The sequence below is a fragment of the Lepisma saccharinum genome, chromosome 1, assembly GCF_977018435.1.
Source record: "Lepisma saccharinum chromosome 1, izLepSacc3.1, whole genome shotgun sequence".
Taxonomy (NCBI): Eukaryota; Metazoa; Arthropoda; class Insecta; order Zygentoma; family Lepismatidae; genus Lepisma; species Lepisma saccharinum.
In genome coordinates this window covers 151070661-151276934 of record NC_139229.1, presented here as the reverse complement: position 1 = coordinate 151276934, position 206274 = coordinate 151070661, and the positions used below count along the sequence as shown (strand labels likewise).

The window sequence follows — 206274 nt, the reverse complement described above, 5'->3', positions numbered from 1 at the left end:
TGTCACTTTTTACTAATCGCGAATATCAGAAGGAGTGATGATATGGAGAAAATGATGAAGGGGCACTTACAAGGAGCACCCATGACATACCCAGGTCGGGGTTCCAACTCGGGACTCCTGGGTTCGTAGCGCTCTGTGATAACCACTCCGCCACGGAGGTTAGTTGCTGCATTTTCCTGTTTCCTCGTTCACGTATTAACTTTATTACAAACTATACAATTATTTACATACAGATCGTTTAACGACGGTAGATTTTAAAAATTGGCCTTATAGGTCGAAGAAGCAGGGTTGTTTGGTTTCATGTATTTACTTCTCTTTTTGACTAATCACAACGATGAGGATGGAATGGTGATGAGATGAAATCATGAAAGGACGATCACAAACACACATAGGCAAGAAGCCTGCCAACGTGGCGGAGTGGTTAGCACATCGCGCTACGACGCCAGGGGTCCGGGGTTCGAATCCCGGCCAGGGCATGGATGTTTGTGAGTGTCAATTCATCAATTTCATCATGTCATCACTCATCCCCATCTTCGCGAATTAGCCAAAGTGGCACAAAAAGCGAAGTGAAATAAGCAAATCAATAGCAATAACATAGGCAAGAAACATCACAAGCTCCCCAGAGGAAAGTGTTCGTTTACACTGACTCAGGTCCGGCGAAAGGGGGGGGGGGGCTGTGCCACTGCCCAGAGCGGCAAAATTTGAAGAGAAGAAAAAAATAAGCCTATTGAAAATTTAAACTTATAATATTATATTATATATAACTTGGAAGTTAATATATGCCAACCCACCGTTTTGAAGGAACATATCAGTAGTCTCACTTTAAAACCACTGAGTGCCACAAGGTGGGAAAGCAGACTCGATGCCTTAACTCCGTTGGGATATCAAGTGGGAGAGGTCTATGATGCGGTCCTTCAAATAATTGGCGACAATAAAACTGTTCAAATGGTCACACATGAGGCTCGGTGTATTGCAAACCAATTGTGTTGCTTTACATTCATTTACTCACTAGTTATCCGGTATGACTTTTTACTCCACGTAATGTAATGACCAAATGTCTTCAAAACATTAATCTACGATGTGTTAGATGCTGTTAGATGATTTCTTGCAAACATATTAGCGCTTTGAAAAAAAGCAGGAGTGATGAAAAATTTCAAAGTTTCTTAGACGCACGCCACTTAGCAGCCTGGCACCGCTCGTCCAGGCGTCGGGGGGCGGCGACCTGTGAGTCCCGGTTGATGAGAAAAAATTGGTTTGCTTTGAGATAGCGTTTTAAGTCCACTTTGTGCACAGTAAGGCTACTCAGGACTGGACCTACAGTTTAAAGTGGGATCCGAACCACTATGTACCTCCACCGGGTATCGAACCCGGGACCCCTTGATTACAAGGCGACGACTGAGAAAAAAAATGTCAGCGAATTTAGGTATAGATGATCCAAAGATAGGCAACACTGTACAGGGCCGAAATCGAAAGAAGATGCAGTTTCAGTATGGTGAAACTTTGGAAGATCCACTAAAACGGTACAAAGTTGATTTTTATTACCAGGTCCTGGACGAGTATTTTAGCTCTAAAAAAAAGATTTGAGCAGCTTAAACATCATAGTGAATTTTCAATTTCTTTTATGATATTAGTAAGCATAAAGACATTTCATCTGATCTTTTGTCTGAAAAGTGTAGAAAACTTGCCGGAATCTTAATACATGAAGGCTACTGAATTAAAAGATGAATTAAAAGTGTTTTCGGCTAAACAATTACACCAAAGGAGACTTTAAACTAATAAAGGGTCATGATTTTGCACCTAATGTGAGTGTAGAACTTCGAATTTATTAATTTTGTCGGTAACCGTGGCAAGTGGCGAACAAAGTTTTTTTAAAAAAATTAAGGCTATTAAAAATACTATCTTCGGTGAATCATGTCTGAAAAACGCTTGTTTCCATTTTATGTAAGATAGCATTATACGAAAAAGAATATTACATGAAGAAGAGGTACAGGTAATGTTCCCTGTGCATGTCATGAAGGCATATATTTAGGGGATGTGGGTTAGGGCACATTCTCGATCTCGACCATTTTGAAGGTGATGTGATCAGAACCACTCTCCGGCCCCTTACCTCCCAGGGTTGCCTCCAGGTACTCATTAATTTGAGGCTGGGTGAACCCCAGAGCCGCTTTATGCGTAAACAACACAGAAGATAATTCAGACCTTAGATCACCCACGCTGGAGATCTGGGAATATTTCATGTGATTCATTCTATTAAAAATCCAATCATACTGATCACAGACTTACAACGGTAAACATATGTAGTCAAGCCTTCATTTCTTTCCTAATTCTTGTTACATTTAAGATACTTTTAAGAGAGAGTGAGAGAGAGTTATCATAAAATATAATAATAATGTAAAATTAGTGTCGCATTTTTTAAAGTTTAACTGTGGTCGAACGAGATATCCTATTATGCTTAATACTATTGAAATAGCGTAGCAAGTATCATTATTTATTTTATAGTTTGATGTTTTACTTAGGAATATATTGATTTTCAATTTCCCGTTGCTGCGTAATGACGGGGGGGGGGGGTGTTCGAAAGGGAGCTGCATCTGCCCCACCGCCCAGGCCGCCCGGTGCTTCATAGAGAGAGCGTTCTTTAGTTATACACACACACACACATACACACATACATGAAGTTATCATAACGCTACATTTTAAAAGTATCTTTGGTACAGCTACAGCTACATTTACCAAAAAGTAGCCCTCAACAGCTATTGGCCACTTTTGCATTAAAAAAATATTCATCTATATGGATATTCACATGATATGATTCCTAATTGATTGAAATACAAATTCTGGCAGCTTCAGCACTTAGGCTATTTGCACGCTTCACATTATATTGGGCCCAGCAAATTATAATCAATAGGCTACATACCTCAGAAATAAAATATTCTTACCTATATTAAAAGCTGAGCCTCCCCGATGGCGCAGTGGTAGTGTCTTCGCCTTGTAATCAAGGGGTTCCGGGTTCGATACCCGGTGGAGGCACATAGTGGTTCGGATCCCACTTTAAACTGTAGGTCCAGTCCCGATTAGCCTTGCTGTGCATAAAGTGGACTTAAAACACCAAATCAATCAATATTAAAAGCTGACGCTGTAAAGGGACACTGAGCACGCATAAGGACAAAACGCAGACAACGCATAGCCCTATAGGGCTGAAGGAATGAAACTTCCCTTCGTTCCCAAACTTAGGAACAGTTGACCTTTGATATGGAAGGAATGTGGATGATGACGTCAAAGTCACAGATTTCTGTCTAAACGAGAGACCGCAACAGGAGCAGCAAAGGTACGGATAAAGAAGCTCCACTGTGGTTGGTTGATGGATTTGGTGTTTTAAGTCCACTTTATGCACAGTAAGGCTAATCGGGACTGGACCTACAGTTTAAAGTGGGATCCGAACCACTTGTGCCTGCACGGGGTATCGAACCCGGGACCCCGGAAGTGAGGTTGACAATTGGGTGTACTACGTGGAAGGTCACCCCGGTCTCGTTATTTATTATCATATTTATTACTCGTATTTGAGAGCAGTGTTACCATCTGCCGATTGTTTTTTACTAGTTTTAGAGAATGATAAGGTGCTTTTTGAGAATGACAACTATGGACTATCAACTCAAAATTGACTTTTCCTCACTGCCAGGTCAAAATTTGGGCCGATTGACTGGTAAGCGGTAACAGATGTCCCTCGGGATTGACGTTACTCCTTCCGGAGCTCTTTGGAAACAATTTTCATTCCTGTCTCAGATTACGGAGACAGTCATAGTGTGGTGCGTGTGATAGAAGTTGGAAGATAAAACTTCAGAAGGAGGGGGATTGCCGCTAACACATGGCAATAATGAAGAATAAGCCACCCTTCATTTATGGAAGATAACGAGGTATGTACTAAATTATTAACAAAGATCTACACGCTTTAGCTATAGATGTACTTTTCAAATCCTAAACCGCGTTCTGTTATCATTTGTATAATTACTCAAGGAAGATGGCGGAGTGGTTAACACATCGCGCTACGACGCCAGGAGTCCTGCGTTCGAATCCTGGCCTGAGCATGGATGTTTGTGAGCGTCCATTCATCAATTTCATCATATCATCACTCATCCTCATCTTCGCAAATTAGCCAAAAGTGGCACAAAAAGCGAAGTGAAATAAAGCAAGTCAATCAATCATTACTCATAGAAGCGGAAATCTTCTTCACATGGGGTAGTGTACTCAACTTGTGCAATTTCGAGAGAACGTTTTCTACTTCCATTTCTAAGTTGGTTATGTTTCGTTGCTTTCGTTAATCGCTGCGGTGGGGATGAATGATGAACTGAAGAAATGGTGATGGGACAAGCATAGTACACCCATGACTGACCAGAGTTAGAGCTTGGGGCATCTGGTTTCATAGCGTATTACATGTCGGAAGCGGAATCCTTTGTAAAATCTGTAGAAGTGGACTGAAGAAAATTAGCATCCCTGGCTGCACTTATAAACAAGATTATTTTTTAAGAAATTATACCATAAACGTATGTAAAATTTCTTAACCAGCGTCATCGTTCTTGAAGTTCACAACCAGTTGGAAAAAACAGACAGGGACCTCCCCGAAGGGAAGTGCTAAGTTCGATACTGGTATAAACTATATACATGAAATGCCCAGATGAGGATTTGTTGGAGTTAAATTCCCATATTACAGATCCATCACCGCATTTGAAACCCTAGCATACAAGTGCCAGAGTACAAAGAAACAGGCAGGAAAATCTATAGTTCCGATGTTTCAGTTATCTTGGCGCAAGCATAGGCCTACACCGCTCAAGGTTTATGTCGGCGTCTATGTTACATTATGAGAACTGAAATAACAGAAGACAACATCCATTTCAAGTAAAATTCTACTCTCAAAACCAACATGGTTATTAATATTGCGTAATGATTATTTTTTGTTACACGCACACACACAGACACACGTCTGCTTGCGATATCCCAGTAAATCACCAATATTATTTATAATAGGGAATGGTGTTTACGGAGGTTACTCAAGTATCAACCTTTCTTCCACGTAGTACACCGTGGACTACTTTGTTGCAGATTAATGAGGCTCCGATATGTGGATCCACAGCCAGTGTAATCCTATGACGGGTTCTGTTTTGTCTTGTCGATGTTCCTTCGTGATTATCCTATCTTATCATCATTCGTCCTCAACGCCACGATTAAAGTCAGTTTTTGAGAACTAGATATTATCATAGGAATAAAAGGGGAGGATAACAATGAAGCAAAAGCAGTAAATGTACTCACAATTTCCAAGTTCTTGTCTGCAATATGCTCAAATTCACATTTCTTCTTCTTCTTCTTCTTATTTTCTTTGAATAAAGCATTTTCCATATCATCAATTTAATCTAGCTACTATTCATCATATTCGTTGCGATTAACAGAATATAAATAAAGTGAGGCAAATATAAGAAAAATACAATAAAGTACCAAAACAATCAAGTCAATACTTGTGCCATCAAGTGCATACGTGCATTTTCATTATATTGGGTGCCTATTTGCCTGCCGTTTTAAAAGTTTCTATCGTCTATAAATCTACACCCCTGTTCCTTACTCTAAGAAACAACAGCACTACGTGCTTTGTAGTACTGAAGTATGAGATACTCAGAAGGCAGTTTCATATTGACGTCAGAGAAACCCTCCCGGGGTTGTAAACACAAGAGTGCGGAAAAAAACCCAGTGAACCTTCTGGCTTCTGGCCCTAAATGCCGACGGCAGAGAGAATTGGAGATCCGTGAAGACAGCCTCACCCATAACGGCACAATTTATAAGACATATTCTAAAAATTGGTGCCGAATTAGTGCTATCAAAATATGCAATCCAAAAAATTAGTGCTACTTTAATGTACCATAAAAATGAAAATGATTCTGGGTGAGGCTAACTTCACGGTAGCCCCACCCACAGCAGCACAGATTACGAAACATGTGCTAAGATTAAGTACTAAATTAGTGCTGATCAACCCGCATGAAAGAAGAATTAGTGCTATTAATACAAGCAAGCTATTAGAGATTTATATATTCCATTGATCTGTGCCGCCTGTGAAGCTAGCCCCACCCACAACACCCAAAATGTATAAATCCCACGCCAAGATTAAGTGCTAAATTAGTGCTGATCAACCCACATGAAATAAAAATTAGTGCTATTAATACAAGCAAGTTATTAGAGATTTATTGATTCCTTTGATTTCTTCCTCCTTGTGAAGCTAGCCCCACCTACAACATTAAGAATTTAAAGTTCCAATCCAAGATTTAGTGCTAAATTAGTGCTGATCAACCCACATGAAAGAAAAATTAGTGCTATTAATACAAGCAAGTTATTAGTGATTTATTGATTCCTTTGATTTCTGCCTCCTTGTGAAGCTAGCCCCACCCACAACATTAAGAATTTAAAGTTCCAAGCCAAGATTTAGTGCTAAATTAGTGCTGATCAACCCACATAAAAGAAAAATTAGTGCTATTAATACAAGCAAGTTATTAGAGATTTATTCATTCCTTTGATTTCTGCCTCCTTGTGAAGCTAGCACAACATTAAGAATTTAAAGTTCCAAGCCAAGATTTAGTGCTAAATTAGTACTGATCAACCCACATGAAAGAAAAATTAGTGCTATTAATACAAGCAAGTTATTAGTGATTTATTGATTCCTTTGATCTGTGCCGCCTGTGAAGCTAGCGCCACCCACAACACCCAAATGTCTAAATCCCACGCCAAGATTTAGTGCTAAATTAGTGCTGATCAACCCGCATGAAAGAAAAATTAGTGCTCAATATGGTCTCACCCTCAATGCAAGAGTGCAGGGCGGTACACCCTCAAATTTGTCTCTGTCAGCTTGAACACAATAGAATCACGAATGTACTTCTTCCAGAAAAAGATGACGGGAAATCGGTAGAAACTTTGTTACACAAGTAAAATAAATATGCCGCCGTTCGGTGTCGGTCTGTCAGAGAATTTGGACTGGTAACCTAAGAAAGAAAGAAAAGTGGCAAATGAAAACCCCCATTAGCCGCCCCCGCGACGGAGTGGCTAGCACATCGCGCTACGGTGCCAGGGGTCTTGAGTTCGAATTCCGTCTGAGCATGGGTGTTCGTTGAGTGGCCATTCATCAATTTCATCATATCATCACTCATCCTGATCTTCGCAATCAGCCAAAAATGGCAGAAAAGCTAAGTAGGAATCAATCAATCAAGCAAACCCCCATTACTGACCTTGCCGATGGCTCAGTGGTAACGTCGTCGCTTGTAATCAAGGGTTCCCGGTTTCGGATCCCAGCGGAGGCACACAGTAGTTCGGATCCCACTTTAAACAGGTCCAGTCCCGATTAACCTTCCTGTGCATAAAGTGGGCTTAAACTGAATCAAGCAAGCCACGATCATATTTTTTTCTTATTACAATTAGAACCCCTTAGAGTGTATTATCCACTTTTACAATTCTACCCCCCCCCCCCCCCGGGCCAGAAAAACATCCTGCGTACGATGGTGAGTGGCGTGCGTGTGTATATGAGAGTTGATTTTAATTTAACAACGCCTGTCTGTCTGTCATTCTCTCTATCTGTCTCATATATATATATCCATACCTAGATACATATATACCCACATACATACATAATGTTGGTTGTTGTTAATTTTCTTAATGATTTGATCGAGAAATTTCTGACATTTCGCCCCCCTCTGGGGAAATCATGGGGGGTAAAGGCGGTCAGGGGCGTGATGCTGATCACATAACCCCCACTCACGACCGGATCAAGAAAGTGTGGGGCGTTACCCCCTCACCCCCTATACGCATCCATGGCGTGGTGCTAAGCACAGAGGAGCACTTTACCCTTTTTTATATATATATTTTATGAGTATTTTCATAATTTTTTAAATTGAATATTATGTATGCGCAGATGTTACCAGCAGCTTGTTTGGCTTCTCTCAATTCTTGAAACTCTCGTAGCGTAAAACAAGGAGAATAATAATGGCGATGGACAATTTTCTTGGTAATACTTACATATCCCACTCTACATTACATACATACATTCACGTGACGTTCATAATCATTTGATTAAGGCCCAAACACACATTTCCCGCTTTCAATTTTTAAAATACTCCTGCGCATAATATTGTGTCATTACTCGAAACCTTGTCATGAATAAATCTTATAAACTTACTATAACTCAGTGGTTCTTTTTTTTTTCGTTTCACGGCGCCCTTAGGGTTTCAAGATTTTTTTCCGCGGCGCCCAAGTCAGAATGTAGGCCTATCTAGCACTTGCAACGCTCATTTAGTGTGGTAACGTTAAAAAAAATAAACACATATTTCCAATTCAGAAACATTTTATATGTAAAAACTACTAAGTAATCACATATTTGGATTGATGCCATGGTCCGATTCTAAAACCATGCATAGACTAACAAGTAAGTGTAATTTCAATGAAAATATTGAAACATATCGCGGCAGCTCTTAATAATTTTTGTAATAACATTATTATTATTATTATTATTATTATTGATTTGCTTTATTTTAATTTGCTTATTGCGCCACTTTTGGCTAATTTACGAAGATGGGGATGAGTGATGATATGATGAAATTGATGAATGGACACTCACATTATTACCCTCGTAAATTATGCAAGAGGGGGATAGCTAAAGCATTTGTGTTCGAACAAAGGATTTGAATTATTTTTTCAACACGTTCAATTTCACATTGATAACGGAAAAGAAACACACAGACAATTCTTTAATAACGGAAAATGTTTGATAAATGAATTCCAAATATAATTCTTTTTTACATTCACATGTATAACTTTCATGCACGATATATATTTTCACATTATGCAACATGGAGACACGTTGACATTAATTGTGTACGTATTCAAAGTTTCTGTAATACATATTATATACAACATATATTATTTAAATACATTATACAAACAATTCATCCATCTCACAATAAACAAACAGCAAAAATTTCATAAACTGTCTCTGAAATGTGCACGCTCCCTTTCCTCAAAACAATTGTTCATGCACTGAAAACAAATCAATTAAGACAAGTCTTATTTCTCTGTCTGGTAATTTACAATGCATTACAAAGAACAATGATAAATTGCGAGCGAAGCGAGTAAGACAATTTTTGGATCCAATTTTATTGCAGGCTGAAAACAAAATTGATTTAATAATAAATAATTTCAGGGGACGCCAACTTTTGTGCCTCCCCGATGGTGTAGTGGTAACATTAACATCGTCGCCTTGTGATTAAGGTGGAGGCACATGGCACAGTGGGTCGGATCCCACTTTAAACTGTAGATCAAGTCCCGATTAGCCTATCTGTGCATAAAGTGGACTTAAAAAAAACACAAATCAATCAATCAATTTTACAACTTATTTCCATTTAGATCGTTTTGCGCCCAGGGCTGACTCCCGTCGCCCCCTATCTACAGTTCTGTACTTGATAAGACTAAGAAAAGCAGGAAGTGTGAGCAGCGAAGCGAGCAAGAAAATTTTACAAAAAGTATTTTTATTTGCAAGAAGTTGTGGGCGGTAATTGCCCCCCTGCAGGCACACTTGACCGTCATTGTTTGCCCCCCTTGCGCCCCCTAGAACTCATTTCCTTTTATGGTTGGGGGACAATTCCCCTGCCCCCGTGTGGTTGCGCCACTGCACAAGAGACAAGTTCTCCAGTACCCAACAGAGTTACTTTGACCATCACCAAAGTTGATTATAGTCTGAAGAGGCTGTCAGCTCGCTTCGCGGCTAAAGTTTCGTGTTGCAAGCGGCCTGCGTGATGCTAAATAGCACCATGTTTTCCGCAAGAATTTCACGCAACAATAATCCCCCATTTCAAGTCAGACAACGAACCCACCATACCGCTGATACACACATCAATCACAAGATAGTGCAATTGCACAAGGTCATTTCATGCTGTGGGCCAAAATTATCTTGAACCTTGCTATATGAAAGACAAGGTGAAACATGTACTCAAGTTGTGTATCGTCAAAGGTATCGTACATTCGTAGGTTTGTTTGATGAGACTGTGCAAGAAGGTACATGCTTCCATATCACTTGACACAGACTGTACGTAAACGCCGAGCATGGCCGAGAAAATTATCTCCAAATTTGTATTTGTATTGAATCATTTGCATCCTTTGCTTTTTTTCACTGCTTCAGGTTAATAGGAAGAAGAACGTACGTCAGATGAAACAGTTGGAAGAACAACAATCGCGATTTACTCTCATGTTAAGTGAATATTTATTGCTTGCTTCTGACGCCCTTTAATCAACCCATTGATTAAATTGAAAAATCATTTTAAAGGAGGGTACACCTTCTGAATTTCTCTTGACACCTCGACTTTTTTTTAAAAAAATGTGCTACTATTTAACTGATAATGTATTACAATGAAATAAAATTGTTAAATTATAATAACTAGGATTCGGGACTTTGTTATAACATATTTTCTATTTGACATTGGATCGAATACTGTGGTGAGATCTTTACGTATCTGATGTAAATCAGCCGAAGTAGACGAACTTGATAAGACATATTTTGACATATTCTACCAACTTTGCGTTTTTTCATCATATGTCTTCAATTTTCTCGTAATAAGACATATTTCTGTATAATTTTGTAATTATCTTGCATATAATCTGCTATTTTATAATATACAAGCTGGTTGCCCGGCGTTGCCAGGGTATTTATTTATCCCAATCTTCTATTAGACAGGAAAATAATGAATTGTAACTATAGTGTAAAATGAACTTGGAGTTAAACGGCATTGGGAGTGCCACTATTCATCTTAGTGGCCCCGAAAACTAGGATTCCACACTAATATCGGTCGTTTTCGATTATTTTTACACGTCACCCCCTTCCCACCCCCACCCCTAGGGGTGCCAGGGGTGTCTTACCCTGCACAGTATTTCTTTCCATATTGTAAGTGATATGTGTGGAAATTGCTCGAGGATAGCAATATCGCACCTTCTGTGAAGGCAACCAACTTCGCCGTGCTGTGTTGCAGGAAGCATAACTGTGTTGCAGGATATGACACGAAAATGCCACGCAACAGAATGCTATTTTATGTCCCCTTCCCACCCGCACCCCTAGGGGTGCCGGGGGTGTCTTACCCCCACAGTATTTCTTTCAAGATTGCAAGTGATAAGTGTACCAAGTTTGGTTGAAATCGCTCCAGGGGTTCGAGAGTTATTGCTGAACAAACAAACACACACATATACACACATACAGGTAATGGACAAAATAATATGAACACCTTGGTTTGCAAAGGGCTATATTCGCCGTCGTGGAAAAGGAACAACAGTCAGCAGAGATTTCAACCATCTAGTGCCGATGAAAGCAAACATATCAGTCTATCAGAAGCTGGTGTGAGAGTTGCATGCGAGCAGTCAGCTATCCGTCAAATGCAATGCAGGTATGTCCGACCTTTCAGACTTCAAAAGAGGCATGATCATAGGAGCCCGCCTGGCTGGAGCATCTGTGACAAAAACAGCTACACTTGTTGGTATAGCACGGAGCACAGTGTCAACTGTTCTGACAGCCATCAGACAACATGGAAAGACAACGTCTGCAAAGGAGAATAGTGGGCGAAAAACAAAGTTATCCAACAGGGATATTGTTGAAGCGAATAGTGACTCGAAAGCACAAGACAACACTGTCCCAGATAACAGCAGAGATGAACAATCACCTCCAGGACCCTGTATCAACGAAAACCATTCAAAGGGAGCTGCATTCTGTGAACATTCATGGCAGAGTTGCCATCCCCAAACCGTTGGTAACTCCACGTAATGCAGGGACACGAAGAAGGTGGTGCCAAGAGCACAAGAATTGGACACAGCAGCAATGGGAACATGTGATATGGTCAGACGAATCGTCTTTCACATTATTTCAGACCACAGGACGTGTTTATGTGTGGAGAACTCCTGCTGAAGCATTTGATATTGACTGCTTAGTGCCTACCGTGAAACATGGTGGGGGGTCTGTGATGGTTTGGGGGGCTATATCTTGGAATGGTGTTGGCCCACTTGTCGTCCTGCGTGGGAGAATCAACGCAGAGAAGTACTGCACCATCCTGGGTGACCACCTCCATCCCATGGTTCAGACTTTGTTTCCCGATGCATGCCCCATCTTCCAAGATGATAACGCCCCTATTCACACTGCTAGGTGCGTTGATGCATGGTTTGATGAGCACAGTGATGAGGTAGAACATCTCATCTGGTGTCCACAGTCCCCCGATCTTAACATCATTGAGCCTTTGTGGGGTATTTTGGAGGCCAAAGTGCGTAATCGGTTTCCACCTCCAATGACACTTTCGGAACTTGAGACTGTTTTGTGCGAGGAGTGGCTACGTATTCCAGTTCACACTGTACAGGACCTTTATTTGTCTATCCCACGTAGGATACAAGCTGTCATTCAGGCAAAGGGGGGCCCAACCCCCTACTAATACACGTTTTCTGCAATTGCATTGGTGTTCATATTATTTTGTCCATTACCTGTACATCCATTTATATATATATATATATAGATTCTTCTTACCTTTAGCGCAACGGATAGTTTAGCTATATTTATCGATGGCAGGATAAGGAAATTGCGGCCAAGAAATTTAGTGTAACTTGTTCTGAAAATAAATTCTGCGGTGTTTCTCAGATTCTAAAAAGTTAAAATCTCCTTTAGAACGTTATGTTTGTGTATTGATTCCCTAGATTTACCAGAGCTGTAGCGAGCTGCCAATTATGCTTTAGTTTCCACAAAGGTGTAAATCTGACATAATAGTAAATTAAATTTAGTATATTTGCAGTGAATCTCACAATATTTTCAGTAATTTCCCACTACATTCTTCGGTTAAAGGGATTCTGACTTCATGTAATACCCCACTTTCACCCTAGTCGTTCTTCCCTGGAAGATACTGACTTTCCGTATATTGAGAAATTCGAAAGTACTGTTATTATGCATGTTTTTGGCTTTACTGGGAATATTTCTGCATTTTTCTGACATATTTTTATTTTATATGACATACTTTTCAATTTTTATGACATAATAACTTACATATTTTACAGTTTTATAGGAGGACATAAAGTCGCGGTCCCTAATAATAACATTATCAATAAGAGAGGAGCAACATTTTAGGCACATTTATAAGAAGTCATTTTTTGTGTAAAGTTTCAATATTATCGATGTGGTTGAAATTCCTCCTTCAATTCAATTCTAGAGAGAGTAAAAAAATAAAAATATGAAATATAAAACTCTTTGTTTCTTTTTCAGTTTAGGCATCCAGGGATCCCGGGTTCGAATCGCGGTCTGGACATGGGTGTTCTATGTGGGTGTTTCTTCATCAATTTCATCATATCAACAGTCATTACTCATTCTCATCTCCGCAATTAGCAAACAGGGGAAGAAAAGCGACGCTAAATAAAAATCAAATAAAGTTTAGACTCGATCCCTTCTGCAGTAGTGTAAAGAATAACAATCCAGTAGTTCTCACATCTTCCTATAGATGTCGTGGCAATGCGCTTCAGTCCGTGACATCTGCCGGCAGATTAGAGTACTCCATGCACAAGCATAATGAAATGGTTCGACAACTTTTTGAAAACCTTCAAAAATTTCGGTACATCTCAATCAAAAAGAGAAGAACCGCGGCAAACTCGCGAACTAAAGTGGGTAGGCAATTTTCTCTCCCTTTTGCGTTCCCTTCACTTGTGCCCGAGTGCCCCCGTGCGTATGTATGGCCTCCTTCTCTTACCTCAAAAAATTCCAACAACGTTAAATACTTGCATTTCTATCTACATATTTTCTCTATCTCTTCGTTTCTTTTCTCCATGTCTCTATTTATTTATCTCTTTAGTTTAGGACATCAAGTATCGCCTCGCTTTGATTTTGCAGAGATTTATTTCAGTCTCGTTTCGAAATTTGAGAGGAAACACAGATTTTTCTTGTCTCAGTATCATCTCTATGTTCAAAAATCTCTTAATATATATAGGTTTAAGTATAGCTTTCCCTCTTACAAAGTTATGAAAATTATGGGTGAAGTACAGGAGTACATTGTACCCCCCAAGTTGGTCTATCGTGTCTCTCGTTTGTGTAAGTATTTCGTTTCGGAAAATTCCATTTGAAAAATTCAAAAGAAAAGGTCAGTCATATAAGTTTACAATGATTTGAATTTCTGTGGTAGCTAAGTAAGATAAATTAGATAATGCTTGTAAGTTATAAACAATATACCTAAACCTTTTTTATTGAGCGAATTGAAAATATGTTCCTTTAACAGTAGCACCTTGAGTGTGTCAAATTATCTAAGAGGGCACAGGGTGTACAATGGGATTTACGGATTTAGGGAGTACAGTACAGTATACCCCTTCAAAAATTTGAGGGGGTACAATGTACCCCTGTATCCCCCGTTCCTGCGCCACTGCACACACACACACACACACAGGGTGGTCAAAAAAACAACAACTCAAAAACGGTTGCCTGCTGGTAGATATATATCATAGAAACAAGTTCATTTTTCTTATAAACACCAAGATTTTGCTATATAAGCGCTCAAAATCTAACCTGTATGTATGCAACCTAATATAGAAAATGATCACTCTAAGGACGTAAGGGCTTCCCCGATGGCGCAGTGGTAGCGTCGTCGCCTTGTAATCAAAGGGTCCCGGGTTCGATACTCGGTGGAGGCACATAGTGGTTCGGATCCCACTTTAAACTGTAGGTCCAGTCCCGATTAGCCTATTTGTGCATAAAGTGGACTTAAAACACCAACTCAATCGATCTACCATGCTTATCTTCTAACAATGGGCACTATGAGTAAATTGTTTGATATATTATGCCCCTCAGTTACATTAGTTCAGCTTGTTATTCCTAACCATTAAATAGATTTTCAACGGAACAGGATCCTGTGAATGCACCCAAGGCTCTCAACCTTATACGATACGCAGCAAGTAACATTAATCGTTAATGTGTATGCACATTTGATTCATGTTACTTTGTAATTTACACAAAGTAGGTAAAAGATTACGCAAAAATTTCGCATTCCGCATGTCATTTTTTCGAGCATTTCACCTAGCGTCATCTGGGGAACTTCGAGCGTACTAATGGGGAACTTGTCATTTGGGAATTTTGTGTGATATTGCATAACTTTGTATCGAAATATGTATATAAAGTAATATTATGTGATATGTATTTATTTTTCTAACTATGTCCGAGCAGAGCAGCGCAACCTGCTTGACATTAGCTGATTTTCAGAATCAGGTAAGTTGTATTTATATTATTTAGATTACAAGACCGGACTTGCAGTACCAAATGTTCCGAGCCCCATTTTGATATTGCCTTCGTCACAGCTGTCTAAAATTGTTGAGTTCAGTACCCTATTTGAGTTAAGATCTTTTGAGTCTAAACACAGAACGTTTAACGTTTTTGTGTTCAATATATCCGAATTGCAAAAACTTGCTGAGTCAGCACGAGGAAAGAGCAGCGTTCTATTGCGTGCCATTTTGATCTTTGTTGGTTAGCAAATATATATTTATATTCCATAACTCTTTACTACCAGTGTGTACCTTACCTTACTATGAGGTGATATTGTTGATATTGAACAATGGTTCTTGAAAATCGAGTACGAACTATACGATCGAAACATTGCAGTCAGTTGTAGTATTAGATGAGAAATTTTGCATACAGTGGTGTTTATTTACGAAACTGTCATCTATTTTTCTTATTTGAAATACCACATGACAGTATTCTATGACAATTTTGAATAAAAGTTGTGGAATAAATTAATTATACATTTCAGATTATAGTGAGATATATGCTAGAATAATAATCTGAGTGTGTTCATTCAAAAGATTGAGATTATATGGGCAATTTTAAAAATTTGTTCCAACAGTTGTTGATATAAAGGAATAAATTATTTTATCAGTGTTAATAAATTTGTAATAAGGGATTGACTTTTGATCTAGTAAATTAGCAACTCTGTATGTCGTAATGTGTGGCAAAAATAAAGCTTAAGTCTGCTGACTTGGAATCCTAACCACTGTGTAATGTGCCTCAACTTGGAATCGAGCTTGGAACCCTTTAATTGTAAGGTTCTAATGGTGTTTATCCACACATTCATGTCTTGGCATAGCATGAATTTCGCCACACCTAATATATTAGTGGCTGAAAAGATTCAATTGCACATTAACCTCCAGTGGTTACGTGAGGACTAGTACCCCAGTACCGTTAACCCACTGTACTCCCTCGAGAATTACGTGGAATGTTTTTTAATCAACAGATTTCAATGTTTTACGTAATATAAAAGTGGTTCCAGCGTTAGGAAATCACACATAATGGAGATAATTGATCCCAAAGCATCGCCCTCGTAAGTAAAACAAACTCCTATTCCAGACTACTTTCACTCCATTTTCTCGTAAAAATTTCCAAACAGCAGCAAAAGTAACACTCCTGGCGTAACAACGTCAAATTACTATTGTAATGAAACCTAACCCTCCTAACCTAACAACAATTCCGAATATGAACGAGAATATATAATTTTTCAAAGTACTAACAAAACAACTACAAATTACTATCGGGACCAAACCTGGCCCTCCTAACCTAACAACCATTTTCAATATGAACAAGAATATATAATTTTTCAAAGTACTAACAATACAACGTCAAATTACTATCGGGCCCAAGCCTGGCCCGCCTAACCTAACAACCATTTCCAATATGAATGAGTATGACACACAAAACAACGTCAAATTACTATCGGGACCAAACTTGGACCTCCTAACCTATCAACCATTTCCAATATGAATGAGAATATATAATTTTTCAAAGTAGTAACAAAACAGTGTCAAATTATTATCGCCACCAAACCTAACCCTCCTAACCTAACAACTATTTCCAATATGAACAAAAATATATAGTTTTTCAAAGTACTAACCTTAAAGAAATGCACTTTCTGCTACATGGTTGCAGGGGCGAAATGTGTTAAATGGCAGACTAATCACATCCTACAAACACTAACCATGCACAGGGTATCTTTCACACTAAAGACGCACTCGCACCTTCAAAACAAAAGCCAAGTATCATGTGACATGAACTGAAACATCTTCTGCAGTAAATCTCGCGCTCCCTGATGTAACATCAGGATTGCCAACCTTCAATCTCCGATATTTGCAATATGGCTCCAAGTTACAAAACACAAACAACGTAACAACATGTCAAATTCCGTTCACACCCATTTCCCATTCTTCTGGCAAGTCATAACTTTCAAAACCACTACCTTTCTGTACAAGTACTACAGAAGTATTGCATAACACACAATGCCACAGATTTAGTTCATACCACAGGGAGATGGCAACGATGAAAATGATGTCATAAATATTACTATAAAAAACCCTCATTACTCCACTGTAATACATCTCCGTGAGCTAAAAACAACAGAAATCGTTCGTATGGAACAGAATCTTCATAAATGATGCAAAAATTGTCACCTTCTTGTGGGAGTACGGAGGGTTAAGGGTACCCATAAGTGGTGAAACACCACATTTTATATATATATGTATTTGGAAATGAGAAATACAGTAAAACCTCGTTAATCCAGACCCCGATAAGCCAGACTTTGCTTACTCCTGACAGGCAAAGAAAAAAAAGCAGAATGCAAGGTTTTAAATGTGGCTAGAAGTCAACAAGAGAACTTCCCAAAGAAAATGCAGTCAACTACTGATGAAATTCTGTTTCCTGCAGACTTTGTACTGTACTGTATAGTGTATTTAGGCCTGTGCCCTTTTAATACACCATAATAAACATATTTTGTTGCTATAAATGGAGTTTTAATGCACTTTCTACTGTTCTTTTAGGTTATTACAGTTAATCCGGACTTTCGTTAAACCGATCAACTTATTCCCCCCATTAGTCCAGATTAACGTGGTTTTACTGTATCAAACTTTCAGACCACTAAATAAAGCAACCCCTAGATTTAAAAATTCATCCTACAAAATGCATTTCTTTGTTGGTGCATTTTATACTTCACCTTTCGTCATATCTGTTCGTGATGAAATTGTACTACTTGTGGCATGTGGACTGTCCATATATTAAGCAGACTGTTTAGTAATATGTTCATGAAACCAGAATTGCAAATGAATAAAATAATGTAATTAAGCAAGAAACAAACAAAAGGAAAAGCAGCCAGTGTGGCTATTGAAATAGACATAATACTGAAGAATATATGGGAAAGATATATTTACGTTCATCATCTTGGTTTCTGCCTCCAAACTATTCTTTATAGCAAAGATAGAAATTTTACATCCATGAAAAATTTCTATTTGCTAGAGGACTGACTGCATGCACCAAAGCAGCATATGTTACCCTTTCGGGTTCCTCCTCCAGCTGTCTACTTGTTTTTCCTACACTCTCTGAAGTGTAGGAAAAATTCAAAAATTCTTGTTATTATCGATGATAACTAACCTTTAATGAATACAGCTACCAGTAAGAGAGTCACGTGCCTCATTGGTCTTTTGTATAGGTTTACTGAAAGCCAGAATAATTTGTCAATTATCATATTTTTCAAAACTTATCTCCTATACTTTGCTCTGCGATGCCAGGGGTCCCTAGTTCGAATCCTGGCTTGGGAATGGACATTTGTGAAGTCTTATTCATCAATTTCATCATATCATCACTCATCCTCATCTTCGCAAATTAGTCGAAAGTGGCACAAGAAGCGAAGTAAAATAAATTGAATCAAATCAAATTATCTCCTATACTTGTATATTGCTCCCCTATTTGAGCCATGGCTAATAAAACTAATCGGTAACCGTTTCATACATCGGAGACACATTTCTTCAATTTTACACAAGAAACTACTTACGGAAATGAGTTTCTTCAAGGTTTACAACATTCATCGAGGTATTTTCTTTCATCGTGGAATATATTTGACCGGGAAATGATGTATTTTTCAAGAGAAATATCTCACCGACGCAAAATTGCCATTGCTTTCATTTGCTTGCCTTACGACAACCGGATGCTGCATACGTTTGATGACGTAAGCCCCTGTCAATGTTTCAACCCCCCCTTTTTTTTTACTATACTTGCCTAACATAACCAAACCTAACCTAACCTTATCGGAAATGGTTCGTGGGGCTATCCGTGAATGGTTCATGGGGCTATCGGTCAGCTACCGTGCATAATGGTTCATTTGGCTATCAAAGAATGGTTCGTGGAAATATCCGTGAATGGTTTGTGGGGCTATCTGTGTATGGTTCGTGGGGCTATCCGTCAGCTACCCGTGCATAATGTATAATTTCCACCGGTGACTAACACGATAGTAGGTATTTTTCGGTGCAGAAGGTTGAAACACTGCATACCCACAACATGAGTCAAGATGTGCTCGCCAAATTGTGTGTCCCGGAAGCGAAGAAAGGAATAAAGAAAAGCACTCAGAATGTGAAAAATTGTGTTTGTTTTTGTGTAAAAAGCATAATGGCACCTTGAACTATGTTCTGCAATACACAATTGGTAAGTACGAACCATGCGAAACACAAAATATCCAATTTTAATGTGTCTCCGATCTATGAAAGTAATCTTTCCAGAATAGATTCTATCCTTAGTTTTTATCACCATTGTTTGCCATAGAATCCTTTCCATGAGATACCTCCATAAAAAGATATCCACCCACCAAACACCTATTGTACACTAGTAGACATGAATTTTTGGCATCAAATTATCAATTCTAAAGTTGAAACCGAATTTCTAATGCATCAATTTGATCTTAAGAGTACGCCCACAACCAACCTTCGATGTAAAGCTTTATTGCAATCCCACTACAAGGTTCTCCTTTCTCCAACTCTCTATTTTGTGTACGTTTCTGCACTTTTAACAATCTTCCTTGAAATGTTGATATTATCTTGCCACAACACAGTTTCTGACAATCATTACAAAACATGTGTAATTTCCACCCCTGCTCTATCGTGTGTTGTTTTTGTTGTTTCTGTTGGTGTTACAATTTCATTTTAAAAATGCCCATTCAGTATTATATTTGAAACTTAAGTAAACAAATAAATTCACAACTATACGAGTTAGGGTAGGGCAGATGCATATCATTACTGCGCATTGTGTGAACTGAAGATAAATGTTTAAGTGTGTAAAAATGTTGAGTATACTAATACAAGTATGCTGTTTGAATTAGTTCTACATGTTATCTGCAACTGCTAACAAAATTCTGGACTAACATTATATACCACTAAAATGCTACTGTTCCCTTCATTCCATGTAACTGCTGTTGCCAAACCCATATGAACAATATTTGTCACGAACCATAGATTAGCATGCTATCAGTCCCGAAACTTCAAATTTTGACCATGTGAACAAATTTTTCATATCTCTTCTTCCCCGAAAGGAGTATTCTGGAAAAAAAGATACTTCTGCTTGACTTGCCACATTCTTTAATTTTTGGTGCTTTCTCTATGGAATAAAGTGACAATGTAAAGAATTTTAAAAATATGCCAATGAAAATGGCTTCAAGATGCAAAAAACTGAGTGTAACTTTCACATATGTTTTTGAAGTTATCATCAATGAAAATCAGGGTTGTTTGACTTTGGTTACTTGTGGCGAATTTAGATTTTCACATATTTGTAAACAAAGAACACCCTTACTCAGGCTGGGACTTGAACCTGGGAAATTAGGTGGACGACTTTCAATAACACCAGCGAACACGATTGGCCACTGTGTCAGTACAAATAAAAGTGAACACTGTTCAAATTTATAATGTCAACTGTAATTAACAACAACATTACATCAAAAGGTCTATCAGGACCATCTAAGACAAAAATAATGAACACTTAAAGGAGCTAAGAAACAAAAATTGGGTCTGTCAACACACCAAGGAGGGACTAAGAGATATCAACTAAAAATAAACTAAGCCAGTTCAAAAGACTCAAGAATCTGATTTTTTTAAAAAAAAAACTATCAAATAGACTTACACCATTTTACAACTAGTGTTTTTGCATTATAATTGTAATTTAACATGGTCAAGTTTCAAAGTAATACTTGTATCTTAGTTATGTTTTAAATTACAATTTTTTAAAAATGGTATCAGTCTTTATTGGGGGAATGAGGGGGGAGGGACTTGTATGTGATCCAAGCACATGTAAGATATGGTTTTAGGAGGGGCCGAGGCTCATGCCTCCTATTCTTAATGTTTGTTGCTAACATTCATATTTAGTAATAAATCATGTAACATATGAAACTCAAACTTACTCTATACACACCACGGGAATTTTTTGATTCCATGAAATACATATTTTGTATAGCATTAGGCATAAAGTAAGTTGCACTCCTGCTAAGTCAGGTAGTGCGTTGACGATGTACTCATGACATCTGCTGTTGTGGCAGAAAGGCAACAGTTTATGCCTCTCATTCTATAAATGTATATTTCATGCTGGTGCTTGAGTCTCCATCCTGAGACAAACATTTTGAATGAAATTTTCTTTCCTTTTAGCTAAGTAGTGCTCTAAACTCTCTGAAGAATCTAAGTTCATCCGAACGGTGTGAAGCTGTGATATACCTCAAGAGCTGCATTGACAATTTAAAGGATGATATACCCAATCGAAATGAAGAGGAGAAAAAATATACAACTTTGGTTACAGCAGCAGGTTTGAGAATTTACTTTGGTTTCAAAATGTAGACTAGAGCCTCAGTGCATAGGAGCAGGGAAACTGTCATTCCATCAGAACTTGTACAAAGTCACATGCTCAACAGATCCATCACCAATTGTTCTTTAAAAAGGCCACCCATGTGAACTGGGGCTAAGTGTATGAAACATGCCTGTAAAGCATATATGTGTGGTTTTGGTAGGAAACTATTTTACAACATACGAGGGGGTATCAAAAAGTTTTGCCTGTTGAGGTATAATTTGTTTAATAATGGAAAGAGTGAAACAATGAACATACATATAGTTTGCCTGTAGTGTCCTCTACTCAGAGTTACCCTTCCACACAGTTGCCATAACGTTCGATGCATTTGTGCCAGCATTTTATCCAGCCCTCAAAACCAGTTTCGAAAAATTCCACAGAACACTCCCTGCCCCACTGTTCAGAGCTGTTTTAACTTCTGTAGGTCATCGAATCTCATGCCACGAAGCACAGACTTAGCTCAGACTTTATGGTATCCCAAACTCAATCATTGCATGTGCTGACCCATAGGACATGTGCACTGCATCAGAAATTTCCTGGATGGTGATGCGTCTATCTTTTCGAATGAGCTCATCATCCCTGTGGCGGTTGTCGTCGGTCAACGACGTTGATGGCCTGCCACTCCTTGTCATGTCCACACTTTCAGTTTCTCCCACTTTGAACTTAACTACTTAAGTCTGTGCTTCGTGGCATGAGATTCGATGACCTACAGAGGTTAAAACAGCTCTAAACAGTGGGGCAGGGAGTGTTCTGTGGAATTTTTCGAAACTGGTTTTGAGGGCTGGATAAAACGCTGGCACAAATGCATTGAACGTGATGGCAACTGTGTTAAAGGGGAACTCTGAGTAGAGGACACTGCAGGCAAACTATATATATGTTCATTGTTTCAATCTTTCCATTATTAATCAAATTATACCTCAACAGGCAAAACTTTTTGATACCTCCTCGTATTATAACTATTTTCTCCATGCAAACCCAAAGTGTTGTATTTCTGTCTTTATTAATCGTGTTTTATTTAGAAACAAAAGCAAGTTTATTGCTATTGAATTTATGTTATACAGGGTTCATTTTAATGGCGCCCACGGACCACAGATTCGTATAGAGGACATCAAAACAAACAACTTTTCTCAGTAACATTTTTCTCGTTGGTGCGTTGATCCGATGCTACAGCTGATCAAAAAAGACCCTTTTGCCGCCTGGATGCTGGCAACCCAACACAACATTTGATCGTATCTGTGATGTCATTTCCTGCAGCGAAACAGTTCAAGGCAGGATTGCAAGGAACACACAAATTTTGTAAAAAATTACAAACTACCAACCACATTATTAGCTGTAAAACGAAGCAAGAAAAGCATCCAGTAGACTGAACATCATAGCCTACCAGCCAGAAGATCAGCAATCATCTCAGGGGAAGGGGGAAGTGAACCAAGGATATGAGAAATGATAAAAAACATATTCAAAATAAAGTGTCAATATCTGATTTTATCTCAGCCTACATGTCAAATATCAACACCAATAATTTTTATTGAACTTCCAGCTTACATGTGGCTGTTTACGCCCAGCTACATGTCAAATATTTGCAAATCTCGTTGCAAGGTTGATATCTACAGGTTTGTGTCCAGATGCCTTGTGATACTTTTGTGCTGATAAAGGAAGTATCCGAGGTTCACGTTCTTACATTACGGCTGAAACACGTACAACCACAGTAACAATGTAATGATGAATCAGTAGTGAATATACTGCCTTGTTCACCGTTGCAAACTATTACTTGTGTATCCGGTGCGTAGATAAAAAACACAGTCATCAGAGATCTTGTATTACTACTACTAATATCCCTGTATTTTCAACCATTTTTGCCACTTGCCTCATAATGTCCTGAATATACATTATATTATGTGTTGCTTACCTTTGGAATTTTGAGTTCTTTCATTTCTATTTTGCCATCTGTTCAGTGTCTCACAGACAACTAGTATCAGAAGAACGAAGTGGATAGACTAAATTTTAGATGCCAACTTAGTAACTAGACTTGCAAATATTTCACGTGTAAGCTGAGACAAAATTCGATATGACCACTTCCACTTGAATTCTATTTCCTTTCTACCATTTTTCGTATTGTTTGTTTTCTTCCTGTTAGGTTACAGAACGTGTTTTCTCGTTTTGTTTTATGGTACATAATGTGGTTCTCATTTTTCATTGAATATTTGTGTGTCACGGTATCTAGTGACATGTGAAACGCAGTTCAATATAAATTATTTTTTGTTTATTGATTCATTTGATGCACAAACATGAAAGTGTGTGGTTTTATTTTATTTTGTGAATAAATTTGTATCCGAGCCAGACGTCGGGAGCTGGGGACGGGTTTTTCTTGAGTGACAGCCGCCGCTTAGAACATGACATATTTGCACCAACACGGAGAAAAGGAAAGATTATTTCCGCCGCTACCGGGCTTGAGTCGCAGCAGGCGTTCGAACCCATGTTCACTGATGACCAGGAAAATCAGCTGGAGCCCAAGCCTGCAAGGATCGAAGACGCCTCGATGACCGCGTTTCAAGACAATGGACACAGGTCATTCCATCCCCTGGGAAACCGAAGCGAAGCCAGCTTTAGCGTCATTCCCAACGGACAAATTCGAAAGTGACATATAAACAAGAGTACCACGATCCCGGAGACAGTTTTTACCCGGATTTCATAGAGAGAGCATCTCCGCGCTACACTCTCGCGTGATCATTGTTTTGCGTCCGTGGACTTCGTTTTCTTACGTACCATGAACGAATCGCAGATAGAGAGTTACCAGTGTGCGCCTTATTTTGGTGAAGATTACGCGGTGATTTGTTTTTGCCAAGCGTGGACTACATAATAATGGAGGGCTAAAGAAGATAGAGAAGGGAGTCCGTCGACTCCCCTGACGCCTGCAACGACGCCGAAGCCAGTCAGACGACGCCAAAACCAAACACTGCCCAAAGCCCGAAGGACGCTTTCAGATCGACGTCCCAACCAAAGCCCGAAGGACGCTTTCAGATCGACGTCCCAACCAAAGCCCGAAGGACGTTTCCAGATCGACGTTCCAACCGAAGCTCGTTACCAGAGAGAGAGAGAGAGAGGGAAGGACGATTCCAGAACGACGCCCAAACGAAGCATGTCACCAGAGAGAGATGATTGCAGATCGACGTCCAATTGATGCCCGACACTGGAGAGATTCCTGACCGGTGCGTGACCACGTACATCCGATGCTAGTGGCAAGTGGAACACCCAAAGTACAAAGTACACCAGATCGTCGCAATTATTCTTCGTCGCGATCGACCTCGGAGGACAATTTCGCCACAAAGGAACCGTGTGCAAGTCTCGCGTCCAGGAGAGATGAATGACCACGCCATGTAGCAGAGTCTGGTACAGTATACTTCAGAGGGTCTCATGTCCATGTAAACGTGCGTCGTTAGTATCAACACCGTACTGTTAACGCCGAAGTCTCACTTATTTGCAAAGTTACTCAGGAAACCCCAAACCTAACCCCCGCGTCTGATAATTTTTGGTATTGTTGTAAAAAAGGGTTATTTCATGTTCAGATGTTCTAATTTAATTGTCTGCATTTAGCGTTAGAAGCTCCATTTCATTTCTTTAATATTTAGTGTAAATTGTCAAAGTGTGCTCCATTTCTTGTGTAACCGACCGCCCCGTCGCGCCATTTAACTTGTCAATAGTTGACTGATGAGTCCTTTTTAATTGTGGAAGGCGTAAATTTTATTGCAAGGTCGTGTGCGTGAAATAGTATTATTTGTTGCATAGTGGTTTTTGATGTAATTTTTGCTCGCGCCGACAATTGATTTGTGTATTTCCGGCAGCTGGAGCCAATTAAGTTTTTGCATCCCTATGTAATTGTGTAGTTGTTCTCATTGGACGAGAGAGGCTTGTGTGTAATACCCCCGTCCGAGAAACTTGTATAATGTCGTGCTTACGACTTGATGCATACGTTCATTCGAACGAAAGATTTAACCACGCCGACCCAATTGTCTTACTTAACCTAAAGGTTTAAAAATTAAAAGGAATGATATGTTAATGAGATCCATGATTTGTATCCATACTTCACATGTAAAAATACCTCATGTGTGTGAAAGAGAGATAGAGTGAATGTTGTGAGAGTGAGGAGGCTTTGTAAACAGTTGTTGATTGCAATATTTTTTTGTTGTTACAATATATATTCACTTTTTTTACCGTTCGTCAGTGTTGTTATTTGACGTTTTTCAGGTACCGGATATTATGCTATTAGTGTGTTATGATTGTTCGAATCTACATATCAAAGGTAAACAAAACAGTGTAATATTTCAAGGTATTTATCCCCGCCTCGCAATAGTATGACAATAAACGACCGTCTCAGTACCGAACTTGAAAACCTGGACCGAGAGTCACGACCGGTCTCCCGTACACATAACGACGTTTGGCCCATTGTCGGGGTATGATTGACACGTCATTTCGGGGACCGGGAGTGCACTCGTTACATTTGGCGCCGCAAACATGGGACGGCAACTTCTGTCATGCCTTTCCAGGAAAGCCAGGTTGCGAGAGCGGTAGAAATTTCATTGTTGTATACGTCATACATAAAATTCTTGTGTTAGGTTCCTGGTTATTTGTGTGTTTTTCGTTTTGTATTTCGAGGGTTATTTTCATGTATTTGTCGTAGGTTCACGTGTAAGGACACGTTGTTGGGCGTAATTGGTAACAATAGGGCAGATATTTTTTTTTCGGCGAAAGCAGCAAGGGCAGCTGCATAGGGCATTTTTATGTACTTTTTGTGTACTTTTTTTGGTTGTTGGCATAATTTATGGCATCAGGCTGAGTTGCGGGATAAGGGATTCCCGACGGACCTCCTTTTTCTTTTTATGTATCGATTTGTAATTCACATTTTGTGTGAGCTCGCGTAAGTTTGCGTAACTGTTCCAAAGTGCGACAGAAGATTGAGCAGATAATTAAGGAAAGGTCTTCATGAGATTAAGAAATCGTCGTATAGACTGTTTGAACAAGAGTGACGTCATGATGGTTTGCGAGGCTTGTGGAAAAGAATTTGCTGATTTCGAAATCGACAGCAAGGGGGCCAGACCGGTTTGTCCCCAGTGCAAGGGCCCGTTGGAAATGGAAAGGGAGATACCAAGTGCCCAAGGGGGTACATCATCACGTGCGGACGATGACCACAGCAAGGAACAAGGAGATGACGTAGGAAGTGGCAGTGGTGCCAACCAATTCCAGCTGCTTCTCCAGATGCTCCAAGGAATGGAAACCAGGATGCAAGCCAACATGCAAGGAATGCAGACCGAGATGCAAGCCAACATCCAGGATTGCAGGCTGAGGTGCAAGGGATGCAGACCGACGTGCGAGGGATGGAAGAACGCCTACAAGGGACGGTTCGCGCCTCCGGAGAAGAAGTGACGCAACGGCTCCTTCAGACGATCCAAGAATCCGAGGCTCGAATCGAATCCAGGATCGCCAGGACCAACGCTCGCATCGATGAACAGGAAGCCAAGGTGGCAACACTGGCGCAGAGCATAAGTGAGCAGGAAGGAGCTTTGCAACACATCGGCCAACAATGCGCACAGCTGGAGTCAGCCTGTAATCGGCGCTACGATGCCCTCGAGCGACAGGTACGGCGAGCAGCGAGTCTAGCGGAAGGGAATTCCGAGAAGATAAAGGACATAGAGGAGAAACTGCAACGACTGAACGTAGCCGACGTCCCCGAATCATCGCGAGAGCCGGCAGCCATGACATCATCGCAGCCAGCTGCGGTCCCCTCGTCTTCAAGGCGCGCGAGTGACGCAAGACCGACTACGCTTGTTAACGGGGGAAGCGAAGTGGAACCTGGACTACATCTTCCATCGCCGCGACCGTTCGAAGCCCAAACTTCAAGCCAGGAAGATATACGATCTGAACCAGCACCGGCGAGGAGGGCTCTGTTCCCGCCGGAATATAAGAAACATTTCAAGAAGTTCTCCGGGGCCGACAGGATTTTGCCGTCTGCCTTCATCGAGGAATTCGAAGCAACAGCGCGGGAGTTAGGACTTGCGGATGGGGAGCGATTACTCGTGCTGAAAGGCCTAATGCAAGATCGGGCAAAGAACTGGCTGGATCGGAATGAAAGACACTTTCATTCATACTCGGCGTTTAGGGAAGCGTTCCTGACACACTTTCAGCGCCCTATGCAAGTGGAAAGGATGCTCATCCAGCTGAGGAACGAGAGGTACGACAGGAACGGGGGACTTACTTTTTGGCAATATTTCTGGCGTAAGTTCAATGAGTTCCAAGCTCTCCAGCCACAGATGACCATGTCGGAGATAATTGCGGCCCTAATTTATCATTACCCGCAAGAGATAAGACGGCATCTCAACGGGGCGTGCGTTTTCGAAGCAGAAGCCATGTCGCTCACGCTCGAGAACCTAAACCAGTGCGAAGAAGAACGCGAGAGGACGCGGAGTGACAGATGGAACAAAAGGAGACGACCGGAGGATGAAGGAAGCCGAGGAAATAAGCATCCACGCGTTCACCTGGTCCAGCAAAGATACGGTGGGCAGCAACACGCTCCAGGAGCCAAAGTAAGCCGTTTTCTAGACAATCCGCCTTCACCGCGACACAGACGCCAGTGCCGAGGAAGGAGACGACAAATTGGACCGAGCCGTAGGTCGCCGGGTCACCATGGCAACAGCGACAACAACAACTTCTTCAACGGGCAGGTAAGCAACGGCTATTACCAACGTCATCTGGACAGTAGACCGGGGAGCCCGCGTTCTGACAGCGAGAACACAAGGCGCAGCCAGATGGGGGTCCAGAGGAGCCCGACTAGGAATGCGAACGGCCCGGGTTCGAGACATGGATCACCGCAGCCGGGGCCGTCAAATTACCACCACACGGGAAACCGTTAGGAGTCTCGCATCAGGGCTCAGATGCGGGACAGACTGCACCCAACCCACCTAAATTTGAGCCAAACCACCCAGGAGAAAAAACCACGCCAATCCGGATTCGAGCTGCCTGGTTGGGCGAAGATATGCACGGCGATGAGGATGCGGAGGAGAAACGCGAGGACCATTGGCCTACGAGATCACCGTTAGTGGAGCTGCGAGTTGGAAACGAGGTGGTAACTGGACTTCTGGATACGGGATGCGAGGCAAGCCTTTGTTCCGAGGCAACATGGCGGCGAGTAACGGAAGGGGTACGCCGGCCACAACTTCGCCACCTACGAGATTTCAGACTCGTAGATTTCTCCGGGAAAGCGAGAGAGAAGCCGCTTGGACACACAGTTCTGCATGCATGCATGAACGATCACCCTGTAGAAGTTGAAGTTTTGGTGGTCCAGTCTTTGCCTGTCGACTTGTTAATCGGGATGGATTTCCTCAGTCGATATGCCTCGGTCCTGAACATCGGCAAGCATTTCGTAACTCTGGCTAATCGCGACGAAGAGTTTGACGTCGAGTTCATGAAGCCCGGGGAAGGAGAAGAGAGCGGGTTCCAGCCAAACGTCGCATTGTGCACGGAGGTCAACCACCACGAGAAGCTTAAAAAGAAAGTGGATTCAACGGTAGCCTCCTGCGAAAGCCTCACCATAGGGGAGAAGAGAGTCTTCGCCGAACTATTGGAGGAAAATGCCGTCGTTCTCGCCGAGATACCAGGGAGGTGTAACAAATACGTTCACGAAATCATCGTTGAGGGAGAAAAACCGGTAGTCAGCAAACCTTACCCCATCGCTTTTACGCACCGCCCGGAAGTGCGTCGGCAGTTGCAGCAGATGTTGGAATGGGGCGTCATAAGAAAGTCACGTGCGGTTCATGTAAATCCCCTCCTAGTTGTGAAAAAAAGTGACGGTAGCCTTAGAATTTGTGGCGACTTCCGCGGATTAAACCAAAGGTGCAAGTTAGAGCGCGTCCGGACATTAAAGTTACAAGACACCCTGCAGTTGTTCCACGACAAAAAGGTATTCTCTAAGATAGACATGCTGTCTGGATTTTGGCAAATTTCTCTAACGGAAAAAAGCATGCCATACACCGCCTTCGGTTTTGAGGATAACCTGTATGAATTTACTGTTGTTCCTTTTGGCATATCAAACGGGGTACAGGCCTTCACGCACGCCATGGCGGAGGTACTAGGGGACAAAGTCAAAGATTTTTGCCTGTGGTACGGGGACGATATATTGTGCTTTTCGAGAGACGTGGTGGAACATTTTGAACATCTGATCATCATCTTCACCAAGTTGCGAGAAGCGGGAATGACGATCAAGCTCGAAAAGTCGGCCTTTTTCCAATCAGAGGTGAAGTTTCTGGGACACGTGATAGATGAAAAAGGTGTGAGGCAAGATCCAGCGAAGTTCGAGACGATCCGGAAACTAGAAGCCCCCACGACCAGAAAAGGAGTGCAGCGCCTGCTGGGAATATTCAAGTGGCACCGCCGCTTCGTTCCGAACTTCAGTGACATTGCGAGCCCACTCTTCGAACTTCTGAAGCAAGGGAAAAAATGGGAGTGGACAGCCGAACACCAAGGAGCCTTGGATAAGCTGAAGGACGCCGTCTGTGAGCAGCTTTACCTTCATCACGCCGACCTCTTGGACACGTTTTATGTGCAGAGCGACGCCTCGATTTCGGCTCTTGGGGCGGTCTTGTATCAGGAAAAAGAGGGGGAAAAACGGATCATCCAGTACGCCAGCTGCTCCCTGAGAGGGGCGGAAAGGAACTACTCCGTCGGCGAGCTCGAGTGTCTGGTGGTAGTTTGGGCACTAGAAATTTTTCATGTTTACCTGGCCGGAGGGCACTTCGTCGTAAGGACAGACCACCGTAACCTACAGTGGCTGCACCGCGCGAAGAACTGGAGCGGATGCCTCACGAGATGGAGTCATCACTTGCAGAAATATTCGTTTGATGTGGAATATGTGAAGGGGCGCGACAACGTAGTTCCAGACGCCTTGTCAAGATACGTCGAAGGAAAGGGACTAACCAAGGTGCGCGTGAATCTTATGCAATTTGATTCCCCGTACTTAACCATCTTCAGTCGTGAGCGATTCGCCGAAATGCAGCGTGAAGATGCCGAGACCGGGGAGTACTACCGTATCCTGGAGGGTCAGCAACTCGCCGAAGCCCGCCGCCAGCGACGCGTAAAGGAACATTTTGTTATCTCGAACGGGATCCTATGCAAGGTAGACGTTCACAACCCCGAACGCCTGAGGCTGTGTGTTCCAACTGAAGCGAGGGAGAAAATCTTAGAAGAGGCGCACGACAAGTCGGGGCATTTCGGCGGGAAGAAGATGTGGAGGCATCTCGATCACCTCTATTTCTGGAGAGGGATGCGCAAGGATGCGAAGAGATGGGCGCGAGACTGCGTAATCTGCATGCAGACGAAACCTAACCGTGCGAAGGCGGCCAAGAATCCGACGTCGCTAGTGGCGGAAAAGCCACGGGAGATAGTCTTCGCAGACTGCGTGGGACCGCTTCCGAAGAGCAGTGACGGAATGAGGTACATTTTCACCTTTATGGATGGATGCAGCCGTTTCCTCATGGCGTACCCAGTCCGGACAACCACGACGAAAGTACTACTTCAGAAAGAAATTGACCGGCACCTACTTCACACACATGGGGACCCCCCGCTACGTGCTCACCGACCGAGGAGGCCAGTTTACGAGTAGCCTATGGAAGAAGACGTTGGAAGAGTATGCTGTCAAGCCCATATGGACACCGAGCTACCGACCGCAGGCGAATAAAGTAGAGTGCATGCATTGCGAGATGAATCGTCTGTTGCGAGTATTTTGTCACAAGCAGCATAACGAATGGAGCAAGCATATTCCATCTATTGTGCTCCTTCTCAATAACACGGAGTCAGACACCCTAGGTTTCGCGCCCGCAGAGCTTCAGTGGGGCAGCACGCAGCGAAGAGACGTAATCCGCCACTTCGGTCTCAAGGAGGGTGACCACGACCTAACGGCCAACCAAAAGGTCTTAATGGCCATGGAAAGGACGAGGAAGGCAAGACAAACAGCAAACGAGACGAGGGCACGAGACGGTGCAGGGGTTAAAGCAGGTGACCTCGTGTTCGTGAAAAATCACGGACTCAGCTCGCAAATTGAGGGAAAGATAAAGAAGCTGTTTTTTATGTACGACGGGCCGTATTTTTGTAAGAGCAAGCTAGCCACCAACATACTTGAACTGGTAGATTGCACGACCGGAAAAACGCTAGCGCCGCAACATGCAGAGAACTGCAAAAGGTGGAACTGCTCCGACGAAAAGCGCCAAGAGTGGTTAGCGCGATATAAAAGCACGAGCGAGTCTTCGGTTTGAATTCTGATCAGGATGTGAGGTACATTTATCCTATTTTTGTGTAAATTATTGAGTGTATAATATGTTGATCTATTATGTAAATTGGAGGCATCATTTATATCATGTGTTTTGTGTTATCGAACTGGTTAACTTTTCTTGTAGAGGGTGTTAAAAAATTTGTAGTCAAAATTTCATGCCCCTGAGTAGTGAAAATTTTATTCGCCTACAGAATTTTTTGATCGGAAGGAGGGCGAGATGTCACGGTATCTAGTGACATGTGAAACGCAGTTCGATATAAATTATTTTTTGTTTATTGATTCATTTGATGCACAAACATGAAAGTGTGAGGTTTTATTTTATTTTGTGAATAAATTTGTATCCGAGCCAGACGTCGGGAGATGGGGACGGGTTTTTCTTGAGTGACAGCCGCCGCTTAGAACATGACATATTTGCACCAACACGGAGATAAGGAAAGATTATTTCCGCCGCTACCGGGCTTGAGTCGCAGCAGGCGTTCGAACCCATGTTCACGGATGACCAGAAAAATCAGCTGGAGCCCAAGCCTGCAAGGATCGAAGACGCCTCGATGACCGCGTTTCAAGACAATGGACACAGGTCATTCCATCCCCTGGGAAACCGAAGCGAAGCCAGCTTTAGCGTCATTCCCAACGAACAAATTCGAAAGTGACATATAAACAAGAGTACCACGATCCCGGAGACAGTTTTTACCCGGATTTCATAGAGAGAGCATCTCCGCGCTACACTCTCGCGTGATCATTGTTTTGCGTCCGTGGACTTCGTTTTCTTACGTACCGTGAACGAATCGCAGATAGAGAGTTACCAGTGTGCACCTTATTTTGGTGAAGATTACGCGGTGATTTGTTTTTGCCAAGCGTGGACTACATAATAATGGAGGGCTAAAGAAGATAGAGAAGGGAGTCCGTCGACTCCCCTGACGCCTGCAACGACGCCGAAGCCAGTCAGACGACGCCAAAACCAAACACTGCCCAAAGCCCGAAGGACGCTTTCAGATCGACGTCCCAACCAAAGCCCGAAGGACGTTTCCAGATCGACGTTCCAACCGAAGCTCGTTACCAGATAGAGAGAGGGAAGGACGATTCCAGAACGATGCCCAAACGAAGCATGTCACCAGAGAGAGATGATTGCAGATCGACGTCCAATTGATGCCCGACACTGGAGAGATTCCTGACCGGCGCGTGGCCACGTACATCCGATGCTAGTGGCAAGTGGAACGCCCGAAGTACTAAGGAGGTGCAAGTACACCAGATCGTCGCAATTATTCTTCGTCGCGATCGACCTCGGAGGACAATTTCGCCACAAAGGAACCGTGTGCAAGTCCCGCGTCTAGGAGAGATGAATGACCACGCCATGTAGCAGAGTCTGGTACAGTATACTTCAGAGGGTCTCATGTCCATGTAAACGTGCGTCGTTAGTATCAACACCGTACTGTTAACGCCGAAGTCTCACTTATTTGCAAAGTTACTCAGGAAACCCCAAACCTAACCCCCGCGTCTGATAATTTTTGGTATTGTTGTAAAAAAGGGTTATTTCATGTTCAGATGTTCTAATTTAATTGTCTGCATTCAGCGTTAGAAGCTCCATTTCATTTCTTTAATATTTAGTGTAAATTGTCAAAGTGTGCTCCATTTCTTGTGTAACCGACCGCCCCGTCGTGCCATTTAACTTGTCAATAGTTGACTGATGAGTCCTTTTTAATTGTGGAAGGCGTAAATTTTATTGCAAGGTCGTGTGCGTGAAATAGTATTATTTGTTGCATAGTGGTTTTTGATGTAATTTTTGCTCGCGCCGACGATTGATTTGTGTATTTCCGGCAGCTGGAGCCAATTAAGTTTTTGCATCCCTATGTAATTGTGTAGTTGTTCTCATTGGATGAGAGAGGCTTGTGTGTAATACCACTGTCCGAGAAACTTGTATAATGTCGTGCTTACGACTCGATGCATACGTTCATTCGAACGAAAGATTTAACCACGCCGACCCAATTGTCTTACTTAACCTAAAGGTTTAAAAATTAAAAGGAATGATATGTTAATGAGATCCATGATTTGTATCCATACTTCACATGTAAAAATACCTCATGTGTGTGAAAGAGAGATAGAGTGAATGTTGTGAGAGTGAGGAGGCTTTGTAAACAGTTGTTGATTGCAATATTTTTTTGTTGTTACAATATATATTCACTTTTTTTACCGTTCGTCAGTGTTGTTATTTGACGTTTTTCAGGTACCGGATATTATGCTATTAGTGTGTTATGATTGTTCGAATCTACATATCAAAGGTAAACAAAACAGTGTAATATTTCAAGGTATTTATCCCCGCCTCGCAATAGTATGACAATAAACGACCGTCTCAGTACCGAACTTGAAAACCTGGACCGAGAGTCACGACCGGTCTCCCGTACACATAACGACGTTTGGCCCATTGTCGGGGTATGATTGACATGTCATTTCGGGGACCGGGAGTGCACTCGTTACATGTGTTCCTGGCAACCCTGGAATGCATTGCTTCACGACGGAATATGACATCACAAATGCAATCAAATGTTGTGTGTGGTTGCCAGGTGGCAAAATGGGCATTTTTTAACGACTGTAGCACTGAAATGATGCACCAACGAGAAAAATATTACCGAGAAAAGTTATTTGTTTTGATGTCCTCTATACGTTTCCGTGGTCCGTGGGTGCCATTAAAATGACACCCTGTATATTCCACTTTGTGCCAGCGAGTGCATTATTCAAGAGTCAGTCACCACATGTGAAAGAATTCAACATAGAAGCTTGATGAAAAAATGATGCTTCTTTGCACAGTGGTGTATGTAAAACACTTCAAAACTTTAAATTTAATGTTACAAATTGCACCAGGTGGCCACAATTCATACAAATTTTATAATCTTAATGCAATGGCAAGAGTTTTTAATTAAGTTATAGGCTATTTGTAGAAATGTTGGATTGGTACAATTAAGGACAATTTTCCTGAAAAACTTTAGTATATTTCTATGGCCAGTAGTAAAACAGTACTCTTGAATTTGAAACTCTTTAATATGATACGCTGATATGTTACAAGAAAACATTTGGTTTAAGAATATTGTGAAGATGAAGAGCTTCTGTCAGTTCTGGATATGCTTCTAAGCTTTTGAGAGCTAACATCACACTCATCTTCAGTAATCTCTGAAGATTAGCTCTTGGAAACATATCGGGAACTGATCTGGCTGATATCCCAAGATAATCTCTTCACTATATGCTACCAGCAAAGCTTCAAGAATTATTACATTGCTGTTTTTTCTAATTCTCTTCTTTGTGTTGTTAATCTCCTGCAGCAACTGGTGAAGATGTTAGTGACAGAGAATCGCTGTATGAAGGAATATACAGCAATTCACAAGAACAGGCGCTTGACAGAGTTGAGGAATTGCCATGCGAAAGTATGGAGACAGAGCCATGCAGGGAGGATGTTGAATCAAATTGTGCAACTGTATTGGTCAAACCAGAACTGGACATGATGGTGGATAATTCCATAGACGATAATGAAGATAATGCTTCAAACGAAGTCAATAAGCAAAGAAAGCAGAAAGATGTTCATGAGAAGATACTAACCAATTGCAGAATGAAGCTCAGGAATAGGATTGTTGATAAAGTAAGTGTGAGAAGATTGGGTTGTTTATAAAGTAAGTGTGGATTTAGGATGCTAGTCGTGGATTGGGTTGTTAATAAAGTAAGTGTGGATTTAGGATGCTAGTCGTGTTGGACAAGTAAGCTGTAAGGTTTTCTATTTCTGTACTTCTCTTTCTCTTGTCATCAAATTCATGTCTAGATGCCGAAACCTCTGCTAATCCTCCGTAACCCACGCTGCAGCACTAAGTGTTGCCTTTTTGTAAATTTTGAATTGTTTTCCTCACCAGCGCAATAATGGTTGGGAAAGCACTCGATAACCTCTCTACACTATTCCCACGAAATCATAGAAGCGTTCGCGCCTTTTTTCTGGCATTCTTTCAGTTGCTTACCAGTGGCGATCCCTCCATGGAACAGATGGAACAGGCTGTTCCCTTCTACTTATCGCCCTTTTTAGCTATTTAAATTATCTGTAATAACATAATAAGAACCACTTTCTTCCGAAATCAACACGCCGAAGAAAAACTTTCACTGTGACTGGACGTTTGTTTACTTCTTCACCTACCCTCTTCGTTCCATCCTCTGCTGCCTGACGCCGAATATTTCCGACCACGCGCAAAGGTAAACGATCCTCATGGTGCCACCTCCCACCACAGAGCCAGAACTCTCTAGCTGTTGCCTACGACAGACATAGCGAATTCGTTTTCCTTCGAATTTTTGCTATGTGCTAAAGTTTAATTGCGTCGTAGTGATAGTTTTGAGTGTAGTAAGTTATAGTTCCCTAACCTCATTGCAAAATTGCGTCTGCCAGTCATAACAAACTGGAAAAATGTTCTACACTCTAATAGTCTGCTAAATGCCTTGGGTAAACGCTGCGATATAGCTTCCGAGGGAACAGCTCGCGTCCACCTATTTCACCAGCCCCAAGACGCATGCAGTGGCAGGACAAGAAAGCGAATATTGCGAGCGTAGGGTTGCAAATGTTGTATCATTGACCAGCTGAAGACGAAAGCTTTTAGTTCATTGAACTTTACAGAAAAGACAGCAAACCAAGACCTACCCTAACCGAATTAACAACAAAAACGTAATCGTACACAAGGCATTTTATAAAAAGTTACAACAACTCTGTAAAATGATTAACTGGATACTCTTCCAGTGGCAAATTATTGTTGTCCTTGAACAAATCACGAGAAGGGAGTTTGGAACAGTTCGGGTTTTGTCACAATTTCTACAAATCTAGCGGACGTCATGAAAAAACTCGGCCATCTGAATGCCATTATTGCATTGAGGACGTTTGAATTACAAGAATGCTCAACTCTACAAAAAAAGTGTCAATTTAATCTACAATACAGAGATGAAACAGGTTTCGACAAAACATTTTTTCTCTGATCACTCATAAATTGCTTTTATTAATTTTTTCTTTGTTGTGCGTCAACAATTTTGTTTTTAATGTTTTCTTTACATTATATCATATTTGCTTTAACATTGGTATTGTCATAATTTTAACGTGCTTCATGTATGTCACTTCTGATTATTTGTAACATATTTATCGTATGTTTATTTGGTTCATTTCAATAAGGGTTGAATTTTACTTGGTGTACTGTATTATATTACGACAGGTATGAGAGGGGAGGGGGCAAGTGCAGGTCACCTGTTCCCCTGCCTGATTTAGCACCGCACACCACTGTTGCTTACATGCCTCTGAAGTGACCAGGTCTCCCTTAGGCAGTACTCAGTACAGTGCATGGGAATCTTTCCTACCTTAAATCATAACATGCCAGCCACGAATTTAGTGGATATAAGAAAAAAACAATGGTACATTCTTTGGAATGCACGTTATTTGTATGCAGAAACCATTGTAGTACCCATTAGGGGTGTGTGGGACAAATTTTATGGTCGGGACGGGAATCTTTTAAAATCTCAATGTTTGGGATGGGAAAAATTGGCAACCTACTACTTAGTCTGGGAATTTTCGGTACGGGAAATGTTTTAAATTTCCCGACGCATTGAAAATCTCGAATTCTATACGACATTTTAACCTCAAGTGATTGTTTTTGCATTTCTGGAATAAAAACTACAATTTTCAGAGAAGTTCCAGACACTTGCAATGGAAAATATATCAAGTATTAACCACTTTTTAAAGTAATCATTTTGAATTTCCAAACTGCTTGGGATCCCGAAAAGTTGGGAAGTCTTTTCTGAATGTCGGGATTGGGATGGAATTTTTTTTTCTGATACCGGTACCGACTTTTCTGGATCCCACACACCCCTAGTACCCATACAAAATGTCAGAGTTGTCAAAATAACAAAATTGAAAAGTGACAACATTCGGTTCCTTTTATATGAGTGAGTATGTATTTATTTAACGTATATCTTGCAAATTGAGGAGAAACATTGAGATTTGAACATTTTAAAAATATTTTGTAAGTTTCTTTGAGATATTTTATAGATTCGATTGCTTTTTCTGTGAGTCAGTAAGATTTTGACTAGAATTTTGGAACAAATAGTTCCTTTCTAAGCCCATGTAAGTTGTACTATTTCAATTTGTTTTGAAAAGTATGTTGAATATTTTTTGAAAAATACATTGTAAATTTTATGAATGGTTAGTTCTCATTTTTTAATTGCTTCATTATATGACAAAGATTTAATTATTTTTAGAATAATATTTTGGTGCATTTACTTCAAGAGTCTAAGCTCTCATTTTTTAAAGTTTATTTCCTTTAATAGCTAAAAAAAAATGTCCGAAATGGACATATGTGCGTTCATATATATTTCGCTTGATTTCCAGTGAGTGCAAGTGTAATTCAACATTGATTTGAATCAGTAGTGTTGGTTTTGATAGAGTGGCACTGAGTGCCATGCGTGGGACATTTGTGCTACTATGAGGATGCAGATGATGGAGGGTTAATGAAGACAGAACTTTTTCAGAATCAATCTGATGACAACAAAATTAACAATGCAGAAATACAGGAATTTCCCATGTGCCTTCACTGTGTTGACCACAGTACACCATGAAGTTAATTGTAACTTATTGTGAATCCACATTGATATTTGTAGTTACTAGTTTAAAAGTAACTGTGTTACAGTTTTTTTGGGAGGGGAAGGCTTAGTTTATTTTTAGTTCATATCTCTTAGTCCCTCCTTGGTGTGTTGACAGACCCAATTTTTGTTTCTTAGCTCCTTTAAGTGTTCATTATTTTTGTCTTAGATGGTCCTGATAGACCTTTTGATGCAATGTTGTTGTTAATTACAGTTGACATTATAAAGTTGAACAGTGTTCACTTTTATTTGTACTGGCACAGTGGCCAATCGTGTTCGCCGGTGGTATTGAAAGTCGTCCACCTAATTTCCCAGGTTCAAGTCCCAGCCTGAGTAAGGGTGTTCTTTGTGAGAACCAATGCACTTTCTGTGGAGAATGGTTCGTTAAACACCTGTCTCTGTATAATCATTACTGCCTGGAATTTTATGTAATTACATATTTTTTCCTTTGTATGTAGCGAAGCAAAAATTACAAGTGTTTGCAAATTGCAATGTTATGAACCATATTTCATGTTACATATTTTGAGGACATATTTTTAAATATTTTGAGGATTATTAAACATTTTCCATTTACATTACATATTTTTACATAAAATGCTGGATTTGGGCCATGTTTCTACCTTTTCATGAGCAAGGAGCTAAAATTGTGGGACAAACATTCAAACTTTTATTTCTCTAAAAATGAAAAACTAAAATTAAAAATAAAATATCCACACCACCATGGCATGGTGCACAGGGGAGCACTTTACCTTTTATATAATATCTATCTAGTTTTGACTGTGCGCCACATTGGCATAGTATGCACTGAAGCAGAAGCAGTATATTTCTTTACAAGAAATAATGTATTGTTGCATTAAATGTACAATAATGCATCTCTTGTGGTGAAAAATGTATGGCCACAATGTTGTCATTCATGTTATCAGCTTATCAGATTATGAATTTTCCAATGCAATTTATCACATTACATTTTTATTATTTCAAATGATGAAAGTATTTATTTAGTATAATTGCATTTTTCACTGCCAGAAATCTGAAAAGTAGGACAGAAATGAGAAAGAATACACATGTTAGATATTTTAATATTCTTACATATTTTAACATATGTCAGTGGTTTTTTTCTACATATTTATGTACATATTTTGCATGTTTTGCCTACAGAATAATCCATACCTTAATAATCATTACCATGTGCATGCTGATGACTGTGCATGCGAATAACTTTCATCTTATCATCACTCATCTCTACAGTGTGATTATCTATAAGTGGCCGAAAAAGGATGCTAAATAAGAAAAATGCAAATAATATTGTTGTAGCCCTTGAATCCTTTGCCTACCTTTGATTTTGGTCTTGATATCTCCTTTTTAAGCATCTTTTCTTATTCTTCAGGGAGAGGCAGAGAATCAAGGAGGAACAGCAATCCCATCTAGAAGGATAAAAGCAACAAAAAGGGTAAAATTGAAGGAGGATGAGGAGATAGAAGAAGAGAGTAAGGAAAACACCGAAAACAATGCAACAGAATTTGCCAAAGTGCCAAAGCAAGAAGTCGATAAGGACAATGTGGAAAGAATGAAACTGTCGTTGATGATGAGGTGTTACGGATGCGACATGGAATTTCAGTCTCAATCCGCACTGCAGGACCACTTACACGAGCACAAAACGGATCCTGCTTCGTGTGACGTGTGCCACAAAGAGTTCCCCAACAAGGATGCATACCTGAATCATTTCTCGTCGAGGTCCTGTATCAAGTCCAAGAAGCTGACCGTGTTAAAAAAGTGTAACCAGTGCAGCGAGTCATTTCGTTACCGTAGGCATTACGATAAGCACATGGAAGGTCACAGACGAAACAATTGCAAATTATGTAACAAGCTGTTCTCTGTCAGGAAACACTTGCAGATTCACATGCGGGAGAGTCACAAATTGAAGGTGGTCGACACAAAGTACAAATGTACTTTCTGCGAAAAATGGTTTGTTAAACGCTTGTCCCTGTATTATCATTATCGTGTGCATGCTGGTGACAAAATTGTGTGTTTAATGTGCGGGCACTTCTCTGTAACGAAAGAGGATGACAAGAGACATCAAGATGATCACGAGAAAAAGAAGCCATGGAAGTGTGATCTGTGCAAGGAGACATTTTTCCGTCGTCAACAGCTTCTCTATCATGTTCAGGTAATTTTACATTAAGTAAGTGTGCTTTTGTTTCTGTGTAGGCTTGAATCAATATACAAATCATACCACACAGTTAAAATTCACTTCTTATGTAAATAGATATTATTTGTGTGTGTGTGTGAAAAATATGTATATCAACAGTGCATTATGTGCAAAATTGTGGCAAATTTAGACCATAGTTGACAATACTGGTTAATATGAAAATTGTTTTTTTTTTTATTGTTTGTGGCAACTGGTGCTTTCACAGAGCTAAAATTATCTCACCAGTTTACGTATCTTGGATGTTTCAATAACAAAAAATAAAATGGTTGCATACTTGTAACGGCTCATTTGCATCACGACTAGACTCAGCAAAATTTATTGAATAAAGGAACTGAGGATTTTTGTACATAAATGCCTAAATAGACTTTCAACTTCAATAGATGGAAAGGAAAGAACTCTTATCAAATGTTTGAAAGAAAGTTTAAATAGAATCTGTCTTTTCTTACAAAGTACCTCATTTCTGTTAAGTTTCAAATGGAATTCAGTATATTTAGTTGTCAATACGAATTTACCGAACAGTTGGTTTTGTTGGTTTCCTCATAACCCTATTACAACAGTTAACAAATCATCAATGGAGATAAAATGAACTTACTTCTCACTAGGGGTGTGCGGGACAGAATTTCTTGGGTCGGGATGGGATCGGGACAGGAAATTATTTAAATCCCAACATTCGGGATGGGAAAAATGCACAATTTCTTGACAAATTCGGAAAATTTTCGGGACTGGAAATGTTCGAAATTTTCCGAAGCTGTGCAAATCTCGAGTTCTACACGTCATTTTCACCTTGAGTGATTCTTTTTGCATTTCTGGTACAACTAACAATTTCCGACAAGTTGCATACATTTACAATGCAGAAAACGTCAAGAATTAATGACTTTTTAAAATGACTGCTCGGGATCCCGAAAAGTCGGGAAGTCATTTTCCAAAGTGGGGATCGGGACAGGAATTTTTTTCCTGATCCCGGTCTCGACTTTTCGGGATCCCGCACACCACTACTACTCACTCAAGAAAAGGCAAATAGGTGCAGAAAAAGGAAACAAAACTCGATAAAGTATAAAAATGCACTGCAGTGCTACAAACTGTACTACTTATGACAAGTTGAGAGAAAAAAAAGGGTTAGGAGATTTTTTTGGCTCATAAGTAGACCTCAGATTTTAGGTCTTTAACCTATTTTTTTTTATTTTCAGGTAAATAAGAAATATGTCTGCAGTGCTGTCACTTAAATATGTATTTTGCTCTTTTTTATATTCCAGAAGCACGATAAGTACAAGTGTCTAACATGCTCTGAAAGTTTCTCAGCAAGGATAAAGCTGCTGGAGCATCAACGAGATGGCCATGTCATCAAAGGGTTGGAGGAGTTTAAATGCAACAAATGTGATAAATCATTCGAGAGACCGTCGCTCTTGGAGCTACACTCACGGGTTCATTCAGGTAAGACACATAACGAAAATTGTAAAATATATATGTATGTATATATACATATGTCTTTGGCACATTTTGTGAAAATTATTTTTTTGATAATAGATGGTCACTTGGGCCATTAGGAATTGTAAAATATCATCAGATGTTCTGTAACAATCTGTTTAATTTCTTTATTTTCTCCAGTTGTACAGCTCAACTATTCTATTTATTCCTCTTTTACTGTTTATTTTTTATTATTTTTGTTCTGGTCTTACTTTTTCTTTTCTGTTCCATTTTCTTTAATGTGTTTGTTATGAAACACACAAATAATTACAGTAATAGGATAAATATTTTGAAAATAAGTGAACCCCAAAAGAAATTCTACCTTAAATTCTGAAATGCACAAAAAATGCTTGTTATTTGTTATTGTGCTGTGCCTTTTTAGCTCACCATTCCAAATTTCTCTCTTAAATCTCTTGTTTTCTCTCTGCAACAAGTTACATAGTAGAGAAATAGATAGTATGCAAATATTTTTACATTTCCGTTAAGTAAAGTGACTAACGTGGTAGAGTTAAAGAATGTGCTACTTAAGCATGTACATGCATGAGTTTACATCCTGCTTACAAGTATTTTCACACCTGATCAGGGCAACGTTTGTGAGTAAAAAGCAAAAATAAGGATTAAAATGGTAATAATTTCTTTTTATAATTGGTAATGTTATATTGATACCTTATGCTATAATAAATTAATTGAATATTATATTTCTATTACTGTTTTGAAAGAGTAGAAAGTACAACATGTAATGTGCAGTGAAGATAGCAGTGTGTGTGTTAACCCTTTCTGGACGAGCAATGAGCACAGCCTGTTGTACACTTACTGTCCAATAAGACAATCCATTGTGAATGAATGATGGGCTATGATTGCACAGTGTCTCTTGTGCATGTGTGTTGTATCCACCAATTTCAAGTGCTAGATGTAACATGTTTTTTGTTGCTGAATTTTAATTGTACTTATGTGGAATTAAGTTGCGCTTTTCTTCATAATCTTGAGAATAGCATTTAATAATTTATATCCACATTGTGCCATACTTTCGATCACTCACAAGACCGTTACATGGTTTCCTCCCGTTAGCTAAAGAAAATTTTAAGTAACGGAGAAGAGAAATAAAATTTTCTTTTCAATAATGCAGTTTCCTCCAGATTGTTGACATTTGAACTGCAACTTCTCATCTGCTTGGATGCTGGACCAGGTCGTTGTTTTTCCAACGCTCTAACAATTCCACCCTGCGGGAACTACCGCAACGGAGAGCTTCTTCAAATTTCCGAAGTTCTCTTTGCCAAGAACCTTCTTCATCCACGGATCTTGAAGAGTAGCCACATCGTGGCCAACTTCCATTACTAATTAAGGGCCGACATAATATTCAAAGAACTTGGAAATCACATTGTCTTTGTCCGAACTTAGCTTATGGTTCTTCTTAAGCACTAAATCACCAATTTCTAAAGTATAAGCACGTTGATTGGTTTTTATTAGCCGACTTTCCTTCTTCTTAACATTATTCGCCTTTGCGGTAAACAGTTTGGTTTCGCAGGATAATTCCCTGCTAGCTTCATTTTCGGGCCAGTCCAGCTGTTTCAGTAGGTTACATGGCACTGGTTTGTTGAAAAACAACTCCACTGGAGCATATGCAGTTTCCTCGGAGATAGAAAAGTTTATCATCCAACACACTTTGTTCACATATTTATGCCAGTCACTATGTTTCCTAAGACAAAACGTCCTAAGAAGGTGCTCAATTTCCTGATTAACCCTTTCTACGGGATTACTTGATGGATGGTATGGAGTGGTGTGCAATGCTTTTATGGAATGCCTCTCGACAAATTGGTACTACCTTTTGGATGTAAACTGGCTTCCTCTGTCTGACAAGATAAACTGAGGTTTAGGAAAATGAGCTAAGTAACCTGACTCCAATTTGTTGATAATTTCTCTGGATTCCGCTGTACGCAAGGGATAAGCCACTACAAAACGACTGCCTATGTCAACCATGGTCAGTAGATAGACATAGTAAGCTGATCTTGGTAATTTTCCTATGCGATAGTTGGAAAGCATCTCATTACGATCCTTACAGGTGGTCGTTAACTTTTCCCTAACTAGGCCAATCTTGTCAGGTTTGTTTTTCGAGCAAATGAGACACTCTCTTATGTACTCAGCTACTCCAGTCTTCATGCTTTCCCAGTAGTACTTCGACTTTATTCTTTGATAGGTCTTGTTAAATCCAAAATGTCCAGTTAAATCGTGCTCAGAGTTCAGAACTCCTGCCTTTAAGGACTGAGGAACAGCTAACTACAGTTGGGACACGCTAGCAACCGATGTGGAACCACCTGCTCTGGTAGTGATGCGCTGTTGCCGGATTGACCTACTTCAGGATTTTCGCGAGCCCACAGAAACACGTGTAGGATTAAACATCTGGTTAAACTAGACCCTTTAAAGACGCATCGCATGTAAGGCAAAATGGTTTGTCAAAATCTGGTTGGGCAAGAGTGGGTAATTTAACTAATTCCTTCTTTAATTGGAGGAATGAGTTTTCTCTTTCCTTGTTCCATTCCCACTTCTCTTTGTTAGTTAGAAGTTCTTCTAGACAAGCAGTTTTTTGAGCTAGTTTCCTCACAAATCTCCTCCTCCAATTTATAAGTCCCAAAAATTATTGTAGATCCTTCCTAGTTTTGGGACGTGAAAATTTTGTGATAGCTTCATCTTTCTTGGGATCCACACGTATGTAATTTCCTGAGATTAAGTGCCCTAAATACTTAATTTTCAATTTAAAAAATTCACACCTCTTCAGTTTAACAGTAAGACCTTCGGACTGCAATTTATTAAGGAGAAACTTGATGTGCTCGAAATGAGACTTCAAGGAATCGTCAAAAATTAAAAGATCATCGACATAGACAGTCAAGAATTCTTCAGTCCAAGGTTCAAAAATATTATGCATGGCTTACATGAAAACGGCCACCACATTCGACAATCCAAAAGTCATGTGAGTGAAACACCAAGAACACCCTTTATATGTGTACGCCGTTTATTCTTGATGCTCTTTCTTGATAGGTATCTGTAGATAACCAGAAGCTAAGTCAAGGTACGAAAAATACATTTTCTCCTTGAACTGTTGTAAAGCTTTTTGAAGCTGAGGAACCGTCGATTTGGGAATTATAATTTCTCTGTTTAGCTTATGGAAATCTATACAAGGCCTAACCGTTCCATCCGGCTTATTTACTACTAGCATAGGGTTCATGTAGGGAGAATTACACAAACGGATCACATTCCATGTTCTCCACTTGCTTAGTTGTTCTTCCAGCTTTTCTCGTTTAGCTACAGGTACCGGTTAAGGATTGGTTCAAGAGATTTTAGAGAAATCTCGCATTCCGAATGCTTGGCGAGACCTGGTCGGTCCGAAAATACGTGGCGATACTTCTTCAATAATACAAACAATTTTTCTTTCTTCCTTAGTTCTTCTGCTTCTGACGCATAAGCCTTCAATTTGATATCTTCCTCTGTTACGATCCAATCATCAATTGTTTCCTATTGTCTCCTTTTGTAACCATTCCATGCCATTAGGAATCAATTATTCTTGAATTTTCTGGCCATCGATAGTTAAAAACAATTTATTGGCTCCAACATGTAGATCAGCTTTGTACTTTTGAAAGAAAGGGTAACCGAACAGCAACTCCACCTCTAAGTTCCTTACGACATACACCAAGTCTTCAAACATGCAGCCTGCAATCTCGAAGTGAATTCTCCGGCATCCCACTATTCTAGACCTCTCATTTCCAGCAAAATCTTTTAATTTAACTCCAGGACATTTTTGGAGTTTAAACCCTGGAAGCTTCTCTCTTAATTTCAACCAAATTTTGTAATTCATTATTGTACTGTACATTCGCTCCCAGTGTCTAATGTACAAAAAATTTTCACACCCAAGACTTTGGCGATTATTTCTGGTTTCTTTACGATTAAAATTTTATTTTCCAAATTCGAATAAGGTGCTAAATCTAAATACAGAGTTCCTAATTCATCCTCAGTTAAAAACATATTTTCGCTCTCAATGCCCTTTGAATCACAACAGTTGTCCATTGTAGATGAGAGATATCCATCTACAATGGGTGCTGGTTTAAACAAGCACCAAGTGGCCGCGGTGGCTCAGTCGGTAACGCATCTGACTACCATGCTAAAGGTCCCGGGTTTGATCCCCAGCTGGTTCAAATCCGGGAACTTTTCTAACGTTGGAAGCGGCCCCGGCACCCACCCAGCGTCGAATAACATGGGTACCTGGGGGAAACCCTGGGGGGTAAAGGTGGTCAGGGGCGTGGTGCTGATCACATCACCCCTACTCACGACCGGATCAAGAAAGTGTGGGGCGTTACCCCCACACCCCCTATACGCCTTCATGGCGTGGTGCTAAGCACAGGGGAACACTTTACTTTACTTTACTACTGGTCGATGGAAAATCCCACGAAAAAGCACCTGGATTTAAACTACTAACAACGGGTGTTGTTTCCGTTTGTATACCAAACTCTCTCTTCGAAGGCTCCATCCTGCTAACTTCTGTTCCTCTCTGGTACGGGAAAGCTCAGCTTCTATTCCTGAAATTCTTACGAGTGTTTGGATAGTCACTTTTCTATTTGTAGTGCCACTGTCATTACTATTCGGGTTAGTATGGGCAATATTACGCCACGGATAATTCGTTCTATCCACACCCTTTTTGTCTTGACTTTGGTCTTCTTTCGAGAGTACAGTCTTGTCTAGTTCTATGTTGATTTCGGTGTCGCTCTTCTTGTCTGCCGTACTTGTTTCGCCAACCTTCAAATTGTTCGGAGGCCTCATATCGTCCCAGGAAATTTGTCAACTGGTCTATGTTCTGCGGATCACGGGTTAGAACCAGTTGCTGGACTTTTAATGGTAATTGGCTGATTATAAGATTCAACACTTCTGCCTGATTTACAAGATCAGTCAAATTACAATAAGATGCATAAACATCCCAGCAGTATTCTTCCATTGTCTGGTTAGAACCTCTCGAATACCTACGATTACGGAGAGCTTGCATCTCTCTTTGTTTAGCTTCTGCAGAAGCATACTGACACCTAAAAGCAGAACAGAAATGCTCAAAAGTTCTCCATCTTTTTTCATTAGCCACGAACCAATCCTTCACTTTCCCCTGCATTAATGAAGGTAGGATCTTTAGACGATACGACATTGGCATCTTCATAAGATCCATATAGGTAACTAAATTCTTTAAATAGCTTTCTGCAGAGACTGAATTGATGTCGCCCTTGAATTTGTCCAAGGCATTGATATCAGCCATGTGGAAAGATGGGTGAGATGAGATCCGATCTCTTGATTCCCTCTAGAAATATATATTTCCGTATTATCAAGCTTAGGGTTTCGAAATGTTTTTTTACCTTTTCCTGTCCAGACTTTGCGTTTGACTTATTTGAGATGGAGCTGAGCAAGAGGACATTGAATCACTATCTCTGTCACTATAGGCTCTAGGCATTACTCTTAGAGCTCCCACAGGAACATCACACTGCTTGTTTCTCAACTGTAATCTCCTAAACTTTTCGATATCTTAACCGTCGTTCATTCCTCCATTTCCTTCAGCCGATTGGCTATCTGATCTCTTGTTTCAACAAGTTTTTCTTCCATTCTTGTGATCTTTTCCCCACTGTGAGACCTTACGTCATCAATTTTGTGAACAATTTCTACTTTATATGTTTTATTTTCAGTCCTTATTTCCTCCAGAGATTTAATCAAATCCGACTTCTCTTCCATTCACTCTCTTTTATCTTTCTCTCTATCTTCCCTTTCTTCATCCAGGTTTTCTTCCAACTTGTTTATACGGGTTTCCATTTCACAAATTTCCATTTCACAAAACTTCTAAGTCTGTTCCCTCGCATTTTCTTTAAGTCCGTTCATCTGCTGAACCACTTCATTTTTAATACTAATGCATTCTCTTCTTACGACCTTAACTTTATGATTTATCTTTTTCAGTATTTCTTCCTTTGCACATTTCATCCTGTCTTCCATTACATCTATCCTCTTCAAAACACTTTCTCGGAATTCATTGTGTTTTTCATCTCGTCTTTGCTGCTCTTCTTTATCTTCATTTTTTAATATTTCCTGTTTTCATCACATCTTTTAGGCTCTTCTTTATCTGCATTTCTTAATCTTTGTTGCTCTTCTTTATCTTCATTTCCTAATCTTTCCTGTTTTTCATCATGTCTTTTCTGCTCATCATTCATTCTTTCAAACATCGGGAACATCCTTTCAGCAAATTATGACATTTCAGTACTCAAAATACTTTCCTTCTGCTGACACCGCAGACATATCACTTCTCCTGTGACTACCTTCAAATTGGCACATCCTTGATGAAAATGTTCCTTGCATTTGGAGCACTGAAGCACACTACATCTTCACCTTTCTCCTTATTATTACAACAGTTAAGAGATTCCATTTTTTGTTTCTACTGTCACTGTAGAGTTCTTTTTTTGCATTCCCAATTACAAATAATTATAGTTTTGTATTACAACTCGAAGGTTTATTCTTCAAGTCCTGTCACGGTTGCCAAATTTTCTCTGACATGCACCTACTGACTTATGTGTAAATAGTCTTAAGTTTGCTAAAATCCCTCAATCAGACTTCTCAGCATATTTTTGTAAGGCAAGGAACTACGACAACTTAAGTTACACAAACTCCTTCGCGTGCAGAAAACAATTTATGTTACTTTCACAAAATTACACACTTCAAACACATTTCAACATTTTCCTTCCTCTATTCAAAGAAATCAATACTCTTGAACACAATATTAAGTTTTATCAATATTAATCACATTAAACAATGAAAAATTAATTAACATGTAACTTACAAATTGTTACTTTAATTTCAAAGTCTATATCCCTTATTCCATTTTCTTCTGCCCCCAAGAGTTTTTCACACAGGTTGGTCATCAACCACCAGTTCAACATAAATGTGTCATACTTCCGATCACTCACAAGGCTGTTACACATTTTTTTCTGCGGCAAATCTGTTGATGCCCTTGTTGAACTCTTGTGGTTGAAATAGTTTACACAATTCCTGTAAGCATTGCCACTGAAAATACTTGCACAGTTTCCTCTTCTCGTCATGAAGCGCAGTAATGCCACAATAAACACTTAGGATGTTAAGTCGGAAACAACTTCGAGGTGAGTAGCCTGTGTGCAAGACAAGTGAAAACTGCAATGTAACACCTTATGGTAGATCTACTTCTTGCAGGTATGGATGGCCTTGCGTAATCAATGCCTACATGATATAATGCCTTACTGGGTCTATTTATTGGGGGAGTAACTACCCTAGCAGCTGTTTGGTGGGTGAAGCCTTCAGACAGTGGCGATTTCTCTGGGTGTGTAAGGCGTGTGTCAACAGCCAAAAGAAAATGAAATAAAGAAGAAAGTATCTGTACTTTTATAAATTATGATTTTGAGTGTTTTTCTTCAATTGTCAGTTTCGAGCACCCGGTAGTTTTCGAACGCTGTGCAGCCCGCAGTGGTTGTCAGGCAGGAAGATGGGTCCCGCACTGCCAGGACGTTGGAGAGGAAATACAACGTCTTACCACTGCCAAAACATAGGATGACCGTGCATGCGTACATGACCTGCCACCCACCACCATGGTTAGCTTCTCAAGGCGTTGTATTTGTTCCCAACGATTTGGCTTTCATTCACCCCGCGTTCCACGTTGTTTTGCATGTGATTGTTGTGCATTATTTTTTAAATGTGTGGTGTGAAATGATGTGATTAGTTTAAGATGGAGAATAGTGAAAGTGTTGTGCAAAAGTATTTAAATAATTCATTTTCTTCACTTTCGTATTCAGAGAAGAAACAAGTGATTGACAATGGTCGACCATGTCCGAATCTCACAATGTCAACATGTGTTAAAGGAAAAAGTGGTGCTGGAAAAGGTTTTGAGAGACATTTTCGACAAGAACTCTATGCAATTTCGGAATGGCTTTGTGGGTGTGATGTGGTGAATAAATTTTACTGTTGGACATGTTTATTATCCTCGACTAAAAAAAGGTGTTGGAAATTATCAAGGGTATGTGGATTTGAATCATCTCAATACTGCAGTGAAAAAACACAGTCAGTCTGAATTGCATCTTTATAGTTTCTTTAAATTTAGTAGTTTTGTTGCCACCCCTACTAGAATTGTTTTTTTTTTTGTATCCCTTCATCAGTTTCATCTAATCATCACTCATTCTTATTGTCATGAATGCAATGTTAAATAACAAGAACATGACTACAGATCATTGCATATTCCCGCATAACCTGCTTTTAGGAGAAAAGCAATAATAATAAGGCCAGAATTGGTAATATATTCTTCATAAAAAGTACCTTCAGTATTGCTGTCCTTAGCCTTAATGTTTGGAAATGAGAATGTGTAGAAAAGCTTACTTGTATGAATACATGTAAAAATGTGAGGCTGTGTTGTATACCATTAGTACATCTGATTGTAATGAACAAAGTGTTGCATTCAAGATCTTCCGCTGGATTTTTTAATTTTTAAAACTCTGACTACAGTTTTAAATAGAATATTCCAGTATTCAATTGATAAGCTCCTTTCAACCTTTCAGATCTTTATTTGGTCATACGAAAACTTCTATTAGGCTTCAGTAGCACAGATGTCGTTCTGGTGCAAAATTTTATTTCTGTATGTCTTCAATGGTTTTATCATCAGCTTATCCTGGTTACTGTAGTTAGCACTATGATATCCCTCAAGCAAGACCAGTAGACCATAAGTTGACAACTTTGTGTTCTTTTGGTTTTGCAAATTTTTCTTTCATATATTTTCTACAGATCATTCTTAGATATATAACTTTTTACAAAAAAAAAGGACCACTCTAATGAGAGCAGCTAGGGCAACATGCAATAAAATGTATTATTTATTAAGCTTTTGTAGGAAAGACTATTGTATGACTTAATTGTACCATGCTAAATAATATATGCATAATAATATTCAAAATAATCTTCCTTTGTCAGGGGAGAGACCAATTGCCTGCAAGGAGTGCAACAAAAGATTCCAAACTCCCAAAAGTTACTCCAAACACCTCAGAAGCCTAACCCACCATAGAAACATCTTGGGAATTTCAGAAGACGGGAATGACTTCACTTGCGAAAAATGTGGACTGCAGTTTGCTGAGAAATCTAACCTGGAAAGCCACATAAGAAACAAACATGGCAAGGGGGAATTGTACACATGTGGTTTTTGCGAGTATCAGTGTTCATCGAAGGCTAACATGAAACGGCACAAAGAACTGCACACCGAGGGCCGTCAGTTTGTGTGTGAACTATGCGGAGCTGCATTTTATGCTTTGGCAACCCTTAAAGACCACCATAATTATGTTCATTCAGATGAAAGGAAATTTGTATGTGGGAAGTGTGGAAAGTCTTTTAAGGGTAACAATGCCCTGACAAGGCACTTGTTAACGCATTCAGATGACCGACCCTACATCTGCCATTGTGGTCAACCATACAAACGCATGTTCCATTTAAAACGGCATATGGAATCTGCGCACAGTACAGTTTTCAGAACAAAGAAGCTATTAAGACTTCGCCCAAGCATTACTGGTGATCTGATACCAGTTGCTGACGACAAACCAGCATCTGTGAAAGAAAAGAAGGTGAAGAAAGATCCAAATATAATAGAACAAGAGCAGCTTGCTGATGCAATAATTCTCAATCCTGTTCTGTCATTGTCTTCAGGCCAGGTTGTGGCTCTTCAGCAACTCTCTGTGTCCGATCTCCAACTGGACGAGCATAATGGAACTGCAGGGGTTAATGTTTCAGGGACAATTGATCATGCCATTTCTGCGAACATCTCTGTGGCAGCATCTCAAGGAAATTCTCTTCCGGTCAGTCTTCCAACAAATCTTCCCACAGTTGCAGGAGGCGATCATGGCACTCAGGATATCTACCATTCCAAAACACTATCACCTGACGTCCTACATGCCATACAGGTTTCCTACGAAGATCTCAATTTTCCTACGACTCAAGGGATCACAGTCGTTTCAGGGTCGGAACCTCACTTGGTGTTCTCATCAGCTTCACCCGTTACGGTATCTGCATCAACAGCCGAGATGATAAATGCCGAACTAACATTGGATCATTCAGGCAATATAGCAATTTCGCAGATTCAAGGTGACCACTCTTCTCATCACCACGCACAAGCAACGCATCCGCATCTAGTTGATCTAGAACCAATCCTTCAAACTTCCCTAGGAGCTTCTGACCTTGGTTTGCTGAAGGCTGCAGATGGCAATCATTCCCTTACGAGCAAAACAGTTGACTTGACTATTCTCACTTCTGTGTCAAGATCCCTTTCATCAGCAACATCGACACTACCGGTGTCAGTTTTGTCTGGGACGCCATCTTCTTCACACCTTTCCCTGCCAAGTGCACCATCTTTATCAGGCTCCAGCTGTCTTAATATGGGCGTTCACACTCCTCTTCCACCAGCATCATCAATCATAACGATAGCGTCATCCGCTAATTCATCCCCAGCACCCGTAACAAGTTTGCCTTTGCCGGAAGTTAATGGCAATGCAAGTGTCTTGAACCATTCCGAGTCTTCGCAGCTTCTAGTTAAACTAGGATGTCCATCGGATTCGCTTCTCAGCACAGAAAACCACCACGAATCTCTCTTGAATCCATCTACCTTAGCCCAGTTTTCATCTCGGTTGCCTTCGACGACTACAACTGTTTCTCCTGCAAGCTCAAGTACTCCTGCATCTATGCAACCAGCATCTCAGCCTTCCAACCAGACGTTGTTACCTAGTCTTTCTGGTCTTGGTTCCGAGTATCTACCACATAATTTTCATTTCTTAAATGTTTGATTCTGAAGTTTCCTAATGACATGCACCAGGAATAAATCAATGTTGTTGTTTTTTACTGATGCATGTAAAGCACCAATATAGTATTTACCATAACTGACAACCAATATTCTACCTATAAGATTACAAATCTTGCCTGAAAATTCCAAATGGTTCAGACATCTCTGAAATTAACATATGTAACCAGGTGATTACAATAGGTTTTGCCTCAGCAAAACAAACATTATCTTTACAGAACTGGAACATATGAATCACACCATTATATTCATAAAGAAAAGAACGAAATGTCACTAAATTTCAGGCTATTTATATAGATTGGTTAAGTTAGCAGCAATTCACTGATACATCTTCATACCTATATCAGTTGTTACCGATAGAGTACAGCTTTACAAGCACACACATGAAAACTACTAATTGTAAGGAGTTCTCAAGCTCCCTCCTTCAGAACTTTATTTCAAAGTTTGAAATATAGAAATTGCAGCTGTAACAATATAAAAATAATAATGCTGATATATTGGTATTAGCAGATACCAGTGATTTTGGTTTTTGTAAAGTATGGGCTCAAATTTAATCCAATACCAGTCTATACTTTTTCAGAGTACAGGGATCTTGTGTGGTCTACAAACATGCCACATGCCACTTTTGCAGAGTGTAAATAGTCTGGAAATTACGAAATATGCATAATTTGCATTATTTTGGTAACAGCTTTGTGTGGAGAAATGGATTTTGTTATTATGTGAAATTATGAATAGTTTAGCAAAAATCTTGTTGATTCATATGGTATAATTCCAATTAGAAGCTGTATTTTAAAAGTTATAATTATTTAGTACTAATTTAAATTGTTTGAATTTCCAATTATTGGCACCAGTATCAGTGGGAATTGGTAAGGGTATTGGTGTTGGCATCGGTAACAGGTCAAAGTGCTATCAGCTCAGCCCTAAATTTAACTGAAAAGAAACATCTGTATGATGAATTGTATTAACAGATTTTCCACTGATTTTGTTACTTGCCATATCAGCAGAGAGATTGCTACACTGCTTTAACAACTGATGCACAGAGGAAAGGGCCAATCACTTCCCTATTTGATTAATTTCTCAGGACCCTTCTAAACATGTTCTTAATAGATGTACAGGGTGGGAAATAACCTTTTGCTAGGGGTCCACAGTAAAAAGTAACAACAATTAAGAATTACAGTAATACCAAATGTTTACTACGACAATTGTGGTTACAAAAACAAAATTAAAAGTTAGTGTGTCCGCCGTTTGCTTCTCTCACAGCACGAAGACGATCAGGGTAAGAGTTCAGAAGATTCGCAAACAAGTCCGTATTCCATTCCATGTCACGGAAGACTTGTTCCAGATGAGCAAGGAGTGTTGCCCGGGAATAGCAATCATCGTACCCTTTCTTCCAATTGTCAGTTACCCAACGTTCACTTCGATGGAGTTTCTTCATGACCCATTTGAGGTTGATGAATACTGCTCCACCTTCCATTGCTTCTCGAAACGCATTGGCTCTTATCCGATCGACAACTCACTGCTCCTCACTGTCACACAATAGATTCGCCATCTTGGAATTTATTCCTGAAACACAGAAAAAAGCCTACTTTAACACACCACACTTCAAATGACTCCATGTTGACACAGTTTTCCTGCAGACCCCTAGCAAAAGGTTATTTCCCACCCTGTATATTCGGCGAAGGTACTTACTTCTTTCATAAAACAGTTTGTTTTAATTATTGATTGAATTTAGTGGTCACTGCCACTGACCAGTCACAGGAAAGGTAGCATGAATTCCCTGGAACATTATTTATAAAACAGATAAGAACAAAACATACAGGATGGAACTTCTTTAATATTTTTTCAAGCGCATTTCCCTTAAAATGTTCAACTTAAAGGGCATAAACAAGTCAGAATTCTTGCCAAAATGCAGGTAAAAATGGAAGAAATTAAGATATACGCATGGCTGCAAAATCTATATTTTGTTACAAAAGCAAAAGTCTCAGAAGCACATTTTTGCCATTATTGTTATACATACAGTTAAGAATAGTAATGCATCTTCTCTGGTACAAGGTAAGATATTTTGTATATGTATTGTCAAAATATTTGCAAAATATTCCATATTGTTACTTGAAGTCAGAAATTTCAAATGCAGTCATTATGAAGACAGTGAAGTGAGGGATACTATAAGAAAATTTTCCTAACTGGGAGATAGCATCTTCCTCTCTACTTTGAGCACTGTTTTAGTGTGCTACAGTGTGTTCTTATTTTCTCTTTGCATTGATCTGGAAACCTTTAAGGTGCATTCCCACTATGCTGGTCAGCACGGTCGGTGTAGGGATGTGGCAATGTATGACGAGGAAGATGAGCTTTTAGCAGCAGCTTCTGTAATTGTTATTTCTATGAAGTGTCTACAGAAATTTTAAATTCGTCAGAGCCTGAAAAATCAAAGTATAGCGGAAGTGATTTAATCAAATACTTGATATTAGACTATGTAAACACTTTAAACCGTGAGTACATATGTGATGCTTGGTTCAGAGACTTTTTTTTGTATGACAAGCTGTGACTTTGAAATTCTGCAGACTAAGATTGGAACTGGAATCATCAAGAGAGATACAAAATTCAGACCATCTATTCCAGCCAGTGAACATCTTGCTTTAACTTTGCGGTTCCTTTCAACAGGAGATTCCTAACATTTGCTTACATTTAAAATTTCGAAACAAGTCATTTCTAGAACTCTTCTGATTTTTATAATACTCCTGCTGCAATCTTCACTCCCATAGCAAAGGACGACCACAGTACATTTCTATAAATGTTATAAGTTGCAGATTTGTCCACTCCATGATCAAAAGTTGAACAAATCAGACGAATCCTTCCTTAATCTGTCTAGACATGCTTGGCACCTCCTCCACTTCGTACGTCGGCACGATTTCCATTGAAGTAGACTGCTAGTAGTCGGTTTGGAACCAGCATGCCGATCAGCCTGTCGGCATATGCCTACAATATGTACCCATTTGTTTGAGTGTGTCAATTGGCCTTGCTGACTGTCATAGTGGGGACGCAGCTTTATACTCGCTCGAGTTATCAGTATCAATATGGGTAAGGATTGGTAAGGGAAACAGAACCACCTGGTGCCCTTTTTATTGTGATATTCTATTTAACACCCAATGATGGTATAGGTAGTTGTGGAAATATTTTTGAAAAGGTTGATTGTGAAATATTTCTATGAACTAGTGAACATTTTTTGCATGACTGCATCTTTCACTTTTTTTAATATCCTCATTTTCCTTTTTTAATGCATAGTATCCTGGATGGATATCTTCATCTAGCTTAGATTCAGACATACTAAGTAATGTGTCAGACAATAAAGTATTACTTTAACTGAACAGGTGCTGGTACTACAGAGTACTGTAAAGAAATGTGCACATTGGATATCACATCTTTCTCATGTTTGAGGTTCAGTCTCAAATATTTAAGAATAGCAAAATGTCACTTAGTATAAAGTTGTTGTGTATATTTGTTTTGTCTGTATAAGATTGTCAGTTGTTTTTACGTGATTGTGATAATAGTAGAGGTGATAAAAGCTTTTCTGGAAGGGAATGGTCACATTATTTTGTGATGATGTTTGTAATATAAACCACCTTCAGCAGTCATTCAATCCTACTGATCTTTTCTATATATATGAAAATAAAATAAATAAATAAATAGCCTTGCGAATGTGGGAAGTAATAATTTTATGACTGGAATATCCTAGGTGCAAACATCATTTACACAATGCACCCAGGAAAACAATTCTTGTTGCAGAAAATACACTGCACACTACAAATGTTATTGCTCAGAGCAATCATATTCTACATGCAGTTGCAGGCACTGTGACCTGGTGCATTTTTTTTGATAGCCTTCTGTTAATTTTATATTGTTCTTTCCAAACCAAGGCATAAACCAGAAACGGTCATTTATATGCATATCTGCCACTAGTAGCAGATTTTCAAGGAATAAACACCCTGATCCCCCGGAATCCATGCATTTTAAATGATCATGATTGCAATGAACAACTTAATCTTCATGCAAGGACTTTTGTAACAACCAATTAACATAACTCATACAATGTGTTTAACACATTAGACCATCAGAAATCATGCGTACGTTAGTTTGTCAGGGCCAGTTCATGAAAAAGCAAACAACGTAGAAATAACAACCTCAAATTTCAAATTCAAAGGAACATTAAAAAGTACAAGGCATATTTTTGGTAACTTCGACATTTTGAGTAGCAAGGTAGACTTACACAATTTGTGTGATGGTCTTTTCATTTTCAACAATACTTTTCTTGTCTGTTATTTTAAGGTTTTTATTTCTTTTATATTTATTCCAAAAATATTTGAAATATTAATATATTTTGTGTTGTGATTTATTGCTTTATGCACTTTCAAATAGTTCATACATGCTTAGTCATCTTCCGTTTTATGCAAGACTCTTCCCCACTGCTGTGTGGGAAGTTCATTTTCTGTTATCAAATTACGCTAACTGAATATATTTTGTAAATATTTATTTTCAGATTGACAATGGTTTAGTGCATTAAATATTGAATGTTCCTCATATTTCATCCATTTTTGGTCTGAAAAAAAAAATCATTTAACAACAGTTAGTGCGATTTTAAGCTGTTTTTGTTTTTATCATCTTTATTTGACAATTTTTTTGGAAATGTTGGGAAGGTACATCTTCCTCATCTTTAATTGTTCTATTATTATTATTATTATTTTAATACCTTAGTGGAACTTTTTACATCAGTGATACATGTAGTTTGGTAACTATAATAACCAACAAATAAACAAGTACCATGTCTCCATAAAAATTCTGCAAATTGCAATAAAAGGTAAAGCTAATGCAGTGTATATCACTGGATCAGACATGTTAGGGTCCCAGGTTAAAACTTGATCAAAAATATATTGAATATTAAAATATTCGAAGACAATGGAATAGATGCATGTGTGAAACAGTATAAATGTTATTTCAAAAAATAATAAAGAAAAGCAGTAGTAAACATTCCATAAGATTGTAAAATGCTAACACTTCAGTAACAATATGATTTATAAATTCTGATTTTCTTTGTTTTAAGTTAAGTGTGTGCTAGTCAAAATTGTTATAAAATGTTTTCGTGTGTCATGGTTGGTAAGATTTGAAAAAAATGGACGAAGTTACTTACAAGTGACATTTTGTAATTGGTATGCATTATCATAGAGTAAAATGTATGATATCTGAGATGAGAGTAAAATAATATACCCTTGTAAGTAAATTGTAGAAAAAATAGATATCTTTTTATAGATTTTATACAATAAATATTTAATTAAGTATAGAATTTCTATGATTTCAGCTATTATCCTGATTAAATTTATATTGACTTTGTGTATATTGAATTCTCTATTAGAAACACACTTGGAAGATAGTTTTTCATCAAAAAATTTGCACTGGTGTTTGTAATTTTCGAAATTATAACATCATGACACTACTACATGAAAAGCACTAAAAAATTATAAAATATGTTCTGGTAAGAATTCTAAATGGAGTATCTGTCAAAAATTTTCATTGAAAGACATTTTTGACAAGTTGAAAGTCTAGCTAGTCAGAAATGCTGGAATATGACTTATTAAGTTCAACCCATTCTTGAAAATGCAATTAGATGCATTGAAATAGAAATACATCAGATACGTTGTGTGATACTGAAATGAATTGAAAACAGAAGTACAACTAGAAAGGAAACAACATGAATGGATGGTTTCAAGTAATGGTGATTTAACAGGGTGGTACTGAAGTAAGAAATCAAAGTGAATGCTCTTAGCTAGCTACCGATCCAAAAACAGTCGGTAGGCAGCACTGTTGCAGTCACGTGAGCTATCACGGCAGCATCGCTGCAGTTGAGCTTTGGAACTGGAATGGCTCAATTTTCTTTAACACTAGAAGCGCCAACCCGGTCATTTTGACAGTTTTTCAAATTGCAGTTTCTGCTTTGTACAGAAACCTTTCTCTTCGTGTGTTGAAATTTTGTGACTTTTCCTAAAATTTGCAGTACATTATTACTACAATGCGTTATTTACAAAAAAAATAATACTAATGGAAATATTTGTGTTTCTAGCTAGAAGTGCTGTTGCCGGTCATTTTGACCGCTAATGTATTTCAATGGAAAACCACTTCTCGATTGGAACGTTGCACTTACAGTTTCCACCCTTATTCTTCCTTCCTCTTTTGGACTCGCCCATATACGAGGGATGTTCATTAAAGATTTCCCCTGACCCAGTTCTAGTTAATGTAGAATACTGAAATTTTACGATACATATGTGCATAGGTCATGAGGTAATTTACAATTCTGAACTCCTCTTAGTTTTTGTCATACAAGTGCTAAATTGAGACAAGGTGTAGTGATGGATCCAGTGGAATACCAAGCAGTCATCAAGTTTCTTTACTTGAGAGGCTGCAAACCAAAGGAAACTTTTGGTGAGATTAAATGACCTATGGAGAGGATGCCCCATCGTATGACGTAGTGAAGCACTGACATCGTCAGTTCAAGTGTGGTCGGACTTTAGTAGAAACATCTCCCATTCTCGGGCGATCCCAGTCAGCCATTGACGAAAACACCATTGGGCAATTGAAAGCTGCCATCTTGGAGGATCGCCCCATAACCTTTCGCCAACTAGCTGAAGATGTCAAGATCAGTGTGGGGTCTGTGGAAAAAATCATCCATGACCATTTGCACATGTGGAAGGTGTCTGCCGGATGGGTTTCTCGGCTACTCACACCTTTCCAAATGCAGGTACGAGTCACATGCTCCCAGGCTAATTTGACCATGTGCCAGGAAAACCAGGAGGAATTTTTTGACAGACTAATCACCCAGAGTTAAACGTGGGTCCATCACTATGACCCAGAGACCAAGGCCCAGTCAAAGCAATGGAAGCATCCTGACTCACCACCATCAATGAAGGCCAGTGTCCAACCCACAGCGGGTAAAGTGATGCTCATGGTTTTTTGGGACCAGCATGGAGTAGTCATGATGGATTTCCTGGTGATGGGTACCACAATTACCAGGACACACTACACTTCACTTCTGCAGAAATTGCGGAAGGCCATCAAAACCAAGAGGCGTGGCATGTTGACCAAAGGCGTCCCCATCCTGCAAGACAATGCTCCAGTTCACAACTCGCATGTTGCCCAGACAGAAGCCACGGTCCTGCGGAAATTAAATCCTTCCTTATCTCCCGTACTCTCCAGACCTCGCACCATCAGACTTTCACCCTTCCCAACCATGAAGTTATTTCTGAAGGGAACACACTTCCACGACGATGAAACGTTGGTTTCTGAGATCAAGCCATAGCTTCTGGAGCAACCTGCATACTTCTACAAACAAGGTCTCCACAGGTACATAAAGCGATGGGGAAAATGTGTGGCCATTGGTGGTTACTATGTAGAGAAGGACTAATTTTCGTTTATCTCCGTCCATGTGAACTGGTTCAAGGGAAATCTTTAATGAATGTCCCTTGTATGTTGGCATATTGTCGAAGCTGATAAGAAGGAGAAAGTGAAGACTGTTTCGTTTGAACACTGCAGTTTGTAAGCATGTTTTCTAGATAATGTGTCCTCAGTCCAGAGGAATATTTGAAAGTATTACAGGAGATTAGTAAAAATGAATCTGATGTCGAGGTCCCAGATCTTACTGATGATGATATGGACTACATTCCTACAATGGATGGTGATGATGTAACTGATTCTGTGGATTCCGAAGACGACGAAGTATTGAATGAATCTTCAAATAATGAAGCAGGTAGTTGTGCAATTACATCCTCTGTGTGTGTTTGTGTGTGTGAGTGTGTAAGCATACATGGATATAAGTGAATGTATTGTTCATGTTCGCATGTATGATATTGTGTGTGTGTGTGTGTGTGTGTGTGTGTGTGTGTGTGTGCGCGCGCGCACACACAATGATTCGAACTCCTGGGACATCCCGAATGCCTGTACAATGGTCTGCGAGAGAGAGAGAGAGAGAGAGATAGAGATAGAGAGATATATATTCCTTGATTTATAGGTATTCAATTTTGAAACTTGATACAGAGGCTATGGAGACTTCTGTTCAGTTCATTTTCAAAATTCAATATAATATACAGACATGAATAATTGTTCCTTGTCAACGCCTGTTTTCAAATTGACGACCGTTAAGCACTAATGGAAACACGAAGCAATGGAATCGCGAACATCAAGAATTATTCCTTTCAGTATTTTGTCGCATTCTCGTTAAAACTCTGCTTTCGATTTGTCGACCCTTGCGGATTTGTATCGTAAACATTTTATCTCTTATGTATCGCTAATTGCTATACAAGTTTAATTGCGTGAGGCCTGGTGAACTCTGAACTCTTCTGAACTTCTTCATCCAATCCATCTGTTTGGCACATTGTCAAGTACCATTCACAAAACTGCACTCTCTGTCAGGACCAGTGTTCGAATTGGAAGGGGGCAGTCCTACTTTTATCATCCCCGGCTCTACATTTATATTTTCATTTCCAACCAGGGAAAGAACCTCCCGCTGAGTGTGTATAAATTTGGGGGGATGGCATGACATTCATTCACTGTTTGAGTCATAAATTCGAGCTTGCTGTTCACAATGTTGTGAAAAAGATACAGTCATTGTTGCACTTTAGATCTTTTATGGATGCACTTTATTTTATGTTCGGCAAAAATCAAAGGAACCTGTTTGAGAGTGGTCAAGCAGTGGCAACAGCAATGATGGAAATTAACAAAATGTTTGACATTTGTTGGGTGGCATCTGCTCAATCTGTGTCAACAGTAATAAATGATTATCTGGCCCTTGTACATTTCTTTTTGAGTCGTGAGCTCAGTGCAGCTATCAGTTGGAAAGGAAGATTGATTGATTTCCTTTATCTGACTTCGCTTTTGTGCCACTTTTGGCTAATTGCGAAGATGGGGATGAGATGAGTCATGAGATGTGATGAAATTGATGAATGGACACTCGCAAACATCCATACCTAGGCCGGGGTTCCAACCCGGGACCCCTGGCGCGTAGTAGGGTGATGTGCTAACCACTCCGCCACGGGGGCCGGCATTGAAAAGGAAGAGAAACTGCAAAGAATGCTAAAGTAGGTACCAACTTAATTATTGTAGTAGAACTTTGCCTTTCCCATGTTATATTAGATTTCCTCAAACAGTTTTCATTGCTTCCACAGAGAAGAAGTGCACGACAGGAACTGGCTGTGGCAATAAAATCTCGAACTTCAATGAAAGAGCACCCTGGAGAAAGTGTAAAGATGTATAATTTTACTTTTCTCAAATCAAAGCTTCTAGGAGTGTACACTAACTGAAACATCTGAAGCCGATGAAAAGTAGCTAAATCATATTTTCGGAAGCATTTCCTTCAGGGACTTACTGATAATCATAATTCCCGATTTGAAGATCATGGAAAATTCGAAGAAGCACCTGCTTTGAACCATGAGAAGCTTCCAGAAAGTGAAACAGAATGTAAGTATTATGTTGTATGGTGACAAAGAAACTACTTTGTTGTGTGGCAGCGTTCAAATTGAAAGGGACTGCTCAGTTCACAACGAATGCACAAACCTGAAGACGAGCTCAATAAGTGTTTTGGTGAGTGAACTTTCTGCAGAGCTACAGACCATTCTAATATCAAAGACAGACTGTGAAAGAGGTTTCAATAAAATGAGCGTGACTCTTACCGAACAATGAAATCGAACGAAGAATGAAACAGTATGAGCATTGTTATTTACCGCTGTGAATAACTCTAAAGTCAGAGTTACAAAGAAACAGGTTTCTTAATGATTTTTTTCTGAAAAAAAAAAATGTTTTTAAAAATTAATTATTTTGGCGTTTTGCTAACTTTGGCTAATCTACAGTATTTCAGTTGCAGTTTCAGTTGAGAGTTTTGAGGTACATAATGCCAAATTTTGCAAAGGGAAGAATCGAAAGAAACCCAACAAAAAAGCTTTTTTTTGGATGATTTTCAACTCTATCTACAGGGACGATTTTCCTGTGACAAAATTTACTGAAATGAGGCTCCAACACATCATTTATACATTGAAATCAGTAGCGATGCTCGGGTGCCAAAAATGAGTGGGGAGGACGCAAGGACAGTTTAAGTTTTCTTTGTAAACAAGACTTACCATTAAGAGGCCATAATGCGGAGGTAAAAGTGGGAAGGGGCAAACTACCTCACCTCCCTAGTCCCGCCACTGATCAGTAGTCCTCAAGTCCCCCTCTGCATTTTCTTCAATTCGAACACTGGTCAGGACCATCTATACTGGGAGCATGGGCTCTTCTTGAAATGTACGTAACTCTTCCAATGCCAATGCTTCAAAATGCAACGAACGCTTGATTTTGAAATTCCTACCTCACGACCTATTTGCCCCATAAATTTTCTTGAACTCTGGCGATATGTTTCCATCAATCTTTCTTGTTTTGTAGGGCTCGTCGATGTTCGCTGTCTTCCGGAAAGTTCATTGTCGACATTCCGAATAGTTGCATCTGCTTGAATTCGAGTGGTGGTAAGTTGCTTAGATGCGTCTGTTCGAAATTCTCTCCTAAACTCTCTTTACACTTCAACTTCGTTTTCAAACTTCCAGTAGCAATTAGTGATGCAATTCCTTTATTCAAAGCTTAGACTGGCTTCACCCATTACAGTAACCCCCCGAGTTACGTAAATAATGTGTTCCGTAAACCTTTACGTAACTTGAATTTTACGTAAATCGAATTTGTAAATCCCTTAAGTGTAACTTCGTAAGGAACTGCAATATTTATTATTATTATATACATATGCAGGGTCTGTCCAAAAAGTATCGGGACTACATTCAGGAAAAAAATATTGCAGATATATGTACAATGGGTTAAATTTCTTCAAAATAAGATCCTTCTCCGTCAATACAACGTTGCCAGTGCGAATTTACGTAAGTCGCCGGTTACTGTATTTAAAATTGATTAAACCTAAAAAGGTCAGATACATAATTTTTGGGACACCCTATATCCACGTTAAATGTGACCTCCTACATACGTAATTGAAGAATTCAAGTCAATGAATAGTTCTGCTAAGCCAAATCGTCCGCGATAATTCTTGTAAGAACGACGTTGCTAAGCAACATGTAAATAGGAAAACGGAAACGGAAGTGGTTTTCGACCCGCTGTTAAAGGATCCGGAATGTGTAGGCATGCGGCCTGCCGAAATCTCTTCAGCGAACAATCGATACAGAGATGGTTGTCATGGCGACTGCTGTGCCATCTGTCGGAAGGAAAGCGAGGCGAGTCCAGTTCTCGCGACCGAAGGGGTTGTGTGCTTGTGTGTGTGCCACTTGTTGAATGACACAGTCTGGGCTTTCCAATCGGTTCTGACGAAATGTGATATTGTCGGCATCTTATATTTACAGAGGTGAGTGTTCCTTACCTAAATGTAAATGGTGGAGCATCGTGCTAATTTTCAGTGTTTTGTACGGGACTGTGTGGTACATGTGTAGGCGGACCATCAAACCTAGCAGAACACGTTAAGGACGATATGTATTCTGTGTCGAGTGGAACAGTTCGAAATTCAGTCGAAACCTAATATGAGGGAATTATCACTTGCGTATTCAGGTACGAATTCATTAATTATACAATATTGTTGAGTTGGTCATGTTATTAACACAAATATTTATTAGTTTATAAACAGTCCTATTTGTCCATAAGTATGAGCAGTAACGTTTGGTTTGTCGAGTTAGAAAACACCCTAATTTACATGAGTGTCAGTGGTGTATCCTGTGGTGGGCTTATGCGGGTTATTTCTTTCAATGTTGCAGGTTTCTTTAAAGAGAATGTCGAATACGTGAAAAAGTCAGTCAGAAAAAGTTAAAATCCCTTCTCCCCAATTTTTACTAAGTAACATTTGTGAACGTTGTATTTTACCGTCTATACTGTACTTGATGGTTTAGGAGTATGGGCGTACCTACGGAAGGAGAGGGCTGATGAGGCCTCGGCCCCCCGCAAATGTATAATCATAAAAGTAATTGAAAGTTAGAATTGCGTGTAATGTGTATGTATAAGTACATATTTTGGAAGAGTACAAAATTAACAACTACGTTAATAATATTTTTGAAATTGTTACAAATAAGCCAATCACGTGACGTTCTATAGCATCGAACACACACAGATATACAAACACACACGGGGCAAGAGGGGAAAATAATTTGAGGTTGAAAATCACCAATCTTTTATATATATACAGAGTGGGCACAAAGTCGCTTTCCCCAATAAATGAAGAAATCAAATATTTGGGGAATGCGACTTTGTGCCCACCCTGTATATATATATATATATGGGATATACGAGGGCTCCTATTAGGCTCCATGTTCAACCCCTCCAAAAATATGAGACTGAGAACGGTAATAGTCAAGGTGCCATAACAAGGCAGCGAGGAAGGTGTGTGTGTGGGGGGTGGGGATTCTGGAAAATAAAAATAATGTATTTGACGAGTAAATAAGGTTCTCGAACTTTTCGTTTTCGTTTTGTTGTTAGGCAATACACGTAACAGTACCAAGTGAAAGGAAATGTGCAATTTAACGATTCAACGGTATCTAAAGACAAATTCGTTGATGTAGTTAAAGTGAAAACGTCTGCATCTAAAAAAGAAAATTGACTTGTATAATTTATGACAGTGGGATGCAGTACATCGTTACACACGCACGCACGCGCAAATGTTAGTTATCAAAGTTTCGAGCAATCCCCCCTCCCCCCCTGTGTGTGTGTGTGTGGGGGTGGGGGTGGGGGGCATTACTTAAAGATAACTCCAAAGAATCAGATTCATTTTGTTCCGAAGGATTCATGCATTGATATTACATAGCTCAATTGACTGATGTATTTTAAAAGAATGAAAATAGGTCATGCATGCAATAGGTTATTTCAGGAAAGTACCCCAACTCACAGATTGTTACGTAATAATGGAGTTCATTCCTCTTTCATGCCTTTATTGATTTCATTTTGCTCTGTGGCTATTAAAAAAATCCTCACTTTTAACCCTGCAAGTCCAAGGTCTCTAATATCTGATTGATTTCGTTCTATCAAACTTCTGTGGCATAATTTTGTACTCTCACTCCTTCTTCCTTTTCTCCCCCTCCCTCCACTCCCTTTCAAGGACGTATTTAGTAAGGGTCCAGGGGGTCAGGACCCCGCCGAAAGATTACTAAAATTAAATAATGAAAATACACTCGTTTACATTTGTTTTATAATTTCCTGTGAACTTATTGGAAGACAAGGAATATAGGGCTTTGAAGGACACGAGTTTTTCAGTTTGTGCTTTAAGTCCACTTTATGCACAGTAAGGCTAATCGGGACTGGACCTACAGTTTAAAGCGGGATCCCAACCACTTGTGCCACCACCGCGTATCGAACCCGGGACCCCTTGACTACAAGGCAACGACGCTACCACTGCGCCATCGGAGAGGCCCTTTGAAGGACACGAAGAACGTATTTAAGGGGTCCGGACCCCCCCCCCACCCGAAAGACTTATTAAATATGAAAATGTAATAATGAAAATATACTCGTTTAGCATTTGTTGTATGATTTCCTCTGAACTTATTGGAAGACAAGGATTATATTGGGATCATAGGGCTTTGAAGAACGGAAAGGACGTATTTAGGGGTCCGGACCCCCCCTCAACCCGAAAGACTTATTAAGTATGAAAATTAAATAATGAAAATATACTCGATTTGTTGTATGATTTCCTCTGAACTTATTGGAAGACAAGGATTATATTAAGATCATAGGGCTTTGAAGAACGGAAAGGACGTATTTAGGGGGTCCGGACCCCCCACCCCCGAAAGACTTATCATGTACGAAAATTAAATAATGAAAATATACTCGTTTAGCATTTGTTGTATGATTTCCTCTGAACTTATTGGAAGACAAGGATTATGTTGGGATTAAAGGAGTTTGAAGGACACCAAGGACGTATTTAGGGAGGTGCAGTGGTCTGAACCCCCCCGAAAGACTTACCAAGTACCAAAATTAAATAATGAAAATATTAGCATTTGTTGCATAATGGATGGTTATTCATTTCCTCTGAAACTTTTAGAAGGCAAGGATTATATTGGGATCATACGGCTTTGAATGACATTACAAATATGATTTATGTACACTATTACTCAAAATAATGAGCATAAAATTTTAATCAGAAACTTACATTTCTCCAACTACATTTAACATAATTTTTGTTATTCGATAAATTTGACATTAATTTCATGGCCAGGGCATTTGTTTTTATGTAAATTATTCCGATCTTAACTACAGGTAAGCTACGTAATGAATATGCGCTGTTATATCTCTATTCTTATAGTCTTTTTACCTAATCGTGTAATAATAATATATTAATTTATGTATTGTAATTAGTATTAATTTAATTTAATATAATTATTATAATTTATACATTTTTATTATTATTATTCCTGAGGCACTTTGTTCAGACCCCTCCCCCCGAAACATATTTCTAGATGCGTGCCTGTTCCCTTTGTCTCTCTCTCTCTATCTCCTCTCTGCCTCTCCCTTTCTCGGTCTCCCCCTTTGACTATCTCTTTCTGCCTCTACATTTCTCTCTCTCTCTCTCTCTCTCTCCATTTCTTTATCTTTGTGTTTCTCTTTTCTCTCTCTTGCTGCATCTATATTTTCGTTTCCTCTATTTTCTTTTTCTCTTTTCTTTTTCTTCTTCCTTTTTCTCTCTTTTCTCTTTTAATTTTCTCTCTTTTCGTTCTTTTTCCCTCGCTTTTCTATTTCTCTCTTTTCTTTTTCTCTTTCTCTTTCTTTTCTGTCCCTTTTCTACCTCTTTTACTCACTTCGTAAATTACACGTCTCTGTAGTGCAATGTTTCTCAGCTTACCCCTACTCATACCATAAATCATTGGCCTACCATTAATACTTTAGGAACGCCTCTCTCTCTGTTTATCTTTTCTACATATGTATTCTTCTGGGGTCGTCACTGACTAATTTAACACCCATTTCAGGAATTTAGTTTACCTTATGGCTCTATAGACGAAAACTTTTTAAGCAGTTTTTTCTAAACGTAAAGCTAGTTAATTCCATACGCCTATACTGAGCAACTACTAAGACGCCAAGGCTTTCTAAATTTCGAGGAATCTACTGCAAAGATTCGAAAACAAAATTTGATTTCAAAATGTCAAGAAATATAGCCTAATTATTGGTCCAGGTTGCGTCTACAGGTATTTCCGACGGTGTTGTTCTCTTCCAGCCAAGGTGGACGGAGTTTTGTGAAGACCCAGATCTCAGATCTACTAATCTAATTGTTGATGGAAGAATAGTTATTCTTTTCACTAGCGCACGTAGGATTTTTTCCGGAAGGTGCTGGAATTGGAAAGATAGATATATTACTTAGATTCGTTATAACCATTTTTAACCTTCGGTTTAGAAGTTGTTCAAGGACAAAAACAGTAATCGGGCCTCTTTTTAAGGCGAGTTTGCATTTATCACTTTCGCTTTTCCCGAGTTCCCGAATTCATGTTTTCAGTTCAAAATTTTGATTTTTTTCAAAATTCGGGAAGGGACTGTAGCCTCATCAGCCCCCCTTCCCCTGCGCACGCTTGTGATTCTTTTCCCTGGTATACCCGCTGCTGATGTTCTTGGTGAAGTATGCAATCGTATTGTGGACATAATTGATATGAAGTCAATGCGCTCTCTTCTCTTCATTTTAGGGTGCAGTGGTAGCGCCGTCGCCTAGTAATTAAGGGGTCCCGGGTTCGATACCCGGTGGAGGGACATAGTGGTTCGGATCCCACTTTAAACTGTAGGTCAAGTCCCAATTAGCCTTCCTGTGCATAAAGTGGACTTAAAACAACAAATCAATTTTCTCTTCATTTTATCTTTTCTCTTTCTCTTGTCATCTCTTTTCTCCTCTCCATCTTCTTTCTCTTCTCCTGGTCCTCTCAGGTTGTGGCTGTAGACTCCTTCTCAGCTATCTCCATCTTCTCAGCTATCAAAATTATATTCTTAACTATAAAGCCAAAATTAATGAGAGAGTTTAAAACGAGTGACGTGTCTCGGAAATAAATGGAGAAAAATATCAGGTGATTTAATTAATTATTATTATTATTATTATCATGATTATTTCTTTTATATTGTGTGAACTACTCTCCCTGTATTTTATATTCGACAAAATTGTAACTGTTCGAAATTGAAATGTTATTGTCACCTTCTTTCTTGATTTTGTTTTACTTCATAATAAAACAGTCTCTTGATGTAATGGTTTCACAATAGATGTCACTGTTTACAGCAAGACTTTTTTTAGTTTATTGATTTAAATTTCATTCCTCACTCAAGGCAATTTTCTAGAAAACAATTCTCAATAGTTTTTACTTCAACACCTTTTTATGAAGAAAACTTATCTTCTGCAATTGGAATGAGAAAGAAAGAGATCGCACCGAATACACGATGACAACATTCTCATTGCAAGATTTAAAAATGGAGCTAATAATGATATTCTCATTTATGATTGATATAGGGCTAATTAGTATTAACGGATATTACATCAAGGTTTAGCGACTTGCATCACGTGATTATTGTTATTCATAATACTTTAGGAGTTACTTACTTGCTCTCAAGCATTCTTAAACCCGAAGGTACATGACTGCAGCAACACGAGCATTCCATCTTTCCCTATTCTGGGTAAGATCAATCCAATATTTTCCTTCCTTACCGATTTCCTTTAGGTCCATCTCAACGTTATCCTTCCATCTCTTCGTCTTGGCCTACCTACAGGTTTCTTACCATCAGGTTTCCCAATAAGAATCCTGCAAACTCTTCTTTCCTCTCCCATTCGTGCCACATCGCCTGCCCACCCAAGTCTTCTTGATTTAATTTTTTTTTAATAATATCTGGTCATGAATACATTTTATGGAGTTCTAAATTATGTAATCTTCTCCACTCACATGTCTCCTCATCCCTTTTAGTTCCAACTATTCTTCTAAGGATATATTTATTTACTTTGATGTTGAATATGCTGCACACTTATGTTACATGGATGCTTTGTCTACTGTGGGTAAAATGTTCTTACTTTGGTTACAGTTATTGTACAGCATTAATTGAATATTTGACACTAGCTAGCATCTTATTACATTTATTTAAAATGTCTAATACCCTCTTTAATACTTAAAATAAATTATCATAAACATGCTTAATACTTAAAGATCTGATGATGAATTCTCTCTGGCTATCGAGCAGGTGAGTTGTAAAAATGATTCCAAGCTTTCGAGAGCTAACGTCACTCTCATCTTCAGGGTAGAAGTTCTTAGCTCTTCAAAACTTGGAATCTTTTCCACAACTCACCTGATCGATAGCCAGAGAGAATCCTTTCATCATTCGTCGCCAGGAAAGCTTCAAGACTTACTTAGAGATCCGTTTTTTATTGGAATTTTCAGAAAATGTCACTTTGAAGAAAATTTATACTTACTTCTCATGTTGAGTTCCTGTACAAACTTGTTTAAGAACGACGCAAGGTAATTGAAATGAAGCCGGAGGCATGTTTTCTCAAGGAATACGTATGTGTTCGGAAGTCATTTTATTTTAAGTGAGAAAGGGACGTCACTACAATACGCTTTAAATTCTGACGGCGGCCATATTTATGACGTCATTTCTCCGAAACTCGCAATGGGATAGTTTGGGACTTTTTGTGACAGACCCAACACAAGTGGTACTACATATTCAAGCATGTTGCGTTTCATTTTCTTTTGAATGTCCAAGTTGAACTCTACGTTGACTGGACTATTACCACAAACGAAACAAGCGATAAGTGCTACTACCGCCACAGGGAAAACGTGCACGATGTACAGAACATTCAAGCAAATACCTTGATGCCCCGCACAGTGTCCTGACGCAGCTGGAGAGTAATTAAATATGGCTACAGTCGAATTGCGCACACTTTTCCGGTTTTATCAGTGGTATCTGATAAGCCGTTGACAAGCTGTCACGATGTACAGGATTACACACAAAAAATGAGGCGATGTTGTGAGATGTAAAATGTTCTCAAGCCGTTCTGACTTCTGTTGTGTTTGTTTGTGTGTGTGTGTGGACTTACACGTGTTTTTGCAGTCATTAACCTAACCTAACCTAACTTAACTTTTGAGTTTGAGTAAATTAGTATGATTTACTATTTTATTTCTAATTTCTCTCTCTCTTCTTGTCTAAAGAAAAAAAACAGTTTTGCGCACAGACTTTAAAGCCATCAAAGTGGCAACGTTCGCTCAAAATCTGTGCGCAAAACAGGTCAGTGAGATTTGTGCGCAATCCTGGATCTAAAGTGTGCGCAATTCGGTTGCGGCGATAAATATATATGCATTCTCTCTTGTTAAATCCGAAACAAGTGTCTCTCATTCTACGACAAGAGACAACTCTCACTGCTAATATCTCGGGAATCAGTAAAGGAGAGAGGGGTGTAGACCATCAAAACCAAATTGTTATAAAATGATCAAGAGAATGTGTAGAATTAAAATGGCTTTTCTAATCGTAATGCAGCGATACTCTCTTCCTTTGCAGTAAGGTGTTTGGAATAAGAAATATAGAGCTTCCACTGGGATCTAACCCGGGAATCCTTGAATATAAGGCAACAAACTTAACTACAAGGCTGTCTGAGAATGCTCAACCTATTGGCTAGAATTATATTTTGCTGAAAAAGAAGCTAATTATAAGTATACGGTAGTAATGTTGGTGACATCCCGCTACACCACTACATACCTGTCCTTTTATATACTCACGTATGTGGCTCAACTTCTGGATGTGGAAACCCTCAGAGATGGTGAAAACCTTTATCCTTTCCCATCAGCTTTCAAACTCTCTGTTTTTCATTTGGATAGGGTGATATTTCTCCATCTGTAATGTGTAAATTTCTGCAAAGAATAAAAATAACAATGCTTTATCAGTAAGGCGATACGATGTAAGATAAGGGTTGCATCACGCAACACCATTTATTTTTCTAGTTCCGAATATTATCATTTCTAATTTAATATATTTTGCAATAAAGTGCTCTGTGCACGAGTGCCTGTTTTAGCCTCTTTAGTTCTAGCTGAGAATTCCCAATTATCGTGGCGGAATCTAAATACCTTTCTCGTAGAGCAGTGATTACGGATGTTTAGTGGACAAAGAATAACAGTTTCAAATCTCTGTCCATATTTCTCCATGTCAATCTATGTTCATTCCATGACAACGATACATAACAAACAAACCATCACATATTGTCGAAACAAAACATAATTAAGTATCTGGTTCAATTGACAAAGACATTTACATTATCATTTGCAATGACTTTTTCTAAACAATGTACGGTATTGCAAAATCAGAACTGGCTTCCTAGATCTAGTGATTATTATCTTACTTGGATTATAATTAAGCCATAGAAAATTTATTTAAGCAACATTCAAGCAAATACTTTGATGCCATGTTCCTGAGTTTGATTTCAAGAATCCTTACTCCATGGAAAATAACTGAAGATATCAATAAATATTAAATGATATTAACAATAAATGAGTCCATTATTCTCATCCAAGGAACGCAAAAAGTCGTGTATAAAGAGCGTACGGCACTACCAGTATTGACCAAATTATTGGACTCATTGTAAGTAAGAAGCACATTTCCTTGTTTTGAAAGTGTTGTAACTAAGCATACATATTTGACGATTGTTATAACTTTTTATGGGATTATACTGTTTGTCTGCTTCGATATAATCTTGTTTCTCACAATCCTTTCTTTTACTATGTCCCAAGAATAGGTGGAAGCACGATTCTTTGCACATTCGAAAAAATGGCTGGAACAATACGTACATTGTTTTATTTTTATTTATTTATGCTATTTGTTTGGTTATAACAAAGGAAATAATATTAATCCTGATTGATGTAAGGGTGTTCTTTATTTGTATCTCCGGAGCAACATGTAGTTAAATAAACCACGTGGTTTGAAGTTTAGAAATAAGAGTGATAAAGGATTTATACAGTAGCAGTGATTAAAATGGACTCCAAAGGAGCCAAAGGTGAAAGCATACGAAGTACTGACAGTACTTGCAGCATGCATAACAATGCAATGTGTATTACAAAACATAAAGTGAGTTTATCTGTGTTTCATTTTTTCAACTAATGAGTCTAATAATTTGGCCAATACTGTACATTCCCGGCGAATTCTGCCGAAAAAAGAAGAAAATTATTTGGATCTTCTATTCAGTGGTCGCTGAAACATGGTCGCGTACGGCAGAGTAGTTCGGCTCCAGCGTGACCGTTCACACTTAATTACACGGTGTTGCTTGTCCTGCCTTTTATGGTCATGCACGTCGGTGTAAAAGTTCCACCGAAACCGGCTCCAGTGTAACCATATTAGAGGCTTGCACAGAAAGGGAGTTACATAGATTTAATTTCCTGCATATTAGAGTACACATTGTCTCGAACCCTCCCTTCTTTGTGGGCACCGCTCGATCCGAGGCATAGTATCTGAACTTAGTACAGGAATTTTCATGTGGCTGCATCCTGATGAATAGATAGCGTAGAGATATTAAACTGAAGCAAGTGTAACGAGCAGATGGCTACTCAACATTCATTGATCTATTACACAGGGGAACAATTTTTTCTCCTTTTCTGTTGCATTTTATTTTTCAACTATTTCTATGCAATTTTTCAACGCTGATTTCAAATATGGAAACGGTTTTCCCGTATAAGCTATAGTTATCATGCAATTTGCTTACTGCCATGATTCCCCAGGTCTACTCACCCAATTAAGTCTTACCTCGTGTAGACCAAAGGGTGGCGACTATAGCTCTAAGCACAGTCTCATGTGTGTTCACTTGCACAACGGGAATGTTTATGGATCATTTTCAGTTGGTCAATCAGGGCATTTGCGAGAAGAACAATGACACAAAAGTACATATCAAAGGCGATGTGACAAGAATATGATGGCAGACTACTGCTGCCAGCGAGGTTACCCTGAGCAGGTCCACAAAGCAGAGCTACAGGTGCAAATTCTTGCGTGAATAGAATCTATTTGAACTTTGCATGCCATCCATATAAAATTTGTTATTTTGCCTTTCGTCTATGTGCAGACTTGTGCGTTATTTTTTTTTGAAAAAAGGTCTTAAATTAATAGTTATATTTTACTATATTTAATACATATTCAATACTCCAAAAAGTGCTTTTATTTTGTCGTATTTTCAAACTGTAATGCATATTATGATGCACGTAATGTTTGTTAATACATGAAGAATATTTTCGCCAAGATGGTATCCAAGATGGCATCCAACTTTAAAATGTTGAACTGAATTTTGAAACATGAATATCTAGGTGAAAAATTAAAATGTTGAATTGCAAGAGAACTAGAGCTTATAGAGAAAAATAACCTCAGATTTGAAAACAGTGCACCCAATTAGGTTAGGATAAGTGCTGGTATCAGTGCAACGAAAACTTTGTTCCCCAGTGTTATCATTGCACTCCTTCTAAGAAGCAGACAAAATTTCCCGGGAAACATAGTTACAGAAGTTATGTGTAAAGTCTCTAGGATTGTGAGCAGCTAGAAACTCATTTAACTTCTATTTTTAACAAATTAACACAGCAGATAGAATACTCGACAAGTTAAAATATAATTATAACCTACCGGCATTTTCGCGTGTGTGCATATGTTGCGCTTGCGGAGCACTTTCTGATTTTCCCACTTTTCAGTGCAGCGTAATTCAGATTACATGAGTTATACTGTATAAATAAACGTCAACATTCATGATGGCAATTATTTCGCTTCTAGAAATGAACTTTGAATTAAATTTAAATTGTTAATTGAACGTTTTTTGGCTTCCTCACTACCTCACGTGATACATTATTAAAAATGTGATTAGTCTTTTTTAAAATCCCTGATTCAGTTTATTATCCAATCATTTTAAGCTAATTTAATCCTCTGAATCAACGACATTTGTCGTTTTCAATTAACTTATTTTGCATTTAATTAATTAAGTATTTAACCTTATTTGCGTATAGTAACTGTACCGAGACCTGGACGCCCTTGCAAGAAACGAGACGAGAACGAGGCAATGCCATTCGAGACTTGACGAGACGAGAGCAAAACTTAGTGTCCGAGACCTTATTATACTTAAAATATGAAAAAAAAGAAAACCTTTCTGAACGAAATGTTCTTTACCCACGAGGCTTCTTCAGACATAGCAAGCCGATATCTACTTTATTGTTACAGACAAGTCATACATTCCTTTTACATTAATTGCAAAGTCAATCCATTTGTGGCAGTTGCTAGTCTGTGGCTGTGTGGTTGATTATAATTGATGATTAAATTAAGTTTTTTTTAGAATTCGTAGCGTCGAATAGAGGCGTCAAACAGAATTATTATTGAAGTAAGTCTTGAAGCTTTCCCGGCGACGAATAATGAAAAGATTCTCTCGGGCTATCGACCAGGTGAGTTTTGGAAAGGATTTTAAGCTTTCGAGAGCTAACGTCACTCTCATCTTCAGGGTAGAAGTTCTACTTCTACTCTAAAGATGAGAGTGACGTTAGCTCTCGAAAGCTTGGAATCCTTTCCACAACTCACCTGGTCGATAGCCCGAGAGAATCTTTTCATCAGAATTGTTATTGTTAAGAGAAATTGTTTGTCTTAGAGACCTATGCAGTGGATAAAGTCGAGGTGGACAGGAGCGAGACTACCTCGAATTATAATAAATAAATAAATGAAAATAAAATTTAAAAAAACTAGGACAATGTGATAACAAAAGCTATAGTATGTAAAAAAATTGGATATTGTACTTACATTGCTCAGTACTGTCGTAACGATGATGTTAGGAAAAATAGTTAAAGAATATTGAATTATAACACCATTAAGCATTGTTTCCATATATGAAAAAACAAAATATGCTGACCAAGGCAGTAATTTATTTTATTAAAAACATAAACTAAATGTAACGTTTCAACCTTCTAGCAAGGTCTACTTCAGACTCTGTATCAAGTACAAATGTAACAAGAAACAAGAACAAGGCATTATATATACACAAACATTACTCCCTCCAGACTATTAGAAGCTTGTTCTGGAAGTTTCTAGCAGGTGGCTTTCCCTTGTCAACCGTACTTTCACCTAAAAGGCTAAACATATTTACTTCCATATAGAATGTGGTTGGACTTTTTGTCTCACGCTCTTTTTCTTTCATTTTTCTTCCTTCTCCTCTCCTCTTTCTCTCTTGTCCTTTCCACCCTTTCTAACACCTTCTTCCATTCTTTGTTTAACTTCAGTCCCCCATTCCAGTTCATTGTGTCTTCTTCAACTTTCTTCTCTATTTCCTTGGCCTCCTTCGCTTTTCTCACTAGCATTCTCTTCTCCCTTCCTATTATTACATTTGTACTTGATACAGAGTCTGAAGAAGACCTTGCTAGAAGGTTGAAACGTTACGTTTAGTTTATGCTTTTAATAAAATAAATTACTGCCTTGGTCAGCATATTTTGTTTTTTCAAGAATATTGAACTTCCACTTTAGAGAAATGGTCGTATCCTAGCAACAAGTCACGCAATTGTCTGAATAACAGATTGTCAGAAGACCCCTTTGGCTGTTGTTCTGCATAGCACACTGCCGTCTCCAAGGCAGCAAAGTTTTGTTTTGTTTAGTTTTTGGTCTCGGTTTATGCGGATCATCGGATTAACAAGTGTCTGCTGTGTACGCTGTGATAGCTTGCGCACTGACACGCTGTGCACGTTGTTTTCACTGTATATTTAGAAAATGGAGACGCGATCTGGACTTATCCTTTCGAGTTTTTCAAGTGGTTATGAGCACTCCGTGCGCAGAAGGGGGCTGATGGGGTTACAGCCCCCTCTGAAATTTTGAGAAAATGAACAATTTCAAATAAAACAGTAAAGAACTCGGAAAAAACCAGAGTGGTGAATGCAACTTCACCTTTAAAATGACTCCCGATTGTCATTTTTGATAGTGAAAAGTTCTAAAGATACGAAATATCTTATTGTGTGTACTGTATCCCTAGAAAGCAGCTATGTCCTATCCACGTCTAAGCTTGACGCCCAGTGAGACTCGGAGAAACGCGGCAACAGAACGCAACAGACTCATTTCCAGCTTCTCAGTGGACGATAACCTTTAAGATAACCTGCAAACTTCTGGCACGGAAATTCCTGCTTCAGTTCCGCGCGTTTCCCTGTAGTGGTCGTTACACCATTTGATTTCACTACAAGCAGAGAACAAAAGTGCTGTTGATTTCTGATGCCGCGTTTCTCCGCGTCTCAGCGGGCGTTACGCTTTACAATTCCACCCCTTCCCGAAAAAAATATCCTAACTAACTAACTAACTAACTCTCTAGCCTTCTTAAACCCGAATGTTCATGGCTGCAGCAACACAGGCCTTCCATCTGTCCCTATCCTATCCTTAGCAAGATCTATATACTCTTTTCCATCCCTACCGATTTCTTTTAGGTTCATCTCAATGTTATCCCTCCATCTTCGTCTTGGCCTGCCTACCGGTCTCTTACCATCAGGTTTCCAAACAAGAATCCTGTAAACTCCTCTTTCCTCTCCCATTCGTGCCACATGGCTTGCCCACCTAAGTCTCTAAGTCTTCTTGATTTAATTATTCTAATAATATCTGGACATGAATACAAATTGTGGAGTTTGGAGTGCTTATTGTTCTGAACACAGGCTTCAATAAGACCCATGAGTGCTCCGGAATCCCACTCGAGCGCCTGAGCCAACTGATTGTTACATCAGCCGAAAAAAAAATCCTGCCTAGGTCAATGCTTATGAGTTTAATGAGGTTACGAGGTCATGAGCTTAATAGTACACAGACGGGACCCAAAGACACATCAATTCCAGAGTCTCCGCGCATGAGGGACACAACGAGCGCATCCAAACCTGTAAGTTACAGACCAAGGTGCCGTAACCGCAGCTCCAAGCTGCTCTTAAGAAGGCCATAATGCATGATCAGCCTTTTTTACGCTACGAAGATCCTCGCGGCAAGCACCTACCCCCATAAGAGAGAGAGAGAAGGAGATGAAGAGGCTGCGAAATAGATTCCCACTCTCGTGGCGATGGAGAATTTCCGAGCCACTGATGCAGATTTAGTTTCCTCCGTCGCCATGGCAACCATCGCTTTCCTCCTGCGGTCCAAGACGCGGGTAAGGCTTTTGCCCTCTCCTCGCGAGAGCATTCTGCAAGCGAACTAATTCTTCGCTGGCAAACACTGTAGAGTTTGGAGCGCTTATTGTTCTGAACAGAGGCTTCAATAAGACCAATGAGTGCTCCGGAATTCCCACTCGAGAGTCTGAGCCAACTGATTGTTACATCAGCCGAAAAAAAGTGATTGCAAATTAGCCAGATGTGAATTTCGTTATTCCTCCCATCAGTTTAGTAAACATTATTCATTTATTATATAATATATGTATACAGGGTGATTGGTAATTCGACCTATTCCTGGAAAGGGGTAATACTAGAGCACATTTGCAACAAATTTGACCCTATGCACCGGGGGTCAGAAATCAATGGGTTTCGAGTTATTGCAGTTTGTAGATTTTCGTGACATATTCCGACTTGCGACCAAAAAACTACTAATTGAGAAAAAAAATACTACATCTTGGGAACTTAATCGACATGTTGCTAACAGCTGACGAATGAGTGACCACTGGGGAAAATATTCATGCCCAAAATTACCATACCCACAGAACGAAACAGTCATTGGAGCACACGTCATGAAGAAATTTTGAAATTATCTTTTAAATCGAAGAGGATTACTAAAAAAAAATGGTAACACACTTAGCGTAAAAATTACGGAAAAAACTTCGTTTCATAAGCTCTCCAAAACGATACAAATGTTGTGAACTGGCACATGGGTTGGGGGAAAAATGTTAATAAAAAGCGGAGAAGTCGCGTTGTAGAGCCCCATCATCTGACAAGAATTCTGTGGACGGAAGAATCCAAATTCGACCGCGATGGTATTACGAATTTTCATTATGCGCATTTTTGGTCCCTTAAGGGTCATAACCCCAGAAAATCTAAAGAAAAGGCTCACCAGAGAAAATTCTCACTAAATGGAAATCATCCACAATCATGTCATCGGGCCATTCTATCTGCCACAAAACCTAAACGGCATTAACTACGAAAACTAAGGGAAGAATTGACGACGCTGCTGGAGGATGTGCCGCTCGCCACAAAAAGGGGTGTGATTTACCAATATGATGGCTGCCCAGCCCACTATTTGGGGGGTGTGCGACAGTGGGTGGACGACAATTATCCCATGCGATGGATTGGTCGAGGCGGCCCGACCCCCTGGCCGGCGAGGAGTCCGGATTTGACGCCATGGGACTTTTACATTTGGGGTCACATGAAAGAGTTAGTTTACAGTGCACCAGTGGATTCCCAAGAAGAGTTGAGAGAGAGAATTGTGGCAGCCGCCCAATACATAAGAGACTGAGTGTAACGCGAGTGACTGTGTCTGAAGTACGCCGCAGGTTTCGTGCTTGCATACGTAACCGGGGAAGCAATTTGAACAGGATTTGTAGTTTTCGTAACAGTTAATTCTGATAACCTGGAATCATGAGAATGGTAAATAACATTATTATTTCACTCATTTTCGTTCCTTTATTTCTCACAACGGACAACTTCTTTTCACTTTACAAAGAGGTCTACAACGCGCCTTCTCCGCTTTTTATTAACATTTTCCCCCCAACCCATGTGGCAGTTCACAACATTTGTATCGTTTTGGAGAGCTTATGAAACGAGGAAGTTTTTTCCGTAATTTTTACGCTAAGTGTGTTACCATTTTTTTTGAGTAATCCTCTTCGATTTAAAAGATAATTTCAAAATTTCTTCATGACGTGTGCTCCAATGACTGTTTCTTTCTGTGGGTATGGTAATTTTGGGCATGAATTTTTTTCCCAGTGGTCACTCATTCGTCAGCTGTTAGCAACATGTCGATTAAGTGCCCAAGATGTAGTATTCTTTTCACAATTAGTAGTTTTTTGGTCGCAAGTCGGAATATGTGACGAAAATCTACAAACTGCAATAACTCGAAACCCATTGATTTCCGACCCCCGGTGCATAGGGTCAAATTTGTTGCAAATGTGCTCTAGTATTACCCCTTTCCAGGAATAGGTTAAATTACCAATCACCCTGTATAATATCCGAAGACACCAAAATGCCAACCTCTCTTCCAGATAGTACACCCTGGACAATTGGAATTTGTAATCTCCTAGGAAAAATGTTGAAACTATTTTGAAGACCCTATGCTTAAATACTACTATTTTGGACTTTTCTAAAGTTATTGATAATTTTTTCTGCTTTAACCGTTGGTTAAATTCTATTAATTTGTATTCAAACGTTGAAAAATCTTTTAAGTGATGTTTGAGTCAATATATATATATATATATATACATCATCAGCATATTGTAGAAACTGAACTGGTGAATCTATTATTGTTTTAATATCTGATAAATAAACCTTAAATAATAATGGGCTCAGAGGACTCCCCTATGGTAGTCCTTGTCCAATATATTTTGGATCTACAATTTTTGAACCATAATGAAATAAAGTTGTCTTTTAGATAACAATTTCCATGTAAATATGAGTATACTATGTGGCACTTTTACTAATCGTGTACGTTTGTAATTACCCCTTCATACACCTCATTTTATCACCATTCATGTCCGTCGTCGCGATTAACCAAAAGTGAAAAAAAACGTAAAATAAACTAACTAAATAAATTTTTTTGAAAGGTTACGAAAATATATTTATGATTTTTAAAAATTCTAATCGTTGAGACCAAGTAAAATACATTTTCATCAATTCCTCTAACAGCAGGAGTAGTGGGGTTTGTGGTGGGGACAGCGCCGGAAAGTATGAGCTCCCCTCAAGCAGATTTGCTTACACTTAAAACTAGCTCAACATGAGCATATAAGCTTTTTGCTCAAGTGTGGAACTCTGCATAATCTAAGATTTTTGTGAAAATGCCCTCGGGAATTTCTCGGAAAGTATGAACCCCCTCAGATTGATTTGCATACACTTATAAAAGGCACTTCTGTGAGATTGTTGTCCATAAACTTGTTAAAAATATGCTCCTCTTGATATTGTATGATATCTTAAGTATAGTAACTGTTATAGTGCCCTAGCATGTATAGATTTCAAAATATTAACAATTTTGTTAATATTGCATTTTTCAGAAAATTCTATTTATAAAAATCAGAGATTTACAGCTTAAATATTGCATATATCAGGAAAATTATAGAGACATAAAATGTAGAGAATCATGTCTAAAATATGCCTACAAAATTTCAAGTCTCTAGTACTGATAGTTTTTGAAAAATCTCAAATTCAAAAAATTATCGATTTTTTAACAAAACTTCTAAATCTCATCCAGAATTGAAATAAACAACCCCCATGCTTCTATCTTGAAAAATAGGCAAGTTATTCAAGATCTAGAGAACAACAAGAGATTTTGAAAAATTTATAGAGATCAAAAAGTTGCATCTTGCCATGCCCAGGCCAAAGCAACAAACCCCATGTCTCTAGGATTCATGGTTCCAGAGATAATCAAAATCCAAAAAATTATCGATTTTTTCAAAATTTGAGTATGTTGTTCAGGGGGCTATACTGAGTCACCCCATAAAATATTATTGGCCTAGGATCAAAATTAATGAAAATAGCAAAAATAAAATAATCGATTTTTTCAAAATTTCAGTATGTTGCTCTGGGGGCCATGCAGAGTTACCCCATAAAATATTACTGGCCTAGGATCAAAATTAGTGACAGAATGCAGAAACAAAAATTATAATAGGGCTTGGATACAGCTACCAGCCACTATATTTTTATTTTGAACACAGCACTTAAAACTAAGCCAAGATGCACCCCCAATACACCCCCAACCCACCCCCAACCTACCCCTACCTACACCCACACCCATACCTACCCACCCCTACCCACCCACACCTACCCACCCACATCCATACATATTTACTTCCCGGCACACTTCTATTGCATCATGTTGTGCAATATTAATTGATTAAATGGTTATGACATAATGTGCTGATGTGGTGTTTTCTGATTGGCTAAAGCAAGCAAGGTTTTGATTGGTCCGACAAAACTATAAAAGCCAGGGCACAGTGCAGATTCTTCACCATTGCTGGATCGGCAGTGGAACCCACAAGTGGGGGATAGAACCTGAACAGGCTCCACCAAAGTATAGGAGACTTGAAGCATATAATTTGGCGGAATAACCTAAGTAAGGTCATAGAGACAATATACACTGATACAATAAAAGCCAATTTTTGGCAGGGGGGCCAAAGTGGTTCCTAAATACAAAATAATTAATATCTCAAGAACCAATTGACATAGAGCTATGCAGTTTTTTTTGTCTGTACTGGAATAACCTAAGTAAGGTCATAGAGACAATATACACTGATACAATAAAAGCCAATTTTTGGCAGGGGGGCCAAAGTGGTTCCTAAATACAAAATAATTAATATCTCAAGAACCAATTGACATAGAGCTATGCAGTTTTTTTTGTCTGTACTGGAATAACCTAAGTAAGGTCATAGAGACAATATACACTGATACAATAAAAGCCAATTTTTGGCAGGGGGGCCAAAGTGGTTCCTAAATACAAAACTCAAGAACTAATTGACATAGAGCTATGCAGTTTTTTTGTCTGCACTGAACTCAACTGATCCAGCATAAAGTTTTGATTTGAACCCCAAGAAATTGTATATAAATACCAAAGCCAAAAATATTAAGTGTATACACACATATATACATATACACATACAAAGCACAGTGCTGAACCCAACTGATATTTTTATCCAGCATAGAATTTTGAATTGAAACCCAGGAAATTGTATATAATAAACAACAGCAAAAAATGCCGAATCAAAAATATTGTAATCAATGCAATAAGAATATATCCAGCCCCAATTGGGCGAAGCACCAAAAGATTTGTAACCCGGACAAATACAGAACTCCCACAAAAATTTGCCCCAAATGCAATAGAAAATACAGCATGCAATACTTCACATATATACATAAAAATACTTGCTCTGCACAACCATCTACTTCTGGTCTGAAAAGAAAGCACGAAGTACCTGTTAATGCCAGAGCAGCAAAGCAGCCACGCCATGCACCCATCCATAGCAGTTTTAACGGCCAATTAAGAGATCACCGGTTTGTATCAGAGCCAAGATGTGGCATTGAGAATTTCTTGAACAGTATAAATTCTGATCTGCAGGCAATTCTTAATGCACAAAATGGCTCTTATAAGCTCTCCCTCAAATTGTTTACACAATATAAGAAACCAAACGGCACAAAATTTACACAGCCCCACATAACAGAAACTGTACCTGTATATTCAAATGCAAATTCAGACACAATAATAGGCAATTTGATAGATCAATTAAATATCAAACACTCTGAATTTGCGGCAAAAGAGTCAGGATGGACCCTATGTGGCTCTCCACACAAGCTCTATGTTAATATTTCTGAATTCACTCCATTACAAGGATCCACTTATGTGCCATTGCCTGCTAATATCAAAAACAAAAGAGCCGTGGTCAATATAAAAAATAATGACGCGAAATGCTTTTTGTGGTGTATATTAGCTGCTTTGTATCCAGTTTCAAGGGATCCTCAGAGAATAACTTATTACAAACAACATGAGCACGATTTTGATGATGTAATGGAGGGTTTGGAATATCCAATGTCAGTTCAGAATATTGATAAATTTGAAAAAAGGGCCAGGCACATCAATGGCAAACAATTATCTATTAATGTATTTATTTGTTCCACTGGCAATTGCCCGATAGCACCTCTCAGAATCAGTACAATTGATGATGAATCTGCTATTCCAATTGATCTGCTCTTAATTGAAGGAGATGATACATACCATTATACTCTGATACATAATCTTGAAGCTTTAGTGAGAACACAACTAGACAAATATAAAAAAATATTTAAGTTGTGCAGAAGATGCTTAACTGTATTTGATGGTAGAAAAATGGTGAATGGTGTTTGTGAAGAGAGTGCAGAAATTGCTAAAAACAAGTTAATTGAGCATCTGAAATACTGTGGGAACCATAAACCTGTTCATATGGTGATGCCAATGCCAAGTGAAAATTGCAAATTCAAAAAGTATGAAGCCTTGTTGGAACACCCAGCATTTATTGTCTATGATTTTGAATCGAATCTCAAATCTCTTGCATTCTGCAATCCAGATCCTGAAGAATCTTCAAGTACACCATACCAGCTACATGAACCTTCCAGTTTTTGTTATGTAGTTATACGGGATGGTGTAGCTAGTGAGCCACACTTATACATGGGACCAAATGCCATCAAAGAATTTGCACATAGAATAGAAAATGAGTGCCGTGACATAGCATCTAACATCTTATTAAAATCAAAGCCTATGTTGCCTTTAACAGAGGAACAGATTGAGGATTTCAACAATGCAGAAAAATGCCCGGTATGTGATTGTGAATTTTCAGATACAAATATCAAGGTTCATCACCATTCTCATACAGATGGTCGATATAAACAGGCCCTGTGTAATAGCTGTAATATTAAGATCAAGAGACCAAGATTTGTCCCCATATTTTGCCATGGAGCATCCAATTATGATTTCCATCATCTGATCAGGTACGAGGGGTTTGAGAAGCAGAATTTAAATATTTTAGCTGAAAATGATGAGAAATATATATCTATTAGCAAGATAATTAAAGTTGATGGTGTTCCTATTCACATAAGATTTCTTGATTCTCACAGATTTTTATCTGCTGGCCTGGCTACACTGGCCACTCAATTATCTGATGATGACTTGAAAATCACACGTGCAATGTTTCCAAATCAGGACCTGAAATTAATTAGGCGGAAGGGTGTATATCCATATGACTATGTAACAGATTTTTCTAAATTTGATGAGTGTTCTCTGCCACCACAAGAAGAGTTTTACAGCAAAATCAGAGGATCTGGAATCACTGATGAAGATTATCACCATGCCCAATTGATGTGGAACAATTTAAAATGCAAGACATTTGGTGATTATCACATGGCATATTTGAAACTTGATGTGACCCTCTTAGCTGATATATTGCAGGCATTCAGAAAATCTTCTATGCAAAATTATGGACTGGACCCAGTGTATTTTTTCAGTGCCCCAGGCCTAGCATGGGCCGCAACGTTTTTGAATACTAAAAAGCCATTGGATCTGATCCACGATCAAGATAAGTATCTGTTTATGGAGGAATGTATAAGAGGAGGTATGGTGCAATGTTCTCAGAGATATGCCAGAGCAAATAACAAGCATATGCCTGATTATGATCCAGCACGGCCATCAAATTATATAACGTATGTAGATGCAAACAACCTCTATGGTCATGCTATGATGGATAAATTGCCATATGCAGGGCTTGAATGGGTTGAAGATTTCAATATTGAGGATCTTAAGGATTTTGATGACAGTGAATATGGCCTCTTCTTAGAGGTTGATCTGATAATTCCAGATCATTCGCACAACAAATTTTCTGATCTGTCCCCAATTCCCGAGGTTAAGTGCTCACCTGGCTCTAAACAGAAGAAGCTCATGATGACTCTGGAGCCAAAACAGGGTTATGTCATATATTATAAAAACCTCCAGTTCCTGATGAAACATGGTGTTCAAGTAACCAAAGTTAGAAAAGTCTTGAGGTTCAGGCACTCAGAATGGTTGAAACCATACATTGATACAAACACAGAGCTTCGAACATCTGCAAAAAGCCAATTTGATAAGAGCTTGTTTAAATTGATGGTGAATTCAGTGTATGGCAAAACTATTGAAAATGTCAGGAAACATACCGATGTTAAAATAATTACTGACCCCAGCCGGAGCAAAAAATTGGTTGCAAAGCCCAACTTCAATTATAGAAGAATTTATGATGAGCACATGGCACTTTTCAACATGATGAAAACAAAGATCAAATTTGATAAACCTATTTATGTAGGGGCTGTGATATTGGAATTGTCCAAATTACATATGTTAATATTATATTATGATGTGCTGAAACCTTTTTATGGTGATCGTGTAAAATTATTGTACATGGACACGGATAGTTTTATTCTTGATATTCAAACAGAAGATGTTTATCAAGATATGTCACAGCCTGAATTGTTTCAATATTTTGATACCAGTGAACATACAAAGATTCAACACCACCACAACAAAAAGGTGCCCGGCAAGTTAAAAGATGAGACACTTGGTGATGTTATTGTGGAATTTGCTGGGTTAAGTGCCAAGATGTACAGTTTTAAAACATGTAGTGCTGTTGTCAAAAAAGCCAAGGGAATTGGCAGAGTAACTGTTGAAAAAGAGCTTGTATTTGAAGATTATAAAAATTGCATCAAATCACAGAGTTCAATCAGAACATCAGAAAATAGAATTCAGAGTGAGAATCACTTGCTGACTAGCAATATTGTAAGAAAAGTGGCTCTGGACCCACATGATGATAAGAGATGCATTTTATCATGTGGCATACATACTCTACCATGGGGTCATTGTGATTTGAAAAGTGGCAAACAATGCCCAATTACAGAGCATGATTTGAAATAAATAAACATGCCTATGAACTTATTTGGGTTCAAAAAACAGGCTATTATGGACCTGCCAACAGCACAACCCTCTTCTGATATAATATCTAAACTAAGTGCTTTGTTAATTATTCATCTGAACAGCATACTTACAGATGTTGATGATGAAACAGGTAAAACATTGTACATATTTAACAATAATTTAAATCATTACCAATTACCTGTAGGTGGTCAATTGCAATTTATTACAACCCCTGAGGGTGATGTCAAGATTTCAGTAGGGAGAAATATTTATAGAATTAAGCACTCAAACATGGTTTCTGGCACTGTATATACTGTTTCTGCTGGTGACTGCTTATATATTGAGGTCCCTGGATCATATGACAAGCTTATACCCTTTTTTATAGAATTAAGAATCAGATACTCTATAATAAATAACCATTAAAACAAAATGCCTAATGATATATTTGGCCATACAAGACATGAAGATCACAGTGATGAGATTCTGATGCTTGATGTCAGAGTCAAGAAATTAAGAAGTGATTTACAAGCTTTACAAACCACACTCAATGCCAGTCTTCAATTAGAAATTACAAATTTGCAATCACAATGCATGGACCCTCTTCTTAAAATTGATTCTGAACTCAAACTGCTGCTTCAGAAATATACTGATCTGGCAACATTAGATAATTTTCAAAGTTTAGAAGAAGCTGTAGCAGCTCTTCAAGCCAAATTTAAGACCCAGGCCACCAACTCCGAGCAATTGAAACAACAATTGGAAGAGCAGATAAATAATGTCCAGACACAGCTCCAAACAATTGTCAAAAGCATAAAATCACAAGAAGATTTTGATCTAGTGATTTCCACTCTAAAAGAACAGATTCAGTCACTCCAGATACCTAATCTGGATCCTCTGCACAATGCCATAGCCGAGGTTAAAGAAAAAATTGAGACACTTGAAAATTTTATGAACAACTTGCCATCTTCTGATGCTTTGAATGCAATAACTCGGAGTGTTGCAAACATCAAGCTGCAACTTGAAACATATGAAGATTTTGGAAAAATTCAAAGTACCATAACCCATCTTGAAGGTACAATAGCAGCAGTGCAAAGTGATTTGGCAAATGTGCAAGAAACTCGCCTGCCTGGGATTGTAGATACTCTTGTTAGTGTCCAGCAACAGATCACAAAGCTTGAAAACCTCAACACTGAATCTGAGCTATCTCATTTTCATCACTTGATCGATGATATCCAAACAAAGCTTGAAATTTTACAACAATCAACACCCACTCAGGCAGATATAGCTCTGCTCCAAAATGCTATGCAAAATGTGGCTGATGCTTCTGAATTAAACAATGTGAAATTGGCACTTGAATCTTTGCAAAATACAGTATCAAATCTTCCCACATCACAGGAACTTAAAAATATTAAGAGGGCAGTGAATAGGATATTGAAATCAGAAGATATCAAGAATATCCAAGCAGAGATCAAACATCTCACTCAGACAGTGGCCACTCTACCAACCAATCAACATATTAATGAACTGCATGCCCTGTTTGAGGATATCAGAAGACAGGTCCATGATCTTACTGCTCAAAATTCAAAATTGGCAGTTGTTGAAAATTTGCAACAAATTGTAGCCAATATCAAGCAACAGCTAGGGACCATGGAATCCAATCAAGCAAATGCCCTGTCTGTTTTTGCCACCCAGCTTCAAGAGATTGTGCAACAATACAAGAAACTTATTGTGGACATAAAAATCAAGCCAGGCCACGATGATGTTGTTAGGACCATCAATGAGCATCTTGAATCTGTAACAAGCAGATTGCTTACAGCAGAAAAGGAAATAACAGGCATAATCGAGAATCCAAAACATACAGTAATTCTTGAATTGTACAGCATCCCCAACAAAGAATATGATTCTCCATTTACACCAGGTGGCAAAATATATATGCTGTCCCCTGCACAATTTTATTACCAGTTTTTTGTTGGGGGCACATTGAGACCAATCAAGATCAAATATTGGCATCAGCCACAGGCACACCACTACCCTACCTTATCAATAACAAATGCTGAGAACAAAGTGAAAATCACCAGTGTAGAGTTGGAGGATTTTACGGACCCCAATACATTAGAAACAGCCTATACTGAAGATGATGGCTCTCTGGAATTTAAAATACAAATAGGGGACAAATTATATTTAGAAAATCCTGCAGTCTCAGCTGCTGAACACCCTATAGTTGCAATATTCTTGTTCTCATATTATGTCTAGACAAATTATTGTTGATGAATTACACAGACAAGCCAGACATAATTTTAAGAGACTGCCAGTAGTCACAAAGGGCATAGATGATTTATGGCAGAGCGACTTGATTGAAATGGCAAGTGGGCAGTTGAAAAACTTAGACAAAATCAACAAGGGCTACAAGTATCTATTTACTGTAATAGATACATTTTCAAAATTTGCCTGGGCTGTGCCACTCAAATCCAAGACTGGAAAATGTGTTACAGAAGCCTTCAGGACAATCATCAATCAGAGTGGAAGATCCCCGCGCTATTTGCAAACAGATAATGGCAAAGAATTTTATAATTCAGTGTTTCAACAATTTATTAAAAGCCAGGCAATAAAACATTACTCGAGCTACAGTGACCTCAAAGCCTCAATTGTAGAGAGATTCAACAGAACCTTAAAAAATCTTATGTATAAACAATTTACACTTCAAGGTAATTATAAATGGCTTAATATTCTTCCAGAACTTCTACATAAATATAACAACTCGGTCCATTCCACAATCAACATGAAACCCTCCGAAGTAACTTCATCTGATGAGCAAAAATTGATCAGCACTGTTTATTATCCTAGATACCAGCCAACAACAAGAAGGGCCAAATACAAGGTGGGTGATCAAGTAAGAATCAGCAAATATAAGCACTTATTTAAGAGAGGCTTTACAAGAAACTGGAGCACTGAATTATTTACAGTGGTTCAAGTTAAACCCGGGAGCCGATACACATATATAATAAAAGATCATCGAGGAGAAATTCTCAAAGGCAGGTTCTATGAACAAGAGCTCAGCAAAACTAAACAGCCTGACACATATCTCATAGAAAAAATCATCCGCAGAAAAGGCAACAAGTTATTTGTCAAATGGCTGGGTCATCCGGAAAACAGCTGGATCGATGCAAACAAAATAATAATATGAGCACCTGGGATGTTATAAAAAGGCTGCCAGAACCTGAACAACAGAATAAGAGAAATGGCAACTTGTTGCCTGATAATATTAGGTGTCTTATTGTCGGGCCATCGGCTTGTGGCAAAACTACACTAATGGTTGATAATTTTTTATTGGCACCCAACTGGTTAGACTGGAAAAACAGGCACTTGTATGTCTTTTCTAAGAGCTTGGAACAATTAAAATATCAGCAGCTGATGAAGCTATATGATGGACTGGATATTGCCACTTTTGAATCAGATGTTAAGCCACTTCATGACTGTCTCGATAATTCTGTTGTTGTGTTTGATGACGTTATACTGGATAATCAAAACAAGGTTAGAAATTTCTTTACACAGGGGCGGCACAAAAACATTGATTGCTTCTACCTGGCACAGACTTTTTCTAAAATACCGAAGCAGCTGATCCGAGACAACAGCAATTTTATATGTGTGTTTCATCAAGATCATACCAACCTCAAACACATACATGATGAATATGTAGGTGGGGACTTGAGCTACAATGACTTTTCCAAGTTTTGCAGTAGGTGCTGGAACCAGGACAGTTATGGGTTTGTCACAATTGATATGACAAGAACACCCAGTAGTGGCAAATACAGAAATAAAATCAACGATTTTCTAGACGTTGAAACATATATAAATAACCATGAAACGACCAGTCATTGATGATCTTAAGTTAAGAGATTATCTTGTAAAAAGATTTAAGGGATGGAAATCAGAGAACCGGGGAATTTATGAAAAACACAAACAAACAGAACAGCCTGTAATTGATGCTATTAATAATTTAGGTAAGAATATCAAAACTGTTACAGAGCAAAATCAAGATTTGATCACAGAGCTTGTACCTGTAGCTGCAAGGAACATATTAGATTATCCATTCACCCCACTTTCCAGTATTCATACACCTAGTCCTGTTGCTCCTAGAAGAATTGAAGCTACTCAGGATCCTATTGAATTGGGTCTTCTTGCTCAAAAATATTTAACCACACCTAAAGACAACAAAGATGAGGTCTTTGGCTTATATGCCGACACAGAGCTTGACGGCAGCATCATTCATAGAATTGGCAATTTTAGGGTAACATTTATGGGAGATGATATAATTGTTTATTCAGAATCTCGTCTCGGAGAAAAAGGTGGTTTTGTTAAGTACCTCGGCACACCTGGATTGTGGGAACTGATGACTAGGAAAAGGCCTGGCAGCTATACAGATCAAGATTATGAGGATTACAAAGAAATATTAATAAAATCAGATGCTCTATACCAGAACAATGATCCCACACAAAAAAGAGTCAAGTCTAGCAGTGGAGCAAAATATAACAATTTAATCAAGCCCATATGGTCACAAATTAAGACAGGCAGTGGAATCAAACAATACAACACCCTGCCTAAAGAATTTGTGTGGGTTGATGATGTCAGGAAACTTGTAGATAGGTTATTGGTGATAGCTGGGGAGGAAAATGCTGGGAACCACAATTTTTACAATGAAAAGGTTGGAATTATGGACATGATAAGCACAAAATTGTCTAATTTTATAGTGAATGACCCTAAGGGGATTGGATATCTCATAAAAATTATTAATACTCTTCCCCCCAAATTCTGGAATATTTCTGAGGGTCGGGGATTAGTTAATGACATTATAAACAAGCTGCCATTTGAACTACACATTCCAGGCTATCAGTATTGTGGTCCAGGCACAAAATTGGATCATAGATTAAACAGAGGGGATCCTGGTGTAAATCCCCTAGATGCTGCTTGTAGAGACCATGACATAGCATACAACACACATTCTGATCTTGACAAGAGACATGTTGCAGACAAGAAATTAGAAGAGGCTGCATTTGGTAGATTTGTAAGCAAAGATGCTTCTTTGAGTGAAAGAATAGCAGCATTGGGAACCACCATAGCTATGAGCACCAAACAAAAACTGGGGTGGGGTTTGTGAATATATATATAATAAACCTACAATGAAGGCCAAGGGTGTTATGTATCAAATACCTTATGCAGGTCTCAAATCTCTTAAAACTATTGACAGTCTTTTAACCAAAAAGCAGCGCAAGAAAAAAAGCTCTTGTATTGCAAAGGGACATGGTATGAAATTGTTGCTTAGTACCCCCCAATTAAAAAAATTACAGCAATCCAGGAAAAAATTGCATACAGGGGGATTCATATTTACCATCCCGGCCATCTTAGCTGCTCTCGGGGCTGTTGGGAGCTTGGCTGGGGGATCAGCTGCCATAGCAAAAACAGTAATAGATGCCAAGAAAAATAAGGCAGAATTAGATGAGCAGAGGCGCCATAACCTGGCCATGGAGAAAAAAGGCAAAGGTGTTAAGAGAGCCATGAGTAAGTTTAAAAAAAACAAGAGCCGCTTACAAACCAAGATATTGAAGCTTTGATCAAGCCACTGGGCATCAAACATTTTAGGGGTGTGTACATGTCTGATTCTTTACCAGAACAACCACTCAACAAAGAGTGTGGCATTGTTAATTTGGATGAGTACAAAAATCAGGGCACTCACTGGATCTGTTATCTTAAATATTTAAAAGATGAAGCATTTGTGTTTGATTCATTTGGAGGTGTTCCACCTGAAAATTTAGTAAAATATCTAAAATCAGCTAATCTTTATTACAATAATGCTCGTGTTCAAAACTTCAAAGATGTTAATTGCGGACATTTGTGTTTATCTGTTCTCAGATATATGTCTCAAATAAATAAACCATCAATTGAAAATTTTCAAAAGGCCTTGTGGTATTTAAAACATCATGGGGGTATTCCATCTCACCAGCCAAAATTCAATATTGAAACTCAAATTGCATGATGACATAGTGTATCCCAAAACAATAGCTCTCAGAGCATTTTACGGCATGTACTTGATCCCTAATATTACACACCACAACAATACAATTGCAGTAGGGGATCAAAAAATTGTCATCACTCCAGGGCAATATAATCTATCCACTCTAAATGCTCAATTACCCAGAGGTGTAGTGTTAAGTCAAAATTCTGTCACTCACAGAGTAGAGATTGTATCTGCTACAGAAACAGTGCATCTGGGTACTATAGGAGAGCTGTTGGGATTTGAGAACAACACAAAACTTGAAGCGGCCATCAAACACACTGCTATTAATATACCTAAATTCTTGGCCATAGAGACTCTGAATATTCACTGTAATGTGGCCGAGGGTATGATCACCAAATCAAATGGCATAGGCACTCACAAACAAACTGGCATCATTGCAACATTCAAACCTAATTCCGAATTCATGGAGCCCATCATCTACAATCCATCCCCAACATTATATTTTCCTGTGTGCCATAATAGAATAGATTACATTGAATTGATGGTCACTAATGAAAAAGAAGAATTAGTTGATTTTGCTGGAGCCACAACAACTGCTATCATAGAGATTAATATTTAAATAAAAATACATACAATGGAAAATATTTAGAGTTATGAGCTACAATCATTCCCCCCAAACAGGAGGACATTTGCAAATTTAAATCAACCCAACACAGAGATTGAGGTTGATCTTGATGTAGGGGACGGCTTTATACACCCCCACAGAGCAGATCTATACATCAAATTTGATGTTGTAAAGCTCGATGGAACAGATTATCCGGCAAATTCAAACATAAGATTGGTGGACAATTTTGTGCCGCATCTGTTCTCTGAAATTGAGATCAGAAAACATGGTGTTGTTATAAACAGAATAGATTATCCCGGCATTACCTCCACAGCTTTGGCTACTCTAAAATTATCCAAAACAGAGGCATCATACTACCAAATAGGGGGATTTGAAGCTGGTGAGAAAATATTATCTAAAAATCACACAGTGCTGTTCCCCATGCGCCTGTTGCCAGGATTCTTCTCGGATTACAAAGAAATTATGTGGAAGGGTGGTTTAAGAATTACATTTAGAAGAGCTGCCAATGATAACAATGCTTTGATGAGGTACAGCACATTAAACCCTACAGGAGAAGCTATGCCTAATACCCTACCTGATGAGGGCAAGTGCATTATTCAGACTATGGAGCTAAGAATCCCTGTTGTTGAATATGAAGCCAGTTATGCTCTTAAATACAAAGCAGATATCCTAAAAAATCCACAGATTCCTCTGCAATTTTATACATATCAATGTGTACAGAAGCCCGCATCTGGTACCTATTATGAGTTTGATGCTACAAATTCATTCTCCAGTATTCAATATGACATGCCTGATTTTGTGGTGGTATTGTTTCAGACTGGGAGACACAACAATCAGGAAAAAAATTCAAGTAGATTTGATAGCTGCAACATCAAGAACATATATCTTAAAAATGGCAGAAATGAGGTCTTTCCTAGAGAAAATTACAATTTAGACATGTCCAAGGATGATTTCCTTAAATTATATGAGGCATTTTCTTCCTTCAAAAGGGTCACTACTGGCAGTACTGACATGTATTACGCACCAGATGAATTCAAAACACGGAGACCCATGTTTGTAATCAACACTTCAAAAAGAAAACAAGTTGTGGTTAATGACAGAACAAACATTAAAATTATCTGTGAATTCCACGAGGCTTTACCAGATGACACCATATGCAGTGTCATTCTCATAGGTGAAAAATCATATGTTTATGACGTAAGAAATGAGAGAGTCACGGAGCAATTCTAGAAGGTCTCTACATATTGCATTGTCTTAATACTAGATATGCAAATTGAGCCTGGTGCCCAATTGAACCAGAAATAAATATGTATATATGTATATGTGTGTGTGTGTGTGTGTGTGTGGCATACTTTTATGTATAGGCAACAAAAAGAGCATATTTTTAACAAGTTTATGGACAACAATCTCACAGAAGTGCCTTTTATAAGTGTATGCAAATCAATCTGAGGGGGTTCATACTTTCCGAGAAATTCCCGAGGGCATTTTCACAAAAATCTTAGATTATGCAGAGTTCCACACTTGAGCAAAAAGCTTATATGCTCATGTTGAGCTAGTTTTAAGTGTAAGCAAATCTGCTTGAGGGGAGCTCATACTTTCCGGCGCTGTCCCCACCACAAACCCCACTACTAGCAGGTAACTTTCATTAACACAATTTTCAATTCAAGTAACAGCAGGTGATTTAATAGGACTTAATTTTGAATTCTAGTAATATCAAATGACTTTTTTTAAACATAAATTTCAATTCTAGTAACAGCAAATGACTTTCTTCAACACAAGTTTCAATTCGAGTTACAACAGGTGTCTCACTTGAACTTAATTTTTTCCATTCTAGTAATAACAGGTGACTGACTCCCTTGAACAATTATTTTTTCAATATAATACATTTTTCATAATTCAAACGTATTTTAATATATGATATGTGTGTCAGCATTTCTTGTCTCAACTATCTTCCATGCATTGCAACGTGAGAGGGAGAGAGACAGAGAGAGAGGAGATAAGAGAGATATATTGAGGAAGATAGAGGAGACGGACACAACAGAAGTGGAGAGAGAGAAAGGGAGTGAGGGAGAGAGACACACACACAAAGGAGATAGGTAGAAAGGATGGAGAGACACGAGAGAGAGAGAATACAGACACGCGTTAATAGAAAGAGAGGGGGAGAGATAGGAGAGGAAGAAGGATAGAATGGATATATATATATATATATATATATATATATATATATATATATATATATATATATATATTCCTACCTATTCTTCATTCTTCTCTCTGCCCTTCCTCTCTCTCTCTCTCTCGCTATCTATCTATCTAGTATCTATTCATCTTTCTCCTATCCTCCCTTCCCCTCGTCAATATGTATCTATCTCTGTCGCTCGCTCGCTCTTTCTCCTCTCTCTCTCTCTCTCCCCCCCCCCCCCCTCTGTTGTTTTCGCTCACTCAGGGTGACACAGAGATGTATACCCATTTTGGAATGAACATTACACAGTTAATTGTACACCAAACTCTATTATTTTTGTTGTATAATGTGTGTGATATATTGCCATTTATTTTACATTTATTTATTTATTTATTGCAGTTACCATGGAGTCGTTGTCTGTGGAACATCGCGAGTTCATGTGTGATGCCTATGTGAGAAACTGCGACTCAGTGGTTGCAGCTCAGAGGTTATTCCGCCGGCACTTCCACTTAAACTTAAGGCGGCATGGAGCAGTTTCAACACGCAAAACAATCTTAAAATGAGTTAAGCAGTTTCGAACCCCAGGTACTGTAACTCCAAAAACACCACCAGGAGCTGAACCTCTGAGCCGGAACATAGGCATCATACATGAACACGTGATGTTCCACCGAGCACGAGTCCATGGTAACTGGAATAAATAAATAAATAAATGTAAAATAAATGGCAATAGATAACACACATTATACAACAAAAATAATAGTTTGGTGTACAATTAACTGTGTAATGTTCATTCCAAAATGGGTATACATCTCTGTGTCACCCTGAGTGAGCGAAAACAACAGAGGGGGGGGGGAGAGAGAGAGAGAGAGAGAGAGAGAGAGGAGAAAGAGCGAGCGAGCGACAGAGATAGATACATATTGACGAGGGGAAGGGAGGATAGGAGAAAGATGAATAGATACTAGATAGATAGATAGCGAGAGAGAGAGAGAGAGGAAGGGCAGAGAGAAGAATGAAGAATAGGTAGGAATATGCCACATGTATAGGTCGTGGCTGGCATTTATATATAACCATAGAGACGGCGGGTTTCTATGTTCCTGTTTTGATCTCTGATGCAAGTGAAACGTACTGTTGAAAGGCTTTGTCTTGTCGCTAGCCTCCAGCACCCATGCGGAAGAGATCAAAGGCAACAGAGCCGAAAGTGTTCCTGGATTGGGATAAGGTTTCGTTGCATTGGAGATGAGGGAGAGTCGGCCCGAATCCAGGGCTGTTGTTTTTTTCGACTTTCAATCTGATTCAGGGCTTCGTGTTTGTAAGGGAAGGGGTAGAGGTGGGGAGATTTCCACCGCGTTGTTCTTCAAAAGATATGAGCCGCGACAGGTGATCAAGCTTTACATTTCGGAGATAAAAGAAGATGAAGGATTGGAAGAGGGGGTGGGCTGGAGGGAAGAAACGAAAAATAAGAAAGAGAGGTTAATAAAGAGTGTGAGAGAAAAGGGGGGGGGGGATAGATTCATTCCGAGAGAGAGGGAGGTGCAGTACCGTACCAGACACCCTATTTAAACAGGCCTTGCCGTACAGTGGATCTATGAGTAATACCGTGCAAATTGTCCATCACCATGCTCGTTCACTTTATTTGACAAAATGAGAGCTTCAAGAATTACAAGAAAACTTAAATTAAATTTTTTAAAAAGAAGGTGGCCGCGGTGGCTCAGTCGGTAACGCGTCTGACTACCATGCTAAACTAAAGGTCCCGGGTTCGATCCCCGGCCGGTTCAAATCCGGGAACTTTTCTAACGATGGAAGCGGCCCCGGCGCCCACCCAGCGTCGAATAACATTGTTACCTGGGGGAAACCCTGGGGGGTAAAGGCGGTCAGGGGCTGATGCTGATCACATCACCCCCACTCACGACCGGATCAAGAAAGTGTGGGGCGTTACCCCCACACCCCCTATACGCCTTCTTGGCGTGGTGCTATGCACAGGGGAGCACTTTTATCACTTTACTCAAAACCAGCTGTTTACAACTTCTTCACCAGCATACTTAAAAATCCATCGCTTAAAAACATACAGGATGCAAGAAAAAAATTAATGAAAATAGTTATGGACAATTTGCCGAGCAATACTAGCGGATCCCACTGTACAACACTTGCCGTACAGTCATGGACCCTTCTGGGTTGTAACGACCCTACTGAAAATGAAAAAAATTACAACCTAGAAGTGTCCGTGACTGTACAAGAAACATTGGGTCGGTCCAGACCAATTTGACTTGATACATTTATCACATACGTATATAAAATGCCAATCTTACTTTATTGGCACACAAATGCCAACCGCCAAAATTCATGTGGGATCCATGGAAACATTTACATCAATTCTATCGAGAGTGCCTGCATTTGTCTACAAAACCTATTCTCTCTGTTCTATTAAATGTAAAACTGCAATGTTGTGTTAGCTAGTCTACAATACTTACTAAGACAAAATCGTCCTATGACATAGTAAAGTGTTATTTTAATTTCTATTCTGTCAATCCGTCAATCCGTTAATATGACGTATACTGAATACAAATAGGCATACCGAGAATAGTTAATAAAATAGTATTGTAGACTAACAGAACTGCATTGAAATATAATGCGTCTCCTATACGTATATAGTAAAACTTCTCCTAACGGATACCTCTGAATAGCGGACACCTCTAAATTACGGACATTTTTAAATTCCCCGGCAGAAATACATGGGGTTTAATGGCAATATTACTTCTCAATAACGGACATTCTTAATAACGGACGCGGACACTCAAAACTACCTCCTCAACGCAAATAAAACTTCTTAATAACGGACAGCCTGAAAGAAAACTGTCGCAATTCCTGGAATTCGACACAACAATGGTCAGTATTTCGAACTAGCGCGCATTGTTTCATGTTACACCGAACGTATTTCTTTTTAAAAGTGCAGACAGTAGACAGTATTCTTTGTGGTTATCTTGAGAAGTGTGTGTCACTTCTGCTACGATGTCGCAGAAACGCAAACGACTGACTTTAAAGGAAAAAGTTGAAGTCATCAACGTCTACGAGAAAGAAAAACTTACACCCGGTCCACGCGGGCGGAAAGAATGCTTAAAAAGTGCTTAACGTCTAAGCATTCTTTCCGCATTGTGTCCGTAAGGTAATGTAGATAAAATGCTGACACTCAGCGGAAACTGCAAATACTTCAAGTGACAGCCAATTATATTTTGGTGAGGAATGTAAACATATAAAAAATGATATTTTCACGAAAACAAAAAAGTTGAGCCCCTTCCCTTTTTGAGAGATGGGGATGCCTTTTATGTCGGTGTATTTTGAGATATTTCTTAGTAACATTTTTTTTAAATTACTCCTCCAGATTAATGTGTTTGCATGCCGTGTGCTATGAATAAGCTCTCATACATGAGTCATGACTTACCAACAGATTTCCTCTCTGCATCTGAAAGCTGAAAAAAGGTTCCTGGACCGTATTAAAATTGATGCGGGGAAAAAGGTTCCTGGGCCGAAACTGGTTGCTAGAGTCCAGCGCAGATAATTCTGCCGTGCTATGCGCGAAACAACTAAAGAAGCAGTGTTGCTAATGGAGCAGATAGAAAAATCGCTGCAGTGCGCCGATGCACAGCTGTTACGTACAACAATAAAATTAGAGAATTCAGGTCTATCTAACGTTGAGTTTTAAACGTCATGCATTATACCAGGACTAGGATTAATATGTACTAACAAGTGGCTTTGTATGTAGCTACATACATATGGACTAAAAATTCGCAAAATATGAACTAACACATAAGTAAAATTACCAAAAATGCTGCAAAGAAGACTTCTTCATACGATTCCTTATTTGAGTGATTTCAAACAAAATAAAAATATATATATATTATTTTTCATTGCATTAATGCACTGGTGGCGTTCTAACTTTTCACTCCCAAAACCCGTATACACTGGTATGGAACTGCAACGGCAGATAATAACATGCCAACGTGTTAAACCGCTACAATTGCACCATAACACTCCTCCTGAAGCAGTATTATTATTTCCTCTCTTAGATCGGCGACAGTCGGTTGCCTTTGTTGTACATTTACAAAGGATGCCGGCTTCCACAACAATAACAAGTACATATACTGCCACTAGACGATAAGCTGCGCGGCTTTTTATTTTGTTATGAACCAGGGCCGGCGCTAGTCATTTTGCCTCCCTGGGAGGTGGCGGCAGATGCCGCTCTATTTCGACCCCCCCCCCCCCGGTCATTACGCAGCAACGGAAAATTGAAAATCAATATATTCCTAAATAAAACATCAAAATATAAAATAAATAATGAGACTTCTTAAGCTATTTCAATAATATTCAGCGCAAAAGAATATATCGCTCGATCACAGTTTTCAATAGGCTTATTTTTTTCTTCTCTTCAAATTTTGCCGCTCTGGGCGATGGGACGGTTCGCCCTCCCCTTCCGCCGGCCCTGCTATGAACTTGGTCACCCATCAAAGCATGGCAATTTTAACACAGAAAACAATATGTATCGCATTAAGCAGCAAAAATGACAGCCTCCTCTATGCAATTTCTACAAGAACACGTGCCGGAGCCAGAGTTGAAATCATGTTGGAGCCACATAATTTATTTATTTTGAATAATTCCAAAATTATGAAATATGAACAATTTGTTGCTGCTGTTCGCTGCTCTCTTGCCAAAATGCTTTATTGGGATGCTAACACAATGACTGGCTTCCTCCTTCATGAACTCGTGCACGTTGCTTAGAATTTCCCGAGCTTGGCTATGCAAGGTTTTTGATTTCAACTTCGACAGAACTGGAGGCATTATGGAATTTAACGTTCATTAGCAAACACACACTTTTACATACACACACGCAATACACGCACACAACGTCAAACCGGTCAAATAGTTAGTATAAAATAAAAATATGGTGCTTCCAATCCAACAAAACTCACCGCCACTTTACCTGCCTTTTCCCCTTCCGTGACAGAAATAGTGCTTCATTATTACAGTTGGCAACACTAGTTACTAGCTAGCCAATGAACATGCACTGCATAAAAGAAGCAAGCACTACGCCGTGCTATATTGCCACATTAGCGTCCCTACCGAACGGTGGGAACCGCGAGATGGAGCGCTATTCAATTGTTTTCAATTATGTTTGCGCGAGTGTGTCCCGGAATGGAATGACAATGTGGCAACAATAGCGAAGGTTTTCGAGCAGGGTAGAACACGTGATGCTAAGAGAGAGGGAGACGAAACGAAAATTCGTTTCTACGCAACGGCAAATTTACGTGTGTGGCACTCTACCTTATTGAGCTGCACTATACCTATAGAATTGGCAAATCTACGGCCAGTGAGGTTGTCAGAACAGTTTGTCGTGCAATATGGGACACTCCTCACCTCAACCAACGGAAGAGATGTGGAAGAATATTGCAAACGGCTTCGAAAATCATACTAATTTTCCACACTGCATAGGAGCAATAGACGGGAAGCATGTACGTGTGAATAAACCAAAGATGAGTGGTTCGTTGTACTGCAACTACTGAAAGCTGTGCGAAGTTTGGTAACAAAGTACAGCAAATTTCATTCCGCGCCGAATCTTTTCTGTTTTTGTCTTTATATTTCTCACACCGAATATCCCAAATACATGGCCTCTTTTCCACTTCCATAATAAATACTTCTGTGTCTAATTTATCTATATCTAGATCACCCATCTTCATTTGCAAAACCAATGTTTATCAGAAACACAACGCTAGAACTCAGCACCGCGTGGTGGGAAACAATGCACAAAGCGCGGCACGGGATCATTCAGCCCAGCAGACGTTCCGCTCGTGTGGACGATGCCATAAGACGCAAAAGAAATAGCAGTCAGCCCAGTCTTCGTTCCGCACTTTGTTCGCTATGGCGATGCTTACGGAGTGCGGCAGACGTTCAGCATCCGCAGGCTAGTCAGCCCGTGTGGCCGATCCTATTACTTCCTTTAGCCATAACAACCAATGCTTAAAGACTGCTGAAACTAAGCACTCTTTAAGCATTCTTTCCGCTCGTGTGGACCGGGGCTTAGCGTTCGAATCATGGCCGTGCGGTTTGCTGTTGGAAAAATTTAACAAAGGATTACACTACGTGTACTGTATTTTCTTTTTTGAAATTTGTAATGTAGGTAGGGATTCACCGTATGTATAGTGCAGGAGGCCTTAGAAAGAGCGTTTCGCGGGCTAACAGCAGACGTCGCTCGCACACTATTGCCGATACTCTCGTGTCGTCTGAACAGGCCGAGGTAGCAAGAGGCAGAGGTCATTCACCCTTCCAGAAAGGCTAAGCGAGCTAGCTGTGGCAACCGGGCTCGCTCATTCGCGGACCTGATTGGTTCTCGCAAACACACCCCCATATTGTCGTCTGCGATCTTTCTAAGGCCTCCTGCACTATAGTACAGTATTTTGTTCCTTGAATGCAGGAAAAAAACATTATGTTCGTAAAGTACGTACTGTAATATGCTTATCCTATTGTGTAACATCCTACACTTTTTTTTCTGAATAGCGGACACTTCTTAATAACGGACATTTATTTTTCTCCCAGGCCTGTCCGTTATTGAGAAGTTTTACTGTAATAGAACACCGAAAATTGTTCATTCATAACTGATATTATTAGTCAATACTCAGAATATACTGTATCTCCATGATTGCTTCTTCAAAACAGCAAACATGCATTTGTTGATTGGGCCCGTTCCCTGTTTCCCCAACTCCCCTGCCCATGCCATTATCCACTATTCGGTCCTTGCATATAACCTCTGCATAAACGAATTGTCTACAATTACTGTTTCTAAGCAATGAGTATGAACTTTGTGACTCAAAATGGTAATTTTGCGAGCGAAGGGAAGAACAACATTTTTAGATTTGTTTCTTTACGAACTGACAACAATGTAAATGTAATAATGGCGTCATTACTTAACACAGGTTCGACGATTTTAATTAAACTCTTTTCGAACTTTTGTCTTCGGTACCCCTTTGGTTCTGAAGCTGGGTCGACCGTCCTTCTCCCTTCTTCTTAGCCTAGCCTCTGTAGTGCGGTTGGAAAGCAAGAAGAAATTGAAGAATATTTCACTTCCGGCGGAGAACGTGCCCTTTGGGGAGGCGGATACCACATTAATTCCCGAACTTAAAACGCACCAGACCCCGAGTTTTTAAGTCCTCGATTGTCTGTAATGGCGTCTTCAAAATGGCGGTCATGACGAAGATTCTAAACCTGAAACCTGTTAGTTTATTGCAGTTGTTTATCATTCATGACATCTCATTTTCACATAATTTGCAGTTTATAACTGGATTATGATAATCAGAAACTAAAAGGACCCACTTTATCAAATAATATTAGATATGGCGGCCAATATGGCCGAGAAAAGTCTAAAAATAACCCTTTCAGCTATTTGATCATGTTTTGGATCAAACCTTATGTTGGGCTTCCCCGATGGCGCAGTGGTAGCGTCGTCGCCTTGTAGTCAAGGGGTCCCGGGTTCGATACCCGGTGGAGGCACATGGCACAGTGGTTCGGATCCCACTTTAAACCGTAGGTCCAGTCCCGATTAGCCTTACTGTGCATAAAGTGGACTTAAAACACCAACTCAAAGCTTATGTTTTGGATGTGCTGCCAGAATTCAACAGTAGCATCGAAAATTGTGTCAGACTAAGCCCATGAAATAATAATAGTTCAATTTTTGACAATCTGTATATGTACAGGGTGTTTGAAAAGTCTTTATACTATAGGACAACTGCGTCTTTAGTGCACATGGCGAAAAATGGAAAGAGGGGAAAGTTGTTGGGAATATGAGGTTTTCAATATAATGTGCTTGAATTTTCAACGAAGCATGCACCGCTGAGGTTGTTCGCTGGTACGAGCCTCACTGAGAATTGACATTGCCTTGTTGCCACATTCTTCGTCCTTAAGGGGGCATTTACATTATCGCAACACCGTACCGTACTCGATAAATTGAGAATGATGACGCAAAATTAGAGGCAAAGTAAGAAGTTTGCGTGTGTGTTTCTGTACCCACACAGACGCAAACTTCTTACTTTGCCTCTAATTTTGCGTCATCATTCTCAATTTATCGAGTACGGTACGGTGTTGCGATAATGTAAATGCCCCCTTAAGGACGAAGAATGTGGCAACAAATCAATGTCAGTTCTCAGTGAGGCTCGTACCAGCGAACAGCCTCAACGGTGCATGCATCGTTGAAAATTCAAGCACATTATATTGAAAACCTCATATTTCCAACAACTTTCCACTCTTTCCATTTTTCGCCATGTGCACTAAAAACGCAGTTGTCCTATGGTATCAAGACTTTTCAAACACCCTGTACATATACAGATTGTCAAAAATTGAACTATTATTATTTCATGGGCTTAGTCTGACACAATTTTCGATGCTACTGTTGAGTTCTGGCAGCACATCCAAAACATTAGGTTTGATCCAAAACATGATCAAATAGCTGAAAGGGTTATTTTTAGACTTTTCTCGGCCATATTGGCCGCCATATCTAATATTATTTGATAAAGTGGGTTCTTTTAATTTCTGATTATCATAATCCAGTTATAAACTGCAAATTATGTGAAAATGAGATGTCATGAATGATAAACAACTGCAATAAACTAACAGGTTTCAGTTCTAGAATTTTCGTCATGACCGCCATTTTGAAGACGCCATTACAGACAATCGAGGACTTAAAGACTTTGTGTTTGGGGCGTTTTAAGTTCGGGAATTAATGTAGTATCCGCCCCCCAAAGGGCACGTTCTCCGCCCGAAGTGAAATATTTTCCGGCGTTCAGACCGCACTACTGATCTTTCCCCAACAACAGTAATAACAAAACATCTGCATAATAATGAATACTCCAATTACAGCAAATAAAAAGGTAGGCAAATCGTCTGTTTGTCTCCTGATGTCAAACCTAAGATAACTTTACACGTACACAAGTTCTGCCAGTTTCTACCAACATATACAGGGTGGTCAAAAAGTAGGCATACCAGCAAGTATTATCGACACTACGATGGTTATGATTGAATGCTTGCTATGTACATACCTGATGGTTTAAGTGTCCGGAACATCGGTATGGAGACCGTCTTTTTCGTAGCACGGCCGAACTCTGCGCCATATTTTGGCACACTTCGCGATGCAAGTGTGAATATGACCTTTTTCTGGGCGGTGACGTTCCCCTCAATACGTTCTGAAGGGCCTCCAATAAGTCCCCGAGGTGGTTAATCAATGACACAGGTATGTGTTCATATGAAGTAATCCAACTATTACCATCGTAGTGTCGAAAATCAGGGGGGGGGGTACGCCCACTTTGTGACAACCCTGTACATGCTTAGAATCGGATAGTTCAATCGTGGTATCTTCGTCGCCTTGTAATCAAGGGGTCCCGGGTTCGATACCCGGTGGAGGTACAAGTGGTTCCTGATCTCACTTTAAACTGTAGGTCCAGTCCCGATTAGCCATACTATGCATAAAGTGGACTTAAAACACCAAATCAATCAATCAATCAGATAGTTCAATCGATAGAGAGAGTTAGGTTCATTAGACTTTCTTAAACCTTTTTGTAATAATAGCTTCCAATTTATAAGTGGTGAGTAAAGGTATGGGGTGAAGAGGGCAATCTCTCATCAACAAACTAAAAAAATTGAATAAACTCTGTGCCAGCCCCCATGGCGGGGTGGTTAACACATTGCGCTACGACGCCAGGGGTCCCGGGTTCGAATCCCGGCCTGGCCATGGATGTTTGTGAGTGTCCATTCATCAGTTTCATCACTCTTTCCCATCTTCGCAAATTAGCAAAAAGTGGCACAAATGGCGAAGTAAAATAAAGCAAACAATCAGTCAATCAATGAATAAACTCTGTGTCATTTATGAATGTTGCAATCGACTTAATTTAAGTTCTAATAAAAACTATAACCTACGAATTATATGTGAGTCATCGAATATTCGGTGACCTGTAGCTATAATTCACAACGTCAAGTTAAGTGGGAGACAGATTACATATAAAATAATATACCCGGAAAAAAAGTCATTAATCCGCTGCTGAATTTGTAAATGGTAGACATGTAAGGCCGGCTTTAAAGAGATTCCGCCTCTCCCAGACTAATTTCTATTAATATTTTATGGACTATGTGGGTGTAGATTACTCAAGAATTAATTCAGTGGTTGATTTAATAATTAACGTAGCTAATTACTACCTGGTTTAACTGATGCTGGGGGACGGGATGACTTAGAGGATGGAAGGATAGGATCAAGAATAGTAAGGAAGTATTCTCGTATTTTTAAAGGATCCATAGCAAGTATTACAACTATTAACGATAATAGCCTGAAGCTAAAGAAAAGAGTGGTTTTAACCACGTTAATACATATGAGACAATTTTGCCGACCCAAATTCGTGCATCTGCATAACTGGGCCTAGGTCTAAATGTCCCTGTAATATTATTTTTGACTGAAATAAAATTACAGAGAAAGAGGTTCAAAGGAGCTTGTTGGTTGTCGTTACATCCACACCCTGCTTCCAAAAACCAAATTTCGAACGAAAGTGGAAATATGTATTTTTCTCTTATATCCTGATGTGGGCCGAGTTAACGAAAGGTCCAGAACAGAATTTTCCTCGCAGTCCGTCACTGACCCTGAGGTCTCGTTTCGGTACTACGAGCCCTAGAAAAAAAAATCATCTTGTATGTATGAAACTGCGTGGTACAGACTAACTGTTACCACTGACACTTATCTATTCTGTCAGTAAACATTTTTCATTACATTAGAATAGACTGTGAAACCAATCAATACAAAGGCCTCGTTTTTCTCCAGAAGTATGAATACTTCTGGAAGAAACTTTACAAAGCCGATCTTTTATGCAAGAACATGAAGTAGGATGTGCTACATACGTATAGATGTTGATTGTTGGATGATTTAAGAGCATAAGGTCAGTAGAATCTATATAATTCAAATGTGAAATGGAGCAGCTCCTATTTTTATTAATATAATGTATTGCTAGGAAAAGACCGGTTAAAATTTTGATTGAAAGTCATATCCCTAGAAGGGACCCAAATTTCATCAATAGGAAATAATTTTATATGATGGATTTCATATTTTAAAACACCCACCTCAGTGTCCGGATTCGATTTCATGGAATTCGACTCCAGATTTTTTTAACCCCATACGTATTAAATGAATTTCATAAATATGAAAAATTACCAACCTACCTAGGTACAAATAAGAAGCAACTAACGGTAGATGATACATCGATAGAGAATTTATAAGGTTCAAATATATTCGCAATAGCCTAGCCAGGCCCGTACCAAGAATTTATTTAGGTGTGGGGGGGAGGGGAGGAGGGTACTGATCCAAAAATATGGAACAAGGAGAAGATTCGAAATTCTGTTGGAGTATTATATGTGACCACCAACGCTATGGCAGCATTGCAGCTAGACGTAAAATTAGGGATTTGCATTATTATGGTCTAGAGTATAGGAAATAATTCAACTCGACAATCAGCAACACAATCGCTTGCAGTAAAAGCTATCACGCGAAGTATACAGCTTGGTGCTTATTGTCTACATTCAATTCTCAGAAGTATTTGGACAGTATTATATTCCTCAGATAAGCAATGTTTACAATATTTCATTTAATTTTCTCATATCGGTACTATTGGGCAGCCATGATAATGTTTAGAAAATATTTCGTTTAGAAGTTTTATGCGTGGAAAATAATATGTTTATAAATTAATTGATACAATGATTCTTACAATGAAGAACACGTTTGAATGTGAGTTAACACACTAAATGGGGACGTCTGGTAGCCTTGCATCGATGGTTCTGCAACCTGCTTCTCTCTACCCATTCATTTACGCAAGGACGAAATCGAATGTTTTGCAAAATCTGAAAAATCGTCAATGTTATTTCCGTTGGTTTTTATAGGTTCACATTAAAATATTTCATAGTTCGAGGGGTCACCATGACTCCCAGTTTCCCCTGCTTGGGTACGTGCTTGTGTCTAGCTACTGATTAAATTTCTATAACATTGCTATTACATTTCTTGAAGATCAAACAATATAAGGAGATTTATGGTATGATTTAATCCAAGGACAGTGGCGGCGATTGGGTTCCAAAACTGCGGGGGTGGAGGGCAGTTTAGTTTCCATTTATATATAAAGTTTAGAACAGTGTGAGGTCAAAAGTAGCAAAAAGTGGTAGGGGCAACTGCCCCTCCCACGCCCCCCTTAATCTCCGACACTGTCCAAGGCTATACTTATTTCAATTAACAACCTTATATACTTATGATAAGGCGTTTCTTTGCATTCTCTATTGGCTATATAAGGACACACACATGAACAATGGCGTACGCAGGATATTTTTTCCGAGGGGACTGCAGTTCTTAAGGTGAATATTATACGCACTTGCGTTCTATAGCGGCGTATTTCGTAAATACTATTTTGACCTTCGTTTTCAAGTTGTTCAAAGACAAAAATGATAATGGGGGGGAGCATCGCCAAGGGAGGGGTTACTGCTTTCTTTTGAAAATCTTGATTTTTTTCAAAATTTCGGTAGGGGCTGTACACATTAACATAGTGGCCATATATCTTGTTAAGATCTTGAGAAAGATGAGGCCCAATTTTATTTAAGTTTCTACTCCTCTGTAAGACATGCTACCATGGCCCTCACTGTGGAAGCAGCAGGAGGCATCACACCTTTGTCTACACATCGCGCTACGACGCCAGGGATCCCGGGTTCGAATCCCGGCCTGGGCGTGGATGTTTGTGAGTGTCCATTCATCAATTTAATCATGTCATCACTCAACCCCATCTTCGCAAATTAGCCAAAAGTGGCGCAAAAAGCGACTTGAAATAAAGCAAATCAATCAATAAATAAACACCTTTGTCTGTTGTCATCAATAGCTTCCATAGTTTCATCATTGGAGGCAAGAATCACCGACACTCCACGCAATGAGTTCATCTGCATCAAAGTTATCGGTGACAGTATTGGCTATTTCCGCGCGCTAGGGGTCCAGGGTTCGAATCCCGGCCAGAGCACGGGTGTGAGTGTCCCTTCATAAATTTCATCATCTCATTACTCATCCTCATCTTCGCGATTAGCCAACAGTGGAAGAAAAGCGAAGTAAAGTAACACAAAGCAATCAATCAATCCAACAAACTATTCACTATTTCCTTGTAAATGTATTGTTCGACTCTGAGCTTCCATGAGTACATATACTCTGTCCAGGGAACCTGTGGAGCAAGGCTGCGCAGCGAGTGGGCGGAGCGAAGCTGTACGCGCTGATGCTGGTTGCTGCAGCCACATTTTCCTCTTCATGCAATCGCTGACTTTCTCACGTGTTCATTGGTCGAGCCCTCTCAAGTCACTGCTCGTGCAGGTACTTGTTCTTGTTCGGTCGCTCCAGAGATTCCCGGGATAGAGTATAGCTGCTCGGGAATATTTTGAAAAATCGTGTTTGAACCGGATCAGAGGCTACAATAATAAATTTTGCAAAGCCCTTTTTACGTACGCTACTGGCTTAATTATATTGATTTATAATGCAATATATTGTCTATGTATATATACATGTAAAATTATTTGAGTGTTGTAAATCTTACTATTAAAATCTAAACACTTGTTTAATATGAAACCATCATTACGCCGACCTACGTGGCGAAGTGGTTAATACAGCGCGCTACGACGCCAGGGGTTCCGGGTTCGAATCCCGGCCTGGGCCTGGATGTTCTTTACGAAAAATAAATCAATTCAACCAACCAAAATCATCATTAGAACAAGAGAAATAGGACGCATCATTTGGGCACCACTAGACATCAGCAACATCATCAATATAAGATACATACATTATGCCATAATGAATAATAAAAAGAGGCAACCCATCGTAACCTTAATTAAAATTCAATAATTTATGTACAAGCTTGTATAGAATCACTTGCTACAAAAGGTATGGGTTGTTACGCACAATGACGAAGTTGTACCATTACAATAACTAACCAATTTGCTTAATAGTGTTATTTCATTTTCAACATATGCAACGATATATATTTTGAAAAATCTGTAGACTTTTCTTTTTATGTATACAGCCCTCCTAAATAGTTTCTCAAAATATTATTTTTCAAAGTTTATTTACAGAGCCCTTCTCCCCTCCGACACGCCATTGCATTTATTATTCAAGTAGCTCCTCAACAGTAACCGAGATTCGAACCGTGAATTGGTAAATTAAGTTACTGTTGTGTTATACAGAATTTGACTTAAATTTTTTTTGTTATTTAGCGTCGCTTTTTTGCCACTTTTGGCTAATCGCGACGATGAGGATGAGTAATATTATGAAATTGGTGATAAGACCAATGCCAAGTCGTGATTCGAACCCTGGACGCCCTGGCAGCATAAGGCGCTGTTCTAATCACTCCGCTACTGAGGTCAGATTGAAAGTTATCCAGAAAACCACAGCAATACATTCAGTATGTATTTTCGATAGTGACCAATTTTTCTTCATTATTTTACTGACTTACTCATACATCCCTAAAAAACACGTGATTCTACCTTGCCCGTGACAAATCCTTCCAAATTGTTCGTCACGGTTAACCTAGCGGTACAAAGAACGCCGACAATGAACTCGAAGAATTAAAATAATAATAATAGACATGGAATACATAAAAAATCTTTGATACGTATGTTAATATTAATTTAATAAATCTTCTTGTTTTCCAATTTGATTGTTTCCTCATATATGTTCTTGTAAATTGGTAAGCTATCGTCTGTGGAATCTACATGTTTTTGTCTGATATACTATTCCTATTCGAAAGCTGAGTTGTGTAAAGATTAATATTGAACGGTGCTTCCATTCATCACAACGAAGGCACGCCCCTTTCTGTGTTACGTGGCAGTGACATCTCTCGGGCTTATTCAGAACTAAATGTCAAGCGCCTCGTCAAAGCTTTCTTATTTCTCGTATAGAAGCAGCTACTTGCTATTGACTTTTGAATTATAAATTACAATATTTCTGTTTATTACTAAGAAACGTTAATTTCTTAAACGTTGAATTAAAACTCTGATTCTGTGCAGTTGATTTTTTAGGCATGTTTGTATGACTATTTTTCTATTTAGTTTCTCGACATTATTTACTAGAATTCTCGCGTAGTGACATCTCTTGATCTTAATGCCATTTTTATGAACGAATCTAAGGTCGTTAAAAATGCATTTGTATTCACCAGTACGTCTCTCGCTCAGGATCTGTTTTGACTCTGGCAGTTTTTTGGGCGATAGCAGAGCCCCCTGTCCTGGATCGCTGAAGGAACAGTTCCCAGCTGAAATCTCGCGGCATGGTTGCCAGTCGTTTTGTGCACGTGATCGTGTGTTAAGTGCTTGTTTAACGTTCCCATTCGTAGGTGATGTGTTGTGACTTCAGAGAAGAGTGGGAGCGCCCTCTCGTCACGTTTTGAACTCCACAGAGGGCGTGCTATGGAAACACCGCCAGTCATGAGAACTCCCACAAGAGTAAGTGTTCTTTCTTACTCCCAGCTTTGTGTCATTTTTTGTTGCATGCAGTGTAACTTTGTATTATCACGTTGCTCAAACTTTATAGAAAAATGGATCGTGAGCAGTATGGGGCACATTCTAATAGCCATGATGTTGATCGCACACTCTGGTTCGAACACTACGGTGCATAGAAACATGAAAATGTATACGTTTGCATTTATTTGAGGGAAAGAGAAAGCATTTTAAAACGATTATTCGTAGTTTCTGTTATACGGATAATTAAAGTACTACTTGCAATTTCGTTATTTCGCGCTACGACGCCAGGGGTTCCGGGTTCGAATCCCAGCCTGGACATGGATGGGTATTATTTGTGAATGTCCCTTCACTCATACTCATGTTCGCGATTAGTCAAAAATGACAGAAAATAGAAAATAAACTAAATCAATCAGTCAATCATTTCCTCAACGCCAAGGGTCCCGGGTTCAAATCCTGGCCTGGCCATGGATGTTTGTGAGTATCCATTCATCAATTTCATGATATCATCACTCCCCATCTTTGCAAATTAGCCAAAAGTGACACAAAAAGCAAAGTAAAATCAATCAATCAATCATTTCTTGTCTCAACTATCTTCCGTGTATTGCACCGTGCCATGAAAGCACAATCAAGGTGTGGGAGAGATACGATCTCGACGTTCTGTGGTCAGCACCATGTTCCGTCCTCCTATCCTCTTTCTCCAGGTACGCATTCATTAGAGGCTGAATAATCCCCACATCCACCGTGGCGTCAGTTGCTATACCAATTGGACTATCACGGCTTCAACTTTATATACATGAAACACGAATGATTATTTAATCTTAATTAATGTATGTGACCAGGCGGCTGAGCGCCTCTGCTTTGAAAAAAATAACTGTGTATTTAGACATTTACTTCACTCAATTGGGACACATGAATTATAATTATGACTAACTTTAGCACATTTTTTCAATTATATTGCCTTATTTCTTCAAATATGCGGAAATAATATTTAATTAGTAAACAATAATATTATATTATTGAATTCTAAAGGCGGATATTACATAGCTGCATTCTATGGAGAGGGGATGGGGCGGAATATACTTTAATTAAAATATTTCATAATTACCATTATTAAACTTCGTCTTAAAGATTGTTCAAAGACAAAAAAATGTAATCGGGGTTCTCTTTGGTTCGTTGCAAAGTTCTTTACTGCTTCTATTTGAAAATTGTGATTTTCTCAAAATTTCAGGAGGAGCTCCATCTTCCATCAACCCCCTCAGCTTACGCAAGTGCCGGACAATACATTTCGGTATTTATTCCATTCTACAAGGGTCTGTCGTCTCTTTCTCGGTCTCATCTCGATAAATATCGAAGGTTCTGGACTCGTTCTCGTATCGATTTTTGCAAGGTCCTTTGGACCTCTGTACCATCCTCTAGATTGATTTTTTTACTTCGCATTTCTGCCTCTTTTGGCTAATCGCGAAGATGATGATGAATTATGATATGATGGAATTAATGAAGGGACACTCACAAAGAAGACTCATGCCCAGGCCGGGATTCGAACCTGGAACCCCTGGCGTCGTGGAGTTCTGTGCTAACCACTCACCATCCCTAGAGGTGAATCAGTAAGACCTGGCGCGGATGGAATTATCATTAATCGCTATTTTCAATAGAGCGAAGCATAGGTATTGTGTGTGTAAATAATAGTTTTTAGAACTATTTTTACCGACCCTGAAACTAGGTTACAGATATGTTTCGGGATTCTCTATCGACATAAAAGTTTGACGGTGCCAGATCTGACGAATATGGTGGGTGATATTTGAACGAGTGATGTTACATGAAAAATAATCTGCACGTGGTCTCTGATAATATTATCGGTCCACGTGTCTGTTCGGATATCAGCTTCCACCCCCGACTACCTAGGGATCATACCATAATTCCACAGCATACTATATACGGTGGGAGGCCAAAAATTCTTTACCCTCTCTACGAACCAGATAAGTTATGGGTCCTATCCACCTCCTAGGGTCTCTCACTTCTCACACCTTTGGAACAGTCTAACACTATTTTCACACAAATCTGCAGATTTAGACGCAAACCAGCTGTATAGATTACGAACTACATCCTGACCACTGTGTTATTTCTGCCCCGTATATGTTTCTTCTTCTTCGGGACGTCAGGGATCCCGGGTTCGAATCCCGGCCTGAGCATGGGTGTTTTGAGTGTCCATTCATCAATTTCATCATGTCATTACTCATTCCCAACTTCGCAAACTAGCCAACAGTGGCACAAAAAGCGAAGTAAAATAAAGTAAATCAATCATTCAATCTTCTTCGGAAACAGCAAGAAGTCTGAACACCAGATCGGGAGAATAAAAGGAATGGGATAGGCGTTGATAGGCCTTCAAACACAAACTAAATCAAACTCAATATATTTTTACCTTGGTAACAATCCCTAACTTTGGTGCTAAGTTCCTGTAGTATGCTTCTGTTAATGTCGATGCTTGGAATCTGTAAATAGCTTTGCTCTCTTAAAATACAACTTGATCTTGTTGGTTTACATTGAGGTTCAACGCCTCTTCCTTTTGGGCTGTGGGTGACGAGACATGCTTCCATGTTTTGCTATTTTTTTTTGTTTCAAGGTCATGTACCATCATTCATCCATGGTTACCAATCGGTTTTAAAAGTTCCCATATCCAAGGGAGATCTGTTTGAAAATTTACACATGAATTTCGCAGAATTCCATAGATACATTGGATACAAGAAATTACCATATACGTACGTATAATATCTTTCATGAAAACTAACAAAAAATGTACATTAGTAATGCTATTGTGAAACTGCGTTCAATTTATCTTGCTACTATTTTGTTTTGTTTTTCAACACTAGTGTTCCGTTTTACTATTGTTTCTTTCCGGTTAAAAAAGACTTCTGCTGTACTCGAAATTTCATATATATATGAGTCGAGGAAAGACAGATCGAGACAGACCCTCGCCACACACGATATTATATGCCAAGTTTCATCTCTACATCATCAAATCTATCTGCAAATATCCCTTCTCTTCCCAGGAGCCATAATATACCACGAGAATCAAATCAACTTCTGTAGGGCACGTACTGAAAATTGTCAATAAACTTGTAACTCTATGTATAATTTTTATTCTGCTAAAGTCAATGGAATGAGTGTCTCAACTCGGCATATTATGGTACTACCATTTTTTGTTTAACAAAATAACATGCAATGCATTAGTTTAATAACGAATATATTTCCCACTTACTTGCCACATTTCAATACTTAGTTGTTAAGTTTTTGCTTTCTGCCTATACATGGTATCATCCGTATTTTGTAACTGAAAAAATGATATTAAGGTACACATTAAGTGCATATTTTCTAAATTTAAACTGCACATTTTTGTCATTTGACCAGACGGTTTTCCTACTTCCATCTGTTGGCGATGAGCATAATATTTTTGGGTTTGTATTTCGGAGGCCCAACGTCCAGTAACCACTAGTAAAATACGCCATTTGTTTCATGAGTGTAACAGGTGACACTCAAATGTCAATTTGGGAAGGTTACAGGGAAAATAACTAGCCTGGAACGTATAACAATTGAAAATTGCTAACTTATTATTAAGTTATTTTATATTCATGTATTTCTTTCCCCATTATTGTTTTTCGACCTTTCCTTTGCAATCTTTTCGGCTTCCTCTCTATTCTAATTGTTCTTGCTTACTCCACCATCTCTCTAGTTGATAATTTTTTTCAATGGTTTTCCTCATTTCTGTTTTTCATTCTCATTTAATCTTTCTATCAAGATCTTTTCATTTCCCTCTCGCCCTCTTTCTGTTCTCTCTCGTTTCATTTATTTTCTTTCTCATCATCTCTCTCTCTCTCTGCCCCGTTTCTTCTATTTCTCTCGTCGATCTCCGTGGCGGAGTGGTTATCACAGCGCGCTACGGCACCAGGGGTTCCGGGTTCGAATCCCGGCCTAGGCATGAGTATCGTTCGTGAGTGTTGCTTCATCAATTTCATCATGTAATCATTCATTCTCATCTTCGCGATTAGCCAAAAGTGTAAGAAGAGCGAAGTAAAATTAAATCAATCAATCAATTTTATTTCTCTCTTTCTCCTCTTCAGTAGTTCGCCTTATATCTCGAGATTCTCTTATTTCTCTCTCTCTCTCTCGAATTTCGTTACTTATCACTCAATCGTTTATTTCTCTCAAAACCATAAAAAAAATGGCGTCACGCAACTTTCGAGATAATTATAGCCACCTCAGAACACACCTTTCTGCTCAGGTAGATGTAATGTATTCTCGAAGTGACTGTAAATACTTTCTTGAGAGGACAAAATACGCATTATTATAATTATTATTGACACTAACTGTAACAAAATATGAAAATATTGGAAATCACATAATGAGTCATTATTGACTTTCCCGAGGATTCGCCGTTCCAATACTGACTTTTATCTTTTTCACCAATTGTTATTGTCTTTTGCGTGTATTCAGGAATATTTTTTTAGATTAAATATTAACATTAAATTAACATTTTCGGATTTTTCTTTATGTATGAATCACCTATTGAGTTCTTCAATTCCGTCTTCTTGTGCAGGGATTTAAGGCGAGAATGGTGGATGCCTCGCAGTGTATTACCCTTGTTACATTTGTCCGTCTCTGAGACCATGTATAAATGATTCTTCACTCCCTTAGCAGTGAACAAGGAGACTTACTAGTACAGACGTGGGGTAAACCACATAACAGCTGATATACCGTGAGTGTCCCCATTGCAGTATATAGTTGCCCTCGTTCATCTCTTACTGTAACACTGCTACCACTAACGTTCGTTCTACATTGTATATACTTCTTAAAAGAAGCACCGAAGGAAATAATAATAACATTCAACAAGCTTTCTTCAAGTATAGTTGTCAAACTTTTACAAACAAAATAATACAACTTTGGAGCAGATAGCGCACCAAAAAATCTGCAGGTTAATCAATAACCACTTGGTGAGATTACACAATTGCGTCTTGTACAGGTGTTGACATCATAATTGAAGTATTTTAATGTCCAGCTTTGTGGAGGCGTTCATTTTGTTATTTAATCAAAAATAACAAATACTAAAATAAAGTTGAGAATTTCTTGATATTAAGCTGGATCAGTTTCGACATAGATGAGTATTTAGCGATTGTGCTTTTCTGCGAATAGATTCTTTCTTCATGCATTTGATTGATTTATTTTATTTCGCTTTTGTGCCACTTTTGGCTAATCGCGAAGATGATGATGAACGGTGAAAAACGTTAAATGGATGAAGGAACAATCAGAAACACAACACGAGGCCCACTGGCCGTGAGTCCGGACGCCAGAGCCTCGGTAGTCTACATAATGCAGTCCAGGATGTACTACGTGGAAGGCAGGTTCAGGCATTTGGGATATATTTGTAGGAAATATTACTATTACTTATGCGATAATACCATCCTTCGCAGGGATGAAAATGTACCTTCATTGACAAAAATGTTTGTGTCAGGGTTGTTAAATGTCCAGGAACTTTAAATAAATTCAATTCCGGTCCAGGAGAGAAACTCAGCAAGCAAAAATGGGTTCTGGACCTTAAAGAACCTTTTTATCTCTTAAAATATTTCAATTCGGTCCAGGAACAATTTTTCCGGATCAATTCAAATACGGTCCAGGAACCTTTTTCCGGACGAATTTAAATCCGGTCCAGGAACCTTTTTTCCGGATATACTCGTACTTAAATCCGGTCCAGGAACCTTTTTTCCGGATATACTCGTACTTAAATCCGGTCCAGGAACCTATTTTCCGGATATACTCGTACTTAAATCCGGTCCAGGAACCTATTTTCCGGATATACTCGTACTTAAATCCGGTCCAGGAACCTTTTTTTCCGGATATACTCGTACTTAAATCCGGTCCAGGAATCTTTTTTCCGGATATACTCGTACTTAAATCCGGTCCAGGAACTTTTTTTCCGGATATACTCGTACTTAAATCCGGTCCAGGAACCTTTTTTCCGGATATACTCGTACTTAAATCCGGTCCAGGAACCTTTTTTTCCGGATATACTCGTACTTAAATCCGGTCCAGGAACCTTTTTTTCCGGATATACTCGTACTTAAATCCGGTCCAGGAACCTTTTTTTCCGGATATACTCGTACTTAAATCCGATCCAGGAACCTTTTTTCCGGATATACTCGTACTTAAATCCGGTCCAGGAACCTTTTTTTCCGGATATACTCGTACTTAAATCCGGTCCAGGAACCTTTTTTTCCGGATATACTCGTACTTAAATCCGGTCCAGGAACCTTTTTTTCCGGATATACTCGTACTTAAATCCGGTCCAGGAACATTTTTTTCCGGATATACTCGTACTTAAATCCGGTCCAGGAACCTTTTTTTCCGGATATACTCGTACTTAAATCCGGTCCAGGAACCTTTTTTCCGGATATACTCGTACTTAAATCCGGTCCAGGAACTTTTTTTCCGGATCTGTTTAAATAGGGTCCAATTTCTGTATTGAATTCAAAGAATACGCAGATTGGACCGAATTTAAATTGTGCTAGAAAAAAATGTTCCGGTCCTCCAGCGGAACCCAATAGAACCCATTGGAATTTATGGGTTCGTGGACCTTCAACAACCCTGGTTTGTGTCTGTAAAGGGGGTTCCCTACCCCTTTCTCGTTTTCTACACTGATAAAACTATAATTGTAATTGAGAGGGTCGTGAACGTTGCTGATGACATTAGCTGATAAGATAAAGATAAACATTAAAGATTCAAGCAATTGCAAAAGGAGACTGGGATCAATCTTCATCCCACTCCACTCAGGTCATAACCGCAAACCACATCTCCTTAAGGCCTTTCCATTGTGGCGATTACAGCAAAGGCTACAAAGCGATAATTGCCCGACATAACAACAAAACACGTAAATGATGAGCCAGACTTCGCTCCGTTCCCGAGTCATCGTCCGCCTGCACGGAGTGGGCGTGGCTTTCCAGGACGTCAATATCTTCGCCAACCAGCTGACTAGGGCCGCTTCCCCAAGGCTGGTATTTCGCCCACCCACGCACGGTGCATTTCGACAATCAACATCCATTCATTGCAGTTATCAGCAACCAAACCTCGTTTTCCATTGTTGGCGCGTTATCGATAGCACCTTACTCCCATTGTCAGCGAGAAATTGTCGAGATCGCTATCGAACGCGTGGAGCTGCGATAACGGCACCGAGTTGCGTAAAGCCTGGATTCGTGCTTGCTTGGCTTAATGTGACGCTGAGTTTCTCTGGGGTGGGTGTGGTGAGGGTATACGTCGTGCGTGGTTCTGGGTTCGATTCAAGGCATTTCTTTCAGTACTTGAACGTTTTGTACATTGTAATCCCATTCGATTCTTATTTCCCCTTAAACTAAGGAGATTAGCTTATCTACGCAGTGGAAGGTATTGTAACGTACTACTTTAAATAGTCACTTTTAAAAGAATATTATACACTCTCAAAGTTTATTAACAAATCTTTGTTTAACTATAAATACCAAAAGATTAAACAATGATGGCGCATTACATATTTAATTAATAAAGAACAACTTCATCTTTTACTTAATCAACAATAATAGCAAGAAGAATTCTCCCCATTCTTTCATTTTATGTAAGCGTGAGTCGGGTGAGTCTTTCATGCCTCCAGGTAGGCAAGGTTCTGTCAAGCCAAATTCTTTGCTCATCCAGCTCAGACGTCTGGCCAATGGCAGACCTTGCTTTAGTCACGTGTTAATTTTCAAGCCTACATTACGTCATAAATAAGTTAAACCACACTATATGCTTATCACACATTTGTATTTCCGTTTTACTATTTTACAATGAATGCTGCTTCTTGAGGCTCATCGCAATGACGAGGATATCCACACACACACACACACACACACACACTAACAAACACACACACTAAGGAACAGTCATGCTGGGACTTAACACGGAACCTTCAGTATCGAGATTACGAGCAGATCACTCAACGCGCTCGTCCACCGAGACGGCATAATTGGCGTGCGTGTATGTTGATGTTATAAGCGACTTGATCAGCGGAGGCTTAAGGCTCGGCCGACCCAGGCAGCTCTGCCCGGGGCTCCACCCTCGGGGGCCAGCAAACCAGGGTATCCCCTTTGAGTAGCGGCAAAACATTATTTTTGATTATATAAACGTGGCTATTTGTTATAAAAAGAGTTCGACTTGCGTAGGCAAGAATTGATTAAAGTTACTGCTGCGTAACATTACAAATGTATTGAAAGATCATGTAGCAATTGAAGCTATACCCTTTCCCAACTATCTCTGGAGCAAGGCCGCGCATAGCAGCAGAGAAGGAGGGGGCGATAATGGATAGGGCGAAGCAGTACACGCTGCTGGGAAGGCTGGTAACTGCAGATGCTTTCCTCCCCTTCACGCAATACCGTTCCCTCTCGCGTGTTCATTGGTGGAGCCGTTTCGCGTCACTACTTGCGCAGAGACTTGTTTTTGTTCTCCTGCTCCAGAGATACCCGGAACAGGGTATAAGAGATTATTGTTATTTTGATATCATTATGTAACCTACAATAAACGTATTCTTTAACAGTAATACTTAAAGTATTTTAAAAATAAAGATTATTATTTTTCTTATTTAAAAGCGTAAATATGTAACATTGGCATAGCTTTTATTGGGGGTGTTAAGTTGGGGAACAGGGTGGAAAGGAAGTGTGCACCAAACATCCACCTGGCCTGGGCGAAAATTTAATCTTGAGCCGCCCCTGACTCTGATGTCAAAGCCAAGATTGGCATAACCCATACTTTGTATACATTGGATAAATTTTAAAGACACTAAAAGTACAATCGCCCCCACAATAATTATTTCATGCATTTTAATCACAGTCGCTGGCAGGTTTGAATTAATGCTGAGTGGGAGAAAATATACAATCACCTCCGAAAATCACCTTGACCCAAGTTGTATCCTTTGAAGTAGTCTAGTACTCGAGATACCATATCAATGAGGAAGAAGATATGTTTCTTTTAAGAACCGCCATGGAACAGTTTTGTCTTCTTAATCTGATTAAAACGATCGGCACCTTTTCTTGAGTGTCTATCCTGAAGAAACTCTTCGGTATCATTTTCACGATTCAGAGAAATTTGTCATCTCTGAGGCGAGAAGAGTCGGAACGAAGTGTCTCGGATGTTGTTTGTCATCTGTCCCAACATCATCCGGATCTCTCGGCCTCGTCTTCTCCCTCCTCTGGTCGGGACAGCCTGGGAGTTGCTGAGTGGATCCGAAATCAATCATGGCGAGGCGTCGGAGATACACAGATGAATAAGACGTCGTGGGAGTTGTAGAGTCGCCGAACTGTTTCAAAGTTCCATCCAGAAGAGAAGGAGGGCGAGGAAACAGAGAGAAGCGTCTAATTTGCTTTCAGACATTTGGTCAGCAACTGGATGTGATTCCAACCTTAAATCACAGCATAATTCGCTTTTAGACGTTCGATCAGCAACTTGTAAGACTTAAGGAGCATGTGATTTTAGACCTAACTCACAACGCAATTCTCTTTTAGACGTTCGATCAGCAACTGGTAAGAGTTCAAGAGAATGTCATTCTAACATAACTCAAGGTATAATTAGATATTCGGTCAGCAACTGGTAACAGTTAAGGAGCATGTGATTTTAGATCTAGCTTACAGAGCAATTATCTTTTAGACGTTTGATCATTAACTGGTAATATTTTAGACCTAACTCACAGCGCATCATTTCTCTTTTTGATATTCGGTCCGCAACAAGTAAGTGCTAAAGAAAATGCTACTTTATCTTAACCCATAACATAATTTCTCTATTAGACATTCGATCAGCAACTGTAAAGCTTTGTCGAATTTTTGTGACGTCATTGTAAGTAATTTTCAAAAATAAAATTTGGGACAATGAACTGCTTTTGGCTCTTTTAGACGTTCGATCAGCAACTGGTAAGAGTTCAAGAGAATGTCATTCTAACCTTAACTCAAGGTATAATCCGCATTCAGACGTCCGATCAGGAACTTGTAAGAGTTCAGGAGCATGTGATTTTAGATCTAGCTCTTTTAGACGTTTGATCAGCAACTGGTAAGAGTTCAAGAGAATGTCATTCTAACCTTAACTCAAGGTATAATCCGCATTCAGACGTCCGATCAGGAACTTGTAAGAGTTCAGGAGCATGTGATTTTAGATCTAGCTCTTTTAGACGTTCGATCAGCAACTGGTAAGAGTTCAAGAGAATGTCATTCTAACCTTAACTCAAGGTATGATCCGCATTTAGACGTCCGATCAGGAACTTGTAAGAGTTAAGGAACATGTGATTTTAGATCTAGCTCTTTTAGACGTTTGATCAGCAACTGATAAGAGTTCAAGAGAATGTCATTCTAACCTTAACTCAAGGTATAATCCGCATTTAGACGTCCGATCAGGAACTTGTAAGAGTTAAGGAACATGTGATTTTAGATCTAGCTCTTTTAGACGTTTGATCAGCAACTGGTAAGAGTTCAAGAGAATGTCATTCTAACCTTAACTCAAGGTATGATCCGCATTTAGACGTCCGATCAGGAACTTGTAAGAGTTAAGGAACATGTGATTTTAGATCTAGCTCTTTTAGACGTTTGATCAGCAACTGATAAGAGTTCAAGAGAATGTCATTCTAACCTTAACTCAAGGTATAATCCGCATTTAGACGTCCGATCAGGAACTTGTAAGAGTTAAGGAACATGTGATTTTAGATCTAGCTCTTTTAGACGTTTGATCAGCAACTGGTAAGAGTTCAAGAGAATGTCATTCTAACCTTAACTCAAGGTATGATCCGCATTTAGACGTCCGATCAGGAACTTGTAAGAGTTAAGGAACATGTGATTTTAGATCTAGCTCTTTTAGACGTTTGATCAGCAACTGATAAGAGTTCAAGAGAATGTCATTCTAACCTTAACTCAAGGTATGATCCGCATTTAGACGTCCGATCAGGAACTTGTAAGAGTTAAGGAACATGTGATTTTAGATCTAGCTCTTTTAGACGTTCGATCAGCAACTGGTAAGAGTTCAAGAGAATGTCATTCTAACCTTAACTCAAGGTATAATCCGCATTCAGACGTCCGATCAGGAACTTGTAAGAGTTCAGGAGCATGTGATTTTAGATCTAGCTCTTTTAGACGTTCGATCAGCAACTGGTAAGAGTTCAAGAGAATGTCATTCTAACCTTAACTCAAGGTATGATCCGCATTTAGACGTCCGATCAGGAACTTGTAAGAGTTAAGGAACATGTGATTTTAGATCTAGCTCTTTTAGACGTTTGATCAGCAACTGATAAGAGTTCAAGAGAATGTCATTCTAACCTTAACTCAAGGTATAATCCGCATTTAGACGTCCGATCAGGAACTTTTAAGAGTTAAGGAACATGTGATTTTAGATCTAGCTCTTTTAGACGTTCGATCAGCAACTGGTAAGAGTTCAAGAGAATGTCATTCTAACCTTAACTCAAGGTATAATCCGCATTTAGACGTCCGATCAGGAACTTGTAAGAGTTAAGGAACATGTGATTTTAGATCTAGCTCTTTTAGACGTTCGATCAGCAACTGGTAAGAGTTCAAGAGAATGTCATTCTAACCTTAACTCAAGGAATAATCCGCATTTAGACGTCCGATCAGGAACTTGTAAGAGTTAAAGAACATGTGATTTTAGATCTAGCTCTTTTAGACGTTCGATCAGCAACTGGTAAGAGTTCAAGAGAATGTCATTCTAACCTTAACTTAAGGTATAATCCGCATTTAGACGTCCGATCAGGAACTTGTAAGAGTTAAGGAACATGTGATTTTAGATCTAGCTCTTTTAGACGTTTGATCAGCAACTGATAAGAGTTCAAGAGAATATCATTCTAACCTTAACTCAAGGTATAATCCGCATTTAGACGTCCGATCAGGAACTTGTAAGAGTTAAGGAACATGTGATTTTAGATCTAGCTCTTTTAGACGTTTGATCAGCAACTGATAAGAGTTCAAGAGAATGTCATTCTAACATAACTCAAGGTATAATCCGCATTTAGACGTCCGATCAGGAACTTGTAAGAGTTAAGGAACATGTGATTTTAGATCTAGCTCTTTTAGGCGTTTGATCAGCAACTGGTAAGAGTTCAAGAGAATGTGATTCTAACCTTAACTCAAGGTATAATTCGCCTTTAGATATTCGGTCAGCAACTAGTAAGAGTTAAGGAACATGTGATTTTAGATCTAGCTTAAAGCGCAATTACCTTTTAGACGTTTGATCATTAACTGGTAATATTTTAGACCTAACTCACAGCTTATCATTTCTCTTTTAGATATTCGGTCCGCAACAAGTAAGTGCTAAAGAAATTGATACTTTATCTTAAACCATAACATAATTTCTCTATTAGACATTCGATCAGCAACTGGAAAGCTTTGTCGAATTTTTCTGACGTGATTGTAAGTATTTTTCAAAAATAAATTTTGGGACAATGAACTGCTTTTGGCTACAAGGAAAATACAAACCATATGTGATCTTAAATTAAAACCATATAGCAAACCAGAAAAGAAAGTTTGGTGTTGTGTCATATTAACAGTCTACGAAATTAATATGGCCAGCTTTTTTCAATGTCAAATTTAAATTTTCAATCAGTAACGGAGACATTTATTTATTTGCCATCAACAGAGAAATAAAAAATTCCAGTTGCAGTGTCAACATAGTAGGGGAGACAGGGGGGCAAGTCCGTCCACTGTATTTAAATTGTAATCCACGTCAGAAAATGACCCCGAGAAAGAAATTGCTGTCTTGGTAATTCTAATTAGAAAACCCACTGATCTGTACATACTATTTGTTATAGGTATATGCAATTTCAGAATCATTTATAATTGTATAAGAATCAGAGAGGGTTCAAAAGGAATAGAAACAAATAATAAGAGAGAGAGAGAGAGAGAGAAAGTGATGGAAAGATGGTGGGAAACAGAAGACAGAAGGACAAAGATGAAAGAAAGAAAGGAAGAAGGAGAGTGGTAGAGAAAGATAGAAACAGAGGATAAAATGAAGGAACAGAGAGATGGAGAAACAGGATGAAAGAGGGAATGAGTGAAAAAGAGAGAGAGAGAAAGAGGATATTACCAGCTGTGACCACAGAAGTGGAGGTAAACCGAAAACATAGCTTAACATAACGAAATTATCTGGAAGCGTCACTGCACCAGAGTCTCGTTAGTCTGCAAGCATACAGTTCCAGGGTGCCCTACTTGCAAGGGAAGTTGACTCTCCAGAAGAGCACCATTCTAGTTGCTACTGTAGCGCCTTTTCATAAATCTTTTACCGTCTCTAGTGTCTAAAAATTCGGGCTCTATAATGGCACAGGGACGAATTTTTAGAACGCGGAATCGAACCCGAAAAACATAGAAAAAAGAACCTCCCCTAGAGCAGTTCTCCTCCAATCCACACATGAGAATCGCAACATTGATTATCGGGGTCCCAAAATACCAGTGCCAATTCCGAAGTCTTTCCGTGCCGTGCAAACTACCACATGAATAAATGACAAAGGTTTACTCAGCGCCCCTTGCACATGTCCCCACGAGATTGTGCCGGGTTGATTGAAGTTGCCGAACGCCGATCCACAGGCGGTAATGACGGAGTTCCCGGTTCTTCCTTCTCAGACGGACAGCAAAAGTTTTCGACCCGGCCTTTACAGGGATGGTAGCAACCGGGACAAGACGAGAATTGACAGTGTCTCGGTCTGAGTTGCAAAACCGTGTCTCGTTCTCGATCTAGCCTCGATTAATGAACATCCGCTTCGTTCTCGTGTCGGTCCTGAAAGACAAGTTTCTGTCTGCGTGTGTCTGAACAAACTTTCAAACTTCTATTAATAAAATTATTCTCTTTTGATACCTCGCTTCGACGGTACGGTCATGGACACTTCTGGGTTGTAACGATTCCATTGGAAGTCAATGGAATCATTATAACCCAGAAGTGTCCGTGACTGTACAAGCCTCTGAAAAATGAACAATAGAAATAAACGAATGTGACGCTGGGAATACTTTCACTCTGGCTCTTTGACACGTTACCCCCACTCTCCCCTTTTCTTCTTCCTCTTTCTCTCTCTCTTTTTATCTTTTTCTCCTCTCTTTCTCTTTCCCCTCCATCTATTTCTCTACTAGGCATCAGCTTGTTGGACAGTTGCGTCTTGATTGACTGATTGATTGATTTGCTTTATTTTACTTCGCTTCTTGTGCCACTTTTAGCTAATTTGCGAAGATGGGGATGAGCGATGATATGATGAAATTGATGAATGGACACTCACAAACGGCCGCGGTGGCTCAGTCGGTAACGCGTCTGACTACCATGCTATAGGTCCCGGGTTCGATCCCCGGCCGGTTCAAATCCGGGAACTTTTCTAACGATGGAAGCGGCCCCGGCGCCCACCCAGCGTCGAATAACATTGGTACCTGGGGGAAACCCTGGGGGGTAAAGGCGGTCAGGGGCGTGATGCTGATCACATCACCCCCACTCACGACCGGGATCAAGAAAGTGTGGGGCGTTACCCCCACACCCCCTATACGCCTTCATGGCGTGGTGCTAAGCACAGGGGAGCACTTTACTTTTTTTTTTTACCTTTTTACACTCACAAACATCCATGCCCAGGCCAGGATTCGAACCCGGGACCCCTAGCGTCGTAGTGCGATGTGCTAACCGCTCAGCCACGGGGGCCGGCGAATGTTGTGTCTTGTAAGAAACACGATACTATTGACCCTTGCCATAAGCCACGCTCACAGTGGCGATTTTCATGTAGATTTTGTAAATGTGTTTGTAGGTTTTAGTCAGGGCCTTTTCTGCGAGTATACCTGCATCAGTTTAATCTAACAATTCATCTTCACCGCCTAAACGTGGCAGAAAGGGGACCAATACTAAGAAAACAACAGATAAATAGCTTCTTGAATTGTGAAAAAAAGTTATGGCGTTCAATTTATCACTCGTATTTCTTGTCCAAAACTTGGTCTCCCCGATGGCGTCGTCACCTTGTAATCAAGGGGTCCCGTGTTTGATACCCGGTGGAGGCACATAGTGGTTCGGATCCACCTTTAAACTGCAGGTCCAGTCCCGATTAGTCTTACTGTGCATAAAGTGGACTTAAAACACCAACTCAATCAATCGTCCAAAACTTAAAGCAAAGTTACACCAGTAAAGGACAGATGGAGCCGTTTTGTTATTCTCCCCAAATGGATTATAGACCACCGAACACGTGCACTACGAACACGAAGCTGACAATTTCTGTCTTGCAAAGTTAATAGCGCCTTTTTATTAAGCTAATTCCTACCTCCTTGTTTGTTGAAATGCTTTCCGAAAGATAGACGCTAAGTAGCTGCAATTCCCTTGACCTATTCGGCAAATGAATTTCAAACGAACATCGCCCCAATGGGGAGCAGGAACGGCTCTAAACAGATTTCTACAAAATTGCTCGTCTGATTGGCGGAAGCAGTTGAATTTAAATTATAAATTACCCCTTTTCTTTGTCTTTACCCTGTTCCTTCCCCCCAGTTTTCATATTCCGTTTTAAACTTTCAGTAAAAGAAGCGGGTAAGAAACGAGAAAAAGTCAATGAATTAAATTATTATGGGAAGCGTAAGTATGATCATTCTGTTAGTAGTACACGTGTTCTGCCACAGCGGCGCTAGTATCGCTCAGCGCTGGAAAATTCTAACTTCGGCTTGATTCCTGCGTGCAGTTGTGCATAAGAGAATTTTTCACCTCATTAAGAGTGTTTCGTACTATTTAAACTTAGGAAATTGCGACAGAATGTGATATTATCCGAAATAAATGCTAACGTATTCTTCCCTCTTTTATTTCCATCATATTCATAATCTGTTTTTGTTATTTATCTTCCGATTATTGCATTCTTTTCTAACTCTTCGTAGCCCCCTCCCTCCCTGCTTTCATTTTCCCTCTCTTGTTCATTTTGTCTTTTCCTATTTCCCCCAGACCATTTTCCGATACATTTTGTCTTTTTGCTCTTTCTCGTTCTCATATCTTTAGTTTCATTTACTCTTTCTTCCATATTCTTTGTCTCACTTCTTTTGTTTCCTATAGCTTTTCTCTCTATCTCTTTTTCTGCTTCACTTCTTTTACTTCCCCCAGTTTCTTTCATTCCTCCCTGAATTCTTGTACTTCTCTTTCTTTCTTTTCTGCCCAACTATTTGACACGCACCTTCTGCCTTTAGGGCTTTATGTTAGTCTGGTTACAACCCTCTTATCGGACTTTTCAAAGGCTTCTTAGGGTTAGTAGGACCAAGCCCTTGCGTGGTCTGTGGTGCAGGATTTATTTTTAATTATCACCTATGTAGGTTTGAAATGAAAGATCATCCAGATCTTTTACTCGAATATTTATTAAAACTTCCGATGATATACAAACACTTTTCAAACAGACAGTTCACCCGGTACAACTTGTAGGCCTAAACCTATTAGTTGTACCGAAGTTTATAACCCTGGTCTTTTTGATGATGCAGGAGAACGCCTTATTCAGAGTTCGGTTTGTGGAATATCTGCCAAATGGAGTACAAGTACACCAGCCAATCCGAAGTTTGAAGCAAGATATTACCCAACGTCCCCTGAACCATCAGCCTTTCGGCAAACCAGGAGAATGTCCCGTAGGCTTACAAAAGTCTAGCTCTTTTATATCATAATTTTGTTTACAATCTACCATGGTTACTACATAGTTGTTTTATATTTCCATAGTTTCAACATTTTTTTCCTGATTTAAGTTAAACAATTCATTACCTATTGTAACATTGACAATAACACATTTTTTAAGAAAAGCTTGCAACATAGGTTAATATAATACAGATTGAACAGTTTTGTGCTTGAAAAAGCATGTGTTGACAGGGGCGACACATATTCCTCTGTTTTTCTTCATATTTCTCATTCTCTATCCCAATGCTTTTTATTTCTCCAATCTTCAATCAATCTCTATTTTGTGTCTTATCTTTATATTTCTCTTTTTTCAATTCTCTGTTTCTCTCATTCTCTAGTTTCTGTCTTTTACTCTTTTATCTCTCTCAGTTAATCTTTCTCTTTTTCTATTTTCACCCTCCTATAACGTTTCTCTCTAGTTTAAGTCTAATTTTCATATTTCTGACCTTCTCTTTCAATTTTTCTAAACCCGCTCATACAGATGTACTCATTTCCTGATGTCGTTTACTTCCTTCGTCGCATATAATGAACTCATTTACTGTTTCTCACTTAAATCAATACTCACATTTTTTACGTTTGGCATTACGTGTATGTTTCATTCTGTTTCTCTTGTATTCAGCCGTTTAATATCCACATATCTCAACACTGTAGTTTCACTATTTGTTGATAACTTCGCATATGAATATTACGTCATGCGCACAAAGAAGTAAAAATTATCAGTTCCGCTCCTGGATGCTCAGGAGTATCCATCAGCTCATTGACACGATTTTTTAACAATGGCACATTGTTGAACGTTCAAAACGGCAACTGACACGGCGACCCCAATAATTGGACGATCTCTCGGATGGCTATTATCAGCACATGTCCGCCGTGATGTTAATTAAGCACCGAATGCAGATTCTCCCTCGATTCCCGGGAGAATCTCTATGACGGGAGAACAGGCAGAAGCGATATGCCTGCCATGACGTAATACGATTAAGGGGATTAACAGCCGCAACATAAGCGTTTTCCGCATGTCAGAACCAATGTACGAGGGGCGATCAAAAGGTGTGAATCATGCTCTCATCGTTTTCGAGAGAGACTCAGGTGCAGTTGAACTTTTTTTTAGCTGTTGAATTGAGTATGAACTTACTTGAACGCAAAAATATATTTCACACACATACATCGGGAATGAACACACACAAACACACACACATTGGACAGAGTAAACACAAGCATTTCATAACAATGCAGTCACTGTTCAAATTTATGGGTAAAACCCTCTTCTAGAATTCTTCCGCAAGTTCAAAATATAATTTTCAGTTCATTAAAGTTCAGTAATGTAATTATTAATTATTCACGAACCTCACACACACAAACACCCACCCCACACACACACTAGACAGAGTAAACACAAGCATTTTGTAACAATGCAGTCACTGTTCAAATTCAATTCATGGGTAAAACAATCTTCTAGAATTATTTCGCAAGTTCTAAATATAATTTGCAGTTCATTAAAGTTCAGTAATGCAATTATTCACAAACTCTACACACACACAAACACCCCCCCCACACAATAGATAGAGTAAACACAAGCATTTCATAACAATGCAGTCAGTGTTTAAATTCAATTCATGGGTAAAACCCTCTTCTAAAATTCTTTCGCTAGTTCTAAATATAATTTGCAGTTTATTAAAGTTCAGTAATGCAATTATTCACAAACTCACACACACAAACACCCCCCCCCAACACACACACTAGACAGAGTAAACACAAGCATTTTGTAACAATGCAGTCACTGTTCAAATTCAATTCCTGGGTAAAACCCTCTTCTAAAATTATTTCGCTAGTTCTAAATATAATTTGCAGTTCATTAAAGTTCAGTAATGTAATTATTAATTATTCACGAACCTCACACACACAACCCCCCCCCCCCACACACACTAGACAGAGTAAACACAAGCATTTTGTAACAATGCAGTCAGTGTTTAAATTCAATTCATGGGTAAAACCTTCTTCTAGAATTCTTTCACAAGTTCAAAATATAATTTTCAGTTCATTAAAGTTCAGTAATGTAATTATTAATTATTCACGAACCTCACACACACACAAACCTCCCCCCCACCACACACACACTAGACAGAGTAAACACAAGCATTTTGTAACAATGCAGTCACTGTTCAAATTCAATTCATGGGTAAAACCCTCTTCTAAAATTATTTCGCTAGTTCTAAATATAATTTGCAGTTCATTAAAGTTCAGTAATGCAATTATTCACAAACTCCACACAAAAAAAACAAAAACAACACAAACACCCCCCACACACCCTAGATAGATTAAACACAAGCAAAGCATTTCAAAACAATGCAGTCACTGTTCAAATTCAATTCATGGGCAAAACCCTCTTCTAGAATTATTTCGCTAGTTGTAAATATAATTTTCAGTTCATTAAAGTTCAGTAATGTAATTATTAATTATTCACGAACCTCACACACACACAAACCTCCCCTCCACACACACACACACTAGACAGAGTTAACACAAGCATTTCATAACAATGCAGTCACTGTTCAAATTCCTGGGTAAAACCCTGTTCTAGAATTCATTCGCTAGTTCTAAATATAATTTGCAGTTCATTAAAGTTTAGTAATGCAATTATTCACAACCCACCCACACACCATCCATCACACACACACACACACACACACACACACACACACACGCACAGTGTGTAGTAACGGATATTAGATTTTAACATACATTTTGATTCACAGAGTGTAGACATTTTATTATTATTATACCTAGTCTGGCCATGAATATTGTTACAAACTTTCTTCTTGAACTGTACATCCGGTAGTCAGGCTCATGAACCATGCTTGTGCTGAAGTTCACTCCTGACCATTGTGTACTCAGCTGTAAAATAGCAAGCGTGTATCTTCTTGTGCTTAGCATGGAGTGGAGCGAATATGAAAACAGAGTAGCCGTAATTGCTCTGCATATGGTTGGGAAGTCACTCGCTGAGATTTTCAGCCCCCAAAAATCCCGAAGATCAGCAAAAGGTTTGTGTATCAGACAATCCAGAGATTCACTGAGACTGGTAGCATGAAAGATCGCCCAAGAGTTGGTCGACTTCACACCGTATGAACAGCGGCGACTGTTAAAGTAGTGGTGGGTCACATCCGCCGAAATCCCATCCGGATGCAAGTGGTAATGGCACAGGAGCTGAACATTTCACAACAATCAATGTTCAGGGTACTTAATGAAGACCTTGGAATTGGAGCTTACCGGTGGAGTACTGGAAATTTCCTGACGCCACAAGTGAAGAAGCGGAGGGAACTGAAATCGAGATGGCTCCTGCAGTGGTACGTTGCCAATGGGTATTGCAGGATTATCTTCACTGATAAGAAATTGTTCATCACTGAATGAAGTTCTAACCGCCAAAATTAAAGGGTATATGCTTTAAACCCTGTGTAACAGTATTTATGGCCAGACTAGGTATATAACTGTAACCACATAAATAATAATAATTGATAACTGAATCCCGCACATCATTTGTGTGTTCACTGCCATGTATAAACACACACACTACTATGAACCAAGCGACAATTCAATTATAGGGTGTGTTTCATCCTTTGGCCCAAACGCTGGGGGGTGCTTCGCCAGGGTAACTTATGGCTCCCGAAGGAGTTGTTGATGCCTGTAGCATGAACCGGAAACAGCCTTGTCCTCGGGAAGCGATATTCTCCCGAAGGAAATGAACGGAATTACGGATGGATGTCGATGATAGGACTTGCATTGTCAACGGCTTTGCTGTGGTGCATCATGGGAAAATTTGGGCTCCGAGTGGTGAAAATGGTGTCAGCACGGGTCAATCAGTGCCAGATCCGGCCCTGGGCGGATGCGGAACGTGGACCATACTAAAAAAAGAACAACAAAAGACAAGTTTCTTCTTAGCAGCTGTTATGGCAGTGAGAAACCGTGACTGGTCTTTCAGCCCTTTTAAACCTTTTGCGCCAAGGGAAAATGTAACCCCCTAATAATTTCTTTGGGAACGCGAATGGATTTCAAAGTATTTTCTTTGAATTTTTTCGACATAAAAGCCTAATTTTATAAACTATGGTCAATTTTTTCTTTGTCACATAGAAGCTTCTTATTCAGAAATCACTGAATTGCGAACGCTATTCGAAACGGAACCCCAAACATTGACAGGACTCTGTTGCCACCATCTTGTATATACAGGGTGTTTCTAAAGTTCGTTTTCAACGCGTAGGAGGTGATTCTACAAGTGAAAATAAACACAGAAGTTCATGTGACGAAATGCCGAAAACGGCACCATTGGGATTTATTGAAAAGTGCAGGTATAGGACCGGTGGCAAGGGCAAGGGCAACCCACCATCGTGAGGAAATTGGGGATATACGAGTAAATAGCGTAACCCGGTCTGGGAAATCTCCTCTAACGGCTGAGGGTTCGACATGCTGATCCAATGCTGATTACCGGTTGAAGATCTCCACACCTCTATGTAGGATTGTGGGAGGGAGACTGGCAGTCGGGAGATAGACCAAGGCCCTTCGATGGCTGTTGTGCCATAGGTTATTATTATTATATATACACACGCCGCAAAATGACTTCGAACCTCATAACAAAAGCACAAAAAATACAGAAAATTCATGTGAAAAGCTATTATTAAGCTATTAGATACAGCAAAAAAATGCATAATGAGTCTTTACTTTTGAGAACCATTAGGATGCGCTTGGGCATGGAATCACTAAGAGTTCGGAAGTAATTTAAGTCCTAAAATTGAGATTCAACTTCCCATTGTTAGAAAGGTTTCCATGGAAACTATGCCTAAATATTGGACATGGAATGAAATTTTCTACGGAATCCGATAGAAGGCATCGAGCTGAATTTTTTCATTCATTCCTTTACTTGGAACCTAACAGCTTTTATGCCGTTTTTTTGTCCATAACAATACACACACAATTGTTTTACAATAAAACTATCAGTCCTGAATCCATTGCGCGTAAAATCATTTCTCTATGTTAATTAGCAACGGATATATGGGCGTTTGAAATTAGGTAATTGTTTATTTCAAATCATCTCCATGGAAACAACAACAATGGCTAAGAATGAGATTCAACTTTCCATTGTTAGAAAGGTTTCCATGGAAACGAAGTCTAAATATTGAACATAAAATGAAAGTTTTTTACGGAATCTGAAATTTTCTGTATTTTTTGTGCTTTTGTTATGAGGTCCGAAGTCATTTTGCGCGGGTGTATATTATATTTTAACTTTTAGTTAGCAAGATATTATACACACATGTAAAATACGTTTTTATGTTTTAAATCATAGTGTTTTAAGACATACAGGGTGTACCAAAAGTCCCATTACCCCCTCTTTGAATTGTAGACAAACCTGCAAAATGTTATTTTAACAGCATACGTATGATGAGAGGATGGTATACCATTAAATCAGACAAATGATCACCATTTTTTTACTCCAGAGGATCTGTGTGCACACCATCATTTTCAGGCACAGTATTATTCGCCTCCAGGTGCGATGTGAAATCCTCCGTAACATGTCTGGTGTGAGGGAAGCAAACGCACTGCGAACAGCTTCTTGAAGTTCCTCAGTTGTCTGATAACGATTATGTGCGACTTTCTGTTTGATATGCCCCCATAGCGCATTATCACAAGATGTCAGATTTGGACTTTGGGGTGGCCATTTTAGAGGTGCTGGTAAGTTTGGCGATCCTCGTCCAATCCATTTGTTTCTGAACACATCATTGAGGTATTCTCTTAAAATAGTCACCCCGAAATCCAGATCTGACATCTTATGTTACGGAGGATTTCACATCGCACCTGGAGGCGAATAATACTGTGTCATGAAAATGGCGGTGTGCACACAGATCCTCTGGAGTAAATGGTGGTCATTGGTCTAATTTAATGTATACCATCCTCTCATCATACGCATGCTGTTAAAATAACATTTTGCAGGTTTGTCTACAATTCAAAGAGGGGGTAATGGGACTTTTGGTACACCCTGTACATTACCATTTGACAGATTTTTTAGACTACCATTAGCTGATTTTCATAGAAATGTATTGTTAAGCCCATTTTATGCTCGGATAGGTTATTGATGTTTGGGCCCACAGTTAAACAAGGGATGCAAACCACTGTGAAATATGCTTCAATCGGGTATCGAACCGGTAACCGTTTATTACAAGGCGGCACAGTTAGTTACGACGCTCTCGGGAAGATCCAATAGCTGTTTCAGGTCCTGATTGATAGCCACGAGGCATAAAAGCAGCTCCAACTTGCTGTACTAGATTTGCCGACCACTTCCCTGAAATCGAGGGTGACGCCAAATTGATAGCGGTGGATTTCTACGCCTTCTCTGACCTATCAAGTATTTAACGAAATCCTAGCGGAAGTATTCCGATGGATTTGTCTCTTTAATCCGGACACATCTTGTGAACTCTCGATCTCCGAAGCGATCCTCGGGGGGGAGTGAAACTTGGCAAGCGGACCGAATCGATATTTTAGCACGTGACACTTACTGTCTTCACATCAGACGCGCGGGTCGTCTGTAATTAGCGTGCTGGGTGCCGAAAGGGTTCCGTCTCTTCAATGTTCATCTCGACTCGGGGAAAGAGAGAGCACACACACACTTACTGCGGACGAAGTCACGGCCTCGTCACTTAATGGGTGGCTGTGAGGCTTCAACCTTTGCTGTGAATTAGTCAGCACATTCTTCTGCTTAAAGTAGCAAGAATCACACACACACACACACACATGCTGATGATAAGGAAAAGAAGGAAAATGAGATGTAAAAAAAGATAGGAAAGAAAGGGGGAAGAAGAGGAATGAGAAAGAGACGGTGAAAGAGGTTTAAGATAGAAACGAAAGAAAAAGGAAAGCGAAATGGAGACAGAGATAGAAAGAAGAGAGAGGATCGAATGAACTAAAAAGAAACAGAAAGATATGGAGAGAAAGAGAGAGAATGAGAAGCAAAGAGAAGAAGAGAGACAGAGATCGGAAAAAGAAATGGAAGAGAAAGAGACGGAAAGGAAGAGAGACAAAAGAGATAGAGGAAACAAAATAGAATAAGAGATGGAGAATCAGAGGATGAAAGAGATTTAAGAACGAAACAGAAGAAAAAATCAAGAAATAGAGAGTTCACGGAGAGAGAGAAAGTGAGGGAGAGAAAGAAAGAGAGAGACGAATCTAAAGAACTAAAAAGAAATTGTATGGAGAGAAAAAGAGAGAGAAATGTAGATAAATGGAGAGAGAGAGAGAGAGAGAGAGAGAGAGAGAGAGAGAGAGAGAGAGAGAGAGGGAAAGTGAAAAAGAAATTGAAGAATAAACCGAAGAGAAATGGCCGTAAGGGAGGAGATATAAAAAGAGAGCGAAAGAGAGTAAGTAATGGAAAAAGAGAGGAGGAGAGAAAGGGAGGGTAAAATAGATCGAGATGATAGAAGGAGGATAGCTAAGAAGTAAAAATATAGAAAAATAAATACCGACAAATATAGAATGAAATAAAAATGTTTGAAATAGAGGAAGAAAAGTGTATGTGTGTGAGAGAGAGAAAGAGAGAGAGAGAGAGAGAGAGAGCGAGAGAGAGAGAGAGAGAGAGATAGAATATTAGTACCCACAACCAACAAATAAGAACCCACCTTAAAATATTCGGCCCATGCTGGAGCTTATCGGAGAAAACATTCTCCACTGAGAACTGTAAAAGCTGGTAATCACTTGTATCCATTTAATAATTTTTATAACTGTGATTCAATACTTTACCTTTTAGGTAAACATATTTTTTGTGGATTCATCAAACCACGGGTGATTTATTTATCTTCATCTTTTATGGATTAACTTTTGGAAGCACACATGGAATCTGAGCCCTGGATCATGTGGTGGGGATCGGCAGAATACGAATATCTATGCTAGAGTGCTGCAGTGACAGGATCGCTCGAACGTCTATTACTTCGCAAGGAGAACGCTAGAATTGAGAGCTCGCCATGACGTCACGAGCAAATAACGCTGTAGCAGGTCAAACGAGCGGCATACACTAGACACTGGTCATCACATGAGCAACATTTGGGTGATAAAATCTGAAAACGTAGTAGGTAGGTTAGGAGTGAAAGGGAAAAGAAGCAAGTCACCAATTTCGTGACTATGTTAAGTGTCTTACATTTAGAGATTTCCAGCCGAACATTTTGCCAGGTAGACATCTTGGGAAATGGTCTGGTACTTAATTTGAGAAAAATTGTTCAACTCGTTTTAAGATGGCTGACGAAAATTGGATCTTAAATATTTTTCAAAATTCAATGCAGATCACATTTCTGAGCTTGAGGAACTAAGCAACCACATAGTTCTGGCGACTTGACATAGGTACATATATTTAATTGAGCAAAACTGATCGTCATGTTTCAACATGGAGGACGAGAAATTAACATTCCCTTTGTTTTGCTACCAATGAACATATGTTGTTGTAGCTCTTTTAAAATAACAGATGGGGAACATATTGGAGTTATGATTCAGGATTACAAGTGAGCACGATACGGAATCTTACATTTACCTGCTGTTGAATCTTACTGTTTCTTAACTTTCATTTGTATATTTTCCCTATTACGTGATTTCTTACTAATATGCAAAACACTGTAACGCTTTTGTGTTGATTCAGTTACTTTGTTATATCCCATTCTAATCTTGCGCTCTTGTAATATTAGAACTTCTTTAACACAAAAATAAAAGCTTTAATTTGAATTTAGCCAGTGATGTCATCTCACGCAAATTAGTACTACTGTTGGTGGAAATAACAGACCACGTTTAGAACATAGCATTGCCAGGACCGTAGTCAGGATTTTGTTTCTGGAAGAGTCTAACCTTCGATAAAGACAGGTGTGTTTGGACAACTGTTTAGGTCAGATCGTATTGAAATAAAAACTTACAATCGGCGAGGCGTCCGGTCATCCGGAGATGCAGCAATGACAAACGAAAATAATTAAGATATTGCTTCTTAAATGTTTTATATATCAGTCAGAATATTCACATATTTGTGCGAAATTAGTCAAATGACACCATGTGTCAGCTAGAAATACGCAATAGATGCGCTAAGTTTAGCGCATCAAAAGGAGAGCCCAGTCCTACCCCCGTGCCCTAACGGCCCTCTACGTTTCCTGTTGAGTGCAATGGTGTCAGGCGGCCCAGGTCATCGCAGGAATTGTGCGAATCCAAGGTCCTTTGACGGCTAGTTTCTGCCGCTTTTGAAGGTCTGGTCATTATAGGGCAAAGGGTTTAACCTGGCACAGCTCGCGCCAAAACCTTCTCTGTCGTCTGCAGGACGTTGTTGCCACTGATTTCGGTGCAAGCGGTCATTTGGGGGTGCAAGCACAGATGTCTCCACCACCAGAACATTCACGTCCTTGACAACGTGGCAACAAAGGACACGGGAAGGAAGAGACGACCCCTGGTAGGCAGAAAACAAAGCACGTGCTGTCTCCAAGGCTTCTGCCAATGGTTGAAAACGCCCGGGAAATCTACAGTTTGGCGCGAACTGTACCAGGTTAAACCTTCTGCCCTAATAGAGGCACTTCTTCTATTATTTACTTTCCAGCCCCCATGTTTACAAGGCAGGGTTACGGTGACGTCATCAAGATGACACTTCTCGGAGTGTGTATTTCCAGCACTGTAAAGCATGCAACGCTCTTGTTTTTAAGAGAAAACACACATTGAAGAACATCACAAAACAACTTACGCAGAATAAAATTATGTAATGGTACATAGAAAAAATTATATGTAAAAAAAAGCATAAATTTACCCACGGTTAGTGCTGGAAAAAACTGAAAAAATAGCAGTTCCGGTTCCATGGTATTTCCTTCATGGTATTGCTCCTTTTAATTTTCTTGAATCCTGCGGTTCACATGTCTATTACGGAAAAAACGTTCTTGGTTTACAAAACACGAAGTACTTCCTGTTGTTTTGTGTTTAGTGCTTACAAATGACAAGACTGATCAAGATTTTTGTTCTCGAGGTGACAGACATACTTACTCAGATAGAACTGTTGTTATTAGCGCATCTTACATTCACACTAGAGATGGTCAAAAGTACGAGGATTCCGGAAAATTTTAAAATCTCGATTCGGAAATTTTACTACCCGGATTTCAGAGACAATCGGAATTTCGGAAAGAGAGGTTTAACAATTTTTCCATTGCTCGGGTAGAATTTATTATCTTCCTTATTTTACGATCATATGCTTCTAGAAAGAAAATCCCGATTTGACCATCCCTACTTCACGTCATTACGAACACTGTTATCATCATTATCAATGTAGGAATGGAGCCTTTCTTCAGTCTCACGTTCGTAATATTATAGTAAAAATGTTAGCAACCTGAAATTTTGTATTTTTGATAGGAATTGCCCTCCCAATTTTTCAGACTTCTCATCGGACGGAAATGTATGGTAAACAAACTCAGAATATTTCGTTTTCTTGAGTTAGTGTGGGCATGTGCTTACAGCATTGTGAGATATTATTATCACTCAGATTCTAATCACACGACATAATGCATGACCTTGGCGTTTACCATGGAGAAATATCCCGCCCTGCGGGTTGAAAGATTGAACCTGACATTTAGCAAGTCTTGCGATGACTACGTAAAATTGTCACGCTTCGCCACTGCTTACAATGTATCTGTCACTATGTACTACGTTAACTCTGTGACTTGGACAAATTGTTAACACAATTTGGTATATTTTTAAACTGTAATTTTGGTCGTTCAAATTTATGTTCCTTACAATGATATGCGTCTCAACTTTCATAAAATCGTATCTAACACTTCTTCTCGTGCGATTTGGTACCCCTGTGTAAGGAGTGTAGTAAGAATTTTCTTTCGTGTTGGGCCCAATCTTCAAGTGTCTCGGGAAATTCTTATGTGAAAATTGTAGCGAAGTAACATCTTCCAAAGTATCAGACACTATGCATATCAACTGTAGAAACCATATTTATAAAATACTACATTTTTCATAATACTCTCGTAGCAGAAAATTTACAAATTCCACAGAATAAGTACAAAATATAGTAAAATTCATATAGTAAACGCCAAAAATCATGTGAAATGCTAAATTTGTATTATTTCGCGGCATAACATGAAGAAGAATGTATTTAGCATGTCATTCCATCAACATTTTGGGGGCAAAGATCAATGTTTTTAGGGTTTACCTCCATTGCAAAAGACATATAACGATACAGCATTTGTGGGTGATTACAGTTGCATTCTCTGGCATAATGTGATAACAAGCAAGAACAAATCGCACCCCATAATCTATTGTTAAAGATGGCTACTTTTGTTTCTGTGAAACTTGCCCTGTAGTAAAGTGTACTTCGGGAAAACTTTGGATGGGCCAGAGCCCTGTAAACCCATGCCTGTTTACGCCATTGGCAACTGCTACCATAAATACTGAAGAAATACGTGAATCACAGACTACATGCATAACAGGAATCACTCTATGCTGAAAATTTGATGTTAGGTGGAAACTTTCCTTCAAAGTTAAAACTAGGTAGAGCCTCACTCGGATGTCTAAGAAAAAGTATGTGAAATCCCTTCAGCTTTTGCGTTAAGGCAGTGATGGTAATTTATGTTATTGCACACAAATCTGTGTTTTCGTGTCTTGATATTGTCCTGGAAGGCAATTAACAATACGCATGCATTATTTTAAATTTATGTTGAGTCGTTTAGCGTAAGTTTCTACATTTCCTCATTTCAGATCTCAGCGTTTTTTTTATGTGACCAAAGACTGATTTTCTTTCTCAACATACGAGACTAAAACAACCACACTATAAATATGTTCTCTAAGTATTTTTTACCTTACCGAGGCTTGGAGCATGTTCCGTTGTTATTAACTGCTGCTGATCAGAAAAATCTCAACTTTTTAATGGCCAAAGACGCACTTAGCTCCAGTGGACTAGTCCAAACACAAGAGGGGAAGTAGGTAGAAGGATGCCTTATAAGTTCTAGATCACAAAATTAAGTGTAAAAGAGCCATTCCATTTGAAAGTGGACAAACAAGGTTAATTTATTTTTATTGAAAATATCACTCATTATGTATGAAATTAAAGGGAAAACTATGTAGAATTTGGAATTATTAATACAAACATTAGTTTTATGGCTTCTAAACCTATGTTTCAAACCTATTACTTTTTTATGTGTGGTGTTTCCACTTAATTTAGTTTCATTATGATGCCTTATTATGCCGTAAGACAACTAAATTAATTGTAATTTCGTTCTAATTGTCTCATTTATTGTTTCTATATCTTAAGCTCTGAAGTATCCTATTTCATTTCTGAAACAAACCTTAGTTTGAAGAATCTATTTGATAATTTTCAGAGCCCTTGCATTGTTCCATAATCCTACATGTGCATGATGTCACCCGCCACAGGCAAAAAATATGAAAAATGTATGTAGTAATATTTTTAGAAACGAAAAGAATCTAAATGTCGAGTAAAGTTTGCTTTGTGAAAATAAAATGAAATTGTTTCAGTAAACCTATATATTCCACAGAGTTTTCTGAGAGACTGATGAAGGTCCTAAAGTCGTTTTGGAAGTGTCACACCCGTCACAATACGAAATATGTATTTTCTGTAGCTGAAAATTGAGATGGGGGAGTTATATTTTGAAATTAAACAACTTTCATCAAGAAAAGTTAAATTACACGAATTGATAGTGTTACATATTTTAAGGTGCTAAGAAAACAATTTTCAAATGAATGTAAATTTGTCTGAATATCACACCCATCACAATGGAATTGCCCAAAAGTAAATGTTAATTTCATTACTCGTTTCTATGAGAAAGGTACTTGAGATACAGTTAATGAATTTAAGAAAAACCTTAACGTTACTGGAAAAAGTAACTCTTAAATTACCTTTAGGTTTAGAAACTAACTATTAAACTGTATCTGTTTCCTGTCTGTTCGAGACTCTAAACTATTACTACTAACTACATTACAAGTAACTCGTAACTTCCAAACAGAGTTACCATCAATGCTTAATGTTTGTCATAAATGTATTTTAAGTTATCAGGTCCTCTTCTCGACTATCAAAAGTATATAGAACCATGGAAAACAATACCAACTAATAAAAAATATTTTGCGCACTAAACCTATTGGTCTGTGTGAGCAAGTCACATAATAAATACATTTGGAAATATTTTCAAAAACTACTATTTCTACAATTTACTAAATATATCGAACGAAGGAACGAATGAATGAAAATGTTAAAATTTCTTGGGTGCGTCAGCAGATATGGCCATTTGTACACCTCAAAGTATATAATCTTAAATCAAAAACTTTAAGTGTTAGCAATTGGTGTGAAGAGCCGCCTTGAGAAAGGTTGAAAGCGCACAGGCATACGAAACCCATTAAAAATGTAAGGAGAGACTAAAAAATTCCTCAGAAGCTGCTCTTCTCAAAATTAAAATTGTTGAAACACTATCTAGACTTCTTTCAGACAATAGGTGTCCGTCTGTTTTCGACAAGTGTGGACTCGTTCTCGTTCTTAAGGCGAAGAGTGACGAAGAGATTATTAAACTAGATACAATCTGTAAAATTTAAGATGAACACAGTTCTTTACAGTATAGACTCCCATGTGTTCCTTATGGACAAACAACGTCAAGTTACGGTTAATCAAATGGAAGTTTCGACTTTTCCCGACACAGATAAAAGCTTCAACCTGTCCTCTTCCAGTTCATGTGTTTTTCTCCACCATCGGAAGCTTGATATTCCCAAGAGAAGAATTAAAATAATACTACAACCACCTCTACAACCACCCAGCGCACAGACTTCTCTTTCTCCAGTTCGCCGCGGGGAAAGATCGGTGGGTGAAGGAAAGGTTTGAGTCCACGCGTTTGCCTGGACATGGAAACTGTTCCTCGTGCCCTTAAACGGCAGAATCATCTGAAAAAATGGAGCCGACATGGGGATGAGACGAAGAATTGTGTCGGTGCAGTACCACCCCTAAACCACGCACGGATCAAGGGGGATGAATATTTGGTGAATCAGTTGACTGATTTCTTTGAAAGAATCGTGTTTGATCTTGTCGTCAAGTGATTCATTTCCAGTCCATAACACGGAACAGCAGCTGAAAAAGTACCCTTTGATACACTTCTCCTTCTATATTGATGCACCAAAAAGCGCCCCTCTAGCGGTTTACGTACTGGAGTTAAAAACGGCGATGCGCATTTGTGCGAAAAAACACATTTTAGGCTTTGTATGTCGTCCGTTCACTGAGACTGTTCCGTGTCAACGGGTACACAAATCATACAAAATGATCGGTCGCTCTGCCTAATGGCAATGAATCTTCTGGATGGGCAATAAATTATTCACGTGAAGAGCCTGCGATTGATGTATTCAGTCGGGTAATGTGGAGGAACATAGGTCACACGAATCATTCCCAAACGACACTGTTTACAGAGCTGAATTAATACAATGCAACTAACCGTTCTTATTCGCTCTCCCGCCTCCATAGAACGCCTTGTTTAACACTTATTTTCTTCATTCATTGTATTTGGGCTACTCTATAAGTTCACATATGCCATATACGCCTACATAATAACATTCCCCATTGAGCGTGTTAGACCAGCTACAGCCATGCAGTGTAAGATATCCACAATAGCCTTCTGTAGCTCCCTTGGCAATTTCGTTTACGTTTCGGTACTTCCAATCATCCCGACGTGGACCAGACATTGCAGCAAGATAGTGTTTTATCGCGTTTTTCGGTTTTACTGTATGTTGTGACGGTTTCTTTGGTTAGCGATTACCACCTTACTGCAACATGCCCAATCAATCTCTTTGGGAGGGCGTGTAAGCTGTGACCTGGAAAGGCCCAAAAAAGTGAAACTGACTTTCACGCAGGACATCCCGTTCAGTGCGTTCGTTTTGGGCCTGGGCCGAGATAGCGCTTGACATGGCGTTACATGGCGCAGATGCCGGTTTTGTAACGGCTGACTACCAAAAGTAACTCTTTTGTAACGGCTGGCTGCCAAAAGTAACGTGGCATTTTCGTCCCGTAACGTCTTGCTTATTTACTCACATATTTTCAGCATGTATACAATTATATTTATATTGCATAACGAGTACTAACCTGTGTTATAAGAGTTGTTCAAAGTTATTCACGCGCTATCTCGGCCCAGAGTCAAAGCGAACGCTCTGTACTTCTTGCAGGCTAACGATGTTCTGGCGCCTGGACCTACGGTCAGTAAAAATCCTCTGTAGGGCTATCCCATATTTTGGTTTTATTTGTGCTGAGCGCCCCTTTACAGCCTAAGCTTTTAAATAGGTAAGGAGGCTTTAGTCCTCAGAGACAGGCAGTGATTTTAGTTACGGTAAGGGTCTTGGCACCGTATAATGTAACGGGTGCAAATAACCCAAGTGTTGACGCACACCAAAAAAGTTAATGCAAATTAAAATTCAAAATCTTTTTTTTGGAGATTGGACATTTTTTTAATATGCCTGAACTAATCCTTCTTAGGAAGTGATGTAAAGTAATAACGTAGATCACTTATCTTGAACAGAAGATTTATTGGAACCTTATTACAATGATCATATACAACTTTACAATAGTCTCAATACAAAGATATCTCGTATCTTTACACTGTATGTAGGCATATCTCTGTCCTTTCGTAACTGTTGCTTCCTTCTATACTGCCACGACAGTGTACCTGTTTTGTTTGCTAATATCTGCATTTTTCTAGTAGAATCCATCGACTTCTGGAAGCTTCTGGAATCCAGAAATTGGCTCATTTCCGATGCAGATGCACTGGATTCTTAGACAACTCGATTGTCGGAACGACAAAGGCATTTCACCAAAATGAGTTGTTCGTTCTAATTCATATTATTACCAGACCAGATTGTTGATCATTTGTCTTTTCAGCATATTTTTGTAAAATTCAGAGGTATTGTTTCTGAACTGATGGATAATAATGCTCATATTGAAATTAAGTCGAAAAACTATCTCAGAAACCAACAGTCCGATTTTTCTGAAACTTGCGGCAACTTTAACTGTTTTGTAACGGCTGGCTGCCAAAAGTAACGTGGCATTTTCGTCCCGTAACGTCTTGCCAACAGATAAACATTCCCCATTCTGTTGGATATAATGGATATTCCTCAACGAAATGCTCACAACGATGAACTCAATAATAACAGTAAATATAACAGATAATGAAACTATTCGTAGCAATATACTATATATATATATATGTGTGTGTGTGTGTGTGTGTGTGAACAAAATGTAACCCTTCCACACACACACAGTCAATAAATAAAACGAGATTCGATACTAAGGAAGGAAATTGTTTGAAGCTCCGAAAAGTAGACCCACTCATTAAGTATTTCACAGAAGTTACCTCATAGAGTTTCAACAAGGAACGCTTTAATACAATGTAATATAGTGATTTTACAGCTATACGCTCTTCCATACCGACTTTAGGAAGGAAGGGGGAGGTGGCAAAGGCAAGTTCTACCAAATCATATTTCTCAAGGTGGAAAAAAACCTCCTCTAAAATATCCACTCTCAGATAACCATTTCTATTTTAATTAGATAATGAGAAATATGCAACCATAAACATTTGTAAGCTTTCCTTTTCTAAAGCACAACGAGCCTACTACCCAATGCTAATGTGTTGGCTTACGTGGATTAATGGTTAGCGTGAGTAGCGAAGAATCTACATTATTAATGTGGCTCCTAAATTGATTTTTCTTCCTCAAGGTTGCGATTATTCAGTAAAGTTCTTGAAAGCTCTTGAAAATGACGAATCGAACGGTAGAGATCCAAGCTATTAGGCGTCTGGCTACTACGTTAGAGGACCAAGTTCTCTTTCTGGCCAGTTTCCTAATTTCCCTAGGCCAAGTCATTGATAGGCTAACCCAAGCTCTTATCATACTTGTACTTGGGAGCTATCCTTGGCGCATGGTGTTAACCACATCATATCGATGAGAACATCCACATCCTTAAGGGCTTTAATTTTATATCTATAGAACAAACCAATAGCTAAGACCTTGTAATAAAGGGTACAAGGATAAACTACTTGTTATACAGTCAATATGCTGTTGTAAAATGTAACTTGTAATTACAAGTGACGTAATTTTTTACTTACTATGAGTAGCCTTTTCATTTGTGTGATTCCGTTCATTCATTATGCTCTTTTGTTCTTTTCGTAGGCCGCGATAATATCGGCCAGAGGATGTGGCAACGCGGGAACTCGGGTCACGTGACGGACAGTGGCGCCGTGCTGTGGCTACCGTATTGCAAGTACAGGGAGCGCTGCAGTTCCAGTGAGATGGCGGAATATTCCATGAGAGCGGAATGCCTCAAGGTATCCTAATGTAGCTGCAACCCAACTTGACTTGCTGTTGGTTGGGTTGCATAATGTTAATACTTATACCAAATTATACAAAGGCCAATATTTCTTTTGGAGGGACTGGGGAACAGGGAAAATGCCTCTACGTCGCTGGGGAATGACCCTAGATCGTCCTGCGGTAAACACAAAGTCTCTTTAAGTCATAGAAAGATTTTATTAGACTAAAACAAAATAATTTGCTTTGAAGCTCTGTCCATTGGCCTACACCTAGTGGATTCCGCATCGATATTTACCACCGCTCCGCTTGAATGCATGTGTTCATTCTTTTTGTTAGATCATCATAGAGATCGCAGTCATATTTATTGCATAAGTATGGTCATCCGGGTGGCTACATTTAGGTTAGTCCATAATCTTCCCAATTAATGCTCCAATTTATGACTACTACTTACTCCAGGTAACTTGTTCCCTTTTGAGGTTTGGTTTCAAACCCAGGCATAGGAGCCGGCCCCCGTGGCAAAGTGGTTACCACATCGTGCTACGACGCTAGGCTCCCGGATTCGAATCCCGGCCTGGGCCTGGATGTTTATGAGTGTTCATTCATTAATTTCATCACATCATAACTCCTCTCCATCTTTGCAATTAACCAAAAGTGGCAGTAAACCGAATAAAATAAAGCAAAACAATCAATCAAACCCAGGCACAGGTAGGCTAATTGATTGTTTTAGTTGAACATTTGGGTGCGCCAGCATTTAGGCATTCACCAGTCACATTATACGGAGTCCAGTCCCTAACCATAACTACAATATATCTAATGTAGCATAACTGTAATGTCAGAGGACTAAAGTATTCTTACTTGTGTTAGAAGCTGAGGCTGTATAGGGGCTCTCAGCACACATAAGGACAAAACACAGGGCAACACACAGCCCTACAGAGGTCCAGACGCCGGAGCCTCTTTGGTCTGAAAAATGCAGTCCAGCGTGTACTACGCGGAAGTGAGGTTGACAATTTGGTGCACTACGTGAAAGGGTCACCCCTTATACCCCGGCAGCCTAATTGAGACTGGACCTACAGTGTTACCTACAGTTTTAAGTAGGCTCCGAAACGCTATATGCCCCCACCGGGTATTGAATTCGGTTCCCCTTGATTACAAGGCGACAACGTTATCAGTATGCTATCGGGAAGGCCCTTGGTAACTTGCGATACAATCTATTTTGCAGCAATCTACTCACAAACGTAACACAGAATTTTTCCTCTCTGAATATCGTTGTCTGTGAACATCAGTTGAGAAGTATTAAAGTAATGCCGAAAGATATTGGTTTAGTCTGTTATGACATTACAGACACTCTCTAATCACCTTTTTACACAGATCTATTGGAGTGAAACCGAAATAGATTTCACGTAAGGCCACGAAAGGCTGGACAGATACGAATGCTTCATTAATATCTTGAGGGATTCTTACATTTTGAGAAACAGAACAAATGCATTTAATATGTCTTACGTAACAACTCCCTGTTTTACCCCTCATAAGTTTGTTTTCTCTGGAAGGGGAGAAGATTGATATATATTATAAAATACATTATTGTATGTGGTGAACTAGCAGTTATGGCCAATGTACATAGTCTGTGCATAGCAACGATTATGCATCTTGTTTATATGTCTTATGGATGATTTAAGTTTTAATCATGTAATCCACCTTGTTACAAGTTTTAATATATTAATTATGAAGTTCCAATCTTGAGATAATTATTTCTGTTTATGTCATAAATATTAGGACATAACAAAATGGCGACGAGGATTAAAGAAGATAAATAATTACTACTGTAAGTAGAATTATAGTAATTAAGTCCAAGTGAGCCAGTATGGAAAAACACATAAGTTTTATACCTGCATTTGAGGCTTATGACCCAAGCCAGGATATAAATTCGTATATTAAAAGATTCAAGGCTTTTGTTGAGGCTAACGATATACAAGAAAGGAAACGAGTGTTTACTCTTATTTCTGTAATCGGTAGTTTACCATATCAAGAGCTGGAACACAGATTAAGTCCAAAGGATCCACAAGATTGCACCTTGGAGGAACTCTTTGCTACATTGCGAAAAATATATGCACCACAGGTTAATAAATGGATTCAACGATTCGCTTTTATGCAAATAAAGCAAGAGCAAGGTGAGACAGCTACATCGTACATAAATCGTTTAAAAGTTGTTGCAATAACTTGTGAGTTTACAACAGATGAATTAGACACTCGTCTTAGAGAAAAACTCGTGTTCGGACTACCCGATAGTATACTAAAAGATAGGTTACTGTCAGACATGCCAAGCACATTCGAAAAGGTTTGTGATGTAGTACTCCAACATGAGATAATACGCACAAATAAAAATAAAGTCAATCAAAATACATTTTTGGTAGGTGAAAATAAGCAAATACAAGGCTCACGTAGATTCGGTACAAACAATTCGTTTGCTAAAGCTCATTTTTCAAAGAATCAACAAGATACAAGAGAATCAAGATTCGGAACAAATAATGCATCCAAAGGCAAGACACAATCTAAACCCCATACTGAATTTAGCCAAAAATTTGTATCACGGCAAAATCAGGCAAATGATATAAAATGTAAACGCTGTGCAAGGTTAGGTTGTACATTCAAAGAGAACTGTCCTGCATTCAATGCTATTTGCAGTTTCTGTAAGAAGAAAGGGCATTTCTTGGCTGCATATTTCGATAGAAATAAACAATGCAAGGAACCTGCCGTCAATTTATCTAGTATGTATAAAGAAAATTGTGAAATGAGGAACAGTAATTTGGATACCAAAGCTAATGGTTATGGAGAATACAATTCTCAACATAGCTTATTCTCTGTGCAAGAAGATAGTGTATATACCTTCTTAACTACAAACACGCAACAAATGTACAATAAAAAAACAAACTAATCTATTTCTAACTTACAACACGCAGCTGATCAGATTTCATTGCGAAATGAACGTTTACCTTTGTACATAGATATTATAATACAAGACAAATCGTTAAAAGCTATTGTCGATTCTGGTAGTTTTGCTAATTTCATTTCAAACGATTTGTTAACTAATATTATGGGCAACTTCACACTGAGTCCGTTATTAAATTCATATACTTCGATATCAGGTGAAAGATTGTGTTTATTAGGCCAATTAAGCTTAAAACTTTACTATCATGGCAAAATGTACATGATGCCTTTTGTTGTTGGCGATAATATCAATACAAATATATTAATTGGTAGAGTTGGAATGAACATATTATTTGGTGATTGGCGCAGCAAACTTCTAAATGAGTTTCCTGAAACTTATTATGTTCAAAAGGAAGATTCTACACATGCATGCTTAGGTCTTGAATCAAAAGATTCGCTACCAGATGCTTGTTCGAAAAATCAGCGTTCAAGCATAATTGATACTCCAAAGGTACATCAGCAAAGGATTGATGATATAGGTGAATGTTCACGAACATCAAATGTGCAAGGGCAAAATAGCAAAGCCATGATTATGAACAAACGTAAAGCCGACGTACATAATTCAAGTAATGTAAAACAAATGAACATTGAAGACTGTCGTTCACAATTACTGACATCTTTTGCAGAATTGTTTAATGAGGATATTAGTACACCCATTAAAGATTTCAAGGTATCAATACCTTTACAGAAGAATGCTAGGCCTGTGTTCAGGAAAGCGTACAGAATAGCATATTCATTACGAGATCAAATAAAAGAAGAAATAGATAATATGTGTAAGAAGAATATTATAGCACCTATAGAACATTCAGAATGGGCAAGTCCTATTGTGCCAGTTAAGAAATCAAATAATTCCATACGTATCTGTGTAGATTACTCGAAGACGGTCAATTTTCAAACCGATGGTTTAGTGTATCCTCTACCAGACTTTCCTGATATTTTACAAAAAGTTAAAATAGGAAAGTACTACACCAGGCTTGATTTACGTTCAGCATTTTTACAAGTTAGTTTGCATCCAGACTCACAAAACATATTGTGTTTAAATTATGATTCTCACTTGTACAGAATGCAACGTTTACCATTTGGTACAAATGTTTCGTCTCAGCTTTTCCAACAGGTAATTGATCAAATTTTAACAGGATTGGAAAGAGTTGCAGCATTTATTGATGATGTTATCATTTCTGGAGATAGTCTACAAGAATGTTTCCTAAGAACAAAACAAGTTCTGGATCGCTTTAAAGATTATAATGTTAAAGTCAATTTAAGTAAATCTGAATTCCTAGTGCAAGAAGTGATTTACTTAGGAAGACGTTTCACGGCAAATGGAATCACACCAACTGAAAAGCATGTGCGTGCTATTTTAGAAAGTCCAGAGCCAAAGGATAAGGTACAACTGCAAAGTTTCTTAGGGATGGTTGCATTTCAAAGTCGTTTTCTACACAACTTGTCATCTACAATACCACACCTATATCGACTTCTGAGGAAAGGCGAAAAATGGTTGTGGTCTAATCAATGTGTGTCGGAATTTAAGGCTGTTAAAGATAAGATTGTTCAGACACCTGCTATAATTCCTTTCGATCCTTCAAAAGAAATAATCCTAGAAACGGATAGTTCTTGCTACGGTGTTGGAGGACGATTAGGGCACAAGATAAATGGTGAACATCGAACAGTGGCGTGTTTTTCAGCTACACTTTCACCTGCTCAGAAGAATTACTGTCAGGGAGAAAGAGAGGCATTAGCCATTGTTTCGTCTGTTAAGCATTTTTATTTATATCTGGCAGGTCAAAAATTTACAATATACACTGATTCAACGACTGCGAAATCATTGCTTGATTCGAATACACCAGTGCCAATGCAACACAATGCACGTTGGCAGAGGTAGAAAATATTCATGGCATCTCTGAATTATGAAATAGTGTATTCTAAGAAGGTTCCAATAGCAGACGCTTTGTCAAGATTACCACTTCCTGAAGATTTGCAATCAGATTTGGTTTTAACAGCGTATGCAGATCTAGAACAAAAGTTACAACCGTTACGCATATCTGAGATCAAGGAGCATACAAAAAGCGATAGTTTGTTGTCTAAAATAACAATTTACGTTAAGAATGGTTGGCCAAGAGGAATTGATCCACAAATCAATGAGGAAGCAGTAGCTTTATGGAAGAAACGTCTGGAACTGTCAACAGAAGATGGATTGTTGATGTGGGGAAATAGAATTGTATTGCCAGAGACACTGCGATGCAAGTTTCTGACTCAAATTCATGGCCTGCACAGTGGCGTAGTGAGATTAAAACAGATTTGCAGAGATTTAGTTTGGTGGCCTAAAATGACGTCTGACATTGAAAGTTTTGTTGCAAAATGTGATGCTTGTCAGACGAATGCAAGAGCTCCAGCAAAACGACAATTTACATCATGGACACCGACATCACAACCCATGGAACGTGTACATGTCGATCATTTCTATTTCAAAGGTTATTTATTCCTGTTGTGTGTTGATGCTCACACGAAATTTTTGAATGTTTGGCAATGTTCTAATTTAACGGCTCAGGAAGCAATTAGACATTTAAAAAGCCAATTTTACATACTTGGTTCTCCAAAAGAGTTAGTCTCAGATAATGGACAACCCTTTGCAAGTGAACAATTTAAGATGTTCTGCCAAAGGTTGAGTATTGAACTAAAGCATTCCTGCCCATATAAACCTTCGGGAAACGGGTTGGCTGAGAGAACAGTCAATACCGTGAAAAGATATCTAACCCTCATAGGAGATTTTCCAAAAGGGGATGTTAGAAAATTAAATACTGAAGTAGAATCACTACTGCGTACAGTAATACACTGGCATAACAGCACTCCATTGCCATCAACTGGAACATCTCCAAGTTCATTAATGTTTTCTTACAACACTGCAAGTAATATAATCATTAAAGATGACACTAAAAATGTTCATTATGAATGTGAGAAATTTTCAATTGGAAATAAAGTATATTATTACTGCCCTGAAAGAAAGATATATCGGAAAGGAGAGATTATTGAAAGATGCAGTTTTGCTGTGTATAAAGTAAGAGATGTAGAAAGTGGCAGATACAGAAATGTACACTATTCATTTTTAAAGATTCTTCATGAAACAGGAGGAGATTCAAATCAGTCAGAAATACCCAAGGAATATGACAATAGTGCATATCATGCATATTTATATCCTCCTATTAAAAATGAAATGCATCGGCAGGAACTAAGCGACAGTGAAGAAGACAATGCTCACAGTTCGTCTCCGAAGCAAGAAAGTAGATCATATTCGAAGGAAGCGAGCAGACTTGGTCCAGGAACCAGTTCATCTTCGAAGGGAGGAATTAATATTGATCCAGAAACCAGTTCGTCTTCGAAGCAAGGGAATAGTTTTGGTCTAGGACGTAGTTCGATGGGAAGAAGGAAATCTCAGAGAGTAAAAAGGACAAGAGTGTTTTACCCCTCATAAGTTTGTTTTCTCTGGAAGGGGAGAAGATTGATATATATTATAAAATACATTATTGTATGTGGTGAACTAGCAGTTATGGCCAATGTACATAGTCTGTGCATAGCAACGATTATGCATCTTGTTTATATGTCTTATGGATGATTTAAGTTTTAATCATGTAATCCACCTTGTTACAAGTTTTAATATATTAATTATGAAGTTCCAATCTTGAGATAATTATTTCTGTTTATGTCATAAATATTAGGACATAACACTCCCCCACCGTTAAAAGAAGAAAAGGTGCGCTTCCTGAGCAACTCTCCCACCGTGCCGTCTTTTTTGTTTATTCTCGTAATCACATTTGCATTTGAATGGAATATGCTGAGAGAAAAATTCTGTACAATTCCCCTTTGCAGTCGAATACATTATGCAGCTTAGTGATGGAAAGTCTCGCAGTCTTAGCAAACTCTTAGAAAAGCAGAAAAGAGGAGCGAAAAAAGCTCTTTCTCTTGTCCTTCTTCTTCCCAAGTCTTCATCCCCCCTCCCTCGGCTCCAGCCATATCTTTATGTAGATCTGAGAGCGTTCGGCAACTTTCTCCTAGCCGTGAGATTAAGTGTTGCCAGTCAATTTGGGGAAAAATTAGGGGGCGTTCCATTACATGGAATATTAGGTAGTTTAAGTTTAGAGAGATGAGAAAATGAAGATGTAGGCACTATTTATGATACAGTGGCGTATTTCTCTATCTTACATGAGAAATTTTCAGGAATGTTTATAACGGAGCGTGGATAATACGCGTACAAATGAATGACAAGATGAATAAGAGGAGAAAGGGATAATAGGAGAAAGAAAGTTACAGAAAATAGAGGAAGAATGAGAGAATAAGATAGAAAAGTAGTGGAAAAGAGGGGAAGTATAGGAAGAAAAGAATGAGAGTTGAAGAAAAAGTGGGATAGAATATGATTATGATATATAGAGAGAAAGTAATAGATAAATAGAGGAAGAATGAGAGGATGGGAACAGAGAAAAGAGAAGTAGAGGAAGCGAAAGAAGGGGAGAGAGAGAGAGAGAGAGAGAGAGAGAGAGAGAGAGAAATCAGAAAGATAGATATAAAGAAACAGAGAGGCAAAGTAAAGTATATTGAAATGGTGTGTGTGAGATAGAAAGGTAGAAAGAATGAGAAAGGAGGAGAAAGGGAAGAATGGAGAAACTCAGCAGCTTTGACACCGGAAGCAGAGCATATGGGAAGATATTACGTCCACCCTCAGGTCCGCGCGATGATAATTCTCCATAGACTCCACTGTTGTGATAACGACGTAATTAGAATGTATCAGTCGCTAAAACCAATGCTCCAAGATAGTACTAGTGCTATTAGTCTCGGGTTCGAACCCTGCTGTTAACATGCATCCCGTGAGGATAACCGTAGAGCTTAGGAATGTGAAGAAGCGGTGGGGGTGCTTGTGGTTTTGGAAACTGGAAAGTAAAAATGCATTAGAGAGAAAACCGTGTTCACGCATTTGCAGGGTGAAACTGTCATATGTGCCTTAAAAGCGTTATTATTTTTGTTTTATTAAATTTGTTATATTTTTTATGTACGTTTCATTGGTCAGACTGAAGAACGTACCAAAGGCAGGTGGTTATGGGGCTGCAGTCTCCAAAAAGCATGAACAAAAAATTATTTTCTTAGAAAAATGGAGGATGTTATATGTAGGCGCATCTTGGAAGCATGAAATGAATATATGTTTTTCAGGAACAAACATTGTTGTGTTGTTGTGAATTATTCCATTTATATATTCATTGATATAAAAAAACGGATTTTTACTAATTAATTCATATCAGTACAACTGGCTTGTGCTAGCCTTACTGTGCATAAAGTGGACTTAAAACACCAAATCAACCAACCAACCTGGCTTGTGCGTGAACATCATATAGATAGAGAGGTGTATGTGAGAGTCTGCAACAATGTATAAAAAGCAAATAATTTTGACCTTGCAAATAAATATATAAATAGAAGCTACTAATATTGCGAAATTAAAAGAAAACTATCCTCATAACACGTGTTGATAAAGAAAGAATATGTTTTTCCTCTTGAAACCTTTCTTAGAGTTGAAAACTGGGATTTTTTATAATTTTAAAGAAAATAATGTATTGAGAGAGTTCCGTCATAATGCTCTTATTTGGTGATATATAGAGAGCCCGGAACACAAAGATATTTTTTGGTAAACTATCTACTACATTTGGATATAAACTTTCGTTTGTTTTTCTGAAGGCAATTTGTACACTGCTTCAACTTACCAAACACTCACTTCATTATTATCAAGTCTTACAATTTACACTAAGTATATTTGGTAGAGGCACAAGTGGTTCGGATCCCACTTTAAACTGTAGGTCCAGTCCCGATTAGCCTTACTGTGTATAAAGTGGACTTAAAACACCAACTCAACTCAACTAAGTATATTTACTACTCTTTTACTGGCGCACCTTTTAATCTGTAATTTATTGCATGGGTAATAGTCCAGGTTATCTCAAATGATACAGTACATCTTCTTTTTCTGTTTGTATTTTCATCCATCCATACGCTCTTTAAACTTTTCAGCCTAACCTACGCACTACATCCCTCGGTTACACAAGTAACTTGCATCACAATCTTTATTCCACATACAAACTCTTACTTCCTTTATAGGCTATAGCTCGACCAACAAGAGATAAATCCTCTGACGCTGTCGTTGAATTTTCAACCGTAAGTGAGGGGAGGGAACGTGAACGATACTAACTGCTCTTCATCATGTAGTTCTGCCCTTGGTTGCCAAAATGTACGACGTTCCTCAACAAATCGCCGTCACTTTTATTCAGTGCGAGGTGTTTGCATCATGAAGTTAAGAGAACACAGAGAAACCTGAGACATACAATTTAACGTTTTCGAGGTTCATCTCAACAGAACTTGTAAATGTGGCAACACAGTCGCACTTGGAAAAGGGGGAAGCGAGAGTATAAACAAATGGCTGTCTAGTGTAGGTTTCGAGTTTGTCGGAGTTTTGGCATCTTTGTTGAATTTAGTATTGTTTTCAAGTCTACTTTTATGCATAGATTGGGATTTGACAGTGGTACCCGAACAACTGTGCAATGTGCCTCCACCGGGTGTTGTTATAACCCTTCGATCACTGCTGCAAAAGTTTTGGTTTGTTGAGGTGTGGGTCTCATAAAATAAATTTGGCAACAGTGAGAGACGTCACTAAAGGGCGCTGATTGGTGGAAGAGTTGAGGTGCATATGCAGTACCGGCAGCCGTGTGAGAGAGAGAGTGTGTCTTTAATCCAGAGTTTTCAGTTAAGTATTTAAATTTATTGGTTTGATCTTTATGTTCTGAGCATAACTGTTGATAGGTTGTGAATTAATTAGTTGATCATTCAAAGGAAAGTTAATTTAGTTGAATTTTCATATAACCACTTTCATTAAGAAAGGAACTTCTCTCTCTCTCTCTCTCTCTCTCTCTCTCTCTCATGCGAGCTCTCCCACTCATGTAAACTAGGATCTTAAGTAAATGGAACCCGGACCTCTTAATTACAAGGCAATGACGTTACAAATATGCCATAGGGGAAGCCCTCATCTTGGTTTGGCCACTGTCCTTTTTCTAATCGCTCCATGATATTAATCTCACTCCCCAATTCTTCCATGTGTGAATCCCATATATTTTAATACGACAGACTTATTTGTAAAAAAAAAAAAAGTAAAGTGCTCCCCTGTGCATAGCACCACGCCATGAAGGCGAATAGTGGGTATGGGGGTAACGCCCCACACTTTCTTGATCCGGTCGTGAGTGGGGGTGATGTGATCAGCATCACGCCCCTGACCGCCTTTACCCCCCATGATTTCCCCCAGGTACCCATGTCATTGGACTCTCGGTGGGCGCCGGAGCCGCTTCCAACGTTAGGAAAGTTCCCGGATTTGAACCGGCCGGGGATCTAACCCGGGACCTTTAGCATGGTAGTCAGACGCGTTACAGACTTTTTTTATTAAAAGGAAATACCCCCTACACGGAGGTATCCCCCACCATTCACTCTTTTTCTCACTTTTACATTTTCAATTCTTACATTTTTCTTTGTTTCTTATCAACTGGACAAACACAAATACCCATGCCTTACCCGGGACTCGAACCCAGAACCCCTGGCGTTGCAGCGCGCTCTGCTAACCACTTCGCCACGGAGGTCGACACTGAGCCACCGCGGCCACTTATTTGTATTTTTATAAATTTTCTTAGATTTTTTTGCCAGTCTGTTCTATTCTATTTCGGTTATTTGCGTTTATCTTAGTCTTACCTTAATCGCATCTTACCTTAATCGCAACGATGATGATGAACTGATGAAATTGATTATATGTCTAAACCTTACCCAGTGATCCAGCCTGCGAACTGCGGCTTTGTGGAGTTCCGTAACTACTTCGTCACGGAGGTCGATGATTTCTTTCACTTTTGGCTACTCACGGATAAATAGGAAGAATGGCGATGGGAAGAAATTGATGCAGATACACTTACAAAAGAACACTCGAATCCTGAACGTTCATCGACGAGAATGTGACTCAATCCAGTCGACTAGGCGCCGGCTATCTTAAAAATAAATGTGTAATTAAATTCATAATGGTAACATACCCAGGCTATCAAAGTCGACCAGTCGCTAAGAAATTTCTAATCGTCAACCTTCAATTGAAATGGAAAACACGCAATTAAAAAACTATTCCGCTTTAAAGGTTGAAATCAGAGATATGGGAACATTCCCTTAACTCCCAACTGAAGATTAATATCTAGTATCCATCCTAGAAAGAAAAGTGAGTCCAAAGTGAACTAAAAAATAAAATGTATCGCCAAAAATGCTGTACCGTAGCAACGTGACGTATTTGTCTGATATAGACGTACACTGTTTTATGATCTACATAATTTTTGTGTTTCTAGGACCGTTAGCTTACAATAAGTGTAAGTATTCTCAAACCTTACTCTACTCAGATTTTTACTGAAAATTTTTCAGGCCTTGCAACACTGTAAGAACTCTTCGGAAAATGATACCCCTTCTCCTCACTTTATAACAGATGGGGAAGTGAAATTAATTTTATCACGTGCTCAACAATTGAAACTCAGAGATGCATAAAGATTTTATGATCAATAGCCTCCTTTCTTATTTTTCTCATTTCACCATCTTTTCTCATTTTTCGAATTACGTCTCGCCATTATCTTTATCTAATTCCTTTTGGCTTTCCAGTTAATTATTAACTCATTATTTTATAATTTCTATACGCGACTTAATTTTTCTTACGAAATGATTTCTTAATATATACCATAACGTATTAATTCCTTATCTTACGTGCTTTAATGACTTTCATTTTCCTTCAATTTCAATATTGTGCTTAGAGTATAGATATGGAGGGCCTTCCCGATGACGCAGTGGTAGCGTCGTCGCCTTGTAATCAAGGGGTCCCGGGTTCGATACTCGGTGGAGGCACAAGTGGTTCGGATCCCACTCTAAACTGTAGGTCCAGTCCTGATTAGCCTTACTGTGCATAAAGTGTACGTAAAACACCAAATCAATCAATACATCAATCAAGTAAAGATATGGTTAATATTACATTACTTGTGTCCTTGTTTGTCCAATATTTTAAAAGGTCGATTCAGTATTGATGTCCTCTGCACGCTGTGAAAGGTTATCGCTGTTGTAAGGACATACTATGTGTGTATGTATGTGTATATAAAACATTATTTTAGTACATTTTGCCCCCTTTCAAGCCTTTGAAGAGAATTTTTCGCGAGCACCCTTGCTTGCATCATGATATTTCTAGTTCTCATGGCAATGGCGAATGTTTTTTTCTAAATTCTGAAAACAAAATTGTACTCTCGCCCAGGGTTGTTAAAGGTCCAAGGATTTAAAGTGAATTCATTTCCGGTCCAGTAGAAAAAATCAGCAAGCGTAAACGGGTTTTAGACCGTAATGAGCCTTACACCTGTAAAGTATTTAAATACGTTCCAGTAATATTTTTTCCGTATGAATTTAAATACTGTCCAGCAATCTTTTTTCCAATGGAACAATACGCAACTTGGATAGAATTTAAATTATGCGAGATAAAAGGTCCCTATTCTGCAGCGGAACACAATAGAACCCATTAGAATTTATGGGTTCATGGACCTTAACCCTGCTCTTGCCTGCTCATGATTTGGCACCAATAAAATCTAACAATGTCTAAGCAAATGCTAAAAAATATTTATATAGCTGTACATCACCAGGCTATTTGAAATGAAACACTCGCACCAAATCCTTTTCCCTGGAAGGTTCTACGCTCATATCGATTGGTATTCATTCCTGGACTTTATAATGCATCGCCCTTTATTTCCGACCTAGGATCACGTTACTTGGCTGAACCTTTTTCCAACGCCAGCAAAATAGTTTTCGAAATTTCCTATGCTCTCGAGAAACCGCCATGATATTTCAAATACTGAAAAATTACATCTGCTTAGAATTCCTTCTAGATCATTCAAATGAATCTTCGTGTGTTTTTTTCGCTGTTGTCAGGATATTCCCAATAGTTTCGTGGCTACACTATTACAATATTGCAATAACAGCGAAAGAAAGCCCACAAAGATTCATTTGAATGCTCTGGAAGGAATTATAAACAGATGTATTTTTCCGAATTGAAAATATCATAGCGGTTTCTCGAGAGCAGAGGAAATTTTGATAACGCTGGTTTCGGACAAATGTTCACCGTCTTGTGTATCACAAATTAAATCTTGTTCAAGAATATTCAATATCAATATCAAGCTATGCACTAAACGTGCTGGAATCATCTAATTTGTGAATATCTGATGAGGACCGTCATTAAAACTCTGATTTGCTAAGTTTGTTTTTTAAGTTTAAATCAATTTTTCCATATAGTGGATGTTCATACTTGGATGTCTGTGTCAGAATCGTGCTATCAATTCAATGTAAATTCTTCAATTTGGTTAGAGAGACATAAATACCCTATTTTGTTCTTTGTATGTGATTAACACCGAGACTGATTTGCTCAATTTCTTCTTTTTTCATTCTAGAAACTACCTGGCGCCCTCTGTTATTTGTCTGCTCGTTTTATATTTTCTTGTCTTTTACTTATATCTTCCTTTACTTACGAGTCTCCCTTATCGCACAACACAAGGACAACCTTGCGTTCTGACGTCACCACGGAATCCTTTCATTGAGCATAACTAATACATTTTTAGTGCACTTATGCTAAGAGAACCAAACCTAACAGACCTAACCTAACAACGAAGGCATTCCGCATCTGACGTCAGAACACGAAGTTGTTTTCGCGTTGTGCGATAAAGGAGACCCTTTGACTTCCCATCAAAACATATATTTTTAAAAATTTTTTAAATAGAAAATTTCATCTACACATTTATTACAAGTACACAAACCAAATAATCCTAACAAAACTTAAACATTTTTGTTCATATTTCTATATGAAGGTATCAAGTATCAAGGTATCAAGTCACACTCACTACATGGAATTGTATTATTATATTATTATTACTATTGTGTTTTGTATTTGTAGTTACACTTTTTTGTATCCATTTAATTTTTGTGTATTTCTTGTATCTGTATGTGTATTGTTTTACATTTAGCTTACTGCTCCCTACGTAGTTTAACTTATAGGGTAGACAGGGGTAAAAGTACGCATCTTAAGGTTTCTTATTTTTCCTGATGTCAGTTTTGCTAATAAGGAAATTTTCTTTTCATGACTTATTGACTAATCATTTCTTCGTACCTGAAAATGTTCCCAATATTTAATTGTTTATAATAATGTTACTGTACTAAAAAAATATAAGAAATGGTAAAATAGGATCTTTGCTCCAGCATCGGGGTAAAGATACCCCTTGTAATGTGCATATAAAACCTATATCCATTTGCTTTAATTTTATTTTTTATTTTACTAATGAAAAATGCATAAATTTACAAAATAAAATATATATTTTTAGGAAAAAGATGAAGATTTGAAGCTAGCTTTCGACGATTCCTCTTAAATTCACATTTTGTTTAATTTACTAACACTGAACATTTAACAAAAGGAATAGCAATAGACGGAAAAGCATTGAAAGTATATTGGGGTAAAGGTACGCAGATAGAGGGAAAAGTACTCATGCGTATTTTTGCCCCGATAGCAACGCGTAGTCTTACCCCAGGCAACATTTCTATCGCGTCTGACTGGTGCTGGCTTCTTGTGACAAATCTTTAAATCTGAAGGAGACATTGTTCATGAGATTTTAACTACAAGTTTTTTTTTAGATGATATGAAAATTTATTATATTAAAAAGGCAAAATTACATCAGGAAGAAAAATAAAACTAACGTAGCTCATCCTGTAAACAAAAATCAAGAAGATAAACGAGAACAATGTACAAAATACGTATAACAGATGTCGGCACTAACAGTGTTCAGTATACGCAACAAAACAAAAATGAATAACTTAGTAATCGACATACAACTTATGGTTATATATAGTCATCAATACATAATAAAATAGACATACACAAAACTTCACTTCAATGTGAAAAGGTTACAAATCTGTAACATAAAATTTGATTTCTTTATTCTAAATCGGTGAAGATTGATTACTTTCCTCACCGTAATTTCTATTTTTCATCAAATATATACTAATTTTCAATATAAGCACAGTCGAATTATGTGAATAATCGAAATAAAAAGATTTTTAGAAAAATAATATATATGAATCATCGAATGATTTTGTAGAAATAGTGAAATTGAAGCGAACTATGGAATATGAGTGATTTTGAACTGAATGAATAGATTTTGCTTGCGCATGCGCAGTTATCGAAACTATATAAGGAGCGGTTTGCTGGGATGAAATCATTCGAGTGGAAGGTTTTGTACTGGTAAGAGCTTTGCGCTTACAACTTTAACAATCTACCGCGCTGTTACGTACTGAAACGTGTCGCCTCAGTGGTCGAGAGCGTTTAGTGGTGGGCTCCAGATCTCACCACCGGCGGTTTCAGGTTCGAGCCCAGGCACACGTGTGGATGTTCCCCACAATCTGGAAATCAGTTCCATGTAATCATCCTCGTCGTCACAATTGACCTAAATTCGGAGCAAATTGACGAAAAGTAAATAACATTGCAGGACCGAGTGGCGGCGATTAGAGGTGCGTGGGGGGCGGTTCCCCCCACTTTTGCCCTTTTTGGCCCCGCATTATGGCCTCTCAATGTTAAGCCTTGAATACCAAGAGAAAGTAAACTGTCATTGCCCCCCCTCCCCCCCAGTGTTTGCACCCAATCATCGATACTGACAAGACCTATTGAAGAATGACCGCATAAAAGAAGAATAGTAGTGAAATCATACCGTATATTGCTTCTTGATTTTTATTATATGACAGTGTAGGACAGTGATAGTGCGACAAAGAAATGAAGAGGCAGGGGGAAATTTGGCGATCAATTCTGTCAGTGTCAATAGGATCTTCGTTCACAGGTTTGGGGACTTGATTCTACATGTTTATGCCTTGACGAGTTATAGAATTACGACCCGCCTACAAAAATGTGAAAGAAGTAGTTTTTTCTTTAAAATTTTTATTACCCGACTTCCCCCTCCCCCAACTAATGGTCTTCGGTTCAGTAGCGTTAAATGAAAAAAATCCGGCTTACTCCATCCGAATATGGATTACAGAATCACAAAGCAAAGCCAGTACTAGTCTACAATCCCACACACCCATGCAAAAGACAACAGATATCCTTCCCACGTAAATTGCGCACAAAAGAATCGGAGGAGAGCATAGAGCGTAGCAACCCACACGCACAGCTAATTCAACCTAAACTAACTGAAAGATAATCGTTTACTAACATTTAACCGCTGGTTCTGGTCCTTACCCCATTTTGGCATTAGGTTCATTTCTCTCCTTAACTACATGGAAAATGAACCTTCGTACCTAGTAGATTTGGACGATACGATTTTCATTCTCAAATCACTCGAGGGCCTCCTCAATGGCGTAGTGGTAACGACGTCGCCTTGTAATCAAGGGGTTCCCGGGTTCGATTCCCGGTAGAGGCACATGGCACAGTAGTTCGGATCCCACTTTAAACAGTATGTCCGGTCCCGATTAGCCTTTCTGTGCATAAAGTGGACTTAAAATAACAATTAAATCAATCAATTCAATCAAATCACTCGAAATGTATTCAAATAGATTTGGCAACTGATTGATTCCGTAATCGGATACTCTTGCTGTAACAGATTTGGATCAATGGACACGTTTTTAAAGTGATTGATGATTAATAAAAAAGTTAGAATATCTCGAAATATTAAAATAATCGAATAAATCGATCATTGGCCGAAAAAGCTCCTCTCACTTTTAGCACGCAAAAACTTGTGACTTAGTTGCAATTTACCCTTTGCAACAGAAGAAACACTGTCAAGTCCACTGGAATGTATCACTCCTTGTCATTGAAACGCCTGAATGCTGCAGTGATATGGAGACAAATCTCTGCTAGAGGCTTCGTCTGTCTCCCCTGACGCTTCAGAAGTTCTCCAGGTCTTCTGATGCTGGAAGCACGCCAAAGTTTTATCCCAATCTTCCTTACTTTTGCTGTCGCCTTCGTGCTGGATAGGGGGAGGTAAAAACAGGGTTTTTCGTTGTGTAACATCTTGATGGAGCTGGCTTCACGTGATAGGTGTTGGGAACGCGGAACTTTCGCTATAAAAGCACAGCGAGAGATACCGTTCTTCCCTTTGTGACGGATGCTTTACTTACATGTACACTTCCGAGTAAAAGTGTGTTGGAATTGAATCAGCCACAAGTTCCTTAAATCAGGCAACCTGCAGCGCACAAGAAATTTGCGCATTGTATATTATTCAAGGATATCCGTCGCAATGGATAAAGGCAATGACAAAATCAATAAGGATTCGAGGTATTCTAATACGATAATTTTGATTTGATATTTGTTCGCTTTTCTGCCACTCTTGGTTAATGGCGACGATGAGAATGAGTGATGATATGATGAAGGGACACTCGCAAACAACATTCATGTCCAGGCCGGGACTCGAACCCAGGACCCTTTGTGTCGTATCACGCTGTGAAAATCACTCCACCATGGAAGTCAGCATGATTTTTTAAGGGCCCCGCCAATATATGTTTTTTTAGAGGTACATCCTGAGAGAGAGAGAGAGAGAGAGTAAGAAAGACTGGAACGCGCGCACAGACACATACACAGAAAGAGACTATCTTTTGCGTCCACTTTATGCACAGATAGGCTAATCGATACCGGATCTACAGTTAAGAGTTGGATACAAATCACTAGCTATCGAACCAGGGACCTATTTATTGATGATGAGGTGAAGACGTTACCATGACACCATGGGTGAGGGCCAAGAGAGAGGGAGAGAAAGAAGGAGGGGGGTAAGGGGAGAGACAGAGAGAAGAAAAATTGACAGTTAGAACTTCCATGTGGTTGAGTGTACATGAGTGAGAGAGAAAGACAGAAAGAGAGCTAGACAAACAAAGAGAGAGAGAGAGAGAAAAGAGAGAGGGGTGATGAGGAGAAAGTGACAGACAGAGAAGAGAGGGAGAGACCGGAAGATCGAAACCATCCCATCCCAAACAATATCCACAGTACTCGTGAAGTGCATACTCCCAAAAACCACTCCACCAAAAATACGATATCAGACAGAGCGAAACGAAACAAGGTCATACCAGTGTTCACAGCACAGGAGACAGTTCCCACGGGCGACGAGGAAAGGAGAGAGAGGCGTGCCCTAGCGGTATATCACGTGCTTTTTGCGCTCGGCTCAATAGACTGGTCTGAAATCACCCTCTTACGGATTCCTGTGTAGACCGCCGCCAAGCGTTGTTAGCTACCTCTAAAAGCCAACGGGAGTCGAATGCAAAACAACCCCTAAGCCATACACCTCATGTATAATTTATACGGGTAAATGGAACCTTCAGCTGTAGTCGCTAATTATGCACCTGACTTTGAAAACCCCAAAAGCTCATTACTCCTCGCTTAAAGACGCAAATTCTTCCCCATAATTGGTTAGTGTTACTCCCAGCAACAGTGCTATTGCTCTCGTGTAACAGATCGTTAACACCCGTATTAACACCGCGTGTTGAACGTGCCTACGGCAAGACTATCGTGGAAAAATGTCTTAAGTACGTTCGATGCTTGTTCGGAACGATTCGGCCTTATCCGGTAATATGCCGAAGTCTTGCGATTCATCTGGTTTAAGCTTGCATTAAGACTAAGGGAGTAAACGATTTGAATGCGAGTTTACGGATAAATTTCGCTACACATTAGAACTTTTGTTCGAAACAATTCGGCTTTTTTCGGATGCTCTCGGGAGTTTTGCGAAATATTGTACATATTAAGACTAAAGCAGGGACACCTTCAGTGTCTGTTTTTTTAAGCTAGAGCGGATAAATTTCTCTATGGTAAATTCAAACTTTTGTTCGGAACAATTCGGCTTCATTCGGTGATTTTTCGGAGTCTTGCAGAACACTTCGTTACAAATTGCATTAAGGCTGCAGGGGAAAACGAACATGGATTCACATCACTATGACCGAGTCAAGATTTTTCGGCACTATTCGGCTTTGTTCAACAACTTTCTGGCGTTACTCTGAAGTACTTTGGTTGCTAACGTGACGTGGATGAATATCCCTACAGGTAAATTAAGATCTTGTTAGGAGAGATTCTTTTTATCTCGGGCAGTTTTCACTTCAGAAGTTCGATTTTTGCCATTCTATTATTAACAATATACCGTTCTTTTCCATTTTTTATTATGTATCCTTTTTTCTGCATTCTTTCGAATCAATAAATTTCCTCCTTTGGTTTGCTTATGTGAGCATATCTTTCTTCGTCTTTGTGCATTGTCTTTTCGCACTCGCGCTACGGCGCCAGGGGTCCCCGGTTCGAATCCCAGCCTGTGCGTGGATGTTTGTAAGTGCCCATTGATGAATTTCATCATGTCATCACTCATCCCCATTTTCGCAATTAGCAAAAAGTGGCACAAAAGCGAAGTAAAATAAAGCAAATCAATGAATGGATGAATCTTTTCCCACTCATGGAATATTGATACTTTGTTCAGTACTTTTGCAAATTTTCATTGCATTTGTATCAATGTTTTGAGTATTTTTATATATATATATATATATATATATATATATATATATGTATATATATATAACTCTTATATTTTGAAAAATGATAATGTATACACATTTAATTCCTCGTAAAATTCTACACTAATACCAACATGGTTATTAATATTGCATAACTTTTATCCCACCTTCAACACAGGAATTTTCCTTGATCCACCAACGAAATTTAGCAGCCTGTTGAGGACAAATAATTTTCTTCAATAACTTTTTGCAACTTTAGGACCTGTTTCGACCTTGTATCAGCATTCTAAAAATATATTTTATTCTGTATGTACGAGCCATGCTCTACAGATTCATCGTTACAAACATACATATGGGCCGCGGTAGACTAGTCGGTAAGGCATCTGACTGTCACGCGGGAGACCCGGTATAGATTCCCGGGGTGGGTGTTCTAAGGTTGGTATTCCCAGCAAAGTCCCTTTGCTTCAGCAAAGAATCCCTCCAGCTACTCGCAAGACTGGAACAACATTCCCCACCTAGCACTTTCCACTACGAACGCTATTCTTTACACATGTGGTGTGAAAGTATAAATATTTGGTATGGTATAGTTGAGGGAAATTCTTTTAGAGAGCACAATGTAGCTTACCTCTCACAGAAAATATGGCCCTCACCTTTCGTGTAGCAGTCCTCAACTCCTACCCAAGGCTAATAGCGTTCACCCACACCGTATCACAATCCTCATAAAGCATTTAATGAAGACAGCGAAACTATTTCATAACTGAAATTACTTTTCTTAGCTTTACATTTTAATTGATCTGCCTTCCCCCGAAATTCTTCATGCTATTCACCTAACGGACTAAATATGGTACATCTGGTAGTAAAAGTGACTTGTAACCAGCTAAAGTTAATGGGTTACTAAGGATTTCCCCCTCCATACCTCATTGCATATATTGCAACATGATGCAAACGTGTAAACTTTTTTTTTACACATTGCAATATTACATATATTCAAGAAAAATGTATGCATGTTGAATTTTAAATTATTTTAAGAAAAATTCACCTCCAAATATTTGATGATGCGGTTCGCGCCATTATCAGCCCCTCTGTGTGCGCCCTGGTCAATCGTATAATCGAAGTCATATTTTGACGCCACATAAGTTTCTGCCAATCTCGCGAGGGAGAGGGAAGAGAGCTCATTGTACTATTTGAAAATTTTCCAATGTAAAGAATTTCAGTTAACTGCTCGTGAAGCATTGGGACATTATAAAAATTAGGCCATACGTATACATATGCTTCCCTGAGAACAAAATATTAGCAACCACAGTGCAAGGTACTTCGACCTCTACTTTCCCCCGAAGCGGACGCATATCAGGTCAACAAGGGTCCCGGGTTTGAATCCCGCTCGTGCTGGATTGTTTGTTAACGTCCATTTATCAATTTCATCGTTTCATCACTCATCCCCATCTTCGCAAATTAGCCAAGAGGCACAAAACGCGAAGTAAAGTAAACTAAATCAATCAATCAAGCAAGCATATCAGGTCAACTTTGACCACATAGCATGGAGAACCCAGAGGGACAATTTACCCTCATCCGCTCTTAAAATACCACCCCGGAGTGGTTCACTGGCATAGTGGCCAAATCCGCGAAATCTGCCCCTTCTCTGTGTTTCAAGGAAGTAGAAATAAAAGTGTCTCCAAATCTTTATTTTTATTTAGCTGCGGGTCCGTTTTATACAAAAAGCAACATGCCGACCGGGATAAGTTTCCCTGCCACTGTCTATCCTGTTCTTGACATCTGTTCTCAATTTACCTATATCATAAATTCCCCATCCTCAAATTTCGGGCCTACGCGCTCGGCTTCAACGCAAAGAATCACAACGATGCCTGCACTCTATCCAACAATAGAATTTATGACAGGAAATCGGTAGAAAGTTGGGATCGCAAACAAGAAACTTCACCGTGTTAGTGCTTAAATTTTATTTTCACAGAAGGCTCGCTGCGTTTCCGATTTTGGTTTCATTTTCCATAGTGTGTAGAGTAAGGTGGGACAAGACTGCGCAGTTTGAGTTCATAATTTTATATTCAAGCTATGAATCTACAGACACACATGAAAAATGTAATACACATTGCACTATCCTTTGCTGACTCACAGTAAATTTCCGAAAGCTGAATGAACAATATTTCTGCATGAAACAATTACAAAACCGTGACCATGCAAATGCGCAGTCTTACCCGCACCGCGGGGTAAGACTGCGATCAAGTTGGGGTAAGAATGCGCACTTTCTACACAGTCACATTTGTATAAAAAGATACACAAATCACCTAAAAAAGTTATTCTATCATATGGGATACATTTCTCGTGGCATTCTCACAGTAGGCACAGTGAATCCCGTCCTTCACTTGGGTTAGGAATCGCTAACACAAATCACAAATAAAGGTTCCTGTTTCATACGAGGTGCAATTTTCATGCCACCACTCGTCACATGTGGAACACTGGATCCAATCCTCTACTGGAGGATCGCTGTACTTCTCATTACAACCTGGGCAATTGTACTCTTTCTTCTGGCGTTTTCTGTTTGCTACATTGCTTCAACAACGATGTTCCGTTTCTGTTTCCCCTGAACTTTCTTCTTACTGTTCTCAGCCAACGAGGCTTCCAAGTTGACTTTGAATGGAGATACAGTTTACACCTGAGACTGCCTTCCCTTTTCGTCGGCGGTGCTGAATATGCTCTGCACGTGGAAGTGGTGATATCTGGTTAACGAAAATGTGCCCGTATGATCCAGTATTGTTAACCCCACTTGTTGAAGGCTGCTCAAATGGAGTTGGAGCTGATACATTTGTCACAGTAGAGGGAAGAAACTCGTCCTCAGTGAAGATGTCTTGATTGAATGGCCATAATCCAGTCACTTCAAAGCCCTTCATGGCATTCCGAACTGTAGCTGCCTTCCCATATTCCTTTGTAAAAATGGATGCCACTTGTAAAACTGTGATTGGGCGACCCGGATGGTTACTCATCCACTTATCACACTCAGATGAATGAAACGACTTCAGTGGACCAAAAAATGATCTAATGGCTGGGCCTTGCAAGCCAAACACTTGCACCTGCAAGCCACACACTTGTGGGGTAAAATTGTGCACGTGCGCAGTCGTGCCCCGTGCTGCTTTCCTGAACAAATCACGTGATGCTGCCCAGCCATTGCACAAAGCAATGGAAACTAATACACAGGTGGGCTCGGCATTAACACAGCTTCTTCTATCCATGAAAATCGTAATATTGTATACATTCACAGTGACGTAGTACTCTAAACACGAAGTACCAAAATAAATAGTAAACACCCTCAAAATCTTTTCACTTACCTCTCTCAGCACAACGAATTTCAAACGTATCTTCACCACTGTCCACAGCTAACTACCATCTTGGACGAAGTAACGGTGGCGCAGTGGTGCCAACTGTGTGTGATTTTCATCTCGGAAAACCGGTGCGCAGTCTTACCCGCCGCCCAGTCTTACCCCACCTTACTCTATGCTGATTGCAAATTTATTTATTTATTAACCAGTCGCCTATAACAGAGCGAATGCTCCAATTACAATAGTCATTACAATTTGCTATATGCAATATAATTTACATAAATACATGATACAAACACATAGTAATTATTACACAAAACCTTAGATAAATACGAAATCAAAAAGTTATACAAATACAAAAGTTACACAAATACAAAAAATTACATACATAGCTATATTACAAATTTTGAACAGAGGAGAAAACTAAAGGACAGAAGAAACAAAACATAAACAAGTAACAAACTATAAAAGCTTGAGAATAATAAGGAAATTATACAAATACCACTATTTAAATAAGAAACAGCAATAATTAATACAAAGCAAAAGTTCAATTTGAATTCGTTTATATGTATACAAAATGTAAGATATATGAGATAAAAGCTATAAATTGTATTTGAGACTATAAATATATCACTCTAGAATTGCATATGTTTTATTTGTAAATTATATCTAATATGTTATTTAAACTATATAGAAAGTTTTTAATATAATGAAGGTGTACGCACCGGTGTACCATCTGGAATCTCCTACGATCCTGGATATTAATGTGTACATGGTGATAAAGTATTTTTTACATATCTCTTTCAGTACTTCTTGATGTAAAATCAACTATGGTCATTACGAGCAGGTGAATTTTTTGATCAATGGAAATTAGGATAAAGAGGAGGCTTGGGGAGGAGTAAGTTTATGCCATACACTCCACCCTTGGGCCTGCCATAGCCACTGAGTGATATAAATTAAGTTAATCCTATCCCATTTAATTCTAATTAACATAAGAACTTAATTTTATTTTTATTTTATTTTAAAGATATGACACTACAGGCAAATCCCCATTTAGTGTCTTGAATTTACACAATGTTTGTTACACAGAATGTGAGATTAATAGAATCAATAAGATACCATCATGTGACAATATATGTTAAAGTAATATAAAAGTAATATGAAAAAGAAATTGGAAGTAGCAATCTGACAATTGAGGTTAAATCTTACACAGGATATGACAAAAGTAGAAAACAGAAAAAGAAAACAAAAAAATGTATGAGGCAAGCATTACATATACATACATTGCATAAATAACAAACAGCAATTAGCATTAATTGTTTCACCTGAACAATAGAAAATGGGTGAACTGCTGAATAATGTCATCTTTTGTTTTGAAAGTAAGTTTTGATTTCCCTTTTGAACTAGCATATGTTTTGAAAGATGTCCACCTTATCATGTGATTTTGCAATTTCATTATTATATGTTTGCACACACCTTAATTTTCTTCCGCACCTCCTTCAGCACTCCCTTTTCAAAACTTATTTTCAACTTAATGAAATGTTATGTCATGTAATGCTACTGAAACTTTGAGCTGACAATGTTGGGTATTAAATTAATACCTCAATTATGGTATGTAACAGGCAATCTATTGGTCCTGAAAGATGAATCCTGTAGTGGTTGCGATCTATGCAAAATCAGCGGCTGTTGTCTTTCTTTCATCACCATGGTTTTTAAGAATTTTATTTTTACTTCTGTTTATTCCTGTGGTGTTTTCGATAACAGCCTACAGTTCAGTATGAGTTGATCCACTTTTTTATTTATTTATTTTTTTTTTTTTTTGTGCATGATGTTGTTGATAAAACAGTTTTATTTTCAGCCTACTTATTCTTCCACTACTCTCAAAATCACACTGCACCAACAAAAATTTTCGTTGCTTTCAGTAAATCAGCTTATACCAGGGAAATTAAGGGGAGTTGTATCGAGCGTGTTTATTCTTTTTCGTTATCGTTAATGCACACTTCTATGTAAGGAAAGCAATCTGATAATTACATGAAATTGATTAAATGATTTTGTATGCTTACGAAGTGTTATTTTATTTGCAAATAGTAGAACTTCAGGTTGCATAGCATTTTGCATTTCTAGAGTAAAAAAAAAATATTTCTGAGAACTTCCAGACACTTACGGTGCAGGAAACTACGAAAATTAACGACTTCTTAAAATGTCCATTCGGTATTGCCCGACTGCTCAGGATCCCGAAAAGTCGCAAAATCATTTCCCGAAGTTGGGATTGGGACAGGACATTTTTTTTTTCCAAAATCCTGTCCTGACTTTTCGGGACCCCACACACCCCTACAAATTACACAATCAGAAGCTGTTTCAAAAATGTTAAAAATAAAAATAAATCTTAAATTATATTAGATAACAAGATTGTCAATGGAGAAGAATGAAATATTTGAAATCATACTTTTACGGCTGAAAGTATTCTTTTAAAATGTTCATTGTACCATTATAACTGGTAAAAAACTTCTTTTTGAGTGAATATGTGGAAAAAGTTGGATCAACATACAAGGAAATGCAAATGTGGGTCACTTTCTTAACATGCTGAGAATTCATGATCCTTGTCAAGTATTTATATATTCTATTAAAAAAAACTGATATCTCACAATGACCATTGTCCAAATTTGATGATACCAGGCACATTTTTTATTTGTCTTTTTATTATTTAGCTTTTTGCTTCACTGCATCTGTAGGCTAATTGTGTCAATATGGATGCATTATGATAGATAAAATCGGTAAATTGACACTCGTAAACACACAACACCGAACCTTACACTACCACTAGCTACACTACCACTAGCTACATTGGGCTATATTGTAAATCATTCACAAAACACTTTTTACTTTAATTTAAGAATAATTTATGGAACTTAGTTTCATTAAAAATACATAAAATTTAACCTGTTGTTTCCTTCATTTCAAGAAGTTTTCAATTTTGATAATGGACAAATATGTTACGAAAGCACAAACTTGCATATAAATATTATCATATGTATACGGCAATGTTTCAATAAATAAGGTGACTAGTCATAATCACGTATTCTAATACAGAGAAGGAAGGTAATATGCTTAAAAAGACTATGCTTTAGTTTAGATTAAACATTTCGCCTTTTATGTTGGCATTTTCATCATCTCAATTTCTGTGTAAAATGCATTAAAATCTGTTTCCAGATGACAGTTCAACTCAATACAATTGATACAATACACTGTAATACTCTGCGTAACAACAGTTGTTCTTATTCGATATGGGTATGTACAGAATGCCTTTGGACACCCAAATGGACCAACAAGCCCACACTCCCTTGAAGCATATCACAATAACGAACACTAAATAAATCCACCGAAATTTGATGTATCCAATGCACAGTACTTTTATTTTCCATCTGAATTATTTTCGTATTCCATTTATGCTTAATTTGCAAAGTTAAACGGTTCCGAACTGGCACGTATTATAATGTGCGTACCTTTGTTGTGCAGAGAGAAAGAGAGAGGCTTGCAGCATTGTTAACATCACGTGATGGCAAACAGCTGGCGCGGGAAGACCTTTTGTCTTTCACTCTGTTCGTACACACATTCGCACACACAAATGGCATTTGTGCTGCTACCTGGAATGCATTGCAGGAACTAATTCACACACTCTTGGACACACTGTTTTTGATGAATTTACGATATTTGGGGTACTTTTCAGAATGAGCTGAAAACTACCAGAGCATTATTTCATCATTTTCTAACGATTTTTGGGTCAAATCTCTCCGGGGACGCGAGGCAAGTTCCCCAGTGTGACTTTGGTTCCTCAAATTGTAGGTGGTGTAAGCCTTGTTGTGTGATTTCTTATCTATAACAGTTGGGCTGAAAGGTTCGTAGGCTGACTCATAGATGGCGTTACTAGAATTAAATCCATGTGATTTTTACTTAGTACTAACCTTCAAAAGATACGTGTATAAATTTCACAGCTGCCGGATAATTAGTTCGTGAGATATAGCATTGTGAGTGAAGCAGCTTTTGTTATTGTGAAAAAATTGATAAAAAAAGAATTTCGTGTGTTAATAAAGCATTGCTTTTTGGCGAAAAAAAATACCGTTGAAGCCAAGGCTTGGCTTGATAAACATTACTCGGACTCTGCACCAGGAAAATCAACCGTTGAGAAGTGGTTTGCTAAATTTAAACGAGGAGAAATGAGCATCGAAGACGATGCACGCAGTGGATGCCCCAAAGAGGCTGTTACCGACGAAAACATCAAAAAAGTCCACAAAATAATTTTAAATGATCGTAAAGTGAAGTTGATCGAGATAGCTGAGATTATTACATAGCGTTGTTGGAGCGTTTAAAGGATGAAATCACGAAAAAACGGCCCCATTTGAAGAAGAAAAAAGTGCTGTATCATCAAGACAATGCACCGTGTCACAAATCAATGAAAACGATGGCAAAATTATATGAATTAGACTACGAATTGCTTCCCCATCCGCCATATTCTCCAGATCTGGCCCCCAGTGACTTTTTCCTGTTTGCAGACCTTAAAAGAATGCTCGCTGGAAAGAAATTTAGCACTGATGAAGAGGTAATCGCCGAAACTGAGGCCTATTTTGAGGCTAAAGAGAAATCGTACTATAAAAATGGCATCGAAAAATTGTATGACCGCTATAATCGTTGTATCGCCCTCAAAGGCAACTATATTGAATAATAAAATCGAATTTTGTCAAAAAAAATATTTTTTACTATGTTAGCCTACGAACTTTTCAGCCCAACTGTTACATACACAAGACATACAAAATACGTAGGTTCAAATTGAACAACATAACTTTAATTCCTCGAAGCCATTCACATACATCTTACATATGGTTATTATGACAACCAAGCAATAACATGCTATAAAATACAAATTATTATTCTTCCTTTTATCACGCATCTATCATCTCCTGGAGTCTCTTTTTTGTTTTAAGTGCTGGTCTCACTATATCTATCAGGAGGTCTTCTAAGTATTCGATCTTCTGATTGGTGTGTGCCCAGCATCTGTACTTGGTTGGTTTTGGTTATCTCATCCTTCTGCATCCTCAGGCTGTCTTGCTGGTGTCAATTTGAGGTTTGGATCAGGTAGATCTGTTGATGAGGGGTTTGGTTCACACTCACGTTTTTGTAGCCACCTGTCGTGTACCGTTCGTGTCAATGTGTCGAACAACTGCACTTTATATATTAGGCTGTTGCCAACTCTAGACAATACCATTCCTGGTACATCCTTCGGCGAATTTACCTTCGGGATCTCCACCCAGACTGGATCATTCGTAAGATATGTAAGATAAGTTTTGTCAAGTCTCTTCCTCTCTACTCGTGCCAGCCGTGATCCAAGAAATGGTGGGTGATCCACTGGCCTTTCCCGCTCAGTCATATCTGTTACCATCCACCAGAGTCTTGGTTGAAATCCCAACATGGAAGCAGAAGGCAAACTTTGAGTTTCTCCTAATCTGGAACTTCTCAAAAACAGAAGAACTTCCGCGATCCTCGTGTCCATTTGTAATGAACTTAAATTGGGGTGTTCCAATTCCAATTTTCTGAAATGGTCTTTAACGGTGCAAATATATCTCTCGGCCATTCCGTTACTCGGACTATGGTATTGTGAACAGAAGTTCTGGAAAGTTAGGCTACTGAACGCAGGACCATTATCTGACACAATATTATCTGGTAGACCTAAGTAAGAACAAGACTGTAATATCCAATGTATGGTTTCAGCCGAATCCAGAGAATGAACTGCCCATATGTCAACCCATTTACTGAATGCATCGACTAGAATAAGAAATTTATTTCCTCCGAAGAAAAAGTGGTCTACGTGTATTCTCTCTGCTATGTGTGAAGCTTCTGGCCACTCATTTATAGAGCCTTTTCTTACTTTCCTCCTTTCCGATTGACAAATTTTACAATTATCAACATATTTGTCTGTCCTTGAGCATCTTTGGCCACCAGTATGTTGATGAAGCTGCACTTTTCATAACACGATATGTTGCGTGATTAGAATGCAGTAATGTCATTACCTTTTGACATAAGGTGGGTGGCACAACAATCTTTCCCATCCAGCTAAGCTAATCATAGAAGACGTCGTCGCTCGAAGAAAACACCCATTCCAGATTGAATATCTTCTACTACTACTACTACTACAACAACAACAAAAAAAGTAAAGTGCTCCTCTGTGCTTAGCACTACACCATGAAGGTATATAGGGGGTGTGGGGGTAACGCCCCACACTTTCTTGATCCGGTCGTGAGTGGGGGTGATGTGATCAGCATCATGCCCCTGACTGCCTTTACCCCCCAGGGTTTTTCCCAGGTACCTATGTTATTCGATGCTGGGTGGGTGCCCGGGGCGCTTCCGTACATAATAGGCTACCAGAGTCCTATTTCGACCAACTTCGCTATTTCACGTTCTACTTTATCTTGTAGTACATATGGAACGTCATAGTGTCGTTTAAAAACAGGCGAAGCATTCCTTCTCAAAGGTATATCAACTTTAAATGGTGTAATGGGCTTTGGCAAATCATCATCAAAAACATTAGCGTATTTGCTAGATAATGAATTTACCTATATAGCTCTCCCAGCTCCTCAGTCCTTTCTAAGCCTGGCATATATGTAACAGTCCAGGCTAAGTATTCTCAGATCTTGAGAATTATTCCAAGGCCGTGTCCGAAAGGTGCAAGACCGTACTTGAAGCGAGCATCCTCGGTGTATGGTCTTGGAGTGCGGTCTTCAAGTCGTGGACTGGAAGTGTTGTCTTTCGAATTGCACTTCGACTGCAGCGCCAAATACGATCAGTAGATAAAACTGAGTACTCGTTGTTTTCGCCATTTAAACACTTGTTTTTCACAATAGAAATCACATAGCATTTTCAAATGCTCGTACACATACATTTCCACACATTAGAAGAACTATGACCAACAACTTGCTGGCCAATAACGTATATCTACCTGTGCTGTTCGCTTTCTACTTTAAACAAATGAACAACGAGTGTGGAAACCACGTGACCTAGTTACCAACCATCTGTACTGCACGCTGTGTACTTGCGCCCTTCTGTTCTTGGCGCTTTCGAACTGTACTAGGTGACGTCACTTCCGCCAAGACCAAACTTCAAGTCTGCACTTTGTACCTTTCGGACAGAGCCTTAAGGCTGATGTTATGTACCTATTAATATTATCCGGTCCTGATCAGCATCATGGACTCATTTGATGTATGGCACAAGTTGTCAACCTGCTGAAAATAGCCTTTACGCAGCTCTGTGTCAGACACCATGAAAATATGTAACAGGTACTGTATCCTTGCAATGATTGAGCCAGTTTCAGGGACGAAAGCTACCAAATTCTGCATAGCTGCGTACTCTCTTGAGGATGTATGAATCTCCCAGATGTCCTGCGTCATGTGAAACTAACTTGGTGAATTACAAGGTATTCTTGTTTAAAAAAAACGGCAAAGAAATGTGTTAGTTTTATATGAATCACCCTGTATAAAATAATCCCAAGGATACACTATATCGGCAACACTAAATATCAAAGGTTTAGTGTTTGAAACCTTTCGGAATTCTTTAAAAATGCTATATTTGTGCATGATAATCTATAGAATAGATATTGCTAAATTTCGATATTCTTTTCGGACTGATATAACCAAGATATTATAATTTATTTTATGAAGTTTAAAATATATTTGTCGTTCGTATCCCACAAAGAAATGTATGTGTGTGTGTGTATATGTGTATATATATATATATATATATATATATATATATATATATATATACACATATGTATGTATATGTATGTATGTGTGTGTATGTGTGTATATATAATCTTGTGTAGTAGTAGTTGTGCATTTGTGTTTTATCTTGTGTAGTGGTTGTTATGTGTTTGTATATCTTGTGCAGTAGTTGTGCTGTGTAGTGTTTTTGGGTTTGTCTTGTGTAGTAGTTGTAGTGCCTAGTGTGTTTGTGTTTATTTTGTGTAGTAGTTATGCTGTATAATGTGTTTCTGTTTGTCTTGTGTAGTATCGGTGGTGTGTATGTATGTGTCTTGTGTTGTAGTTGTGCTGTCTAGTATGTTTGTTTTGTCTTGCGTAGTAGTTGTGCTGTCTAATTTGTTTGTGTTTGTCTTGTGTAGTAGTTGTGGTGTGTTTGTGTTTATATTTTCTTGTAGTTGTGATGTGTTTGTGTGTGTCTTGTGTAGTAGTTGTGCTGTCTAATGTGTTTGTGTTTGTCTTGTGTAGTAGTTCCTCCATTCATATTGGGGGTTAGGCGTAGAGCTGACAACTCTGCACTGTAAAAACACATGTCAAGAAACAACAATATAAGGCCATGGATGTTCCCAAGGTAAAATATTCCGGAGGTAAAATAGTCCCCCGTTCGGATCTCCGGGTGGGGACTACTTTGGGAGGTCTCTGGACTAAGGATAAGATCTACGTTAGGAAGAAGGATATTAAATTAGGCACCTGGAATGTTCTGAGCCTTTACCGGCCTGGGGCATTTCAGTGTACAGTTAATGAGATAGTTAAGTATAAATTAGATGTAGTAGCTGTCCAGGAAGTTAGGTGGCCAGGAGAAGGGAATTGTAAAACTAAAAATTATACTTTTTTCTATGGTGGTACTGAAAATCATAATTTTGGAACAGGCTTTTTCATAAATAATAGAATTATCTCGGCTCTTAAAACAGTAGAATTTATTAATGATAGGATATCATATGCAGTTTTACAAGGTAGGTGGTGTAAAATTATTTTAATAAACATACATGCACCAACGGAAGATAAAGATGATAATACTAAAGATGATTTTTATGCAGAGTTAGAACAGGTCTTTGATAAATTTTCTCAGTATGATATGAAAATTCTGTTAGGTGACTGTAATGCACAAATTGGCAAAGAAGAGACATTTAAACCCACGATTGGTAAAGAAAGTCTTCATGAATTAAGTAATGATAATGGTATAAGATTGATTACTTTTGCAACCTCAAAGAATTTAATTGTGAAAAGTACCACTTTTAAACATAAAGATATCCATAAATATACCTGGTCTTCTCCAGATGGTAAAACTCACAATCAGATAGATCATATTCTCATTGATAAGAGAAGGCATACTAGTATAATTGACGTTCGTACACATAGAGGTGCTGACTGTGCTAGTGACCATTATTTAGTAATTGCTAAATTAAGAGAAAGACTCTCAGTGATAAATCATAAGCAACAAAATCTAAAAGTTCTAAAATTTGATACAGGAAAGTTTACTGATGAAAGAATTAAGAAAGATTACCAAATTAAACTGTCAAATAGATTTGATGTTTTGCAGGATTTAAATGATGATGAAAATATAAATGAAACAGACGTAAATAAGAATTGGGAGCACATACGTAATGCAATAGAATCAGCAGCTAAAGAAAGTATAGGATACCATAAACCGAGAAAAACTAAGCCATGGTTTGATAATGAATGTCATAATCTAATAGAAATAAGAAATCAGGCTAGACTTAGGTGGTTAAATAACTCTGATGATACAAATCTAAACAATTATAATAGAATAAAGCGAGAAGTTAACCGCACGTTTAGAAGTAAAAAAAGAGATTACTTGAAAACCAAAATTAACGAAATTGAAACAAACAGCAAAAATAAAAATATCAGAGATTTATATAAAGGTGTAAATGAATTTAGAAAGGGGTGGCAACCTAAAGTAAACTTGATAAAAGATAAAGACGGTGATTTTCTAGCTGACCCAAGTGATATTCTAAATAGATGGAAGAACTACTTTAATGACCTTTTAAATGTCCATGTAGGAGATAAATCAGAAGTGAATGAAGTACACACAGCAGAACCTTTAGTTCCAGAACCCAACTTGACTGAAGTTAAAGATGCTATTAAAAGGCTAAAGAATAACAAAGCACCTAGCATTGATTTAATACCAGCTGAGTTAATTAAATATGGTGGAAATTCATTAATGTATCAAATTCATAAATTAATCTGTTTAATATGGAATAAAGAAGAAATCCCTCAACAGTGGAAAGAATCCATAATTGTTCCTGTGTTTAAAAAAGGTGATAAAATGAACTGCAATAATTACCGTGGAATTTCTCTACTCTCAACAACATATAAAATATTATCTAACATTCTTTTAACAAGACTAACCCCATATGCTAATGAAATTATAGGTGATTATCAATGTGGATTTAAACGTAACAGATCAACTACAGATCAAATTTTTCACATCAGACAGACACTTGAAAAAAAGTGGGAATATAATCAAAATGTCCATCAGCTATTCATTGATTTCAAAAAAGCATATGATTCAGTCAAAAGAGATAAACTATATAATATATTAGTTGAGTTTGGAATACCTAAGAAGCTTGTTAGTATGATAAAAGTATGCACCAGTGAAACAGAAAGTAAAATTCGTGTGGGTATTAATATGTCTGACAAATTTACAATTCATGATGGGTTAAAACAAGGAGATGCATTATCTCCATTGCTCTTTAATTTTGCCTTAGAATATGCTGTTAGGAAGGTAAAAGAAACTAAAGAAGGACTAAAATTAAATGGTGTGACTCAGTTGTTAGCATATGCAGATGATGTAGACTTACTGGGGGATGATGTGAATACAATTAAGAATAATGCTAAAATATTTTTCAAAACTGCTAAAGAGATAGGTTTGGAAGTTAACAAAGAGAAAACTAAATATATGCTTACAGGCCGAAACCAAGTGTTAGGTAATAATCAAAATCTAATTATTGATAACAACTCGTTTGAACCAGTTTCCAAATTCAAGTACTTAGGAGTAATATTAACAAATGAAAATTATATTAAAGAGGAAATAAAAAGTAGGCTTAATTCAGGAAATGCATGTTACTTCTCTCTTCATAAACTTTTGTCTTCTCGTTTAATATCTAAGAAACTGAAAGTTAAAATATACAAAACAGTAATTTTGCCTGTAGTATTATATGCATGTGAAACTTGGTCCCTTACATTGAAAGAGGAACATAAATTGAGAGTATTTGAAAATAAGATCCTTAGAAAAATCTTTGGACCTAAAAGGGATGAGGAGACAGGTGAGTGGAGAAGGTTACATAATTTAGAACTACATAATTTGTATTCATGTCCAGATATTATTAGAATAATTAAATCAAGAAGACTTAGGTGGGCAGGTCATGTGGAACGAATGGGAGAGGAACGAGGAGTTTACAGGATTCTTGTTGGGAAACCTGATGGTAAGAGACCTGTAGGAAGGCCAAGACGAAGATGGAGGGACAACGTTGAGATGGACCTAAGGGAAATCGGTAGGGATGGAAAAGAGTATATAGAACTTGCTCAAAATAGGGAAACATGGAAGGCCTGTGTTGCTGCAGCCATGAACCTTCGGGTTTAAGAAGGCTAGAGAGTTAGTTAGTTAGTTAGTTAGAAAGTTTTTAATATTAAAAGCAAAATCTTAATCAATCCCATTCGAGACAATATTATTATGTTGATTTAATAATCTAATGATTGGAGAATTTTGATGGAATTTTGTGTTTGATTTATTGCAGTAAAATGGTTGTCTTGCTCTTAATACCTTATAATTGACGTTAAAGTTTATCAACTGTAAAAGATTTTCGCACTCAAGTATACCATTAATAAGTTTGTATAGGAATATATGGTCAGCCGTATCGCGTCTTCGTTGAAGTGTATCACATGAGAATTCATTTAGTAATTTAACATAGGAGATGCGATCTGAATATGAAGATCTCTTATATTTTTTGTAGTAAATATGGCGTAAAAATTTATTCTGAACTTTTTCAATTTTATTGATATGGCATGACATATATGGGTTCCATACTGTACTCCCGTATTCTAATTTGCTCGTACAAGATCATTAAATAAATATACTAAAGAGTTGATATTAAATAATCTTTGGAGTTTCTTAAAACAAAACCAAGTATTTTATAAGAGTCGTTAACTACTTTTTCAATATGATTACCAAAGGTGAGTTTGTTGTTTAACCATATTCCTAAATCCTTGGTAATGCTTTTTCTACTTAGAGAATTACTGTTAATTATATATTTGTGAGTGTATCTTATATGTCGTCGAGCAAAAGAAAGTACAAAGCCTTTATTGACATTAAAAGAAAGCTTATTTGTTTGTGACCAAACGTAACAATTATTTAAATCGGATTGGAGAACTAGACAGCCAGTCTCATGATTTACTCTCTTGTATATTTTTACATCATCGGCAAACAATAAGCACTTGGAGTATTTAATGAAGCTGTATTGCTAATGTAATCTTCCTTTCATTTCATATTTATATTCTAATGTGACCAATTTTTCACGAGAAATTAATCTGAATAAAAAAGTCAATAATATTAAATATCTCGAGGCGCAAGGTCATGTGCGGTGGCACGCGTCGCACACCCCTGACGGCGGCCCTGGTGCATTGTTTATTTGTGGCCCCTGTGACTCTGTTGCATTGAGAGCCCATTTTCAGAGTAATTACACGTTCAATATTCATATGCAAATCCATCACTAAGCAGAGATAGGATCTACCGAGGTCAGAGAGCATGTCGACACGTGCAGAGGACAGGGTCCATTATTCCAGGAGCTTAAACATTACAAATATAAATTACTGTATTTAAGAATAAGTTTCTTTCAGATTTATTAAACAACTAATGATGTAGCCCACAATTAACAATAACTTAAATCAATTAACAAATCGAACTATTATCCTCTCATTTACAATTAATTACAAATCAAGTATCAATAACCAATTTCATGAGTAATACGTAATTATAGCAAATTCATTATGTAGATATTAATCCCATTTATCATAAATTTATAATCCCAATGCCTAACCATGGGAGCGAATAATGAGTAGGTCAGTAAAGAAGAGAAATATTGAAAGGATTTACCTAAGTAATCAAATACAAGATATGTAAATTTATTAAAATCACATAAGTCTTAAATTAAAAGGAATCTAATGCAAATTAAAATAAATCCAATCTAACAAACTTTTCAATTCTAGACAAATTCATCATTCCCGTTGTTTCAGTGTGTCCCCCCGCTTGACGATTAGATACCTCAAGACTCGGCATGGTCGACTATGCCAACCAATCAGGGTGTAGCACAACGTTACTCAGTGGTACCAACTCAATTTGTGGACATAGGGTAATTATAAAAGTGAATAGCATTCACGTGATATTATTTATTTAACATACTTAATGTAGATGAAACCATAAAATATACGGTTGTATCTTTTTTGTCTTTTACGAAAAATTTTAATCCTGTCTTATTCTTTTTAAACCAGCCTGTTTATAGGCCGTTTTCTTAAAATAATTTTTATGCTATTAATTTGCAAGATTTGTTCAAAATGAATTTGCAGGAAAAAATACGGAACAAATTTCTGTGCATTAAAATAGCAAAGGACAAAATGAGAATATTCCAATCTTTTTTTCCAGCTTATTTTGTTCTACCTAACAGAAATTCTTCATTCTGACTCAGTATACATGACGATAGGAACAGTGACATCTATCGAGTGAAATTGTAAAAATACAGAGGACATGAATTTCAGTTGTAATGTTCTTAGAGATTTTGGAGGAAACGAAAGGAAAAACGCCCTCTGAAAACTCCCTCATTCATCATTTTCCAGTTGTTCTATGTCCCTTTCTGCTGTCTTCGTATGTTGTAGATAGTTTTTTTTGACAGGGACAACGCGTTGGATGTATCTGTCCTTTCTTTTATTCTCGCAACAATATGTTCTCGTCTTTGTAGCCTTCCTACAATACCGATTGTCACAATGGGTTGGAGACTTACACTGCGAGGGTTTTTGCAATGTTTCTTTTCTATCCTTCTCCCTCTCCCCTACTCTAATAAATTTTCACTTCAAAGACATATCCCTGGTTCCTCTTTGTGCGAATCACGTAGGTGTCAGTATGGTCACACTTTGTCACTCCCGGGGTCGAATGTCGAATGACGGTCGATACACTTAGCAGCAAAAGTGATTCTGCATCGACATCCAAAATTGCTAGTAAATATTGCGACTTGCATACCATTTCAGGATATAATTGTTTTCGACTTTCGTCGAAAATTTTCCTGTCCACGCCCCTTTATTCTTTCATCGTACAATGTCCAGCAGAAGTAACACCCGTTTTTACCGTAGTGTACTATAAGGTGCATATAACAACTGACGTGTTGTTTTAGTAACCTTTGGATTCCGAGTTTCATGAAGTAAAATGGCCCATAAACTGCATTGGAGTGGCCGGCTCGATCCCCGGACCAAACTACGCCCGAATGTTTTTGGAGTGTCCTTATAGATATTGTGTACAAGAGCAAACTCCGCAACGTTGATGAATTGAAAGACAGCGTTATGGAAAATTTGCTGACATTACCGTCGAATTATGTCGTAAGACTTGCTATGGTTAATGTCTCGTGCGAGATGGGCAGCATTTTGTCGTAAAATATCGTATTAAGTGCCTCAGTGTGGTGTTATTATATGATTATGATTCTTCTATAAGAAATCTGCACAATTCTGATCCTGTAATACAATATTTGCTTAGACTACCAGCTCATGAAAAACATTACTTATGCTGGTCTCTGTATTTGTCTCTTTCCTCTCTCTTTCAACGTATCTTTGTTAACTTCTCTAGTTTTTAATCTTTTAAACCATTTTTTAAATTGTTTGAACTGTGATGAACAACTTAACTTCTTGGTACTATAAATATAGTTTGATTAGAAGCAACAGAACTATATTTTTATAATACTTATAAAAAGAAAACCCTAAACGATTGTTTTGCTTGCAACACTCAATAACAATGCCATCAGAACATTACAATAACATTTCACACAGGGAAACAATTTTATGAAGAGAGATAAGAGAGAGGAAAGCTCTCGTAACATAATGGAAGTGGCTCTGTCGGGAATCTGGATCTGAGAGAAGAGTACGACTGTGGCGTCATCTGTACGCAGCCGAATGAAACAAAGACTTTCTTTTACCGTGTCTAACTGATCGTTGTTGTTGAAGTTGAGAGGCTAAACTACATTTATTATTACTTAACACCTTCTGTCTAGTACGGACAGGAACAACAGAGAGTAGAATTTCTGCCGTGAAATAATGTAGTAAGTTAAATTTTAATTTGGAACATACTAATCCTTAACACATTAATCCAATACAACGATAATTTAACAATAATAGTAATAACAATTAAATTCAATTAATCTTGGCTACATTTTTTCAAATACCCCAAAAATTATAAATGTGATAACCAATAGGGTAAGGTGACCAAATTTCGTAACTTAATTTCATGTGATAATTTCGTTACCTAAGTGTAAAGAAAATAAGCTGTTAAGGTGTTCATATAAGTTGTACATATGTTTATTACTGTATCTCTGTAAGTTTTATTTTAAACTGAAATAAAATATCTGTTGTATTTTGTATTCATATACAAATTTTGGGTATCAAAGAAAAGTTGCCTAAATTCGGATAGAGTTACTAATTATAAAGTGTAACTTCCAGCTCTCAATAGAAACAAAAATAGACATTCACACTGACTTACATTAAGCCACTGCATTCCAACAATCTTCTGTGATTATGACATGGTAATTTTACTACATAACTATAAAAGTATAAGTCTATTTTATGCTCATATAGGCTAGTCGGTACTGGGCCTACAGTTGTAAAATGTAATCCGAATCATTGTGTAAAGGGCTTCTAACGTGATCTCTTGATTACAAGGCAGCAGTGTTGTCCACTTCCCTATAGACAGGACTCACCACTCGAATTTCGTAATTTTAATGGACAATTTATTCGCGTATTCACCAAGGTGTTCTAGATTCGATTCGCATTTCAATGGCTCGTTGCAGATCTGGCCGACTTAGACATATTGGATGTTAATATTATAACAAATGTTCAGTTAATTTTAGAGTAAAGGTTAAAATAACAATAATCTTAAATTAACATAGCGGAAGACCCTTAAAATAAGCATATCTACTAATCAGGCCCGAAAGTACTTGATGATTCTGACTCTGGTGCCGTTAATCTCTATTGAAGTTCAAAGATAAACTTCCGTTAACCTGTCGTTTTTTATAAACCGATAACGTGTCACCGAATACAGACAACTCTATGCTGTCCTTTAGAATGCAAGTCAACCTAGAAAAGCAATAAAACATTTAGCATATCAGCTTGATTTGGCTGTTGTCTAGATATAAACGGTGTGTTTTCGTGACCTGGAATCAAACTGGCTGGGTGGATGGCGACTGACCAAAGAACCAATATGAAATGAGGAACTCCGGTCCGATAACGTGTCATTAAAAATTTATAAACCAAAAGTAGTTGGGGCTGCCTGTGACAGTGAAATAAAACAAATGAAAGATGTGGCTTGTACGGACATTACTATAGTGTATCGTATCACTCTACGACGAAAACGTTACAATAGTTGTTCAGAATGGCGGCCCCAACGTCGATACAGACATGACAACGTCGCAAGAAGCTCTGTCGCCAGACTCCATCCAACCTGCCAGTTTGATTGAAGGTCACGGAAACGCCCTGTATGTAATCGAAAATAGGCTTATGTAGCCACGAAACTATTACTATTATCTAGACAACAGTGAAAGCAAACCAAACGAAGATTCAAGTGAATACTCTAGAGCAGTGGTTCCCAAAGTGTGCGCCGCGAAATGTTCCAATATGAGATGATATGATTGTTCCAAATATGTGCTTCTTTAGTGATTTTTACACATAAAATGTTTCTGAATTTGAAATATGTGTTTATTTTTTAACACAAGGAAAGCAACATAACTACATTAAGTGATCGTTGCAAGTGTTAGATAGATCTACATTCTTAATTGGGTGACGCGGAAACATCTTGAAACGCTAAGGGGGCCGTGAAACGAAAAAACTTTGGGAACCTCTTCTCTAGAGGGAATTTTAAGCATTCGTAATTTTTAAGAATTTGAAACATCATTGCGGTTTTTCTAAAGGAAATTTCGAAAACGGCCCAGAGGTCCGGCCGAGCCTTAACTGTCGTTACCCCATCGTTAATCTTCCGTTAAGAAAAAACCTGTGGTAGGTACAAAACACACATCCATCCTCTCAAGGACTTTGTGCGTCCTTCTCCGTTATTTTGGCAAAGTTCCAGCATCGTTTGACCTCCCCGTCTGTTTTTGCACTTTTCTCTTTGTTTAGAAGGTGAAAGCCATTTATTCTTCTCTTATTCTCTTTCCTTTTTTTACAGCTTCTGAAAGACCTCAACCGAGAGATTTCCAACCACCACAACCTTGCTCTGGCGCTAGGTGGCAGCAGCGACTGCGATCAACTAAGAGACGAGCTGAAACGAGCTAGAAGAAAAGCACAGGAGATCGTGAAGCAAACAAGAATGAAGCTTATACCTTACTTGCAAGAGTAAGTAAATTTCCCTTATTTTCTTCTCGTTTCATCTAAAAGCATTAATTCTTTCCGACTTTCCAAGACATAACTTCGGTTTCTACTAGGTAAGACGTCTCTAAACACAGAGCTCAAAAAAATTGTATCTATTGTGTAACTTAACAGATGGGGATTGAATTTTCGTGACGATTTTTTTGGTTTATAAAATTTCAAGATGTACAATCAAAATACTATTTCTAATTTCTCTGCTGGTATAGCAGATAAGTAGGTTTTAAGACTTGTAAATACTTTTCTCACATGCACAGAATACAGTAAACTTACCAATCATTCATCATCAGCTTGCTTCTTGACATGTTAGCGAGAAGGATAACAATTACTTTCGTCCACAATTTTTGTTAGGTTAGGTGATTAGGTTCCCCCACCATTCGAATGCAGTTGTTGAGATGTCTATCTGTCGGTCTGTTTATGAACCTGTTTTTAATCGCCTTCATGTTCGAAAAAGAAAATCCAGCCATGCGCGTAACTCGGTGCATAACTTTGGGAGCGGGCAAAATCAAACTCTGGACTTGGGGGTGGGGCAGAATCAAACTTGGGACTTAACCTTCTGGGTCGGAATCAAATTTGGGACTTATCTTTCTGGAGCAGAATCAAATTTGGGACTTAACATTCAGGGGCAGAATCAAACTTGGGACTTAACATTCAGGGGCAGAATCAAACTTGGGACTTAACTTTCTGGGGCAGAATCAAATTTGGGACTTAACTTTCTGGAGCAGAATCAAACTTGGGACTTAACATTCAGGGGCAGAATCAAACTTGGGACTTAACATTCAGGGGCAGAATCAAACTTGGGACTTAACTTTCTGGGGCAGAATCAAATTTGGGACTTAACTTTCTGGAGCAGAATCAAACTTGGGACTTAACCTTCAGGGGCAGAATCAAACTTGGGACTTAACCTTCAGGGGCAGAATCAAGTTTGGGACTTAACCTTCAGGGGCAGAATCAAGCTTGGGACTTAACTTTCTGGATCACAATCAAACTTGGGACTTAACATTCAGGGGCAGAATCAAACTTGGGACTTAACATTCAGGGGCAGAATCAAACTTGGGACTTAACTTTCTGGGGCAGAATCAAACTTGGAACTTAAATTTCTGGGGCAGAATCAAACTTGGGACTTATCCTCTGGGGCAGGATCAAACTTGGGACTAAACTCTCTGGGGCAGAATCAAACTTTGGACTTGCGAGGGCAGAATAGACAAGTTTTTCATCGCAAAAAAAGTCCCGAACTATTTCGATAAATAACTTACACTTGCACAATCATAAAAAATACTCTTCAATACTTTGCTTTTCAGATCCTAGGAAGATAACAAAAGTATCCTTAATTTTTAAATTTAGTAACTTTAATATCTTGGGGAACAAGTTCTTCCTCTTTCCACCGTCAAGTTATGCCTGTGCCCACACAAGTAAGTAGAACTGAACAATGCCTTAGCTTGTACACAACTAGAATCGAAACAGGATAGTTTGATTAACAACACGCTAAGTTGCACAATGACAAATCACTTCGAAAAGCTGTGAGCGTCATTTCCGGTACAGGACCGTTGTCTTCAAAATGCTGCCTTGAAATCAAGAGGTCCCGGGCTTGATACCTGGTGGAGGCTCATAGTGGTTCGGATCCCACTTTAAACTGTAGGTCCAGTCCCAATTAGCCTTGGGTATAAAGTGGACTTAAAACACCAACTCAATCAATCAATCTTCAAAATGCTGCGTGATACAAGTTGAAAATTCCTTATTATTGGTGTCCAAAACATGCAATGCGATGAACTGCGCCAGAAGTCCAATTTTCCTTGATTCTTGAAAGGCAAAGAAAAAGGTAGCCCTGTGCGTGGGCACACGTGCCATGAAGGCACATAGGGTGATGTTGAGGTGTAGAGCTCCACATATTCTTGATCTCAGCCGTAGATGGGATGATGTGTTCAGCATCATGTCCTTCCACCTTTGCAAACTAGCGTTGGCCCCAGGCACCTATTTAAGAGGCTGGGTTGACTTCAGAGCAGCGCAGAAACTGGGAAATGACTGGAATAAATCATGGCCACATAAAAGGACTGCTTTAACCCCATTAAAAGGTCGAAGGATTGCTTTAACCCTATCAAAAGGTCGAAGGATTGCTTTAACCCTATCAAAAGTTCGAAGGATTGCTTTAACCCTATTAAAAGGTCGAAGGATTGCTTTAACCCTATTAAAAGGTCGAATGATTGCTTTAACCCTATTAAAAGTTCGAAGGATTGCTTTAACCCTATTAAAAGGTCCAATGATTGCTTTAACCCTATTAAAAGGTCGAAGGATTGCTTTAACCCTATTGAAAGGTAGAATTATTGCTTTAACCCTATTGAAAGGTCGAACGATTGCTTTAACCCTATCAAAAGGTCGAAGGACTGCTTTAACCCTATTAAAAGTTCGAGGGATTGCTTTAACCATATTAAAAGGTCGAATGATTGCTATAACCCTATTAAAAGTTCGAAGGATTGCTTTAACCCTATTAAAAGGTCGAATGATTGCTTTAACCGTATTAAAAGGTCGAAGGACTGTTTTAACCCTATTAAAAGGTCGAACGATTGCTTTAACCCTATCAAAAGGTCGAAGGATTGCTTTAACCCTATTGAAAGGTCGAATGATTGCTATAACCCTATTAAAAGTTCGAAGGATTTCTTTAACCCTATTAAAAGGTCGAATTATTGCTTTAACCATATTAAAAGTTCGAAGGATTGCTTTAACCCTATTAAAAGGTCGAATGATTGCTTTAACCCTATTAAAAGTTCAAAGGATTGCTTTAACCCTATCAAAAGTTCGAATGATTGCTTTAACCGTATTAAAAGGTCGAAGGATTGCTTTAACCCTATTGAAAGGTAGAATTATTGCTTTAACCCTATTGAAAGGTCGAACGATTGCTTTAACCCTATCAAAAGGTCGAAGGACTGCTTTAACCATATTAAAAGTTCGAGGGATTGCTTTAACCATATTGAAAGGTCGAATGATTGCTATAACCCTATTAAAAGTTCGAAGGATTGCTTTAACCCTATTAAAAGGTCGAAGGATTGTTTTAACCGTATTAAAAGGTCGAAGGACTGCTTTAACCCTATTGAAAGGTCGAACGATTGCTTTAACCCTATCAAAAGGTCGAAGGATTGCTTTAACCCTATTAAAAGATCGAACGATTGCTTTAACTCTATCAAAAGGTCGAGGGATTGCTTTAACCCTATTAAAAGGTCGAAGGACTGCTTTAACCCTATTAAAAGTTCGAAGGATTGCTTTAACCCTATTAAAAGGTCGAAGGATTGCTTTAACCGTATTAAAAGGTCGAAGGATTGCTTTAACCCCATTAAAAGGTCGAACGATTGCTTTAACCCTATCAAAAGGTCGAAGGATTTCTTTAACCCTATTGAAAGGTCGAAGGATTGCTTTAACCCTATTGAAAGGTCGAACGATTGCTTTAACCCTATCAAAAGGTCGAGGGATTGCTTTAACCCTATTAAAGGTCGAAGGATTGCTTTAATCGTCTTAGAAGGTTGAGAGATTGCTTAGTCCTGTTTAAAAAGCTCGGAGGATTCTTTAACCTTGTTAAAATAGTAAAGTACTTTCTAAAATATTCCAAAATATTGCATAAATTGTTGTTTATTAAAATGAGAGAAATTAGGAGCAAGGGAATGAACAAAAGCATGAGAGAAAATAGGAGGAATTGAAGAAAAAACAACATTAGGAACCAAGAATTAGGGGTGGAAATAGTAGAAGGGGAGTAGAAAGAACAAGAACGTAAGAAAACAAGAATGAGAGAAATGAATAGAGGGAGATGAAGGAAAATGAGTAGGAAAACAATGATAAGTTGTAACAGAAACAGCAGAAACTGTATCTTTGTTTCGTTGTACGTCAGGATAACTTTGGAAACAGATGTTGAATGATATAGGAGGCAAGGAAATATAATACTAAGACAGGAAATAGAACCAGGGAAAAGAATGACTGAACAAGGGGAGCACTTCGTGAGAAAGAGAGAGAAAACGCACATGCAAATTTAAAACAATGACAGAGTATTGAAGTAAGAAAGTGAAAAACTCAATATGCTGACCAAGGCAGAAATTTATTTTATTATAAAACATAAACTAAACGTAACGTTTCAACCTTATAGTAAGGTCTACTTCAGACTCTGCACCAAGTACAAATGTAACAAGGTACAAAAACAGGGCATTATATATACACAAACATTACTCCCCTCCAGACTATTAGAAGCTTGTTCTGGAACATTCTAGCAGGTGACTTTCCCTTGTCAACTGTACTTTCACCTAAAAGGCTAAACATATTTTCTTCCATCCAGAATGTGGTTGGACTCTATATCTCACGCTCTTTTTCCTTCATTCTTCTTCCTTCTTCTCTCCTCTTTCTCTCTTGTCCTTTCCACTCTTTCTAACACCTTCTTCCATTCCTTGTTTATCTTCAGTCCCTCATTCCAGTTCATTGTGTTTTCTTCACCCTTATTCTCTATTTCCTTGGCCTCCTTCCATTTTCTCACTAGTATTCTCTTCTCCCTTCCTATCTGCTTATCCTCATCCCACTCTATGGTATGTCCTGTTTCTCTCGTGTGTTTAAATATTGCATTTCTCTCTCTCTCTTAAGTCGTACATCATCCCTATGTTGTTTCAACCTGTCTTTCAGTCTCTTTTTCGTTTCTCCTATGTACACACTCTGACATTCTTTACATTTCACTTCGTAGATAATCCCTTCCTCTTCCTCTTCTCTGTTTTCCTTTTTCTTGTTTGCATTCTTCGCTATTCCTAAAATGCTTCTCCCTCCCTTCCTGTAAGTTTTAATGCCCGCTTTTCTAAGCACTTTGCATATCTTTTCTGTGGTCTTCCCCATACTCCTTATTCCAAACCTCCTCTCTTCCTCTTTTTCTTTCTCTTCCAATTCTCCCCTGCCACTTTCCTTCCTTCTTCTGTTTATGTCCAGTCTATTCTCCTTCTCATAGCCAAGAAAACGAGCAAAACAGAGAGAAAGAATTTGCATAAAGAGAAAGAGAAAATCACAGAAAGAAATAAAACAAGATAGAGAGGAATTAGTGACAAAGAACAGAATGAGAATACAAATATTTTTTTAATAAGCACATAACGAAATTATCACGATATTTGTAACTAAGAAGGCAAAGACGTTTTCATTGTTAAAAATAATAAGTGCCAAATTTGTTCCGTGCCTCCTGCGACACCAAGTACATCCCCTGCTCATGTTTCCAACACCTGTATACCTTATCTTCAAACAAACCTCGAAAACAAGGAGAAAATGGGTTTCTTGGATGAGCAGAAATGAGATTTCACCTTGCCTCTGATTGTGTCGGAAACTCTATTTAAGAGCGAGTAATTCGCTGCGTTCTTCATAGAGACCTCATCATTTCTGCGATTTCAATCTCATGCAAATTGCTCCAGCTAGAGGCGCTCTCTGCTCCCAGCGTTTCAATTTCAACGGCCCGAGTAGTCACAGGATCAATTGAACCTAAAGGATTTTCTCGGTTTGAAAGCTTCACCTCGCAGGATAAGGAGCTCATGTGGAATCATCGTCTTATGCGCTCCTTTAACGAGATCAGAATGATGTCGAAAGGAGATACGATATATATGTGGAAATTGCGTAATATATTAGCAAAATAATACATCTTCGCTCGCGAGATGGCATACTTTCTTTGGTAGGGAAATATTATCGCAATAGCTTAGATGTGAATCGGAAATTTACAAGGATATATGAGAGCAATTGTGGTATTTTACATTTTTTTTGTCTGTGGATGAAATTGCTCTTCATTCACCCTCCTCGACTCCTGTTTACCTTCTTCACTATCTCTCGTATTTCCATTTCTTTCTTAAAGAAATAGAAACTTGATTTTTCATCGTTTTTTGCTTTCCCTCTCATCTCATTTTCTTTTTCTTTCCCTTCCTTTCCCATTGACTCGCTTTTCCTTTCTATCTCCTTTGCATTTCTTCCTTTTCCTTTGTATATTTTTCCTTAGCCTCTCTCTCTTTTTTCCTTGTCCTTTCTTTTGACTCTCATATTCTGTCTTCCCTTGTAATTTGCCTTTATTTTCCTTTTCCTTTCTTTCCTCTATTTTTACTTTCATCTCGTTTCCTTTCTGTCTCTTTCCGTTGCCTATCTTTTACTTTCCTTCTCTAACTTTTTTCTCCCTCCTTAGCTCCCTTACTTTATCCTTTCTCTCCTTTTTACTTATCTATATGTCTCTGGTGTCTCTTCCTGTCTCTATCTTTCTTTTTCTCTCAATTTCTTTCACTCCCACATCAACTCCATGTTTTTACTTCCATATCTGGCCATCGTTCCCCCTTTTTTTTATTTCCCTCTATCTCCCACGCGCGCTATCACGTTTTCCCTCCCTCTATCCCCAACTCTCATTTACTCCCTCTCACTTATGAGTGGGTTAAAGGAGAGGACGGAGATGTAAAAAAAAATAACTGCAAATTTTCAATAAACATAAGAGCATTTTGACATAACGGGCTAGCATAAATGATGTGATCGATTTGAAACACCGTTTAATGGTATCCAAGTGCACAAATGTGGTGCGGATGGAAGGATAAACTCAAGAAATTCTTGTTGGTCTACTTGCATCCACGCTGCCAGGATCAGCAATTACCCTCAGATATGTGAAACAAACAAACACTCTACTGGTATGCAGTGATGGTAACTGGAGGGAAATTGTCCTTAAAGCAATTTCAAGCGCCGTAACCGAATTGCGCACACTTTAGATCCAGAATTGCGCACAAATTTCACTGACCTGTTTTGCGCACAGATTTTGATCCAATGTTGCCACTGAAGCGAAATTAGGTTAGGTTAGGTTAGGTTAAACACAACAGAAGTGAGAACGGCTTGAGAACATTTTCCATCTGACAACATCGCCTCATTTTTTTGTGCGCAATCCTGTGCACTGTGACAGCTTGTCAACGGCTTATCAGATACCACTAATAAAACCGGAAAAGTGTGCGCAATCCAGCTGTATTCTGTATTCTGTATTCTTAGCACTGATTAAGGTCAGGCTAGAAATGTACCCTGCGCCAGTAAAATCATTGTAGAGAATCCCACTCCTTTTGTGCAACCGCAATGATATTCAATATTCCGAAAAATTACATCGGTTCAGAATTCCTCGTAAACGCACGGCCATGAAATTACGCGGGTGGCAGAAGTTCACGCTGTTGCCATGTCAGCAAACAAGCCAGTGTGTTCGAAGGTTTAAGAGAATAAAATATCTCGTTGTAGAGTTAATTTTTGTATGTAATTCAAGTTATACAAACTGACAATATTTGCTCGAGAGGTCAGGGATAACAACCGGAGAGAGGTCGATCTTGACGCTCCAACTTGGTAACGCAGCTCGGTTGACGTTGCCACACATTGCACGGGAACCAGCGACTTTTGTCCCTCTCTCGCTTTGCTTTTCCCATATGTTGCACCAGCGCAATCTGCCCAGCCGCCTATTTTCGTGGCAGTGCGTTTAGAATCATTATTTCCTTCGTGTGTCTGCTGCTGTTATCTAGGCATCCGCAATAATTTTGTGGTTACATAAGCCTATTTTCGGTCAGAGAGATGTAGACAACAGCGAAGAGATACTGGAATACTCTAGAAGTAATTTTAAGCAGATGTAATTTTACAGAATTTGGATTATCATTGCGGTTTTTTTGAAGGGAGAGGAATTCTCGAAAATGATTTTACTGGCCAGAGGCCCAGGGTGGACATGAGAGGCATGAGGAATGCACCTGAAAGAGAATATTCTCGAGAAGGACGTTGGCAGGAGATTGAAAAGCGCGATCGGGGTATAGAGAAAGGGTTCTGGCGGTGCAGGCGATTGAACCCACGCTGTTAGCGTCTCCTGCCGTGTTTGCCTTCATCAGAATTGGATTCCCATCGCGTGTGATCGATTGAGGTTTCTCGGCGGGAAAGATGCTGGAGAAAAGAGATGAGAAGAGCTCTGGAATTCTTCTGTTCGGGCAGTGTTGCCAGGACAAATTTTAAAAATCTAACACAAGCTTCTAGCGAATATCTTGCAGGAAAAAAATCGTGTGTGCTTTTCAGTTCGAGCGAAAATTCCCGATGATAATTATCATGGTGGCTCAGTCGGTAACGCGTCTGACTACCATGCTCAAGGTCCCGGGTTCGATCCCCGGCCGGTTCAAATCCGGGAACTTTTCTAACGATGGAAGCGGCCCCGGCGCCCACCCAGCGTCGAATAACATGGGTACCTGGGGGAAACCCTGGGGGGTAAAGGCGGTCAGGGGCGTGATGCTGATCACATCACCCCCACTCACGACCGGGATCAAGAAAGTGTGGGGGGCCTCACCCATGGCGCAGTGGTAGCGTCATTGCCTTGTAATCAAGGGGTCCCGGGTTCGATACCCGTTGGAGGCACAAGTGGTTCGGATCCCACTATAAACTGTAGGTCCAGTCCCGATTAGCCTTACTGTGCATAAAGTGGACTTAAAACACCAAATCAAACCAAAGAAAGTGTGGGGCGTTACCACCACACCCCCTATACGCCTTCATGGCGTGGTGCTATGCACAGGGGGGCACTTTACCTTTTTGTTTTACCTTTTTAATTATCATGGTGGTTTAGTAAGCGCCGACTTTGAAGGGGCCAGTGTCTACTTCAAAGTACCTCCAGGAGAGCAGTTTCTACCCCCAAATAACTCCAGGGAAGCAGTTTCTAAATCGCAAAGTAACTCCAGAGCAGCAGTTCTATCCCCAAGTAACTCCAAGGGAGCAGTTTCTACTTTGCAAAGTAACTCCAGTAACTCCAGGGGAACAGGTTCTACTTTCCAAAGTAACTCCAGGGAAGCAGTTTCTACCTCGCAAAGTAACTCCAGGGGAGCAGTTCTATCCACAAGTAACTCCAGGGAAGCAGTTTCTACATCGCAAAGTAACTCCAGAGCAGCAGTTCTATTCCCAAGTAACTCCAGGGGAGCACTTTCTCCTTTTCAAAGTAACTGCAAGGGAGCAATTCTATCCTCAAGTAACTTCAGGGGAGCAGGCTCTACTTTCCAAAGTAACTCCAGGGGAGCAGTTCTATCCCCAAGTAACTCCAGGGAAGCAGTTTCTGCCTCGAAAAGTAACTCCAGGGGAGCAGTTTATACCCACAAGTAACTCCAGGAGGCTGTTTATATCCCCAAGTAACTGCAAGGGGGAGTAGTTTCTACTCACAAGTAACTCCGGGGGAGCATTTTCTACCCTCAAGTAATTCCAGGAGGCAGTTACTAACTCTCAGTAACTCTAGGAGGCAGTTTCTACCTCCAAGATATCTCAAGGAGAGGAGTTTCTCCCACTGAGTAAGACAGTGCAGCAGTTTCTAACCAACAAGTAATTCCAGGGGCAGTCTTTACAACCAAGTAACTCCTGGGGTGTAGTTTCTACCCCCAAAGTAACTCCAGAGGGGTAGAGTACCTTCTTGACACCTCAATATTTACTCTTAGTTAATCATTTATATTATACATGGATAGAGAGATGGTAAGTTCTTTTCTTTATTGTAAATCATTAATTTGTTTAATAGATAATCTCAGTGAGGTTACTGTTGCAAAAGTAGCTTAGGAGGCGATACCAAGTAAAGGAACGAGTAAAAAATAGGATATTTTTCTCTAGAAAATATATTTCTTAAGTATATAATCTCAATGATGATGTACTTTTAGATTTAAGAAGTTAATTCGAATAGGATAATGCAGGAGGGAGAATTCTCATCAAGGAAAAACGGAAACAAAGCAAATATTATTTTAGAAAGATTAATTTTAAGTAAGTTTTATTATTGTTATTACTTTTAAAATGTTTACGAGTGGATCTTATTTAATTGACAGCCATATTTTGTCAACATTATGTGTACATAACATGTTCACAGAATATAATAATAATAATAATAATAATAATAATTTTACATCATCTGTACCATTGTAATATACATTTTGCAGTACTACTTTTTTTGAAAAGGGGTATTTTGCTAATCAAAGATTACGTCCTAGAAGTCGTCTTGGTAAATGACGGATGAATCTAGAGTTATCATTCATGCCTGTGATAAAACCTAAAAAGTGGAAATGCACTACATTTTACTATCATCAACTTAGTTTAATACGTGCATATGAAAGCTATAAGTGTAGAAATGAAAATCGTAAATATTGAATTATGTAAGTTGTGGAAGAATATATACATATGCATAACAGCAGTCGTTTGGTCATGGCTATATTGTAGAATTTGATAATTTAAATTTCGTAAGTTCGAGTTTTCATCGTATTTATCCAATCAGAAATTGACACACACACTGTCAACCAGCGAGTACACTCACCACGCATCCATAAAGACAATAATTATTCAGTCATTTAATTAATTTCAAGCCGAAATATGCACTTTAGACCTGATACGTAGGAGTAGGGCTGAACCGGTACCGATGCATCAGTATCTGCAGCAATTTAATCACCGATACCACCCGATATTATTTCCGGAGTATCAGTCCCTCGCGGAGTCCACAAAAATGCCTCTTTTGCGGTATCCAAACACCGGTATCCTGCAAATCATTAAAATTCAGTATTTTCGCAACAGCATTGTGAGCAGATTTTGTATTTAAATGATTCTGTCATGTGAAATTATAAATAGTTTGAAGCAAGTGTTTTATATTGATACAATACAGTTCCAATTAAAAATTTATAAATATTCTGTACTACTTTGAATTGTTACAATTTTGAAGCATCGGTGCCAGTATCAGTAAGAATCGGTAAGGTTTTTGGCAGTGGTGTCCTATCTTGGATGGATTATTGATTTTGTCTTTTTATTCTTATATGTCTCTAGGATAATTATGAGGATGAAATAGATGAATCGTAAACCCAATGCAATATCAACGCCTTAGGATTCGAACATAGAGCCTCTGGCTTCCTAGAGCTCAACAACTCCATCCAAGAAATATTCTCGCTTCCCTCTTCCTTTCATTATACGAGAATGTCAGTAATTTTGCCGCAATTACATAATGGTAACTTTTTGGACACCTTGTAGTTTTGAAAGACACCTTAAAGTTCTCTCGTTTGACTGTTTGTGTCAGCCATAAATGTCTGTTTGGTCAACAGAATCAATATTTACAAAAATTGTACATGAAATTACGTTTATTTATTAGAATAATTTCAATCTTTTCATGTGATTTCATCCCTTCTCTTACAGCCAGAAGCTAAGCGACGGTGAGCGACAGGAACTAGAGAAGATATACTACCTCTACTATTGCTGTGTTTGCGTTCTAGGTGAGATATAATTTGCTTACTGTAATTCGTCACTAAAACTATGGGAAGGTATGAATTATGAAATCTCGTATAAAAAAATAAAGTTCTTTTAAAAATGTTCACAATCTGCAGTAATATACCTAAGTTACTTTAGACTAAAGTTATATTTAGGAACTTTGCTTTGAGTGTAATTATTATAATTTAATTATTATTAATAATCATGATATAGCATGTTCGAGTAGCAAACCATGCAATGGAAATTAACTGCTGTGCATATTAGATAATTTTACGTGACTTATATATCGGTTAATTGCAAAGCTGATATTTATCATACAGTGAGGTAGAGTAATGAAGGGCGTACAAGATCAATATTCAAAACCAACAGAATGTTAGAAATAGCTAAACATGTTAATCTGAAAACGAGAGAACGAATATATTCTTGAAAAATAATTGTAAGATCTTTCTCTTTTAAAAACGAGAGCTATCTTTATGTGTATTAGTAAATTTGTCCATATACAGTGGAACCTTGATAATACGAACTTGAGGGGGAAAGAAAGAAATCGAGGTATCAAGAATTTCGACTTACCAAGGTTCGAGTTATTGAGGGCCAATATCGCCGACTTCGAGTTATAGAGGTCTAAGGTTTACTGACCCTTCTGAACGTCAGCACTCCGTATTCCTATAACGTATGTCGCATAATTTTAAGTTAATAACCCTCTTTGTACTTAGCTCTGTTTTTAAGAATTGTCGATAAAGTATTTGGTGGAATTTTAAACTCTTTCACAATTTCACTCTTTTTCTTAATGCCTTCGTCAACCGCTTTTAAAAGCATCCGCTTCTCTTCAACACTCAATGTCTTACAACTTCGTTTCACCTGAAACTTTTATGTACGTTACATATGTGTCAACACTTCTACAACGCACACTAAGCACATTAACAATGATGGTTACATACACGGAAGGGTGTGGGAGTTCAAGTCCCGACACGATTGTCGATCACCTGACATTGTACGCACCCTACACTTCGACTTATTGAGGTCCGTGCGACTAAAACTTCGAGTTATATAAGGTGATTAGAATTTAACTTCGACTCGTAGAGGTTTTTCATCGTCTACCTTCGAGTTATTTAGCTCGAACGGTATCCCATAAACTGTACAAAAATTCGTCTTATCAAAGTTTTATTCGAGTTGTTGAGGTAAAATTATTATTGAGTTATGTACAATTCAAGGGGATTACAAAAAATTCGAATTATCAAGGAATTCGAGATGTTGAGGTTCGAGTTATTAAGGTCCCACTGTATGTGATATACGTGCAAATATTTCTAGCGATGAAAAGTAGCAAAATTGGAGGGAGATTTAATGCAAACACATACAGAAATTCTAATATTTGTACACTATTTCTAGTCCTACTTGTTTCGCTTCGATTCCCCCCCCCCACCCCCCGGGAGTTATGGTTTGTGGAGGTCTCTCCCCACACGTTCAGCATCCTCACGAGAGAAAGAAGATGGTAAACATAAACCATTGTGAAGTTGTCTAGACCTATTTTATTTTCCAACCCCGTCACTAAGTAACAATTACGGTTCACAACCTACAAATATGGATCTTCGTTTGACAAAAATTCCGCGTGGAAGTTTGGAATCTCCAATTTCATTCTATTATTTATTCGGCCAATAAATTGGATAGATTTTGAGAACTAACGACAGTATTATCATAAAAAATTAGAACTAACGAAAATCAACCGCTATGAATAGTTTTCGGTTTTAAATTTAAAATTGGTTCGGATAGTGTGAAATTTTCCCGATCCACTCACTTACTTCCTAAATAATTTCCATGTATTTACGGCACTAACGAAATGTTTGCTAGAACTATCGAGAACTAACGAAAACTAAAGACGTGACTAGTGTTGCGGGTGAGCAATGAAAATTAGTCGACTCAATTTCACAGGGGTACAGTAAAACATAATGAAGTCATATCGATCCATATACATAGACAAGCGACTATCGTTGCAAATACATGCCTTTAAATACCTCAACTAAACCAACTACCCAACGAATGAGCGATTTTGTAATCTTTAACGGCAACCTTTCCCTAAGCTAGTACCGCTTTCCACTCATAGATGGCGCTGGCGTCCAGCCGCAAGATTAATGCTAGTTACTCTTTTTCCCAACAGAGGGCGAGATGCGACGGACGCTAGGCTTGCAGCGTCTCTTTGCCCTGCACACGGCACCTACAGGGTTTATCAACACGGGACTCAACGATTTCGGCGGGACGGCCCACAAACCACCACCAATTATGCACCCGGAAGTACTCGATGTTCCTTTGGATGACAGATTGGCTCTGGAAAACGCTGAAGTTAGCCAGTTACAGAAGTAAGCTCAGGGCATAGTTGACATTCCCTTTCAATTTTTGAGGGCAGTGGTGTATTTCAGGTGGGAGGGAGAAGGCATCGTGCTTGAGACCCCCTTCAGATGTGTCTTGTATCCTACAAATATTAAAAGTATTATCAGTCATCACCTTTCCCTAATATACCATCCACAATTCAGTACAAAAATCAAATCGTAATATGTAAATGTAAAAATAGCAGATTTAAATGTACTAGACTAGACTAGACGGGGATGTGCATTCTACATATTAAATTGAACCCTTTAATACATTAATACATTCCTTGAAAATATATTTTTGGTTGCTTATATCGCTTATATTGTTGCAATAAACATTATTATATGTGATGTTTCCTTAGAACATTATAAGAATAATCTGAAGAATCTATTTCGAATCTCCTATGAAGCTCCTTGAAGAATATTATATTAAGCTAAGTACATTAAAATTGGAATACGTACTATTTGCTATTCCATATAATTTACCAAGAGCTGAATATGCTGATCAAGGCAGAATTTATTTTATTTTAAAACATAAACTAAACGTTACGTTTCAACCTTCTAGCAAGGTCTTCTTTAGACTACGTACCAAATACAAATGAAATAAGGTACAAAACAGGAAGATGTATGTATTTACACAAAAATCACTCTCCTCCAGAAAGAAAGTTGTTTATCTGGATCATTGCTTTCCAGGTGTTCCAGCAGGTGGCCTTCTCCTGTCAACTGTTGTTTCACCTGACAGGCTATGTAGATAAACATTTCCTTTCATCTGGAACGTGGTTGGACTTCTTATCTCACGCTCTTTTTCCTTATCCTTCTCCTCCTTCGCTCTTGTACTTTCCACTCTTTCTAACACCTTATTCCATTCTTTGTTTATCTTCAGTCCTCCATTCCAGTTCATTGTGTCTTCTTCCCCTTTCTTCTCTATTTCCTTGGCCCTCTTCCATTTTCTTACTAGTACTCGCTTCTCCCTTCCTATCTGCTTAGCCTCAACCCCCTCTATGTCATGTCCTGTTTCTCTCACGTGCTTAAATATCGCATTTCTCTCTCTCTTAAGTCGTACATCATCCCTATGTTCTTTCAACCTCCTTTTTGTTTCTCCTTTGTACACACCATGACATTCTTTACACGTCACTTCGTAGATAATCCCTTCCTCTTCTCTGTTTTCCTTATTCTTGTTTGTATTCTTCACTATTCTTAAGATGCTTCGTCCTCCCTTCCTGTTCAGTTTTAATGCCCGCTTTCCTAAACACTTTGCATATCTTTTCTGCGGTCTTCCCCATACTCCTTATGCCAAACCACCTCTCTTTTCCTTTCTCTTCCTTTTCATCTTTCTATTCCTCCAGATAAACAACTACCTAATAACCTTGTGTCTGGAGGGGAGTGATTTTTGTGTATCTTGTATATATCTTTCTGTTTTGTACCTTATTTCATTTGTATTTGGTACAGAGTCTGAAGAAGATCTTGCTAGAAGGTTGAAACGTAACGTTTAGTTTATGTTTTAAAATAAAATAAATTCTGACTTGGTCAGCATATTGAGTTTTTGGTTATCATAGAAACAAGGCTTAATGGTGTTATCCATAAAATTTAACGGAAAACTTAAGCTCTAGGTAAAAGAATCGAGATATAACAATCCTACTTTAATGATTCGCACTTGGCAACAATTGTGGAAGGTGCTAGTGTAATCGCAGTCTTCAGTCTTGAGTGAGACGCTTTTGAGAGAAGACATATCAAGCGAGTCTGGTGAGCAAATTGAAATTCGGGAGATAATGGGAAATGAATGACTTGATTAGTCAACGAAAAGTTATCATTGGCGATGAGAACTGGACGCTTACATATGACCAGAGTACAAAAATGGCAAGGTTGCCAGGCACAACTCACCGAAGCAGGGTTGCCAGCCACATCTGCATTTTTCAACTACAATTCTGAAACTTTTTGATTTCCCCTCGTATATGAGTGAATGATTTATTTTTAAAATGCCAATGTTTTTCAGGGAAATCACGGAATTGCGGGACGTAGTAGCGGAGTTGCAAAGTACGATAGACATGAAGACGTGGATAGTGGAGGAGTGTCCGCCTCCCGTAAGCAGCACAAGCGGAGACTCAGCTTCCGAAGAGAGCAAGTCAGAGTCGGCCTACTCTGATGTTGGTTCTTCTATGGTACGTTTTGTGTTTTCTCGAAACTTTATTCAGCAAACTGTAAGTAAGCTTATCAAAAGAAGTTTTAAAAGTCTATACTGGTCAGCATATCCTCTTATCTAAAACCCTTGCCTCGATGAAAGAAGCCCCTTGAGAAAGGATAAAGGTGCAAGGTTGTGAAGGTGTAAATGGACCTACACAGGACATACCAGCACATTAAAAAGTTGATTACTCTTAAGTACACTTAAACGAAACTAATACTTAAGTAGCTTTAAATTTGGTTACAACGAACATTTGGAGTTATCTGTTATATTTTAGTGCCTGAAACTGACTTTTTTCCTGTAACTGCAAGGGATCTAACAGTAAAGTTAATTTCTCGAACATTTTAAATGTAAGTTGCAAAAAGTTACTCTGAGAGGAAGAGATAAATTTGACAAGTCTGTTTTCGTTTGTGATTCTCTGGGTGCTGAAGTGATGGAATTTTTCTGGAAGGAGCCTCGAACTAGACACGTGGCCTAAAAAATGATTTCCTCGCTTTGTTCGATTGTTAAACCTTCATTAGTGCCATTAGATATTGAAGACAGACGCTTTTTCTTTAAAATTTGTGATCATGATAAAATTTCAAATTACTTCGGAAATTGTTGATTGAAGTGGGTATTTTAAAATCCATTCTAAACTGCAAGAATAACCCTATTAGGATACTATAAACCTTTTTTCGAGCAGGCCTCATCTCCAGGAAGCTATCAACTCGGGGCAAACCCCGGCACCTAACGATCTGTTGGGTGAGATGAGTCAAGGCAAGGATACTATAAGCCCTTTCCTGCTGCCTTAAAAATAGGCAATAGTTAGGCTGGATAGTTCGATGAACTAACCGATCTCCATGGGTTAATGGAAAAATTAATTACAGAATAAAGTTAATACAAATGCTAGTTTCTAAAATTAAGATATATTAAAGCACAGATAACATCAGATATTTTGACAATCATGCTAAATAATTATAACACTTAAATTTATCTATCATATTTTTCGTAAAAACAGCTTTATACTCATGATTTCTGTCTCCTGTATTGAATGCTAATTGTAACTTTTACTATGCTGCCCTCAGGTGGAAGATTCCGGAATGACTCTACAACAGCGTAGGTGCCTATGCTGGGTGGTGATGGGTCTAGTTTGCATTTTCATCCTGGCTGTCGTTCTAGCCGTTTCGATAGCTCTAGTTTTCTAGCTGGACGATTAACCGCCAACAGCAACTGCGAGCTTCCAAAATGGCGGTTAAAGAATTCAAGATGGCTGCAAGGCCAAAGTGCTCAAGGACCTCAACAATAACGTGAATGAAACGCACAAAGAAACCACATTTCTCCTCCATTTTAAATGCCAAGGATTGTTGAGTTTAAAACAAAGTAATAACGTGAGCCCGTGACTTTATTCTGAGACAAAAACATTTTCCTAGTGTCTTGATCATGTGGGCTGATTTTAATCCGAAATGAACTCGTTGATCTTCACTTGTTTCTTTTTCTATTTTGTTCGTGTTCAGAGAACAATAAGTGACACTTGTTCAAGAAGATTGTTGAGTTAGTGTGTTGAAGATGTGTTTGTTGAATAGGAACGTTGACGAACTGTTGAGAGTTACTGTATGAAGTTTTGTCGTAGGTTTATGAGAAATGTACTTGGTTAATGATTATTAATGGTTGCCACAGTTCGTAAACACAGACGTAGAATTCAAACCTGGAGTAAACTAGATTTATTCGATATTTTGGTTGAAATATAAATTTACTTACGACTGGCAACACTGCTGTCACTGAATATGAAAAATAACCACATAATGGATTTACAAAATTTAATATACAATACTTGTCATAGGAAGTACCGTTGTTTATATACAGGGTGTCAGTCATGGGCGTATCCAGCGGGGAGCAAGAGGTTCTATTCTAAATAAAACATTTCCCTACTTGGGAAGGTGTTTTTTGCCCTTCCTAAGAAAGAAACCTGTTGTTTGTTCCCTGGAAAAAAGATTTCTTTGCTTCCTCCTGTAAAATAGTCTGGGTGTGCCCATAGTGTCAGTACAGTATCGATAAACTATCACATGTTCAGGACATCAAGGTAAACAAGCTATCATGGTTGCCAGTGCAACATATTTTAAGGTGGAGAGGTGATATCCTGCGAATTTACCCTGCCGACATCTTTACTGGCAACTAAAAAGTAAGTGTCAGTGGCAACCATAAAGGTGTCGCGTGGTTTCACACATAATGGGAAAACGCCATTTCGAGGGCTTGTAACGTGGAAACGAGACCTTAACAAGCAGGGAAAAAGTTGTTTACCTTGATATGCTCTGGACACTATTCAAGTTCGTCGATGTTTTACATCAACAGCCTGTATACATTGCAAAGAAATCTATAGATACGTACATCTCAGAACAGGCAAGATGGAGAATGCATTGTTTGCCAGGCTTCCAAGTATTTTTGTATGGATATATATCTCGTGTATATATATATATATAAGTTACACAAACATCTCCTTGCATAATAATCTGACAAAAAATATTTTCTAGCAAGAAAACATAACGTTAAAATTTATAAACAAAAATATCTAAGCATATTCTTACGTTACACACGGTACGAATACACGAAAATCTTGAAATTTACAATTCATCATTCAGGATAATTTTAAATATATATAAAATACTTTTCTACGTCCAAATTTGCGAACTGAATGACCTTAAGAAAGAGGCAAGTTGTCAGAAATGTTATGGTAAACTAGAAGGTGCATCGAAAATCGAAAACTTTAGTTAATTTGGCAATAGATTTAGAATTATGACTTTATTCCTAGTACAACCACACACACATACAAGTGTAATGATGCGATATATCTGGGATGATCGAAAGCATATTTTACAATGACGAGACTTGATACATGTTTTTGGAGTCATACAAGGAATTATTAAAAGTTCGTACACTTTTTCTCCTTTGCATTTTTCATAAGCTTATTGAATTTTCGCTTTCAAGTGTTATATTGTTAAAGATTTCAAATGGCCATATTTGTAAGAAAGTGGCAAATCTTTCTTTATTAAGTAATATTATTTACTTACTTAACTAGTTGCGAAGCTACTGGTTAACAACCTTTTCTGAAATTTGTCATTTCACAGACATTTTTATCAGTAGATTTTAAACTCTGAAGTGTAAAAATATGTCTATATTGTCATTTCTTTCAAGTCACATACATGTGATGAGTTAAAGTTTCGTACACGTATACTAATTACGATATTGTACTTTCAATTTCAGATCAAACATTTCCACCAACTAGTTTCAATTCTCGATGCACTTTACGAAAACCATTTGATATATTGACTTCAGAACAGATGATGAAGTTAAATTTCTACAACAGACCCAAATTTGTTTAAGAAATATTGCTAAAAAGAACAACACTCTTGTGTACTTAAGTAAGTATGTATTTATTATTTTTGACAAAAGTTAAAAACTTGAGAACTACCATGTTCCTAAAAATGTATTAACATTTCTGTAGGTGTTTAAGACAATATATCTGGCTAACAAACTAACAATGGTGTCTGTTGTAGAAATTGTATAATTTCACGATATTGTTAGGCATGCTCGTTAGGGCTAACACTGGAGTTGGCTAATGTCAAGATGACCTAGTAAATGCTGTCATGGATAGCAAATTTATATCTTTCAACTTAATCATGAATTTAAACAGATAATATTAGTGTTGAAATCATGTAACTTAACCTTAGTTATCCCTATTTTATCCAAACCATATTGTCAATCTAGTGGCACTTAACATTTCATGAATATGAAAAAGCTAGATTTAGAAGTGTAGTCCTTACTTCATCTAAACAAAGCAGTATGCTATAGAGGAACCATAAACGAAGTACCTTCGGCCAAAAGCCTTCGCGCATCTTCCCCTCCATCTGTTCATCTCGGGCCATAAGGAAGCGTGATCCACTCTGCCTCTCCTTTATGTGCGAGAATGATGCACAGGACACGCTGTTCTGAGCAGGTCCTTTTGCCTGTGGTCCCACTACATGTCTTGATATTGTTACCCAACCAGTTAAACTCTGATTCACCTTACTTTAACAATTTTTGTCGACAATGTTTCATTTCATTTTTGCTGTCTACTTTATGCTCAAAAGTGATCATTGTGAACGGATCTATAGTTTAAAGTAGGACCCGAACCATTGTTCAATGAGTTTCCATCGGCGATCAAACTTGCGTCACCTTTTTTTACAAGGCGACAGAGTTATTCATTCAATCAATCTTTTATTTTGAACCTAACAGCTATTAAGCCGTTTTTAGTCCAGGAGTTATTTGTAGAAGATACATAATTGTATTGTTTATATTATATATTTCTCCCCCATTATTTCAAAGAAGGTATATTAAAACTATTTAGAACACAATTAAATTAATTCATTCACAATTGTATGTTATATTTTCTTAAGAATGATAAGAAACTATATTCAAGTCTAACATCTAGATTGGCCACCAAAGATGTCAAATTTATTGGAAAATTAAACTTTTAAATTTGGACATTCCAGTATTATATGATGCACATCTGCACTTTCCCAGCTACACTCACATCTTTTATTATCCGCTACTCCAATTCTGAATAAATGTTTAGAACATAAATGTCCCGATCTCAGTTATCCACTAAGCTATCGAGGAGAACCAGTTCAACAGTAACCGCAACTACGTAACAATTACCAAGAATATCTTGACAACAGCCAAATCAATTGTTAGCTGGAATAAGATGTGACACAAGATTGTTATTTTTACAAGAACTAGACAAGAACAATAATGCGATAACGGACGTATTTGAGAGTCCAAAATGTACTGTGTTCATGTTGTCATACTAAAGATTATAGAATGTAAATCTGATTGTTAACTAGTAATTCTTTTTCGTGTACAAGGCAAAGTATAAGCGATCTGTGGTTATGGGTAATGTATAATACATTTTTTATCAATACAAGTCCTAGAATGTCCGGTGGGCGTAAAGTTGAATTTTAAATAAAATATATTGATAAATAGGATTATTGTTTGTAGAATATGTTTGGAACAAGGCGGAAAATGTAGTAATACCTTCACAGGGTATGCATACACATGGGTATGTATATAC

At 38.6% G+C, this 206274-nt stretch overlaps 2 protein-coding genes across 6 annotated transcripts; both read left to right on the top strand.

The window, feature by feature from the left end:
- Positions 1 to 15131: 15131 nt before the first annotated feature.
- LOC146002518 (uncharacterized) lies at positions 15132 to 58428 on the top strand. Of its 3 annotated transcripts, none has more exons than XM_083140429.1 (6): positions 15132 to 15274; positions 21502 to 21655; positions 35318 to 35631; positions 40033 to 40812; positions 42111 to 42285; positions 51307 to 58428. In XM_083140429.1, exons 1-6 carry the CDS (start codon positions 15221 to 15223, stop codon positions 53157 to 53159), a joined length of 3330 nt encoding a protein of 1109 aa, XP_082996555.1. In that variant the 5' UTR covers positions 15132 to 15220; the 3' UTR covers positions 53160 to 58428. The 3 variants fall into 3 exon arrangements, with proteins under 3 accessions (XP_082996555.1, XP_082996547.1, XP_082996565.1); XM_083140421.1 differs by having other exon boundaries at positions 42108 to 42285; XM_083140439.1 differs by lacking the exon at positions 15132 to 15274 and adding an exon at positions 15402 to 15529 and having other exon boundaries at positions 42108 to 42285.
- Positions 58429 to 64488: 6060 nt separating this feature from the next.
- LOC146002532 (regulator of G-protein signaling 9-binding protein-like) lies at positions 64489 to 203436 on the top strand. Of its 3 annotated transcripts, none has more exons than XM_083140459.1 (7): positions 64489 to 64580; positions 144968 to 145122; positions 185224 to 185390; positions 196581 to 196657; positions 198805 to 199003; positions 201006 to 201171; positions 202256 to 203436. In XM_083140459.1, the coding sequence occupies exons 2-7, from the start codon at positions 144991 to 144993 to the stop codon at positions 202373 to 202375; spliced, it is 861 nt and encodes a 286-aa protein (XP_082996585.1). In that variant the 5' UTR covers positions 64489 to 64580; positions 144968 to 144990; the 3' UTR covers positions 202376 to 203436. The 3 variants fall into 3 exon arrangements, with proteins under 3 accessions (XP_082996585.1, XP_082996577.1, XP_082996594.1); XM_083140451.1 differs by having other exon boundaries at positions 64489 to 64780; XM_083140468.1 differs by lacking the exon at positions 64489 to 64580 and adding an exon at positions 111006 to 111088.
- Positions 203437 to 206274: the final 2838 nt, after the last annotated feature.

What these genes read in the sequence shown, in the direction of transcription:
- LOC146002532 (XM_083140451.1), top strand. Translation starts at nt 64,753, where the DNA reads ATGAGGGAATTATCACTTGCGTATTCAG. An exon ending in TTGCTGTGTTTGCGTTCTAG is followed by an intron (nt 196,658 to 198,804) that starts GTGAGATATAAT and finishes TTTTCCCAACAG; the next exon opens with AGGGCGAGATGCGACGGACG. An exon ending in GAAGTTAGCCAGTTACAGAA is followed by an intron (nt 199,004 to 201,005) that starts GTAAGCTCAGGG and finishes AATGTTTTTCAG; the next exon opens with GGAAATCACGGAATTGCGGG.
- LOC146002518 (XM_083140421.1), top strand. Translation starts at nt 15,221, where the DNA reads ATGTCCGAGCAGAGCAGCGCAACCTGCTTGACATTAGCTGATTTTCAG. An exon ending in AACTTTGGTTACAGCAGCAG is followed by an intron (nt 21,656 to 35,317) that starts GTTTGAGAATTT and finishes AATCTCCTGCAG; the next exon opens with CAACTGGTGAAGATGTTAGT. An exon ending in AGCTTCTCTATCATGTTCAG is followed by an intron (nt 40,813 to 42,107) that starts GTAATTTTACAT and finishes TTTATATTCCAG; the next exon opens with AAGCACGATAAGTACAAGTG.